The sequence below is a fragment of the Pempheris klunzingeri genome, chromosome 15 (assembly GCF_042242105.1).
Source record: "Pempheris klunzingeri isolate RE-2024b chromosome 15, fPemKlu1.hap1, whole genome shotgun sequence".
In the NCBI taxonomy this organism is placed as follows: Eukaryota; Metazoa; Chordata; class Actinopteri; order Acropomatiformes; family Pempheridae; genus Pempheris; species Pempheris klunzingeri.
The window spans coordinates 4,474,264-4,718,056 of record NC_092026.1 but is presented as its reverse complement, the minus strand read 5'-3'; the positions used below and the strand labels follow the sequence as shown (position 1 = coordinate 4,718,056).

At 42.8% G+C, this 243,793-nt stretch overlaps 23 protein-coding genes and 1 non-coding gene across 31 annotated transcripts in view; 13 read left to right on the top strand and 11 right to left on the bottom strand.

Annotated features, from left to right (window-relative positions):
- Positions 1–1,153: 1,153 nt before the first annotated feature.
- On the bottom strand, positions 1,154–8,616 carry lrrc8da (leucine rich repeat containing 8 VRAC subunit Da). 2 transcript variants are annotated; one of them, XM_070845279.1, is made up of 2 exons: positions 8,494–8,616; positions 1,154–4,800 (listed from the first exon to the last, which is right to left on the bottom strand). In XM_070845279.1, coding segments are annotated over exons 1-2 (2,562 nt in total). In that variant the 5' UTR covers positions 8,495–8,616; the 3' UTR covers positions 1,154–2,239. The 2 variants fall into 2 exon arrangements, with proteins under 2 accessions (XP_070701380.1, XP_070701381.1); XM_070845280.1 differs by having other exon boundaries at positions 8,497–8,616.
- Positions 8,617–13,040: 4,424 nt separating this feature from the next.
- On the top strand, positions 13,041–20,355 carry gtf2b (general transcription factor IIB). Its single transcript, XM_070844417.1, has 7 exons — positions 13,041–13,071; positions 14,521–14,633; positions 16,380–16,513; positions 16,702–16,848; positions 17,383–17,512; positions 18,175–18,456; positions 19,817–20,355. The coding sequence occupies exons 1-7, from the start codon at positions 13,055–13,057 to the stop codon at positions 19,948–19,950; spliced, it is 957 nt and encodes a 318-aa protein (XP_070700518.1). The 5' UTR covers positions 13,041–13,054; the 3' UTR covers positions 19,951–20,355.
- Positions 20,356–20,539: 184 nt separating this feature from the next.
- pkn2a (protein kinase N2a) lies at positions 20,540–42,768 on the bottom strand. The gene is made up of 23 exons (XM_070844419.1): positions 42,589–42,768; positions 36,076–36,240; positions 35,529–35,664; positions 31,641–31,795; positions 28,579–28,708; positions 28,340–28,485; positions 27,824–28,037; positions 26,903–27,088; positions 26,600–26,709; positions 26,312–26,455; positions 26,018–26,093; positions 25,626–25,782; positions 25,370–25,496; positions 24,840–24,976; positions 24,530–24,599; positions 24,176–24,267; positions 23,910–24,086; positions 23,634–23,696; positions 23,468–23,544; positions 23,168–23,310; positions 22,963–23,070; positions 22,750–22,830; positions 20,540–22,593 (listed from the first exon to the last, which is right to left on the bottom strand). The coding sequence occupies exons 1-23, from the start codon at positions 42,607–42,609 to the stop codon at positions 22,390–22,392; spliced, it is 2,919 nt and encodes a 972-aa protein (XP_070700520.1). The 5' UTR covers positions 42,610–42,768; the 3' UTR covers positions 20,540–22,389.
- A 4,213-nt stretch (positions 42,769–46,981) lies between these two features.
- Positions 46,982–68,542, bottom strand: hs2st1a (heparan sulfate 2-O-sulfotransferase 1a). 2 transcript variants are annotated; one of them, XM_070845181.1, is made up of 8 exons: positions 68,405–68,542; positions 68,103–68,277; positions 51,714–51,967; positions 51,488–51,573; positions 51,122–51,260; positions 50,866–50,963; positions 49,580–49,737; positions 46,982–48,085 (listed from the first exon to the last, which is right to left on the bottom strand). In XM_070845181.1, exons 2-8 carry the CDS (start codon positions 68,224–68,226, stop codon positions 47,862–47,864), a joined length of 1,083 nt encoding a protein of 360 aa, XP_070701282.1. In that variant the 5' UTR covers positions 68,227–68,277; positions 68,405–68,542; the 3' UTR covers positions 46,982–47,861. The 2 variants fall into 2 exon arrangements, with proteins under 2 accessions (XP_070701282.1, XP_070701281.1); XM_070845180.1 differs by having other exon boundaries at positions 68,103–68,542.
- A 444-nt stretch (positions 68,543–68,986) lies between these two features.
- On the top strand, positions 68,987–74,714 carry selenof (selenoprotein F). Its single transcript, XM_070845235.1, has 5 exons — positions 68,987–69,084; positions 70,054–70,221; positions 72,934–72,997; positions 73,514–73,563; positions 73,789–74,714. The coding sequence occupies exons 1-5, from the start codon at positions 69,037–69,039 to the stop codon at positions 73,918–73,920; spliced, it is 462 nt and encodes a 153-aa protein (XP_070701336.1). The 5' UTR covers positions 68,987–69,036; the 3' UTR covers positions 73,921–74,714.
- A 1,054-nt stretch (positions 74,715–75,768) lies between these two features.
- cldn18 (claudin 18) lies at positions 75,769–78,202 on the bottom strand. Its single transcript, XM_070845692.1, has 5 exons — positions 77,810–78,202; positions 76,634–76,798; positions 76,240–76,402; positions 76,036–76,149; positions 75,769–75,865 (listed from the first exon to the last, which is right to left on the bottom strand). The coding sequence occupies exons 1-5, from the start codon at positions 78,027–78,029 to the stop codon at positions 75,769–75,771; spliced, it is 759 nt and encodes a 252-aa protein (XP_070701793.1). The 5' UTR covers positions 78,030–78,202.
- A 1,904-nt stretch (positions 78,203–80,106) lies between these two features.
- LOC139214472 (transcription factor Sox-14) lies at positions 80,107–80,853 on the bottom strand. Its single transcript, XM_070845337.1, has one exon. The coding sequence runs from the start codon at positions 80,830–80,832 to the stop codon at positions 80,107–80,109; it is 726 nt and encodes a 241-aa protein (XP_070701438.1). The 5' UTR covers positions 80,833–80,853.
- Positions 80,854–87,139: 6,286 nt separating this feature from the next.
- trnap-ugg (transfer RNA proline (anticodon UGG)) lies at positions 87,140–87,211 on the bottom strand. The gene has a single exon. It is a non-coding gene; the product is annotated as a tRNA-Pro (tRNA).
- Positions 87,212–89,067: 1,856 nt separating this feature from the next.
- septin2 (septin 2) lies at positions 89,068–98,265 on the top strand. 2 transcript variants are annotated; one of them, XM_070845743.1, is made up of 13 exons: positions 89,068–89,170; positions 90,095–90,134; positions 90,970–91,084; positions 92,935–93,021; positions 93,152–93,275; positions 93,528–93,662; positions 93,845–93,962; positions 94,172–94,273; positions 94,491–94,636; positions 95,101–95,184; positions 96,305–96,365; positions 96,902–96,986; positions 97,089–98,265. In XM_070845743.1, exons 2-12 carry the CDS (start codon positions 90,111–90,113, stop codon positions 96,974–96,976), a joined length of 1,071 nt encoding a protein of 356 aa, XP_070701844.1. In that variant the 5' UTR covers positions 89,068–89,170; positions 90,095–90,110; the 3' UTR covers positions 96,977–96,986; positions 97,089–98,265. The 2 variants fall into 2 exon arrangements, with proteins under 2 accessions (XP_070701844.1, XP_070701843.1); XM_070845742.1 differs by lacking the exon at positions 89,068–89,170 and having other exon boundaries at positions 90,007–90,134.
- A 445-nt stretch (positions 98,266–98,710) lies between these two features.
- stk25b (serine/threonine kinase 25b) lies at positions 98,711–104,425 on the bottom strand. Its single transcript, XM_070845741.1, has 11 exons — positions 104,110–104,425; positions 103,195–103,425; positions 103,019–103,075; positions 102,760–102,868; positions 101,749–101,906; positions 101,306–101,491; positions 100,893–101,038; positions 100,451–100,556; positions 100,298–100,369; positions 99,142–99,278; positions 98,711–99,060 (listed from the first exon to the last, which is right to left on the bottom strand). The coding sequence occupies exons 1-11, from the start codon at positions 104,137–104,139 to the stop codon at positions 99,021–99,023; spliced, it is 1,272 nt and encodes a 423-aa protein (XP_070701842.1). The 5' UTR covers positions 104,140–104,425; the 3' UTR covers positions 98,711–99,020.
- Positions 104,426–106,151: 1,726 nt separating this feature from the next.
- Positions 106,152–111,550, top strand: LOC139214229 (mitochondrial fission factor homolog A-like). Its single transcript, XM_070845027.1, has 7 exons — positions 106,152–106,259; positions 106,984–107,205; positions 107,310–107,488; positions 108,565–108,656; positions 108,803–108,973; positions 109,453–109,528; positions 109,943–111,550. Exons 2-7 carry the CDS (start codon positions 106,989–106,991, stop codon positions 110,072–110,074), a joined length of 867 nt encoding a protein of 288 aa, XP_070701128.1. The 5' UTR covers positions 106,152–106,259; positions 106,984–106,988; the 3' UTR covers positions 110,075–111,550.
- Positions 111,551–111,735: 185 nt separating this feature from the next.
- Positions 111,736–117,121, top strand: LOC139214528 (probable flap endonuclease 1 homolog). 2 transcript variants are annotated; one of them, XR_011585460.1, is made up of 11 exons: positions 111,736–111,922; positions 112,930–112,996; positions 113,086–113,188; positions 113,439–113,499; positions 113,604–113,656; positions 113,775–113,911; positions 114,807–114,867; positions 114,995–115,126; positions 115,677–115,790; positions 115,919–116,063; positions 116,321–117,121. XR_011585460.1 is itself a non-coding variant. In XM_070845404.1 (11 exons), exons 1-11 carry the CDS (start codon positions 111,841–111,843, stop codon positions 116,375–116,377), a joined length of 1,044 nt encoding a protein of 347 aa, XP_070701505.1. In that variant the 5' UTR covers positions 111,741–111,840; the 3' UTR covers positions 116,378–117,121. The 2 variants fall into 2 exon arrangements, 1 of the variants encoding a protein (XP_070701505.1); XM_070845404.1 differs by having other exon boundaries at positions 111,741–111,922; positions 115,677–115,822.
- Positions 117,122–117,326: 205 nt separating this feature from the next.
- On the top strand, positions 117,327–126,094 carry agfg1b (ArfGAP with FG repeats 1b). 3 transcript variants are annotated; one of them, XM_070845042.1, is made up of 12 exons: positions 117,327–117,601; positions 120,117–120,210; positions 120,504–120,619; positions 121,189–121,327; positions 121,440–121,596; positions 121,767–121,874; positions 122,474–122,618; positions 123,036–123,115; positions 123,235–123,324; positions 123,564–123,722; positions 124,274–124,368; positions 124,675–126,094. In XM_070845042.1, exons 1-12 carry the CDS (start codon positions 117,435–117,437, stop codon positions 124,729–124,731), a joined length of 1,407 nt encoding a protein of 468 aa, XP_070701143.1. In that variant the 5' UTR covers positions 117,327–117,434; the 3' UTR covers positions 124,732–126,094. The 3 variants fall into 3 exon arrangements, with proteins under 3 accessions (XP_070701143.1, XP_070701142.1, XP_070701144.1); XM_070845041.1 differs by having other exon boundaries at positions 123,232–123,324; XM_070845043.1 differs by lacking the exon at positions 121,767–121,874 and having other exon boundaries at positions 123,232–123,324.
- Positions 126,095–126,514: 420 nt separating this feature from the next.
- On the top strand, positions 126,515–129,102 carry fbxo36b (F-box protein 36b). The gene is made up of 4 exons (XM_070845752.1): positions 126,515–126,610; positions 126,957–127,065; positions 128,116–128,288; positions 128,508–129,102. The coding sequence occupies exons 1-4, from the start codon at positions 126,515–126,517 to the stop codon at positions 129,027–129,029; spliced, it is 900 nt and encodes a 299-aa protein (XP_070701853.1). The 3' UTR covers positions 129,030–129,102.
- Positions 129,103–134,803: 5,701 nt separating this feature from the next.
- On the top strand, positions 134,804–140,645 carry grk7a (G protein-coupled receptor kinase 7a). The gene is made up of 4 exons (XM_070845040.1): positions 134,804–135,400; positions 136,614–137,069; positions 139,718–139,998; positions 140,306–140,645. The coding sequence occupies exons 1-4, from the start codon at positions 134,804–134,806 to the stop codon at positions 140,643–140,645; spliced, it is 1,674 nt and encodes a 557-aa protein (XP_070701141.1).
- Positions 140,646–145,792: 5,147 nt separating this feature from the next.
- atp1b3a (ATPase Na+/K+ transporting subunit beta 3a) lies at positions 145,793–149,589 on the bottom strand. Its single transcript, XM_070845257.1, has 7 exons — positions 149,448–149,589; positions 148,059–148,187; positions 147,647–147,745; positions 147,357–147,544; positions 147,065–147,115; positions 146,421–146,507; positions 145,793–146,327 (listed from the first exon to the last, which is right to left on the bottom strand). The coding sequence occupies exons 1-7, from the start codon at positions 149,557–149,559 to the stop codon at positions 146,160–146,162; spliced, it is 834 nt and encodes a 277-aa protein (XP_070701358.1). The 5' UTR covers positions 149,560–149,589; the 3' UTR covers positions 145,793–146,159.
- Positions 149,590–151,760: 2,171 nt separating this feature from the next.
- Positions 151,761–160,948, bottom strand: gk5 (glycerol kinase 5). The gene is made up of 17 exons (XM_070845691.1): positions 160,903–160,948; positions 160,265–160,592; positions 160,051–160,144; positions 159,532–159,607; positions 159,305–159,398; positions 159,046–159,177; positions 158,340–158,415; positions 158,019–158,080; positions 157,847–157,920; positions 157,351–157,411; positions 156,774–156,900; positions 156,581–156,685; positions 156,319–156,413; positions 155,341–155,444; positions 155,177–155,236; positions 154,717–154,850; positions 151,761–154,074 (listed from the first exon to the last, which is right to left on the bottom strand). The coding sequence occupies exons 2-17, from the start codon at positions 160,388–160,390 to the stop codon at positions 153,905–153,907; spliced, it is 1,590 nt and encodes a 529-aa protein (XP_070701792.1). The 5' UTR covers positions 160,391–160,592; positions 160,903–160,948; the 3' UTR covers positions 151,761–153,904.
- Positions 160,949–161,032: 84 nt separating this feature from the next.
- LOC139214420 (nucleolin-like) lies at positions 161,033–167,637 on the top strand. The gene is made up of 16 exons (XM_070845268.1): positions 161,033–161,143; positions 161,547–161,625; positions 162,325–162,420; positions 162,494–162,631; positions 163,072–163,197; positions 163,278–163,367; positions 164,009–164,080; positions 164,162–164,285; positions 164,405–164,553; positions 164,792–164,921; positions 165,051–165,196; positions 165,327–165,468; positions 165,549–165,682; positions 165,801–165,927; positions 166,019–166,233; positions 167,337–167,637. The coding sequence occupies exons 1-16, from the start codon at positions 161,129–161,131 to the stop codon at positions 167,396–167,398; spliced, it is 1,845 nt and encodes a 614-aa protein (XP_070701369.1). The 5' UTR covers positions 161,033–161,128; the 3' UTR covers positions 167,399–167,637.
- A 2,124-nt stretch (positions 167,638–169,761) lies between these two features.
- On the top strand, positions 169,762–185,699 carry LOC139214390 (polyamine-transporting ATPase 13A3-like). Its single transcript, XM_070845233.1, has 32 exons — positions 169,762–169,905; positions 171,218–171,391; positions 171,657–171,836; positions 171,947–172,017; positions 172,441–172,524; positions 172,605–172,674; positions 172,782–172,916; positions 173,026–173,098; positions 173,348–173,479; positions 174,093–174,260; positions 174,386–174,543; positions 174,705–174,893; positions 176,388–176,449; positions 177,184–177,334; positions 177,613–177,735; positions 177,819–177,836; positions 178,299–178,449; positions 178,614–178,734; positions 179,442–179,566; positions 179,655–179,818; positions 180,316–180,447; positions 180,620–180,699; positions 180,844–180,886; positions 181,081–181,190; positions 181,349–181,445; positions 181,984–182,056; positions 182,167–182,344; positions 182,917–183,098; positions 183,504–183,592; positions 183,828–183,908; positions 184,157–184,252; positions 184,949–185,699. Exons 1-32 carry the CDS (start codon positions 169,855–169,857, stop codon positions 185,129–185,131), a joined length of 3,744 nt encoding a protein of 1,247 aa, XP_070701334.1. The 5' UTR covers positions 169,762–169,854; the 3' UTR covers positions 185,132–185,699.
- An 8,004-nt stretch (positions 185,700–193,703) lies between these two features.
- On the top strand, positions 193,704–195,274 carry LOC139214388 (transcription factor HES-1-B-like). Its single transcript, XM_070845232.1, has 4 exons — positions 193,704–193,943; positions 194,046–194,141; positions 194,233–194,320; positions 194,549–195,274. Exons 1-4 carry the CDS (start codon positions 193,836–193,838, stop codon positions 194,998–195,000), a joined length of 744 nt encoding a protein of 247 aa, XP_070701333.1. The 5' UTR covers positions 193,704–193,835; the 3' UTR covers positions 195,001–195,274.
- A 6,571-nt stretch (positions 195,275–201,845) lies between these two features.
- On the bottom strand, positions 201,846–203,420 carry LOC139214774 (carboxypeptidase N subunit 2). The gene has a single exon (XM_070845696.1). The coding sequence runs from the start codon at positions 203,418–203,420 to the stop codon at positions 201,846–201,848; it is 1,575 nt and encodes a 524-aa protein (XP_070701797.1).
- A 1,340-nt stretch (positions 203,421–204,760) lies between these two features.
- cldn1 (claudin 1) lies at positions 204,761–207,498 on the top strand. Its single transcript, XM_070845313.1, has 4 exons — positions 204,761–204,997; positions 205,779–205,943; positions 206,183–206,267; positions 206,885–207,498. Exons 1-4 carry the CDS (start codon positions 204,775–204,777, stop codon positions 207,045–207,047), a joined length of 636 nt encoding a protein of 211 aa, XP_070701414.1. The 5' UTR covers positions 204,761–204,774; the 3' UTR covers positions 207,048–207,498.
- A 27,978-nt stretch (positions 207,499–235,476) lies between these two features.
- bcl6ab (BCL6A transcription repressor b) lies at positions 235,477–240,745 on the top strand. Of its 2 annotated transcripts, none has more exons than XM_070845479.1 (9): positions 235,477–235,514; positions 237,297–237,468; positions 237,710–237,931; positions 238,039–238,911; positions 239,000–239,127; positions 239,233–239,400; positions 239,484–239,614; positions 239,702–239,839; positions 240,068–240,745. In XM_070845479.1, the coding sequence occupies exons 1-9, from the start codon at positions 235,484–235,486 to the stop codon at positions 240,209–240,211; spliced, it is 2,007 nt and encodes a 668-aa protein (XP_070701580.1). In that variant the 5' UTR covers positions 235,477–235,483; the 3' UTR covers positions 240,212–240,745. The 2 variants fall into 2 exon arrangements, with proteins under 2 accessions (XP_070701580.1, XP_070701581.1); XM_070845480.1 differs by lacking the exon at positions 235,477–235,514 and adding an exon at positions 236,878–237,056.
- A 1,508-nt stretch (positions 240,746–242,253) lies between these two features.
- The window catches only part of cmpk (cytidylate kinase), a 5,111-nt gene continuing 3,571 nt past the window's right edge, over positions 242,254–243,793 (bottom strand). The window contains exon 6 of the mRNA XM_070844853.1: positions 242,254–243,081. Within this exon, the coding sequence (XP_070700954.1) occupies positions 243,040–243,081 (42 nt within the window). The 3' untranslated portion in view covers positions 242,254–243,039. The remainder of the gene's footprint in view (positions 243,082–243,793) is intronic.

Here is a 243,793-nt window from a genome sequence, read left to right as displayed (position 1 = left end):
AATAATTAATAACTACTTTTTTGATACAGGGTCCAGCTACAAGACTGTTACTGTTCATTTATCTATGTGAAAATACATGCAATACATACCTGCATAGCCTAAAATGAATGTATAGTTAACTAAATTACATAAACGTTAACAAATTCTGGCCTCCTGCAATGAAAGTATCATATATGCTGAGTTATACTAAAGCACAATGTTTATAGTGACTTCACAGCGAAGAAGAAAAACACGCCCTTCTGTTTAAATTAGTAGAAAACATAAATAAAAAACAATATCTAAAATAGTTATTGCTTAATAAAGGCACACACCTGAGAGATATAAATAAATACAGGAAATGATCTGCAGAGGAGAGCAGCAGGTTCAGCAAACAAGAGAATTTGATGAGAGGTGAGTTAGTCTAAACAAAGCAAGCAGGCGTTCACACGCTGTATCAGGACAGAAGGAGCAGCAGTACGTGCTGACGCCTTTGGAACCAGGATAGGACATCTCAAGGACGGGCACATCAGAATGTAAATTCTCAGACAAGTTGAGTTAGCTCGACTATCACTGCAAGGCCGTCAATTAGAGAGCTGAACAAGAGCGCACATACATGCATAACACGCGTGACCTCCATGACACAGCCAGGAGACAGTGAGGCTACTGTTCAGTCCTCAACAAGACTCATTCTCCAACACTACGTTCATGGTTTGCAGAGGATCATTGGGTTCCCTGTACAGTACATGCCAACCCATGTATCGGACGACTGACTGGGCTGATGGGAATTATAACTCTAACAGACGTAGCCTGTGAGGGATCATATGGATGGATGAACACAAGACGTGCATCTTTATCATATTAACACTTGACATCTGGTGCAAAAGATTATGGATTACGTGGGTTAAGCCTCATAAACCAGAAGACCTTTCAAGACAAAGACTACAGCTTGTGCGCCGCCATTTTGACTTACCAAGCATAGGTGTAACCAATAAGAGAATTAATTGTTAAACTGTAATAATTTGGTGTCTCAGGTGTCATTATTGTGGATTTAATTACGCCTCAGGAAGTTTTAACAGCTCCAAAAAGATGCATTTGTCTTTTTTATTTTTAATTGTCGCATTCTGCAGTAAAGTTCACCAGGGTGCACCTGAAGTGGATGAATAATGATAAGACGTTCATCTAAAATCTTGTTTTATTGTGCCATAAAGTTGTGACCTTTGAGCACAGGATCACCAAGGTGGTACAGCAGCTCTGAAGAACACACACACACACACACACACCCACACACACACACATACATATGTATAGATCTACACAGAAATACATTGTGAAGAATGAAGGCAGACATATTTGTCGTCATTACATGATTCGGACATGTAAAATAATCGGTCCTACCTGTGTCCTGTTTTATTACGCACTTCAAATTGTAAAGCGTGATTAAAAAAAGATAGTCAACAGATTTCCCTTTTATCAGCTCACACCAGTCTGAGGACATGTTATCACAAAGGACATTCACCGATCTTGAAATCATTAAGTTTTGTGCATGTGCAAATGAATTACTATAGGCCTTAGTATACAATCTCTACAACAGTAAGGTAAAGTTCATTTCTGGCGCTTTGAGTCTCCACCTGAGTTTTACAACTCTAAACTCATTCTGTCGGCTACAAGACATATTAGTAGTAAATAAAAGGTTAAAATATTTTCAACAAAAGTTTAAAAACTACCAAGAAAGAAGTGTTGCATCGTGTCCTCCTCCATAACATATAGAAATTGCTCTGTGATAATGTGTCTGTATTAAAAACTGACAAGAAAACATGACATATTCATTTTTGGCCTTTTGTTTGTGAAAGCCCTCACTGTAAAAAAATAGCAGCAGTTAAGGCAAAAAGATTGTTCCCCATGGTTACAATTATACCTGAGTACCTAAAACAATGATACATCTACATACTGTGTCATTGGAGGAAACAGTTTTGGTCTATAGAGTATAACATAGAGAAGCTAAATTTCTAATGTTTTGTTACTCAAAGCTATGAAAAAGCTAGATCCCCAAAAGTTGCCGAATTAGATACATACTCAGCAACAAGAGGAGCAATCTACAATTTTTAACATATTATAGGCAACTAAGACAACCCATTAAAATAATCAAGAAAACGCATTCATTTCTATGGATATTACAACAATAAAGGGTCTATTCTTATTACACAGGCTTGTCATGAACCACTAAAAAAGGTGCCAGCCTGTCTGACCAGTGGTTTTTGTGCTATAAGCCACTCGAAAAGGACGCGTTGGACTCTTGGCTGATACTCTCCTTGACTTCCACTGGCAGTGCATCGAAGAGATGGTCTTCCACAACCAGGCCATTTTTGCGCAGCAGCCGGCAGTTTCCTAGCTGGGCGGGCAGTCTGTCCAGACAGTTTCCCCTCAGCTCCAGCTGTGAGAGCTGGACCAGTTGACCCACGGCCTCTGGCAGCACGGTGAGCGCATTGTTCCCCAGGCAGAGCACCTTGAGCTTGGTGCATCTGAACAGAGGCTTGGGCAGCACCTCCAGCTTGTTTGAGTTGATGGCTAGGTGCTGGAGGTTGTGGAGGAGACCCACGTCCGGAGGGAGCACTGTGATGGAGTTGTGGCCCACGTCCAAGTGCCGCAGTTTAGGCAGAGTGAACAAGGCTGGAGGCAGGCACTCCAGTTTATTGTGGGAGAGGTGGAGCGACTCCAGAGACTTGACCTGGCCGATGGAGGATGGGATGGTGATAATTTTGTTGTGCCACAGTTTAAGGCACGTCAGCCTCTTCAGATGCTGGAAGCTGATTATCTCCTCTATGGTTCGGATGTTGTTCGATTTCAGGTCAAGTTCCTGTAAGTTGGTCAAGCTGAAAATAGCGTGGGGAATCCTTTCCAATTCGCAGGTGTGCAGCTCCAGTTCAATTAGACTTGTCATTTTTTTCAGACTATTCAGTACCACCAGTTTCGTACCATCATTGTGCACCACCAGCTTAATCAGATGTGGTGAGAGCTCTGTGATGTTTGTGGGCATTTTTGTGAGGTTACTCTTCAAGCATAACGTCTTTAAATGCCTCAAATCCCGCATCGACTCCAGACCGATCATTTTGTTATTTTCTGAGCTCAAGTTGCCGATGAGGTTGAGCTCCCTCAAACTCCTCAGCAAATACACCCACGCTGGGATCTCGGCAACATCGGTGAACTTGACGTGAAGGCAGCGCAGGTGGTCACGGAGGAAAGCAAAACCTGTCTGCTCCACTTTGGCCGGACAGTGGCAGAGGTGCAGCTCCTGCAGGCTGGTCATCTGGGAGACCTTCGCCGAGAACCTCACCTCGGGAATCAGCTCCAGTTTCAGCACTTCCAAGTCCGTGAGGTCAAAAACCGCATTTGGGAGACCGGAGAGCATGAAAAGGTGCAGCTCCTGCTGGTCCTGTGCGTTCCGAGTCACGAGTTGCCTTAGTTTTTCAAAAGTCCACTCGTGATTGAGGCTGATCTCCCTCAGCTTGTTTTCACTGACCTCAGACAAGAAGACGCCGAAGCGTTTGGAGTAGAGTTGGTCATACTGGTCAACCATGTGTAAGAGGAATGCAAAGTCATTCTTGACATCAGGAATGTCACTGAAGCTGCTCTCTTCTCGCACCTTCTCGAACGAGTACTCTTTCAGGGGCCGTCGAAACACCCAGAAGAGAGAGTACAAGCACGCCATCCCGTAGATCAAAATCAAAGCCATGTAGCTAATAAGCAGCTTGTTTAGCATGAACGCCATGTTATGCGTGCAGAAGAACTTTCTGTATCCTGTCAGCTGTTTAATATCAGGTTCGCAGTCATGCTTAAAATTAATTTTAGCCAAAAAGGTAGAAGTGTATGACAGTATCAAAATAAACTTGACAGTTTTGACAATGGTCTGCGCTACATAAAGCTTGTAGATGAAATCACTGTCCTCCACATGAGCTCTAAACTTTCTTACTTTCTCAAATAGAGCTTTGGCCTGCTCCCCGTCTTTTTTGTCCAGGATTGTCATACTACTTGGGACCTCTGCGATGGGCTTATCTGCAGAGAACTTCACCCCGAGCATGGGTGTGGAGGAGTTCACATTTGTACCGTCATCCTTCCCCTCTTGAGACACCTGATTTGGTGCTGAGGAGGTGCCGGTCATCCTCTGTTTGTTCTCCTCAGAGTCCTCACAAGCTGTTTCGGACAAAGCCTTTGTAGTCCAGGGAGACTCAAAACATCTACCCAGAATTGAAACAAAATGCTCGATCTTTGAGCTCGTCTTGGGGTATTTGAACCAGAAGTTGCTACTGACCATGAGAACAAGGGTGTGGATGAGGGTGAGGTATGGAAAGTACTTGGAATACCAGGGCAAGGCAACGTGGTAACATATTTGGTTGATGAAGATATATTGTTGATAGTCCAGGTTGGTCCTCACCCCTGTTGGTTGAGGCTGATTGGAATATTTGTCTGACACAGAAGTGTGTTGGTGTGTGACATGGATCTCATGGACAGCTTCATCTGGTAAGTCCTTAGTGACTAGGGGGATGGTGGTTACCACGGGGCCCCCGGGGGCTGCTGACGAGGTCGCTTCCTGTGTGTTCTGCTGTGGGAATGAGTTGGGTTTGGCTCCCGCCGCGTCCTCTGACTCCTCCAGACATGGAAGGCAAGCCACCTGGTCCTTGGTGATCTGCATGGTCATGGCGAATATGGCCAGCATGAGCATGACCAGCCCCAGGTAGTCCATGAACACATCCCACCATGGCTTTAGGATGCGGTAGGTCGGCTGGATGTCGTTCAAAGACGCAACCTCAGTGAGAGTGAACATCACTGCAACAGATAGAGCAGAGTGAGTTAATCTGCTCAAGTTGTGTCAGAATGAACTGTCAGCGTGTATTAAAGAGAGCAAATTAGAGACGACAAGTTGATTCCCAGAAAACTGAGTATTTTGAGGGTTTTTAGGGCGGACAATATGACAAAAATAATTTCTCTTGAAATCTACTGGTTAAACTGAAGCCTCTAAAATGAGGACTGGGCACCTGTGTGCATGTGAAGACACATGTCAGGACTGTGCTGGAGTGCTATTGGGTTATAATTGCCATCCAGCGTGAGGTCGGTGTTATCAGAGTAGCGTAGCTCCTTTAAGGGATAGGTCTTTGCATAGGGTGTGCATAGTTAATGTGTGGTGGAGCGAGAGAGGGAGGGAGCGACAGAGAAGTGACCGTGAATACAAGTGGAGTGGAGGGACAGTTTAGCAGTAAATGTCCAGTGCAGGTTACAGTTTAAGAATAAAGGCTGCAGCTTCCCCAGAACAGCATAAAGCTCACGCATGCTCGTAGCAGGAATCGACTTTGGCTGTGGAGGAAAACAAACATCTCCCTTGATGTTTGTTTGAGAGCAGGAAACACTGGCTGCAGCTGATGGAAGACGCACTGTAGCGCCACACTAATCATCTCTCTGAAGAGGCAGACATTTTAATCGTTCACAATCTAATAACGTGATATGAGATGTACAAATATTCCCAACATTACCCTGTCCCATTTTCACCAGTGTGAAGAGCTGCTGCATTTCTCCATTTTATATAATTGTACAACAAACACCTTTGAGTTTTGGAGTATTGGTGAGATGAAACATGACATTTGAAGACATCTTAAAAACTGGGATGAGCATTTTTTGAGTTTTCTGACATTTTGCAAAACAAACAATTCAGCGAGAAAATAGCTCAATAATAATAAAAAAGAATTGCTAATGGCTGCCCTACTTTATGCTGTTCTGAAATTCCTCTGTCTAGTCTGATCACGATCAGTCCTTTATGACTCCTCTTAATTTTTCAGGAAACAAAAAAAAAAAAGTTTTCTTGAGTTTTCTGGGTCAAATCCATAGCAGACTGCCAAAAGTGGAGAAAGTGCTGGAGTAACACATCAAATCTGCAGCTGTACAAAGTGTGAATGTGTGACTGTGAGGATGCTGCTGAGTCTTGTTATGCTCTATCACTTTAACCGGGTGTGCTAAATTCAACTCTCACTTCCTCTCAGTCTAGTTTCAAGCAGCCGTGTTTTAACGATGTTTAAGCACGGAGCCGGGGCTGTGCTAAATCCAGACTTATTACAACATGTTGTTATTGGAGCAGTGCAGGGTCCTTTGATGTAAGTCTACCGACTGTTCTGACTCACTAAGACGTTTGGCACACATGTGTTTCGCTGAGTGAAGCGCTGCGTTTTTTATTTACTGGACGTGGCTCTTTGTGTATCGTCTGAATCATCCTTCATCCATTTCCTGCTTCTAATCCAAACAAACGCAATTTCCCAAAGATGTTTCTATGCATAAATAAACAAAAGGGTTTATCAGTTCATGTTGATAATGTGTTGCTTCTTTAAAGCCCTGGGAACGGCGCTGGAAAGCAATAGTTATGTGACACATTTTGAATATTTCATGCAGCACTGCGCACAAAGGCAGATGACATCCTGTCCCTCCCACTGAAGTGCTCTCCAAAAAGGAAGACTTTCTTGCAAGTAAGGGAGGTAGAACTGGTGCATTTCTAAAAAGAAAAATATAATCTTTAATGTAGAAGATAATCAGTGCATTTTTATTTTATTCAAATTTTCTATATACCTCAATTGCTTTCTACATTATGGGTCATTTTAGAGCAGAAATTCTATTTATACATAATCGTTTTGATCCAGTTTGTCACAATATGATCTGCAGAAATTGGCCTCTAGTTTGATCCTGATGGGAAGAGCTAACAGCTGTTGACACACAGTGTTTAGAGTTACCGTCAAAAGGCAGCAGTAACAGGCTGAAAAGGCATGAATAATAGGTTATCTGTGGATCAGCCATAATATTTTGATATCTTGACCCGTTCTTACGTCTAAAAAGAAGTTTATTTCAGAACAGGAAAGCTTCAGTTCACCGCATCAGCCTCAAGACGAGCAAATAATATGCATGAACACACAGCTCCTGCACAACAATCAGGAACGAGTCGAGCATGAACGACTGTGTCAAAAGTCTTGCAATGCAATTTTTATCCTGTGAATGAAGAAGTAATTGTTTTTAACATTTTGGACTCAGTACAACGGCACCTTCAGAAATCAATGAGGCAAAAACAGCTTTGCTATAAGCTGACGGGGGAAATGTGTTGCCGAGTTACGCAGGTGGTGGAGTAGTAGTGTGGTTGCAAATGTTTTCAGTCTCAGTGGATTTTGACCGACAAATCAGTGGACAGGTATATTATCAGCTGATGTAGGTTTATTACAGATACTCTGTATATCAGACATGTCTGAAGTAGAAACTGTCTCCATTGTGTTATTTGTCCACCAGAGAGCACTGAGAACCTCACTGTGCAGCTGTTAAGTGTCTACTTGCGATCATGTTTCAGTCACAGTTCTTTAATGACAACATTTGGTGGATCCTTATAAAGAATAAATAAATCTACCCACTCTTCAACCAACTGACTGGTCGATTTGATTTGTCCAATCACTCCAGAGCCAGTCCTCCATTAGTGGTAAATTACAAAACTAAATCATCTCAAATAAGATATCTTAGAGGTTACATGAGAATAATGAAGTAAGAAGCGAATTGAACAACTGACCAGAAGACATCAGCCCTACAAAACTGCCATATTTTTTTAAAAACTCAAATATCAGCATGAGCCCCAAACAGTTCCTGTTAGGCCATTTTGTAATGTGATATTTTTCTCTCTTCATCCGTGCTTTTCCTGCCTGTCTGAAACCAGCAAACCTGCTAAACGTGATGCCGTCCTCCTGCTGGAGCTCCACTTGTTCTACTTTAAGAGTTAGATTTTGCTTTGGAACCACCCAGTCGTGATTACTGCCCACGCTGATGAAGACCATCAAATCAAACCGAAAAGCTAAAGCAGTGATCATGGATTGCAGCTTTGTCGAGACATCTTGGTATGATGAGCGTGATTATTATCATCATCCCTCCCTCAGTCTCTTCACACATGATGGAAGACACACACCCAAACGGAAGAGGCCCCCAGGAGAGGGTGGAGCTCTGGGCCACAGGGCAGCAGCCTCTGACCCTGGGGCAAACCCCTGCACACACAGACCACTTAAAACTGACCTCACCCTGAAAAGTCAAAGTTAATTCAGATGGATAATAAGTTTTAATACCTCACAACTGTGTGCAAACTAAGTTATATCCGGCTGGAGATGCGTTTTTAAATTCAAGGCAGACTTTCCCCCCACAAGAGGAAACGAGACCTCAGTCTGATCGCACGATGAGCGAGGACTCTTCTCTCTCCTCCTCACGTGAGGGGCACTTGCGCAGTAAGTTATCTGTGGGTGCACCGGGGTCAGCTGACTTGTTGAAACATGTGAAATTGAGAATCGGCACGTGTTAAAACAGTCACACCAGGTAACCACTTTCTTACCTGGAAACCATGATCTCATCGGCCACGCGGGAATAAAGAATATCAGCCAAGTTGTTGCTCGGTGCACTTGGATAATTATTTTTTTCTTTAAAGTGCACATTTAAAACACAGTTACAGGAGATTATACTTACTACCTGTGCGGTGTTATCTCAATCCAATTATTTCTTCCTCAGCCTGCATGCCACTTTTCGCTCCGGTCCTCAGGTGCGCCTCTAACCTAATTTCTGAGTGCTGTTAAAGGCTGTGGGAATGACGCCGGTGAGTGAAACAAAGCTGCAGGGAGCGTTTGTCCGTGACAGCGCGGTTTGTCGGCTGCATCCCTCATGCCTGAGCCCGGGGAGCAGAGCCGGCTGCCTGGCCGAGCCTTAGACAATATGCGCAGACGGAGCTCCACAGCAGCGTATTTCTAAGAAAAGGCAGATCCAATATGGAGCCGCACAGACCGCTGTTGTGGGTGTTAAGGGCGCTTCTGATTGGAGGATGACATTACGGCAACTTCCCGAAGACACCGCCTGCTAGCTTATCTCACGCTGCGTTCACGGCCTGTGGGACAAGGCGGTCACTCAGAGCTCAGAAGTTTACATTTTCCTTTACGTTGGCGTCGTTTTGCCCTGCCCATCCACACAACCACACTTATAACAAGGGAAACACGTTGTTAATTATCTGTATTATTGCGTAAGTGCAAGTAGGAAAGATATAAATGATCATCAGGGTTACGTTGTGCCGCCGAAGAAGAAGAAGAAGAAGAAGAAGAAGAAGAAGAAGAAGAAGAAGAGGCTTCTGTAAATGTTAGCTAGATTTGGTTGGTTTCGACATTAGCCGATATTTTATCATTCCCAACAGGAGGCAGGCGTGTGTGAGAGCAATAAAACAGTTTATTTACAGTAATTAATTAGCAAACGAAACATATTAACACGTGAAACACACGAAAGAGTGAATACTATTTATACTGAGCTTCTTGGGCCCACCGTGTGTTATCTGAGTCTACATATCTACAATTTTCCCCGCAGACCGTGAAGCGGCACCAGCTTCCCCTCTTTGTTTGAGCTCCAGACACCACAAAGTGCTTCATGGTGTTGGCAGAAATAACTCAGCTGACTAATTAAGACTTCTCACATGTACCTTTTGTGCACATGACACGTGTTTTACATGCTTGATTGTGTTGTTACAGTCAAACTAAACTTATACACTCTGATATCTATCTATCTATCTATCTATCTATCTATCTATCTATCTATCTATCTATCTATCTATCTATCTATCTATCTATCTATCTATCTCTTTGTCTGCCTGTCTATCCGTACTATTGGTATTGACAAACTCAACAGTCAATAGGACCCTGAGTGCTGAAGTCATGCATCGTTACCAGCTTTTTCTGGATCTGGTTGATGATGCACCGGGTGGAGGAAGTGTCTCCTCAGTTGCAACCCATACAGGTTTCAACCGGTCCTGGGCTGCTGGCTGCTGGCACTCTTGCTCTCGTTCACGCTACCCTTGTACTTTGAAAGGAAGGGGGGAGAGAGGAAAAAAAAAAAGAAAAGAAAAGAAAGAAAGAAAAGCAGTCACCGGGGTGTGTAGTGTGATAGTCTGCTGGCTCAAAAGATCAGATGAGGAGGTGTGCGGGGCCATGATAAACACATGCACACTGATAATTTGGTTTATCTGTGTTATTGACATGCTCTACGGAAACCATGTGAAAATGCATACAGTGTATTAGATTAGCTGCTATTGCAATAGGGCCAAATGTTTGCTCGGAGTTGAGCGAGGCAGTCTAGTGATAGCTGAGTTAATAGTGGCCCCCTGAAGAATCCCAAACAAAGACAGAGTGGACAAAGCGAGTGAAAAGAGTAGTGGATTAGTGCATGTACACTCGTGTAACTTTCTGACCTGGGTCGCATGAATCCTTTTTCAGACAGTTCTCAGTTATTCCCTCAGTTATAAATGCTGATATTAATTCGAGGATGGCTGTAGCCTGAGCTATAGTGCTCATGATAATACAAACCTGCAGATGTTTGTCTGACTGTGGTGAGAAGAAGGAAAAGCTATAAAGATGTTGTAATGGTTTGGTTTGTGTGGCAGAAAGAGCAGTGGTTGGACTTTATGCGGCTTCCTGTCTGCGGGGACCTGTGGCAACCAGTTCAGTGTGTCGAGAATTGAAGTATAAATCATTCAGTATGGACCTCCCTCTTTGATTTGTAAAGCATGCCCTGGGTGGTATTGCACTCACAGTCATTTGCTAATGGATTAACTGCAAGTCGGATATACTCACGTGACAACTCTGTGTGGAAGAACCAAAAAATAAACAGTCATTTAAAGCCACAAGCCAACAACAAACTCAAACAAACCTGTTTCTATGGTAATTAATTTCCTTTCAGCACAGTAAGCACTCTCAACCACACACACACACACACACACACACACTCAGTGGGGTAGGAAATTCAGTGTTGGACATGTGGAGACAAGGGTCGGGGGTTTAGGAGTGAATGAAGTCAGTACAAGCAGACTTGAGTGCAGCTAGTCAAGAAAGTGTGTGTGTGTGTGTGTGTGTGTGTGTGTGTGTATCAGATTACATTCAGTGTTTTAGGTGCCTGCAGACCTGCTGTTCACCCGCATGTTGATGCTTTGTTATTACTCGACATACAGCAAGAGTAATGAAGTGAGTGATGATGTGATATGAAGTGGCAGGTAGGAAGTAGTGAATAAACGGCTCCAGACGCACTGAGCCAGTTGGTGTCATGTGTGTATCTGCGGGCGTGTCCGAGAATATTTTAGGACAAGAGTCAGCTGTAGTAATGAAAAAATGTGAGTGGCTCATGTTGCACATAGCTCAGTTTATCTACACTGATTCCCAATTGTGGTGGAAATTCCACATTTACTGCTTTTATTATTTGCATTTGTACTTTTTATATTGTAAATAAAACTATACAAAGTTGAAATGTGACTCGTATGCAGGTCAGTTTGAATTCGGGGGCCTTGAATCCTGTGGGCAGCTCGTATCTTTCCTCTCTGTCTCACAGATAAATCAGAAAGATAAGACAGCCAGGCGTAATTTGTTATGAGTGCACGTATTGTTAAAAACAGAAAACAAAAAAGGATCTTTGTCAAGACAACTTTCACTTTTTTCTGTCACTGTCCTGTTTTTCAGTCTTTTGTCTTGTGAAGGTAATGTATTACACACATTTCCACAACACCAACCAGCAGCAGTAACAGATGTTAGATCAGGTGTTGCTTATCATTCGCAGTGCCGATGAGATCCCCACACCAGGACTGTTCATTACTGTATGTTTGACCACTGAGTGAGAAATCAGTACTGAATGACCTGCTCTTGAAAACTAATCACTGTAATCATTAATGAAACATTGACTATTCCTGCCGGGCCAGAGCGACCTGGCACTCTTTTTATTTAGCTCCACCTGCTGTTTATTTTGCCACACATACTATGAGTGGTCATCTATGGATATTTCCTTCATTTGTAGACAGATGTACATTTGTTACTGTGACCAAGTCAATGAGTCTTTGTGGCACTGTGTGGTTTCCTTCACAGGCCTGAGAAGTGTGATGCAGAGGAGCAGAGCAGTCACAGATTGGCACAGAGGATGAGACACAGGCTGGCACAGTCAGACAGGCCTTTTTCCTCAGTAGACTTCTTAGAATAAACTGCTACTGTTCAGAGATTTGCTGTTGCAATCGTGAAGTTTTAATATAACATTGTCATAAAAACCGATGATAAGTCAATAATGGGTTTGTGTTTCCATGTTTTTTGTTTGGTGATTAAAGCTTTGTTTTACAAGTCTGTCATTTCCAAGTAATTTCCAAGGAAGTCTTTTCGAAATAATACAATTTGGCATTAATTATAGAGAAAATAGATACAGTGCTCAGTTGATTCATCTATCAATTCAAATTAATTGTTGGCGCAAACCAGAGAGCTTCAGTTTTACTTACTTTACTTACTGCTACAACCTGTTAACAGCTCTGTATACCTATTAATTACATCTGTTTATACCTGCACCACATACATAATATACTTATTTGACTACCTGTTGACGAGCTGCTTGTCTACTTTTGCACTATTTTACACATGTTTACATAAAGTAAGGTCTGACTGCTTTACCATTGTGCATCTGACAAATAAAGAACTGAAGCAGTATACAGCAGATCTGCTAAACTTGTAAAAAAAATTGAAATATGTCTACAGCTCTTTATTGGAAAGGTCTAATTGTCTTTGTAATTAACATGAATGAACGATTACAGAGTTATTTCCTGTAACCTTCCAAGGAAATTACTTAGAAACAGACCTATTCAATAAATAATTATCGCCTGATATTTCTGCTCCTGTCATTACATTGGTATTGTATGTCATCTCACTGGTATAGATTGTTTATGCAATCCTTCTTGAGTGTAGCCTGATCTCCAGGAAGTGTAAAAAAAAAAATCTCCAACACGAATTCATGTAAATATATCACAATCACATCTATCAGTATATCACAGTATTCAGATATAGTTTGTAATAACTGATTTAACACGCTGTTTTATTAAAACACACACACCTGTTACAGAAGCGGGTGCATTTATTTGGGTCAGTTTGTCCCTCACGGCCCGCCGTACTCGCAGGGACACGTGATCAGAAAAAGTTATAAATAGAGGTGCCGCTCTCAATTGTTTCTTTGACAAACGGGCGGAGTGAGGAGTGACATGGCGTCGACAAGCCGGTACGTAGCAACTTTGATCAAATATTATACTTCTTCTTTCCTCGTGAGCGGCTCTCAGGGTGTATTTACGTAAAAGCCACCGAGCTAAACACGGGTAGAGACGACAGGGCTGGTTTATAAACGTGACGCCCTTTTTCCTACCGTTAGGTGTCCGCTGTATTGTGCTCGGTTACTGCTCGTTAGCTAGCTAGTTGGTCAAAACTAGATGCTGCCAGAAGCCGAGCTCTGTATCGCGTTTAGAGACTCACACCGTTATGCTGCCGTTCAAAACCCTCAGTTGATTATTATTCGCATCTCAGACTCGTTTTTTTTCCCTCACCACCACTTCTTCTTCTTCTTCTTTCTATCAGACACGACAGAGCTAGTGTGGTGCGAAGCTGAAACTTGTGCTACTCGTGCAGCGGTTTGTTAGCAGCACTGGATTAACAAAAGAAAAAGAAAAGCCTCCTGTCATTTGTAAACACGTGCAGATGTTTTCTGTGCAGCTTGTGCAACGTTTAGCCTTTACGCAACATCACGCCAAGTGAAGCGGAAGTTCGTCCACTAGTTTAATGTCTAGGTCTGTTGTGTTTGTGTGCTCTCGTCAGTATGTGGATGTAAAGGAAGGAGAGGAAAGTGTTCATGCAGGATATTGTTGGCATGGTCCCAATTTAATGAGATCATCTGTTTTGCTACATCACCACACCGTCGTGACGTTTTGCTTATTGTTGGATTCAGTGCTTAGTGATATTATGTCAAGGTTTTACCTGCAAAGATCAGTCGAGGAATCATTTTTGAGGCAAACTCTTCCCAAAAATTCTGAATCCAGCATTCATTTGATGATTTTGCTCTTTTATAATTGTAGATTTATAAGTTCAGTTCAGTTAAGTTGGCTTTGGTGGCATGAAAGTTTCGGAAACCATTGCTAAAGCATCAAAAAATAAACAGAAATAACATGAAATAAAATCAATAAAACAACATAATAAATGCATTATACATACAAATTATCTTGTGGTCTTCTGTGAACAAAACATCATCATAACCTCTGTGATCTTTTTCTACCATTTTTAGACTAATAATCTAGTGATGATGAATCTCAGCGATGCCTATTTACTACCTGAGCTTTGCCTTCAGGCAGTTTGAAGACTGCTTGGCACCCCAGTTAACATGAAGCAGTCACTTTAAGGGATAATTCACTTAAAGGAAAGGAAAGTGAAAATGTGAAACTCATCTTGACTCTGTATCATTATGTCCCCAGAGACGGGAAATGTAAATTACCTTATCTGTTATGGGTTTTTTATCTTATGGGTGATTCTTTACAAGTCGTACTCTGCTGACTGTTTGACTCTTTTATTTTTTGTATCCTGACTCCGGCTTAAACCTCACGTTTGTCTATATTTTCCTCTATTTGCCATCTTTTTCTGACATTTTGAGCTGTTTGATCACTGTGCTATTGTTCTGCTTCTGTAGCGGAGATGCTCTGACCCTTCCCAGAGTTCAGTGTCCCAACCACCCTGAAGCCATACTGGTGGAGGACTACCGAGCAGGGGACATGATTTGCCCCGAATGCGGCCTTGTAGTAGGTCAGTAAACACACCACGAACACGTTCACTCTTGCCTTCGAATTGTTGCTCTTTTGGTGTCAGATCACATCCTACATTTTGGTGTCCTGTGTTTGTTTCTCTCTCCGTCAGTCGTAGTCTGATAATCAAACCGGCCTTCCTGAACCTGTTTGTTTGGTTTGAAGATTTATCAGTATTCTGCGTGTGAGCATCAGCTGATTTGATGGACTATACGAGGCCAAAGTTTCTAAACATGAAGCTAAAATCTGGAAGAACTTGCCACAATAAATGAATGACGCCGCTCCCCTCTGGACATCAATCTGCAGGATCTAGCAACACTTCCATTCTTCCTCCGTTTGTTTTATTCAGCCAGATTGTGAAAAACACATTTTTCACTTTGTGATGCAGACCCTATTCTTAGTCAGGTTTGGTGACACCTCTGCTGCTGAGACCTTTTTCACCGCCCCAATGTAAAAGAACTACAAATGTAAATGTTGTGGTGTTTAAAGCTCATAAAAACGACATCTAGAAAACTCAGCATTGTTTTGTTCTAGAGATTATGTCCATGTTATTCAGGATAATCCAAAGACCTCACTGTGGACATTTTTTTTTTTCATTTCCTAAATATATAATATGTTCTAGGTAATTTCAGTGGTCTGATTTATTTACTCACGTCGGAGACAATGATTTTCAAAATTGAGCAGAGAGGGATGTGCAGTGGAAGCAATTAAAGCGGACGGAAGAAAAAAGGTAGGAAAAAAAAACATTTGAGAAGCTTTTGAACAAACTAACCATCACACAGGTGGTGTGCAATTTCAGCCTAGTCTAGCGTTTCAATCAGACTGTTGCTCATTGAAAAGGCCCAGATATAAAGTGTATGAAGCCAAAGTCCTGTTAACATGTGATTGAAAAACAAAGCTGAAGGGAACACAGAGTTCTCCCGTAACGAGCCCCCTGAGCGCTGACGGCTCAGATGGGAGCCGAGAGATGCCAGCCGCTCTCTGATGCAAGCTCAAGTGCCCTCTGTTCCTGCTCCCAAAGCCTGGGCCGGCCTCTAAGGAGATGAATGTCACTTTGCCTGGTTTATAAAGAAAGCCTAACAGGATTAAAATATCAGAAATCTAATCCGTGACCCCCCCCTACACTGTTCCAAGAACAGGCAGTCATGATAACTGGAGGAAAATAGGCAGGCAATGTGCCCTCCTCTGTCACACCTTTTATCCTTGATGCATCTCAGATTTGATTCAATGAATGAACATTTGTCTGTCATATTTTCTTATGTTTATCTGCCTTACAACACACACCTCATAAGAAAACTGAGCTAGAATCAGTAGAGTAGTGAAATTAACTGTTGCTGTGGATGAGCTGAAGAAGGACGGAGAAAATATCGGCAGTATTTGAAACTTGGATGCCTGAATACATGTTAGCATGAGGGAATTGTGCTGAATGTGGCCTCATCTTGCGTTAATTAACCCGGGGGGGGGGCTAACACAGCCAGACAGAAGGACACAGTGAATCCATTTTTTTGTATGTACTTGGTTTGTCTGCAGGTGATTCATTTGCATTTCACTCCGTTTTTATCAATCCAGGATGAAAGAGAAGCAACATGCATCACTGCAACAGAGCAGAAAAAAACAGAAACCAATAAGAGAATTAAAGTGTTAACATTCACAATTTTGATCTTGTGCAGCCTCTCTGCTTCTTCCAGGTTTAATGTCTTAATAAATATCTTATTTATCTTAAATCGTCCAAACCATGTCTCCTCAGGTGACCGTGTAATTGATGTAGGCTCTGAGTGGAGGACGTTTTCCAACGAGAAAGCCCTCAAAGATCCATCCAGAGTGGGAGACGCCCAGAACCCTCTGCTCAATGGGGGCGACCTCACCACCATGATCAGCAAGGTGAGATACGGCGTCAAAATACATATTGAGTTTGGCTCCAACAGCGATGCTGAAACACCACTTTCACTTTCTAGTAATGTCTGCTGCACCAGAGTACCCACAGTCACAGTAAACCACATCCTCAGAGTTATTACGGCATCTCTTGAAGATCATCTCTTACAGATTAACACCCACTGGTTCCTCCACAGGGAACGGGCGCAGCTAGCTTCGATGAATTCGGTAACTCCAAGTACCAGAACCGGCGGACCATGAGCAGCTCTGACCGGGCCATGCTCAACGCCTTTAAAGAAATCAGCACCATGGCAGATCGCATCAACCTGCCAAGGAACATCATAGTAGGTTTTTTTTTTTTTTTTAAAGGCACAAAACACCGGTTTGGTTCAGACACATGTAGAGACCAGGCGTCTCTGTTGGGGTTGAATCTGGAAACAAAACCCTGAACTCTTAAAAGGGAAATGAAAGTGATGCACATGTGGAAAAAATATAGTGATGAAAGGAACAAGAGAACTGAAACAACTTACTGAGGTAGTTCTTTAGTTCTGCGGTTCATCAACCACAGATTTACCTGAGACAGCCGTCTCCCAGCAGTGGACCCTGTGTGGGGTGAAGACACGTTTGTCTCCTGCGTAAAAGTGTTGTTTAAGATCTGCGGTTTGGTTCCATCAACTACACAGATGTTAGCCGTCCTCCCTCAAACTGCAAAAACCTATTTTTCTTACATTTTTTGAATAATTTGCCTCCTCAAAAACATTTAGTTTTGCTTTGTGAGGCTAAACGCTATTTAATCTCTATTAAAAACAAACTTTAAAGATGTGATTTACTAGGAGAACACAAATAACTTGTGTGGTGTGAATGTTTTTGCTCTGCAGGACAGAACAAACAACTTATTCAAGCAGGTTTATGAACAGAAGAGCCTGAAGGGGCGAGCCAACGACGCCATCGCTTCGGCCTGTCTCTACATCGCCTGCAGACAAGAAGGCGTACCCAGAACATTCAAAGGTCAGAATCTACAGTCATATTTTCTTCTGCTGTCTTTAATAATTGTTAGTTACTGCTTCCGAGCAGTGATCCATGGCGCAAAAACGGAAACAGGCTTGTTGTTTTTTAAAAAGTGATTTTGTTTGATAATGAATGGTTCGTCTTTGTATTTATGTATTGTGGATAAAAAAGTAAAAGTTAAATTAGTTATTTCTCGAGTTTAAAAGAAGTTGTTCACAATAAATTATTTCCCCTTAGTGGTAAAATTAGAGGGATATGTGCTGAGAATAAACTTTAAGTGATACAAACCTCTAGTATCATGTAAATTGACCTGCTGGTAGAAACCTTTTGTCCTCATTTTCAGACAGTACAGAAAGAAAGTGTGGATATATGATGATGGTGGTTTGTTAATATAAATAGCTTTCACCTTTTCCTGGTACACACACAAAATCCCTCCAGTGTTTAGAGATGGGATTTAATCTGTGGTGTGTAACTTGCCACCATTAATCACAGGCAATTAGATTCCCTGTCCCTACGCTCTCAGAGAAGACAACATCCAATTTATAGACGCAACGGTTGGCGCATTTTCTCTTCTCCAATTTTTCTGTGGAAGTTAGAGATTGATCAGAGGGAAAAGAAATTCTGTCATTCCGAGTTTCGTCCCCTCTCCTTCCCCCCCACAGAGATCTGCGCAGTCTCCAGGATCTCCAAGAAGGAGATCGGCAGGTGTTTCAAGTTGATCCTGAAGGCGCTGGAGACCAGCGTGGACCTCATCACGACCGGAGACTTCATGTCCCGCTTCTGCTCAAACCTGGGCTTGCCCAAACAGGTGCAGATGGCGGCCACCTTCATCGCCAGGAAGGCAGTGGAGCTCGACCTGGTGCCCGGCAGGAGCCCCATCTCGGTGGCTGCAGCAGCCATCTACATGGCCTCCCAGGCCTCCGCAGAGAAGAAGACCCAGAAAGGTGAGTGACGGTGCTGTGATGATGCTGTAGATATCCAGGTGCTGTGATGATGCTGTAGATATCCAGGTGCTGTGATGATGCTGTAGATATCCAGGTGCTGTGATGATGCTGTAGATATCCAGGTGCTGTGATGATGCTGTAGATATCCAGGTGCTGTGTGGAGTTTGGACCAGAGGTGGAAAAACAAGTTAAGTTAAAGGACCCAGGTTTCTTTGGCCACATGAGTGAGTTATATTCACACATACTGATCGTAGAGCTCCTTATAGGCCAAAGAACTCTTTAGCTTTAATGTTTCCGTTTTATTGTCGATGATTTGAATACCCAGAAACCATTGCTCGTGTTACAATGCATCATATGTTGTGAGACTGAGAAGTGTGAAATGCATTATGGGTGTCCTAATCTGATTGGTCTTGTTGACTGATCGTCAAATACATGTTTTCTTCTGCTCAGTTATCCATAAATAACGAATGCTTTGTTTGTGAGGTCTTTCTTTACCTCTGACTGTCTAGATGAGCACGTTTTCTGTGTCCCAGGAACCCCCGACTTTCAAATTAAGCATTTTTCCCACATTAAAAAAAAAAAAAATGTCCTAAACACTGCTAGCTATCGGGTAGCTAAAGAGCTTTAAATTAAAGCTAAGATGCTGCTCCGATTGTCCAGCAAATTTGGATGGTGAGACATTATCATTATTTATTGGGGAAAAACAAGCAATTGTAAGTAAGACCAGACATTCAGCTCGCCCCTGTTGCCCGAATGGAGTGATGCTTAGTTTCATAACAGCATCTTTATATCATTGGCACTGCGACAGTTCAGCTGTGAGATTGGCGGCTAAATCAGACTCCTTAGATCCAATAGTCGACTCTCCTGACTCACCCTCAGTATGCATTACCTTCATCTGCAAGCAAATAATCAAAGCCACCAGATAAATGTAGCAGAGCCACTGAGAATTTGCGAAGTGAAACCGAGAACTTGTTTCACTCTATTAAGAAGGAAATAAGTAAACCTGAGAGGCGGCATCATGTCTGTAAAAACTCCTCCTCCTCAAAGTGTCCTTGAATGGATCAGAAAAGTAGAATTTTTTTTATTTTTGCAACAGCTTTCAGATCCTGTACAATTAGAGTTACACCGTGTCTCTTGTGGGCGGCTGAGGCTCAGGCTCAGGTCAACCGTTAATCCCAGGTCTGGCAGTCCGATCCTCGGCTTAACACTAAGGACACATAGTGCAACTCCCAATGAGCAATGGCAGCTCCGCCGCTATCAGTGTGTGTGAATGTGGAGCGGAAGCGCTTCGTCTGATGAGGTAGGAAAGCGCCATAGAAATTAAAAATCCGTTTACCATTTCTCTGTGATGCTTCCACAGAAATCGGAGACATCGCCGGTGTTGCAGACGTCACCATCAGGCAGTCGTACCGACTCATCTACCCGCGCGCCGCAGAACTCTTCCCTCCAGACTTTAAATTTGACACACCTGTCGACAAGCTACCCCAACTGTGAAGAAGCTGCTCCCTACACAGTGACGACGTTTTTCTGCTGTACTCACAGGATTGTATTCTTTCTTTTCTTTTTTAAAAAAAAATCATGTTTGTGTTGGATTTGGAAGATTTCTCTCGTCCCTCCTAAGACTTCAAGCCTTTGTCAAGGCGCTCTCACAGGAATAAAACGGACACATTCCAGGGCTTTAACCAACAGCTTGCACTTACAGTATTTCATTTGAGTGTATATACTGTTCCATGTATATATGTCCAAGTGGGAAAGTGTAATTGACGCTTGCGATTTTAGGCTGGTTTCATACTGTATACATAAAACTTTGTTTTTGTAGAAAAATGATCAGGTTCTATTTTGTTAGTTTGTTTGAATTGTTTCAAGTAATTTAAAAATAAAAGATTTTCATTAAAGTAATCAACTCAAGGTTTGAAGCAACACTTATTTATATAAAAACTGTTGTACTACTTACAACCTGCGCAGCCTCTCTGGGAGCACTTCAACACGTCCAAGCTTCAGATAGTTGATTCCTTAAAATTACCAGTTAACAAAAAGCAGGTAAATTTCAGGTTCGCTGTCGGGGTACAAATAAAAGTAAAGCCACTATTACAAATGTTTAATTTGTGCATTCATGATGGGCAAACAACTGCAGAAATGCCTTTTTCTTTCTTTTTTTTTACACCGGGATGAACAGCAACAGTTGTGAGACTTGAGTATTGATGTACCATCCATAAAGATTTCATCTGTTCTGGCGACAACATGCACAAGCAAATAAAAAAAAACAAAAAAAAAAACTTTGTACAATCTATTTTCATCATTAAGAAACGTAGATAATTAAACTATTGATAAAATTAGTGCTTTCAGCTTAATTGTGTACATACAGTATGTATATATAATATACCCTGCCCTCCCCTGTAGTGATTCGTATCAACAGGTCTCCAACATTTGAGTCAGTTTATATAAAACATGCAAGTTGACAGAAAGTCGTCAGCTGGTTCCAATGAAAGATTTAACTGATCACAGACTGAGGGAAGCATTTAAATGACGTCTGAACAGAATAACAGTTTAGCATGTTTCCCCCGTGCAAGAATAAAACAAGACGACTCCTCATTTGTCTTTGCACAAGGCGTCTTGGCCTCATCTGTGATGGGGTTCACTGTCAGTCCATCCATCAGATTTATTTTAACCATGAAGATTTGTTTGTCTGCTGCTTCGAGAGGGACAGGATGAGTTTGGTTTTGGTAGCTGTAACCGTGCTTTGTCTGAGGTAACAAGAAAAATGCTGCCAGGTCCACCAAGATCAGCTGTTTATCAACTGAACTCAGCTCTGAAAAAAACAACCAAAAAAAATTCATATAATGTTAAAGTTTGATTTTACTGCTGCACGAAGATCCTCAGAGCTGAGTTCAGCTGAATATCAACCTCAAGCTACAGAGCCTCTAGAGGGCATCAGACCCAAAGAATATTAAGCATTCTGCCATATTTCTTCTGGCCAAAAGGCATTTTTAATGAGTCCACTCATTTCTAATATTAAATTCCAAATAGAGCTAAGTGATGGTGATTAATTTAACAGCTTAATTAGCGTGTAACCCAAGACGGACTGCTGTTTTATACTAAAGAGTGTGGTTATCATCATTATTGGGCTGTTGTATGCGGACATGGAAGCTTCAGGTGAGGTTGAAAAACAGGTTGTGGCCAAAGGCTGAGCGCCTCGGCCAGAGCAAATGTAGTGTGAAGACTCTTCCTTGGATTTCAAGTCAAGACGCAGTAGTAGTAGTAGTCAAGATGTTTGTTGTAGCCGACCGTTCGGTGAGAGCGCTTTGAGCACTTCAGATTCACCGAGCGCCAGTTTCAGACACGATCGTGGCAGAAATGTTTAACTTTACATCGAGATAAAATGTCCTTAAACTACGGCGAGGGCTTTGCAAAGAAAGAGGGAAAAACACGACAATAAAATACATGACTGAATATAATCTGTACAGATCAAAAAAAAAAAAACTGAAGACAGTGACACTGAATAACGTGACTGATGTTGCCGTCTTCTCAGAGTTCATATGAAAAACATTCTCAGTGGTCAGACAATGGACACGATGACGACAACATATGCAGGAGAACGAAGCGTCACTCCTCCTTCGCTCTTCAACAACAGAGTTCATTTGTTTTCTTTTTCTTAAAAAAAAAAAAAAGTTCTTCATGTGGATTAAAAAAACAAGTGGGGGTCCTCTGGAGGCGTCTGGACTTTCTTCGCAATGGCACAGAGTTTAGCCCCAAGGCTCGGGAGCCACGTTCAGCGCTCCTCCTCAACGTTTTGGGCAAGGAAGTGGAAAGTTTTAAAATGATGCGAGCTACAGTCGCTGCTGTGCTGGTTGCTTCACAGTGTGTGTGTGTGTGTGTGTGTGTGAGTCTGTGTGTGTGTGTGTGTTGTGTGTGTAGACGGGGGATCAGGTGAAGCTAACACCAGTCAGCGATGTAATCAAAGTCAGAGAACGTCTTCTGCTCATCGGTGCTCAGCATTCGGGGTTCCCTGGGCGGGGTTAAGATCGGAGCCTCTGAGGTAAATTCATCATCGAAGTTGCTGACGTCGTTGGCGCCCTGAATTATCGGCACGAATGGCGGCTTCACCTTCTTGGCCAACAGTCCGTTCCAATCCATGTTCTGCCAGGAAATGGACAGAAGAGGGCGCATTAGTGTTCACTCTTAAAAAAAAGGAAAGACTGGGAAAGGTGGAGAGACTAACACGGCTCTGTCAGTCAAATAAAAAATAAAAAAGTCAAACAAAAGAAGCCGTGCAAATTCTTTTGAGTTCCTCACCCTGAAGAATAGATGTTTCTTAACCTCCTCTGCGTCCCTTTCTCCTGCTCCCAGTCGTCGCTCTGGACTCCGCCTCAAAAGCTGAGCAGGATGAGAAGCATAAAACACAGTAAACGTGAATGTGGGACGTAAAACTGGACATTTTACTGGGTTTTCACTGAATCCTCTCATTCTACACAGTGAGGATGTGCCAGGGTTTGTCCGTCTACACACCCTCCTCATGATGGAGATGGCCTCGGTGGAGAGGAACCGTGGGTAGCGGACTTCGTCGTTGACAATGCTGTCAAATACCTCCTCCTCATCGTCGCCGGGGAAGGGTGACTGAAAAAGAAAAGCGCCAAGATGAAAAACAAGAAGAAAGCTGCAGAATGTGATCAATTCCACTCAGCATCAGTGTCTGGAGGAAACGTGCACTCACCTCCCCAACCAGCATCTCAAAGATGAGGACTCCCAGCCCCCACCAGTCCACAGCGCGAGTGTACGACGTTTCGGTCAAAACCTCAGGAGCTAAAAACTCTGGTGTGCCACAAAATGTGCTGGTGCGGTCCCTGAAACCCATTCCTGAGAGCAACACAGAGGCCGTTTAATTCAAGACCAAACGCCCTAAAACTACCAACGTGTTCTGGCCTTTGTTCACATCAATAACTGGCATGTGGGTCAGTGTGGTTTCAATGGGATCTCTAAAGCCAAAATCATGTAGCGTCGTTCTCCACTTTACCTTCTTTGCAAAGTCCAAAGTCGGCGATCTTTACATATCCCTCTGTATCCAGGAGCAGATTATCCAGCTTCAAATCTCTGCAAATTAAAAAAACCTTAAAGAAACCTGAAGCCTTAAAGCTCCCAACAGACATCAAACTGAATTGAATGGATCACTGACTGCTTACCTGTACACTATTTTATGGTCATGTAAGAACTGTAGTCCCAACACAACGCAGGCTGCATAAAATCTGCAAAGGTGCAAAACACCCACACAGGTCAGGTCACATGAGTTTTACAGAAAGATGTAAACACAGAAAGGGAATCCACACGATTACACACAGGCTGAGGGAAAGTTCAGATCTTTCCGTATTCCTGCCGACGTGCCCGTGCACATAACCTTTGTGCTGCCAAACGCACGAGAAAACAGGTTTTGACACTGGATTAAATCTCGGGTCACTCACATGGCCCTGGGCTCAGAGAAAACATCGGCGTGGATGTGCATCATCAGGTCGCCCCCCGCTGCGTACTCCATGACAAAACAAACGTGCTCCGGCGTCTGGAAACATGCAAACAGGTTGACCAGGAACGGGTGGCGGACGCTGTTGACCGTCTCAAAAATCCTCTTCTCGCACATCAGACTGGGAAAGGAACACGTAGAGAAAACAAAGTCTAACGGCTCCACTAACACAAAGTAATTAGACGTAAACTAGCCTGAGCAGACGTTTACCTGTCCACCTCATCACGAGCCACAATGTCTCCTTTCTTCAGAGCCTTGATAGCAAACATCTCTCCTGTGCTTTTATATTCAGCTAACAACACCTGAGGAGGAGAGAGACATCCGTCAACTGAAAGAGAATTTATCAGTGACTATTTTCATAAAAGATAAATTCAGTAAAATATCTGGACTGTTCAGGTAAAAACAAGTGATTTGGAGGCCCCACCTTCATTAGTATAATTCAATACTTTCTAACATTTTATTTTAGACAAAATGATTAACTGAGGAAAACCTAATGGTTTGCAGCTAACAATTATTTTCATTATCAGTTCATGTGTCTGTGCTGGATGATTAACTGGAATGCACCTTTCCAAAGTGACCTCGTCCGAGGACCGCCACACATTTGAAGTCCTGGAGACTGAAGCGCTCTTCTTCCCTGGACAAGAATGAGTGTTTGCATTAGTATCCATTATGAATTAAATGTGGAGAGACCCGCATGAAGCTTGTGCTTTGAGGACAGAAGCAGCCTGCAGCAACAAGACAGCGTGACAGTTCAACTTGACAGGATGAGGAGTGAAAGCCAGGGGGCAGTGTTAACACCCACGTTACAGCTCCCGCTCCCCCGCCGGCACGTCGGAGCTGAACACAAACCCAGACGAGCGCACGGCTCAGCTACCTTATCTCTGCGTCTTTCTGGATGGCGGTGAGCTCCAGGTCTGGGTGCTGAATCTCCTGCTCCACCGCTCTGTCCAGGTCTGGCTTCACCGCTATGCTGTTCCTCTTGTTCAAGAAGTCAAAGGAGGCGAGTGCATCCTGCAGAGAGGGAGCACAGCACAGGACAAAGTGAATAAACGTGAAAACAGCTCTTTGTTAATCAGACCTGTGTGAGCGCTTTAATCAGTATCAACTATACACGAAACAGTCAGCACTGCCTTTATTTGGGGAGCTGCTGTAGAACCATCAAAGTAAACGCTGTGGTGCTCACTTTTTGAACCTTTTATCTTTTCCTCTTGTCAAATTCTCTACACAGGCTTTTCTCGTCTGGCTGGCTGCCGTCTGATGTCCAGAACTCTTAAGACCTTTACAGGAATGGTTTCTTGTTTCTGACTCAACACGCTGAGCGGCGGCTCTGCTGTCTTCCGTCTGTGATTATGTCGGCTCATTCCTGCCTTATCAACAATACCTGTAATTCCTACAGCGCCGTACCTGTACTTCCTCCTTGTCGGGCATCTTATCCTGCACCAGTGGTTCTCGGATGTCGTCGGGTGCCGGGTAGTGTTTGGGTCCTGGGGTGGGCTCTTTGTCAAAGTCCAGCTTGGTCACCAGCGGGTCGCTGTGTAGGGGCAGAAGTACACAACTGTTTTAACTGTTTAATGTCCTTTTCATGGTTTTAGTCTGAAGTAATATTTGAATATTCTTAGCCCATGTTTGTATGAGTGTGTGTGTGTGTGTGTTTGAGTACCTGCTGGGTGTAGGTGAACCCGGCAGGCTGCTGGGACCGGTCTCAGCCGCCTGCGGGCTGAAGGAGTTGGTGCTGACGGTCGGTATGGCCCTTCTCACCAGGCGGCCCCAGGTGGCGATGTTGATATTCATCTGAGGAGCTCGCAGGAAGGTTTTACCTGGTGACGAAGAGGCAAGAGAGACAAGAAGAGGAGAGGGAGAAGAGAACAAGACACAATAGGGGGAGATAAACAGGTAAATATTGCAAAATAATCCCTTTTCTTTGGCCACCTAGCAACTAAATTGGGGATATTCAGGATACATGTTTTAACAAATGCGCATTTCTTTGATGCCTGAGAGACGTTCACAGTGGTACAGTGAGAAAGTGTGAGATACTGTTGCACGCTGACTCACCTTGCTGCTTTGAGAAAATCTTCTTCTGTCTTTGCAGCTTTGGTCGTCTCTCAATGACAGGATTGAAAAAAGTAACCTGCACGAGGGAGAAGAAAATTTAGACGACACAGAAATCAGTTAACAGAGATGTTAAAAGTCGATGTGTGTGTCCCCATTTCAATGGTTTTCAAACTGTCCATCATGGCTACCAGCAGCTTTTCCAATGTGACCTGTCAAGTGTGTGTGTGTGTGTGTGTGTGTGTGTGTGTGTGTGTGTGTGTGTGTGTGTGTGTGTGTGTGTGTGTGTGTGTGTACCTCAGCAAACAGCATCCCCTGCGGCTCCAGGTACAGACACATCCCATGACGCTGGTTGTCCAGGAAGTCCTCCAGCCGCAGGAACTTGACAGCACAGAGTGAACGCCAGTCACGCCAGTACACCGAGATCTCCAGCTCACGAGACTGTGGGACAGAGACACACATACACACACACAGATGTGAAATTGACTGTGTGACAGCACAATAATTAGCCAACAGCACACATGTAGGTCAAGGGCACGTGTGTGTGTGTGTGTGTGTGTGTGTGTGTGTGTGTGTGTGTGTTACCCGGTCCAGCTCCAATGTAAACTTCTGGTCCCAGGCCTGGTTGCTGACTGGCCTCCAGCTTGTTTGGCCGACTACCGTGTTGTCCAGCTTCAGCACTGCACTGATCTCATCTGAAGAGACAGTACTGACATTAATAACTCCCTGATTGTGCTCTGATTCAGTTGGTGTCATAGACATGTTGCTGGGAAATCTTAAGGGCCAAACTGGGATTTACTGATGACTCGCAGAATTAGTTTTCAATCTTTGCATCAGTGTTTACTTATTCCCGTATGATGAGGGCGTACGAGGGGCAGATCTACTTACTGGAGAGCTCCTCGCTCTTTGTCAGGTTGCGTGAGCTCACGCCGCGGTTTCGGTTCGCTCTGCTAATGAAAGATGAGCGTGTCTCGCTGGGGCTCCAGCCGGGCAGCGGGACAGACGCAGCTTTGGAACGACCTGGGACATTTTCCAGAAGGTCCTGACAACCCATGAGCCTGACGTCTAACGTGCCTGGAGGTGAGGAGGGACAGCACCCACAGTCACACACTCTGAATGTCCAGGTTATGTGCATGTATATGAACATGCCTGTACTGAGTTACAGTCTCTTACAGTACCGCACAATTCAGGGTTGGAAGTCATACAAATATTAAGACAAACTCATTTTAGAGTTAAAGCTTTTGCCTCCCTACCTGTAGATTAAGTCAGACCTTGGAGCTGTGTTTCCATGGTAACAATGAAAGACACGCTGACTATTTAACTGTACCTATACTATAACCCTATAATGTTGTCGAAGGGAAGAGGAAAACAGTTTTTAAAGAGCAAGTTAAACTACTGAAAATAAGAATATCCTTGTAACTTCTTACATTCCCAAAAGATAATCTGATGTAAGGATACTTAAAAAGGATCCTATGCATGTAACACAGCAGACGTTTATATATTCTACAAAATGGAGGGAATTTGGTCTGAAGAATTAAAGAACAGCATCACACCTCCAATAAAAAACACTGAACTTCATACGTAACATGCTGATCAATCTTCTGGTCAAGTGAAAAGATACAATCATTTTGGGAAAATTGATATTTAACCTAAGGAGGAATTCTAGGTTATAGAAATGACAGCAAGTAGGCGAAGTATGAATAAGAAGCATCCTGTATCTCTGCTCACCAACAGCTGCTATGAAACATTCAACAGGATGCTGCTGCGATGTGCAGTCAGTAAACATCACTGCAGCTTTGGTCCAGTTACCTGTGAGTGCCGCGGGTTTCGTCACGGTGCTGTACTGGTTCTGTGTGGAGATGATGCTGGATCTGGGACTGAGGGCCGGTGAGGACAGCAGGGACAGCTCTTCCACGATGCTGCTGCTGCGCGGGTGGTTTTTAGGCAACTCGTTTAGGCGTTGCTCCAAGGAGTATCGCAGGAGGTCGAGTTTTTGACTGGACTCATTAAAACGAGCCTGGGCCTGGAGAGAGGGGGAGGCAGGGGGGGAAGGAAGTGCAGAGGAGGCCAAGGAGGGTGGGAGGAAAGGGAATAGTAGAGGTGGAAATGATTGTAGGAGGATGGAAAGAGAGAGAAACATCGATTACATGGTCCATTTTACCTCAGGGGCACAGAGCAGCAGGGCGAGGATCAGTTTCATTTAAAGCCCAAGAAACTGCATGAGGTCTGAGGTGATGAGAATCTTGTTCCTGCTTATTTTAAATCAAAGTTTTGTGCACAGCCAGTAGAAGACAAAGTCACACACTCTCAAACACACACATGTACCTCTGAATGTGCTCTTTTTTCTGTGACTTTTCCCGAGCCCAGGAGTTTCATGACATTCTTGGCTCCCTCGGCCACAGCGGACTCTATCTGGGCGTGGTGACACAGCTCCTCCACCCGGAGGTCTAACGGACTGATGATGGGCTTGTCTGGAGGACACGGAGGGACGGGGTTCTTAAATGTGTCCTCAAAAGTCACGCTGACTAATTCTAATCAATCACTAGATGCAAGTGAAGGCTCACCCATCACGTCATTGTTCTCGAAGCTCAGCTCGCTGGCCTGGCTGGCTTTGAGGATCTGCATCCTGATGAACTCGATCTTTGTCTTACTGTCCTGAAGCATCTGCTGGGCAGTCGCTAGCAGCTTACGATCCTGTGAACAACATAAGATATTAAAACAACAGTGGGGAAATATCGTAATATCAACACACTTTGACAAACATTAATGTTTGAATCAAAAGGTTTTAATGATAAAATAACTGGACATCAGAACCTTACAGATGACCCTGACCGCATCCATCGTCAATTATTGTGTTTTGTTGTGGTGAGCAACACAAACAGCCTCGACGCCAGTTCATGCCCTTAATAGGGGCTAAAGAATGAGTGACCGCATGGAAAATCTTATTCATCAAAAAAGAAGGTGGAATCTCATTGTGTGTTGTAATTGCTGACGCTCTCACACATGGAAACACACACACACACACACACACACAGTGGGGTAAGCAAACTCCACCCAGAATTCCTCTGAAGTTTAAATCCTGGTTGTTGATGGCGCCGTGTGCAGGAAAGACCTCTGTCCAGCCGGCATTTCCTCTCTGACATCAGGACAGGACTATTTCCAACTGGAAGGTGCCTCTGTCTGTCTGTCTGTCTGTCTGTCTGTCTGTCTGTCTGTCTGTCTGACCCGGGAGGTCACAGTGTTTTATAAGCAACATCCCCTGGTCAGACAGACGGTGGGGGTCATGAGGCAGTTTTCAGTCCCGTTTACTGTACTACAGTTACACAGTAAAGGCCTCTTGTGTTTCAGTTTAAATGAAATCTTTTTTCTTGGCCATGCTCAGTGATTTTCTGAACCATTTCTTGGACCAGACAAAGAAATAGTCCAGCACATAACACCCCTAAACCACAACTTGTTGTTTTTACACTTTAAATGTACTGGTAGGTGGATTGTGTTCCCTTTGGACTGAGGTAGGCTAACTGTTTCTCCTCTGGTGCCAATCTTTATGTTAAGCTAGGTCAACCAAAATGTCAAATTATCCTTTTAAAAAAGGGGATTTCAAGGCATGAGACATTTAATCAATCCATGCTACCTTAAATTACAGTCGACATCCACTGAAAAAGTGACACTACTGACACCTCACACTGTATTAACCGGTCTTCAACAAAGTGGCTTCAATTACTGCTGACAGACACGAGAGCCAAGACGAGCACGAGTGGCTCTCAGTTCTCCCCAGCTGTTATTAGTCCTGGTGACTTACACACACCGACCAACTAAATTATAGTTTTCCTCTCTCAGCATCAATAGAGGAGCCACAGGGGCCGTAAGAGCTCTGTGCACAAACAGCGGCACATATGACACACAGTATACCTCAGCACCTTCTCGTGTTTCCTCCCCCCCCCCCCCCCCCCCCCCCCCCAACAGTGAAGCTGTAAAAGCCGACACGTGCTATTGTGCCATTTGCAGACTGAGAACTGGTGTTTAGACAGGGAGCCCACTTATATTTGAAAATAATCATGACCACGTTACTTAAATTTTAAAAATACATAATCAGCAGTGGTGATTATGAGACTGCAAAGCTGTGGTGCATGATGCAACTCTGTCCTGCAGCCTTTGGATTTGTCCTCAGTGGTGTTTTGCAAAAGGACAACACGTGTACGAAGCCTTAAGAGAGACACAAGTGGAGATTTGCGTGATGAAGAGAAAAAGATTTCTAATAGTAGTGGGAAATGAAGTGAATTCAGCCGGTGAGACGGCTGCGGGGAAGCTAACCTGAAGTACACGTACGGCAGACTCTCCTCTGGGCTGTTAAGATGCATCTCAATCATGTGTCATGTGTTTCCAGTTTAACTCAGTCAGAATGTCAAAGCTGAGTAAAATCTGATGATGGAGACTAAAATCAATTAGTGTTATCGTGGCTTCTGTTGCTTTTCTTGAACTGCCCATTTAAAATATTACATCATATCAGTTATGATGATATCATCACCAAAGTAAGCAGAGATCTGGGAGCACAATAATATCTCTACATTTGGGTCCAAAGACACAAGAAACACAAGGCGTTGGACGTTTGTTGACTGTTTGTTGATCACTTGTAGAATTTAATTGAAAACGGTGGACCCCCACAAGGGATCGGCAGGATTAAGAGAGACTTCTTTAGACTGTCCATTAAACTTTTTTTTTTTCTCCTCTTATTTAAGCACCAAAAACTATTCAAATCAAGGGTAAAAAAAAAAGATTTGATTGAATTGGTCCCAGTCATTATGTTACAAGACCATCCTCTCTCCTTTTTCTCCTGTTCGATCTTTCAGTGAATGTGTGTAAAAACTCCCCATTCAGATCTGGCCCCTCTTGTGACATCACACACAGGGATCTCTTGAACATGTGACAATGCCACCCACTGGAAACCTGTATCCACGTCGGTGTCTGCCTGTCTTTGTCATCTCGCCAACGCTTCCCCTAAGACGTGGAAGGTACGAGTAAAGCACACAAGCTGTTCTGCTGTTGGCTGCTAAAACCGACACAACAGTCTCTGAGTCCTCCCACCACCTGAGGAAGCAAAGACCCAGCGGCTTTACTTTATTTCAGGAGGATTTGGGACGGAAATGTTCCCACAGTGAGTCTGTCTGTGTGTGCTTATGTGTCTAACATTATTTTACTCCAGGTGTTTTCTTCATGAGTGCCGTTAACGGTAAAGGTGCTCAAGGATGGATTGCTACCGGCTGTCTGTGACCCCACTTCAGACTTGGAAGCGGTAAGTTTTACCGTGTTTATGCTGTTTTGCTGTTCATTTGGCAGTTTAGTCTGCTGACTCTTAGCATTAGCATGTTGCTCGGCTAATGTAAAAAGTGTGTGTAAACATTGGAACAATAAAATCCCATTTAAATGTTTCTGTTGATGCCACAATGCAGATGCACCAGGTGAATACAATTATGTTATTGAAGAAATAATTGATGCCCAAAACTACAGAAGTAAGGCCCATCTTATGAAACTGGAGGTTTAATACAGCACATCTGGTGTGTCTGACTTCACACACGTGGCAGCCTGACATGAACCAGCTCATATCTGAATAGCTCCTGCTGAATCCTACCTTGGAGGGCCCGTTGGAGTACATCAGAATCATGTTCTCGGCACCCTGTTTGACCTTAAGCTCAATGTCGTTCTGTCTTTTCAGGGCGGCCAGGCGGCTGCTGCTGGTGCACATCCTCGCCTCGCTGTTGGGGGTGTCTGGGGTCAAAGGGCATTCTGGGTAAAGACAAAAAAGAAAAGTTACTACCTTACCTGCCATTTGGAAACAACCACAGATGGACGACTTTGAATGTGCTACTGGAGATCGTCACAAATATACACCGACTGTAAATAGTAACTCTGCATGAATGTGCTATTTTTGGCTGCCAGCCATTTTGAAGTTAGCTAAACAGTCCTGCAGCGCAGTAAAATGACCTATAACTCTGCTTACAAAAACACGTCAGATGGCAACTTCAGCACTCACATAATGTATCCAGAAAGGTCTGCTGTTTATAATGTGATGAGGTTTGTTAGCACCAGACTCTAATTGACAAATTCACAAAAATAACTACACACGCCAACATTTAGATTTGACATGAAGCAGAATTTCAGATCAATACATGGTGTCAGAGAGAGACTCTCTATTGATTGGAGGTCTTTCACACACACAACATTTGTGCTTCACTATGCAGACACAGACAATAGAAACATTTGATTACCACACATCAACACATATCCAGTTTGATTTGTATGATGCTTCTGAGACTATAATACGAAGGCAAACCACTGCTCTCACTCTCACTGATCTCATTGGCTCTCTGCTGAAGTCTTTTCTAACTTGGGAAACCCTGCAGCCACCTTTATTCTGAGCAACTGAAAAAAACAAAACCACAAATAAAAAACATGTGTGAACTTGCTGACAATTACTACAAGCTACACTACAACTCGTACTGTGACATGACTTTATAGCTGAACTGGTGTAAACTTTACAACAACATAACCTTTTTTTTCTCCAATCATGCTTTCTGTCCAGAGCCTAATGGGGGCTGAGACAACACAGTGCTGCTGGGCTCATACATATTTAGGCATTTGTGATTCTCATGCATTCACACAAGCACACACACACACACACACACACACACACAAAGTGAAAATGAAAACACGTGTCTTCTATCCCTCGAGCTGGACCACAGTTCTGGGCGATGAGCTCACTGTTTTGTTGTGTTTTTTTGTCATGTCTGGACACGAAAAGTGCAGCGAAAACCCCTCCCCAGACTGATCACTGCTGCACAGAGCAAAACATTCACTCACACAGGTGAGGTGGGCAAAAAAACCTGCCTGACTTCTCCTGACTTGACTTGCAAGTTCAGTTTCAGTCTATGGTGTCATAAAGGAGCTTACAAAGAGGTGCCACATCTGAAACTCAAAGTAGTAGCCAAATATGTACAGTGTATACCTGAACGCCCTTTAGACCATGACAAAAACAAATCACATGATTTAACTAATACTCCAAGATGTACAAAAATAAACCGGATTTCCCTGAAGGTGCCTTGAGATCATCTAAGTGGGCCCGACTGGCATTACCTACAATAACAGAGGTGAGGAAAATCAGTTATTCTTGAAGACGCTGCCAAACACCGATAACAATAACCAGCAGGCGGTTCTGTGATTCATTCACTCTGAATGCTTCACCAAAACAGTGTCTTAATGATTCCTTTGAACACCTGCGGGATATGGCAAAAAGGAAGCATGTGATTCTTTGAACTGAGTCTCAATGATTCATCTAATGACCCTAAATAAGGCGCGAGAGAATCACTGCTGAGGTTTCTGGGAACGGGTAAGAGGGGAGGATGTTAGCCTTCCTGGGCAACCCTCTCTGTCTCTCTCTCTCTCTTTCTCTTTCTCTCTCTCACACACACACACACACACACACACACACACACACAGTGAGAGAGGCAGGGCTACACAGGGATTAACAGAGTGGGCACCTGTGGGTTTTCATCCAAACCACATATCTGTAGAAAACCCTGTGGAGCAAGGTGAGAATTTAACATGGGCTTGGGGCAAAACTGACTTCAGCATTCATAAAATCCGGATTGCGTAATTTGAGTCTGTAGTGTCACAGTGATTACATCAAGATCACGTTAAGTCATGTCATGAGAAAGTTGTTTGTGAAAATGACAAAGGCACACATGCAAAAATGCTGTGTATATTATCCAGTCTACGGGGCTTTCCTCTCCGCGTGGGAGGGGGGAATTCAAGGACCCCCCCACCCTTCAGCGTGGGCCAGAGGACCAGATACTGAGCTACTGAATAGCTGCACGGCTGATGTCACTGCTGGACAGCTGACAAGGGGAACCCTCCCTCAGATTAACCCCATCTGTATCTGATGAGAAGGCAACCAGAAATCTCTCTAAACAATTACATCATGATTCGCAGAACTGGACCAAAATCTGGCGTGGGTGGCTGAGACGTGATGGGATGACTGCAAGGAAAGCTGACTGGATTTGTATTCAGGGAGCAAACTGCTGATCTTGGGGCCAGTCTCTTTATGAATGAGATCACATGTGACAGGGGGACCTGCCTGGTGACCTTGCATCAGAGCCGCTGCTGCTGCTGCTGCTGCTGCTCCCAGACGGTGCTTGAGAGCGAGCCGGTCCATTTCTGGCCTCAGCTGAGTGGCAGACAATAACCAGAGCCCCCTCAACTCTCTCCTGGAACAAAAACACATTCTGGCTGCTCGCAGAGGCAGAGCAACTCCTTCCTACTAATTCAGGAAACAAGCGCTGTCTCTTGTGGATTCAAGCGCTAAACGTATTTCAACGAGTTGTCTCATGACCGTGCGGCCGAGCTGCCGTCAGCCCCTCTCCATCATTTTTCGATAGCCAGCGACATTCCGCTGGCGTGGCGTCACTTAAAAAGAAAGCCCTTCTTCATCAGATTGAGAGTCACCGAGTCGGGCTAAATTTGTTCCCACTTAAGATAACCATTCACCAAGACAACCTCCCTTCCCTCCCCCGGCACACACACACACACACACACACACACACACACACACACACACACATCCCTCCTCGTCTACTTCCTAATGTCAACTGAACCGGGGGTGTGGGGGGGGTGATAGTAACAAATACAAATACCATTCCATCTCTTCCTGAATTCACCAGCACACTCGCCACCAACAAAACACTGCATAAGGCAACTACTGTAACAAAACTATATTGAATGCACGTCGCTGTTGTGGTTAGCTCTCTCCAAATTCCATTGTTGTGAACAAACGCACAGGAGCAGGCTTTCAACAGCCTCGGAGGGGAACAATCGACAGCTCATTGTAACTGTCGGAGGAATGTGGAATGCAACAATGTCAGCCTCTGGAGGGTGAGTCACCTCCAAACACTGAGTGAGCTCTGTGTCGATATATAGGTGCTGCTCAGACATCGTCAAAATCATTTACTCAGCGATACTTTGCATTTGCAATAAAGCCGTGCGTTTGGAGGGACTGCTATTGGCAGATATTGGCAATATTCAGAAGAGGACTTGACTGCTGGTTTGTGACGTTATACCTGGACAGAGTCCCAGATCAATTTATGGCTAATAGCAAGAAAGCCAAAACACGGAAACGGCGACAGGAAACCCTCCAGCACAGACAACTGGACTACAATTGTAAACAAAATAAACTATATGGACCTTTTCATACATGATATGAATATGAAAAATACATGAAATGACCCTGTTCCTGTACCAGAGCTGTGTCTCTCATTTTACCTTAAAATAAAGAAAAATAATATTGCACTATGTAACTAAACCTATAATTCAGTGCTCAGCTACACAGAGTATGAAGCTTAGAAGGACATGACTCTGATCATCGAGTGATATATTTACACGGAAGTGGAGTAAAACACAGCATTAGCTCATGTCAACTGTCTTCACTACTTGGTTAATGTTTAGTAAATCCTGTGTCTGTTGTTACCTAGCAGTTCTTCAGGGTCTTTGACCACAATGTGAGCGTTGAGCTCTTGCAGCTCCTGGTGAAGCTCCTCAACCTTCTTGTTAGACTTTTTCAGCATGTTGTCAACAAAAGCCAGGCTCTTCTTGTCCGTGGTGACCTGCAGAGAGAAGGGCGAAGGAGAACTTATCTAATAACAAAAGTTTAAAGGGAAGTTTAACTGCACCAATTGTAATCATCAGTTTACAGGTCATGGGGATAACTACACAGTTGTATAATGAGGTTGTGAAGGAGATTTGTCAGGCGTTTGTCAGCTTGGCCTTGAGGGCTACAAACTGGTGGCATGGAGTTTGAAAGATGACATTTACCAGTCAGACAGGGTCTAAGAAAATATGCTATTGGGTGCCTTATGGGAAAAGAAGGATTCAGTGTTTTTTAGGGCTGAAAGTCAAGGAGATTTCATCATTTTAAAATAAATCTCTCTCCTGCGAGTAACAAAACTTTTTAGAGGTGAATTCTAAATCAAAGTCTCCCTTTGACAGAAAGATTCGCCACTTGCAAACAAAATTACCTTCCGCAGGTTCTCTGCACCTTCTTTGATCTTCAGCTCCTTGCGGATCTCGCGGCGGATCTGCTCCTTGATCTCGTCCAGCTTCTGTTGGACCATGGTGTCGGACAGGTCCAGGTTGTGACCCAGGCCCAGTCGTTCTGCCACCAGCTGGCCCCTGGCATCCCCCTGAAGGAGATCGGAGATGAGATGAGAGGAAGAATGCAATTTAGAGGTCAGCGAGGGAGGAGGAGGAGGAGGAGGAAGAGGAAAATGGGACAGAAGAGAAAGAGGAGGAGAGGACATGCAGAGGTCAGTGGCTCAGTCAACAAATAGACTGTGCATACAGGCAGCTGAGCATCGTTAAACCAACACGACTTATCAATATAAACTGTCAGGACAAAAAGCACTGCACCAACTTTCAGTGTCTCAAAACAAATTCAGGCTATTCACTCATAAAATGCATCCATTCCCATTTTGTCGTGATGAGTGCCAACTCTGTAAACAGCAGCAAGGAAGTGATAAAAGCAAAGACAGTTTCATTCAAGCAATCACGGACTTCCTCAACAAACAACCTCCTATTGACAAGTTCTACAATGAACATATTTAAAATGGAGACATCTGGAATCATAATGACGTAAATGCGCTAAAAATATCTTCCTGCCAAACACGAGGTTCAAGGATTCAACAGTGGCCACACGGCCTGAGTATCCTGAGGTCAATCCAGCAGCATAGTGGTGTGTTTTGATCTTGAGCTCGCCTCTGTGCGTGGTGTTTTCACTGCTGCTGTCAGTCACCATTTACCTGCATCCCTAAAGCCGTCACCTTAACTAAAGAGGGATTAGAGGTCACTTCCTGAATGGCTTCGGCTTTAAAGTTCATCATGAATACAATGGCGCACTGGTGACGATCCACTAGTTGATCACACCGACACGTCTGTGACTGTCTGAGTGTGACTGTGAATAATCTATTTATTCCATTTCATTACACAGTTCATCAGTTGAAAAAGATCTTTGGTTTGAAACTATTTTCCAATTATAAATTTGTAGTTGGACAACACAACACTTTAATTGTATTACGACTATGAAAAGACAACATTTAATTCATGAGTTGTCATAGCTGGAACAGGCCACATTAAAAAACTCTAAAATACACAGCCTGGCCTAGTAATGATATTAATAATTGCTCAATTCGTTATGCACACACATGGTTATTCTCCGTCTATGACCTTTGATTCTTTGGGAAAAAAATCTTCAGAGTAAAGTGCGGTTACTCAAATTATCAAGCTCTGTACGGGACTCCAGATAACAGAACCAACTCAACACATACAATGTAAAAAGGTCAACCAGAACTCGCTGCCCTCTGAAAGCCTCTGAATGTGTGCCAGAGTTTAGGAGTTTGGAAATGAGCTTATTTCATTCATAAAACGAGAGCTTAATGAGATGTGAAAGACAGCACATCACCATTGTGTGACTACCTATGTCACTATTTTATTTATTTTCATTCACTGTATTATTGAACAGAGACAGTGCATAGTTGAAAACATTGTTGTAAGTGCACCAGAGTTAGCCAAGAGGTTATTTTAGGCTTCTGTTAAAATTACAACTGCGTAAAGAAAGGATGGTAAAAAGAGGTTTTAAGTCAACAAGACAAAATCTCTAGGCTTCTCTAATGTTTCTGCCTTACCGTAGCTTCTTCAACTTCATCCAACTCCATCTCTAGATCAGTTGAATAATCAACTCCACGCATGTTCTGCAGACCAGCTAAACTATCATTTCATGAACTCCACTGCAGTTCTGTTGTCTCGTAGAAGCAGCGATATGCTCCACTGCAAAGGTTAGGCTACACCATAGCTGGCAGGTGCACCGCCCAAAGCCACGCTCATTCACTCCGCCTTTATCCGATGTTCCACAGTCCTCTCGTTTTGCGCTCCTTTTCTCACACAGACTATTGACATCAACAGGAAAGATAAACCGTCTGAGCAGCGACAGCCAAATCCCTCTTAGCTTCTAACTCTGTGAGGTCAGAGCAGCCCAGAATGGGACCTAATCTCACCACAGGCAGAGCACTGTGCCTAAAATTAACCCAAGTTAAAAACACAACACTGGCTGTCCATTGTGTCTTCCCCACCCTGGATAGCGACTTGTGTGGTGGAGGAGAAGCTCAGAAACGACACCCCAACAACTGTAAGAGGGTTCAAAACACAGTAAAAAAGTGGTGAGTCGAGTCTCAGAGTAGATGAAGATCAGATGTGGCGATGGTGCGTTGTATTTACTAGTGAAATCAAAGCTTTAAAAACACAAGAGCTCATCAGGAGCTAACTCTGTAAGCTGTAACTCGAAGATACAAGCCAGTAAAGCACTAAACAGGCTGTATTGTCCTTTATCCTTTCAGCAGTTTCACAGAGAAAAACTTTCCCACAATGTTTGATTTCAGAGGTTGACCACCTCACCTCAAACAAAGATCACATACATCTCCTGTCCAAGAGCGGAGGGCACTTTTCACACAGCCAAAGCCTTCATATGTAGCGGCTAAACATTTAGGCCGTCATCAACTACCTCAACTCATCATGAGACAAGATGCATCACAGGATCTGAGGGCTAAACGGTTTCCTGGTAGAAACCCTGAAATCATCTACTCCACTGCTGGACTGATAGATTTATGTCAGGAAAATACATCATGTTGGGTAAGAAAAGGCTTTCCAGCCCTCGTAAAACCCCCACACTCTCCTCTATAGGTGCTCACTTCAGAGGAAACTATAGTTTGCACATATCCTGGTCCAGAGCCTCCTTGATGACTCATAGGTAAAATGGAGGTCACGACTCCTGGAAGTGGAAGAATTGTGTGTGTGTGTGTGTGTGTGTGTGTGTGTGTGTGTGTGTGTGTGTAGGGGGGGGATCAGCTCTCCTCTTCAGCTCACTGCCTTGGAAAACTTGTTTGCACTGTAGCTGTGTTTGCCCGCCATAGTATAAGGACAGCATGAGGACACCCAAAAGGGCCCATTTTACTGCACAACAATGCAAGGAAATCCACGAGAGAGGGATCAGATAAGGTGGAAATAAATCAGCTGGTCTGCGTTTTAATTTGAGATCAAACAGAAAGCATATCCAAAGAAAGCGAGCAGGCACTCTTTAGCAGGATTGGTTTCACCTTTCGTTTCTCCGTTGGTGCAATACTTCCTCGAGTTGCTCTTTTACCTGTGAGGCCCTTATCACTTCTTGCTGCCTGAACGTATTGCCCTGTCAGGGGAATGACGCCACACCGAGACTCAAGACTTATTAGGTTCAAAGACGAGTGAAGCAGGAATTGTAAGCAAATGTTTCCACTCACAGCACAATGCGTGCAGTTTTTGATGGATGGAGGGAACTTGTTCTCGTCAGTGTGGCTCTGCTAGCTGCCCTGTGAAATGTACAAGACTCACAACTAATTAAAAAGGACCATCTAAAACCTTTTAGCTACATGTTTTGTTCAATCTTACAAAAAAAATATCTGCTTTACTTGTGACCTGTGTCCATCCCTACGAAATAAAAAACATTTACCGTTATATCTGACTGACCTGCAGACTTTGAGTTTAATAAAACCACTGGTAATAATCAAAGCAACTCTTACCTACACATGTTGAACTTGTTCAAGAGCTCTAGACATGAAAGGAAACTGTGAAGTAAAAGCAAACATTAGGTCTGGGCCTTAAGTGTAAGCAGGTTAACTTGCTCTTTAAGCCTGAAAGCTCCAAGTCCAATAACAAGAGCTCCATTCAGACAATAGGACAATGGAAAAGTTGAGGGCACTATCCAGGCTCACGCTTAAAAAAGCCAAGCCCTTGCCATTTCTGTGAGAGGCCTATCTCAGCCTACAACCCGACACCCATCTTACTCCGCAGCCCGGTGCTCTGCTGCACCCAGGAATAGCAACACAGGCTAATAAACACAGATCCTCCAAATGCAGCCTTCACACAGGCCTTAGACATATCCCATGCCATGTCAAACTGTGGGTAATGTCTCGCACTTCAGGGCAACATTAATGGTCATTTCTGAGCTTGACGGACAGAAGATTTAATGTGTCCGCAGAACTGATGCTGCAATGTCACAAAGGAGACTGAGAGATAAACTGCACCGATGCACCTGTTGCTCTGTTGAGTTGATCTGGTTCCACTCGATATAAACCCCCACGGTGGGACACTTATATATAGATTAGCTATAAATAAACCCATATTTTAGTCGTGAAAGCGTAACTTAATAAAAATGGGCTAAATGCACTCAAGTCTCAGTAACTTATCAAATGTCACTGACGACAAAGATAATCCAACACAGTCCAAACTCAGACAAGATTTTCCTACATACATTCAGAAGTATTGAGTTTACCAGCTGGAACAAACAGGTTAATTTAACTTTTCACGTCCATCTAGTCCAAATGGATGTGTGGTAACAACACATTCACTTTATTTTTAACTTGAGACAAAAGCAATGGGGGCATGAATTGCAGATTAGTTCATAGTATCGATGATAAATGTAATATTAGTGTATACAGTGAATGTCCTTTGCATGTGAATATGTCCTTATTAAAAAGTAAGTAAGTAATAAACGATCCCTTTCTGCACCTGAAGAGATATTGTGACCGAAAGTTTGCTGCTGTTGGAAAGGCTTCTGGTTATTCCTGGTTTCGTTCACTGTGTATTGCACCACCCTGATTAAGACAAGATAGCCGAAGATGTTTGGTAAATAACTTAGGATGGACTGCAGAAGAGTTGTGCAATGTGTTTTAGTTTCGATAGTTCACTGTACTGAGTAGCAGTTTGGATTTTGACATTGTAACTGATGGAGCTGTCAACCATCATCAGCTGACCCTCATGGTAAGATTGTTTACATCACCTAGCTTGGCTTAATGATCGGCTAATCGATTATTAAAGAACAGTTATATTAATTAATGTCCTCATACAAAAGAGGAAACAGGTGGTTCTGCCTACACCTGTTTTGCCATCAGACTGTTTTAAATCGACTACTGTGGATTTACTTTCATAAACACACAGTGGAAAAAAAATTGGTCATTCATACATGTCTCTGAAAAAGCACTTGAGCTGAACACCTGCACTGAGTGACTAAAATGAATGCTGCCATTGAGTGTAATACACCATTTTATGATTACACTGGTTAAATATGAGCATCGCCAACATATCAACACCCACCTGTTGCCTCACTGATCAGTTTCAGTCAAAATAACAAGGAACATTTTAACTAACACTTCCAGCAGGTGTTAGTAGTAATCCATGTAAATGAGACAAATAGTGTGAGCTTGGTCTTAGCTCCAACATAAACAGAGTGTTTTTGGAGGATGCTGCTAAAACAGCTTTCAATCCACGACTGGATGAAGTTTTAGATGAGTTTCAGTCATAGATTCAGTTACAATTTAGTTATCGTTTATAGTTTTAGGTATTGTTTGGTTACAGTTATTGTTTAATTGTAGTTTTAGTTACAGTTTAGTTATTGTCATGTCATAGTTTAATCATAGTGTTAGTTATAGTTTAGTCATAGTTTTAGTTGTAGGTTTAGTCATAGTTTTAGTTTTATTTAGTGATAATTTTAGTTATAGTTTAGTTATCGGTTTAGTTATAGGTTTAGTTTTAGTTATTGTCTAGTTATAGGTTTAGTTATAGTTATTGTTTAGTTATAGTCTAGTTATAGGTTTAGTTATAGTTATTGTTTAGTTATAGGTTTAGTTATTGTTTAGTTATAGTTATTGTTTAGTTATAGTCTAGTTATAGGTGTAGTCATTGTTTAGTTTTAGTTTTAGTGAAAGTTGTGTCTTTATTTCAGGTCTGACGTCACTCCAGTGAAACCACACTGAGTCCTGACGGCTCATGGACACTAATGACACCTTCACTGTCCCCTTTTTTTAAATGTAAAAACGTGCTTTTGCACGTTAGAGCAGACTTTACCTGACTCGTGTTAGGCTGTGGGTGGCATGTTTAGGTTCATCCGGTCTGTAACGTGTGTGTGTGGAAAAAAACAAAAAAAAAAACTTTACGACAAGTAAACCAGCGGACACTTGTTCATTATAAAAGATGGAAAGTTGTTCACATTGCGGTTAAACGCATGAAGAGTGAAAAACACAGAGCCCTGCTGGTGTGTGAACTCACCGTTTATGTTCCCAAAGTAACGCAGGTTAACTAAACGTTAGGCTACAGACCTGATAGTTACCGTCCAGCAGACATTACTAACTTTAACTACAACAACGTTGGCGTTCAAACTTTTCACAACAACAGCCGGTAGATTAGTTAACACAGCAGCTTCCGCACTAAAACGACTGGTTTAAAACTTGGATATTTCAGGATAAGTTACTGAGGATAATTGTTTCCCAGGCCTCAATCCATGGATAATTCCCAGACAACCCTCTGGGATCTGGCAGAGGCCTTTCACTCAAATACAGCAGCGAGGGCTCACAGCGACTCGACTTTAATGAAATAAAAGTGTTTGCTAACTTATTTGTGAACCTCTGGAGTAAGTTTGCGCACTTTTCGCAACAGTTGTCAACTTTTCCTACCTGCACGGAATCGGCGGCCATCTTGGTTTTCGCCTTTGAATCAAATCCTACGGGGAGAGAGGAGGGGAGGTGGGACTCCAAAAACAAGCCTTGTTTTAAGTTTCCCTCTCTGGCGACAAAAGAGACGTGGTTATTTGGACCAAATCATCGGTCATCTCGGGCACACGGAGCTTCCCATGCCGTCTTCACGCTTCATTTACGCGGCCGCGCCGTCCTAGTGGGGTCCCGGAGGGCGGACTGGTGCTCCTCAATAAGAAAGCTGGAGCATAAATCTGTCCCAGTGCAGTTGGAGAGAGAGAGGCGGTGGTTTCACTGGGAGAGTCCGCCCAGAGGAGCTGAGCTAGTGCTGCTGCTGCTGCTGCTGGGGCTGCCCTCCGCTAACACACACACACACACACGTGATCCTAAAATTCATATAGGCTGCCCTTTACCTCACATTAACCTGAAATCATCCTGGACTCAACACAGACACGGAGCAACTATCATCTCAGGTCATAGTGCTTTAAAGTGGGGATCTCATATGTTACAGTGTGTGTGTGTGTGTGTGCAGACACAGGAAATCATATACTAGTCCATCAGTGGAACATCTTTATTAAAAGTACTCCATTAAAGGAAAAAGGTCCTGTTGCAGCAAAATGTCATAAGAGCAGCAGAAATAAAAGCTGAATGGCTCCTGCAGTGATGGTGGAAGTGGCAATATATTATTTAAGTAAAAATAAGCAATTACAAGCTACAAAACTAGGCGTTCAACATTTTAAGTGCACATTGTCGGCAAAATATACTTCAGTTGGATCACTCAAACATAAAAAGTGCACAGCGTGACCCTTTCCATAATGCAATGTATTCATATTTATGAAATATTGCATTATTTGATTGTTATTATTTAATGCATTGACATCCAGACAGCATAATCATAGTTGGTGGAGATGGATACAACTATAACTTCATACTTTTAGAGAGTTTTTTTTGATGACTTTGTAAAAACAATTACTGCTAATTGCCAGATAATGTAATGGGATAAAGAATGCAGTGTTTTCCCCTGAAATGTAATGAAAGAGGAGCATAAAGTAGCATAAAATAGGATATAATTCAAATCAAAAGGTTAATACAGATGCTGTAGAAACCTGCGAGCAATAAGAGTACTGCATAAGAGTGTGAGTTTACTTTTGAGCTGCCACGCAGATGGATCAGGAGGAGCTGCTCTGAAGAAACCCCAGGACAAACACTGAGCTCCTCTCCGCTGGGACCAGCGCATGACATGTCACACCTCAGTGAGAAGGCGTACTGCTGCATTACATAACCCACAGGGATGCAGTCACCACAAGCCATATGTCTCAGAGACTGGCCACTCTCTGGGCTTATGGCGTGGTGTCACAGATATTTACTGGTGAGAACAACAACGCTGGCCCCTCCTTCATACGCTGAGCATTGTCCACATAATAAAACCGACAGAAGCCTTGTTGGACAGACTTAATGAATTATGTGTTCCTGTTACGATCCCAGCAAAGGTCCCGTCTTTGTTCCTGTCTCCACAGTGACGCTCTCCAGAGGCTCATAGAGGACAGGTGCTTCAGACAGGATCAATATGAACTGTCAGCAACTTCATTTTGCCACCTAAGGGTGCCTTGTTTGGTGTGGGAGCAAACAATGTTGACGATATAGTGTATTGCTGTTTCTGTATCCGTGGGTTAAACTAATATCTGTAGTTATCTTAGTTTATCAGAAAAATACGTGAATGTGTTGTTTCTCCATCTCTGGTTTTACAGTTCAATGAACAGTATACTGATCTGTGGGTGTATTGTTACCCATAATAAACATGATGATGGGGTGATTACTATGTTTTATTGGGCAGGCAGGTAATATGAACTGCCCTGCAAGATTGTAATGTGTGATGTAAATGTGTGATTTAGGGGCGTCCCGGAGGCCAAGAGGTCTGGGACCCTATATATATATATTTAGTATATAGTTAAGTTCAGTGTTACACTAAATTCTGTGACCTGATTAGAAGTAGTTAGTAATTAGAAACACAACATTTTGATAGCTGTGATCTCAATGTGCCTCAATGAGTCTGATCCATGAATATGATGCCTTTGATGTATCACCCCACTCTTTCCAGATAATTAACACTAAAATCCTCCAGACATATTCTAAGACATTTAGAAACACCGTTTTGAATATTAATTTGTGTCTGATGTGTTTTTTTCCCCACAAAATGTTCAATTACCTCGTTAAAAGCTCTTAAAATTGCATCGATTACTTCTGCCTCATTAAATTAGTCAGGACCTATGACTGTGTTAATATTTGCCACTTCAGCAGTTAGTTGCACTTTGGAGCACGACTTGCTCCATATTAGCAGTGATACCACAAAATGATGCTCTTAGGTTCACTCATTACATTTTCCCCCTTCAGCAGATGAATGTGAAAACAGCCTTTGTCAAAGTGTCGGAGCTCAAACATCCAAGTGAAGTAATAAAAAGCAAAACAACTTTCTGTGTGGTGGATTACACTAAAATGTGTGTTAGTTCAAATGGACTCGCTCTAAATCCTGACATCCACACAAATTGAAAGTGTTTTTTTTTTTTGCACTGTAAAAGAACCAAAGAGCAAGTTGAAAAATCATCTCAAAGGATTTTAGATATGGAGAAGGTGGATGTCAGCAGCTCCATCACAGGCATCAAATGTGAGACTTGACCACTAATAACACAGTGGAAGCCGCATAAACAGTCTAGCTAACAAATAGCTCCTGCAACAAAGTGTTCTTAGATGTGCATTTGAGGCATTTAGATTAGTTTTCATTGGAAGCCACATTTGAGATAGATAGAAGTCCTCAAAGAGTTAACGCTGAGTCCTAAAGCTACTGTTATGAGCTCGAACTATTAACAACAGCCAGTAAGTGAGGCTCCAAAGTATGGGAGGGGGGACCCTCCGTGTTTATCTGGGTCAGAGGGCCAAAACCAGGAAGCTGTGACTGAAAAACAGTCTGAGATTAATGCAGATAGCTGATAGCTGTCCAGGGATTATCTAAGAGCAGGGATGAGTAACACTGAGTGGCAGCTCTGGCTTTTAAAACTTTTTCTGGCCTCTGATGACTCCTCTCCCTTCACACATCCATGCTCCTATTTTAGTTTTCTCTCTTAAGCAGCAAGAAAGCTGCAGCACAACACATGCAACAACCATCTGTGCTTTGATAATTACATTGTATGGCAGAGACATGTTTAACTCACTGCAAACACTGTATCAAATACTGGAAAATACTCTGGATATGGAGAGGTTGTGAATTGCATAAACACACACACACACACACACACACACACACAGTTGGAGGGAGCAGCAGATCTGGCAGCTCTTTATCTCCCTCTGCAGGATACCAGCTCTGAAATAATCCAGCTTTAATTTTCACAGTAGCAGCTTTATCTGTCTTTACCACTCCCCGCTGATGTACCTGTTGTTGTTGTTGTTGATGGTGGTGATGATGATGGTGATGATGATGATGACGCACAGACATTTGTACTACTTTAAGGAACACACACGCACCTCTGGTAGTTTTGTTAAAATGTTCTGTATATTTTTTGGCAATCAAAAGATGAAAACAGCCATGTTCCTTTTATGTTCCATGTGACAAAGCTGCAACACAGAGAGAGCTGGAGAGAGAAGGCACACTAACACTGAGTGCTAAACTACAGTGTCCTTAAACACATCAGTGACAGAGCAACACTGTAGAACAACTGTGCGGCTCTTCCAGACGAAGGAAGGTTGTTTTTTTTTGCCTGCACACTTTTACACCTTCTTGATGGGATGGTAAAAGTTAGTTAGCAATTTATGAACGGTAGAGAAGAACTTTAAATTGGCCAATAAAAGGCCAATAAAACCCAGTCATCAAGAAAACAAGAGATGAAATCTACACAAGCAAATTAGCAAAGTTATTCCAAACCCCGCCACCATCTTTCTATGCGGACAACTGCAAAGAAAGCACAGAATATTTCGAGAGATAGATAAGAAAGTGAACGTTTGTTACAAATAAAAAGCTGCAGCAGGCTAGCTTAGCGTAAAAACTGGAAACACGGAGGGAAACAGCTAGCATGGCTCTGTTCAAAAGGCAACAAAGTTCACTGACAGCACCTTTAAAGCTGACTAATTAAATACAACATGTCTTGTTAGTTGAATCTGTACAAAAAATGAAGAGAAAAAAGAAGTATGCAGTGTTAAAGGGGGACTACGTCATAGTGACAGGCTAGCTTTTTCCCTCTGTTAAGCTAAGCTAAGCTAAGCTAAGCTAAGCTAAGCTAAGCTAGCTGCTGGCTGTATGGGACTGACATTACAGTGGCATCAATCTTCTCATGTAACTCTGGGTGAGAAAGCAAATAAACATGTGACCCAAAAAGTAATGAAAGGGAAATGAAAGAAATATACAGACTAATAAAATGCAGGGACTGTGACTTTAAAAGGGCCATTAAACAGTATAAATGACTTTATACTGTAACAAATCTGTCTTGTGAATGAAACGGACGGAAAAACTAGTAAATATTTACAGCAGCAGCATCGTCATTACCTTTGTGTTCTTAAATACTTCATCAATATCACGTGTAAATGCATCCTTCATCCAACAAAACACATCAAGTACAGTATAAAACATAAGCCCCAGTAAATAGTCCATGGTCACAGATTTTTTATTTCATAAAAACCTCAAAAGTTCTCATTCAAGTCCAGTAATACAGCACAGTAGTCAGTTTCTTACACTTAAAATCTCTCTAAGTTAGTAGTAGTGGTGAGGCATGGGGATGTCGTTTCACCATGAAAAATGTCACCGTCTTTACATACAAAAGACAACCATAATAAAGAGTTAAAATACAACCAAACACAACCAAACAGTACGGAGCCGATGAAAATGTTTCGTCTGGGTCGGAGAGCAGCGAAGCCAATCAGGAATCGACGTCTGACCAGCTGTTGGACCGGCTGTCTCCGGCCATGTGCCGCCAGAGGCCCTCCGCACGCACGACCTCTAAAATGGAAGTGGAAGGGAGTGGAGGCCCAGGGGGCTGCTGGGAACGCAACCTGCTGACGAACCGCGAGCCCCTCGTCCAATCGGCTGGTGACGGCTCTGTCATTCTGTGTCCGCTGCGTCAGAGGCAGATTGTTCTGCAGCTCCACATTATGTTCTCACACGTACAAAGCAGTCACAGGCAGTCTCTTAGTCTCACTTTCCTTCGCTTCTTCGTGTCCGACTGCACATCTGAGCGTGTGCCCCCCCCCCCCGTCTACGCACATATGTTTCTTTAGTTTTTGGGGTAGATTTTCTCATAGAAGAAGTTCTGTGCCAGCAGGTAGAGTTCCCCGTCCTTTTCTCTGACAGCGTGTGCCCTGACAAACTGGAACTGCTCCAGTGCAAACTCATAGAACTCGTTCTCCATCTTCCAGATGGCCGACTGCTGCAGCTTGGCGATGGACTCCTTCGTGGGCGGCTTCTTCTCGCTGGTCTTCCTCAGGTGGGATTTCTTGCCTGTGATGAATGGAGAGGAGGATTACAGGGGTCCCTTTATATGAATGATTCAGCATTTCTATACACATGATCTATTACTTTTAAGGTTAATGTAGCTTTACTTCACCCTTTTATTCTGTGCAAGTATTTTGTTGTTTTAGTTTCTGCATTTTAAAAATCAATTGGCATCATTTACTGGCAACTTAAACTCCTCTCCACATGTCACAGATAAACTTGGACTCCTCTCTATATGAAGCCTAAACAGTAAATCATTCCAATTATCTACTTACACCTGACATTATATTGGAGATAGGTAGTGTGTTAGGCTTGAAGACGTATCCATGTACAGAATCTGTGATAAAATAAGGTTCAATAAATTCACAAACTAGTTTTCTCCTTCATGCAGTAGTTTGGGATTTTTGGAGAATTTTCTCTTCCGCTCTCATGCTGAGAGTTTGATGAGAAGAGCGATACCACTTTCATATCTAAATATAAGGATACAGCCAAGAGCTGATTAGCTTAACTCATCACCAAGATTGGAAACATTTGAAACATTTATTTAATCTGTGCAAAATCCCAAGTGTGAAAACATGAAGTTGTGGTTTAACACAGAGTTATTTGCTACAATATTTCTTGGCCAGGCGGAATACCTTCCCTACAGTCTTGCCGATGAGGCAACCAGTAGAGACAGCACGGTGTTACCGAGCCCAGCCAAGAAATAGTCCCACACATAATCCCATCCAAACGAAATAAATAAACAAGATGTAGCGCCGTAATTAGTGAGCTTTAGAGGTGCTGGTAGGTGGACTCTACACAGAGCCAGGCTCGCTGTTTCCCTCCGTTTCCAGCCTTTGTGCTCCGATAACCAGCTGCTGGATGTAGCTTCATATTTAGTGTTCGGACAAGATGTGGTATCGATCTTCTCATCTAACTCTCAGCAGGGAAGCGAGTAAGTGCATATTGTTAAATCTCTGAAATATGGCACAGCTTCCAATCCTTTCTGATGTGTTCTCTTATCTTTAATTTTGCAAAATGAAAGGCAGAGGCATCTCTTCGAGCTCCCAGTGAGATTGCCAGTCAGCAAAAATGCAGGAACCGAGGCTGCGTGACTTCAGAAACAGACACGCCGTCTTCAAATTCATTAAACACACACACATCTGATTAATCTGAATACTTAGGTTTATCTGCTGATAAAAAATGATGAACATCATACTTGAGTCATTGTCAGATTTAATTCTTCTGCGCTCTCCATTATTTATTCTGGCTGCGCTCATTGTAACTAAATCAGTGAGAGGCATGAGTGCATATTGATCACAATTCAATTCTCAGAGGAGCGATTCAAACTGCTAATATGCAAACACAGCACAAACACAGCACAAACACACACACACACACACACACACACACACTTCAGCTCTGCAATGGGAGTGAGCCATTAAGTTGCTTTTCAGTATATTATAATGTTGGTGAGGGAAACAAAGGCAAATGTTTTTATCTACTCTGCAGACGCGGCACCTGTTTTGTACAGCTCGGTGGCTCCTTTGAAGAAGCGTGGCAGCGCGGCCTCCAGCATCATCACAAAGTCCTCCAGCTCCTCTGTTACTCCGACCAGCATGTATTCATTCACCAGGTTGTACTTGGCCTGCTCCAGAGCCCACTGGCTGCCCACGTTCCTGGTCATTGTATGGGATGAGATTCTCATTAGTGTTCTGCTAAAACAGTGACAGTTCTGCCGGATGTAAAACAATCACTTGCAAAGAGCAGAAATGGAGGAGAGCAGAGAGTGCCAGAGGAGCAGCAGAGCAGAAAGGTACAGAGACAGGAGGACCAGACGAAGGAGGAGGGAGGCATGAAGGAATGGAAAAAGAATTAAATCAGTAGCAAGTGTTGTCACAGTCAGGAAATCAGATAAAAAGGGGGAAGTAGATTGTTTAAACCTATAAAGTAACTTTTTGGCAAAGGCTCGTTGAACACAGCATTAGAGGACTGGCAGCACCTTCACCCTTTTGTCTTCAGTATTTATTTAATGTTTCCAAGGTGCTTTCCACTACTTTAATATACTGCTGGTGCACTGCTGCGAGCTACATGCTAAACCCTCCGTAACCTCCTTCAAGGGGGTAGATGTTTAAAAGATGGAGGGCAGAGTCAAGGAGTGATTAAGGAGGGTAAGAGGGATAAGTGAGGGCAGAGAGATAGAGAGAGGGAGCGATTGATACAGATCATCACATAGAGAGAGCAGATCACGGCTGAGAGAGCTATCAGAGACGATGAGTGTAGCAGAGGTGACAGAAAAGGACTATGAGGAGCATTAGGAAATAAAACTGATACAGCATCCGTCCTGAACTCTCTGAAGTGCCCGAGATAAGGAAAGTATACAGTTGGTGACATTCTGTGTTTTTGTTAGTTCCAACAAATCTCACTGAAAAGAGAAACAACTTTTCCTTAAAACATGTCACTTTTAAAAAAGACTCTTTTCCTTTAACAGTGGGGCACAGTAGTTTTTACTAAAACAGAGGTAAATAGTGGAATTTGTTGAGGACTACTTTCAGCTGTGGATTGATACACATTTGGTGCACTAGTCAGGATTTGGATACTTGGCTGAAAGATCAATATATTGTTGATTATGGGATGTTGATTGTTGATTTCATGGGATAACAATAAGGAAAAAAATATAGATTACTATTAGCCATAGTGAAGTAAAGATGAGCTATATCAAGCTTTCTTCCTGCCCTTTCTAATATAAAGAGAACCTAAAGTTTATATTTCCAGCTCAGTGTGACTCAGGATGTTTGAATACTCACCAGCACTCAGAGTAGTGACCACAGAAAAAGGGAATCTGGAGCCAGAGCTTCTCAGGGGCACAGTCTGAGCCGCCAGCTGATACACATTCATCAAATGTCTGAAACACAAACAAAGAGCATGAGCATTTCTGAAGACTACACTTATTTGTCAAATCAGTTAAAGGTTGATCCTTTGGTGATTTTGATTTAAGACACACTTGAAAAATGGTCAACCTATCCTTTAAAGTTTAACAAAAAGGATGAGATGGATTCTAACCTTCTTGTCTCCTTGTTTCCTGCGTCTCAAGCCGGGCCGGTAGTCGTCCCCGAAACGCAGAAAGTAATAGTAGGACACCAGCCGTTCAATGGGGTCCCGGATCACGTTTATGTAGATGGGCTTCCTCTTCAACCCGAACCTGAGAGAAGCGACAGTGCTTGAGTTGAAGTAATCAGTAGAGCTCGATAGTGTGTTATTTCTTTGTTAAAGAATACTGAGGTTAGAGGATCAGCAACGCTCATCACACCACACTGTGGAAGTGAAGCGCTGGAAATGACCACAAGGTGGAGTCACCTGCACAAAGCCACAGCAGGGTCAATGACCGGTGTTTGCCATTTTAAGACAACTGCATGACAATATACTTACTTGGTGAAGTCCAGGAAGGAGACGTGTCCGTGGTAGAACGCTGGCTTCATTTCTCTCCACTCTGTCACATTCTTTACAAACCGCACCTGAACCGAATTCTCCTTTTAGTACATGTGTTTTACCAAATAGTGACAATAATGTAGGAACGTCATGCATATATAATAAGAAAGGCCTCTCCATTACACATGAAATGAGGCGTTCATGTTTAACGTGGTGTTAGTCAGACCTGGTCCTGTATGGACATGACTGGGTTGTTCTTGGTGGTGTTGATGTGCAGGACGTGGAAGTGGTTCTTCCCGCACAGGTCGTAGGCGATGTTGGTGAAAGAAGTGCTGGCCGTCTTGGGCACGCGGTTGTAGATGATGACGATGTCGTCCTCGTGATCGGACAGCGACAAGGCCGACGAGTCCCGTTCCCGCAGGCCGTCCTGCGTGTGCCGCTGCTCGATCTCTCGTACCTCGTGTCTGGCGATGGCTCGCTCTGGAGGGACGACAGCGGGTTAGACACAAGTGAGTTCAGGACATATCAATCTTTATTTATATAGCGCCTATTCATAACAAGTGCCACCTCAAGACGCTTTCCATAAAGAGCAGGTCTTGACCAAACTGTTTAAGTAAGAGAGAGTTAGAGAGAATTAAGGATTCAAGAAGGGTAAGGATTTTGTGTTACTGCAGGAAGGGAACTGTGAGCAAAAATGCCCGAGTTACTCATTATACAAACTCCGACCAGCTCGAGTGCTGCTCTGGAGCTGAACCTGACCTCCGACCTCTTTGTGGAGGCGAACAGGTGAATAGAAAATTCTCTATAAAAAAGTGCCACGAAGTACTAGATACATACTGTGTCCTGTCGGAAGGCAGCAAGAGAGAAAGAGTTCAACTCTTCCAAGCGAAAACACCACAATCTCCAACTGTCAAATCCCTAGATGTTTGTTTGTAGACTATTCGGTGTTTAACATGTCTCATATCTTTGCTCAAATACCACTCAGCATGCATATTTGATATCTCTGCTACAAATTTAGACTTAAATTTAATTTACCCTATCCGGTTAACATGAGCCCTTAAAAGTATTGTTCCATCCTTGTCAGACGTAACACCGCTGTGTGAGAGACTAAACTGTGACTTCATTAAAAATGGATTTCCATTTCATTTGAACACAGTCTCTTTTGGAGAGCGGAGAGCTGAAACTCCTTTCCTGCCTCGCACAAAGGATCAAGAATAATGTCAAACAGGAATATTAGTTAATCATTTTGCGAGCGGCCTATTTCACGCTGCGGTACCACCTCTCCTCTTCACTAATCAGATTCAACTTTAATATTAGTCTCCTGCCTTCCCTTTCACTCTCCTTATTAAAACCACAGAGTGAAGTGTCTGCGTGCTCCTGTTTTAGATCAAATAAATGTTCTGTGTCTGAAGCACACGGGGATGTACTTGGCCATATGACAGACCCTCGATGGTGTGAAATGATTTATCCATCCTAGCTTCCTCCTCTTCTGAGAGAAACATCGTGTCACGAGGGTGAAAAGGTGAAGAGCAGGAGGTGACAGGCTAAGGGTCAGAGGTCCGCAGTTAAATGGTACGGCTACAGTTACATGATAGCTAACTGGACATCAATATACTACAAAAGAGGAGGGCAGAGGTTTAGTGGCTGGGGGGGGTCTCAGTGCAAACACTGCATGAAGCTGCGGAAAAGCCAGACAGTGCCTCAGTGTGAATAGATATGACACAAAGAAGCCCAGGTCTTTGTTGCCCTCGGGCTTTTCTTCGTTTGAATTTGCCTCAGATTGACTGGTGTTGACAATGCCTCAGAGTGCTCTGCAGGAAGGATGGAGTGGGGAGAAGAAGGGTGTGTGTGTATGTGTGTGTGTGTGTGTGTGTGTGTGTGTGTGTGTGTGAGAGAGGAGGGGTGGCAGCACAACACTGGAGCACCTAATACCCGTGGGAGCACTCAGTGGAGCCAGAGGAGTCCTAAAGTCCTGCCTAAAGCCCTGCCTGGCTGCTGAGACACTGTTGCAGCCTGGACTGGCCTGGTTGGGTTTACAGGCTGGCATCTGGCACCGGAGGCCAATTAAGATGTCATCTGTGATTCTGCCGCCCTCTCCTTCATCTGTGCAGATACACACAACACACACACGCAGATATATACTCTCACTGCCCCCTCTCTTACACCCTTTTGAGCAGCTGTTAATGTTCCACTCATTAAAGCCAGATCTGGTTACGGACGGAGCCGAGCCGCTTCCGCACGCTGGCAACTGGTGCTCCGGGCCGATGGTGTGGAGACGTGCCAGGTGGTTGTAACGGCTGAAGGCTGTCAGCATGCGGGACAACTGTAATGGACACATTCATTCACGCGTCCATCCCAAGTATGCATTAGCCAACAACAACAGCAATAACAGTTGCTATGTTGGAACTTTATCGCTTGGGCTCAAATGTCCTTTCAGGATTATTTTTGTGATGGTGTACAGGGAGGGGAGACAGAGCCGGAGTGCAACCCGTGACAATGCAAGTCATAAATATCAGGTGCTTTTAGTCTGACACGTAGCACCAGGTGTCTGAGGAATTCAATGTCTTCTTCACAGCCTGAGAGGCCCTGAAAACACATTTCCTCAATCAGCTTCTTACTGTGAGTGACTGCATTTTTATTCTTTCTTTAAAAAGAATTTCATTCTTTCTTGTGTTTTTTTTCCACATGTGTGGTTTCTGTATTCGTGTTTTTATCTGTGCTGGTGATGTCTTCATGATTATACCTCTGTGCACCAATCGGGATTCAGCGATATCTGAATCCAAGACCGATGACGGTCGTCAGGTTGCCTAAATTGCCAATTCACCGTCAATCAAACCTGATCAAACCACCTGATGAAGCAGATGAATTCAGTTTAGGAGTGTTTGTCACCTGACTCTGCAGCTCCTCAGGCCTTTTTATTGTCTTTCAGCTCACTGCTTTGATTTTTCAACTTTTATGTTTTGGTTCGCTCTTATGGTCGTTATCAGTGTTGTTTTCCAGCAGCAGCACACACACCTGTTGTTTTTTAGCAAAATGCTGAGGTAAACCCACAGTTCTCCACCCACCAAGCACTGAACACTTGCCAGACAAGTGTTGTGACTAGCTGGTGAACACAGGAAAGCATTTTGCAGCTGAAGAGCCAGATATTTTTCTCAGGAGTTGGTGGAGACCAAAACAGAGTGTGAATATTGAGATCTACAGAAACACAGCTTCAAAATGAGTGTTAAAGTTGCTCTGTGCTGGTTGGACGTGTGAGACAGGCAACAGTTTGCTAACACCTTTGCCATCAACTGAGAACTTGGATTGCTGTCATGAATATTTAATGTTTCGTAAGTTTACAGGGGTCTACAGTTTTCGGGGGCTTTAAGGTTACGTGATTTCGGTCTCTGAGATTTGAGGTGAATAGAATTTTGTTCATTTCTTTTAATGTACTGCTCTCAGCTGGGAAAAATGACAAACAACAGCAATATGCTTTCTCAGGAACAGTGCCACTGTTTCTCTGGATAATCCACAGACCTCACCGTCAACAGTTTTCACTGGAACTACTTTCCATTGAAGAAATACTCAAGAGTGAAAACTGTTGACAGTGGGGTCTGTGGATTATCCATAGTATGGGGGGGGGGGCATTGTTTCTGAAAGAGGTCTTGCTGTTGAGTATTTCAAATGTATTGTTTTAATACTTTGAGCACCACAAAGTAAATTCAATACACTTCCATTGAGCTGGGAGAAGAGATCTCATAGACAAGATGGACAAATAAGACAAAAGCTACCTACATGACTAGATACCAGCAGAGGTACGTGAGAAAAAAAGGTTTTAATTGAGTGACTCGACACTGGAACCTCTGCTTTTACAGACTACAGATACGTTCTTGTCCATATTTTGAACTGCTGACATCTTCAGGGCCAATTAGGAGAACATGCATCATCATGTAAGCTTTCTTTTTACTCTGCTATGGCATAAACACACAAAATTAAGCTTTTGTGTTGCTGAAGGTTACGAGGAAGGCTGCCAGTTGCTCAGTTTTTTTTTTCTGAGGAGGTGAGGGAGAGTGAGAACAGACCGGGGGCTACTGTGTCCCTAACTACAACGTCCCAAACTATGCGAAGGGGCCCAGAAAGTACTTGTTAAAGACGTGGTGTTTTATGGTGAATTTCCAACAACCAAAAAGGAGGCGAAGCGGGCAGGGAGAGGGCTTCTTAGGCTTTGTAGTAGACGCCCTATTCATTGCCAGACTGAATACACTTGGCACAAACCTGCATATCAGAGGGCGCCACACACACACATGCTTAAGCTTAGCGCTCCCTTCTGAGGTCATTTAATTAGAGAACAAAAGCCTGAATCACTATGACCACACAGCAGGCCTCTTTTCATTCCACATTTCCGCCAGTTTCCTCCCCTCAAGCCGTCTCTGTGCATTAAAAGCTAATTATGAACCGTGAAGCCAACACGGGTCTTAAACATTGTGACAACTACAAGCCTATTACTCTGAGTTTCATTCAAAGTGAGAGACAGGAGGAAGACAGAGCGCTGGTAGTTGAACATATTTACTGAAGCAATTTCGTGGCTGATTAGACGCAAGCATTTGAAATCATCATTCATATTCGCCGCCAGATCTGAAAAATGTGGCAGGCCGTCATGTATTATTGCTATCACGTCAGATCTGATGGGATAATAAAAGTGGGGGAGAGAAGATGATCCTTTCTCCAAGCAGGTCATAAATCCATCATCGCTCCGATCCACCAGTCGGAGCTCTCTCTCCCTCCGTCTGCTTCCCCTGAGAGGGTTAGCCCCTCGAACCGAAGCCTTGGGCTAGGTGGGTAATAGAGATTGGCTATCAGCAGCAGACTGAGGTGTACGGCTTGTATGGTTCTGCTTGGACGCCGCTGGATTGCAAAATCAATGAAGGATGACAGGGAGGAGATCTAGGCTGCTGCTGTATAAAAATCGAGTTAGTCTGCTGGTGCTGTTTCTCCCTCTTCTCTCTGTATGGACTTGGGTGCACGCTGCTGTTTTGCAGTGCTAGGTTTAGGGGGGACAGTTATGTCACCACTGCAGCACTCATGAACATTTGGCTAAATTGTGCACTTCCAAATTCCCAATTATTCTAATTCAGTCTTTGGGTCGGTTCAGCAGAGGGTGGATTATCAGAGGAAACGGGAACAAAGTGAGGCAGACGGGAGGATCCGGGCCGAGTTACCATGTTACTTAAGTTTGATAGGGAATACGAAACATGGTGTGAGGAGTCTGTTGTGCAGCTTTTCAACCCTGCTGGAAGCTGCAGCGAGCTGAAAAAGAAGATGGATAAACGAGGGCGCTTTCATTAAGCGATTGTGAGGTTTTCTGTACGTTCAAAATGCCTTCAGAGCTTTCAGACAAGCTCGGTGTGACAGCAGGGAGAGAGGCACAGACGACCACACACACAGAGACAGAAAAGTGCCTTTACACTTTAAATTAGACACCAGCACTTTTATGCTTTCAACGGTTTTTTTCGCATCAATACTTGTTTCTGAAAGAGATAAGACGGAAACACATTCGAGTGCAATCGTCTAGGTGGGCTACTTGCGAACGCTGAGACATTTTTCCCACTGGCTTTGACACACAAGTGTGACATTGACGCTAAATGAAGGGTCTCATTCACTGGTCTGTCCTCCACAGTACAGCTGGGGGAGGGAGGGGACGCTTGGAGGAGGGGGGCGTTTTGAGGCAAGGGAGACAAGGACAAGGGCCGGGTTTGATGGAGAGTGCCAAAAATGTGGTCAGACAATCTGAGGATTAACCTTTTCGAGGGTCTGGGGTAAAGGTTTGCTGTCGGGCTCCTGTTGACCCCCTCACCTCTAGTCCTCTGTGCATTGTGTATGTGCTCTCCAAGCTTTAAAGACCACTTGTTCAGTTGTCCCAAGTGGCCAAATAAACAACAAATACTGCTTTAAACAAGAATATTTCAAGTTAAATAATACATTTCTTTGAGCAGAGCTAATTCCACTTAATCAATCAATCATACTGATTTTCATGCAGTGAACCTGGAGTCCCAGCGGCCGGAGGTACTGGGGCAGTTTGCCTGCTTTGACTGAGAGCCACTAAATGAAAGACACTGAATGATAATGAATGAGAATGATGTAAATCTTGTCTACAGGAAGATCTGGCGAGGCTCTATTTGTTCTGTGCTCTAGATTTATCATAAAAGGAGAAAAATCTGAACAATGCATCAAAGTCAGCTTGCAGTATGAGCAACAGAAAGGCTCCACTATTAAAATTCAAATCAACAGATGCACCCAGTGAGGTGAAGTAGTGAAAATAAAATGTCTGGCTACATTGCAGATTCTCGTAAATAAGATGTTTCACAGTGACGTGATGTTTCCTGTCCTGGACTTGGCACTGCGGCTTTGCGAGGCTCCATAAATACAAGCTGAAGAGTTTTTCATTGTTATGACTTTCACGGTAGTTGTGCTTTTACTAGCTGGCACGGAGGGGAGCAGGAAAGGTGAGGAAAATACAGGGAGGGGGAGGAGGGGGTGTGTGGGGGAGCTGCTGTTAAGGTCATGAGCCGGATTTCCACCCACAACGCCAGGTGCACGAGCGGGGCACTCAGTCCTCCTGAGAGAAGCTGCTGCCGAGCACAAACAATCCACGTAAATGTCATGTATCCTGAAATGCCTGGAAATGACTTTTTATCCTCTCTGACATAGCTGCGTGCCGAATACAAGCACGTTGTTGTCAGAGAATGCCGACAAAGCATTCCTCAGATACGGCGACGAGACAAAACTCGTCCTTGTCAGCGCTGACAGACAACAGTGTGCAGACAGTTTAAAGTGGTTAAGTGGTTTGGGCTATGGGTCTTGAGACCATAATTACTCAATTGAGTGTCATTGAGTAGGAAGATGTCAACACTAGAAACTTCATATATGAGCGTTTTTGGAGAATAGATTCAGGAAGTGTAAGCTTCAGCTGAGGATGGGGTGCTTTTCGCTCACTGGAGTTCATGAACTATAGATGGAAAACAAGCTGTTCGACTAAACTCAAGGGTACACTAAATAAGCTCCAGCCACATGTGGCCCATTTATAATTCCTGGTGTGAAGGCGAGCCTAGTCTCTACACTAATGATAACAATCCGGGATAGATGAAGATGATTATCGTCATGTTTCAAGCTGCCACTTTCTCCCCTAATATGTCTTTTGTGCGATCGAAGTCCGCGGTGCCGTCTGACAGGTGAGCCAATAATGTCTGGGAAAACAGAAAGAGTAAAGGGGGCCATGTGCCGTCTGCTTTATCAGAAACAGCCAGTCAGATGAGATTATGGAGCAATTTACACAGATGGCAGATCCCATCATTGCCCTGTCTTGTTAAGTAAAGGCGGGTCTGACAGGTTGTGGAGGGGAGGAGGGGGGATGGGAAGTGTGGGGGGGAGTGATTGGAACAGATCTCATCTTGGCACAGATTGTCAATGACTAAGCACTGGGAATTAGCCAACATTTTCAGACGCATTTGCTCTTCAAAGGAAGGAGAAAATATCTGGGTAACTCTTGTCAAGAGAAAAGCTATTAAATGTGTTTGCTTGAAGAAGAGAAACCACAGCAGGAATGTCTGTGTCACTGCTTAATGTTGCAGCCGCAGCCTCACAAACACTGCAGTCAAATCTCGGCGAGAATAATGTGGGAGAAACTTGAAACGCACAAATTATGGTGGCTGAACGCGTATGGATTCCCACTGAAATACAACTCTCAGTTTTGCTCTGAGCCCTCACATCCTAATATAACAACAAACACTGTTTGCATAACAGCACAGATCTGGTTGCAAGCTACAACCCAGATATCTGATGTTCCTTTTCCCTCTGTCTCTCGGCCGTGGAACAGATAATTAATAATGCATATATAGGAGTCCAGGGAAAACTCCACACTCTATTAGACAGAGCCGACGACTGCTATTCATAGTTTTAATGATGAGTGGGAGGGACAGGTGAACACCGCAGAGAGTCTGTCCCACACAGAAACCTGCTACAGAGAGAGAGAGAGCGACGTTACACAGAACATCTCTGCAACGAGACCAGTTCAACCAGCTATCACTTCATCTCTGCGGGCTTATCTGTTCGTCTTTCATCTCTCACTTCTCCGATTCTCTCCTTTCATCTCATTATCTTTAGCATCTGCAGGCCATCCATCCAGCGAGGACGTTGTACTGGGTTCTCCATCAGAGAATCAGGGCGGCAGGATGGAGAGCCCCCCACTTTTACTGTAAACTTCACTATGTGGAATTGATTTGGATGTTTCCTCTGAGTGCGAGGTCACAAGAGGGCTGTAAATACACTTCTAGAGGTGGTGCTAAAAGGATCCCCATCGCTTTTCACGAACATATTTCTGTCTTTTACAGTTTCAGTTTGATTTACTCACTCAAATCTGTCCGTCCACTATAATCCAGATGAGAGGAGCTGTAAAATAATATGTATATGTTTGATACGATCGTCTATGTCACGCTTACAGCAATATTGAAGGGCAATTTCACACATCCAAGTCTGTTTACATATGTTGGAATCTGCAATACATATGTGAAAAAAGTTGTGTCAACGTCTGAGGCTCTGAGGGCTACAGGTTTGAAACAGTCCGATCTGTATCCTGCTCCTCATCTGTGCCTGAAGTTTACAGCTCAAGACACACTGGCTGCTATTAGCAACACGTATCCGAAACTCCAATCAACCTGTCGGCGGTCCAGTTGCATTGCTAAGGATAGAGATGGTTTATGAAAGGGCTAAGTGTTTTTAGCTTACTGGGTTGCACAACAAGAGACACAAAAAATGGTTAATTTGTGATTAGAAGAACCAAAGAAATGAAATGAAACATTCCTTAACATAGTGAATTGCATAGCTGTGTATTCTATTGCATTGAACCAGCATTGACTCACATTTTGTTGAATAAAATCGTATCAAATCTCACTGTGATTCATATCCAGGCCACATTCCAGCACCAGTTCCATCACGTGTTACTTGCTAAGCTCATACAAATGTACGTAAAGGTGTAGCACTCAATCACTGCAAACTGAATAAACAGGCAATAAGAAGACATTATGGGCTCCTGAAGATTGTAGGAGGCATTTTCTGACATATAATGGGCTAAAAGATTGATGGATTCATCTGCAAATTGGCGGCCTAATCAATGATGAGAGTAATTGATTCTTGAGCAAATTGTAGTTATGTTTTTCTAGAAGGTTTATAAAACTGTATTTACAGTGACAGAGACGTTATGGTTAGTCAGTTACATCCCAATCTGTTTAATAAGGTCAGAACTAGCAGCAGTACCAGTATTCACTAGTATTGGAGTTTAAATTAGTCAGAGGCAGGGAAGGGTAGCTGCAGACATTATAGTCAAATAAAAAATAAGGCTTAATCAATCAGCTTTATTTGAGTAGCATTACACACTGAGCCGAAGTCGGTGCAAGAAAAAGCACGAACACCATAAACAAAGAGAAAGAAATGCAGGCGCACATAAATCCACTGATCCTCACTCAGCAGGGGACGGTCTGGTCTGAGTGTGGGAGCTGAATATTCAGCAACCCAGATACTTCATTAACAAGGTGTACACACACACACACACACACACACACACACACACACACACACACACACACAGCTGTTTGTCGTGTACTATTTGTATTCTGTCTAATAAACTTCAGGTTGCATTTCAGGCAATTTGGCAGTACCTCTCACACCATTCGGCCCACTGAGGGGAGGGAAGGAGTCCCATGTAAAGAGACAACAGACAGGAGGAAAGAAAGAGAGCAAAGAAGGCACAGACGGGGAGAAAAGGGTGAAGTCTTACAAGTAAAGGAAGCTGTCTAGTAGCACCACCCGAACAGTTGGTCCCTGAAGACAAGATAAAGGCAGCTTTAAGCCACCTCTACAACTAATAGGAGCAAAGTTGAACCAGAGGCTGAGGAAGAAGAAGGGCACCGCTGCTCGACCACCTTCCTTCCTCCTTTATCCCTCTGTGCTCTGATGAAATTGGTTGTAAAAAAATGCTGCAGGCATGCTTTCTTTGTTCCTCTTTTGTAGGAGCTTATGGTTTTCACAAGCTGGGGCTTTAAATATTTCTGTGTCGCAATGAAAATTAAATCATCTCTTTCATTTCATCCCCCTCCTCCCTCCACACTTCCTCCTCCTTTGATAGCACCTTATTTCCGAAGCCAGCAGCAGATATTCTCCTTTCAGGCTGTCATCCAATGGGGTTAGTACATTAAAACACAAGAGGGATTTGAATATCACAAAGGAGACTCGGCACGCAAATAAAGAAGTTGTTTACAGCTATTGATCCAGGAGGAGCTGGATGAGAGTACTGTCATTATAAGTTATAATCTTGACAGAGGTTTATTAGCCGCTCACTGTTTCCCCTGTCAGAGGAGGAGCCGAATGGTGTCAGAGAGGAAAGGAAACGGAGAGGAAAAGACGAGCAGGGAAAACTGACACCCGCTGTCACATGTTTACAACCGCAGGCTCCATCATGTGTCAAATTCCTGCAGGATCTAACTAGGTAAGGCAAGGTGTGAGTCTCTGAAAGTCTAAATTTGATCATGAAGCTTTTTTCAGTGTGGAGAATGAAAAACTGATTATTTCTGAGACCACGTCTAAAGAAAAAGTCAGCACAGCACCGCGCTCGGGATCAGTGTTCCACTGAGCATCTCTGCAGGACGGTTTGCTGACCCACGCGTGATTTATCACTTCAACTATATAATATCCTATCAGGCATCAGTCAGGGCTCCACTTGCCCCCGCAGGTTCGGACAATAGAGTCTGGCCCGCAGGATATATGAAGCCCATTTCTTTGAGTTGACTGCACTGACACCTCTTCCCAACAGTGACACAAGGAGAGATGAAGACGGAGGGGAGACGCCGAGGAGGAGAAAGTGCCTGTGTGAAGAGGTGGGGAGGGGATGTTGGGGAGAGGCCAGCTAAGGGGAGTGATGGGTGGTATTGGAGCGAGGTGTTCTCCTAGAACGGCCTCCAATTACATCCAGGGTGTGAAACCGTCCATAACACCCCGATTAGCCTGTCTGTCATCCTGCTACAGCAGCAAACGCTGCACCGGCTCCGGTTGCTGCCGTGCACGCCACGATGCAGGAACACATTCCCTGTCAGACAAAGTGTGCGCCAGGGGCCATAAATCCACGGCCCTAATCAAAGCCTGCAACTAACAAAAGCAGCAAAAGCCCAGTATGGCCATTAGCACTGTTCCTCCCCACCTCCCACTACAAATCCATCCCTGACACCTACGCCCGTCTCCACTGTGAGCTGCCCTCCACTAGCCACTCAGATGCCATGTTTCAGAGAGTGACTGAGCAGGCAGGTCCAGGCAACAGACGCTACCGGCTGCTTACCGTAGCAGATGCCAACATGTAGAGTGAAAGCAAATGACTCATGCATCCTTTATACCCCTCTGAGATGCTAAAAACAGAGATGTGGGGTATCAGGGAGAGTTCAAAAGGAATCGGAGTACCACACAAAGGATAAGGAAACAACGAGAGGAAGAAACACTGGGAGGTTACACATTTCAAGGTCGAGGTTTGCACCTGGAGCTGTAGAAAAAACACAGGGCTGAGTTTAGTTCAGCGTTACCGATGTGTCACCAATTAGCTTCAAACGGAAGCCACCGTTCGGTGCTCCAGCCCTTTGAGTGAGTCACAGAACCCAGTTGACACACACTTGACAAATGTGTAGGAGTCAAAGGAAGCAGGTGAATGCGTGGATGATGAATCAGTAAAATAAATTTCAAACACAACTGCAGCTCAAGGTCTTATCAGCAACAGGGTGAATGATGTGCAGCAGGGGGCTGAGCAGCAGCACCTCGAAGGTAAAAAACAAAACAAAAAAACTCCCGATCAAGCTTCATGTCGTGTGTGCATGGGGACAAGACTAGTGATGTCTGACCAGTGTCCTTTCAAGAGCAAATTTCTGACCCAGATCAGATCCCAAGGTCCCTCTGCGGCAGAGCGCGAGGGTGGGCCCGAGGCTGCCAGTGCCTGGCATGACAATCAAAGTCAAATTCAAACCCAAGCCCGGGAGCGACAGGCTGCAGCGACAAATGAACGCTTGAAAGTCTTGCGTCAGCTCTGCAAACACTTTGACAATGAGTGCATGCATCCCCTTCTGTCTTGTGCATTCAAGAGCGTCTCTCGTCTCTCTCAGAGCTCATCACAGAGCCGCTTGTATCCGGAACTGAAGATCACAATGCAACAGATGGAAATTGAATTCTTTTAATCATGTGGAATTACAGCCAGCAGAAGAAAAAAAAGCAGCGATGATGCAGAGAGGAAAAAACATCTCTGAATATCTGTCCTGCTAGGTGATCCACGGCCCTCACGTGGCCTGCAGGGCACAGAGGTGAAGAGGGCATTCGCTCCAGTTACAAGGGCCATGAGGTGACAGTTTTATAATCAACGTTTCTATTTACGCAGCTCCCAATATACCATCTTCAAATTAACCTCCCACCTATGGCTCCAAGTTCTGTTCAACATCAAATAAGGGTAGAAAGGCTGCTTTAAAGCTGGGATCCCAAGAATGAAATATAAGGTTTTCTTCGTCTTTATGAATAATCTCCCTGAGGAAATAAGTTCAGCATGGCTTGAATCTATACAAGCATGTATTCAAGACAGCTGTTACACAAATAATGATGCACTCAGCTGTGTAATGAACATGCTTTCAGCCAGAAAACCCCCAGTGACCGGCACCAGTGTCAGTTTATCAAAAACATTTCCCACAATACACCATAACGGTGTTTCGACTTATCGTCTTTACTGGGCTTATTTTGGACGGATGTGATGTCTCATCCAACAATCTTCAGTCTGTCTTCATCACAAGTGTCAGCTTTGCGCAAAACAATCCGAGCCAAGAAAAGATTAAAAGATGAAATCATTATTTGAATAAATTTCACAAGAAAAGGCATGCAGATATCCACATTATCCCCTGCATTAAGTTATTCATCTTTTTGGCAAGTGCAAATTATTCACCGGGGCCCTAATTCTGAGACAATTTACATACTTGTACTTTGACATGACAAATCTTTGCAGTTCTTTTCAAGAAGAAGAAAATCTTTCTGGTTACAGCCTTTTAAGTGCTGTTCAAAAAGTGCAGACTTGGGGAAATTCATCTGGGTTGGCTTTACTTTTAACCAACTGATCAAATGTTCTCAACTGGCTGAGTCGTTCTAATGACTATTCAATGTAATTCAGGCGTTTATCTCCTGTTTGACGTCAGTGAAACATTCTGCAGAGATGTCATAATAACAGCAGGAGATTCCTCAAGGAGAGCGTCTGAAACTGTCTGAACTGAGAGGGAGTTCATGTTTGCCCCGAGAGGGAATGTGGCCTTGAATCCCTGTTCGTGGCTGTTTATTAAAGAAACTTTACTTCCACTCTTCTATCCATCCATCCATCCATCCATCCATCCCTCCTGCACAGTCAGCCTGCGTTTCTGTTGACCCAGCCGGCGGCGGTGCCGGTGAGCAGCCGGAGAGAAATTCTGTCAGAATAATGGATTAGGCCCACAGCAGGACACACAGCTGCATCGCGGCATGATTGTAATGCAGGAGACTCCTCAGTGAAACCTTGGGCGACGATTAGCTTGGAAGCAAATCACAGCTTGTCTGCCCTGCAGGAGGCGTGTAATAGGGGAAATGATTCAAATGCGTGTCAGGCAATAGGACCCCACGCTGCGAGGAGGAGAGGGCGCCGGTCAGTCCAACCTGCATGAATTTAATTGTGAACATGTGAAAACAGGCTACAGGAAGGTGACATGTAGAGCCTCTTCTTTTTTGTCTGTATTTATCACGTAGGAGTCATTGGTGGAGATGTGATTTGGGTTTGGACGCCACCACCTGTCCTTGTTATGCTGTTTTTTTTTTTTTTTTTAATTGTTGCACAGATGGACCTGCAGCAGGCACACCTGGTAATGTGACCGGCCCTGTGGCTGTCTGTCAGCATCGTGCCTGTGAACCTTAGTCACAACTATTTGGCTATGCAGCACATAATTCAGGGCTCCAGTATACAGACGTCTGCCCAGTCCGGTCATCCATCAGAGCGCTTTTTGCTAAGTCAACAGATTCTCATGGTGGTGGGCAGTCAGGGAAAAGGCCTCTCAGGTTCTGTTTCAGCATAGGGAGAGTGTGTGTGTTTGTGTGTGTGTGTGTGTAGCCCAGGAGAGTTTGGATTTTCACTGGGTGTAAAGTATATCCCTTTACAGCAGCAGTAAACCATGTCACAGGCCAATATAGCCATCTATAGTCCCAGGACTCCTGATTGTTCCAACATATGAAAACTCAGCTTGGAAAAATGATATAATTAACGTGACTGTTAGCAACAATCTGGCCTGGAAACTTCCCAACACAGCCTCATCTGATAAAGTCCGTCTATTACTCACTTCCTAAAACTTGTATTGATTACTTTCATACATAATTAAATTGCTGCTGGTCTACACACAATGTCAGAAAACACTGAAATCTCAATTTCCCAAATTAAAAACGAATTGCTTGTTTGGTCCAAACCCCAAATATATTCACTTCACTACCAATGACAACAAAGAAAAGCAGCAACTATTCACATTTCAGAAGCCTGACCAAGTGAATTGTTGTAATTCTTGCTTGGAAAATGACCAAAACAATTATTCCATTGTCAAAATAGTTGGAGAGTAATTTTCTGCCAGTCGATTAATCGACCACTCGTTTCATCTGTAGTCCCAGTGATGAAAGTGGCATGACATCATCGATCCGAGGGCCTGATTAGAGCTTTTAGTTGATTAACCTGTAAACTGATTATTCATTTAAAACCGTCTAGGGCTGAAAGGATCAATCAATTAGTTGGCTGGCAGAACAAAAAAACATTTTGACCATCTATATTCTCATTTATCTATCATTAATCACTTATGATTAATCGATCAATTATTTGGTCTACAAAACATCAGGAAAGAGCAAAAATGTGGCACCACAGTTTCCTAGAAGCTAAAGTCACACACACACACACACACACACACACACACACAGCTGTTTTCACTTATCTTGGCTAATTAGACCTCTTCTCCTAATAGTGTGGGTCCATACACACTGTGTTTGATTGACAGCTCACTGACCTCCATCATTCTTACAGACACTGCACATAGAGGTGGGTGAGCTCATCCATTCATCCACAATGACACCTGTGTCTGTGTGTGTGTGTGTGTGTGTGTGTGTGTGTGTGTGTGTGTGTGTGTGTGTGTGTGTGTGTGTGTGCAGGGCCTTTAACACACACAGCAGACACCATGTGAGAGCAAAACACCAGCACCCTGAGCTGCCTCATCTGGACTCTGCTGCAGCCATTGTTAACGTTTTTTATCATGCTCATGGTTTCCTGCTATAGGATGTCAAAATGTCTGCCGTAGATAAGACCTGTCTTCAGCGCCACATCATCAAATTATAAAGGGGGTGGTGTGTGTGTGTGTGTGTGTGAACCCCAGAGGTATGCTGGCTGCACCCTCAGGTTGTCCGCCCCGCTCTGCTATTCCTTGAAAAATCCCCACAGTGGAGGCACCAGAGAGATAATCCTGCAATGTCCCAGATCTTTATTGGGACGGAGCCCCTGATGGGAACTATGGCAATGAGATTTGAACGGCCACGCTTCAATCTGAGGAAAGAGTTTTGTGAAGGGGCACGAGAGGATTTGCAGCAGGGTGTCGTCCCCGTGCATGCACAATATCACTGAAACTTACTCTGAGCAAGAAGGAGTTTCCTGTTACTACTGAGAGCACAAAACATTATTCTGTCCACTCATCACCAGCGGCCGTCCACCACCACCAGTCTGCTGCTCAGACATCGCCTCTGCAAATTAGCAGCTGTCTCTCATCTCAGCTGCAAGTGAAAACCTCAGTCTATTCATCAGTTAGTCGATGGACAGAAAATAAATCTGCAACTATTCCAACGATCAGTTGATCGATTAGGCCGTTTTTCAAGCAGAAATGCCAAACATTCCCCAGTTCCTGCTTCTCAAATATGAGATATGTCCCTTTTTTAAAATCACAGTGAACTGAGCTGCTTTGATGCTTGGTCGTACAAATCAAACAAAGACGTCACCTGAAGCTTTGGGAAACTGTAGTGCGCAGTTTCCAGTTCTATCTGGCATACAGCAAATGATCAATCACTGATAACTGAATCAACAAGGAAGCCCTTGAGTATACAAACAGTGTGTCTGTCAGTGGGGAACACACTGAGGACAGCAGCACCTCTTCAGCCTCACACTGCACAGCACAGATTAGGACAATGGTAATTATCCTGTAATTCTCTATAAATACTCAGAGTGGTTCATCATGTCGGTGTCACGGCCATGCAGAGTTCAGTGGGACAGCACCCACATCAGATCACTAAGCATTTCAGGACTGTGTGCCATTGTCTGAACCATCTGTGGAGAAGCATGTGTGGTTGGTGGATGAAGTGCTGCTTTCTCAGCGCGTCGCCTCATATTGACCCAAATGCACAACAATGCTGATGCACAGATCTGTATTGACCCTGGAGGGAGACCTCACGCACAGTGCTCCTGGACTGCTGTGATCACGGGTGGTGGGTGGGTGGGTGTGAGTGGGGGTGGGATCGGGCTGCGTCCCCTTAAACTTACCGAGCTTTCCCCGGGACTCCTCCAGCTTCTGGATCTGGTTCTCCAGGAAGAACATGGCCACTGCGAACGCCAGCAGCGCCAGCAGCTGCAACTTGGGCGGCATCATGACTCTGAGCAGCCCCATCAAATCATCCAGAGAGGGTTTTTGGTCAGTCCATGCTCAGAGGAGGAGACACTGGAAACACACGCAGCGACGACGGTGGTTACAAAGCGGCTGAGAGTCTGTGCATGGCCCTCTCTCTCCCTCTGTGTGTGTATGTGTGTGCGGGGATATCTCCCAGTGTTTCAAATCCTCTGGTTACCTCAAACGCGACGTGTTCATACTCGGCTCGCTTATTTCAGCAAGTCAGGTCCCAATAGCGGAGCGTGGTGAAGCCCTACAGATGTCTCCAGAGTGCGTATTTATCCCCCCGGGGTGTAGGAGCGGTGCTACCAGCCGCTGTCGCCCTCGTCCCCCATGTAGTGCCGTCCCGTCCCATCCAGTGTGTTCACCGCGGACACACTGTTACTACCACCCCGGCCATTGGACGCACCGACAGTCCACCACACAGCCGAGGCTTTCCATTCGTCGACAGTCGCCGCCTGCTCGGCTCGGATTGGACAGGTTTCACAACCCGACCTGCGCTCAGACAGCAGATGTCGCTGATCTTCTTCAAACACGGAAACAGCGCAGGCGAAGAAGATGATACGAGTCGACCTTGGAGAATGCCAAAACTCAAGACACGTAAAAATACATTAAATTCGTCTTCATATCACACATAAATGCGGGGACATTAATAAAACATACATGAATGGTGTCATGTCAGCGAACGATGAATATGTTTTAAAAGAGAAATTATTAGTTGTGACGGTTTACAGTCAGGCGGGAAGGGGCAGCCCCTCTGGAAATAAAGGGGTCCTGGGAGTAGTTTTCGCTAACAAAGCAGACTCTAAAATGTCGGGAGAGGTCTATCTCCTGTGGCTTCTCTCGCTTTTGCAAACGGTGAGTTTATTAACACTGATCTTGAGTAACTGTCGCTTTGCCTAGATGTTGTTTTATGAGGAGCAAAGACTGTCGGCGCGGCTGTCAGTCGTCTTAACGGTGCGTTCAGGTTTGTGAGCCTCATCCTGCTGCAGCCGGAGCTTCAAAATGACGTGGCTTATCCCCAAACCCACGAGCCCCAGAGGGAAAACCTGCTCATATCTGAGCTAGCTGGGTTTTAATGATCTTTTAATCGATTGGTGTGTCAAAATCATGTTATGTGAGAACATATAAGGCAACGATTAACCACAACTTCCGGTGTTTTCTGTGCACTTATCCCCGTTAAAACCCTGTTTCCTGCTCAGTAAAATGAGTCATAAACTCGTGTAGCCAGTCAAAACATTACATGTCGAACTAAAGTCACAGAGGAGCTGTACTGACTAAAAGAAGCTGAATAAAGCAGGGCGCTTTCCACGCAGACAGATAAGGGACTTTTTATTGGGCTTATCAAATATGAGACATCTCAGATTTCCTGGTTCCTGAAAGTGAAAACAGATTCTGTTACCTGGGAGGAAGAGAAGAACACAAAGTCCTCTGCTAGAGGATGAACTCATCTCAGACTGAAACATGCTGTTAATTAGTAACGTTTATTTGTGCTTAAATCTGTTTATTAGTAATGAGAGAGAGTCTTATTCTTATACTTAATAGTCACAAAATAATTGTAGTTATCAAGTGAGAATACTAACCAGTTGCCAGTTATAGCTTTAGAATTGGTTTTATAATACACTAAACTGAATAAAGTTATTCACAGCATGATATTCAAGTTACATCACTTTTTTGTCATCAGTATTTATTTTAGCACTTTTAAAACACAATTGAACACGATCACTAATTGATTTATCCTCACATTTCTGCACATGAGAAAGAAGCACTTTACTAAAACCTGGCCTTTTATGTGCTTCCCTCTTATCTCCTCCATCCTCTCTGCAGCTGTCTTCGTACAGCGCCGAGCTGACGTCTGAGGCATGCAGGGAGCTCGGCTTCTCCAGCAACCTGCTGTGCAGCTCCTGTGACCTGCTCGGGGAGTTCACCCTCACCAAGCTCCAGCCCGACTGCCGGCACTGCTGCCAGCAGGAGGCCCAGATGGAAGCGCGGAAGGTAAAGCGAACAACAGAGCGCACGGAGCTAGCAAACAAGAAGTAATTGCCTGTCTAGATTCAGTCACAGCGAGGGGGCCGTTAGAAGAGGAGCTTCAGTGAGAATAGAGGAAATGTAATCTATAACATGGTTTAAAAAAACTCCATGCAGTAAAATGATAAAATGAAAGGCTCTTACTTGTATTTTGTGGTGTGTGACTCAGACTTGACAAGCTCAATGATGTGTAACACAGGATTTATTAATTGTTGGGTCTTGAGCTGATCTGTGTGCTGTCTCTCATTCGCTGAGAAGCACAGAAGACAGCACTAGCACCCAGAGGAGCCCTGTGTCAGTATAAGTAACATTTATCGACAGCATGTCTTCCCCGGCGTTTGAACAGCTACTAATAACATCATAGTTAGAGCCGTCCTGTCATTGGCTCTGTTTGCCGTTGTGCACCAGATCTGAGCTGCCACACAGAAACTCTGTCACTAGCTGTCTGCCTCAATCCGGCTCTCGGATTTTCAGAGTCGAGACGTCTTAACCCCAGCCTGTCACTCCCCGTAGGGTCTTGGTGTCGAGTTTTGCCTCTCTGTAACCAATGAGGAGGCGTCACCGTGTGCCCATTGCTCCGGTGATTACAGCACGCTCTGAAGGAGTCCCTGTTGGGCTCTGGCGGATAAACACTGAGTCAAGTGATGGTGGAAAAACAAAGTAATTTTTCTTCGATTAAGCAAAGCCCCCAGAGTGTGTGGTATCCTAGCAACAGCACCTTGGAAAAGAGTAGTGCACACCTCATTACACCTCTTGATGATAACTCTGTTGCAGACAGACACTTAGAGGAAAGATTACTCCTCTTCCTCCTCACGATTTAAGTGAAAATGTCACTTAGAAGAGCTATTGGCTGTCTCCAGCTGCACTGTGAGGGTACCAGTAGAAACGACACTGTCGCTAAGCACATTTTCTCCTCGGACAGCAACAATTATCTGCCTTAAGAATTCTTTCAGTCTTCCAATTCACATCAGCGCCGTGTCATTAAACCCTCTGAGAAATGGCTTATTGCGCAGCCTAGTCGATTAGCAAGACTCACTGAGCATTGAGGGCATTTCGGTTACTCATTATCAAATGTGTGCTTTCCTGCACCGCACCCCTCGCATAGCAGCACCTCAGGCCTGCAGGGTGCTGCTGTACTATGTGTCTCTGAGGTGCAGGAGAGTCTCTCAGGCCAGTTCCCTGTACAGTTGATGAGAAACGGGCTTCAGGGATTTTAAGCCTGCAAGGATACGAGTTTGGCAACATTCTATGTTTTTCTTATTGTCAATAAATCCAATGAAAAGGCCCAAACTAACACCGAACTGATCCTATTTACAAGTATTTGCCTGTGTAGCCAAAACATGTATGTCGTATTCCTCAGTGCTACAGAGCTCCCGCTTGGCCAAAACTATTAAAAAGGCATTAGTGAGTGTGTTGCACTGGATGACGTGCTCCATCATGATGATGAACATGGGCGCTGTTTATTTTCCTTAAACTCAACAAACACCATTCTGCTGCCATAAGTACCAATTAGCATAACAGCTCTGCGCTCTATCTAACAACAGATGCTCTCTTTCTTCCTGTTCAAGTAATGTTTGCTAAAGCTGCCCAAAGATGTTTGTGGGCTTGGGGCCGAGGGCCACACACAGGGTTGGTATGTCAGTCAGTCAGTCAGTCAGTTAGATAGTTAGCTTAGGTGTTGTCATGTGGAAAATAAACACATTTGCTGTATCTTGAATCTTGACTCTTGCCAAAAGTGTAGTTTACAAATCCAGAGGGTTACAGAATAACTATGTGGTCTTTTTAAGGAGCCAGCGTTGAATGATCCAGAGTAATCCCACTTTAAGGGAAAGAAAATCCCTTTTGCTTCAATCAAGGCATTAATTGAGGTCCTAAATATATTTTATTTAAATCTTAAAGGACAAAACCTGTTGATTATATTTGATCAGGACCCTTTTTCTTGTTAACCTCTATCACTGTGTTTTTTTATTGACAGTACTACTTCATTCGTTAATATATCCCCATGTTTGAATGTTTAAGGCTATAGTGAATATAGCTGCTCTCTGCCTGCAAAGCTGTTTGAGTACTTAAAAGTTAGGTAAAGAGAATGTAGGTTACCGATGGAGTCATTAACAGAGTTAAACTTTTCATGCCTGCTGGTTTTGAAATCACCGATAGGCAGCGTGACTCGTGGTCTATCATTTGCTTCCTGTTCTACAAAGAGTCGTGACTTGCCTCTGATCTGTGTGGTAAAATGAAAAGCACAAATATTTAATTTCAGCAGTGGCGGATTGTTTAAGGAAACACTGGGGAAGAGAGGAAGAGGAGAGGATCTTAGCTTTGCATGCGTAATTTAATTTGCTGTGTGAACCACCCAACCGGGCCATTTACCATTCTCCTCCGTGAGGCGGCGAGCAGAGCGTGGTCGTGAAATACCGCTGTGACACTCCAATTTCCTCTAACTTATTGTGTATTGGCGCTGGAGGTTTGATTACAAGCGAGCCCTCCACAAACCGCCATCCATCAGCCCTGCTCCATATGCACAGGCTCACAGTTTAATGACCCCCAAGGAGTCGCCTGGACACGTTTATGAATCAGTCTGCCTCAATCAAATTACTCCTCCAGTCCAGGCGTCCAAACATCAGCAGGGCCACTGAAACTGTGCACAGACCAGCTAACATTGTGTTTCTGTGCACGCAGCTCTACGCCGGGGCCATCCTCGAGGTGTGTGGATGAAAACTGGGGAGGTTCCCTCAAGTCCAAGGTGAGTTCTCCACTCAGATGTTTATCGTCTGGTTTAGAAATACAGAAGCAGCTGTTTCCTGAAACTGAGCGCCTCCTTTGTGTGATTCTGTGTCTTGATCAATGAGGATGTGTGTGAAATGTATCCGTTTGGAATCACTTTTTGCAGTAGGTGGCCTGAAACGCCAGAGGGCTGATTTTCAAACGAGCGTTTGAAGTCCTGGGAGCAGACCTCCCATGTCTGCTCAGTGCAGCATTTGGTTAATTCAGTGTCGGGTTACGTTGATGTAGTTACCGCAGCTCGCCCCGGTATCGGGGGGGGGGGGTAGACGTCTGGAGCCCTGTCTGTGCCATATGTCTGCCGTTTGTTTACCTCAGCTGTAGCCATCCTGTGTTCTCAACTGTCTCCTCCGCTGTCAACGCTGCATTCTCAGGAGGTTTGGCAGTTGTCACTAATTAGTCCGCGGCACTAAAATGGAGAGGCTAATTGACTGATTCATTGGCTGACATTTGTCTCGCTCTTGTTTTATCTCCTCAGCTTTTGTCAGGAGCGACAAGCCGAAGATGTTCAAGGGTCTTCAGATCAAGGTAGGGGTGATGGCTTGTGTTGGTGATACACCAGCGCTATGGCTGCTCATGACCACGCGTTAAACTTCATCTGGGTTTCAAAAAGAAATCCGATTTTCTGTTCATCAGATGACTCTCAAACATTTCACTGAATATTATTCATCTGTATTGAAGGCAAACCTGCCTTGCCTAACACCCCTCCTCTTTCTCTCTCTTTCCCACTCACCCCCTCCTCCCACACCGCAGTACGTGAGAGGCTCCGATCCTGTGCTAAAGCTTTTGGACGACAACGGGAACATCGCCGAGGAACTCAGCATCCTCAAGTGGAACACAGACAGCGTGGAGGAGTTCCTGAGTGAGAAATTAGACCGGATATAGACACAAGAATCCTACTTTTCTTTTTTGTTTTTAGTCAAAGGCTCGGTTCACACAAATTACAATCCCTTTAGTGGTGTCCAGCCACGCAGGTGTTTTTGTTTCATTAGTGTTTTGTGCCATGGTTGGAAAAGATCGGTCTGAAATTTAAATCCTTTTAATCTTAAACTATCTACATGGCTAGAGACTCCTAATATTTGGTAAGTGAGAACATTTTTTTTTTGGGTGAACTGAACCTTTTAGTTATTCACCAATTTGTACACAGCTTGGCCTTGATAGATGGCTGTTCTATATGACTGTTTTTGTATCTGGAAACGATGAATTTGTTGTCTGAATTGTACCAAATAACTTATGTGACAGCGTGAAAAGACATAATCAAAGAGCCCAGACGGGCAGCACACCCCACAGGTTAATCATGGCTCATAGTGGGTCCATTAGGTTTAAAAATCAGTCCAACACAACACAATCTGTTTTGTCGCCTGCCCCCCCCCTCCGTTTGTCCGTCTGATATTCGCGTGTAATTGTTTTTTTTTTTTTATAACGCTCACCATTTTGACTGATGGGATTTGTTGTAAGAATGAGTCCTAGTTTCTCTCCAGATGCAGACGTCATGACTGAAGCACACTTTAGTGACGACCTCACAGTAAACCAGTGTTGGGATGTGAGGTCTGATGTGTGTTTGTGTTTTTTCGGTATCGTCTGCCCTGAAGAGAAACTGGATTTATTTTGGATGCTTGTTTCTGGGCGACTGAGGTGACTGTTTAAATATGCAACAATAAACAAAGTCTCTGATGGTCTCTCTGTCTATACCTATCTCGTTTTGTCTAATGAGAACCTTTAAGTGCGAGATAACGCGGCCATCTTTGTTACTCGCTTTCAGATGATTTAAAACCAAAGAGGTGCGTTCGCTGACATCTAGTGCTTTAAAACAGTATTGCAGCTCTGTGCTGCGACAGGTGGACACTCAACAGTTAGAAAAGGTTTTCAAATAGGTAACAGAGCCCTAAATTACCAAATGTACTGCCTTTAGAATAGACCTCTAGAAGTTCTATATTTGTACTCGCCCCTTTTTAAGACTTCCTCACCCTATTACTTACCTAAGTGTGTGTATGTATGCTCTTATCAGGTCTTCTCTGAAAGGGAAGATGAACCAAACACCATCAGACTGCTTTATTTTTAATACACGTCCTGGATAGATTATAGAAAAACTGAGTATAGCCTTAAGAGACACAGTGACCTGGATTTACCATCTCTAGCCTCTTTTGATACTTTTTGCAAAACTACCAATCTGCAGATGCACTGCGAGCAGCAAAACCGCTGATTTTACTTTGCCCACTGAAGCTTCTGTTCTTGGAAAAGTGCTGTTGGCAGCTTAAATATAGCAGATGATTACTGCAAAGTTACACAGTAGCTACACCTAAACCACGTGCCCTGATCTATGAATACATCCTGCTTGAAATGCATTCAGGTATAAAGAAGTCCTGTAGTAATGAAACGTAAACCTGGTTTCACATGTCAGTCAGATACAAGAGTAATTTGACGAACCACTTGGCACACACACTTCACAAATCAATGTTTTATTAGCAGAAAAATAACACGATTCAACAAAACGTACGTAAAAAAAAAAAGCTTCAATTACACACAACATTTGAGAATTCATAAATATCTCGTAACCTCTGCGATGTGCATATGAAAACTAAACATTTTGCCACAACTCCTTCCTTATTACACCGATATGGAGTGCCTTCATCAGGCAACTAAAAAATAAAAAGTAAAGCATGCTGCATGAGAAAAGCTAAAAGCTCATAACAAAGCAAACACATTCAGTCGGTGCTTAAGCTGCGGTTGAAGTTAAACATAATTGTGCTCTTTCTTGCCGCCCTCTGAGTGGTGGTCACCGGGGTCGGTTTTGGAGCGGGACTGAGGTTTGTAGGCGACGCCGGGGTAACTGAAAAGGAATTGGCAACACATAGGAGTTAAGATGATTCTATTGTGATGGTTTATCTTCTGTTAAAGCGCAGGGAAAAGTCAAAGACAAGCAAAGAGAGCACAATCAGTAAGCAAAGATCAGTTCTCTCTCATCATATTCCATCACTATAAGTCTGTGAGGGGACTCACCGTGGTTTTTCATCTTTCACCATTTCCCTGAAAGCCAGTGACTTCAGGATGCCACCGATAAGCAGGACGCCTCCTCCGATCCAGGCTACAAACAGCGCAGGGCCGAAAGTGTACCTGTAAAGACACAGAGGTAATCGAGGTGCTGCACGCGCATAATATGGAGAAAATGTAAATGCAAGCAGAGTAATAAACATCATATCCTACGTGGGCATTCCTCCCATTCCTCCCATTCCTCCCATCCCTCCTCCCATCCCTCCCTGCATCATGTTTCCTCCGTATCCTCCTCCGTAGTTGGGGTAGGTCGACATCCTGAAACTGGCCACAATCTGATTGGCATAGATAGACGCTCCTGCAATGCTACACACACCTGAGGGGAAACACAGAGAGAGAGAGAGAGAGAGAGAGAGAGAGAGACATAGAGAGGTAATTTAGTTCACAGAGAAAGTAAAGAGATGATGGGTTAAAGATCCACGCTGGTGTTAACTCTTCTTCTTCTTTTCTTCTTTCTCTTCCACCAGCTAACGTGAACTTCCTGTTTGATGCCCTCGTGTGTGTGTGTGTGTGTGTGTGTGTGTGTGTGTGTGATCTCTGGCCGTACCAGCAGTGATGAACATGATGCCGGCGGTGAGGCTCATCTTGGCCTTGGTGGTGTCTGCCATGCTGTTCATAGTGAGGCAGGTCAGAGAGAAAACTGAGATGAACGCCGCCAGGACGCTCAGCACCACTCCCACTATCATCAGGGCTCGCACAGCCTGGAAGGCCCCTAGGGGACAGAAAACAAAGGCAGTATTACAGCAAGCCTGAAGTTTCTAAAATGACTGATGAGGTCATCGTGTCTTAGTCGACTCTTACATAATAACCTGCATCACAAATGACATAAATCAAGCATCTGTTAGTAAGACTTACATTTTGTATTTAGGCTTCATATTTCAGGACATTTAATCCTCCTAATCTGACGTTAACAGACATATTTAATCTTATTATGTGGCCAGAAGGTGTGCAGCACAGTAGGAACCTGCCCTTTGCTTGTTGGTTGTTCTGTTTCTGATAACTGTGTTGACTAAGTCCATTATAGTGACCAGAATGAACCGGTGCTAATGCAAATACTGATAGGAGCGGGCTCGACACCGGAACGGCAGTTTATATGAGGACGACAGACATGGAGAGTACGAACGACGATGTTTAAAGAATAATTATCATTTAGACTAAATACTTATACCAACATTTTGCTTTTGGCTTATTGCCGTATTTTAAGTACTTTTACAAACCCTTTTTATTCTCAATCTAACTTTACAATTTCCCCTTAAATTGGCTTTGAATTAATTAATATGTCTTTTATATGTATTCTTATACAACATGACAATATATTCTAGAGCTTCATTGGAGCTAAAAGATGTTTTGAGCATTCTTTGGAACACATCATATAGGAAGTATTGCTGTGCCCCATTTTTAGACCTAAAATGACTCTGGCAGGCTTCAAGAGGTGGAACCAACACGCACCGGCGGCTCATCTCTGTTTTTATGTGATATCTTACAAATATGTGAGGGATGCATCTCTGTTGCTCACACATCATGGAGCTCGTGCAGCCTGTCTGGTCGTTTTAGAAGAACCTTAAAGCTTTCTTGGACCTTGACAAGTGGTGAGAGAACGTCCTCTTAACTCTGTTACTGGACAATTATGCTTTAAGAGAGTTCAGACACAACGTCCCTCCTCCAGTTTGGCTGTGATGAATTATTAGGACAGAAATTAAAACATCAGAGAGTGTCGTCCTACCTGAGAAGCCCAGGATGCCGTAGAGCGGGCGGCACTCTGTGAACCCCGAGGAAGCCGTCTCACAGTCCCGCCACAGACCCTTGTAGGTGTAAACAGACGTCACCACGTCCCCCTGCCTGTCCTTGACACTCCATTTGTTCATGGCAGTAGCTGCAATGAGGGCTGCCGCACCGATCAAGCCCAAGACGAATCCACCGTTCTGCAGAACTGAAGGCGCCATTGTTGTTTCCTCCTTCAGAAGTTAGGAGACGTACCCTGGAGCCACAGCGTGTGTGTGTGTGTGTGTGTGTGTGTGTGCGCAGGATGGTTTGTGCCCAGTTTTAACAGATAAAGAGCTTGAAGTTTAGCTGCATGTGTAAATGAGTTTAAGTAGAGGCGCCAGAGGTGAGCAGGTGTGTGCTGTGCTGGCCGAGAATGAAAATGAGCAAAGTGGCACTTTGGCATGATGGTGGCGTTGGGTGGAGACGGTTGGGTTTCACCCAGTGGGCGATACGGCCGCATGGGTTGGGCTATCTCGTGTTGAGAGGTGTGGACGCAGTAGTGATAGGAGCACCTGGCACCTAAACGAAGACTAACAGTTTGAATGTAAATACGAGAACGTGAATCACTGACTCCACGGGGTTTTGGGTGAACCGCCGACAGTTGGTCAGTGAGTAAATTGCGCAGTAATGTGCCGTACCACCACCATCACCAACTCAAGAACCATGCAGAGATTAATCATTCACTTGTGCATCATTATGTTACTCAATCAGGTCTGGACAAGTGAACTACCAGACAGCAAGTGAGACAAACACAGAGGAAGATAACTCTTAACAAGTGGAGATTCTCAATTATGGTGTGACCCTAAGTTCATTTCAGGCCTCAAGGAGCTGCTTTCAAATGAGGAAGAACAAACCAAATCAGTGATGGAAAACCTTTTCACATCCACACAGAGCTGGATGCCTGGACCTTTGGACCGATAAACGTTTGGTGTTTTGCTCCTCTACAGTTTGGGGAATTTAAACCACTAGACTGCGGCGATCTGGTGGCCGAGGCTTTAAGATGCTGACCGTGTAATTACCACGTCGTCCATTCAAGTCCAGCCAAGGACATTTGTTGTTTTTATACTGTGTGCTGCCTAATAAAGGCAGAAACAAGCCCAATCTGTCCTCTGGCTGTGGCCCAAAGATACTGGTGGTGTCATACACTGAGACTAAAGCTCAGTGGTTTCACTGAGAGGACTCATTCCCTCTTAGCAGCTTTGAAACAAACAATACCTCATACGATTTCCATGATTCAACTTTTCACCTTATCGCTTTGTCAACAACAGGCGAGGAGAGAAGTTTCTTTTCTTCTCTTATCATGAGCCTGGCTCGCTTTCGCTCTCACTCACCAACACACACACACGGACACATAACCAAACTCGTGCAGCAGTCAACAAGCATGATGGGAGTAGAAAATTTAATTCTGTTATATTTCTCATTTCAAAAGACTTCTGTTTTTTGCACTGTATTATTTTCTGTTCTGCTTTGGTGTAAGTCTTTGTTGTGTCTCTTATCGGGAGGTTAAAAGTCAGGAACATGAAAACCTACTGTTTTGACAGCAAACTTCCTCCTGTTACTATTTCAACTGACATAAAATGACATCTTACAAAAATCATCTGGGAAAAAACAACAACACATTAATGAGTAAACACTCATTTGTACCCAAAATACAAACTATAATCTCAAAGAAAGAAAAAAACTTTGTAAAATCATAAGTCAGTGCTCTGTGGAAACATTTAATATTTCCACTTTAAATGAAGAAATGTCTTCGTACTGAGGCAGACATGCTGAAGTTAAGATAAAAAATGTTTTGTTGGGGGGACTGGGTGAATAAAAATGTCCTAAACAACACATGGGCTCTCTTATATTCATGATGACTCTGATCCATTACATAGAGCAGGTATGTGTGGGCCTCTTGAATTTTGCTTTAAACTATTATGGATTCATGTTTTTGTGGAAAAAGTAACAAAATAGCATATTTACATTATGCCCCAAATCTGTACTCTCTTTGCTTTTACATGGAACAGAGTGGCACAGGGCTTGTAGTGAGTTGTCTTTGCTCAGTAGCAGGGTGAATAAACAGAAATGGACCATATTTTTAAATGTATATAACAGCTGTAGAAACACAAGCCTATAATAACCAGTATTGCTGTGATATCTGGAGGATGAAAACATGTAGTAGCCCGGTTCTTTTCTTTTCTTTTGTCATTTTACACGAGGAGGTCCTGTGCGCAAAACTTTCCCCGTTAGGTCTTCAGGTGTGTCTCCAGTCTGTCACACACTGGAGCTGGGCGAAGTGTACGAGTCCACGCCGCTCTTGGTCATCCCTCCTGGGAAGAGAATATAGGCCACCTGAGGCTGTAAACTGGCAGCAGACCAGGCGCTACAGTTACACGGCACCACGTATCCCGGGCCGGAGGGTGACGGGTGGGTGTGGGTGTGCTGTCCGGGGCAAGCCAGACCCCCGATCCCTCCGGTCTGGTATCCAAACGTGTGCGCGCTGAAGGGCAGTGCGCCGGCGGCCAGAGTGTGCGGTATCTCGGCCATCCGCTGGACAGCTCCGGTGCTGAACTGCGCCACCGGCTCCAGCAGCGAGAAGGAGGAGGAGGAGGAGGCGGGAGCGAGGAGGGCTCTGGCTTTATCCCCGGGCACGAGAAACGAGTCCATGGAAAATCCCTTCAGGTGCTCCGCCGCGTCCCCGAGTAAAGACGGCAGCGGGAAAACGAAGCGGTCCCTCTTCAGGAGACTCTTGGGTTTGCGCCGGGGTCTGTACTTGTAGTCCGGGTGCTCCTTCATGTGCTGAGCCCGCAGCCTCTTGGCCTCGTCGATGTACGGACGTTTCTCGCAGTCGGAGAGCAGCTTCCACTCCGCGCCGAGTCTCTTGCTGATTTCAGAGTTGTGCATCTTTGGGTTTTCCTGGGCCATTTTCCTCCTCTGGCCTCTGGACCACACCATGAAGGCATTCATGGGTCTTTTGATGTGATCTAAAGGTTTTGCCATGTCAGAAAGTGACACATTAATTATCAAAACACACACCGGTCCTACTTTAAAATAACCTCCCCGAGAAGCTCATGCTCCTCTCGTGCGTAAAAGGAGGAAAAGTGGTGGGTAAGTCTCAAAGATAGATTCAGTTAAAAAAAAAAAAAGACTTTCTCGGTCTGTTCTCTAAGAAAACATTTGAAAGCGTGACTCCAAATTGACTGAAGCATTTGCACAAAGTGGAGCGCAGAACTACATAAAGCGCAAAGCCTGGGCGCATGAATGGGAGTCACACAGGACCAAGTTGGAAGCTTGTTATGGATGATGCTGGGCATGTCAACCACTCATCACCACACCACTGTCACGGCGGGCAAAGCCAATGGGAATGAGAGAGAGCACTGTAATCCCTTCACAAAAAGTGACTGTACAACATTTCTGAGGGACTCCCTCCTTCCCCCTCTCCAACAGTTTAGTCTGCAGAGACAAGCGCAGGAAACCAGAGAGGAGAGTCACCTGCTGCACAACACCAGCACAAAACTAGAAACGAGAAGGTTGATCTAAAAAGAGCTGGATTTTTGCACTGCAGCTCCTCATTTCCTATCTCAGAGGGAGGTCCTGTAAGCTTTAGTGAGTCATCCCATTAAACCAGTCAAGAGTCAGTGGCTCCCAAACACCCCAGAAGAAAGAAGAAGAAAGTCTCTCACTTTTGTTATTACTTGTTTTTTTGTTTTTTTTGTTCTTTTTGTGGTCAGGGGAAATGTGATGAAAAACAAGACTAAACTTTCTCACAATCAGTCGCAAGGCACACGGCTCTTTCTAATCATTTTCCAGACAATCATTAGGAAATTGCACACCAGCAAAACAAGGCGTCACTGGTTTATCAAAGCCGTCTCTGAGCCAGAGGGAATAAAATTCTCTGGGACAAATACTGAATCCTGTGGAAACACTCCAAACCAAACAGGCCATAGGTCTGTGGATGGAAACTCTTCTCCAAACTTTCCTCCATTTTCTGTCTCCATGTCATGTCCTCCATTTTGCGTCTTACTTGTTTTAAAACTTGTCCTCACACACGGTCACTCATTTAAATTCTCTCCCATGATGCCATGCAGGTTTCTTATATATCAATATGTGTACAAGTGTCTCACCTCTCCCTCCTTCATACTACAAAATCAATATTAATCACAGCTATAATTCACCGGCCCCAGGTGACTCCATTGGTTGTTACTGTTTTCATAATTACTATACCTTATCTGATCAAATATATGCTTCAGCCATCTCGTCTGTTATTGAACTGACATTGATGGAGAAATGTGTGAGAAATAACTTGACCATGAATTATGTCCAGTGTGGTGTATGTGTGCACTGTCGGTGCTTATAGGTAACAACAGGAGATTACTGTATGGACTATATATACTCAGGAAGCTCATTTTACAAGGAGGAATTCAATACCGTCTTTCTGGGTGTCTAAGTGGAAGCTTCCAGGCCGCCTCAAAGGCATCCAAAATGGCTTCTGCAAAAAGGATTATTACCATGACAGAAGCATGATGTGTTCCTCCATCGGCAGACCTGTGGCGGTTAGTTGGAGCTCTGGGTTTAGGTTTTTGGTGGCGGTGATAAAGTCAGATATCAGCGCACCAGCGAGGAGGGGGGCCTTTATTTCATTTACCTCCTGCAATCAAAGGCACTGCAGGCCTCTTCAAAGGTAAAATAAATGGACATAAAAGATCCAGCGGTGCACACCGCGTCAGTGGTGGAGATGATAAGACGTTTTCGGGGAGTGTTTTTCTCTGGGTTTCCTCGGAGCAGACGGACTGGAGGGATAAAGTGATTGGCAGCGGGGGTCAGACAGTTGATCTGTCTCCTCTCGGCTGTGCTGTTATCTGCTGTGCTGTAGGTTCAGGCCTCACACACAGGAGGCAACCACCGCCACACAGAGACAATGATTACTTCCACAGAAGGACCGTGTTTTAGACCATTTTTTTTTTTTTGACAGTGAGAAGAAAAACTTCCTGAGAACAACAACATGAGAGGACCTGGAGGGCAGTGTGGAGAAACCAGTTTCTTGCAATCTGTTACTATCATTTGTCAAGATTTATTTTCATTCTGCTCCAAGCTTTCAGCTGTTACAGTTTAGGGGGAAACAGAGGGAGTGTGTGTTTGTGTGTACCAGTCAGTGTTTGGTGTGACTTCTAAGAAAGGGCAGCATTTCAACTCCGGAGAGATGAAGGGGGGAAAATGGGTAATAAGAAAAACTGCCAGCAGCACAGAATGGCTGTCGTAATCCGGTTATCCCCTGGGCTCTAAAGATACTGGTCCTCTCCTTAGGAGTCTATCTTTTCTTCTTATGTCAAAACTGTCCTCCATGCACTCAGGTGGATTAAGGAGTCACACTGTAGAAAGAAATTGACAGGTACAGAAAGACCTGGGGGTGAAAAGGAAATGAAAAACGACACAGACAGGCAGGCCGGGCACTCGGGCCGGGGGAGCGTGCCAATGTCTGACAAGAGAAGAATCTATCAAGTCGACTGCATGCTGGAGAAAAAAAGCTGATGTTTCCTACTAATTTACTGTATTGATGAACCAAACTATTATTGGCAGGATCTCGTGTAACAGCTTTTCTTTCTCTGAATGACCGAAGTGTTTGACAGCTTGTATTGTTCTCTGATGCTGCTGCATCACCTGACTCGGGTGTGTTTGGTTTCCAATATTAAAAGTCACTAAGGGCAGATTACTTTCTGGATAGATTGCATTTGCATATCATCTTCCACTGTTGAGAGAGACCTGAACAAAAGGCTCTTACGTCACATTGGCTGTCAGCTGCTGCAGGACAGGAGGCCTCCTCTCTTGGCATGATTAGCTTTTCTTTGTTTTATGTGATAGTGGACTTCATATCTTCAGGAACTGCATTGCTGTTCAAACAAAACAAGCAGCATTAAGATGTCACCTTGGGCTCTAGGAAGCTGGGATGAGCATTTTTCTCCATTTCGTAACATTTTATAGGTTAATTGACATTAAAAATAATTTTAACATTCTTACGTGCCTTTCTTAGAAAGAGGGAGAAATTGAGTAAAACAAAATGTCTATTCATCAGATGAATGAGTGCTCATCACTCGCACTATAATATAATCATATATAAACAGACAAACACAGAGCAGGGTTAGGAAGTAGGAAGTTTTAATTAATTATTGACACACAAATTCAAGTTTCAGACGTGATGAGATGGTCAAGGCCCTTATCTGGACATGTGGCCCCCCTGAACCTCAGCATGATTTTAGAATATTCTCAGTATGAACACACTTTTATTCCTACACCGACTATCTACTATTGTATACTAGTGAACTGGTGAAGGGGTTTCCATCTGATTGTGTGGAAAGTTCACTTGAAATTTTGTCACTTCAGCTCCAAATAAATACACTGAAATCCAAAAAACTACATTCAAGTCTAACAAGAGTTTCTGACACTTCTGAGCAGTCCATTAGGAAACATTTCAGGGGGAAAATCCCTGAGATTTCCAGTGCTCTGGGTGGGATTTCACTAAATCTTGTGCTTATTCTCATGATACTTAGGAAAAGTAAAGCGGTTTTAATAGCTTTCCCCCTGACACATTGATGGTGGAATATGCTGTGGCTCTGTGGCAGATAGCGTCAATCCAATCAAAGATGTGCTCGTCTGTGCCTGCCAGTACGCGTCCATAAGGCCCCATCTGAGCTAAATTAATACACTTCCTCCAACATCTGAGGATAAACCTGAGGGCCACATTACTGTGGCAGCCGCTATCAGCCAGCTTGTAATACAACCGAGTCAGCAGTCAATGAGATACATTTGCAACCAGGCATTTGTCAGCGACTCAGTGCCACAGAGGCAGGAGATTTAAAATGTCCTGCAGTAAATTAAGTGCTGCTTGAAAAGTGAAAGGTGCCGGCTAAGCAGGCGGCTGCTTACTTTAAATGACAGCCTGGTTAAGGGGGTGATGATGGGGTGGTGATGGGGGGAGGGGGAAACTGAACCGGGGGCGAGAAGTTTGTTTTCCTGAGTATGACTCCAATGCATTTTACGCACTGAAAGCCACATTTTATCGGTGAATTCATGACTCTGATATTTGGATTGGACGTGATCTATAGAGCACAAGTCTAGCTCTCAGAAGAGAAACGGCCCTTTTTTAAGCAGATAGTTGGATTGATTATTGATTAAAAGAGGCTACTTGAGGTTCATAATCCTGCCAACAGTTAGGAAGCAGAGAAACTCAGCTCTTGGTGCGATCACTGGGGAAGAAGTGATTTGCTGTGATACAGTGAGAAGCTGAAAAACATCTGAAAGCACCTCCAGGTATAAAGAGAGTGACTTAAGATCGGAGTAATGAAAGTGAGGAATCCATTTGTTTGGTGTATATTCTCTGCGTGACTAAGTTATTGAATTAATAGCCAATCGTGCCTGGCCCACAGTTCTCCCAAATACTTTGAAGGTAAATTTTATTTAGACTAAAAACGTGAAAAATGCCAAAATACATCTTATAAAAAGAAGAGTGTTGACGTCTGTAATATTAACTCATTTTAACCAAGTTACACTAAAAACAATAACATGACAATCCTCCTTTTCTCTCCTTTACCTCATTTATTTTTCTTCTCACACCTACAGGACCACAAGAGTGTTTGTGCATGTTTAGGATTTACTGACATTTATGTATCCTCTGTAATATTTACATTTTAGAATATGTTTCTTACATCTCAACAGCCACTGGTTTCCTTTTATTTCTGTAGAGAGTAGCACTAAAAATGTGCTTAACAGGTATCCCAATCCATCTCCCCCCCTCTTTTATGTCTTGATTAAGTTATGTTTTGGTTACAAAACAAAGGGAGGAGCGAGGACGGGCTCTACCTGTACCTTTAGAGTATATATATATATATATATATATATATATATATATATATATATATTAGTACTTTAAGGTACAACAAGCCAGTAGCAAGTACATTTCATTCACATAAAGGAAAATTAAAACATTAAACCTTTAGCAACACATACAGACGTTTCAGTTTAATTAGCATGTGTCATGTTATTGTGTGTATGTTACTGTGGGGACTTCTTAATCAACTGTATTATATATAATGATAATGTACATCTGACTAAAAAAATAAAACAAAAGCTGGATATGGTGTCTATATCACATTATCAGTTTCATTATCATTATTATAATGATCAGTTTATGAAATTAAAAGAAATGTGTGGCAGCCAAGAAAGTGGAAATAACACGTGAAAAGAAACGCTGGCATGGTCCTTTACCTTTGCCTCTATTGGTCTCTCTGTGGAATGGGATTACAGCATCCATTTAAACACCGGGAACTATCGGCAACTTCCATTCTCCTTCATAGCTAGAACAGAAACCGTCTGCCGTATTAACAGGACGGGTACAGGAAAGAGGCACTTAAAAGATACAAAAACTCACACTCTCCATAGTATAAAGCCACTCTACAAATGACAGAGCATGGCGCCACTAAGAGGCTTATGGAAATAATGGAAATGGTGTAGCTCCTGTGGCGATGATATGCTTGCTGTAACAGAAAGGGAAAGAGACTGGTATTTACCGAGATATCTCCTGGACCCGTGTTAAGCAGAGCGGTGGCTGTCCTGAGCCAGACTGGAGGGAGGGGGGGTGGAGGTGCTGTCACAACACCAAGCTCAGATAAGCCCCGACTGGGTGAAGACAGAAAGGCATTAAGTGAGCATATTTTAAAGTCGTCTGATGCTCGTCCTGGGGCAGTGAAGTGACAATGTGCACAGAATAAACATTGGCAGGTGATTTAGACTCAGAACATATGCCAGTGTTCATTTGTAGGCATGTTTTTCAGCTCCTGAAATCAGATGATAAGCTTCCCTTTACACAGGTGATCTGCAGTCAAGAGAAAGAAGAGGTGAGAGAAGCCTCAGACCCACATAACCCCTGTGCATGCACGACTTTTTACTTTTATCCATCCTGTACCTGAACTGGTAGCATCTTGCATTGGGGTGTAAAATATATTTAACTGACACAATATCGTGGGCAGCCATACTGCAGCTCAATTTTGAATTTATGGGACAAAATCATTTGCTTGATGTAGTGGCAGACAAACAAAACTATAGCCAATACATAAATATATAACTACACTGGTAGTACTGCCAAAGTCCACAAGGGATCAGTATAACAATGCTTTGTGGGTCTTTATTCTCACGGGCGTTCAATCCTGCAAGTCTCTGGTTTTTGCAACAGAATAAAGATGAACACACTAAAAGGGTGCAAGAAGCAGCATTTTACTTTAGCAGAAACAATTTCAGAAGGGGTATTAAAAAGGTTGGGCTCGTCCGGGATTTGAACCCGGGACCTCTCGCACCCAAAGCGAGAATCATACCCCTAGACCAACGAGCCACACTGCAGTGAAATAACACTCAGATTTATGTAGTTGTGCAAATGTCAATAGTTCTCTTCAGGTATTTGGTTCATATTTTTTTGATATATTGTCTTTGAAACTGTATTTTGAAGCGTTATTCATGAGGAACAAGGCTAACTCTAGTTACACCTAGCTAGCAGGTCATTAGCCGGTTAGCTAGCTCTTCCTGTGAGAGCTAACTTAGCGTTAGCTAACATGAACTCTGCACAGACAAGTTTCCGACAGTTTAGCTTTCATTTAATTAATTAAATTAAATTATTAGCTTCATGAAACGTGAGATATTTCAGCTGAAGTGCACAGGTTTAGCTATGTTTAGGTCTTTATCCATGTGCAGCTGCTATTAACATTAACGTTAGCCTATTTATTCACCTCATATAACTATATAAATGCTTAGCTAACAGTCAAAACACCAAGAACTTATACTTACACTCTTTACACTAGTCACCAATGCATTTTTTTTAAAAATCTCTGTGCAGTCCCATAATGTTAATTTAACAATTAATTTTTTTTAAAGTGAGCAGTATTACTACTCCTGCCAGTTCACACTACTCTCCTCAGTCCAGAGGAAGCCATGGTCCCTCATGTGTTTACTGCAGAGAGGATTTATTTATTAAGACCCAGTTTCCACAATACCAGGAGCCTGAAACAGGAGCAGCTAAATGACATTAAATTAACCATCCATAATTGTATAATTTACACCTGTGATGCTTCTCCTGTGACAAGTCAAAGGGTCTTTATTGTGGTCCTCCCAGTCTTGTGCTGACATGTACTCAAACTGCTAATAGTGGTTGTTGGTATTTTCAATTAGGTTTTACAACTAACTTTGTTGTAGATAATTGAGGGACAACAGTAGTTTGTCTGAGCACGATCTGAATCTGGAATGCTGCAGACTAATGCTGTGTGAGTCATTTAAAATAAGACATTTGTGAATGGTATTCCACTGTAATTCAGATAGTTCTGCAAAAATATCCAACAAATAAACCTTTTTCCCCAGTCTGGGAGGCTAATGAATGAGTATTTGGTTTGGCTGACATCGGTAAAAGCGTCCAGTGACTATAACCAGTTGCAAGTTGATTACATGTTGTTTGCTTTCCCTCAAAGTGATGCACATACTGGGTGTGGAGGGAGAATTTGAGACAAAGATATGGCAATGAAATTCTATTAAATATGATATAATCATTATTGAGTTTAACCTTTCTGAACTCTTGTATTATTTATGTATTGGTTATATTTCCTATATTCTAATGGTGCTTGTAGTGGGGTGAAAAGTGGTGATATCACTATAAAATGAAGCGATTATACTTAAACATAAATATTCATTTCACCACAAGGTCTATTTTGGAGCTGCTATTGGAGCTTTTGATTGTATCACACAATCTTCCTTTTTTTTTGTTGTGAAAAGTCACATCATTGAGTTGTAAATGTTCAAATTTCAATTCCACTGAGCACTACACGGATTAGTTAAGTTAAGTTAAAGTTAAAGTTAAAGTTAAGTTAAGTTAAGTTAAGTTAAGTTAGTTAAGTTAGTTAAGTTAAAAGGGATTTATTGTTATATGCATGTATTGCTTCCAGTGTAGTAGTTTATATTTGTAATATTTTACCTGTGGTAGCAGTGGGGTGGAGGAGGCCCACACATGCTCCAGTTGAGCTGCCTCACAGACCAGGATATAATTCAGACAACCCAAACTAATCTTCCTTAAAAGCTGATATATTAATAAAGAGTGAGGGCAGGCAGACTTTGCAGCAGCAGAGGGGTCCACATGTGCAGCGTTGGCCCTGCTGCTGCTGCTGCTGCTCTCGCCCGGTGCATTGTGGTCTGTGTGCTAAAGGAAGCTGCTGCACCGGAATCTGAAGAATTTGAGGTGTCCGCCAAGTCCACTGTTCACCGTCGGCTAGCCTCTCCATCTGCACCACAATCTCCGCGGACACTCTGCAAGGTAACCCAGCTCGGGTCTCATCAATTATTCATCCCTAAAATGTGTCCGCGCTGAGTTAATGGCGGTTAAATCGACGACGCTAACACGAGCTATTTAAGTCAACATCCTGCCGAGGAAGCTAACTACTAAACTCGGCTAGTTAGTAACGTCAGTTGACGCTATGCTAAGCTAGAGCGGCTAGCTGTAAGTTAGCCTAATAGCTTCGGTTTGGTCTCCTTGAGAGTTTCTTAAGCGCAAGAATTACCATTAAAATGAGGGTATTTGTGGCACATTTTCACTGTTACTATAACCGTCATGACAGTAGCCGTTGCTAATTAACCAGCTAATTCCATTTACCCCCCAAACGTTAGCTTATGTGCAAGAAAATTAGCTCGTAATGTTTCTTTTTGTTAGCGGTGCGTGTTTTTAAGGTTAATGCAGACGGGTGGCGTTGTGGCTTCTTACATTATCTCAAACTAGCCTCTAAATTAGCCAGGACACCGTTTAGCCTGGTCATATGAGGAGAGACAGAGAAACTCACAGATTGTGGGTGTGTTTCAGACAGCTTCACTTCATTTGGAAGAGTGTTGGTATAAAATACAAAAACAACCAGGTGGTAAACATTTGTTGGGATTAATAGCACAGCTAAATCTCCTATCTCCGTATCATAGCATTATAGTGGGGTGCAGCTGTAATGCAGCTATTATCTTAGCAGGAAAAGGATTTTTTTTTTTTTTTTGTGGTGAGACAGCTCTCACAAACCCTTCAGAGCACAAACCAGACTTCCTGTCTCTCACACAGTCAGGCCTGTTTAGTATGTGCTCATATGAACAGCCTACATTTCAGAAAAGCTCCATAGATGCCAGACGTGGAGGAACTTTTGTTCTAACAACAGCTGTCTTTATAAGTTCCTCAGTATGTGATTCAGTCTGTTATTTCTTTCAGCTTCACCAGGGGAAAAATGTCTCAGGCTGACAAAATGAAGGTGAGTGTTGGAAACCAGATTCCTACTTCTGCTTCAGTGACTGTCTCTCGGGAGTAATGGCTTAGTCTAAAATAAAAAAAAAAAAACCTTTTAATCACCTTTTAATTCAGTGAAATACTTTTATTTACTGAGACAGTCATTTCAGTGGGACCTTTTCTCTTCGTTACATTACTTTCTGCATTGTGTTGATGTTCAAAACGGCATTCATCAAGTATTATTTGATGAATGCTGTGCTCAGTATGCTGCTCGCCATCCTCATGACTCACCGCTGTGTCTTTTCATGCTGGTTGAAAGGCCCTAAGGCAGAGCAGGAACACACTGCTTATCAGGCTTATCAGTCATGACCTTTGCTGAAAGTATGGGGAAGGGAGGGTGTACAACACTTACAATACTATGAAAAAATAGCAAACTTAGCAGTCTAAATAAAGAACATGTGCTTCATGTTTTTGGCTTTGCCACTGTCTCACATTGCTTCAGGCGTGGTTAAATCCTGTCCTATTGGCCTGCTTCTCATCGGTCTGACCAGCCGTGTGTAGCAAAGGGCCATAAACACTGGAATGATGGGTGGAAGGTCTTTTGCAAATAGTCACTGTGGCCCTCCTAAATATGGTGGCTGTTCGTGAACAGATGTGTCCTCACTGATCTCTTCTCTCGCACTAATAGCTGGCTGTCATGCTATCGCTATGATTACCTGATTTAGATCTGTGACAAAAATAGTTGTAGCTGAAGTAATAATTATGTGCAGAGCTTTGATCTTTCATCATACATTTTAACGTCACCAAACATGTTTTTTTTTTCTTTAAAATGATGACTCTACTTTTATTTTTTCCCACAGCAGGGGCAGTTCACCAACCCTGAGACCCCAGGGTACGTTGGATTTGCCAACCTGCCAAATCAGGTTCATCGCAAGTCAGTAAAGAAGGGATTTGAGTTTACGTTGATGGTGGTAGGTGAGTGTATCTTCACTGGTCTTTTCTCATTTCGTCTGTCATTATGTGACTTAGATTTTATTTAGTTTGGGAAATCATAGTGTTTCTTAGTGATAACAACGTTCATGCTAGACAGCTACAGTAAACATGGACATTTGAGGAATGTGTGGCTTTTTGGCATATGTGATTTTTTTATGATAGATTTATGGTGGAATCTTGGCTGTTAGCCTGCACACTGTAAAGTTGTAGCTGCAGTCATTTGCTTATTTTCATAATGGCCTGTTTACATAATAGTTTTCCAACTCATTCACCTCCATGGATCCCTCTGTTTGTAAGAGAGTCTTTTGCCTTCAGTAATGTATAGGCGTGTTTCAGTGTGCATGAAGGCTTTTGGCAGTAGGAAATGGCAGATGTCACATTGGTGTAGTCGCTCAGCTGGCGTCAGCAGCAGCGTAAACTCTTGATGTGAGCACTGTGACTGTGTGAACCTCCCTGCTTGTTGGTAAGGGGGGAGGGTAGAAGCTCCCCTGAACACTGCTCATCCTTTTGCTTTAAAATAAACCAGAGAGGAATGTAGTCTGTGGGCCTCGAGGGATTGATTCACACAGTGGACAAGGCCTGCTATTCCCTCTACTGCAAGAATACTCATTGAGTGCTTATTTAACCCTCTGGGTGACCTGGGTTCTTAAATACATCAGTGTTTTCCTGCACATATAGATAGCTGCAGTTCTCCCCGACAGATCTCACCATGAACATTAATGAGTTCTCCTCAGTATATATCAGCTTTTAAGCTTACCCTAACACAGATTATTTTCGCTTTAAAGCCCCTTTTCCACATGCACCTGAAACTATAGCGTATAATATACAGTATATGTCGATTTAGATTTTCCACACAAGATGTTCTGGAAAACTGCCAGTTTAGGACGTAGTAAAGACTTCTGTAAATCTTTTGCAGTGGCTCTGGTGGGAACCACAGTAGTAGCATTCCTGGGTAAAGCATGCAAGCTTTAATGTCTCACTTTCTGTAACTCTGTAGCTTTGAGACTTAAAGAGTGCAGTTTCTTACATTTTCTTACTTTTAGTTCCTTAAACTGTGTTTGCTGAGGTTGTTACCGCTGAACTACTGCTCTGGTTTAATGGATTTTCCAGACAAATCAGATGCTGCTAGACTGAAACAATGCTCAGTGGATCTGCAAAAAATCACTTAGAAGGGTATTTTTAGTCTGCTGCAAAGCTCAACTCAGGCTATTAGCTTCTATTTGAAACTTAATCACTCCACATGTAGATGCTTGTTTTCTTTGTCTTACATGTGTTTGCAGCAGCCTGACACCTGCTGTTAATACATGGAAAATGGTTTAAATTTAGCACTTTTACCTTGTCATCAAAATAAAATCAGTGTCAGAGTCTCCAGTATACAATTTCTTTAATTCATTCTCATGTAAAGATGGAGTCAAGCTAGAGGAGGGTGTCCTTGTTCTTAGTTCTTGCTGCTGATTTTTGTGAGGCTGAAACTATCCAGGGGTCGTCTTCTTGACTGATTATGAACACTTGCCCTCCTTCCTCCGGTACTAAGGTTGTTTAATCACCCACTCCACATATTTCTGGGAAAGATTAATGCTGAAGTCAGATTTAGTATCATGTATTTCCGTGCGGTGCGTGGCCTGGTGTGCGTCACAGATGGATGTCTTGTTTCCCGCAGCGCAGTGAGGACCTCTTTTGTTCCACTCAGTGAAACTGAACTCTTCGCACCAACCAGAAAGTGACAGTGGTTCACTTTTTTTTTTTTTTAGCAATTGTGTAATATCTTTTCCCTCTTGCACTGTATGGTTTTAGTTTCATTTACAGTTTTGATTTTCCTCTGTTGTCAAAAGGTGAATCTGGACTTGGAAAATCCACTCTGATCAACAGCCTGTTCCTCACTGACCTTTACCCTGAGAGAGTCATCCCAGGAGCAGCAGGTCAGACGCACATGCACTTAGTCATCCTCTTTTAAGAACACATAATCAACACATTCACCGTAGAAGAGCCATTAGATGAAATACGTGGGCCGACTGTGTCCTTACATGTTATGAATTCTTCCTCCAACAGAAAAGATAGAAAGGACGGTTCAGATCGAGGCGTCGACAGTAGAAATTGAGGAACGAGGAGTGAAGCTCCGTCTCACTGTGGTAGACACACCAGGATACGGAGACGCCATCAACAGCCAAGACTGGTATGAATCACTTTAGAGCGTATGCTGATGAGGAGATGAGGTAAAATATAAATGACCCAGCAACACTCCTGTGATCTTGAACAGTAAAGAGCCGCTAACCTTGGACAGTTAAGTGTTTGTTCAAATGTTTTAAATCGTAAGAAGAGAATTTATTTTTCATCTGGGCTTTTGATTTTAGTGTTTAGTCGTGCGCTATCAGCATGCGTACTGTGATGCATACTGTAAATTTAATGTGTGTTTTTCCTCATCTAGTTTCAGCACCATTATCAGCTACATTGATGACCAGTTTGAGCGTTACCTCCATGATGAGAGCGGTCTAAATCGTAGACACATTGTTGACAATAGAGTCCACTGCTGCTTCTATTTTATCTCTCCGCTTGGCCATGGGTGAGATCTGCAGCACACACTTGCACACATACAGTACATTTTTTAGTTGGAAAGGAACGTCAGTGCAACTTTTACTGACCATATTCCGCACACCCAGTCTTCACCCTTCCTTTTTCATAAATACTTGCTTGAGTTCTTTGTCTCTCTTTGACCCCGTGCCTGTCTGTTTCCTGTCCCACCAGCCTGAAACCACTGGATGTTCAGTTTATGAAGGCCATTCACAATAAGGTGAACGTGGTCCCTGTCATCGCCAAGGCAGACACGCTCACCCTCAGAGAGAGGGAGAGGCTGAAGCGCAGGGTGAGAACAACAGTCAGCCATTGTACAGGATCTATTTCAGTCTCTGCTGTAGCCATTCAGCGTAGGAATATGCTGTTTGTACCAAAAGTACTATATTGAAACAGGGTTTTAGATGAAATATGTAAAACCAAAAGGTGGATAAACCACAGTGAGACAGGAAGTGGACAAGTCCTAACATCCTTTTGTTTTTTCAATGTCTTCTTTATAAGATCTTGGATGAGATCGATGAACATGGTATCAAGATTTACCACCTTCCTGATGCTGAGTCAGACGAGGATGAGGACTTCAAAGAGCAGACCAGGATCCTCAAGGTAAACTTTCCATTCCTGAATTCCTAAATTCCTTTCTGTTAATGTGTTTATTTTTACCTGAGGAATGGGAATTTATCAAGGCTAAAACCAGTCAGTTTCCTATGCTCTAATAAAACACCTTTTAAAGGCATCCCAGTACTTTTCAAAAAGTGCCATGATTCTTTATGCGGGTGGTTGAACCCCGACCACAGACACGTGAACCGCTCTTCTTTTCCAGGCTAGCATCCCATTTGCAGTGGTGGGATCCAACCAGCAGATTGAGGCCAAAGGGAAGAAGGTGAGGGGCCGCCTGTATCCCTGGGGGGTGGTGGAGGTGGAGAATCCAGAGCACAACGACTTCCTCAAGCTGCGGATCATGCTGATGTGAGTGGCGGAGGAGCTGCTTTCCTTATTTTTTAAAATTTTAAGTGACAAGACTAAGGTGACATTGAGAGTCACTGACCTGCCAAACTGTGTATATAGTGTCTGTTTACCTACAGAGATGCTGTGGAAAGAAATCGTAGCTAGCTCTGAGAAATTGTTAGCTTGCCAGGATGCCTTCAAACACAATGGGAGCAAGTCTTTAGCCCTGCCAGTGGGTTTTTGTTAGGGTGTAGCTAATTAGAAAAGGGATGTTGCCAAGGCAGGAAAGGAGAAAAACATGAGCTGTGTCCCAAACTGATGCAAGCAACACTGGCAGTCTAATGGAGCTCAGAGAAGTCTGGCTAAAATAAAGACTTTTGATAGTTGAAACATTTGTCACGTTCCTCTGACAGCCACAGCCTGTAGCTCCCAACATGTATGATAATGAGTATTTATCGGTTGATGATTTTTCCACAACCCCACAGAACCCACATGCAGGACCTACAGGAAGTTACCCAAGACCTTCACTATGAGAACTTCCGCTCGGACCGCCTCAAACGGGGTGGCAGGTTGTCCTCCCATGGTTACATTCTGCCTCTGTCTCCTGCGTACGTACCTGTCTGTCAGCTTGCTTTTCTGCACCTCCCCCACGTCAAACAGCAAACCTTGATTAGAAGTTAATCATGTATAATAAGTACAGTAGAGTTTAAAAACAAAACGCACAACACAGAGATGCCGACACGTGTCAGAGATGAGTAATAAAAGACCAGAGCTGTGTATACGGAAGGTATTATGGATCATGTACCTCCAGTTGTTCTCCTGCTGTTCATTCATATAGTTTAATGTTGAAGTAGTATCATTCTGTAGTACAGTAGCTCTAACTCGTCATTTTGCATGTTAACCACATCAGTCAGGCTGTTGTAAAGAGGCAGAGTTTAATTTGATGCTGTGGGCTGCAGTGGATTGTGGTTTCACATGGTTAGTTGGTTGCTAAATGGCCTATTTAGTTTAAGTGTCCGTAGAGGATGTAAACAGGATAAGTGTGTGTCTTTTAACGGAGTGTGGACAAATCATCATTTAACCCTCAATGTAGAAAGAAAGAATCTTTTAGACTTTCTCCTAAAGCCATCCCAGGATAAGGGAGTGGCTTTACTGTCTTCACATTGCCTCGCCATCTGTCCAATGATGGCCTTTCTGGACTTGATTTGTCTAAACCCATGAGTGGACTGTTGGAGGTACCGTTTATTTTTTTTCCATTTGGGGGAGGTAACGCTGTTCCCCTGCCACTCGCTGCTTCTCTCTTGAACCTTCCTGCTGTAGTTTCTGTGTAGCTGTTTGTAGTAGATGCCCACTTTTCTCTTGTGAGCTGCTCTATCTTTCTGCAGAGAAAAGCCCCACTAACCCACTGACCCCTTCTTCACTTTCTCAGTGTGGCTTTTGTCGTGTTTGCTGAATGCTTCTTAAAATGGTACAACACGCCCTGTCAGGCATTGCAGACAGGCACAAACTCCCTCACTGACTCTGTAAAATGCTTTATAGATCATCACATGCGGTGATTTCACACGTGTAACCTCTCTGACTGCATTTAACTCAATGATTGTTTTATTGATTGGCATACAGAAATATCAGAGTTGATTTTGTAGCATCACAGTAACATCAAAAGTGACTCCGGTTGTATCGTTGGTGTAGAAAGGGACCGGAGCCGGAGGAAATGGACAAGGACATGATCCTGCAGGAGAAGGAGGCTGAGGTGGGATATTCCAGACACTGCACTGTTTATCTGTTATGCTGTAAACACTGTGTATATTCAATATAAACAGTCAAACCATCCCTTTTTAAATATCAAGCTCATTTTAAACTTCATACTTGTGTTGTAGGCCCTCTAGAAAAGGTTACGTCATTTAATGTTCAAAAATGCGGTAGTTTTCTCATATCAGACACGGCGGCTGCAGCTTGTTTCAGCCTTTGTCTGAACGCTCCGTTTTAGAGGAACAGGACAGTTTGTCGCTCTTCCCTTTGGCATGTTTGTGTTACCTGGAGCTGGCATAAATGAGGAAATGGAGCACAGCAGGGTGGATGCAGGAAGTTTTCAGTTAAACGGATTCCTTTGTGACATAAAGGGAGTCTGTATGCACCCCAGGGACACACATTTATGTTGAAAAGTTATTAAAAAGTGCATTTTGCACAATATGGCACCTTTTGGGATGAAAAAATAATATTTTATAATGTGCCTGGTTCTTGTTTTAATGTTAACGTTGTGTGATGTTGATGTTCTGTGTCGTACAGTTGAGGCGAATGCAGGAGATGATCGCCAAGATGCAGGCCCAGATGCAGAAGCAGGGAGATGGCGAGGATGTCTGAGAAGTCCACGGTAGGAGCAAGAGCCACTGATGCACCCCACACCCTCTCTAATGCAGACACTACAGCATCTTTTAGCTGCAAATAACGTGTAACTTCTTCTTTTTCACTGCAGGTATCTGAGCCACTGCTCGAGTTTGACTAGAAAGAGACGGATGATAGCAGAGAAGGTGTAAAGGCCATCTGGTTATTGACTCGTACAGCTTGCCACTATTTTTATTCCAACCCTAAATGGGATCTGGAGTCATTCTTTTTTATACATACAGGAAAGTATATTCAAGCAGTGTTATGTTTATATATTTACACACGGTTCTATTTCCTCATTTTTAACATTTTTTTTTCTTCATTGTATTAAACTTTTGCCAGTTATTCAAATGAAGTCACGTGACCCACCTCTTAAACTGGTGGACTATACCTTCAAAACAAACCCATTGGGATGTTCTGTTCTTTTCAGTTTCCTTGCTGTTTTTTTTTTTTTTGCTATTACTGCACGTGTTCAGTGCTTTTGGGTCTAAATCATGTCTAAAAACATGCAATAGCCTTGAGTGGGAGAGCTAACAGTGGTGAAAACTAGTAGCAGAAACAGCCTTTATGCCATTTTCTCAATATTCTTTTTGTTGAGAAATCATGATTTCATATTCATATTGTCAAAAAGTGACCACTCAAGCTTCCCCTTAAATAGGATCCACCCTGCTCACTATTAATCATCTCCCCCGTCTGCATGCAACTCTTGGCCCCGTCTGGTAAAGATTTCAGGTACATTTTCCCTCGTGCAGTGTTGGGATCAGCTTCGCCCTCGTCTGTCCACATCTTATCTGTTAGTGCGGTTCTCAGATCGTCAAATACAATGGCAAGTGTTGTTCAGCTCCCTTTGAGTTTGATATGAATTAAATAAACTGTGACCCTCAGCTTCTCACAGTCTTCCTGTAGACTTCTCAAATGAAGGACTGGCCTCCGCTTGGTGCTCTCCATCGACTAGACGTAACCACTCCATGTCTCCTCTGCGCTGTAAAGTGAAGTCATGTGCCGAGGAGCATTAACTGTTTTGTTTTCATTGGTGCAGTGAGATTTAAGAGGTATAAACCTTTACCTGTCCCAACTGCTTATTACTTTGTGGTTTCCATGACCTCAGAGATTTAAGGTGACCCGATGAGGTCAGTGTAGCCAACGTTTCCCTCACCAGCCAAGATGAGAGTTCTTGACATTCCTCTTTGTGCTGTTTTTAGCCAATATTAAAGTACCAAATATTGTTTTTGATGCATATATTGTAATAAAAGTTTTATTAAACTTAATCTCCCGGTCTTTTGCTTGTCTACCTTCATGATGTTCAGGGTTCATCGTTATTCTTTTAATACGTTTGTCTATTGACGCCCTGCTCTTGATCAAATGGCATCAGAGGAGCCTGAAGCCTCCACATACATGATGCTGATGCTTCCTGCTCCCTTTGTGTTTCATGTCAGTGAGATTAGACGTCCTGACCGAGCATATGGAGGTCAGTTGCCTAAACCCTGAGCTCACACTCTTATTTTTTATTATGAGGACAAATAATGAAAAAGTACTGATAGTATATAATAAACAGGCACATCATAAATCTAAACATGAACTATCTCTACAGTTTGAATGCTGAGTGATGTACAGCCCCAGGCTGAGGGGCATCTGACTGTAGTAAGTGTTTGTTTCCTCCATTTAACTATTTGTGCCACCAATGCTGAGCAACACCGACTAGTAGACACTGTAGACATTTTCCATAGACTTTATTATAGTTTTTTCTTCTCAGTCTAACAGGTATACACAACGCTCTAAATGTCATGGCTTTTTTGTCTTAAATACTCTCCGCTCTTAAAGAAAAACTGTAAAAATATTTAATTATAACTAATTAAAAGATCTCTTAGGGGACAGGACTGGGGAGGGTGCAAAGAAACGAGGGGTGAGGGGGTGAGCGGGCGGGTGGGTGGGGAGGGGGGTCTTCTGTGGTCCTTATCTGAGGCGTTGGGTGGGTCTGGGAGGCAGAAAAGGGGTCCGGGTTAAGTTACATCCAGCTGGGGTTTCACCGCGAGGACGGGGTGGTGTTACCATTCAAAGAAAACCTGACAGAACGACATTAACATCCATTAATTCAAATGAAGTCGTGTTTTTTATCGCTGCATAATAGACGGTCGGTGAATCACCTGCACACTCTTTCCATGATGTGTGTGACGAGGCGGTCGGAGATGCCCGGACACGACTCCTCGGCCAGGTTGAAGGCGTTTTCCAGCTCCTCAATGGCTCCTACACCCCCGCCACTTGCCCGCCGCTTCTCCTTCAACTGGTGACAGAGAAAAGACTTTTCCATGTTGTAACCGAACAAAATGACGCCTAATTTCAACTGTTTACATGTTATGACAGCAGAACAAGCAGAGATTAGTCAGCTGTTGATTCTTGTATTTACAAGCTTCGTGGTTTCCTTTATCTTTTCAGTTTTATTAATTATATATCTACTATTTTAAAACAACTTCAGACTACACAATACTCACATAACATCTCTATCAATCAATTTCCTCACACCAATCACACACTTGCATCATCCCAGTGCAGCACTTCAGTAATTGCACACTTCTGTTCTGCTGTTTGTCCGCCTTTTTACCGTTTACATTCAGCACCAAGTGGAGGATGTCTCCAGTGAGTTTCATCAGGTTGCCTCAAATATATCTTAAATTATAGCCTATTTCCTGCCAAGCCCTGCCCTTATTATATCATGATCTTTATATTATTTTGATCAATGGAGACTTTTTGACCAATCTTGCTCATCTCACTCTCACAATGCTGCGTACCAAATTTAGTCTTGACACAGTAAAAATCTAAAAAAGTAGATGTTATATTACTATTTTTCACATTATGCACATTAGCATGTGCGTCAAATTTCAAGTTCAGCGAGGGGCGTGGCCTTTCCAAAAATCATCTTCTTGGGCCTTAATGACAGCGCCACCATGTGGCCGACTGGGCTTGTGTTTCTTGGTAACTGAATGTGCCGTCATGTCCCGTTTCTAGCTCATTCCTGCTCGCGGGAGTGACAGCAGAAGACAACAAAGAATAATAAAAACTTTCTTTTTTAGAGGGGATTGAATATTACATTATTTTTTTTTAACTGTCTTCAGGAAATCGTCCCTTACAATAGAAAACTTTTGTTAAACAGGCGTTTTTGTCCTTGTCAGTACTTGAGCAGCGTGTTTCACTGTACTTTTTTTTTTTTGCGTATATTTTCTGTTCTTTATTGTTTAAAATTACTTGGAGTAGAATGAATTGTAGTATTCAAAGTTATATAATCCTCACTCCCAGCACGCCTACCTCTCTGAAGATGGGTGTTACCAAAGCAGACAAGCATTGTGACTTGGGTTGCCTTTTCACCGAATCTCCTGACTGGGAAGAGGAAAAAGGACGTTAGGCCAAAATAAACAAAAGATTTGACTCGTTCGCGTCTGTGTGCTGAATGTGTCTTACCTCTGAATCTGTGTGTGTGTAGCCCTTCTGTAACTTGTTCATGGAGTTGGGTCTGACCGTGGGGAAGGTCCACATGGGACATGTATCCACATCGCCATCGGCATCCCTGAAGGAACACAGAGACGGGAAGGAGGAGAGGAAGACATATTTCAAAATGTGAGGGGCACCAACATGACCCAGCTTTCATATAATGAATCAATGACCTAATTTTAGTACATTCAGAGAAAAGGTTTCTATTGAGGACAAGTGCATGTGTATTTGTCACAAGCTTGTACATGTTGTTCATCACTGATATTACTTGGAGGACAACCACTTCTCCCAGTAACTCATCTATAAATCACGCTGACATTCTCTAATAGGCCAGTTTGGTATCACCAGTTTAAGACAGGTCCTTTGGAAAGTGTACAACTGGACTGCATCAATGTTTGTGCTTGAGACTCACATATCAGAGTCGTCCGAGCTGGATTCCTCCCCGTGCCCCTCTGACTTCCAGCGGCGGTAGCGGTCGATCAGCTCCGTCAGATAGGCCGTCTTCTTGGTGTAACGTGTGATGAACTTGTGCTTCAGGAGCTCTTTGGCTGTTGGCCTCTGTGCAGACATGTTAGGAAGGCAGACTGTCTAGTTATAAACCGCTAAAGGAAGCTTCGGTGAAGAGTCCACCGTCACAAATAATAATTCCTAATGAAGACAAGACATGCTAATCCAAAATATCTGGTAAAATAAACGAGTCTTACACTCAGGACAGACGTGCCAATCTGGAATTATTTGCCAGATTTCTGATCTGAACTCAAACAAACGTGAATCCAGTTTAGTTCTGCTACATTGGTTGCAGACGGATGGAGGTGTATTACTCACAAAACGAGGGTCTTTATTTAGACAAGCCTCCACAAACTCTTTGAAGGGCTTGCTGTAAGGTCCCTCGAGTGTGGGTGGAGTGTTTTTCGGGATGAGGAAAAGGACCCTCATGGGGTGTAGGTCAGAGTTGGGAGGTTCCCCTTTGGCCAGCTCAATGGCAGTGATTCCCAGGGACCAAATATCAGCCTGAGGAGATAAAGTTAGGTGTGTTAAACTCACATACACACACAGAGAGTAAGCAATTAAAAAAAAAGCTCCTTAATGAAAGAAAAGTGCATCAAACACTTCTTCCCATGCATGTTTCATGTATTATCTCTTCATGGGCTCAGTGTTCTACCAAAGTCTCTTCGCCCCAAAGTGAAAAACAAACAAGCAAACCACTTAAAGACAGCGTTCAGTCAAAAGCAGTAACACAGGGTGTCTATTATCCACTGAGGCCGCACCTTGAAGTCATAAGCTGACTGTTTAATAACTTCTGGAGCCATCCAGAAAGGAGTGCCAACAAATGTGTTCCTCTTAATCTGGGTATCTGTCAGCTGTCCCGCCACCCCGAAATCTGCCAGCTTCACGTCGCCCTGCTCCGACAAGAGCACATTGGCAGCTAGGAGAGAAAGCGAGGGAGAGGAAAGGAAAGAGCAAATAATATAAGTAGTGCGAACAATCCAGCATGGAGGATGACGAGTTTCAATCTGATGCACTAATGTGCAACCGAGCGTTGTAGCACCTTATTTTGGCCGATCAAGTGTCATTTCTGTCTTATTATGCATTACAGATTATTGAAAAAGGCACAAAAAACCGTTTGGTGTCCATTCCCCAGTTTCACTGTGGCGAAACAACAAACAGCTTCACACATTGGAGATGAGTAAGAACGCCTTCAGGTGGAATTGAAACACACTACACAGGCAGTGTCTATGCAAAGTCTTCTAATTATTTTCCACCTTTGACTTTTCATCTTGGTGTCATTATTTCTATGATTCTCTTATAATTCCAAACAGGTAAATCCTATTTGTTACGAAGGGAAGAGCTTAACATCTGCTACAGAGAGCAGGGGAGAAAAAAAAAATAGCTCCACACACATATATACATTTAACACCTGCAGTGTGTTGCAAGCTCACAGATGGTGTTAATAAATGGACGCAGCTTGGTAGCATATTTCAGCGTGTGGACTTATTCTGTCAAGCATCTGGTTAATACTGGATATACATACTCAGCAGCTCCCCATCGCTTCTCACCGCTCAGAGTCTTGCTCAGTGCAGCTGATGGGGAGCTCGAATCAAAGTGTTTTAAAGTTCATAGATGGTCACTCCACACAATACATCACACTGCTGCTAATTAGCTCTGAATTATAAGCATGATATGTGGCTTTGTACCAGGAAAACATTGATCTATATGATGCTAAATGAAAAAGAGGGTTTTTTTCTCTTCCTCACTGCATGAAGAGGAGTGCTTGTTACCTTTGATATCTCTGTGGATCTTCCTTTCAGAGTGCAGATACTCAAGCCCCTTCAGGATTTCCCTCAGTATAGTAGCAATGTAAGTCTCTTCAAGAGGCCCGGGACGGAGCTAGCGAGGGGGACAAATACATCAGGAGAATGTGGAAGTTGGGAGCGAGAGCCACAAAGACGTAGAAGTTTTACTTCTTGTGTATAGAAAGTTTTGTGTAGATTAAAGTTTGTAAGCTTTGTGGAAAAAAAATAAAGTAAATCTTCTTACCAGATCCAGAGCAGATCCTCCACCTAAATACTCCATGATAATCCACAGCTTGGTCCCCTGAGAGGAAATAAAAACTTGACGTTTAAGGTTTGAGATTTAAAAATACCGCTTGATGTTGATAACTGGAGATAATCTGTGTGTCTGTGTGGCTTCGGTACTTTTTGTTATTGTCTCACCTTCAGGTATGATCCATAATACTTTGTAACAAAAGGGCTATCACACTGGCTCAGCACTGTGATCTCCTGCTGGATGTCTTCGATCTCATCTTCTGCCTCCTCCAGATCTATAATTTTAATCGCCACCACCTCCTTCGTGCGGTTGTTGATGCCTTTGTAGACCTCTCCGAAGGAACCCTTCCCAATCCGCTCCTGCTTGGTGAAATACTCCTCGGGGTCCAACCGGGTGTTCTGGTCCAGTGACAGCAAAGACAGCATTGAATTATTGAGCGCATTTCCTGATGACGGCGACACCTGAACAGCACTGAACTTGTGTGCTGAGGGCAAACTTGTTTCACATACGAATGCTATTTCATAAAGGTTAATTAGACGTGATAGCTGGAGTTACATCCATCTGTCGGCCTATTTAATAATGTCCTCTCACGCTGCTCAAATATAAAAAAAAAAGATGATGATGGATGATTAACCTTTCTTATCTGTGTCAGTAGCCATCTCTCTGGCCAAAGCCCATATAATTTATAATTACCTGCACACTAGATTGAACTTTGTGCCAGGATGTAACTCTAGAGGCATGACACTTGAAAGTTCAGTGGTTTTCTTTCTACATCACAGCAGGAAATGATTTGACTGAGTAGGAAGCACATAGAAAAAAAACTTATTCTAGCATTTACTGTGTGTGACAGCTGCCCTTCTAAAACAACGGAGAGCTTTAAAATATTGCAGGATATGTTGACTGAATTTAGAGTTGATGAATCTGAGACATAAATGAATTCATGAATAGTGAGTTTGATCACTTGCACTGATGGCTTAGACCCCCACCCACCTATTCGTGGAGAGCCTGACAGTCATGGGGGTTCGCCTTGTCTTGGACAAGAAGAAGGGAGGTGACAGTTGGTGAAAAGAGGGTTTCTCTACCTGGTTTTGCATGTCTCGAAGGTGTGCCATCCCCTCTGCAGGTTGGACGGGACAGGGACAGCCACAGCTCTCTCTTTCCGAAGTTATCAGATGGTCCTTTCGGGTTTTTCCTCCCCTCTTAGCTGTCTAGGAAGCTAGCTAGGTCGCTAGCCAACTGGATAAACACCCAATCTGCTGGCTTTAACGGGGCTGTCACTCCGCGCACTGTTTTCGGCCTCCAAGCCCAACGGAGCACTGAAGAGCCCGGCGAGACAACAAGCTAGTGACCGAGAGACTCCATTTATGTCGGCGGTGATGAACTAGAAGAGAAAAAAGCTCCTTCCGTGTATTAATATTTAATTCATTTCAAGGAACGTTTAGCCTGTTGTTCATTTGAAGCTTGAGGAGGACAAAATAATGGCCCAGGCGGTGGACGCATGCGCACTGGGTTTGAGGAAGGCGGGATTGTGGGAGTTGTATTTCTGAGCTCTGTTAACGCTTTTCTGGTACCTGAACGCCTCTGCCATGCTGTCACACACATTCATGACCAAAATATGCACTCTAAATGCACACATCTGAACTAATTTATGCCTGAGCATGTTAGGTATGTAATTAAATATACCAAAATAAAATTCAGAATAAAGATAAAGATAGAAACTATACAAAGAGTGACATAGTGGTGTTAATATAGTATAGTATAGTATAGTGTATACCAGAATAATATATACAGTAATATAATTAGGTATTATACTAATACTATCTACTTAATACTATCATAAAAACATATAATAGCATATCATGTAATAAAGCAGTCTAACATATTCGCATAATACAGTACAATGTAATATAAACCTGAGGCCATGTTGTATTTCAGCAGACAGCTATTGGCTTGATTTTGTGCTCCACAGTAACATATGATCTTTATTTGAGTCTCGTCCCATAATAGACTGCAAACAAACTTGTAAACAAGCTATACATTGTATATATATATATATTACATTATGTATTAGAGCTGTTTTGCTGATCTGTTGTGGATGTGTGCATGTTTTTATGGAAGAGAACTGCACTAGCCCGGCTACCTCTGAATCTCCCTTTGTTTTACATTCTGCTTCTAAATGGACACACCAGGCTACAGGCCGCACGCTGTCATAATACTGTACATCTTGGTGTTTAAATAAAGCCCAATGAAAAAAAAGTAGTGGCCAGAAAACATGCTGCAGAATTTATTGCAGGTTTGCTGTCACTGGCAGACATACCTTAAGCGACTGTTATCACCAAAATGGAAAAGATTGGGGTCAGATGCAGATATTCTCTTTGCTATGACACTCTGAACATTTACAGGTAGTTAACTATGCACATGCACGTTGTTTGAAGTGTGAAAAATTTACTAAACATCTCCATATAATCCATGAAAAGTGACAGAGAATATATTACTGTACATGTAAGTTAAACTGTATTTTTGATTAGTTTTTGCATCTTTGTCTCACCATCATAATGAAGCATTCAAACGCTGATTACTTTAACTTTAACTTTGCATTACTTTAACCTAAATGGTGCAAATGAAACAGGCGCAGGTTTGTTACTATTTCCTTAGTGACCCTTTCTCTTAGTGAAACCAATCTTTTTTATTTGCAGAAATAGAATCAACTCCTATTTGTAATTAAAGACGCTAAAAATTTAACCTCAGGCAGTAATTTTCCAATAATCCTCAGCAATTGTTTTCTTATGAAATTATTTCTATGTCTTCCAGGAAATAAATACCTATCTTAAATTACATATTAGTTCAATTGAGCTGGAATTGACCAACCAAACTCTGTGTTAATGGCGTAAACACATCTAAACTATAGCTTTGCTTTATCTTGTGTTAATTAAACTAATTACATAAACATTGTACGTAACCAGCTAATTTGAGTGTGATAATAGTGTGCGCTTGTTTTCTCTCCTGGGTGCCGCCTGCTGGTGCGGCTCGGTTGGACTGACGTCGCAGCTCACACGCTCCGCCCCCACGGGCGCACGGGGTGACTAACTGACAGCTACAAACGCACACACTGGCTAGAGGCGGTGTGTGCTTGGTTGCACTTGTCGTCCTTCCCGGTTGATGCTGCTAGCTTCTCAAAAAGGACAATATTTTGACACATGACATTTTAAACTCCGGCGATAAAACCATAACGGTGAGTAGTCACAGAAGCTAAAGCTGAGTGGATATGTCCGGCTAGCCTGTTAGCGTCTGGTTACTACAAACAGCCAGCGGTTATCAGCGGACAGCTAAGCTAACATGTTGTGTTAAAGATAACTAAAAGCTAATGTATACTAGTAACATTAGCCACATATTAGCTAACGTACATGCTAGCCATGGCGTCTCCTGTGGGGTTTCATTCAGTGACATTGAAGCCGTGTGTAAATGACAGCTACTCCTCATGTCAGGGTTATGTAATTTCACGCAACCCAACATGAAATGTTATTTCTGATGCATTATTTATTAGCTTAGCCCCCATGTCCCCCACCTGGTGGTGGTTGGGCTTGTTTGGTTCCTCTACGGGACATGCCCTTCTATAAACGGGCCAAGGAGCGTGTTTGGGCTGCACTTTAAGCCACTGAGCCAATTAGCAAGAGCTACATTCACACTATTTGTCCCTTTTAATGAGGCACAGTGATGCTGCTTTAAAGTAGACTATAAAAAAAATCAGGATGGCATTGCTGGCAGGCCACATGAGGGAGATGTAAACATCCAGGAGTCTTAGATATTAGAAATGTGTTAATATTTGACACTCCTGCCTCTGTGATAGTGCTGTCACTGAAGTGTATCTTAAATTTCCACATGCCAGTCTTGCTTTAATCTGTTGAGTGTTTAGCTTATAGTGTTTTTCTCTTTCCTTCCCTCTGATGTGTTTATAGGCTGGATGAGTGGGCCAACCTTCACCTCCCCCTCTGCAGAGGCGGCTGAGATGAACCGCATCCATTATGAGCTGGAGTACACGGAGGGCATCAGCCAGCGCATGCGAATCCCCGAGACGCTGAAGGTGGCCCCAGAGAAGCAAACGGGGCCCCTGCCACTTCAACAACCCCTGCCCCCTCACACAGCTCTGATGCAGGTGCCAGAGAGGATCGTTGTAGCAGGTGAGGACAGCAGACAGGACCCCAGTTAAAGTTAAAGGCAGAAAATACCCTGCACATACACAAAACTCTATGGCTGAAATTGATCCTCCTGACTTACTCCACAGGCGATGATGGGGACCCTCTATTTTCTCGTCCACGAGACTTGGACCTGATTCAATCCGTCCCTCCCGTGGACCTCCTTAGCATGAAAGCTCCGCCGCGTGTCCTCACCCTTACAGAACAGCCACTGGACTCCCTTGAAACTGATCAAGCTGCTTCTTCACAGGGCAATCCCAGCCAGGGGGTAAGGGTCAAATCCAGGTTTTTCATGCTGTGTCCTTTTTATTTCTCATAACAATTAATTTGATTTTCTTGATTTACTGAACTTGACACTGATCACAATAGCGGCATGCTGATAGAAAATGATAGACAGAAAGGTGTAGTCAGAGTAGAAATCTGAACATTTGAAGGTTATTGGGTGGAAAAACAAAAACCAATATGGAAATTTTGATCAAAACAGTCTCTGCTCTACAGATGTGTGCGTAAACAAGATGGTTAATTCTTCGACAATGATACTGTGATAGTGTGTGCCTCCTCTCCCCACTTGATGCCAAATAAGTGTGGTTACTTTTCAGTTCTCGACCTCTTGTCTTCGTGGTTCTGGGATTGTAGTTACAAGCAGAGATAGTGTTACACCCATGCTCATTCTCACCTACAATAAGACCTGGACTCAGACTCACGTTGGATATTGAAGCTGCTGAAGCTTGAAACAAGGAAGAAATACTATAGGGAGATTAGAGGATACATTACAGTGGTGCTAAGAGAAGAAACCAGAACCATTATTTATCTGCAGTAGAATGAAAACAAGAACAAATTTCAAAACTTAAGGATCTCCTGGGAAAAAAATTCAGATATGGAAAGTTACAGATGGCGTAATGTTTTTGCTGTGGCCAAAATCAATGTTTACTTTTTCAAATCAATTCTACTGGACTAAATGTGCCTGTGATCACATTAATAATGAATCAATCAATCTTTATTTATATAACGCCAATTAATCACAAGTGGTATCTCAAGACGTTTTCCATAAAGAGCAGGTCTAGACCGAACTCTTTAATTAAGAAAGTTAAAGTAAGGATTAGAGAATCCCCACATGAGCAGCATCAGATATTATATTAGAAAAACTCCCCATTAACAGGAAGAAACCTCGAACAGAACCAGGCTCAGGGGTGGGCGGCTTTCTGTCGTTCTCCGTGTTGATCAATAATCACGTCGTCACTGTAAACTACTTTGAAAGGAAGCGACAAAGAACAGGTGTGGTTTTGACCTGTAGCTTTTTAGTTTGAGCGTGAACACAATTTAAAAGCTGTGTATCATCCACAGGCCCACTTTCACGCTCGGTCTCGAAGGGAACGCAGTGCGAGTGAGAACATATCTGGCCGCCACAGCAGTCAGATCGTCAGAGGTGATACGAGGTAAGCAAACATTCACAGTCGAGATACAGCATTGCTTCACTGCTGCTGCCTTTCCATTCTGAATGTGTTATTCTTATTTTGCTCTTGGTTTGTTTAAAAAAATATCTTTTTTCTTTACTGTTTCTCCCTATTTACCTCTCTGCCAGTGTAACCCCTACCCCTTCTGCCCCCCCAGTCCGCTTGTGTCCCCCCCTCTGTTCCCCTGAGGATGTAAACATCAACCTGTTCACAGCTGCGGGGTTCCTGTCGTATATTCAGTCATCAACGCGCCGGGCATACCAGCAGGTCCTTGAAGTGCTGGATGACAGCCATCGCAGGTCACGTCTCTTTTTTGTTTGTCCTCAAGTTCATCAGAAGTCACGGAACTGTGTCACAAAGTTTCTTTGAGCAAACATCTGGTCCTCGTGGTCACTTTCTCACAGCATTGGGACTTTAGGAGAGCTAATTTATTTTTTTTGGGGGGGGGGGGTATTTCTCACTAAGAGGAGTAACATAAGGTCTTTAATATTGTTTCACAGCCTCAGCTTACATTAATCCCACTGTGCTCCGCTTGAGGCAAGAACACTGTTATAGCGCAGCTACCTAAACTTAAAAACTTAACGTCATTAATGACGCACGTTATCAGCATTCTGCGCCAACCTTATTCTGTGTTGGCAAATTTAAACTCACCAATGCAGGAGAGGATTTATACAATATAATCATCGCCGTCCCCATAATGTCTTCAGGATAGTTTCCATAGCTATGCAGGCTAATTGTGTTATCATTATTCTGAACTGAGATATGCTGGTGTCCACAGACCACACATGGACCTGGCCCTGGACATAAACCCTGATGAGTCTGGCTTAGTGGACGCCTCCTCACTACGACGACAGGTAATATGCCCCCAGTATTTCCCCCACTTTTGGGTTTACAATTTACAACTGTTGGGGTACAGCAAAGGCATACAGACAAGCTTATATATCAGGCTGCTTATCAGCTGAGTTACAACTGGCATTTTTAGATACTCAGCTGTAAACAAACAGACTCACCAAACAATATTAATACAAGTACTGGTCACATCATGGGCCAATAAGAAAGTACAAAAAATATTTCCACAATATTTCCACAATATTGTTCAACTGTTGCTGTACTTTAATGGTTTTATGCAAGTTTGTTTGACGTTTTAAAAACAGATAATCCCAGGATTGAGGTTCTTCATGCCTGTTTGATCTTGATATGGTCACTGTGGTTCTGCTTGTGACATCATCTTACTGCATACAACACTTTGTGTCCACGTGGTCATTCAGATTGTGAAGCTGAACCGGCGTCTGCACCTGCTGGAGGAAGAAAACAAAGAACGCTCCAAGCGAGAGGTGATCCTGTATTCTGCGACTGTGGCGTTCTGGCTGATTAACACCTGGGTCTGGTTCCGTCGCTGAGATGGGGCACGACCGAGTCTCCCAAAACACCGGAAGCCAAAGCAATTCCTTGTTAAAGGTGCAACCATTAAAATACAGCGTGAGTCTTTACCACATCTAAAGGCAGCCACGGGGAACTGCAACAACGTTTGCAAATATCTTTCACCACATTCCTCCATGGTCCTATCACAAAGTCTATATTGGGATTTCTCGCTCAAAGAGCCGAGGCAGGAAAACATTGCCAGTGTTTGCTAAAACCAGTGATACACCAGTGTTGGGTATATTTACTCCATGTTGCTAAATTTCAGCATTGGCACTGATACTGCATTGGAACGATACATAAAATACTACACATTCAAAGTTTCAGTTTCATTCCAGTATAAAAGGGCAAACGACAAGCGAGACGAAGCACAATGACCCCAACAGCTGGATGTTTGCAAAATGTTAGCAACTGCTTTGATGTGATGAGCTGAGGTTTGCTATGTTTAAGTCTGTAATGATGTTCACTTGAGTTTAGGAGAGACTAAATATGGTCCAACATAGAATATGGGGACTAATGTCAAGAGGAAAAGGGGTGCCTGTCTTTTATTATCAACAACTGCAAACCTTAACTGATATATTATGATTATTTTGTGCAAACAGCTAGGAAAATATCACTGATTGCACTTTTGAGCTTGATTTATCTTTTGCACAGCAGCAACAGATGTTTACCGCCATTCTCTCTCCTCGAAAGAGACGGAGAGGGAGAACAAAATTTGTGAATGAGACTTTTTAGCTTCAGGAGGACGATTTGATTGGAGGGGAAACAAGGATTTACTTAAGCAACAGATGTTTTGGGAACCTGCCTGTGGAGCCATAGTTACAAGATCATGTATCACACCTGAGCGGTCTTATCTGTTTGAGAAAGAGATTCATCCGTTTCGTCTAAAACTACCATTCTTAAAGTGTCAAAGTAAGTCAACTTAATCTAGAGATGCCATAACGTTTTCCCTCAATGTCCTTTCAGTTGTGTGTGTTGCCCAAAGGATTTCCGTACAGTACTTGAATAGCCTACAGCTGAGAAGGTGTAGTTAGTTGTTTCTTTTATTACCTCTTTGGCAGTGTGGTGCTAAGGGTATTATCTGTGAAGTGATCATGTTTTCCTCATGCTGTTTCTACAGTCTCTCCAGAGAATTTGACCACTCCTGTCTTTCCACTATGTTACCTACAAGACTAAAAGCATGGACTCTGTGTTTTTCATCCATCTCACAGTGTGATACACATCTTAGAGCTAATGTCTGTATGATTGTGTGTAATAGATGGATATGTATATGAAATATCGATGTCATTATTTTTCAATAATGAAATGCATTACTGGAGGTTTATTTATTGACCGTTTTATCTCTGTTGAGCACTACACATATGGCTTAAAGCTGGAGTTTTAAGCTGTATATTTTACTTTCTTCGTAATATATGAATACATTCATTGATTGTTAATATTTTTGCTGTAATAAATGATGGATGTTGATTTCCTCCAGAGCCCTGTCTCTGTCCAATGCCGACCCCTACTGCTCCATCAGCCAGCCTGCAGCAGCAGCAGGGAGATTTAGACTAGACATCATGTCGAGGCAGCTTTACTCTGCATCTATCCATCCATTATCTCTATCGATTATCCATAGAGGGTCGTAGTGTAGCAGAGATCCTCTACAAAGGCAATTAATTTGGAACAAACCTGAGCTGAAGTGATCAGTTTTGTTTTCTACCGGAAGTATTCAGCAAACAGAAAGCCAGAGGTGCTGGTCATAACAATGGGGATCAATAAACTGGCAGATTTGATCCGCGCAGATGCTCCTGGTGCTATTTCTCATAAGGATATCAGTGACTACGCAGGTAATGTCCCTCCACTTGCATCGGGCTCTTTGTTTTGTTAACACAGCTGATCTTTGTCACGTGAAACGGCGGCTGCTAATAGCTAATGTTAGCATACATTCACCTGGCTGCTAGCTTAGGTAGCTAACTGATGTTACCACTGACACCAAGCAACAAAAACTCCTTAAAAAAGTCACTTCACTGAGACATTCAGCTGAAAAGAAAGTGTAGAGATATTATCAGTAAGTAGGCACTAAAGTACAGTGATGGAAACTAACTTAACGACATTTACTTGAGTACTTGAGTATTTCCGTTTCTAGCTGTTAACTTTATGTTACACTCACAGAGAAACACTGTTTATGAAGGTTTTACACACAAAACATGATTATCTTTGGATGAGGGAGACCACTCTTGTTTTAAACTTGGTAAAACTGATCTATTACAACATTAAAATGCTGTTTGTAAGTTCATGCATCGATAATAACACTCAAATATTATTTATAGGATGAAAGAAAGCTCCTCAGCATGATGGGAAACAAACAACATTTTGACTACAAGTCTTTAGCTTATAATGAAGTAGTTTTACACTTGTATTACTACTTTTAGTTGAGTAATAGATGTGAATTATTAACATAAAAAGTATTAAATTATGTTAACTGGTTCAACTAAATCTGTTCATTTCTTCCTTTACAGGAGTCAAATGAAAGTACACAGCCTCAGTGACTGAGGATTAAGATAAAACTCATAATGATTTCATGTGATTTGAATACAGGTCTGCATTACTGACAGTGTATTAATAATATCAGGTAGAGACCTGAAGATACAAGGTATTTAGAAATCTATTTGCAGCCAGGTGCATTAAGTATTATATTATTTATGTAGTGGACATGGATATTTTGAATACTGTACTTGAATCAATGGAATCGGATCGATTTTACCTAAGAGTGGATATGATAGACAGCCAGCTATGACTACATGGAAATGGTCTTATTTGGTGCTCATGATACTGATGATGTTACACTCCACAGAAAAAGTAATCGCACTGGACACCTCTATTGTCGTGAACCAGTTCCGTGCGGCGACGCCTTCACTAAGGTGAGCTCCTTATCAGTCTCAATGTGCAGGGATTTCTATTCTCTGGCCAGTGTATTTGTGTGGAAACATCCTTTATTTGTTCTCTGTAGCCCCCTGACGGGTCTCTTCTTCCGCACGCTCACCTTCCTGGAACACGACATAAAGCCGGTCTTTGTGATTGATGGAAAGCCTCCAGGGGAGAAGACGGCTGTTGTAAGTGACGCCTTCGAGACGGTTTCTCTTGACTCAACATGATATTAAACATGCTCACAAGTCAGAGAGAGACTAATCTCAACTCCTCCCTCATTCTCATACGTGTGCACTTACGTGTGTCGATTGAAGGAAATATCAAAAACAGCAACGTTAAAGTGGATTTGATAGGCGGGTGCAAAACGGCAGAGACAACACTCACCTGTAGTGTGTCTGCCACCCATGCTGATCAAAGCTCTCGCTTATCCTGCAGCTTCAGAAGCGAGCAGAGGCAATCGGTTGGAGCAACCGCACAGGCACAGGTACAGGTACAGGTACGTCTACACACACTGATAACCACAAGCAATCTTGAGAGGTACACACTGGAAGTATTATTTGAGTTTCAAGTCTTCTTATGTGACTCTTGTGCTCCGTGCAGCTTCGTCCCAGACCAAAGACCTTCTGAAGCTTCTGGGTGTACCTGTGATCCAGGTACTAAACATAGAGAATATACTTGTTCACATTTCTTTCACTGTCTCTTTCCTTTCTGCCCACAATACACTCATTTCCATTTGTATTTCCTTCTCTATCTCTCTGTGTTATGCTTCAGGCTCCAGGGGATGCCGAGGCGACGTGCGCCTGGCTGGTGAGAGAGGGGACCGTGGACGCCGTGGCATCAGAGGACATGGACACGCTGCCGTTTGGAGGCAATATTCTCATTCGCCAGCTGAACGCCAAGAGGGACAGGTAAGAACTGTGCTCCTCATGTGTTGCTCAGAAGACTGAACTGTTTTTTTTGTGTTGTAAGTCACATTCATGCCATAGATGTTTACGTTGTTTAATGCATTAGCCCTACGAGCAGCCGTGGTTCACCCTCATGTCAGTGTACTGAGGCATGCTTGAGACTGGTTATCAGCATAGTGAACAGCATGCTGGGATGTATTTTTGCAATGGGGCTGATGCATTTAAGTGCTCTTCAGAACCTCTGACATTTAACACTGTAGGAGACGGCGTTGGATTTCTGACCCAAGTCACTGAAAAAATTAAAACCCCACGAGCTTGTGTCCTCTACGTGTGTAAATGATGTCAAAGTATTTGAGCTTTTGATAGCAGGTGGTCTTAAATATATTACATTATATGTCATCTATGCATACATATAATAGTATATACTATATTACATATGCATTGTCATCACCTGACATCATCCTGTCAGCAGCAGCTAGCTGGCCTGAGCTGTCAGATGTATTTTAAGCCACAGTACCTTTCAAAAAAAGACTAAGTAGGTGCTTCTTATTTTATCCCGCAAGTCACAGCAGCGACCTGTTGGACAAAAATGACCTGAATACAGTCCATTATTGTATATGTTATGAGGGAACTCACTTTGAATGGCAGTGGGACTCTCAAATGGGCACCGCTGATTACCTTGGAACGAGGTCAAACACTGGAAATACACCAAGGATGTTTTCCTCGGTTGTGGGTAGTTAAATCTTTTTTCATACTACCCTGCAGCGAATTATTATCCAATATTCCTGACAGGTCTCCGACTGTAGCCTCAACTAATGTTTCCCGTATCACTGCTAGTGAATTTCTAAACTGATCTAACGTTGATCTGTGCTGTTCTTCTTCTTCTTCTTCTTCACAGTGAAGTAATTGAATATTGCTTACCCAAGCTGTTAGAGAAACTTCAGATTAGTCATGAGGAGGTAAGACTGAAACTTTTTTAAAGATGCCTTTGAAAGCACAGAAAATCATAATTCATAATACCATTTATAAAAAGTACTTAATGCACTTAACTCCTCAAACTCTCCTTTTGCAATTTTCTTCCACCAGTTTGTCGACCTGTGTATTTTGCTGGGCTGTGACTACTGTGACAAGATAGGCGGTTTGGGACCTAAGAGAGCTCTGACACTGATCCAGAAGCACCGTACTATTGAGAACGTGGTTTTGCACATCAAGAGAGAGGTATTGTTTGAATTTTATTTGACTGGGACGATGCAGTTTATCACAGTTCCAGTACAGAGTTTATAGCCATTGCTAATTGTCTACTCTTGCCCCCAGCTGGGCTTTTGCATGTAAAGTGTAATTAAAATGTGCACGTGTCAGTATCATAAAACCACAGTGCACTACAGATATAGTAGTAATACAGTAAATCACACACACCACAATACACACACACACACCGAGCACCAATGGTAATTTAGAGTAGAATTTGCAAAGAAAATGGGTGCAGCTCTTGTGAGCTTTTAGCCTGCACTTAAGGTTCATTGTAAAAGACTTTATATCAGAAATCAATTTGAGTTGACAGCCCTTTATGGAGAAAGTGGATTGTCCAAACTTAAATATACGAAGTGGTATTTTATAGTTTCCATTTGCCATGCTCCATTACTCCTTCACTGTCTTGGCTTTGAATATATCTGGAAATAGTCATTTGAAAACTAATTAACCAAGTCCAAGCCTTTCTATATGCTGCTATATAAAAAAGTGTAATATGTTGCTTCCTGCTGCCCTTCAGACTCATCCTGTGCCACATTTCTGGAAGTACAAAGAAGCACGGAAGATATTCCTGGAAGCACCACAAACCGTAGCTCCTGAACTCATCTGGACTGAGCCAGACGAAGAGGCCTTGGTTGGTTTCCTCCGTCGTGCCGCATACGTCAAGTACGTACTCATGGCTGTATTTTCATTCAGATTCACGTGCTTCTCTGTGTGTTTCACAGGCAGCCGTGGTTATATTCATGTTGGTATGTTTTTTAGGGAGGACAGGATCCGTCGCAGAATGGAGAAGTTCCGTCAGATGCGGGCAAGTAAGCGAGAGGAGAGGCAAACGGAGAGGGAAGCAGGACGCAGCAGGCAGACTCGCATGGAGGATTTCTTTAGAGTTACCAGAAAGAGGAGTGAGGTAGTGTTACATAACAAAATAATTAAGCTCATTAAATTGATTCAGAACTTGATTATTTGGACAAAAAGCTGTAATGGTTGAATTAACTTTCAAACAATTTAAAACTAGCTTTGAAATGTTTGGGATCAATCATGATTTCTCCCCCTGTCTGGCACTCAGTTATGACCTCAAAAAATCACATTAGGTAGTCTTCCTCAGCAGTTTTAAATGTGGTGTGCTGATTTGTCTGAACAGTTGTCCTCCCTTTCCTCCTCTAGCTCACTGAGGCTGCAGACTCTTCAAGCAGCAACAGAAAGAGACCAAAGTTAAAATGAGGCTGCCATCATCTGCTGCCGGCTGCCTCCAACATCAAACTTGAAAAGAAGTTGTTTCCAACCTTGTCTGCCTGTGCAGAAATCTAAAAAACACTTTCATGGACAATTCTGACAGCAACTGATGCTTCAATCCTGTACTCAGGAGCAAGAGTATCATCTTTAACATCCATGTCAGCGACTTAACGGTGTTCCATTTATTTTGATTTTATCTTTTGGATCATGGGTTTTCGCAGAGGACTGAGCTCGTCTACGTGCCTTCTAGTCACTCTGACGACCTGATCTCGTCTTAACAGAATTTCCGCAACAATGCAATTCACTGAGCCGTTCTTCGGTGTATCCAGCAGTTTCCTGCAAAGCCACCAGGAAAAGCAGAGCAGGCGGTGGACGGCTATGAAAGAGAACAGTGTGATCACTGTCAGGGAGACCTTTTTCCAAGCCAAAACTGGAGACAGGGGACGTCTCATCACTAGATATTCAATGAGCACCTGTTGTGTCAAGGGTGCCAAGGCAGGGACCAAAGACTAGAATTTTAAAACATGCACTAAAGTGGGATAAAAGAGATAGTGAGATGTTAAAATCCATATCAAGATAATGTTATATTAGTTTTGTAAATACAGTAAACAAACACTACTGTATGTTTTATGTTTTGTTATTTCTCAATCATGTTGGCCTTGTTTACATTAAAATAACATGTAAATGTATTTGTGTGGTCTTCTTATATATTAAGTGTGACTGGCTGTGCAAACTGTGCAACTTTAGCTCAATTCTTCAGCTTTTTTTAGTCCAACCAAGAGAGCTGCTGTCCATTAAAACACGAGGCGTCATTCCAAACCAGCAGGGGGCGCCTGTGCCCGCCGGCCCGGCCTGGCTCTCACCGGCTCCCGTGTAGAAGAAGTAGTTTGTCAGTCGCCCAGTCTCCCTGCTAGACCTCCCAGCAAGGTGTCCGCCCGGCCGCCGCCGCGACGCCGTCACACGCGACCAGCCTGCCCCGAAGACACCCTCCCCGCCCCGGGTCCGCTCTCCCAGCCTCTCCCAGCCCCGCTGCTTTTTTTCGGCCATGGCGACGAGCGCGAAGCGAAAGCAGGAGGAGACTCATCTGAAGATGCTCCGGGAAATGACTAGCCTGCCCGCGAATAGGAAATGCTTCGACTGCGACCAGCGCGGCCCGACCTATGTCAACATGACAGTGGGCTCCTTCGTCTGCACCACCTGCTCCGGGATCCTGTGAGTTTCCCTCTTGGGCCAAAGTCTCACCTCGCTGGTTTACCGGTTAGGACGAGCCGCCGCTGTCGGTGCTCCACTGACTTGGTGGTACCGTTAGCCGGCTAGCTAGCGTTAAAGCCCGGACAGGTAACGCTGATGCTACCCTCGGCTCTGCCCGAGGCCGCTGGGCCGGGCCGGCTGGAGTTTGGGTTGTTTACAGCAGAGAACCCGCTGAGTGTGAGAACATGTGGGGGTAATAGATGGATGTAGGCTGAGGGTGAGGGTGAGGGTGAGGGTGGTGTCGGTCACCTATTGCCTGGGTGGTTCAGGTTAGAGCCCAGAACCTCTGGATCTCATAACTAACTCTAAACCCAAAGGCAAATATTTGAGCCCCCTGTTTAAAACCAAAACACCACCTTGGGAAAAACACACACACACACACACACACACACACACACACACACACACACACACACACACACACCTGGGTCCTCATCAGACCAACAGTTGTTCCTTATTTTGTTGTTTGTTGTTATGAAATCCTCACCAGGATCCAGGCAGTGAACCTTATTTGTGCAACATCTTAGCTGTCCACGCCCAATTAGTTACTCATCTAGAGGCAAACACTTCTGCTAGTCTCACTGTCAGTATGTTGTTTTTCTTGTCAGCTAAGGTGCCAGTGTGTAGCAGCTGTATGGAAAGTATTTATTATTTAACCTTGTGTGTGTGTGTGTGTGTGTGTGTGTGTGTGTGTGTGTGTGTGTCTACAGGCTGTATTCTGTGTTAGATCATATACAGCATGTTATTCCTCACAGCTGTATGAGTCTGTCCATATTCAAAAGTGAAATTGCTGACTGACTAACTCACAGCAGAATAATTCGTCAGTATAACGAATGATTTGATTACACAGTACATTCACCCTGTTGACGTCAGTATTAATAGAGACGGTCTGAAGCCTTGAGTCTATGACGATAGGTCGGAATCAGCATTACACATCTGGACGAAGCGGTTTGTCCTCATTCTTCTTTGCGCCAACTTCAAAACTCTGTGAACTCCTGCCATATAAGTCAGGTTTGGATGGAGGTCTGGACTCCCACTTGGCCACACCAGCACATTAACATTGTTGGTTCTCAGCCATCACTGTTGCAGACTGGATCAGGTTTTCCTCCAGGATGTGTGTTGACTATCTGACGTGGCCTGTAGCAGTATGATGCTGCCTGCAGAAGCCTTCATGGTGCTGATGGTGTGTTTTGGTCTCATTGGGCTATAAAACCTTCTTCCACTTTGTTTATGTCAAACTCTAGCTCTGATGCGACTTTATTTTTTCTTTTTTCAACAGCGGTTTTGTCTTTGTCAATCTGCCATAAAACCACAACCGGTGAAGCAACAGTTGTTGACTGCACTGTGGCTCCCATCTTTGTACTGAAAGCTCCTCCAGAGTTGCCTTTGGGCCTCTCGGTGCCCTTCCTCACTGGTGTACCTCTTGCATGGACCCCCAGATTTTGAGAACTGCCGGATCAAGGCAGACTTACAGACGTTTTAATCTTTTTCATGGTGAACCTTACTGTACTCTGAGGTGTTTGTGGATTCTTTCCTTATCAGTGACGCTGGCTCAAGGATATAAGCGTCCTTGGCTCCAACATGTGATTTGTGCTATATAAACAAGCAATAATTCAGTAACCTTATCACACATTGTTTGTAAAGCTTTTGTGTCTTCATGACCTTTTCCAGAAAGCTGAGCTACGAGCTGTTGAGTGTGTTACCACACGTCTCTAGTTCACTTGTTCACCAGTTCACCAACCATGAAACGCTTTTTGACTATCACAAACTGCAACTTCTTCTGCTGTTAAGTGTTTTGTGTTTCACATTGATACTTGCCCCTGGTCAGGCAGGAGAGATTCCAGATTTAACACTGTGATATGTATTTTTTTCTCAGTGGATCCATGTCAAAAACATATCATTTAATGTTTCAAAGCAATGAAACAGAAGTAAGTGTATTTGTTTTTACTGACACTATAGAGTATATAGCTGTGGTGGCATCTGCTCTAAGTTCCTATTGACGGTGAGCACAGTCTCGGCTATTTCCACATTTTTAAAATCAGACAGAGACAGTTAAAGCAGACAGGAAACAGGAACGACAGGGCGATGACACGCAGTAAAGGTCGCCAGCCGAAAATCAAACCAGCGATGATTGTCGTTGGCAATTGATTGCCAAGTGTTAATGCGACATGTGCTCTAACCAATCGGCTATTAAGGCCGTACCAGAGGATCATTTCTAAACAAATACACAGTCACAAACATTTCTGAATTAACTCGGGGTTCATCTTGTGACGTTAGGGAATGGAGTGAATTCTCATGTACATTCGTTGAGATTTAAACAAAACCCCACAAAGTAGCAGTAAAGTAGGATTTTAGAAATGTCTGCTCATGCTTGCATCGGTGGTTGGAGTTTTTGTTTGCTTGCTTCATGAACAAGCATTGGGTTTCATCCTGCTTCTCTTGTTCTTAAGTTAACTTATACCTCCTCCACCCACAGGCGAGGGCTGAATCCCCCACACAGAGTGAAGTCCATCTCTATGACCACATTCACACATCAGGAAATAGAGTTCCTACAGAAACACAGCAATGAGGTATCACGCACACTTCACACTTGAGACCTCAGCATTGTATTTCACATTGTTATTTTGAAGTCATTGCTACCTGGTTTGGATTCAGGAACGGCATCCTGCCATTTTTCTGAACCCTGCTTACTCAACTTTATTGGCATTCCTCTCTCCCTACTTTTCTCTCCCATTTCTCGTCATCCCCTCCCCCTTTCCTTTACTCTCTCACCTCTCTCCCGGCATTTGCCGCCACCACCCCCACCCCCACCCCAATCCCCTCCTTACCTCCCACTCTCCTCATTCCTCTGCCCCCCCTGTAGGTCTGTAAACACATCTGGTTGGGCCTCTATGACGACAGGACATCAGTCGTTCCAGATTTCCGAGAACCACAGAAAGTAAAAGAGTTCCTTCAGGAAAAATATGAAAAGAAAAGATGGTAACATAACACTTTTGGTTTTGTTTGTTTGTTTGATGAGTTTTGGATTAGTAAAACTAAAACCTACAATTCTTATATCAGTTCTTCACCCTGGGGACGCATGTTGAATAAATGGCTGAATTAAGCAATATTTTATACTTGGGTGCATACTGCTTTAAAATATGTAGCTAGAAGTGCTAAAAAGTAATTGTCAAAAGTTCTGTAGACTTGTTACTGTCAGTGTGCAGAGAGGTGCTACCTCTGCCAAAAAAACATTTCACAGTTACAGATTTGGTTAACCATATGTTTTAGTTTGACAGCATGCGCTTCATTGTGTAGGGCTCCCTACGTCTACGTGTCACTTTCTTCTTTTACTGCAGTGTTGGCGGACAGAGAGCACACAGTGCTTTAAGAATGAAGGTCCTGTTTGTTGAGATTGAGATGCTCCATCCCAATTGAATCACTCAAAGCACTAATCATAATCTTTGGTTGTATGCTCACATAGTGCCCACGTGGGACTGAATTTTAAAATGTAATTTAAAAAATGTTCTGTTTTCCCTTTTTTTGTGCCTTATTTCCTGAATGTTTAGGTATGTTCCTCCAGACCAGGCAAGGGCAGTAGTAAGTGTCCAGGCCTCTGTGTCCGGCTCCTCGGCCAGCAGCACCGGTAGCACCCCAGAGGTCCAGCCCCTCAAGACCCTGCAGCTCAATAAGACCCCGCTGCGCCAGGTAACAGAAATGTGCTCTGAGCCTCCATTTGCCCATCAGATCTCCACCTATCATGTCTTTTGGAAGTTGATTTGAGAAGTTCTAACCCTCTATTTCTCTGGCGTCTGCCCAGTCTCCAGGACTAGGTCGTTCCCAGGCTTACAGCGCTGCTCAGGAGAAGAAGTTTGACTTGCTGTCGGACCTGGGAGGAGACATCTTTGCCGCTCCACCCACTCAAACTTCCAGCTCTACCAATTTTGCCAACTTTGCACATTTTCCAAGCCAGTCGGGTAAGACAGCTTTCTCTTGAAGGTCCAAACATTTCAGTCAGACTAATAAAGACTAATGCAGATATTCAGCAGTGTGTAGCCTTTGGTTTGTTGTCATCCCATGCATTGCTCTGCCATTGTTTTTAGTTCCACATTCATTGACTGTAATTTTTCCTTGTGTATGGCCGCAGCACCTCAGGGTAATTCAAATACCAACTTTGCCAACTTTGAGGCATTTGGAAACACTGCAATTCCATCCCATCTGAGCACGTCACCCCCCTCAAAGTCCTTTTCATCAGGTACCCCCCTCCCCACCATGGTCTTTCCTCCACCCTGTCCACACCTTCACTCCCACCTCAGTATTTTTAGAAAATTATTTCTCACCCACTGTGTCCACTGGGAAAGCCCTTTCTGTATCCAGCAATTTCCTGTAGATGCTTAGGAGCATGTGGTGGCGATCAGTGCTGCTCCTGCTAAGCAACTGTTGGATAAGATTTTAAAGCTTTTTAAGCCAATGCTCAGCACAGTGAGCACTGAAGACATGCTAAGTTGTTAGCAATGTTGGAAACACTCCACTACATCCTTTCAACTTGGATTAATTTGAGCAAGACATCTGAGAAACATTGTAAAGGGAGACACCCAGTGGACATTTAGCCACATCATTTACTGATTTCTTTGTCTTTTTATTATTTGTGTGTGTGTGTGTGTGTGTGTGTGTGTGTGTGTGTGTGTGTGTGTGTGTGTGTGTGTGTGTGTGTGTGTGTGTGTGTGTGTGTGTGTGTGTGTGTGTGTGTGTGTGTGTGTCTGCGTGTCTGCGTGTCTGCGTGTCTGCGTGTCTGCGTGTGCATTTGGCATTCGATCTTTGGGTATCTTATTTTTCCCGAAAATGTTTCAAAAGGTGGAGGTGTGCCAATCCCGTCAATGTCCAGTGCCGTCCCCGCCCAGTCCCAGAGAGGGAGGCACACACAGGATCGGTACGCTGCTCTGGCTGAGCTGGACAACGAGCTCAGCTCCACTGTGTCCACGGGCAGCAATGTGCAAGGGTGAGAGACACACACACACACACACACACACACACATCCACACCCAGTGACATTGCAAAAACACTGCTAGTAAATGTTCACCAAAAACAGTTCATTTTCTACATCAGGGTTTCTCTGCATACCTGGGAAGCCTGAAAAAATACTGTATGGATACTGCATGAATTTAATTAATACAGTCTGCAGTGTGTGTTGTTGACTTATGTTGCTCATGTAGTGAAATGGTGTATTTCATCATATTACTGAGACACTATGCCTGTAGCTAAACTGCTTGTTTCAAAGAAAGACATCAGGATTTTAACCTTATCAGTCAGTCCGCTGTAAAGGTTAGTTAATGCCCGTCATGTGTACTCGTGTGTTACACACATGTAAAAACATTTAATCTGTTTTTGTATTTTTTTGGAATTTTTTTTTATATAGGAACATATTTGGACCAGTACTTGGTTCATCGCCAGCCCAGAATCCACCTGTGTTACCCAGCATGCAGCCTGGCTTTGGAGGTGGTACCAGTGATTGTTACTAATGCACACAGAAAGACGATACATTTCCACAGTGGCACATTTTCACATGTAGCTCGAGGTCTCATTTTGCAACTTTCCCCCTGCACTTCATCTAGCAGTCCCATCCACAAATCCCTTCGTTGCTGCAGCCGTTGCCCCGGAGATGGCTACCAACCCTTTCCAGACCAATGGCAGAGCTCCAGCTGCAGGTGTGTGTGTGTGTGTGCGCGCATTTCAAGTTTAGTGTATTTAATAGCATACATTCTTTAGTTAGACATTTGTGTTACTTTGATGTAACCCAGTTACATTGCCAAGTAGCTTTGTGATTTGCCAAAGTATCTAGAATTGACTCCTCCCTCTGTTTGTGTGTGTGTGTGTGTATGTATGTGTGTGTGTGTGTGTGTGTGTCTGTGCATCCGTGCACGCACGTGCTGCGTGTGTCTCGTAGCCTCGTTTGGTACTGGTTCTATGAGCATGCCTGCCGGCTTTGGGAATGCGTCTTCCTTCTGCCTCCCGACCAGTTTCAGCGGAAACTTCCAGCAGCAATTCCCCGGCCAGGCCCCCATCCCTTACTCTCAACCTGGGGCTTACCACCCTCAGTCTAATGGTTAGTGGCCTCCCACGTCCGCCTGTCCTCTGACCCTGTTCCACCTCCGCAGTACCTGTCAGTGATTTAGGTCACATGAAGCATTTTAATTGGTATGAATTATTAATCTTTACCTTCACGATGGCCCACTGCATTAAGAATTTCGCTTGCTACAACAAATTGAAAGTGTGACTTGTCAGTGGCAGCTACTGCGCAGTGATACAAGGTTGCATTCAGGGTACAAAGCTTTAGGGGTGTTCTCTGCACAAAGCTCTGGACCGGAAACACAATGAACAATTCTGTTGTCCCTCATAAGGCTCTGTTCACACCTGAATGCAACCTGACACGCTTGGCTCTCCTTTTGATTTTTTTCTCTCCCCTTTATAGTCTTACTCCCTTCTTATTTTTTTTTTTTTCGAATTAACTCTGTTTATCTTTGACTCTTAATAGCCTGCTCCAAATGGTCTGTTGATTCCACAGTTGCAGTGAAATATTATTATTATGACGCACTGCTTAAATGCTGGAGAGCAGACTGAATCTGTTGTGAATCCGTTTCCCTGTATCACCCCTAGGCCCTGCATTCCCAGTCTACGGTCAGAACAAGCCTTCCATGACGCCCTTTGGGCCGCCCATGGCTGGCCCTGGCATGTCCAATAACCCATTCATGGTGAGCATGCATTGTCTTTGTTTTCCCAACGTTTTAAAGACTTAAGTCAAGTCAGTGTTATTCATATAGCAGAAAATCTAAATCATAATCTGTGCCGTACTCCCTCTAACCTCTGACCTTTGATTCAGATAAGCCCCCCCCCCCTCAAAAACAAAAAACCTTTAATGGAGCAAAGAGGGACAAAAAGGAAGCACTGTGGAGGACTACTATTCATCACATTTGAAAAGGATAATTGAGTCACAGCAGTAATGTTTTCTGTCGATGTCTTCAATCTGAATCCTCACTCTGTCCCTTCTTTTTTTCCAGGCGGGAACCCCTGCAGGGTCGTTCCCCTCAGGGGGTTCCACCAACCCTTTCCTGTAGCACAGCTCCTCACCACCAGAGGACAGCATGCAGCACATATTCAACACACCCTTTCCATCATGCAATTAGAGGCAGTACATTTTTTAAAGACTTACATTTTTTTTTTTCATAAAGAAGTTTACAACACTATGAAGGAGTACAAAGGACTATATTGAAGACTTTGGGACTTTGTTATGGGGGAAATGTACTGTTTGGACTATATACAATACATTATATGCTTTTTATTTTTTTTGGTTATGACTGTAAGCTCTGTGCATATCATCATTTGTAATCACATGTTATGTATAACAAGGACTGAGTTAACAAGGGTGAATATACACACACCTTGTGGAAAAACCCCCCACTATAAACTATTTAAGTAGATAAAGGTATACACTTTTAAGACTATTAACAGGGTTCCATCCAAATCCATGATCTGTGGTTCGTAGCAACCACGATGATGCAGGTATTTCATTTTTAAAAGGGACTTCTTTATGTTGTTTTAGCATAATCGCTACTATTGTGGCACTGAGGTGCAAAATGACCTTTTAATAACTTACAGATCCAGATCCAAGTTGCCTATAACCAAAAACAAGTTAAGTTACAGTGACATCCCAAGCAGGTGGGTGGGACAGACCGTCCATCCTGGGCAGGTTGTCATCCTTTTGAATATTGCCAATATCTGTGAAATTGTGGAAAAAAGAGTTGAGGTAAATTTTTGGTTGAACCTAAAGGCAGCTCCTTGAATATGAGGCCAGCAGAGACTTCAGATGCACAATGGAGGAAAAACAAGAAGTGCAGGCGTTGTAGGATGTGTATTGTTACCCTACCTATTGTATAAAACATTGGTAAACGTACTCAGTAACCTCTCTCCTGCTGGTTGAACAAGTCAGAGGAGCAATTCTCAGATATTCACTATATTTTCTGAATATGGGAAAGACGGAAGGAAAGACTGTTAAAGCTTCGGGGTTGTGGGCGTCACCCAAATTGGGTTACCTCAGAACAGGTGGAGTAGTTATTCACATGGTTGCAGAAGACTAGTCCTCTTGATGGGGAATGACAGGTTTACCAGACCCTGCCTAGGCAAAAACAACACATGACATCAAGATATTTAAGAAATGTTAGCTGTGTTGTATTTCACCACACTCCCTGGACACCTGTCTTCTTCTTTGCCTTCCGATTTAAAAAGCTTTTGGAGTGAAGCTGCTTTAAAATAACACATCGGGGGAAGAGCAGAGTAATTTTAGGGATTATATTGTCACTGGAGGGGGGTCTCAACTGTGCCACCAATGACTAACAATGAATTTGTGTTTCTTGTCTTTACAAGAATAGGTAAGTAGCCTAAATGTGTACATATATAAATATATGTATAAATAAATTAAAAGATTTTTAACTACACTTTTTTTTTTTTTTTTTTTTGAGTTTGTGTTACTATCTGTTTTAATAGACTTGCCGGTTTGTCATGGACACCCAGCTCAAAGGAATGGAGACTAATGCAGCAGCTGTGTAATTGATCCTGACTTTGAGAGGGTTATAAAACAAGATGGCAGGTGTTTACTAATATATTGACCATTTAATCTCCATCAATGAAACCCAAACACACGCAGAATATGCCTCAACTCAACGAAACAAACTTCAGCCAAGTGTAGCAATAAACAACTTGAGTGGATGAGTCTGTTTTTAGAAGTTTATTGTGGTTAGTAAGAAGCTAAATGCTAACTTTTGTTTTTAAACTTTAACTTGAAACTCAACGTCTTCCTCTACTGAGAGGGCGCCGTTGCCATGACAACCCCGACACGTTGACATGGCGTCCCTGTTGACGGACCCGCTGTTTGAAACCTCTGGACGGGCTCCTCCGCCCAACAAGAGCTTCTACCATTTTTCAGTCACCAGGTCGGATGTAAGTATGAACATTTCTCGCTCACCCAGGCACACTGCTGCCTAATAAGCACGGTGCGGCTAATTAAGGGTAACTCTCTCAACGGTGCTAGCTTACACGGCCGAACATTAACGTTAACGGAAGTTAGCTAAACTCACCACAACCCCGGAGCTCTAACTAAATCTGTGCTGTGTTGAATATTTAGCTTTTAAATGATCCACATTAACTTAAGAAGTGCATCTCATTTGTTCACTGTGGGCTGTGTGAAAATAAACTGAACTGTAGTGTTGAGGGTTAAACAAAAAGAAGAAAGCTAAGCTAACTGTGTGTGTTACTAAAATGTTTGTAACACCGTGGTCATTTCCAGGTGATATGGAGATGGTGGAAGATTTCTCTGAGAACTGTAGACAGGTACTCCAAGCCTGGGGAGCTCAGAGAGTCTCACCAGGACTTCTTGGATGACACCTTGCTGCAGAGTAAGGACTCCAACATTTAGTGTTAAGAGTGTGTTCAACTCATCACACAAATGTTTGCATGTTAACCTCTCAGCCATTTGATTTGGCTTCTGCCTGTAGCTCAGGTGAGAGAGCAGGGGGCAATGAAACGTTTCAGATGCAGCTTTTGACAGGTCATTGCAGCAAATGCACAGGTGTAAATAATATAATGAACGATGGATCAGTTCCATTTAGTTGCCTGAGGGTGTTGGCACTGTGCATGCTGGCTCACTGCCATGGATGACATGGAACCAGTCGTTATTAGTAACACCTTAGCACAATCAAGTCAAAATGTCTGCTGTGAAAAAGGCATATCAGTGAATTTGTGGTGCCTGGTGAAAACAATAGACTTTTTTCATGGCAAATATTTTAACTTGTCATAGCAGGAAAAGCTCAGATGAAACAAAGTGAGCCATCGTTAACCGTTTGCCTTCTTCACAGTAGACATTGTGACGTGTCAACGTAAGAGACATGCAGGTGTCACAAATAAAATTAACAATGGCTCTTCCCCAGGAAGCAGTGACAGTGAGGCAGCATGCTCAATGCCAGCACCCTGAAACTAAAGCAGCTAAATGGAATTCAGCCATCATTCAATTAATTATTTACACCTGCGCTTTTCCTACTGTGACATGTCAAAATCTCTTCCTTGAAAAAAGAGTAGATGAATCAGTTCTGTTAAGTGTCCCTGGTAGCCATGCCAGTGAGCCAGCATGCACAGTACCAGGACCCTGGACCTAGCTCACCTAAATGGAATGCAGTTGTTTTTAATGTCATCAGTTATACCTCAGCTTTTCTTGCCATGATGTGCCAAATGTCTGCAGTAGAAAAGGTTTGTCACAGGTTTGTGTCTATTTTGCAATGTTAAAAAGAGGACATGCACCCTGTCAATCTTGCTTAAATAATTAATATTTTTAAATTAGGGCTGCGCCTGTAAGTTCTAAGTTTCTTTGTTGTGTCTAATGAATATTTCATGTGAAAATAAACTGACCACTTGAATGTGAGTGACGGCTAAAGCAATGGGCTTCTTCCTAGGTGAGGTCAGTATGGTTTTCGGCCGTCACATCTTGCAGTACACCAAGGCTTTGTGTGAAGGCCAGTATGATTATCTGGAGCATCTGTCTGACTCCTTACTTCTGCGAATAATAAATTATCTCGAACTAGAGGACGTGGGTCAGCTTGGACGAACATCACGCAGGTTCAGGCAGGTGAGTTTCAGAGACACAAACTGAACAAAATAAACTGTATCCTGCGACCAGAAACATCAAGCCTATTATGTCACATTGTCTTGTGTGAATACATTATTACAAATTGTCTGTTAATAAATCAAGTGATTTTTTTATTCTTAGATTGTTTTAATAAATTGGAAAATATCAGCTCATATTTTTACTGTAATGTTCCTCATACTTTTCTCTTCTGCTCCTCAGCTATGTGGGTCAGAGGAGTTTTGGGAGCGTGCAGTGCGGCGACACTGCAACACAGTTTCAGATGAGGTGGTGTCTCTGGCGCTTGAGGTGGGTTGGCGCGGTATCTTCTTCACCAGCAAGCTTCAGCTGCAGAAGTTAATCAGCCGCAGGAGGCTGAAGACCGAGGAGCGACAGGAAAGACAGGTCTCTGACCCAGATACAAAGGCAGAGGAATCTCCTGATGACAGCTCAGAAACGGACCAGACATCCGGTTCTGAGAAAGAATCTCACCCTGGCATTATCCCCGATCTAAGCCTTGGCACTGTCACTGGCACTGGCTTTGACACCAGCTCTTGCTGTGATGTTGACCCTGGAGCAGAGGCTGGCTCTGGTTCCAGCGTGCCTGTGCCTGGCCAATTGTTGGAGGACATTAAGCACTATGTGGTGGAAACGGTGGTTCAGAACAGTGCACTGAGCAATAGTAGAGGAGACTGCAGAGCAGAGCCTGACTCGGAGTCGATCCTTTTGTCAAATGTTGCGTAGGTCCTGTGTCAGGATCACTGTAATACTGATATGATGCCATTTAAATACATTCCTCATCCTGAAATGAGCTGTGCATTGGTTATCTGAAGAATGCTATCTTCTATTTGTCAAGATATTTGGGTAGATTATTAGTATTTTCCATTGTGCCATGACTTATTTGACTTATTGTACATTAATATCACCAACTAAAACATTGTATTATACAGTAATCTACAAGTTGTTTGTAAATTGTCAATTTAATCTAGATTTAATATACAATATGCAATTCTATTGTCTGTGGCCTGTCATTGTTGAACTACTTCTCATTAAAACCTCAGTAACTTAAGGATGAGACTCAGTTTAAGCCTGGTAAGTAATGGAAAGGTGTCTAGATGATATTGCATGCTTATTAACAAATCAGTGTGACACTTCACTTTAATTGGGTGGCTATGCTTATCCAATATGTATGAACTGTAATAAGTTATTGTTTTTGTGCCATTTGGCAGTTCGTTAAGAAAGTGAGTCAGTATGCAGATTCACAAATATAACACTGGGTCATTAGTAATATTATCTTTATTCAGAGTGATTCAGGAACTGCTATGTACTGCTTAGCAGTTATTCCTCACTTGTTTCTTATTCACTCCTGCGTGTATGTGCCTTGTTGTAAAGTTCGACCCTTTTACTCGTGCATCTTTCCATTTTAATGTCTGTTAAACAGGTCTATGTTGTACTCTTAACAAGAAGGAGCTGCTCTTACTCCCGATGTGGTATCAGCCTGGCCAGGAGATGTAATCTCCAGCTCTCCAGTCCCAAGGGAGGTTCCCTGCTTCTTTACCAGGTACCTAAGCTTCTTCATGTAGCTGCTTTTCTGGATGTCTGAAACACTCAAGGCACATAGGAATAAAGACACAAAACACTGATGCTGGAGTCAAAGATCATTATTAATTGTACAATTAGGAGACACAGGAGTCCTCGTCACAAGGAAGCCCTGAAGATGTCTCAAAGACAAAAGAGGATGTCTGTGTCACTGATTCACTCTGTGTTCACTGGCTCATTTCTCTGCACAGCTGTATTGGTGCATAAAACATGATGTGTAATTGGTGAGGAAAATAACAGTCAGTACAAAAATAAATCTAATTATTTGAGAAGTTTGTATCCCAGTAGTTAAACTCACTTGTCCTGACCAATTAAAAACTCTTCAACATGGTCCACATCGTTCTAAAAGACGGCATATTATTGATCATAAAGATTCACATAAACATTTAGTGAGCTACTGCCCAAATACAAATAAGCTTGTGTAAGTGGATTTACCTGCCACATTCATGCTACTATAGATGTACAGTATGGTATGAATGTAAGTTTACACAGTAAATGTAAGGGTGAGCGAAAATGTTTTGAAATGATCAATAATACTAAATCATAATATTACATTAATTATAATGATCAATCAAATATTATGTCAAAATATACACAATTTTCAGAACTAGTACAAAGCAGCATCCAAGATGGAAAATCTGCTTTAAGAAAATAAAATGATAGAACTGTCATTGCTATTATTTGCAGGCGTGGGTCAGTTACATTTATATCATGATCTGGATTCCTTTAAGACACAGATAAGGTCTGTGAGTTTTGATGAGATTAGGAGTGAAGTGCACACAGAGGAAAGAGTCCCCTAGGGGGCACAAGCTGCCAGTGCTAATGGTCCATCCTGTGCTCAGCTCATAACGGCATCATCGGTGTCTCTCTGTCTGCCCTCCCTTTGTCAGAGCGTCTCCAAATACGTTGCCTGGATGTTAGTTTTCTCTGTACTTGATAAGGTTTGCAACCAAATTTAAAGTCTCACAGTGATGTGTATTTTCTGAAATGCACAAAAGGGTTGATTAAAGACGTAAACAAAAGTGGACTCAGACAGTTTTCACAGCCCAGAATTAGCTGGGAAGCTGCTCTTGCAGCTGAAACCTAGATGGTTTTTGGCCGAAGACCATGAGCTTGAGACAGGTCGAGCAGGGATTAACCAGAAGTGAGTAGCAGCCACCTGTGTTACCGGCCTGCACTGAATCTACTTAAAGGGGCACTGCACCACTAATTCTGACTGTATAGTCTGTACTGAATTCCCTCTGCTCTGGGAGCTGATGAAGTCATCTGGTTGAACCATCATCAGCACCTGACCTGCTTTGCTCTAAAGGTCATATGTGAAAACAAGAGTCAGTCATCTGCCAAGCAGGTGACGACAAGGAAGAGATCCCACAATGCAGTTTTCGGCCTGTGTCTGGATCTCTTTATTGTATTCTCACCTCGTTCTATTTAATTCCCACTACATTATTGGCAATACATTATATCCATGTCCTTTTTTCGTGGAAAGCTTGAGAGAGGTCATAAGAGGATAGAGCCAGACCACGTACAGACCACGTAGCTGACCATGTGGGAGGTAGGATGAGAATGCTCTGCTCATCTTAACCTTTACTCCCTCCTCAGGCCAGGCTAATCCTCCCAAGGTTAAATGACCAGGCTGTTCAAAGATCAAACTTCAAAATCAGAAAAAGTTCCAACATCTAAAACAGAGCAGAGAAGAAAAATTGTGGAAATCTTTCTTATATATGTACAATATGTTCTCTGCGCAATTTATCAATGACTGTCTTAATCTCTCCACTGCATCACTAAATCCCATATTTCTTTTCATAGCCGCTTGTTTGAGGCTGGTGGCATACGCAGTTTTTGAATGAATGCATTTGAATCGTTTGTGTTGGTCTGTCAGTGACAGTTACACGGCTCAGCGGGGATCTTCTGTAGAGTAAAAGGGAAACCTAGAGTGACTCGTGAGCTCTCGGCTTACAGCTCCTGCAGCCTTCCTTGACCTGGTAAAAGATGCAACCCGCGGCCTCTTTTCATCCACTCAGGAGGCTTAAGTGCTTTACTGACACTATGATCCATTTACGACATGATTGACATTTGACATATTTGATATTTATGGCATGTGTTTTTCACTGGAATTATGCTTCTTTGTTTGTAGAATTTAAAATTAAAGTGTGATGAAATATCAGTAAATAAGAGCTAAGTTGAATTAGCGTTTTTGATCAGTGTTACATCACTGTGCCGATATTTTTTTTTTCCTCTTGGGACAAATCCAGCCTAAATCAACATTTTGCTGAGGAGATTGTGATTGTGATTTCAGTGACTGCTGTGATCTTTTTTTCTAAAACCTTTTTACCCTCTTCCACACTGGTTGCTCTGTGTAGGTGTCTTCATGGCCTTTTGTAAGTCAAAAGGTCTGAGTCTGCAGCTCTCTGAGGGCAAGCAAAGCCTTTGATCTTGTAGGGAACCGACAGCTTGAGACCATTTGAGAAAGGATTAGCTAATATTATCCAAGGTTTATCTTACTGAAGTAGCCCACATCACCATACCTGTAGCCAAGGTTTACTGCCAGAATCAACAAAAGGCAGAAAAATGCCAATTTATTTCATGTGTAAAACTGAAGACCACCTGTCTAGTTTGAGTAAAGAGCTGCGACAGTTATGCAAATGTTGACTTAATACATAAAGTATGTCCATGCAGTATTCTATAATATATCTTTATGTAGTCTAATACCAGAATTGTGAAAATATGAGACTGGCACACAAAGCTTATGTATGTTTTAGCTCAGTCAGGAAAAATTAGTTTCCCTACATTTTTTTTTTCTGGCTTTGTTCTGTGTCTGTAGTATCACTGTGGATATCACAGATCCTCAGTTTAACCTCAGTCACATGATTAAGGTCGAACTCTTCTGGCTTTTAATAAACCAGCTTGTAGAAAAAAGCTCTGGTGCCACAGTAATCTGACCCTCTGTTGCCCCTGTAACACCAAAGCAGGTCGAGAGCCAGTTTAGAGCGGCAGCCAAATCTAGGAACCAGTTCCTTGTGTTTCAACAGCAAAAATGCCGTCAAACAGAAACTTTGTGGCTGCGAATAAAAAGAAAAAAAACAGTGTCAGCATGGATGTAAAATTCAAACAGCAGAAGTCAGACTTCCTCCTCGCACTGTAGGCTTGCAAACCAGGAACAACACTTGTAAAGACATGATGGAGTCTACCATTGTTGTGCTGTTTTTGAAATTAGCACTGGTGTTGCTGGGAAAACGTAGTCATATACAGTGACGTAAGGACGTGGTTCTCCAGCTGGATCTTAGACAGTTTGCAGACTGACAGTAGCACCAGCACAGAACCAGAACAAGGTGCATTGCTGGTGGAAAAGGGTTACGAGTCTCTGTGCTGACTCTTGATTTTAACAACCAGTGCAACACTGTTACCTGTCGTTTGAAAGATATGTACAGCAGAAATAGGGAAAGTTGTCAACTTGCTTTTTTTTTTTTTTTACAATGTTGTACAGTTGCTCAGTGGCTGAAAGAAGCAGAATAGATATGCTTGATGTTGAGGACTAAAGTTGCACTAAAATTGTAAATGCAACCAGGAAAGCTCATTCAGCACAAACATATTACACTGATTGATCCAACAGTTTGACAGATTAGCTGTAGACAGATAGATACAAGCAGGCACACATGACCATATGATCATTGGTCTGCCAGTGCTTTTGATGATGCATAACAAATACACAAAAATTGACGGAATACAATAAAGCTCATAAAGCTCACATTTAATCTTCCATTTTCTTCAATTGAATATTAGTTGACCAACATTTAAAAGGATTCCCTGGATATGTCCAGTTTAACTCCACATGCTAAAATGCGCAACTGGATTAAAGTGGAAGTAGCCAGTTTTGCAAAGACAATGAGATTACTTTGAAATACAGCCAGTTACCAAATACAAATGACATTTTTGTCATTAGTAACGTAATCCTTTGGATTATGAAAAATGGAATCCTATCTGAATACTTCTGGCAAGCACTGAAAATATTTCTCCTCATACTAAAATAATGGGTGCAGCCATAAAAAATGAGATTCTTTCTGGTTTCACATCTCACCTCAACATTAACAATGCAAATAACTGCATTTTGCATATTCAGTATTTACTGATAAATCAAATTACCCTTACAAAAACAGTACTGGCACAAACCACAAGGATGAGGGTAAATTATGGGAATGAAAGAGCATGAGGGCAGAAAAAGAAGCAGACAGATTAGGAGTAAGCTCTCTGTAGTACCTGCTCTGTTTAGACTGGAAGGAGGGAAGAAGATGAGGATGCAGGGGGATATTCTGCTATAGCTCAGAGCCATGGTTTACTATATTGACTGCATTAGTGAAAATATTTCAGTATCTCTGCAACAATAGTCTGCTCAAGGCTCCAAAGGTCTTATTTTTTTAATCCATGTGCTACAATATCTTATGTCAATGACCATTACTGCACCTCTCACAACGTTCATAAGAGAACCGTCCAAGAACAACACGACGGTTCTCTTATGAACGTTTTAGTGTCCGTTCTTGTGGTTCACCATTAAATGCATAGTCAACAGAATCCACTGGACCACTGTTGGTGGCTGTTACTGGTAGTTGTTACTGAACACCACAAGCAAATATAGAGAGTTACAAAGCCTCTTAGGACAGAGCCCGCTTACGATTCCCTTTCCGTGCACAGCCTCCTTGAATAGACCACACAAAGATCCTTAAGCCAAAATCCCTCCCTGGTATTTAATTCTAAATGAGTAATTACTGGGTGTGTCAGTGTGTCTTAGGTTTGCAGGCAGGCTGGGTGAGGGAGCTCATTTGCACGCTGGCTTTGGAGCGAATTGCACTCTCGCTCAGACACACCTGGGGAGCCACTGAAGAACCCGGTCACTTAGGGGGGACAGACCACTAACAGCCGCCAAGATGTGTGACATGGGGGGACTGGATAACCTGGTGGCCAACACGGCCTACCTAAAAGCCCAGGGGGGTGATGACAAGGAGATGAGAAAGCGCCGTCGCAGCTTGTCTCTCCCCAAACCTGAGCAATGTGCTGAGGTACGAAATTCCATTGAAAAGGACTATACAATGCTTTGTGAAAGGCAGCCTATTGGCAAAAAGTTTTTCCGTGAGTTCCTTGCGAATAAGGCAGAGTATAAACTTGCTGCTGAATTCCTGGATGAGCTGTATGATTGGGATCTGGCTGTAGAAGCAACGAAAGACAAGGCGCGCCAAAACATCATAAAAAAGTACTGCAAGACTGATTCCAAGTCCTTCCTCTCCTTTCTTACCGGGGAGACGGCTGAGAAATGCAAGTCTGTGACAGATGCCAACTTTACGGAGGTGATGAAAACCAAAGTACAGGACGGTGTAAGAGAATATCTTAAAGACAAACCCTTCGCAGAATACCAGACCAGCCCGTTCTTTGATAAATTCCTGCAGTGGAAAGAGTATGAGAAACAGCCCATCAGTGACAAATACTTCTATGAGTTCAGAACTCTGGGAAAAGGAGGCTTCGGAGAGGTAAGCATGCACTTTACGTATAATGTTCTAGATATCTGTGAAAATATTCTCTCTAATAATCTTTTAACACTGCTTTTAGTTGCCCTCATATTTTCTATAATGTATGTGAGATGATATGCATTCAACATTGTGGCTGTCATGATGGTGTTACAGCATCATAGTCTTACAGTGCAGCGTCAGTGTTGTTCCATTCTTAGAAAAAACCCTAAGCTACAGGTGTATTTTCTTTGAAGCATAAGAAAGGATATTCTAGGACAAGAGATCACACCTTACACAATCAAGGATTTACCTTGTGACCTTGTTGACCATGAAGCCTTGTGGCATACAGGCAGACCTCTTAAAGTTTAGAAAATCATGACTTATGTTTCACTAAGCAACAAATATAAAGCCACAGTGCAGGAAGTAGTGATGCACATTTGATAGAGCAGGCAAAGTGCTGTCATCGTTCAAACTTAACGTTAACTTTTATTCTCATTGAGATCAAGATCTCTTTTACAGTGCAGAGCTGAGGATGAGAGTAAAGCATGGGGAGAAATAACAAGTCCACAACTACAATCATTCAACAGAGAATTGTTGTAAAGTTTTACTATATAAACATATACACAAGGAGTAATTGTGTAAATTGCAGGGACAGAAAACATTGGTATCATCTTGCTGTGTTGTTGTGGTTTGGGCTGATGGTGTCAGATGCACATACAGAAGACCCTCAATCGATCAGAAGATCCCCTTTGCTGCGTCAAGCTCTTAGCAACAAGCTTGAACCCAAAATAAGGAACTTATTGGGATAAATACAATGATAGAAGTGTAGAAAGCAGTTTAGACCTCTAGATTATCAAAGTAACTAAAATGACAGTGCAGGCTGCTACTATGAAGCAGCACATGGTTTAGAGTTAAACTTGGCACTGGACAGTCACTTTTAAACTTCATTAGCAGTGCAATGCAGTTGACAAACCTGATCCTCTGTCTGTAGAGAAGGAGTGATACCAGAAGTAAAGGTTTAGCAAAGGGAATTAAAGGGAACATTCAAACAGAGGACAAGTACTAGTCAGATTTTAGTCTGATCAGATCCTGATCAGTGGTTCACAGTCTGTCAGTCTGCTACCAGCAGACCATTCTTTGTTTCTGGGGCAAATGGGCTGTGATATATTGAAAGTGCATGAACACCGCTAATAAAGAATGGCTCCTTTTTAACAAATAATCTGTATTTCTGCAGGTGTGCGCTGTTCAGGTGAAGAACACAGGCCAGATGTACGCCTGCAAGAAACTGTGTAAAAAGCGACTGAAGAAGAAGGGTGGTGAGAAGATGGCCCTGCTGGAGAAGAAGATCTTGGAGAAGGTTAACAGCCTGTTCCTGGTCAACTTGGGCTATGCTTATGACACCAAGACCCACCTGTGCCTTGTCATGACCCTGATGAATGGAGGCGACCTCAAGTACCACATTTACAACATGGGTTATGATGGCAAGGGTAAGGACCAGGGCATTGAGATGAAGCGCATCGTCCACTACACGGCGCAGATCACCACCGGCATCCTGCATCTGCACGAAATGGACATCGTATACCGCGACATGAAGCCAGAGAACGTGTTGCTGGATAGCCAAGGCCAGTGCCGACTTTCAGATTTGGGTCTGGCCATAGAGCTCGCTGCAGGGAAGACTGTCACCCAGATGGTGAGTAGATGAACACACAACCGTGGTAATCTGATCTTCACGTTGGAAACACAATAAAGAAAGAGTCTAAGTGCACCACGTTGCACTCTACAAGCCATTAGGATGCTGGGCGACATGAGAGGACCCAGCATCCTAATGCTGTCAGCAATGATAATGGGAATCATTTTAATAATAAGATTCTACATCATGGTGAGATGTGTCTACTCTAAAGGGCCATTTCATCTATTATCCAAAGTCTTTGAAGGTGCACACACCAACAAGCGGGCACTTGATTCCGTGCAGCTGCTCGTTAAAACAACAAGATTTTAGTCAAGTCATCATCTACATGGTTGGACTAAGACCACACACATACAACCACAACAGAGACGAGACACAAAGAAACAGAGAGCACCGGCTGTTGTGTGATACCTCGTCTACATCTCCACCTTATCTGCTTTCACTCAACTGAAGGTGGGCTTGAAGTTATAAACCGGACTCAGGCTTTCGGACAGGCTGTCAGCCTTGGTCGGGTTTTTGTTTTAAATCCGGACAGGGATTACTGGATTGCTTAAAGATCTGTGCAATGAGAGTCTCTGAATCCATTATATAACTAATTTGATCCTTCAGTCAGATTATAGCTTGTCCTTTTACAGGCCACCATGTTGTGTGGGGTCTATGTCAGAGACCTGGGAGGTCGAGTGCTTGTTAAAGTAGCACTCAATAAGAAGTAAGACGGTTTCCCTCGGCAACTTGGTCGCAGAGATTTAGTTATTTCTGTAGAGGTGTTACCTTCAGAGAGTTGCCTCAGCTGTGCTACAGTTTCCCACAACACTTGCCTGTGGCCTGTGGAGAAAGAGTAGCACAGATATCATGTCATCAGTGGGTTCAGCTTGATGTTGGCTGCACAGGGGGGTTCTTGTATCTGACTGAGGATCACTCAACAATAGGAAAAAGCAAAAGCTGTCAGTGAAGGAACATCCTGAGGGCCTGTCACAGCAACAACCTTTAACCATTTGTCAGGTGCTGACAAAAATGTATTCTACAGATGGGGCATGACCACAATAAACCACTAATAAAATTACCAACAGAACAATCCAAGAATAATCCAGTGTACACTATTATTTTCAAATATTTTTCCAATTCTGTCTCATAATGCTTGGACTATGTATTACACCTCACCTGCTGTAACCTATGGATGACCAGAAAAACTGTTTTGCGAGGGTTTTCTTTTCAGGCTTTCTTCTGGACCTACTTGCGGTAGCAAAGAGTAAGCTGTCGATTCTATGAAAGTCCAGTAAGCTCATTATCCAGTACTCTGATGCTCCTCAGCCAGCCAAAATGACAGGGCTAACCTCCTACTGGCAAGGCTGGCTTTGGTCCTCTAATCCTCTTAGTGGGCATTACACAAGTCTGTCCCCTGATTAGATTGACAGATCGAGGTAAAAACCTATATTGAATATGTTTAGAGACGTTTGTTTGCAAACAAGGTGACTTTAACCAGGCTGAAAATGACTGTGAGTAGTAGCCCGTATGGCCAAACATGAAAGAGTGTGCAGGTTCTTTGTTTGTCAAGTTAAAGTGATTACAAACAGATGCACATATTGCAGATGAACAGAAGGTAGTTTGGTAGATATGCATGCAGGTTGATATGGGAGTGAGTATATTAGTATTTGGACAGAATCTCAGTCAGGAGGGTCTCTCAGTGGTCAAGTCACTTAACAAGCTGTGGCTTTAAGTTTTAAAATATTGGATACATATCAAAATATCATAAGTGCTCAGTGGTCACTCTACTCATTTTCATTATGGTAAAACATTAATTAGAATTCCTTTAGGTCTTGCTAAATGTCTTTTAGGTGTCACTATATTAATGTGTAGTGCATCCTACAGTCCTCATGATACCTATTCAACACCCAACCTGTGTTAACATGTGGATCCTTTGCAACAGTGTTTCTTCAGGAGTTTCTAGCAGTGGCGAAGGGTCAGCTGTCTGTCGGTTTGTGGTGTGCATACATTCATTCTTCATTAGAGGTATGGCTGCGTGTTGTCTGGGCGTTACGCATCTCTGCTGGTGGCCGTTGCATCCAGAAATGGCCGGCCTTTATGTAAGAGGTCGGACAACTCTGTCAATGTGTAGACACACATGACTCTTGACAGGTAGTAGGCTTAGCATTAGGATTAAGCTCCTGGTCAGAGGCTGCAGGTGAGGTCATAGAGGGAGGGGGGCAGAAGAGCAAGCAAGCGAGGGAAAGGTCAAAGTTACGCAGAGAAAGACGGAAAGAGAAGAAGATGGAGGACACTATAGCTTTTAGCAACCTCAGCAGCTGACCTATGTAGCACGTCAGTATCATGAAGGTTATATGTCCCAGTTTTAAAGATGTTTTTTACCACTCTGTCCTTCCACAAGACCCTCTTTCTGTTCTCTGAGCCTTTTTAAGGAATAAAGTTATGCTTTGTTGGCATTGTTCACGTCACTACACTGTCACATCTGAAAAGTCTACACATTTCCTTACACAGTACATCCATTAGTTCCATCTACAAAACTCAATTCTTTAAGTTTCTAAACATATAAAACACGTTGGTTTCCAACAATTAAAAAAATGACAAAACATTTACAGGTGGCTCATATTCACCCCCACCCTTCTCTCTCTGTCTCTCCCTCTCTCCCCCAGGCTGGCACTGGAGCGTACATGGCACCTGAGCTCCTGAACAAAACTCCGTACAGGACATCAGTGGACTGGTGGGCCCTGGGCTGCAGTATCTACGAGATGGTTGCTGGCTACACACCTTTCAAAGGCCCCGAGAGCAAGAAGGAGAAGGTGGAGAAGGAGGAGGTGCAGCGCCGCATCCTCAACGAGGAACCCAAGTGGGAGCACAGATGCTTTGACACTGTCACCAAGGACATCGTTCAGCAGTTCCTCAAGAAGCCGATCGAGGAGCGCCTGGGCATGAAGTAAGGCTTCTCTGTTCTTTTAACCTACGAGAAAGCTACATGCTGTTAAGTGGCTGCACACAGTGGCTTAGTGAGTCTGAATTTTTGCAAGGTATTACAGTATATTTACAGTAAAACTACATCTGAAATCTGCTCCACATATCATTCAGGTTAAAACATTTGTAGATATTCACTGGCATTTTGGAGTACCAAGCTTGTTAAGAACAAACTGGTTGAGTAAAGGCAACACCAAGCTGAGAAAACCTTTGAGTCTGACACTGATGTTTTGAAACACTGATGGAGAAGTAAATCTTTCTCTTCTCATTAGGAACAACATGGAGGATCCCAGGAAGCACGAGTGGTTCAAGTCCATCAACTTCCCACGTCTAGAGGCTGGGCTGGTGGACCCTCCTTGGGTTCCCAAACCCAACGTTGTCTACGCCAAGGACACCGACGACATCGCCGAGTTCTCCGAGATCAAAGGCATCGAGTTTGACACCAAGGACAACGCATTCTTCAAGGAGTTTAGCACAGGCGCTGTGGCCATTCAGTGGCAGCAGGAGATGCTTGAGACTGGACTGTTCGATGAGCTCAACGATCCCAACAGGAAAGAGGGCGGAGGAGATCCCGATGACGGAAAGAAGTCCGGCACGTGTATAGTGCTGTGAGAAGCCACATGTTTGATATCGTATACCAGTAATACTGCTCAACAATTCCTTTTCTCAGTCACATGCACATTAACATTGATGTAAAAGATGGATCATGTTTTACGAAAGTGGCGAGCACGAGCATCTGTATTGAGTGTGATGTACCATCCCTCTGTTGTCCAGATGCTCATGGTTTGACAGATCTACTGCTTTCAAGGCAAGATTCAGTAAAACATGGAGGATGTTGCGATGTCTTGAGCATCATCTCACCGGTTCACAGCTTCTCTTGCAAATATAAGTATCTAATGATGTAGACTTGCAACCAAGTCTTCTAGACGTCTTCTAGACCTTGAGTTCGGTTCTCAGTTGAGTAGAGTTGAATTTGAGTAGCTATTGTGTAAAAGTCGCAGCATCTCATAGCCCCCCCCCCTCCATCTTGTTCCCTTTATTGATGCCATCATAACGTCACATTGTTTCTACAATGAAGAGTGCTTTCATAAGCATGTGGCACACATAGTTCTAGTGTTTAACATTATATGCTGTGATCCTTAACCTCATAATTAAGGCTGATCACTGCATTTACATCCAGGCGGGTTTCCTTCCGCCTGGCATTTTAGTTTTATAAAAACTATAAAAAGCAATTGTATTTATTGTATATAAAGACAACGATCTATATCTATGCACAGAGAGAGAGGCAAAGTGTAAGTAATCTAAAATGTAGGATTTCTTTGAAAGAAAATGAAGAATACCAAACACCTCATCACTGAGTCGCTTTACTGTTGGTGCTATGAGCCTCAACCTAGTGAGAACTAGAGACTCTGCCACTCTGGGATGCTGGAAGAGAGATGAGTGCAGAAACAGCAGTTCATCGCTGCATATGAAGGAGGAAGAGTAGAGGAGTTGGGTGATAAATTCCTGTACCAGGAATATGCAGGTTGCCCAATCCACAGCCCTGAAGCTCTATTTCAGGGCTCAGTTCTTAGTCTGAGGTGAGTGTGAAAAACTCAAAGATCCTGAAAAAGACCTGAAAAAGCTGAGTGTAGAGACTTGGGTTAGCTCAAAAGAGAAATTCTTGTTGTTCTTGTTTACTTGTCTCAGGATAATTATTTGCTTAAATTTTTAAATTTCCAGATATTTGGCAGAGTCGAGTTTTTACAGTTAATGTTAATATGATAAATATATAAGATAAATGTACATGTAAATATAACATGAGAGGAATTCCTACTGTAGAAATGTCAGATGTAAAGCAGAAATTTCCTCTCGAATCATTTAATTAAATAAAAAAATATGTCTTTTAAAATGTGTGTCTTTTCTGGGGTTATGAATATTTAAATGTTCGTCTCAACACACATGCGTAGTTGTTGTCGCGAGGCTGTGCGAGCACATCCACCACCAGCGTCAGAGAAAGCCACAAATTGTGCCATGTTACGCATGTTCTCTGGGCTATATATAACCACGGAGAAAGTGCTGCTGAGGACGGTGGAGTAAAACCTAAAAATATCAGCTGCATTAATCCCTTTCAGGGTGCTGACTACAGGCCAGGCTGTGTTCCATGCACGCCGCCGCAAATTGGCAGGTTCAACTCTTAGCTGATAAGGCGATAACCGGTGTTATCCTTTTGCCTTCTTTGCTTAAATCAGCTTCAAATCCCCTGAGGTTCATTTCACCATCTCGGCGCTGTCACCGAGGGATGGCTCTGAGCAGAAAACAGCAGCTGCAGTGCTGAGCTGATAAACCTTGTTTCACCATTTTTTAAGAGTTCTGTTTTAATGAAATTGAAAGACAAACGTCTAAAAATCAGCCAATTGTCAGTGAGTCTACTGATAATATTAGTGTTGTAGCACAAGTACACTTAAAGACAAACACTTAAAATGCAGCTACACTCATTCATGAGAGATTTTCCCACCTCAGCTTAGTTACAACATCTACAACCTTTTCTACATCATTTTCTTTGGCCATAAGTTCAAGAAATAAACGGGTGAAAATATCGGTTGGTGTTTTCTTTTGTCACCAGCGCCATTTGTTTCCAGCAGTCTAACTCAAGGACAGAGAGGGGTTAAGAGACACTAAGGTGGAACTAAACCCAGACAGATTATCTCACATGCAGCAGGACTTGGATGCAGGCTGCTGGTGACAGTGAAGGACGAGGCAGCTGCTGCCTCGGGGCTCTCTGGGAGCTCGATGGAAGGAGGTGCCGTGAAATTAGAGCAGACGTGTGATCGGACGTCTTTTAACACTGACCTGATGTATTCTGACTTCTACAGCTAATGCCGTCTCCATGGCTGTAGTAGCAGGTACAGCCATTCACCAGACTGGTCACGAGCAAAAATGGATCTAAACCTATTTTGAAGGTGTAGCAACAAATGAAATGTATTAAAATAAACTACTAATCAGATGAACTGCAGATATTGTGCCATCCATTTCCAAATAATACAAAAGGCCACAATGTTGTTAATTTAAACTGGTTTGCTAACAATCAAACACACAACAGTAACAACAGTAAGTGGAAATGTACTGATCATTTGATGATTCCTCCTTTCTCGTGCCTCACAAAGGAGCACTCAGTCCAACAGACCACATCAGACATCAGGCATTAAGCTTTGATGTATCTATGGTGCCAGGCACCAATCTGTGAAAGCATGTTTTCACATATTGAGAGAAACAGCTGTGATACAGTTAGCCAAAGAATTAGTAATAAAATCTTTCACACTGAGATTTGAGGTACGTAATATACATGAATATTTACTGTACTAAAGAGCGACATGATGCTGGTGACAGTTGCTGCTGATGGATAACTGTTAGCTTTACTGGGAGGCCGCCGGAGTTCAAGCTAAAGCTCAGCCCAGCCTAGATTAAACTGTTGGCTGTTACCACGTTGGTTATTTACAGAAACTTGACCACCAGCTACCTGGTGGTCAACTGAACTCCAATCAACCTTCATTTGTCAGAGTACTGTGAATGCTCAGGCTCAGCCGAGATCTTCAAAATAATTATACACGTCTGTTAAAAAGGTTTGTTGAATACGTGTCAAAAATGTGCTCAAATTGTCTCAATCTGCAGTTTTTTATCCCCCAAGAAGAAAAGGAGGAAGAATCCATTTAGAAAAAATACTGCCTATACCCGGATTAGGCTATAGTCTATGGCTATCATAGTAAATATCAAAATATTCAGAAATATAACTAGATGTGGAGGTAAGTATACTGGGGCCCTCCCCCGACACAAAACCTCGCTTATATAGGAATAGGAAAAACAAATCCCAGCGGCCACCTGATACCGTTATTATGTGGATTTGTTGACATCGATTTATTTGGCTGTGAAAACCACAAAATGCAGAAGAGATGAATGTATAAAGCCTCCTTAACCTCGGCGCGGCCCTTCTGGCGGCACCGTGTCCGAGCCACACTTTGACCAACGCCTCACTCTGCCTGTCTTGTTTCTGGCTCCCTCCTCTGGACTCAGATTTGTGCTACGCTGATGGTGAGAGCGTGACAGTCTGGTGGGTGAGCAAGAGCCAAAACACCCTCTCAGCTGCCTCACTCAGTCTGAGTGTCTGCTCTCCCGTCCACTTGTGAAGCAAATGAACAATTACAAATTCAAATTCTTATAAAATGAATAAATCTGTATGTTTATTTACAGATTTACTGCTTTGTTCACTATTATTGATATCATTATTAAAAAAAAAAAAACATACATATACATACATACCAGTGCATTTTTGAATAATTGGGAGCCCCACGAGGAGATATTTCCTCTTGTTCCTCTCTGTTTGGGGCCCAAAGTATCCAATAATTCACAAAAAGGAAAATACGACAGAAAAGTTAACAAATAAAGACAAATTTTTATACATTTCATACACATGCTGCTGCCCAACCTCATGTTTTTTCTTCTTTTGTCTCCGGTAACAGGGGCAATAGTTTCAGCAGAGCCCGTGCTTTTTAAATGTATTTTGCTGACAATACTTCTAGGATTAGTAGGATTTTTAATTCAGGTATGTAAAGATAGAAAGAAGAAAAACACACAGGAGAAAATGTCTTTTTTTTTTTTCTTCAAAATCACTTTTATTCCACAATTTATTTAATCAGGTCTTAAGGCACCCTGAAGAGATGTTACAAGTTGTTCTTTCAAATGTGGGTTCCTTTTAAGACTGTGTAAACATAGCTTTGAATAAGATAATTTCCTGTAAATCTTCACTTAAATTATTTCTTTACAGTGCACAGACATTGTGTTTTGTGACAAAAATACAGTGTGAATTAAGTAAATATGGTAGCTAGTGTATATATATACATTGAAGAGTAATAGATTGGCAGACAATCAGATCAACAGGCTGAAGAAGAGAGAAAAACTAACAAACAATCTTTGAGACCCAGGTAGATATACAGATCACGTAAAGATATACAGTACATAGTTACAGTGAACTTTTTATTTTTGCAACGCTTTCCCAGCGCCTCTCCGCCTTAAAAGCAATTTTCACACTGTACTTTCTGTGTGCATGTGTGTGTGTGCGCGTGTGTGTTTGTGTGTGTGTCGCCTCAGCCACCATCAATACGCAGCACCCCGCGAGGTGGATCGAGACAACTTCTCTAAGTCCTGGAGGGCTCACCCACATGTCGGCTATTGCAGTGGAGAGGGTGAGTAAACAGGAAGACGGGCAGACAGACAGACGGACATGCAGACAGACGTACAGACAGACGGCACAAGACTGGGTTGTGGCTTCGCAGGCCGCAACACAAAGATCTATCTATAATTCCCTAAATATGGTAAGGATCACAATGTATTTATATGTAGAAAGGGACTTTGTAACTGGCATTTCATATACAGGGATACAGTGGCTATACTTGATTATCAAGGTACGTTCTATGAAGTCTTTGTGATGTGATTATGTGAATACTCTGGAGATGCGCTGGAAATGTTTTACTGTCTCAATTGAACTATACAGCAAGATAAAAATCCTCTCAACACCAGCGATAATACAGTCGTTCATACAGTTTGGAGAGATGAAAACAACACTCTCTTCCTGACAGCAGGAAGATCTAAAAAACATTTAGACATTAAAAAAAAAATAAAAATTGTATCAGCAATTACACAACAGCTCCAAATGGCTTCGTTGCAATGGCTATAAGTTACCTAATCACACTGATGCTAAAAAAAGAATAAAAATAAACTGAGTGAAGAATGAACAGTGCAACAGGTGAACGAAAGGATGGATGCATGGATGGATGGGGTCAGGAGCAGAGCCTGTGTTTTGTTCTGGGGGTCTTCGAGGAGGTCAGCAAGGAATCATGAAGGAAAGAAGGGTCAGAAATGTCATCAAAGCAACATTCAATATCTTTACCTCACTGGCTCTCCTGCTGGAGGCCAAACGAATCTGCATCAAACTGTTTGGCCACATCCCCCCCAAAAAATGCCGTCTTTGTGACTTATTTGATGCTTCCTTCCTTTTTTTATATATTTGTATATATATATCTCAAAACATAAATCCCTAGCAAACATTGGCAGCCTCTGCATTGGGTTTCCTCATACCGGCCGTCTTCCCTTTTACTCGACCACCTTGATCCTGAAGGTGACGCGACCCAGGAACTTGTCCCTTTCGTCGTTGTTGCGGAGGTCGGAGCCCTCTACCCTGCACTCCACCGGCAGCTCCTTGTTGTAGTCCTCCTTGGTGAGCAGCAGCTTCACGGCTACCAGGGGCTGCACGTAATTCTCCTGCATCAGGAGAGAGACAGCCAGCTGTCAATAACACATCCCTGCGGGGGGGTGGGGTTAGCTGACACGATCTGACTGCGGAGAAATACTTACATGGGCTTTCTTGCCGTAGTACGGGAAATACATCTTATCAATACGGCCCTCACTGGGGAAATACTGCATTTGGATCGGGTTGTCTCTCTGCAAAGAGGCACGTGTGTTAGTCAGTGTGAATGTGACATTAAATAAAATGCTTTCTAATAGCAAATTCCAGCATTTCAGAGACAGGACATGAAAAAAAGGAAAAATCAATGACCCTCTGTCATTAGCGAGGAGATTTAAATGAAGAAAACAACATGACGTGCTCTGCTTAAATCCGCTAAAGGACATTGGTGGCTGAAAATAACGCCGACTAGATTAAAATGACTTGAAAATGACACTAGGATGGGTTTAGAGGCACCTGCATAATGATCTGTTACATCATATAAAATGTGTTAACACCCCTACTGGCCTTATCCTAATAATTTACATATTATCTTACCCTAAGGCCGTCAGTGACAGCATGCAGAAAGAAATCAGACACAAAACAAACAAAAAGAAGGAAGAAATGAAAACAAGATCAACAGAAAGAAAATATTGAGACTGTTATGGTCATCAGAGGTTTTTTTTTTTTTTTTTTTATGAGATAAACGGAAAGGAAAAAAATACACATATACGAGCAGGTAGCACATGTACAGTATAGTTTAAAACATGTTTACTTTTACTGTGCAGTTGATGTAGGGATCCCCACGAGGCTTCAGGCCGATGATCTATGAGGGAAACAGAAGAGATTGAGACTGTGCAGGAAGGCCGCTGCATGTGCGGAACCAAAGCTGGAAATTGATCAAATTAATATTCATTTTGGGAGCTGTCAGCCAGTGGCTAAACGGATGGAGATTAGAGGCTGTCTGGGAAGGAGGAAAAAGTTCAAAGACAGAGCGATGAAAAGACAAATTTGCAAGTTTGTAAGGGAGCAAATTGATTTTAAAACCCAGAATCGGTGGGTGTTACCCTGTTCATTTTGAGCAGCACGCAGGGTTTTCCCTCAGAATATCCAAAGTTGGTGTCAGACAGGCCGGAGCAGAGACTCAGGAAGCCCCTCTTGAAGCGACAAGCTTTCTTTGACATGCCCTCGTCCTGCAAGTAATACTCTCCTTGGGGGCAGTCCTGGTTCTTCTCCTGCTCTGTATCATTATATCCTGAGAGACAGAGATGAAAAAGAGACGCATTCAGGTAAATGGAATGAATCATTGGGAAAAGAAGGTGAGTGTAATCTGTGTTTATTACAGGAGGAGGCTTACTTTGCAGGAAGGACTCCAGGTGCTGGACATAATGCGAGTACTTGAGTGGGTCAGATTTGTTGAAGGATATATCCAGTGAATTTGGACGAATCACCAACCCTACGACAAAGACGTGAAGCAAAGTAAACACAGAGTGAAGTAGTAAACCTACAGGAGGAACTAATGCACAGGCAGCATCGGGGTTCATCTCCAGTTACAGAAAACATCCAGCAAACAAGCTCCACTGCTGATATCAGACAGGAAGAGCCTTCAAAATAGATCGATGCAAAAAGCAGCTGTAATGTAGCACATTATTGTGACAGCAGCTCATTGGTGTGAGTATGAATAATGAATGCCCCAAAGAGAAATGCTACCAGTTACAGTGGCTGAAAGCCCCGTTCCTCCCCTGCACCATGTGTTGACAGGCACCAACCTGGATAAGGAACGCGGTCCCGGTACTTCGGCACGTAGTCGTCCAGAGTGAGCAGCATCACCCACATGGTCAGGGCGAACATGCCAGCCAAGAAACAGTAGAAAACCAGGTAGAAGAGCAGGATGAGCGCTGGAGGAGCACAGTTAGAGTAGAAAGGGAAAGGAGACATAATGAGGAAAGAGACAAAGAGGAGTCATGTATAATTAACTATGTGCTTTAAGCCCACAGGAGCTCGGACTTATGCCTTCTGATTTTTAACATCTTTCCTCATCTGTGGGTTGAGGAACATTGTCGTTGTAGTGTACAGCTCCTTTGAGAGAAACCATTTTGGATCATGGGGGGTAATGTTACTCAAATCTGACACCATTTTCACTGAATACGACCCCCCCCACCCTCGCTCCAGCAGTTTCAAATCACACAAGATTTAGGGGGGTGACGCTGCATTGCTCATTGCATCTGCAGCCTCGTCTCTCCAGAACAGAGGTGGGAAAAACAGAGCCACAGTTATGAAAACATCTGACTCAAAATGGTTCACCACCATCCAGCTTGCACAGCACGGATGCCCTCTAAGTTGACAGAAAAAAAAAAAAAAAAAGGGACGGACCCCTCAGCGTCCTGCTGTACATCCCCCCTTTCTCTCATTCCTCTCCAACAGTATCCCACAATGCACCTGCCTAGCGCGTGAAAGAGAGAGAAAGAGGAGAGAGGGAATCCCATTTGACCTTGACAGGCATGCTAATGTGGGCGGCCATGCAACTGCAATGGAGCATCCCACTGCACAGCAGCACAGGGGCCCAGGCAGCCTGACAGCCCGCGCTAGCCTATAGGAGCTGGCTGCTGGAGGGAGGGTGGTGTGTTACTACCTCACTCTGGAAAAAACTGGAGAATCATTACATAAAATGTATAGTGATCAGCCTTAGATTCAGCTCAGGAATGCTGTAAGCTCACACCTCAGATATGATTAGGTAATGGGGAAGGGGGGGGGGTATCAGCTGGGGTCTCACTGTGAAGACAAATTCCTGATAATCCTATTCATGCAGATGATAAATATAAATTAATTATGATTGATCATCCCCTGATTGGCTATTTCTGCCCCTGCAGCAGAGAGAGGCTGGAGCACACCTTTGATAGCATCATTCATCTTGGTGAGCCTCTTGGTACAGGCTTCTCCTTCCCACCTTCATGTAGGCCTATGATGGCTCCTCCACTAATCCAATATCTATATTATCCCATTAATCCATCCGTGCACATACAGCAGGGCACATATTCAAGAGACACGCGTCTATTACTGATTTGAAAATGGGAGGAGGAGGACATGAGATCAGGGAAAAGCCCCGTGAATGTCAAAGCACATCCTCTAATTGACTGCTGTGTGACGGGGGTCCTTACCCCAGCTGCTGGCCGTGCGACCCAGCACCTCCCCGGTCCTCGGGTTGTAGAAGGAGTCCTTCCAGCTGGACGTGTTCTCCTTGTTGGCCGGTTTATCCTCGGTGCTCGCCATGGTGATTTCTTTTTTTTTTTCTTTTATTTTTTTCTTATTTGGTCCAAAATGTGCGGTTTCTTCTCCTTAAAAAAATGCAGAAAAAGGGGCAGCGAGCGATGAGCTGAAGCGTAGAAGCCGGCGAGGCGGCGGTGAGTGGAGTGGGCGGTGTAGAGAGAGGGAGCGCAGAAGGAGAGAGAAGCTCTGGTGGAACAAAAAAACGCGAAGGGGAAGGTGAGGAAGGGAGAGGAGAAAAAAAATCTGTGACGTCCACACACAAGCCCAGTCGTGGCAGCTGATGCACTGCGACCAGATGGATGTGCATTGGCTAATGACGGAGAGACGCACGGAGACGCACCGTTACGCGCACAAATTATAAATAGAGCGCACACTTATCTATCATATCATCAGTTGTATTATAATGGCTACATGTGTGTGGGAACCGCCTGGGATCTCCATCTTATGCAGGGGCTACAGGCTGCGGGATCCCGCAGCAAACACGCAGAGAACGAAACACAAAAATACATAATTGCAATTCATTTTTCAGTGAACACGATAGTGAAGCTAGAGGTCTACAAAGGTATCTGGTGTCTTCTGTGGATTCACAATAATGTTACTATACATCTACCTGATTTATTGTGGATTCACCACAGCTCCTCTGCGCACAAATCGCACGCGTTGAGTCACCAAACCAGCAACCAATCCTGAAGGGAGAGTGTTTTGACACCAATGGACACTAATCATGGAAGAGAAAGCTCTGGTTTAGAGGAGCACACTAAACACACTAAACACACACACACACACACTTTATATAAAAGTACATAAATGTCAGTGATCAGCATATTTGAAGCCCATGAAGATGCCATTTGTGACTGACTGCTTGAGCATAGATATTTGGAGCATTTGCCAACCCTTGTTGCTATGGCAATTGAGCACTACTGAAACTGGAGTGAGTGTGAGTGTGTGTGTGTGTGTGTGTGTGAGTGAGTGAGTGAGTGAGGGAGAGAGGGAGAGACAGAGGGAGGATGAGAGTACATAGAGTGAATGGCTGTAAACAGATGTGTTAACAGAACACTAAAGGTAACAGACAATCTTATTCTATACTCACCTGCGGTTACAAAAACCTGCAGATTTATTAGTATATTCATTGGGCTTGTGTTCATGCTTTGCCAGCGTGCTGGCGTGTGTGTCAATGACTCAAATGAACTGAGCTGAGACAAATGGAGAAGTTAGGCGCTTAGGCAGCAGGGGGAGAGGCCGAGACACTGACAGGAAATAAAAAAAAAAGAATAAAAAAAAGACAAAAGCTTAACTTCCAACCCCGTGACACACCACCGAACAATCCCAGTGTGTCACACAGAGAGAGGGAGAGAGGGAGAGAGAGGGAGAGAGAGAGAGAGAGGGAGTTATATAATGACCCCTGATGCAGGGTTCAGCTCGTAAGGGGGAGGGGGACTGGAGTAGTGGTCGCATTGCATCCAGTTCCTGCTGTCAGATTGAATTTGTTGCAAGGCAGGGTCCACCACAACTCATACAATGCAGTACCAAGCACGCACACACACACACACACACACACACACACACACGTTTTACTGATTAGTGTGAGAGCCGGCAGCAGTGATTCATGGGCTAGTCCTGTCCGTCTCACTCACTCACTCACTCACTTTAGCACATTTCTCTCTGTGAAGGCATCCCACTGCAAGTCAAGCCCACTGGGAGAGAAGAAAAAAAAAACTGCCCATGTTTGAGTGAGAAAGCTGCGATTGACAGTTAGAGTAGAAGAAGCGTTTGGGTGGAAAGGAGGGGGGGCGAATACAGAAAAGATATACTGTATGGATCTGTGTGATGTACACAAAACTCACTTCTGCTCTTCCTCTGAGGGGACAAGCACACAATCCTCCCATTGTTTAGGAAAACCCCCTTTCTGTGCACTCAATTAGCGCCCCCTTCACCATACCAGCACCATGAGCAGGAATACACACCCCATTTGTTCTCAGTCACTCCATCTGCAAGCTACCATAGCAACCCTCACAGCGAGGTTGGTCACATCAATGGGAAGCAATCCCTACACTCATCTAACAGCTTGTGTTTCTGATAATTCCCCAGGCACGAGGCAGCGGCATTTCCCCCGGGTCCATGTGGAGGCAAAACTCTTTGGGCAGCATCTGTGTCAGTGACTCCTACTGTATGCACGAGACACTCAAAACACCACAAACAACTGCTGACAGTTTAGGTTTTTTTTTTAATACTAGCCCTTCACAGTGTGTTTCATATTTTCATTCAGTTTGGCGACAAAATTCATGAACCCACAAATGTAGTGCTCGTTTCCCAGCCGCTCGGCGTGACATTTGCCAGAGCTGCAATAGACCGATGCCCCGCTAAAAGGATTTTAATGGGTGTGACGTTTCAAGGCTCTTCCTCAGACGTCTGATAAATAACATTCGGCCACTCTCACATGGGAAGAAAATACAACATCAAAGGGGTAATCTAATGTTCTGCTGCTAATGCCATATACATGCTCAAGTGCCCATGTGGACTGGCATATGTCAGCGAGGCTGCAGGACCGCTGACAATCAAAAAAAAAAACAAGCAGTGTGGACACTTTCCTGAGGCTAAAAGCAACATTCCTCTCAGATATGTGGGGAACTGAGGCAATCAAACATCCACGCAGGGGACACACATAAATCCTGTGCTCCTCTGGACACACACAGGCCTTCAGACCAGTCTTATGAATGAATGCTCTGCATCTGCTGCTTTATGTGTTTGAATCCTTTGTGGAGTACAAACCACTGATGTACATGATTTATATACACTGTCATTTTCTTTCTGCGCCTTTTGAATATATTAAACGGTGTATATGCTAAATATGAAACATATTTTTACTACTGGTTGACTTGATGTGAATTTGGTGTGATATGTCGTGTGTGTGTGTGTGTGTGTGTGTGTGTGTGTGTAATATGGATCATGGGTACTTAAGATGGCGCTTCTGTATTCATCACAGGAGCCTTGTGCTTGAAAATTCACAGCATTTAAAATCCTTTTAGCGGGAGGCATGTGGTGTGCAGATCGATGTTTTTTGAACCAGCGCCCGTCCTATTAGACGCTGGCATGTAAGTGTCTTTTTTCTTTTTTTAATCATTTCTTAAGACGTTCACCAGTCAAGAACTACATTAAATGCTATGAATGAAATCGATGTTAAAATCGAAGTCACTTTGCATAACAAACCCTTTAGTACATGTAGAAAAACTTCATATTAGAATATCGACAAAGGCAAAAACATTTAACAATACCCAACGAGCAGAAGACAACTAGACTGAGATTTACATGTTCTAAGTCATTTGTGAGCATTTCATAATAACACAATTAGTAACTTTTGAGTTCATCAGGTCAAGTAAAACACTTATTATCATATGACGTCAACATGGCTGTTTCCTGCAGAACAATTCTCCAATAAACACACAATAATGACTGAAATAATGGCTACACAACATGGAATGGCGATGAAAAACACCGAGTACATATTTCTTAATAAGTGTCTTAATTCGGCTCAGTTGATATATAGTGTATATCAACAGTCAACTCAACTGAACAACAGAGTGTTCAGGTGCTAATCTGAGATTTAACCAAGATTTACAACTGTTTTATCGAAGCTGTTACAGCAAAGCCACCTGAAGTCTGAAGCAACACTGAAGAGCTATAAAAATTAGGTGCTGAAATACTAAAATCCAGTAAGACTCCCTTGTATGAACAAACACAATTAGTTTTTCCTTCCAGTCACATTTAAACAATATCATCATCATATTTAATAATTGTTTCTGGTAATTGTGCTTCTTGAAATGACAGAAAAAGAAAATAGTTAACTCAAGACAAGTTTGAACAAATAGGGAGCAGAATTTCAAGGTCCCTCCCTTTTTTTTCCTCCATGGCACAAGTTCAGGAGTGAGTATCATGTCAACTGTTTTAATCTGTGGCTGCTTATCAACAGGAGGCAGTCATTAGCGCCACCAAGTGGGGGAATGTACAAATATGCCGCCAGCTGGGCAAAATGCTGTGATGTGAAGAGGCACGAGTGGCTTGAGATCTGGAATGAGTGCAGGATTGATCTGTTAAGGCTGCTACAGTGTGAAGTGATCAAGTAAAGGTGTAGTAACTTCTGTAAGTGGACAATAAAAGAGGGCAGAGCACGGGGTGGAGGTAGCTGGTGGCGCCATGGCCTGAATAAGACCTGTGCTCATACTGGTCGTTGTTATATTGTCATACCTTTAAACAGCTATTCTGAAGCGTCTGCTTTCACATATGTTCAAAACTCATGTCTCCATCTTCCTGTCTGGTCACACCCTGGATGTCCCTGTGCGAGCATCCAGTGTCACGGCTTGTACCAATTCATGGAGCGGCGGAGAGCTCTCTCCCAGCTCTGGAGGACGGGGATGTATTCCCCGCTTGGACAGCAGGCGCCCTCCTTGGGTGGTCCTCGGGGCAAGAACACCTTCTCAGTGTTCTGCAGCCTCTTCAGCTCCTCCCTGGTCCTCCAGAAGCCTGCAGCGGTGATCGACGGCAGAGGGAGAACAACATTAACACAAATCCTTTAAAAATATAACTCTGACAGTCCTACACATGCAGAATTTGGCACTGTGAGTAGAGCACCCCCAAAGACTCTGCTAATCAATAGATGAAAGTGTTTTTTTTTACATATCACCCAATCATATCAGCTACTGATCCACTAAAAACTAGCGTTAGTCAAACAGATGATTCACATTAATATTCACACTCCAGCACCACCTGCTTTTGGCCCGTTTCAAAACAACAAGAACAAATCCATCGTCTGTGATTGATTTGATTAAGCACTGACTAACGTATAACAATCTAATTACATAATGTGAACAATTAAAAGGAAAAAACGGGTTACATAACACAGAGCAGCTCTTCAGTTCGCTTCTTCTGCCAGCGCCGGGAATAAAAATAGGACTTTTGATCACAAGTCTTCAAATGAAACTCAAAGTCATGAGTGTGTCATATTTTTAGAGAAAAACAAAAAAAAGACAGAGTGAAAGTTAAGAGTAACGTCGAAGTGTTTGTGTCTAACTGCTCGACAGAGCGGCTTCTCGTTTCGTCTCCACATTGTGAGGTTTGTGCTGAGCAGCGTCGTTAAGACTCGTGTGCTGGTGCGTGTCTGCATACCCACTCCAAGTCCAGCGACAAAAGCAGCCCCTAAACACGACATTTCATGGTGTTGCGGTCTGGCCACCTTTCTGCCAAACAGGTCTGCAGTCAGCTGCATGACAAAGTCATTGGAGGAAACACCACCGTCCACCCTGACACAGCACGAAGGAAAGACAGCGTGCTCAGTTACGCTGCAATTCACTTTACTGTAACAGTATCAGAGAAACATACACCCTTAATGCATTGGCAATAAAAAACTGAACTGCATTACTAGAAGCTAGATACACAAGAGTCCACTCCGTTACATGCAGGCTGCTGGCTAGGATCCAAAGCCTACAATTAGATACTGCACTGTAAGCTGGAATATCAAAGGGTTGTGAGACGACTATGAGATTTAAATGCCCACGTTGGGTCTTTGTCACCTGTACAGCAAACGTACATTACAGCAGTCACACACAGCGGATGGGAAAAACTGTACCTGATCTTTGTGATGGGGATGTGAGTTTCTCTTATCATCGTCTCGTATAGCTGCTTGTTCCTGCGAAGAATTAGAGGAGCACAAGGGAGCGATGTCAGTTTGACGTGAACGAGAATGAATGACGAAGAAGTTCAAACACAGACGACCTCTTCAAAACGACTCACCTGAAGGCGACGGACTCCAGAATGGCACGGACCAGGTGATGTTTAGTGGTCGAGGGTTTGAGGCCCATGAGGGAAGCACAGGCTTTGGGATCATTCAGAGGAGCCTTTGGATGCATTAAGTTCATACAAAAATGTGTCAAATGTCTACAAGTGAAAAACAGACCTGACTACAGTTATGAAATGTTCCTTGTGTCTTTTGCATTAAAACGAAACAGCTTCTGCTCATCACTGTGCTGTATATAGCTGTTGATTGTGCAGCCAATAGACTCAGTCAGTAATCATATCTTTGCATATAAAATGTTCTGAACACACACTTACAAAAGCCAGTTCACAATGGAGGGCAGAGAAAAAAAAAGAGACACATAACCAAGTTACAGAGAGACAAAACAAAAAGCAAAAAAAGTAAATCAATACCTAAAATCCAACTAGATGTGCTAGAGTGAACATGGTTGTGTACTAAAGCTGTGATGGTATGGATTTTTTCAAACCACAGTGAAAAAGCAGTTTGCTGTTTAACATCAATGTCCCCTTTCTAGGAAAAAAGGCAGCCGCATACGCTTTCTCTTTCTTGGGAACAACTGAATATGTATATGTATATGGGCCTTTGTGCTAATAAAGGCCTGTGAAACAACTTAAGATGAACTGTGAACAAGGCTCTTTATTGCTCTAAAAACTAAACAAAAGGTCAAAATGAACATGGAGAAGGAACAAAACGGTCTCAGATAAAGCAAATTATGAGCTTTAGGCAAAATTACAGGTACAATAATAATGAGACTTTAGTCTGATTTCACTTTTCAAAGTGCAACATAAAAAAGTAACACGTATATTAAATATATTCTAATTATAACTGCATGTATATTTATACATCACGTGGCTGCACCCATTAAAACAAATACTAACTGTATGTAAAAGGAGATCTTCAACACAGATAGATATACTGATATACTGATACACTGACATGCACTCATACACTTCTACCTGCAGGCCACTGAAGGAAGGCACGAAACACACTCCGTCTGAGTCACTGACACTGTAAGCCATGGCACTGGTCTCCTGGACGTCAGAAAAGAGCTCTGCCACAACACACACACACACACACACACAGACAGAGGTTTCACACATGACCTCTGAATGTGTAGGTCCCTGACGTATTTAGTGTTAGAAAGATTATCGTTCTAAAACCGTAAATCCATCAGCCACAATCCACCCCCGGGGCTGTTGTATACTACTCATCTCTCACCCAGCTCCTGTGCCCATTTGATGGCCGTGCCCGTGTCGGCTGAATTGCCCTCTGCCAGATACACCACCTCTGAGCCGATCTTCCACCCCACCACAGGGTACAGACCTACGGAGGGCAAACACCGCCTGGTAGTGTGTCTGTACGGACAAGTCTGGATCTACCAACCTCAGTGTGTGTGAGCATTTTCATTTACCTGCTAGGGACGTATGTGGTTTTCGGCCGGTATTGATGTTCATGAAGGTGCCCGTTCCCATGGTGATCTTGACATCACCAACGTCAAAGCAGCATTCTCCAAACATGGCTGCCTGCTGGTCCGCCATCTACGGCAGAAGGGTGGAGGACGTCATTCGTATGTTGTGAAAACAAAAGCCCGAGCAACAGTGGGAGTGTCTAAAACTCCAGTGGTGACTAATAAGGGACAATCCAAGTTTGACTAAGAGGATGTTATTCTCCTGTCTCTATCGACTGTCTCGCTTCAACCTCTATGTTAAATTAGCTAGGAGCAAAATTGTATTTGTGAGTATGTATTTCATCCTGTTAATCCTTCTGATATTCTGTTCTGCCTGATTCAGACACTTGAACACGAGCCACACGTTCCTTGCCGCTGATTAACTAAATAACTCGGCTTAATTTCCTTTTTACAACCTAATGACGGTCACGTTGACGTGGACTTGCTGGCATAAATGTAATCTGAAGGGTTGCAATCAATGTTTTTAACCATAATCACATAGATAACAGAGTGCGTGACGCCACAGACCTTGACAACTCACCACTGACATGATGGGAATGGGCATGCCGAAGATGGACGGGTCTGTGGAGCCGAAGTCCTGGCTGGTGCATCGTGGGGGAGAAACCAGAGACAAAACGCATCATCTCACACTTTCCTTCAATTCTCTAATGGTCAACTGCAGGCCATTAGAGATTAGGAATGACAACTATACTATATCTATTACACATATAATTCTACTAATAATGAGTGGAGGTGTGCTAAATTTTACATTATGTTAACTCTTATGTAGACAGAAGTTTGTTTTTATTAAGTTTTTTTTTCAATGACATCAATAAATCTGACATAAGCGTTTATTTGTGTAGCAGAATTAATTTATTTTTCTTATTTCCAACCCTAGTAATCATCTCACAACCCCGTAGATTAATCTCATAACCAGTTGTTTTATTACTTCTGACAAAACAATCTGGGCTCTTGTATCAAAACACTCAGATGGGTTTCAAATGTTAGTTTAAATTTGAGGGATATGGTCGACTCACCCCGTGTTTTCTACTCTGGGGAAAATAGAGACTGGCACAGAAACAAGAGAGCAGAGAAACTCACTCCAGCACATCTGTGAAAGAAGTCACATGACATGAGAGAAAAACAAAAATACTACAACAAACCCCACAAACTAAAAGAAGCAGTAAACAAACATGACATACACCAGACCTGATATGTGTCGAAAACTCCTGTTGCACTGGCATTAGAGTAGTCTGTGGCGTGGAGCTGTCCTAGAACGGGTTTATTGACACGTTAATATTCAGAAGATTCACTTTCAGAAAACATGTGCGACCTCTCCAGTTCCCACAGGTCCCAGCTAAAACATTTCTGAGGAATTTTAGTCAGGCTCTGATGCAATAGGATTGGAGGCACAAAGAACATTCAGGCTGAGGCTTAAATCCTGTTAGACGCTGTGAGAAATGTAATCCACTGGACAAATTATTCGTTTTGTGTACTGTTTTCAAAAGATATTGTGCTCAGCAAACCCACCTTTTGTGAGTTTGAACAGGAGCCAGGTGTCTATTGTTCCAAAGCAGCAGTTGCCTTCAGCTATTGCTTCACGAACCTGGAAGAAAATGAAAGTGCTGCTTTGCTTTTGTTTGGTTTTTTTTGTGCTTTTTAAAAAAAGAATTATCCCTTGAACACCCACAGCCTGGGAGGGATACGGTTACAGGAATACTCATATGAGAGGAAGTTTGTTTTGACAATGAATGTCCACTAATATCATACATCACAGAAAGTTATTGATAATTAATCATTTTTCAAGAGAAAAATCCTCAACATCTGATGCTTCCTCTTTGTTTTATGTTATTGTAGATTGGACGTTTGTGGGGTTCGGAAGAAGTCACCTTGAGCTTTAGGAAATTGTGATGACCATTTATTACATAAATAAAACAATTGTTGGAGAAAATATTTGGTAGGTCGATTGACAATGAAAATAATTAGTTCTAAGTAGTAAAATGTTAATTGTGAGGCATTTAAAGTAAACTGGACAGCTTCTTAGTTCTCACTATTCACTTCTATCTTCTCACTGTAAGAATGCTGTTGTGGCTTTAGTAATTACTACAACTCCATTTAAGCTGTGGTTCAGACCAGCAAACATACACCAATGGTCCGTGTACATCGCAGCTACTGTAGGTTTGAGTTCTTGACTTAAAGCCTACAGACACACACACACACACAGACACACACACACCTGTTTGTAGTGTGTAAGGGCCCAGACGAGGCGCATGGTGACATGTTGGGTGGAGAAGACAATAAGACTCGCTGCAAGTGACCGTTTCTGCCTGGTCAGGAAGTAGAGCACCTTCATCACGCCACGGATTGCCTAATGGTGTTGTGTAAAAAAAAAAAAATCTAAAGTCACCCTCAATGAAGGAACAAGATATCCAGCACTGGTTTGGCGACACAAGATCATAAAATTGATTTCTAAAAGTCAAAAGTAGCCAACTCACTTTCATTGTGCAGGACCTGTTCCAGGACTTCACCAGGTCTGCAGCCCTCTGGTCCTGCCAGGTGATGAAGTTATGGAAAGGAACTCCTGTTTTCCTGAAAGAGAAGAAGTGAAAAGAACCCGGACTGAAAATAACTCTAGAAATGCATCTTAAACTGGTGTGCTAAAAGTCATGTGGACCTTTCTAGATGTGAGGTAACGTTATTTGATTAATTGTATTCATTTTACCGGTCCCACGTTGTGAAGGTGCCTCGCTGAGTGGACATGCCAAGGGCCTGTATCTGACGCATTTGTACTCCCGCGTCTATATCATGAGTACGGCAGCACAAGCACCCACGTTAAAATGGTGATGGAGAGAAAAGGGAGAATTTTGAAATTAGGACTCACACATGAGGATTATTGTGCTTTTTAAAGTCAGACAGATGTAACATGTACATTTTTACAGTCACTTCAGTCTAGTCAGCTAGGTATGCAAGGAACATTTCTAAACCAGGATATCAAAATGTTTCTATTGTATAATAAACAGCCTTTCATATTTCAATATGTCATCCAATAAAACAACAGCACAGGAGACAGCCTCAAAAGTAAACAGGGATTTAAATCAGCACCTGTCTGATAGACTCTTAACTAAATATGTGCATGGGACACATATCAAAGGTGTTGTTGACTGTCCAGCAACAGGGAACACCACAATCCTGTCTAACCTCTCGACGTGGTTGTGGACAGATACAACATGTGCAGCTCTACCTTGCACGGCTCCCTTGACCACAGCGACGAATCCTTTCCACAGTGCATCTGGGTCCATCTCCACATGTCCCACCTCTGGATACAAGGGAACAATCTGGATAAAGAAGCACACAGATCAGCCTCAAAACAACCTCGCAAGTGTGTGTGTGTATGTTTCATGTGTCCTTTATGTATATAAAAGGCCCAAAAAGGAGAGCCAGGATGAAATGAATACCTCGGTAGTACATGATCCTCTGATTTGTGCCTCCTTGTCATAGACGTGACATCTGATTGATGTTGTACCGACGTCCACCGACAAAACGAAGCCTTCCTTGTTGAATCCGTTCCTCTGGCTACCCATTGTGGGAAAGTTTGTCCCAGTGTTGCTCAAAGCAGCCCCACGTCCGCCATGGTCAGCTCATATCGGTGCTGTTTACAGCCTGAATGGAGGGTCTGACCCGATAATACCTTATCTGCACCGGGTGATCTGTCGTGTTGTTGAGGCTGTAACTCGACCTTCGGACCGCGCTTTCCACCAAAGTGAAGTCCACTTCCAGTCCCACCTGTTCAGAGTCAACACACAGCTACAGCTTAGTCCTCAAGCCGAATGCAAACACACACACAGAGAAAAACATTCCGAGGTTCGGGTTTTCTGCTAATCTAACAAACATCCAGCTGTAATCAAAGTGAGTTTCTGCTCTCTGGAGTCTGGAGCACATAGCTGAAGTGGGAGTCGACCTGAGTAAAGCTAAACGGCTACATGGCTAACTGACACAAACTGATAATAGAGCGGTTTAGTAGCTTCCACAATCAGGCCCAGCTCCTTTATCGGCTTTTCTCTCTAAATATTGTTCCCTGATAGCAGATATTTACCCAGTATGTGCTCATAGCAGTGAAGTCAAACACCGATGTGTGTCAGGAGGAGTTTCCGAAAGCTTTCGATTTCTCAAAACTCAAAACCCTGCCAGCCACCGTAGTTCGGTACGCGCATGCGCAGTGACTACTTTAACCCAGCGGCATGTGGACGTTTCTATGTTTTTAGCGTAGCACACGTGTATCAACCGGCCACGACCGACTGTGTGCTGGTGTAACACAAAATATGGCAAAGATACTCGTAAGGACCTCAGACAACACTTTTCACTAAGTAGACTGTTTTAGGGTGACGGTAGTTTGGTCTTTATTGGCTGCAGACTGTCTGTAGTTTAAGTTAGCTTTGAGCTAACAGTTGGTTAGCTGGTGGAACCACTCACAAGCACTGTTTCAAGTTTTTACTGGACGTTAGTTTGCATTTAAAGTTGATACTTAGTCAAAGTAACGTTACTATATTTAATAATTAAATAGGGCCGAATGACTGGTCAACTAATCGATTAGTGGGTTGACAGAAGTTAACGTGAACTGACATTTATGAAGGCAGAATAGCAGTTTCACTATGTTCAGCCTTTAAAACGCTGAGATGTGAAGACTAACTTTTGGTTACTGGAAAACACAGTTTTAGAAATGTGTGCTTTTTTTTTCAGGCTACCAGACGTAGGACGCAACAAAGCAAAGTTGTCACCAGTGCAGTTGTAGAAGAAGAAGAAGACAACATTAACACTGGTAAGTCATCTCTGTTAAACACTGTTGGGACATGCAGTTGCACTCAAAACTATTCAACCCCCATTGCAAAATAGGTGTGCGATAGGTGTCCCCCCATAAGAGCACTCATTTGCAAATCAGGTGTTGTCTCAAGTACACCTGATGCAACTAACCCAGGGCCTCATTAGTTGCATCAGATGTGCTTGAGATTGAACACATCAAATACCTGAACTGGCTCGGGGGGGTTTGTTCACAGTGACGTTTGGTTGCATGTTTAGAAATATGGGTAAGTCAAGAGAGATGTCCAAAAAGTTAAGAGAAGATCATTGCCTTGTGCAAAGAAGGAAGAGGATACAGAAAGACAGGAAAGGCGCCCAATAATATTAGAGAGCTGGAGGCTATTGGCCACGAGGAATGGGCTAAGATTCCTCAGGAATGTTGTCAGAACTTGGTGCCTGGCTATGCATCACGTTTGCAGCAGCTCACAACACCCCCTATAGAAAGGGTTGAATAATTTTGAGCCTGCAGTAGCTATTAAAAGTGGCCTTTTGTGAAGAAACCACCTTTACTATTAGTTGTGTTGGACTATTTAAATTGTTCTTGTTTGAGTTGTTCAGTGAACACAGCTGAAAGTTTGTACATTTTGCCAATAGGCCTGATTTGTTAAAGGTTGTGAATAATTGAGTGCAACTGTAATGATGTCAATGTCATTAATGTCAGTTGCTTCAGAAGGGCAGCCTGAGACTGACTCTTTAAGCGAACAGTCTCCCATGGAGAGCACAGAGACGAAACAGGAGGAGGATCAAAATGACCAGGGTACCGCAAACACATCACATGTGGTGTTTAACAGAAATACTGAGCGGTGCCAGTAACAAAGCTGCATCTTTAGATTCCCAGATGGACACGGTCATTGAAGTGAAAGGAAGCAGCTCCACTGTCACTGTATCCTGGAGCAAGAACAACGAGGGAGGAGAAGCTGATGGTACGGAAGAGAGATCCAATGCAAGTGATCAGATGATGGACAAAGGTAAAGATGGTTACGAGTTACTACTGCATCACATTTATCTCCCACTAAAAACACAGTCATTAACATTACAGGAGTACTGTAAGTCTATGTTTTGAATCTTAAAGATGCTACTGGAAGTGTTACATGCAACAGGGTTATTGGATTGGGTGCAGGCCATATCATCACTTTATATAAATAATATAAATATAATAAACATGTCCACTACAAACAGAAGTGTTTAGGCTAAATTACAACTTTTATTGTTAATTTGCAGGTGTTATGTTAGTGTTTGTTTAAATATGGGTGTTGAATCCAGAAGTGTTCATCTATTAAGTTTGAAATTGATGGTGATACACCACTCAAAAACCTGAAATGTGAAACCCTAAAAAAAAGGGGTTTGTCATTACAGTTAGGGTTAGGGTTAGTTTGTTCTTAAATCAAATCCTGACTGTTTTTGCCAGAGGAACAGATCGTCTCTTCAGCTGATGCAGTCGCCCAAAATGAGAGCACAGAGAAGAAGAAGAAGAACAAGAAGAAGAAGAAGAGGAAGAAGAAGAAGCAGCAGCAAGAGATACAGGAATCTGGAGGTACTGAAGATACTACGTCACCACACAAATATGTCTGAGTGAAATCCTGAACGGTGCCACTAATGGAGCTTCCTCTTCAGAGTCTCAGGTGGACGCTGCCATGGAAGAAAGGGAGAAGAAGAAAGAGGAAGCCAATGGAGGTGAACAGGTGACAGTTACAGAGACAGAAGGTAAGGATGTTTATAATAACTTAATAATGCGTAGCCGCTGTTTCATATGTGCTTTCTTCCTTTGTTTTTTGGTTCTCTCTTTCTTTTCGCTGTCTGACTCAAAATGTTTCACAAGCTCTGGCAAACAATCAGCTGTATGTGCTCTGGCTTTCAGTGTTTTACCAAAATGTACTTACAAATGTGTTTTTTCATATACTGCAGCCTTTGGAGACTATTTAGTCCATCAGTCTGATTTTTATTTATTCATTTTTTTTTCTACCATAAATCTGTAAAGTTTATAGAAGTTTTCAACTCATATAATTTGTTGAAGCCTCATCTAAGCTGCTTACAGGCCACCTCTAAATCTACAGAAGTCATTTTGATCCATTCTGCTTAAAAACTGATCATAATTTGACACCCAAAATGTCCTACTTGTAATGCCACCGTAAATAGCGGAGGCAGGATTTGCCTGCTTTCTGAAATGAATTTCAGAGAAAGATCAGCGTGGGAGATTTAAAGACTTACATCTAGACATTGTTTTTCAAAAAAAAAAGTTCTTGTAAAATCTCAATGAGGAGAGAAATCCTACACACTCCATTTGTACTCACTTTATTTAGTTTATAACATCGTACCAAATAACCAACGTTTCCTGCTGTTTGCAGTAAGCGGGAAAAGGAAGGCCACCTCTCCCGCTGAGACCTCCCCAGCAAAGAAAGCGAAGCTCGTCAACGACGGTATGAACTCAGAATAAGACGGATGCTTTGTGCTGTAAGGTGCCTGATGCTCACACATTTCCTGGTCTTATTTTGTCGTAGGTTTTTGTGTTTTTGTGGGCAACCTGAACAGCTCGAAGACATTTGATGAAGTCAGAGATTCATTAGCAAGTTACTTCATGGCACAAAGTCTCCTGGTTCAAGACATCAAATTAGACCGGTCCAGGTGAGTGTGATGTTTCCTACCAGTGGGAAACCCTCTAGTGCGAGCGTTTAGGATGAATGTTGCTGCTAATTAAAATACTAAATGAACTCAAAAGTAACAGTGACTTGTTGCTGTTGTAGAAAACATGCACATGTAGAGATGGCCTCAGAGATGGACTTTACCAAAGCCTTGACGTTAAATGGAGAGACGGTACTGGAGAAGCCAATGAAGATCGCCAAAGCAAAGATCAAAGACAAGGACAAGGTGAAGGTCAAAGTAGACAAAAAAGGTAACTCAGACTAATTTAACTGTTTATTACACGTGATTTAAATGTTTGTGTTACTTTCCTTTTCATATCCAGGAGCAGCGTTGGTGTATCTGTGTTCAAATCACAAGAGGCCATTCGCTGAGTTTAGAAAATCAATCTGCATTTGAGCTTGTTTCTGTTCATTAACAACTTAAATAATGGATTCCTGATGTGAAGGTGTCGGACTGTAAAACTGACCTGAAGACTGTCCCGTTTTCAGCAGCCAAAAATGTCAGATGCCTGTTTCTGAAGAACGTCCCTTACGACGCGACAAAAACAGATATTCTGAAAGTCTTCCCCTCAGGCGTCGCCGTCAGGTTTCCTGGTGGAGCTGAAAGCCCAAACAAAGGGTGAGAGTTTTAAAAATTAAAGTTCACATCTTTCTAAGCGGTAAAAAATGGTGCAGACTTTGCATTATTTATTATGCTTGGTAATGATTTTTAATCCATGCTTAACGAAAGTACTTCATTTTTCAACAGTATCGCCTTTGTGGAGTTTAAAAATGAAACCATTGCTAAGAAAGTACGGCAGCAAAAACAACCATTCGAGATCCAAGGCCGGGTGTTGATTGTGGACACTGTAGGGGAATCAAAAGCACCTAAAGATGACAACACCAGCCCCAAAGGTAAGTCGCTGGACACATTATCATGATACTACAGTTATTAAATAGTTTTTTTTTTTTTTTTTTATCTGAACATCAATTAATCAAATCTGGACTTAACGACTCACACATATTATGCTCTTATTTCTCACAGCTGCCGCTCCTCCAAATAACATTTTATTTGTGAGCAATTTGCCTTTCAATATGAAAGAAATAAAACTGAAGAAAGTCTTTGAGAAAGCTGTTGGTATCACCATGCCTCAGAGCAAAAGCAAAGGCAAAGGCAAACCTAAAGGGTAAGTACACAGACATCCCACCCACCACCAATGAACAAAGCGTTTGAATGTTCTCAAGAAATGTTTGTGATTCTCCGCAGATATGCGTTTGTCGAGTTTGCAACTGTGGCAGATGCTGAGAACGCCTTGAAGACGACCCAAAACATTAAGATCTCCAAAAGGGAGGCCAGAGTTCAGTTCTTCGAGAAACGAGAGAAGTCGGAGAGACCAAAAGGTATTCATGTCATATTACACATGTAGGTGCTACCTGCTATCTAATATCTAGTGGCAACATGTCTAAAGTCATTAAGTGATTAAAAACGGTGACCCACATCTGTGTGTTCCCTCTTCAGGCCCGTCCAAAACTCTGATGGTGGTGCGCCTCGCTGAGAAGACGACTGCAGAGACTCTTAAAAGTGCTTTTGAAGGAGCTCTCGCTGCAAGAGTCGCTACAGATAAAGAGACCGGAGCGTCTAAAAGGTGGGGACCATAAAGTGTGCTGCTTTTTCCTCCATTGTTACTCTGCATGTCTCTGGCAGTCCGCTCTACACTGACCTGTTTTACCTCTTAGGTTTGGTTTTGTGGACTTTGAGAGTGAAGAAAACAGCAAAGCAGCAAAAGAAGCCATGGAGGACTGTGAGATAGACGGCAGCAAAGTGATTGTGGCTTATGCAAAACCCGCGGGAGAAAAAGGCGCCCCGGGAGCCAAGGGAGGCGTGGAAGTGCGTCCTGCTGGAAAGCCGGCAGGTCGGGGGGCTGGCAAAGGTGGAAGAGGCAGCAGAGGAGGTAACACTTCAGTTCAGTCGGCACAACAAAGTCTCACTCTAGTTGTTTCTCCGAAAAGAGAGGTTTAAATTAAGACTACTAACGCGGAAGGGGTCACTAGTATCGACAAAGACGGCTGTTTTGGTTTCATCTCAACATTTTTAACCTCAACTCGGCTCTCAAACTGAAGTTTGTGTTTGCCTGCAGCTGCTCTGATGAACCCACCTCACACTTCCAATCAAGGAAACTAAGAAGGAAGCATCCAAACATGATTATAGGCGTATTTTACAGGGCTCGTGCCGAGTCGACACTAATGTATGTTCATATACTACACAGTGATGTAATGACCCTTTTTTAAAGTAAGGAAACCAACAGCAGATAAATAAATGTGCACATTTGGGAAAAATCAGTCAGTGCTCTATTCTCTGAAGTATGTTCTTTTATTTGTTCAATGCTTTTCTTCATCAAAAGTCACACCACGTAGAGTCGCTGCGTTTTAGTGCGTCTCCCTCATCCTTCAACAGAACTGGCACCAAGCAGAGGTTTAGGACGTCATGACTCTTCCTCTTCCTCCTCCTCCTCCTTTAGTTTCCTTGAGCAGAACGAAACGGCGTACTGACACAGCTGGTGCCTCGCTAACGTAGTGGAGCATTAGCAGCTGAAGAGCCAGATATCTCCCTCAGGAGCTGGAGGAGACCAAAACAGAGCTATAAATAGAGTGAATCTTGTACTTAAATTTGTCAGGTGGACGCCGAGATGACTCCAAATGAATACTAATGTTGCTCCACGTCTGTTAGCTGTAACAGCTCTCTGAGGTGATGATAACCTGTTTATAATATTTACAGCTTGGTGCTCTGACCCCAGTTGGCGTAACGATCTAACGAATAAATGTGTTGTATTTTCCTCTTTGGCAGCTTGTTGGAGAAAATGTTTCTGATATTTAGCTGTTGACATTTTTGCCGAAATCCATCCAGCGTTTGATATGTGGAGAAATGTGCCATCGTTTAAATGGGTGTTTGTTAAATGTTTGTTTTCATATTTGGGTGGAAACGGCATAAGACCGTTACTCTGCACTGAGTGTATTTACTGGTTTCTGAGTAAAAATACTTTGGTTTTTCTTTCAGGTAGAGGACGTGGAGCTGTCAGGCCGCAGGCTGCTGTTAAAGAAGTGGAAAATAAAGGCTAGCTTGCCGAAGAACAGTTGTCATTATGTGTGTGTATATATATTTCTTAACCTGAGACATGTATGGGCTGAAGACTGTGGAGTTTGGTTGGATGTACGGACGGACGGTGTGAGGCTGCAGCTGTTAGTGCCACATGACTGTGGGACATTTTAACAGCTTGAAATTTAATTTTAGTCTAGAAAAATTGTTTTCACATGATGATTTCACCCACATGTCATTTTCAAATGTGAAGATAAAAGTATTTGAAAACCAAACCAGCTGTCTATTGAGTTTGTGTAGTGAAGATCCAGGAGGTTATCTCAGAACGGGTGACGGACTTTCCTCTTTGCCACTGACCTGAAGTAACACCAGTGTCACAGCTAAAAACAAGTCTGCAGATGAGGTCCCTGCATGGTCAGAGGCGGGGAAAAGGGACTATTTAACGCCGCCGCAGCTCTCCTTGCACGCCTCGCTGCAGCTCTCCGACTTGTTGCAACTTTTGAGTGTTTGAGCCCAAACCCGGCGTCCTGCCGTGACCTCACATCCTGTCCCCCCTCCCACCCACTTCCTCCTGGATGGACCGGTTTGGGACGGTCCGGTCTCCGCGCAGCGTGGGTCTGTGCCGTGGCGGCGCGTGTCTGCAGACGCATGTTGGATCCTCGCAGGGCGACAGATGAGGCCTTGAACGCAACGATCCTCTTAACCATTTACGCACCGGACTATGCGACGTGTGATGTTTTGACAGAGCAGGCGGGGAGCGTCGGTGAGTCGTTAAGACGCACGGATTTGTGCTTATTTCCACGGTGTTTGTGTTCAAGCTTGAGTTCAGCAACTTTAGAGACGATTGTATGAGTTCATAACAGATGAAAGTGCGACTGAGGTGGCTTCGCATTCACTGTGGGGTGTTTTAAGATCCATGGGTGCAATAGTGAGGACATGCATGTTGAGTGAAAAAGTTTAAAGTCGCCTGCAGAAAGGATCCACCTTCTCAGACTTGTTATGTTGGACTGCTTGGGGTTAGTTGACACCTGTCTCTCTAAAAGTCAAGCTTAAGTTTATTTATTTATTGTTCAATTTACAGACTATTACTGTAGAAGTGCTCAGTTCCAGCTGTGCATGTGGATAAGTTTGCACATCTGGAGTCTGTAGTTTCCTCTCACTTCTTCTCTGCCAAACTTATGTTAAGTTTTAATGGGGACCCTGCCAGAACAGTAAATCCTGGATTTAATTTAAATCCGGGCTCTTCTTTGGCTGCTCCTGGACCAGAACTGTGTAGCTTTGACTTTATGTTTGGTGTCTTTGTCCTGCAGGGAAATAAATCTTATCCTGGGCCCTGGTTGGCTTGCAGACTGCAGCAGTCTTTATTTATGCTGCATTTATTTTGACGTCTTACTATGTAAGGGTATTAGGGCCTGACATGAGACATATATTTATTTTATTCTGCAAAAGTATTTTGACTTTATTCTCAACATTTCAACTTTATTCTTGAAATGCAAAGTGAATCTCTTATTCTTGGCCCTAAAATTCATCCATACTCGCCTCATCAAGCCTGTCAGGTGCTCATGGTGATATGAGGTGTTATGTTGGTAACGTTTTATGCTGCTGTTAGTGTGATTGAAGCTCCTCACACTTTGAGATTTGTCATCATAGATGTGGTGAATCCTTATTTGTTAATGTTAACATTACTTTGTTTTCCCTTGAAAAGAAAGTCAAAGTAATATTTTTTCAGTGGATGAAAAATTAGAAATGAAGCTATGAGTTGAACATCACATAAAGGTGTTCACACATTACAGCCCATCCTGCAGCAGATCAGTGGTTAACACCACTAGAGCACATTGCGCAGTGTTGTGTCAATAAATTCGTCAATGGAGTCGTCACAGGTTAGTGTGTTGTGAGGCTCAAATGGTTAAAGTCCTGCAGGTCGGACATGTTGGAGCATCAAATACAGTCAATGCTGTCAAGTTAAAACTACACGTTACACTAAACTCAGCCAATGACCCAAGGAAACATGAGAAACGACGAGGGTAAACTTCAGTGAATTCTCTTCTGAATAATCCCAGATGCTGTTCAATAAGTTTATTACTACAGCAGGGATCTTTCTCTCCTTTACACAGCTCATTATCTACCAGCTAGCTGAAGATGATCCCTGCTGGATATTAATTATCCTAATCATGTTTCTCTGTTGAGCATAATACAAACACATTACACCTCTTGAGGAAGATTATTAACTCGTGTGAGAAACAAATGAATGACTGACTTCCTTTTTCCCGCTTTTCCCTCCTATTTTTGCTCCAGAAGTCATAAAACTGAATCCTTTCGAGTCCTTGACTGAGATTGAAGTCGCAACGTCTTTGCTGACGAGACAGAATTGACGACTTCTAAGATAAGAAAGCTTCAGGAAGTAAAGCACCTGTTGGAAATATGTTAAATAAAGAGATCTCTCTTTGTTTGTCTCTGTAGTTGTTGCACTTCTGACAGAATGAAGACGAAAGAGGCGACGATTATAAACCAGGACCTGGAGGACGAGATGGTAAATATCGCTCTGTGCTACTTTCCCCACGTCCTTGTTTTTTTTCTATTGAAAAGTGGAAACTGTTATTATGTAAGAGAACAGTTTGGTGTTTTTTCAGTCACAGATTTGTAGTGTCATAATAGTTTATTGTCTTTTAAGTATATAAGCCATATTGTCCAAATATGGAGCGTAAATTGATTCAGATTGTGGAGCCACAGAATGTCACAATGTTAATAGCAGTAGTTTTGGGAAATAAGTGTGTTCACTTTCATGCTGAGAGTTAGAAACCATTGATATCATGTCTGCCTGTTTAATGCCATTAACCGGTTAACTTAGCAGAAAGACCTTAAACAGTGGAAATAGCTAACCTGGCTCAGTCCAAAGGTGACAAACTCCGCCTGCCAGCTCCTCTTAAATTCACTAATTGTTGGTAGTTGCAGTTTTGTGACCTTTGGACAGAGTCTAGCCAAACAGGCTGCTGGCTGTTGCGTCATATTCATTGTATGGACATGAGAGTGTTGATCTTTTCATCTAACTCTAACTATTTCTTGAAACGGCCGAGTTTTCACTTTCATTTAACCCACTAAATGTGAATTAACTTATTTATGGCAGCAGAATGTGTTATCTTGAAAGAATGAGGCAGGTCATGTTGAGTGTTTTTCTTATCGTCAAGAAATCCCATGAAAAGAACAAAATCAACACTGAACTGATTCACCAAACAACACTTCAAACACTGAACTCTGGATAACATGAGCCTTCATTACAGTGAACATGGGCATTGTCCTGTTGCTCTAATATTCACTAAAGCACCAATGTGTGTATTAATCCACTGCTGAAAGTAGTCCCCAACAAATTAACTGTTTACTCCCATTTGTGTGACATCTGTAATAGCTTCAGTGCCACGGTGTCACATTCTGACGTGTCACAGAAGGACAATCCCAGGAGTGGATCATTTAAAGGAATGATGGCTGCATGTCATTTAGCTGCTTCAGTTTCAGGGTGCTCTTATTTGGCGTTCTGGCTCCCCGCCACGCTGCCACAGCTTACCGGGACACTTGAATGCAGCAGAGCTTTTCCTGCTGTGAAGAGTCACACCGGCTATGAAGACATGGACAAAAGGCATCATTGGTTTTCCATGAGTTTTCCACGACAGCCTGAAGAACTTTTGTTTCATTTTTTGGAAAAAGGGCTAATTGTCCCACTTCACACGACCTCCAAACAAAAGCCTTGTCACTGTTACATTACAAACCCCTTTTATATCCTGTATACTACCAGCTGACTTCACCAACAGCCACAGAGCGTGCATTCACATGAGTGTCGTCCCGTGCAGGAGGTGTGGGGGTACCAGCCCTGTCTGTGGAAGATGGTCCTGGTGGGTGTGGGTGCCGTGTGCTCGGGGGGTCTCCTGCTGCTGCTGCTCTACTGGCTGCCTGAGTGGGGCGTCAAGGGCACCTGCACACCCACCCCGCTGAGGGACGCTCACACACTGCTGCTCAGGACCACGGTAGGAAAAAGGAACACATTAAGAACTTCTTCAGCTTTGTTTTCAATCCAAATGTTCCCTGGTTTGTTGTTCTCATACAATCAGATTCATAGATAGTAGATCTTGCTGTGTAAATATTATATATGTGTGAGTCTATTTCTTATCTTACAGAAGTCGTAAGTTGTGCTGCTGCTGTTCACTTGTTTCATCCTCTGGCTCACATGCTGTATTGTACTGTGTCTTTTTTTATCAGGGACAGATTTAATTCTTAACATTGTTCTCACAGGATGAGTTCAGGCAGTGGTTTCGAGCCAAAGTGCACGTGATGTCGGCTCCGGGGAGGAAACCCTTCGACAGCTTGGACCTGCAGTCCACGGCTCAGCTGCCGAATGGAGACGGAGATCGTGGCATCAGCGCTGCGCACGAGGAGCATCATGGGAAGTTTGCTCACAAGCAGCATGCTAAGGTGGGAAAGTGTTTTCTGATTTTTTTCCACTGATTGTTGCTCATCTTCAAGTTTAAAGTCTTGATCAGTGATTAACTGATCACCTCCTCTGCCTCTGCTTCCCCTCTTAGATCCTCTGCTTCACCCACCACAGCACTAAATACTACTGGAATGATGTGATGGAGACATTTGAACTGTATAAGTAAGAATCCCACTGGAAAACAGTGTGCTGTTTGGACATGTTTTATTTATTTATTTATTTTTTATTTTATTTTTATTTTATTTCGATTTGTATAACTTGTGCAAAAGGGTAAACAGTTTGCCATATGTTGCAGTACAGTATACATTTCTAAATAACATAATACTAAGCACAAAAAAGGGAATAAAATAATAATAAAAAAATAAATAAATAATAAAATAAAATAAAATTATGTATACATACACGCACGCACACACATACATACTTTAACGCATGTATACACACACTTATACACGTGTGTTTGGACATATTTTAATATTTCTCTACTCAGTAAACTACACGTCTCTTGATGAGTGGTTGGCACATTATACATCACACACATCTGTTGTCCTGCACAGTAGAAATGAATGTGTGTGACTTTTCTAGAGGCTTGGAGGATGTGAAGGTGAGCTGTGTAAGCGTGCACTCTGACTACAGCTCCGGACTCTCTAAAACACTGCAGGACTACAGGTACACACAAGCAGACAGACTGTTCTCTTACATCATTAGGGAACAGAATCATTTAAAACTTTCACTCTTTTTTTTATCAGGTTGTTGTTTTTCGGGGAGAATGAGATTGCTGTAAGGGTGCCCTCTCTATTCAAGCTCCTTATAAAGGAGGTGAGTTTAGAGCTCTGTGCCAAACATCACGTCTGACTCATACCAGTAATAACATCATCAATGCTCCCTTTAACAAATCACATTGGTTCCTTCTCTTCCTCCGTCAGGTCTTGAATCCTTTCTACATCTTCCAGCTCTTCAGTGTTATTCTGTGGAGTGCTGAGGACTACTACTATTATGCCACAGCCATAGTTTTAATGTCTGTCATTTCAATAGCTACCTCTCTGTATACCATTAAAAAGGTGAGTCGTGTTGGACACGAGGAAAACTCAGCATCTTGTCCATCTGTGTGTTATTGCGCGTTCTCCTTTATTTTTCCGACTTTCTGACACAGCATTTCTCTAATTCCAGCAATATGTGATGCTGCATGACATGGTGTCAGCGCACAGCGTGGTCCGTGTTTCAGTGTGCAGAGGAAATAAAGGCATGTTATATTAGTTACCTGCATCATGACTCATCGTGTTTTTGGTGATATTGTACAGAGTTATAGTGAAAACATAACTATCATTAGTTTGACTGTATGTGTAGAATTAATGTGCATGACTCCTGTTACTAAACTGCTCCCCTTTATTACTGCATAGCACATGAATGACATTATTTACCTCTAACAGCGTCCTCATGATTGAGAGTCTCACTTTCAGTGTTTTCTTCCCTAATGCTGCTCCCGCAGAAGACGTCGATCAGGCCATGTCCACAGAGCTCGTGCCCGGCGATGTCATCATTATTCCAACCAACGGGATGATCATGCCGTGCGACGCCGTGCTCATCAGTGGAACCTGCATCGTAAACGAGAGCATGCTGACAGGTAGTTTCAAAATGTTTACACAATGTGCTCTTCTGAGCTTTGACACTGGAGTTTTACAGTCAAATGTTCTGGGAAAAGCTTGTAATAAGATTTTTTTTTTCTCAAAACTACTATTTCCAAGTAGAAAGACACCCACCATGACTTTCACCACTATTTTGTAAAGGTTGTGCTGTTACCTGACACCATCACAGTGATATCCAACTGATGTGTCTTAGTAATTCTACCACTACTGCTAATAACAATGAATATGTGTCACAAATAATAACCCAACACACTGAACTATGGTTGTTAAATATCTGTCTCTATGTGCTATCAAAATGGAAACCATCCATAAAAAACAAACTGAACAGAGCGTCGGTTGTTTCACACAGAATTAAACCAAAACTGTGAAATTCATAACAAGAGCATTTTGTTACATACTGGCTACCAAACAGGTGCAATGTTGTATAGAGGTTTGTTAGTTGAATTAATTGTCAACATTAATATCCAGCTTATCTGTTTGGTGTCATATTTTGCAATATATTAGTTTATTCAGTGTTTCACACCAGTGAACAACACTGCAGCTATTGTTCTGTGTGAGGTGTGGTTTTTTTATTAGTCTGTCCATCCTCAGGAGAGAGCGTGCCGGTTACCAAGACAAGTCTGCCCAGCTCCGGCGAGGAGGCAGCCAGGAGCTACAACATGGAGGAGCACAAGAGACACACCTTATTCTGTGGAACACATGTTATCCAGACCCGCTTCTACGCCGGTGAACTGGTGAAGGCTGTTGTGGTCAGAACAGGTGATGGAAAAGAGCTTTGTAGTGCGCAGACTGATCACCCTCAGGGATCAGGCATATTCAGCCTCACCAAGAGGAGGCAAAGAAAATAAAAATAATCAAATATCATCACCTATGTGTTCCTGCAGGCTTCAGTACAGAGAAAGGACAACTCGTGCGCTCCATCCTCTACCCCAAACCCACAGACTTCAAGCTGTACCGAGATGCATACCTGTTCCTGCTGTGTCTGGTGGGAGTGGCAGGGATCGGCTTCATCTACACCATCGTCCTCAGTATCATGAACAAGGTATCGCTGCTTTTTTTTTCCTTCTGGCACATGAAAGAAGAAGCTCAGATTTAAAGTCTCCTGCTGATGTACAGGACTGATTTTAGGAGTTTATTATGTTTCTTTAATTCATCTCTCTGCTGGATGTCAGTTGTCGATGGTTCATTCACTATCTCGTCCAGGTTCCAGCTAAAACCATCATCATTGAATCTCTAGACATCGTCACCATCACTGTGCCCCCGGCCTTACCGGCGGCCATGACAGCTGGTATCGTGTATGCGCAGCAGCGTCTCAAGCGGGTCGGCATCTTCTGCATCAGTCCTCAGAGGATCAACATATGCGGTCAACTTAACCTGGTTTGCTTTGACAAGGTAGTTTAAACCACAGCTGTCAATTCTTGCAGTGTGATTTTCTTTTCTTGGTAAGAATTCATGAAATGCAGTTTATATAGTTTGAGGGTCATTTCTAGGATTCACACTTGACTTAGACTGAATGAAATCCTCAGTCAGAATGCATGCAAATTTGTTGTGCAGCATCCAAACCCAATTCAGCTTGTACTTCATGGCTTTTTATCGCTGTCAAAACCACAAATTAAAATGAATCAGGGTGCCCTTGAGGAACACGTATGGAATTATGTAGTTAACAAAAAAGTGTTAAACAAACCAGAATATGTTTTATATTTTAGATTCTTTAAAGTCGCCACCTTCTGCTTCGCTGACAGCTTTGCACACTCTTGGCGTTCTCTCAGTCAGCTTCTGTACAACGAATATCTCTATTTGAACACTGCTTTGATTCATATTATGACAAGAACAACTCAGCTAAGTAAAGAGAAGCAACAGTCCATCACTATCACTAACCCTGACCCTAACCCTAAGTCAGTCAATCCAGTGAGTTTCTAAAATGTATCATCAAGTGCAGGCGTGAAAACCATCAAACGCTCTAATGAAACTGGTCCAAGAGTTCATTAGAGTTCCCAGCCTCAGAAACAGCACCTCAGATTAGAGCCACATAAATGCTTCACAGAGTTCAAGCAGCAGACACATCCCAGCATCAACAGTTCAGAGGAGACCAAGTGAGTCGGGCTTTCACGGTCGAATTGCTGCGAAGAAGTCACTACTGGGGAAGAACAAGAAGAAGAAGAGAACTGCTTGTGCCAAGAAACACAAGGAACGGACATTAGAGCAGTGGAAATCTGTCAAAGCTGCCGTCAAAGCAAGAGGATGTTTACTACATAATTCCATAATCCTTGATAGTGTTGATGTCTTCAATATTAATCTACAATGTAGAAAATAATGAATGATGGAGAAACAAACGCGTGTGTGTGTCCAAACGTTTGACTGGTTCTGTGTGTTAACGCTACAGTGGATGGTGTGTTTATACCGTTTTATTATTGATTGTTCTTACATGATAGTAAACCGGATATCTCATGGTTTTGGGCTGTTAACTGATACTGAAAACAACAATTAGTTGCAGCCATGAATCAAAGTTTGCTTCTTCCAAATCACCTTCATAGCTGAAACTGATTGTTGCCTGAAGCGTTTTTGAAGTGTTTCTTTCATAGTGTAGACGCAGTGATTCCTGTGAACAGATATTGAAGCTCATGGTTGTTTTAAGTTATATTCATATGCTTCTCAGAAAGTGTGTGTGCATGTTGCTGCATGAACGGATGATGACTGAGCTCTCTTGAACGCTGGTGTAGATTAAGAAAAGAGGTTAAGGAAGTTCATCAAGTGATTTATATGAGTGAGACCACATTTCTGGCCATCTGTGAATTTTCAGCTAACTTTCCTGCTCTGAGGCTTGATTCAATTTGTCCTAAAACTTTATGTGCATTGTTAACTATCTGTGTTTCTCCCCCCCGTCAGACTGGTACTCTGACTGAGGACGGTTTGGACCTGTGGGGTATTCAGAGAGCTGAGGATGGCAGGTAAGAGATCCTGAGAGGATTTGGGTTTGTTGGTCTTTTCACAAACGCATCTGTGCAAAACAGAATTGCAGAATTATATCACTCTTTAATTTATCATGATAAATACAGCTTCTTGTATTCTCAGGACATTTATGTAAGGGACAATGGGCAGTGACGTGAATCATCCTGCTCGCTCTACATTATCCCACTTATTGCACAGCCTCCTACTAACGTAATCAATAATTTCACATAAAACATAAGATTTTAAATGATTCGATTTATTACTTCCATTATTTTATTTGGCCACTCACCACGCAGAACTACTTTATGGTAGCGTTGGATTTCTGTATGATTTCTGTGATCATTCGTCAGTATTTAACTCGTTAGATTATCCCCAAAACAGATAATCAGGTCTTGCTATTTTATCTATGAAAATGTCCACACCTGAGAGACGAGAAAGAAAACCAAAGATGCCTATTTTCAGCCAGGCAAATCTTTCTAGAACTCAGCGGAAAGAAATGCTCAGCGGCCTAAAAGCAAAATCAAATGAGTTCGTTCGCTTAAATCAGTTAGCGAGCATCCTGTTTTTAACATTTCCCACTCGATGTTTCGATCCTTATCTCACTGGAAGTAGGATTGTACATATTATATGACCTTGTTTTTAATGCAGCATTAAACACAGTGTCATTATTGTATGTAATTTTCTCCTGTCATGGTCACAAACAGACAGCTGTTGTGCTTTCTTTCCGTTACAGCTTTTCTCCTCCAGAGTCTGATGCGGCTGAAGAGAGTCTGGTCAACACTGGGTTCGTGGTCGGCATGGCGACCTGCCACTCGCTGACCAAGATAGAGGGCGAGCTCTCCGGAGACCCTTTAGACCTCAAGATGTTCAGCGCTACGGGCTGGGTAAGCAATGATATTCAGTGTTTACACCCAGCGCGCTTAGTCACTGGCATCGCAACGGGCACGGTTACCAGGCCGCTCATGAATTATGCAGCACTGTGCTTGCCGCCTTGGCACAGCGAGTTCTTCTTTGCTAAAGTAAGTCTGGTACCATGGATACTCCAGCATGAACAGCAGAAAATGTCTCTTACTGTCAAGGGGAAGCCAGGACTAAAGTTGTTTTTTTTCACACCAGGCTTAGTGTAACGGAGTGTTTATTATATGATTTTATTCTCGTTTAGGTCCTCGAGGAGCCCACAGAGGAAGAGACTGCGCTCCACAATCCCATAATGCCCACAGTCGTGCGACCACCAAAGCACACCGTCCCTGAAGCCAATCAGAACAACCCACTGACTCAGAACATGGTACAGCGACTCTGTACATTTGTTTATGAGCACATTTGTAAGTTCCTGCCTGATCTCATCATTCAATCCATCTTTTTTTGTAGGAGCTGTCGGAATTAACAGTAAGTTGTCCTTCTTTTTTTTTAAGAACACTTCATAATTCACAATAGTTTGACCTTATTCACTTACTTGCTGAGATTTACAGGGGAAGATTGAAACCAGTAACAGCTAGCCTGGCTCTGTCTACAGGCAGCAAAATCTGCCCTCCAGCACCTCAAAGCTTACTAATTTAACATGATATATCTTGTTTGTTTAATCTGTGCAAAAATCTGTACAGGTGTGTAAATAAGACAAGTTGTTTTAGGAGAGTTATGTGCAGGAACAGTGACTTCCTGGTTCTGGTTGGTACATTTTATTATTGTTCATCAGAGCCATGATAGCTGTTCACAACCTCTGTGCTGAGCTAAACTAACCATCTCCTGCCTACATACTCCCAAAATGTCAAACACCCAGAAATCCAAACTGATTTGACGGTCTTTGCCCCACTGAACATGTTTACACCACGTTTGTCTTTTGCTCTTCAGTCCTGTGAGATTGGCATCGTGCGTCAGTTCCCCTTCTCCTCAGCCTTGCAGAGGATGAGTGTGGTGGTCCGGAGGTTGGGGGAAAAACACATGGACGCTTACTTGAAAGGAGCACCGGAGGTTGTAGCCAGCCTCTGCAAGCAGCACACAGGTCTGATACTTTGATATGTTCACGGTTTGGGTGGATATTTCCTTTATTAATAATAAGAATAATAATCAGTGTAGTTGACAATCAAGTTAAACAAAATCTTCCTGTCTTCAAGTACAGCATCGATATCTCTTCCCTGCCTATTAAACAAATACTCCTCTTTTCAGTCCCACAGAGTTTCACAGAGACTCTGGAAACATACACCAGGCAGGGCTTCAGGGTTATTGCCCTGGCACATCAACAGCTAGAGTCCAAACTCTCCTGGCACAAAGTCCAGAGCCTTAGCAGGTACCTCTCCCTCCACAGATAACACCGTCCACAGTACACACAGCAACTGATCAGGAAATTACAGAGATATCACAGCATAAAAAACAGGAACTCTGTTTCTCTAAATATTTACAGTGTAGCTACAGCAGAGCAGAAAATGTTCCAGTCAACTAGAACGGGAGTAAATATCAGGATTTGGCATCAGTGACCCCACAATCAGACTGTCAACCTGCAGGGACAAATCCATCATAGAAAAAGCATTAGAAACCTCGGTTTTTCCACCAGCAGTAGCCCCCATGATGCAACACAGTCACAAGATATGGTGCAATTTAGGTCAAAGGGTGCAGCTGTAACCAGGAAGTGGCCCCAGTATTAATGATCTGTTTATTATTTTCCTGGATTTACAGGCCCACATGAGCATTTGACTGAAAGCAACAAATTAGATGGTAGATGTTTACAACATTTTTGACAAGTGTAGGAAATCATTAACCAACATGTAAGTGGAGAAGGCAGTTTAGCAGGAAGGTGGGATGTCAAAAAACTAATTACAAGTCTGATGACTAAATCACAGATGTATGATGTCTAATAATAGCAAATCAAAAGGGAAGTCTGTGCTCTCTGATTCTCTGAGATCTGGTTCTGTAAAATGACTCGAATCATGAGTTTTGTCAGTATTAATGATAAACTGTGTTTGAATTGTGAAATGTGTGTTTTTTTGTTGCTTTCAGGGACCTGATTGAAACCAACATGGAGTTCCTTGGTTTGATCATCATGCAGAACAAAATAAAAGAGGAGACTGCAGGGGTTTTGCGTGAATTGCGCCAAGCTAATATTCGCTCTTTGATGGTCACAGGTGAACCAGTGTAACAACACTGCTGACTTACTTCTCTTGTGTTCGTGTTGTGTCTTTATTGCTCTGACGCCTGCGTATCCTCCGGTAGGGGACAACATGCTAACAGCGATATCAGTGGCTCGGGATTGTGGGATGATCCGTGCGCATGAGAAGGTCATCATAGCAGATGCTGTGCCTCCTAAGGATTCCCACCCTGCCAGCATCACGTGGCAGTACACCGAAACCCCCCCTCAGGCCAGCAAGGACAATGAGGTGAGACAGAGAATAAACAATATCCACCTGCACTCACAGGTACCCTGAGCACATCATATTGTAGGGGCAGAGACTGTCAGCCTGGGAAAGTCAAAACGGTTTTCACTTATCATGATGAATGGCTTTTTCTTTCCACGGCCGACCCTCTCTGGTGTTCTCATTCCTGCTCAACCACTCTACTATTAATTTATACACCTGCATGTTCAGGCATATCTTGGCAGCTTGTCTGTGCCTCATGCTCCTATAGAATTGTTCTCAGATATCTAAAGTAGAGCAATAAACACTGCACAGGTTGTTGAAGCCACAAACATGCTTTGTGTCAAGTCTCTTAAGGTGTTCATTATTGCAGAGCTTGTTTCTAGTTACTACATGTGTCAGAGCACAGGATGATAAAAACTACATTTGTCAGAGTAAATCTACCACAAGTGATGCAAGGTAATCCAGATCGGTAGTCCTCTGGTGTCCTAGTGTTGACCGACTCATCCTCTGTCCGTCAGACTGTGGAGATAAACCTGGAGGAGGGGGTGTATGACAAGCAGGTCGCTCAGCAGGAACAGAACTATCACTTCGCAGTGAGCGGCAGAGCCTTCGCCGTCATCACTGAGCACTTCCCTGAACTCGTCCAAAAGGTACAGACTCAACCTTGGACACATACACATCTCCATACTAAATATGGAGATAAATGATCATTTCCCTTCAGAGCTTGTGTGAAGACTGTTTTACTAATGAATAGGTGGATGTAAAGTTGGGAGTCATGTCATTTTGTGTCATTCTTTGTCTCTCCACACGGGGGCGGCGCAGCTCGCGCTCAGAGCCACAGTGTTTGCCCGCATGGCTCCGGACCAGAAGACCCAGCTGGTGGAAGTCCTGCAAAGCATCGAGTGAGTCTTTCATTTGATCGTGGCTTCAGTTTAATCTGACGAGCTCAACTTCCGTCTGCTGGAGATCATCGACAGCATCAACAATCATGTGGTTTTATAGATCCATCACTTCCGTCACTTTCACTGTCTGTGTTTGCCTTCCAGCTACACTGTTGGGATGTGTGGCGACGGCGCTAATGACTGTGGAGTAAGTGTGGATTATATTCACTTAAAAATAGATGAATGATACATGATGTGCTCCTTCAGAGTAACTAATATCTAAAATGTAAAATATTTCCTCTTGAAATACAGAGGAGAAAAAGTCTCTGACTACCTGACTCGAGCTGTTGCACATGAACCCTTTAACTAATCAAGCCCTCTGTCTGTCTCTGTCTGTCTCAGGCTCTGAAGAGAGCTCACAGTGGGATCTCTCTGTCTGAACTGGAGGCTTCTGTGGCTTCTCCCTTCACCTCCTCCACCGCAAACATCTCCTGCGTCCCCAATCTTATCAGGTAGAAACTCACTCCGAAAGGTCTTTCATGAGTTTCAGGAACATCATCCAGAATAGAGAATTTATATATATATATATATATATATATATATATATATATATATAAATATTGAGCTCTCTCATTCTGACTGTCTCTATTAACTGTCTCACCTTTTGAAGGGAGGGCCGAGCCGCCCTCATAACATCATTCTGCGTGTTCAAGTTCATGGCTCTCTACAGCATCATCCAGTACCTCAGTGTCACGCTGCTCTACTCGGTAAATCAGCTCTTCATCCTTATCAGGGATTCTACAATGCTGCACAATTTCTTTTAGCACCTGTCGAGAAATAACACTGTGTTATTTGATTTACCTTGACTTAAAGTGGGTAACATTTGAAAACGTGTGTTTCGGTGTGACAATTTATTTTTTCCTCTTTGAGAACTGAACATGTCGACATGTTATCGAAGGTCCAGCATTCGTCAGCTCGCAAGTTTGGTGTCATGGAGTTAGAAACACTAGTAAGGTGCCCACATGAGATACAGAGGGTGGAAAGCAGGACAGATGTGAGGAGCAAGCACAAGCAAAGTTTGGACTTCAAAAAGCCGCGGGGGTTTCCACCCATCGGCTGTGAAACAAAGGCAGCAACCACAAAGTGACAATGTTTTGTTCTGAAAGTGTGAGTGACGGCTCTGAGTAAAATGCATCAGCTGTGACATGGTGGGATCACATTCATGTACATTCGGGCTAAAGTCTTGTAAATGTAGGGATTGTTGGTCCGTCCCTCTACTGCTGAGTGACTCCTCTGATGTTGTAGATTCTCAGCAACTTGGGAGACTTCCAGTTCCTCTTTATCGACATCGCCATCATCCTCGTCATTGCCTTCACAAGTGAGTGGCATGAAGAAAAGCCCCCAAAATGTTTTAAACCAATGTCTGAGTTAATGGATTAGACAAAAGCAATCAAATGTATTGACTCTGTGGTTCGTTTCTGCCCTCAGTGAGTCTGAACCCGGCGTGGAAAGAGCTGGTGAGGCGCCGCCCGCCGTCCGGTCTGATCTCCGGCCCGCTGCTCTGCTCAGTTCTGACCCAGATCCTCACCTGCCTGGTCTTCCAGGTCCTGGCGTTCCTCTTAGTGCGACAGCAGAGCTGGTATGAGACATGGACGCCTCAGTCAGAGTGAGTAACATAGATATACGTGTACTAGTAAATATATGTAAATACTTCTACATATGCTCTTTTGTCTGGGCCTGTCCCGGCTGAATAAAACAATGGGTACACATTAATGCTCGCTGCACACGCCATCCTGGCTCCAAAGCTTTGGACTACGAACTGCGTCTCCGACGTTTACACATTTACAGTCCCCCCCCCACCACCAGTCTTTTTGTTGAGTTTTCAGAGTACAGTCAGTCCAGGACAAGCATTACAGAACAAAACAGATCTTTTTCTGAACATCTGCAAACATTCTTCCCTTCACCCCCCCTCCCTCGCCCGGCTCAGGTCATTAAAAACCCACTGAATGAGTGATTGAATGAGTGACTGAAATGATAAGATCAAGAGAAGATTAAGAGAAGAACAAAAACACCAACCAATTTATACAGTAACACATTTTATAAAAGATAAAAAGGAGAAAAACAACAGCACAGAGTGCAAAAAAAGCCTGAAAACATTTTAGAAATGTTTAAACTTTGGGCTTATTTTTTTCAGAGGTTCGTATTAACTGTCTGCCTCGCTGCTCTCTTCCCCTGTAGCGCCTGTAATGTTTCCAGCTCCGGTCTCTCGCACAGCCTGAACGCGACAACCCCTCACGACCACAAAAACATCAGGAACTACGAGAACACCACCCTCTTCTACGTCTCCTCCTTCCAGTATTTGGCTGTAGCCATCATTTTCTCCAAGGGAAAGCCCTTCAGACAGCCAAGCTACAAGAACTGTAAGGCCCATCTATTACTGATGCAGCTCTGATTGATCGTCAGAGGAGTGTGTGTGTGTGAAAAGAGATTATTGTCAGCACGGAACGAGTTTAAACTTATATACAGTGCTGAAATTCGAGTTTTCACGTTTGTATTTTTAAACACAGAAAATTAGATAACAAGTTGATGGGAAAGTAAATGTGATTCGTATAAACTTTAACTGTAATTTTAAATCAGACAATTTCTTTCTTTTCCTAAATGCATCCAATCCCTCTCTAAGTCCAGTTTTTTTCATCTGACACGTCATTTGACATACAAATATATATAATTACAATCTTCCCATATATATGTGTGTGATGTGCTTGCAAGTCAAAAATAACCATTTAATCTGGTGTCTGTGAATCTCTGTGTTTTTACCTCCGCAGGGCCGTTCATGCTGTCCTGCATTGCTCTGTACACGTTCCTCCTCCTCATCATGCTGTACCCTGTCCCCGCCATCGACAGCTTCCTGGAGGTAAAGTTAGTTTTCCCCTTTTTTCCGGATGCTGCTCAGAAAGATAGAATTAGATTATAATAGACTGATAGAAAACAGAAAAGATGCTGCATTTCAAAGACGAGTCAACAGGTTTAACAGTGGCAGGGAAGCTGCATGACACTGATGGAAACTGTGTGTGTTGGTGTGTGTGTGTGTGTGTGTGTGTGTTTGGCGTTGCATTCAGTACTTTTCCTGCTGCTCTGCCTCCACTCAGATCGTGTGTGTTCCCCATGACTGGCGCGTTACACTGGTCATCATTGTCGTAGTGAATGCGGCTGTGTCTTTCATGCTGGAGGTACGCTTTAGAGACATCGCACCCTACGGGCTCCCTGTGACTGATCTCCTCTTTAAATTAAAAAACCCTGTGATTTGCATGCATTGATTTTTTTTAGTCAGTGCTCAGTAGTGGATCACTACCTAATGAATGAAATCCCTGATTTTTTAAAAATTTCCATGTGAGTTGTTTTTCTGTGCGTTTCTGTGGCTCTAACCTAATCTTTATGATCAGCTGATTCTCAAGTTCCCACTGAAATCCCCCCGTAGATTTTGATCCTTGACATCATCTTGCGGAGGCTAGTTTTTGGATTCAAACGGGGGGCAAATCGCCCCACAGACCCCCCCTCTGCTGACACACCTCAGGTTGGGAAGTTTTTTGACTTTTTTTTCTCTTTGTCTCACGTTATAGAAGAAATTATGCATATTATTAACCCTCTAATTCTCTTGCTTTTATTTCTTTTTCTTTTTATTTATTTAACCTTTATTTAACGAGGTAGGTCAATTGAGAACCGGTTCTCATTTACAATGACGACCTGGCATGTTGCTTCATGTTGCCCTCTGATGACCTGTTACATGTTGTTGTTGCTGTGTAAATAATCTAATATAACTCAAAATGTGTATCATGCAATAGGTAATCTTTTATTCTACTACATTTTATTTGGATGTTTGTGTTTAGAATTGACCAAGTGGGGCTCATCTCATGAATCCATCAGCCGTCTTTTCAGGAATGTTTCACACAGTTGTAGGATTTCTTTCCAGGCAAGAGATCTTCACTAGTGCAGGAAAATTACCAAAAACATATATAAGAAAGCTCTTGATACAGTAAGTAGTGTAATAAAATTACTTTTCAAGAGCTCAAAACTGTCAAACTTTGTCAATATTTCCTGCAACTAAAGATTCTGTGCACGATCTTGCAATGTAATTTGGTCATAAAACTACAGAAAATCTGATCCTGAAGAGGCTAACTCATGCATTCAGCAGAGATCATGTGAAAGCATCCACAACACTAACTCACTAACTATTTCCTCTCTCTAACGTTCATACTTTACGTGTTCCCAGGTGGCCAATGACCGCTGGGCCTCGTCCTTCCTCTCCTGGCTGTTCTGTCGCAAAAACAAGCCGCCAAGGGTGCGCTACATGCACCTGGCCCTGGAGCTGCAGGACGACGCCGACTGGCCCCCCAAACCCTCCACTGTCACCTCCGCCAGCGACCCACCGCCCCACATCTCTGGCCACCTCTGACATCAACCAGCAAGCTACTGCACAGACTAAACCTAAAGAATCACCAACAGGTCTTTTTGTTGACGTAGCTTGAGGTGAGCTCAGAGATGTGACGGATGCTCCGATGATGTTTGTAGGATGTGGAGCCTCATGAAGACACTGACACTGTGAAAGTTCTCTTTCATTTCCATTCACCTCAGAGCATAAAAACATGGGCAAAACAGCTAGCCTGCCTCTGTCCACTTACTTAACCAAAAGTGTAAAAATGACACGTTGTGGTTTTAAGAGTAGTTAAGTCTCTGCTGGTTACCTGGCAACCACGATGATAACCAGACTCCAGGCTAGCTGTTTCCAGTCACTGTGCTAAGCTAACCGGCTGCAGGCTTCACACCGACCTTGCTGACGAGAGAGTGGTATCAGTTTTCTCAGCTAACTCTCTGCAAGAAAACAAGTCAGCGTGTTTCCCAAAATGTGAAACTACTCCTTTAAGATGACTGGATGGTTATTGGCATTCAAGATGTAGGTACAACACTGGAGCGTTGAGAATGCTGTTTGAGTTTCAGATCAGTCTTTTCATTCTATTATCTGACCCAGTCTTTAAAACATCTAAACCAAGTGAGGTGTGTTATTGTTTCAGTCTGACACTGAATAAAAGACCAGATGAATCACACATGTTCACATTTAAGAATGTTTAAATATCTGTGGGTGACTCTTTCCACCTCACTATGAACCAACACACTAACATCAGCTGCTGCTAAAATTGAAAATCTTATGGATTCAAAGAAACACGAGACACTTGTGCCTTTTTGCAGTTTTATAAACATAACTGGTACTGTTGTATTTCTAAGGTAAGAAAACGTCCCATTGCTGCATTTCTGTCATAAAGCTGCTTCGGTTGAAATTCTTCCCGTGGAAGAGAGAGGCAATAAAGAGAGGCAGAAGTTTGTCTCTTTTTAGTTCGTTAAACTGTCATTTGTGTGTGTGTGTGTGTGTGTGGTCATGTGAAAGAGAGCGCAAGAGTGTGTTAGTCAATAAGAGAATCAAAATGATCCCTTTCTGTGTCCCTTGATTGCATTATAGATTCTTTGTACCGTTTTCTCAAAAATGTTTGTAAGGAAAAGTAATTACACCATTTAACATCACTAAAGTACTGTACGTTAATTAATCAAAGCAATTTAATTAATCAAAATGAATCAATTAAACACTTGCTGCTGTGACAATTTTGTAACATTTGATTGTATTGTTTGATTTTTATATAATATTTTTATGTAACTGTTTACAGGTGTATACATATTTTTCTAGTCAAGGTTTAAAAATGGAATAAATGTGAAAAAGTATGAGAATTAGTCACCTAAGTTTCCCCTTTATTACTGTAAAGACAATGTAAGGGAAAATGTCTTTGAAAACTGTATTTGTACTTATTTTCTTATTTCTACAATGTGACAAAAAATGTTTGAGTGTCTGCCAGCAAATATCCCCGTGTTTGCTCTGCAGAACTCCCATTACATTTCCCAATAAATCTGTATATTAAGCCACTCTTGCGTGCTTCGTGGGGGGCTGACCTTGGTCACACTTTTTCAGCCAAGACTTACTGATCAATTATGGGCTTTCCCAGCCTCCTCGCTGCCTGGCATATGGGCGCTTAAAGGCGCGAGAGTGGAGGAGAAAGAGGGGTATCATTTCATGTGGAGATCAGGGCCTATAGGCAGTGAATGGGTGGATTTAGGGGGGACTGTGAATAAGGGAAGGGGGTCCTCGCTTGTACCAAGAAAGAAAATCTCCCACAGATCAGGGAAGAGCCTTTTTGGGAATATTCATGATGAGGATGAGGAGGCATCATGAATTCATGTGTGTCTCCCTGACTCGCACGGATCATCTTTTCAGTAAACACTGATGTGTGCAGAGCCGGGACGTTTTGCTTTCCACCGGTGTTTGCGTTGTAGTTTTGTGGATAGTGTTGCCTCTCCACAAAGCAATATGGGTTTTTGTGTACTCCGCTGTATTCCTTTTGTATCAGTAGAGCAACAGATGGAGAGTGGTGGAAAGACATAAAGAAGCTAAAACACACAGCCTTTCTTCCTCACAGCTAGCTACTCGCCCAAAAAGATTTTCTCAAGCTTGTGCTCAGACGTGTGCTATTTCAAACATTTTGGACTCCATCTCCTTTCTCTTTTACCCATACGTTTTTTTGTCCCAGTTGCGTACTTTCAAGATTCGGGCCTCTGCACACAGTCTTTGTTTACTGCTTCTTTACTGACAACAGTCCGCACAGAGAGATCAGACCAGCTTGGAATAAATTGTAGAGTAATGGCCAATGTAACGCAATTTTCTGCAGCAAAAGTTGCCATTTCTGGTGCTTTCTCAATGTGTCTCCTAACACCCAACACACACATGTCTGCTGCAGCTTCTCTGAAGGTTGCTGGACACTCATAAGGCCCTCGTCTTGATTAATAGTCAGGACACAAGGCCAACCTGATGCTCACTTACGGTTCGCCTCATTTTACAGATGACACAAAGGCACCCACGGCTGGTAAAAGGTCTGTGACCCACCAGACGGTCACAAAGCCCTTCTCCTCCCTCCTGTCCCCTAAGCATGGGCTCCTTCCCCGGGCCTTCATGGCGTCCCTGTCCCCCTTCCTTTATCAGTCCTGCCAGGTCTGAATGGGCTCTGTGGTTGGTCAATAAATTCAGTGATTCAGGGGGTGGACAGTTGCAGCCGTGTTAACGTTTGTTCACAGGCTTGTCGGAGGGACGGGCCCCGCCCTGCGGCTCTTTGTCTCCCGTGGTCCCTCAACAGGTTAGAAGTCAATGGAGGGCCTTGTGCGGAGGTGGCAGGGGCATGGATGGAGCCGCCTCTCACATGGCATTCACACAGGGGGAGGACGGGCCCGGATCACTGTGACACTTGTTAGTGTGGGGCCACACAACATTGCCGGGTTGCCTCTCTCGCCGTCCCCAGAGGGCCCTGCGCGATATTCAGCACTTTAACCAAACTAATGGTTGCAGGTTTGCATCGGGGTAAGATGATCTGCACTCAGAGGCCTGGAGTGACCGCGCTGAAAAGGGGTGCACAAGTGTATCTTACAATCTCAGTTTACAGATCAGACTCACAATAAAATGAGGTCAGGCCTTCATGTGGCCCACAGTCTGTGGTGATGGTGAACCCGGCCTTTAAATGTACACTAGAATAGCGTTAATGCACTCCTCTGGCCCCTGAAGGTACTGTTGCTGAGTTATAACCGGTCTCTCAGCCTCAGCTGGGCCAAAGCATGGGAACAGCCACAGTGGGAGAAAAGAGACACAGAGAGCCATAGATGGAGCAGCACACAAACAGAGGAGGGCTTTAGGAGACAGAAAGCAGCGGACAGAAAAAGACGCACAGAGGCTGAAGAGGGACTTAGAGCCATGACTGAAGCCTAACTGTCATGAGAAGATGAGAGTTGCCATGGCCACCCAGGAGCCACCCAGCAAGCATGTGAGCAGGGGAGGCTCGGGGGCCAGGGGCCTGGGCCCGGGCTGGTGGATCACATGCACTAACCAGGGATTATGTGCATAAGTGATGAGCACTAAGCCGGCAGGTGAAGAAGAGAGGCCCTGGGACAAGGAGCGCGCCATCCCTCAGGACAGCTCCCCCTGTAAAGAGCAGGGACTTTTTCCCAAGTGAGGCTGATCTGCCGTGTGAAGGGGACTCAGCCAGAAGTCCTCGAGTGCTGAAAGGGCATCCCCCAGGCTGCTTTCACAGCGTAAGTGGCCAAAACGCTGGTCTTGTGAGTCATCTTGAGTGGCAAGAATGGGCCATCTTCACATTCATAAATCCCAATACAAACACACTCATGGATATGGACTAAGCATGGATAAGGATAAGTACCACACCGCAGTGCATCAGCAGGGCTCTTGTTAAAGCTTTTTGACTTGGCGCTGATAAAAAAGAACCAGTTCTACTATCTTTTATCCATCCGAAAGGAAAAAAAGATCTAATCTAAGCACCGGTTAAGTTAACGTTACAGTATGTTTATGGGCAGGAGCCTCATTTTCCAACAAGGATCAACAGGTTCAGAGGTTGCTTTGCTGCGGGGGAATCAATGCTCATAATATCCATGGCCTTACAGGAATGTGTTTGAACCTTGATGGCACAAAGAAATCAGATTCCCATGGTGCACAGAGAGAAAATACACAGTTAACCAACCTCCCCCCCCAACACCTTTTCAAGACGATAGTATCCCTGAACATATTAACATGTAAATACACTTAGATACTTTGACAATGCACTGAAATGCATATAATCTACATGCTAACTAGTCCTTTAAAGAGTTTCCACTGCTGAATGTGGTTTGGGAACACTTTCATGTCTGGGTTTTAAAAATTAAATGTGAGGCCTCGCTTCGAATCTCTAAAAGCGTTTTTCAATTTGATGAGGGATAAGGCGATGACTGGGCTCCCTTTTCAAAAGAAGGAGACCCAGAGTTCAATAAGACTTCAGTCTCATTGCCTTTGCCTCCAAGTTGAAGATCTTAATGCTGGCTTTTTTTTTTTTAAGAGAGAACCCACCACACTAGGTGACAGATGGCAGGTTGTTATGCTGAAATACCAGTTGCTATGGTCCCCTTTTCCTCCGCAGCCTCACTTGCCACAGCTAAGCATCCTCTCTGCTGGTGTACTGACTTGGAATAAGCTGACTTGAAACTACTCAGGTTGTTGTTGACAAACATGAGCCTAGATGAGTCTGCTAATCTCCCGCTCCTTTATCCGCTCTTTATTGCCGTATAAACAGGCCTGAATACGCTAAAAAAACTAAACCTCTGTTTTCAGCCTTCTCTTATCTCACGCAGGGTTTAATCTAATGCCCTCTACCCTTTTTACATCTCTGCCTCCGCTAAACTCGACCATATTTTTGATTCAGCGCATCTCCATGACAACCAGTTATTTCCCATCCTTGAGCCCCCCCCATCTCCAGCTCCTCTTCTCCATTGATACCACTACCTCCCCCTACCCCTTCTTTTTTTGTCCAAATAAAACAAAGCGCAGAGTGAATGTGCTCTGAGGTAGGTAAATGTATTCAGTGACATCAGCCAGGACGAGTCTATTCTGCCGGATTCCTGTACCACTTGTTTCCAGCCTTGTCTGGGGGCCGGACACTCTGTTGGGCCCATTGTCCCACGTGTATTCCACACAGGCCCGCAATTAATGGAGGCCTTGTCTAAGGCTTCTGGAGCAGAAACTGCTGTTGGGGAGGGGGACAAAAGGCGGGCAGAGCCGGAGGCTGGGAGTTGCTATGGGAGGGCCCCCCTTCCCTCTTTAAGGGAGAATTCAAAGGGAGAAGGAGGGACGGAGAGCGAGCGGAGCGCTGGATGAGATGTTTTAGTGATCCCCTCTGTCTGTGCCCTCCCTTCCTGGCCTGAGATGTTTTCATTCCAGCAGTTGAAAGGGAACCTTCGCAGTATTTGATGATGAGGATGGTCATTTCACTGCCCACATGGTGGCGGTGGCTGGGTGGGGGGAGAGAGGAGCAGGGGGCCACCACTTCCAGACCAGGTGAAGATAGATAGTGTGGGCACTGGCAACTGGATATTTTGTCAATTTTAATGCACAATCCGCCAAATTAGATTCCACTTGCTGAAATCAGACAAAGATTTTAGTGATGAAATTCCCAGATATGAGGTCTCATCTTACCTGATGCTTAATAGGGATGGAAAACAATTATTAATTGATGAGTTAAATACTGCAGAGTGGTTTAACGTGAAGTGCTCCCAGCTACTTTTACAACTATTTTTAAGAAGGTGGGGATCAAAATTCATAGTCATGAAAGCCAAGCATATGTAGGAAACTCTAAATCTTGATAGATTAAAGCCCGGACTGGTAATCCACCCCCTTTAGTTATTAGAGAATAACGCCACACTTTCATCATTCTATTCCTGACAAAGTCTAGTATGTTTTAATTTGCAATTTGTCAGAAAACGGTCACCAAAACCAAACCAAACCCAGAAGCAAAAATAATGTGTGGTTTCCTGGCTCCCTCAGCTTGTGGTTATCAGTCACAAGCTGGACCTTGATAGCTCTCTAACCCTTCCCTCGCTCCCTGGAGCCTCCCATCCCAGAGTTCCCACACTGATACAGATCAGGGCTGTGCGATAAAACCACATGTCTCCATCAGCATCGGCACAATAAAGGGTTGTTTGCGGCCGAGCAGCAGGCTCACTGACAACAGAACAGATAGGATGTAGTTTATTGCTGCGTGGCCTCTTCTCCAGAAACCCTCTCATCTGCCGGGAGGGAGCATCTTGTTAAAACATCCAGTTAGCAGATTAAGTAAGCACGTTGTGTGAGCCCAGGAGACCTGAGCTGGCCAGAGTATGTGAAGTAAGTGTATTAGTGGGAAACAGAATTATGCCAAAGAATTTGAGCTGCATATCCTGTGAAGTTGTGTATAAAATACCCAACGTGAACATTTATTTGTGAGGAATATTTCTACTGGGCCGTAGACAAAACAGCCCCTCTTCCCCACTGCATGCTGCCTCCTCTTACATACTTGGGACAATAGAATAAACATTTAAATTAAAGAGAATATCTCCACTGATGGTGAACTATCTTTGACTTTTCCTAATGATATAATTAATCGTGTTAACAGGTCAAACCTGTTTTGTCTGGGGGTTTGACTTGATTGCATTTGACTTAGTTTAATATAGACTCGGGTCAAGAAGCCAGTGGTGCTTGAAGTTGACTTGCTCACACAGAGAGGAAGCCGTAGAGGCAAAACTGACCTGGCTTTTGGGGTCATTTCACCTCTGAGGATTTAGGAGCTTTACAGAGAGTGTTTGAAGTCCATCAGGGAGGATAAACCTGGAGCAGACACAGACGTCTGTCCATCCATCAGTGACACGACCCAACAAGCAGTACCAGTCCCAACGGTAGGAATGTGGATGGTTAATTTCATTGATACTGAACTTGATTATTAGCAGGATGTGTCTGATTTGTAATAAATGATGAAGATGCTCCAGTTTTTACATTTGACTGACACACTCCGACAGCTTATAATGATCAGAATCAATCAGAAATACTTTATAGAGCATTTTATGCTTTGCACAGCAAAACAATGAGCGTCAAAACAGAATAAAAAGTTATAAAATCAGGAAACAGGAAGAGAAAAGATTAAAACCAAGGAAAAGACATGTACCAAAAACTCTGATTTATATATAATAAGAGACTAAAACAACATTCTCATTGTTTGTTTTGAGCAAATAATGAAAAAAATGTCCTCATTTTAACAAATGTATTATTTGTTAATGTTATTGTAATGTATTATCCCTTTTCTACATTTTAGTGTTCAGAAAAAACAAATCCTTGTGTATAATAACCACAAAAGGCTTTTTTCCTTTACACACATTTATCTGCCATTAAAACAGGCTTTAGTTGTGAATGAAGTCCAGCAGAGTAGGCAAGATAAGAGGAATCTACACGGAAATGAAAAATTAAGTTTGCTCAATATCATGTACAAAATATTGGTCTCCTTATAATATCTGCATAGGATTTTGTGTACTTCATCTGTTCCATATGTTTCCATCCTGCTGACTCTCGTGCATCTGATCCTGCAAAAACACAAAATAAATGAAGGCACTTAATGAAAGTTTTGGTTGATGTGAGTGATGTTGCATTAAAAAGCAGCTCAGCAAAGTCTATTTACCAGAATAACTAGTGATGATAAAAGAGTCTTTGTCTCAGCAGCAATGTTATTGTTAATAAGATAAAGAAATCAGTGAATCAATTTAGTGATTTATGGATAAAAAATAAAACAAAACAGCTTTACCTGCTAACGACAGTTCAGGTTCTGATTTCAGATGTTCAGACAGTTGAGTGTGTCACAGATTTTCTTCTTCATTGGACATCAGGCCTGGAGTGTGTCAGAGGATGAGGTCTCCATCTCAAAGTCTGAAGCACTCAGTGACCCCCGAAAATGTGTGTGTGTGTGTGGGAGAGTGTGAGAGTGTGTGTGTGTGTATGCAAAGCACACACTCACACACACACACAGAGAGAGAGAGAGAGAGAGAGAGAAAGAATCTGTGAAACTGGATACCAAATTTCTTTTAAAGAGATCTTTTAAAATGTTCAAAAATGTTTTGATTCATACAAAACAATGGAGGGAAATCCCTTTTGTGGAGGCAGCAGAACTCCGAGGCTGTGAGAGCTCATTATGTGATTGTTTATCCTCCTCCTCATCCATCAGAGTACTTTAATACTTTTTGGGCAAAGTAACTCTCATCAACTCTGAGTGAAAGTCACAGAAAATACAGGTGAAACTAAAAACCTGTTTTGGTTTATTATTTCAGGGGAATAAAATCCTAATTAAAATATAATTACATTTCACAGTCCATCCTACATAGATGTGATGTCCAATGATCAGATCAGTAGGTAAATAATAATTTGGTCATTAAAATGAGCCCGCCGCCTCCCGGCACCCTGTCTCGCGCGCCCATTGGACGGACGGATGAAAATGTGGAAACTCGCACACGAGCCGCTCGCGTGCAGGCTGGGCCTCTATAAATACAAGCGGAGGCGCAGGAAACAGGAGCGCAGTGGATGCGAGCTTGGCGAGGAGACGCAAGTCACAGAAACTCCTCCGTGGTGTGCCAGAGGAAGGCGGGACGCAGCGCACCGGACTGACCCTCCACTGTTGTGCACCACTCTGGTTGTAATCATCTGCTTGGACTTGTTTTTACCTGCGGACCTGAAGATGCCAGCCGGTACTTTAGAGAGAACGTCTCCATCCTCTGTGGCTGCCACGCCGGCCAGCGGGGACTCCACACCGGAGAAGCCCCGCGCCCTGTCAGACAGCAGAAAGGTACCTGAGCTGCTTGTTTTGCCTGTTTTCATCTGTTTGCCATCTGCTATTCTAACTTGAAAACTCAACAGTGTATTTTTTTTCCCCTCAACTATTTTAAAGTCCTCCAAACCAATCATGGAGAAGCGGAGACGCGCGCGCATCAATGAGAGTCTGGGCCAGCTGAAGACCCTCATCATGGACGCACTGAAGAAAGACGTAAGGAGATGAATGCCAAGGTTTTACTCCAAGATATTTTAGATTTAGCAGCGAAATTGAACTAATTAAATGGTCGCATTTGTCTTCTTAGAGCTCCAGACACTCCAAACTGGAGAAGGCGGACATCCTGGAGATGACTGTGAAGCACCTCAGGAACCTGCAGAGGCTTCAGATGACCGGTATGTGATTGTTGATGTGTAGAAATTCTTGCATGTCTAACTTTAGCTGGTAAACATGTCCAAGATTTATTGCCCACCCACGGCTGGTGGCACTTGGCCTTAGGGACTGATTTCACAACTGCATGAATATCTATCTATCTATCTATCTATCTATCTATCTATCTATCTATCTATCTATCTATCTATCTATCTGGCTGATCATTTATGGGTTTGTGTTTTCCTCTCCAGCTGCTGTGAACACAGACCCATCCGTCCTGGGGAAATACAGAGCCGGGTTCAGTGAGTGTGTAGGGGAGGTCACCCGTTTCCTGTCCACGTGCGAAGGGGTGAACACCGAGGTGAGGACACGTCTCCTCAGCCACCTGGCGGCCTGCGTGACCCAAATCAACGCTGTGAATTTCTATACACCTCACCCAGGCGCACTGGGACTTGGACAGACCGGCACGCAGATCCCAGCTGCTTCAGCCCCACAGATGCCTTGCAAAGGCGGCTCTGCGATGCACATCTCCCCAGAAGCGATGAAGCCGTACGGTGGCTTCCAGGTTGTGCCGACACCGGATGGACAGTTTGCGTTTCTTGTTCCCAGCGCAGCTCTCGTGCCTCTGAGTGCACAAAACAGCCATCACATGTCACCTGTTGCACCTCCGGTCACCTCAGACTCTGTGTGGAGACCATGGTAGGAAATCAGCTCAAGGACTATCACACAATAAAGCATATTTTTGTACATTTTGTAAATGTTTTCCAATCCTATTTGAGAGGGATGTTTACACACATTTGTGTTTTTTATATGGACATTAGGAGATATTCTTGGCCTCGTTGCTTGCTGTGATTTTCTCTGTTTTGATACGGCACTATTCGTTCACCTCAGGAGGGCAAGAAAATCTTGGAAGAGCTCTTGAAACACACTGTATTTTTGGAGATGAATAAAATGTTTCTATGATGTTTACTACAAAATTTGTTGCAGTGCGTCTTTGTCATTTCTATCCGCCCCAAAACCCCCATCAGGTTGTCATTCTGATGTGTTACACTGACCCGAGGAAAGTCTTTTCAGTCAACATCCCTTGTGCAGCAACCATTTAAATATAGCCCCCCTCCTCTGTGTCTTGTCCACACCTGATCATCCCTATTTGCAGTGGCAGGGAAACCTGCTCTCTGGCTGGAAATAAATACCTCTGTAATGAGGTAAGGAACCTGAGAGGTCGTGTTGAGCCCAAGAGGCGTGCTGTCAGCGCAGGGAGGCGGCTGTGGACGCACATAGGCCCGTCTGTGCTCCGGCCAGATGGGAAATCATGCTGAAATAGATAGGGCATGATTATGAGAATTGTGACGGGGCTAAATGCAGACCAGACTGAACAAGATACTGGCATTACGCAAGGATTAAGTACATGTTACTTTCTGCTGCTGAGATAACAGATATTCATAAAATGACTTAACCTTTTGACACAACAGACTGTAAATGTGATCTTAAATGATTTGATTCTATATGTATGTGTTTGCATAAAAGCTTATCGGCAGCGGCCCTGCAGAGCCGCTCCAATCGTTGTCCATTTAGAGGACAGTTGAGGGGCTGACGGCCCCAGCGTGTGTCCTGAGCGTGGTGCTCACACAGTAGGACACAAGCAGAGCGTGACCAGAGGTCACAGGTGCCCCTCATTCACACTCCAAAGACAACGCAGCTCCAACAGCATGTTGCCCTGAATCTGGCAACCCGTCAACAGACCTGGCAGCCCATCACCAGCAGACAGGGCCTCCCTTTGACAGCATCAAACAGCGGCACCTCCAGTGGCAAACACACTCACACAATCCATGACCATTTGGTTGTAACTGATTTAATATTCATGGAATTTCAGGGATTTAGGTCATAACAGGAATAAATGCAGCAGCAACCACTTCTACTCTACGTTGTGAGCTGTGAGTGTTTCTCAGCTGAGAAGTTTATATTGTTTGGATGTAGCAACCTATTCAAGGTTTGTTTTAAAGATGCACACACACGCACACACACACACACACACACACACACACACACACACACACACACACACACACACACACATACACACATACATACATGCAAATATGTACTAAAATTACTTTTTACTTCTGCATTTCAACAAAGAAATCAGTGCAAATGTGAATCAAATCACCTCTATGTCACTCTAAAAGTTATAAAACTCCTGACTTTGCGTGAATGATACAGTCAATTAAGTTTACATCTCTGTTTTGGCAAAGCTGCAAGAAGACTGGCAGTGAGGAGGACTAACAGACAAAAATAGAGCTCCCCCTCCTATCAGAGCATCCTTTGAGAAGACAAAAACAAAGACGGGCCCCTCAGTGGCTCAATGGCTCCTCTCTTTGTGACCCTCTCCATCTTCATAAAGGGCCTTCCCCTTGTTTATCCAGGAAGAGGTTTAATGGCTGGGAGGGGGGAGAGGACCATGCTGTCACTTTCACCGGGCTAAAGAAGGCTTATTGTTGCCTGCTCCCAGAGGTCCTGGTCTTAAAGGCTTTTTGAGAACTCCTCAGGCCAGGCTGGTCTCTTCAGATAAGAGGAGCTGAGAAGTGCTGACAGGTCGCTCCTATCCACACCTCATGTCTATGTGATGGAGAACCTGCAGAGGTTTGGAGGGAGGAGCTGAACAGATCACATTTGTGTTGTTTTTACCGGTGTCGGCCCCCTCCCTCCATCTTTTGTCTAATTGTTTCTTATCCCCTCTCCCTGCCCCTCCCTGATCAAAACCCCAGTTTGATGCAGTATTTTCCCAAACCTTGCCATGTAGTAAACATGAAGCAGGGTAGGGCCTGCCCCTTTGCTGTGCTCCATGATTGATGGCCTCCCCTCACAAACGCAGTGACAACAGTGACGACTTCTCTGCTTGTCGAGTCCGTCTCCCCCTGACACTCACCGGAAACCTTCGCTGCCTCTGCCTCTGTCGGGGAATTGGTGCAGTATTGTTCTTTGGGTTGTTATGGTGCTTGATGGGGGTCGAAGTAGCCAGCAGTGGTTCACATCAAGGCTAATGAATAGATTATGCACTAGATATCAATGGTGAATGAACAATGCTCTTTGTGCCTTCACTCCAATTCATCCCTTTTTGATTTAGCATGTTGTTTTTGAAAAACTCAACAACATACTGGAGGAAGTGGAGCTTCCGAGGGTGAATTTAGCATCAGCATGACACGATAACACTGGAAGTGGAAAATTTATTACTTTGAAGCCACACAGAGTGATGATGGCGTGACCATTAAAACAGAGTAACTCTGGTTCTACATCACAAAGTCATCGCATCTTCAAAGGAGATGTTGTGCTGAATGTCGGGGAGTGGGGAGTGGGGGGGTCTTGATTATTGAGTTATTGGCCATATGCCCACGGAGGCTTATAAAGATGAGCATAAAGACACACTTTCACTGCAGGTGTCTGATATAATCTGGCTCGTTTGTAAGTGGTCAGATGATCAGTTTGTTTGTGCTGCTTTGTTATCAGTCAGCGATTACTTTGGTGAGTTTAATGTCAAGAGAACTAAAAAAAAAAAAAACACACACTTGCTCAGTCAGAAACACTTTCGTCAAGGAGTTGACCACAAAGTAGCTGCACAGTTGTGTTTAATGGAAAATGCATCACTGTTCCTCCACCAATGAGGGTTTTGCTAATTGAATTATTCTTTAGGAAGAAAGTTTAGTGCTCAGCATGAACTTCAGGGCTGGAAGTGGCGGCAACTGCAAGATGAATATAAATCTACTATAATGTTTGTGACTAGGCATTAGTAGGCAGCTGAGGGCTAAACAGCTGATTAATGAATCAGATTGTAAAGCACAAATGAAGCAGTTGATGCCAATCAGCTAATGCAGCAGCAGCTTTATTGCTCTGCCTGAATCACCACATTTCTCCATTTATAATAATGTTGTACCATCCTTTAACTTGTAAAAAGGGCATCACTGTCTGTTAATACACTCTACAGAGGTTTTATAAGACCTAACTGAAGTTTTTGTGAATATGTAAAAAACAATTTATCAATGCTTTATGGATCTATGCAATTAGCAGACAACTTCAGAACAACATTCAAGTTGTCAGATGAAGAAAATCAGATTGGCTAACGTTTGTTCTCCTCGTAAAAAAAACTTGCTTTGTCTTTAGCTGGATCTTTAACTCTTTAGGAAGCTCACACCTACACTTACCTTTGGAAAGCATGTGGGCCAAAGTGTATTTTCAACTTATTAACATTTGCTGCAGACGTGCTGCTTCGCTAAACCAGAATTTGTGCAGCACACTCAAGCAAAGTCTGTCCATTGTGAGACAATGTCCTCTTCAGAAACCACTTCTGCTGCTGGAAGTTGGAGTGTGGGAGGTATATTTCAATTGTTTTGCTGCAACAAACTGCTCGGTTTTGCAGTGACTCTTCAATATACAATGAAGGGTTGCATGAATGCATAATAAAAACCTCTCTATATGGGGAGCTGGAAACAAAACAAGGATAGCCGTATGAGAGCAGGGTCTGCAGGGCCATAGTTCCTGATTCATCCTTGATAATTGTAATGTGATGATAAGGAGCTTATAGCCTCTTGTTATCCTCCAATAGGGACGGACAAGACAAAGGGCAGTATACCAGTATGCTAAAAGATTACCATTCTGGTGACATCTCCGCGTCCACTTAACACCCAGATCAGGTCAGCTGTTCTTAATTTGGTCAGCAACACCAATTTAGCCTCCACCCGGGGGTCTGGGTGCACTGAGGGGTAAATATTGACCCTTGTTTGTAAGCAAGGCGCACATTTTGAGTGTGCAAAATGGCCTATTTGTGTTCTTGAGATGTTTAGGTCATTGTGTCATGGAGGATGTGTATCACCCTCTCATAGGCTGAGGGAGAGGATCTAATAGACACCTGCCCACATAATAGCAACTGGTGTTGGTTATCATTTCACGAGTGAATGGGCTCATTTAAATGAAGCTGAAAAAAGCATGTCAATTAAAAAAGAAATGTTAATTTCTATGATTTTTGTCCTCATATGCCCCTTCTTATAAACACGGTATGTTATTATTGATGATGACGTTGGTCACACACACACACACACGTGCACAGAAACCTGATCTGAAATCAGTTTATATTTTCAGATCAAAACCTCTCCTCTTGAAATCTTGCCCTCGGCACTGAGACTCAGATGACCTCTACTCTTTGTCCCAAGGACTCTGCCCTGCCCTCACCTCCTCCCTCCTCACCGGCCCGGTCTAAACTCTGTGGGAAACCCCCCAGTGCTTTGTGTTGCTTCGGACATTTTCTGTCTCACCAGATAATGTCTGCACCCCTCTGTTTCTGTCCTCTCCCATCCAAAGAGCTGCTGTGTGGAGCGTGGTGTCCAGCACTAACTGCCCACTAAGCAGGACAGAGATGGATCTGACCACGGGGGTGGAGAGCTGCTTTTCATCGAGCCGCGGGACAGCGCTCAGACCTGCTGCTGTTAGTTTGCCAGGCAGTAACTGGCTTTGGTGGATGCTGACAGGTGGTTTGGTATTTAAGATAACTCTATTAACCTCTGAATCTCTTGCCAACAGTCTATATATTGTGTATACACATATATTGTGCGACCAATCATTGGTCAAACCAGAAGGAGTTTTCAGAATTTTCCAAAGATATTCAAATATATTGAGCACAATCTTGGTTAAATTAGTACAAATGATCCGTAAAACTTTTTTATACGGCTGTGCAGCTTACTTGAGCTTCCTTTTAGCTCTTTTTTGTCTCCACCAACTCTATATCTGTGTCTTTAGTTTCTCAACGCTCCATTATGTTCACTAAATAGTAGCTAACTTAATTTGTCTGATGTTTGGTGCTGGACAGGTTGCACAGCCTGCACGCTTTGACTAAAAAACATCCTCCAGAATTGATTAAAAGGGGAGTGAACCAAAACAGTAAAGTTGTGGGCTGTAAACACTTAATGACAGCTAAGAGAAGCTAAAACACTCAGTATAGCTGATGGACTAGTGACTAGTATTTATTGTATTACAGTTCCTCTGGTCTTCAAAACTACTACTAAGTGATTTAAAGCTACAGTCCAAAAATCCCTTCACAATATAATGTGCACATAGCAATAGTCAGGCATAATCTATTTTACAGAAACAGGAAAGTTTCCTAAATTATTTCATCAGTTTTGTTTTGGAGATTGTGGTTTGTTTTGACTCATTTTGTAGTTTCTTCTTTACATGAACACCAGCATGATCACTGAATAAAGATATGCATTTAACTACGTCCTTATGTCTTGTTGCTCATTAGTTAACAACCCTGTGCTTTAAATGTCCTGTTCTTTCCCAAAGTTTTGGTCAAGTGAGGATTACCTTCAACTTAAGGCCATCCCTCCAAACTGTGGAAGTAAGACAGCCACCACTTTTTGTCATGTGAATTGTGATGTAATTCAGCTCAGGCCGAGGACCCAATCGACCCCCTGGCCTTTGACCCTTATTAACCCGGGGTTAGAGTGCTGTATTCAAGGTGTAGCCATCTGTGTGCCTTGTGGTGTTGAGGCTTCACCCCTCCCTCGCTCTTTATCATCCCTCCCAGTGTTCAGGAGCAGTGGACTGATCAGAAGAGAACAACTATTGAAACCCCTCGATGAGAGGATGCCTCTGCTACACTCCTCTATGAATTAAATAAGGAAATATATAAGTGTGTTAAGACAGTGGTGAGATGTAACAAAGTATATCTACTCAAAAACTGTGTAGTGCAATTTTGAGACACTGAGTATTTCCACTTCACACTCCCTTATGCTTCTACTACACTACATTTCAATGCATAATAATACAATGCAATAATAACACAACGACATAATATACATAATAATATAACAAGGACAAGAGCTATTCAGCTATTTGCTCACAGTACTTTTACTATTATTACATTTTTTCATAAAAAAAACAACTTTTTCTTGTAATAGAGAATTTATTAATTGTGCAATGGAAAGTCTTAATTAAGTCAAAATCTGAGTGCCCACTACTTCTTTCACCACTGCCTTAAGAACATGCTATGCTTCTTCTTGCCTTGTCACAGTGTTGTAAAGTCACTTGAAGAGGCAAATCATACTAGCCCACATTTTATTGACATTTTACATGGGCAGCTGTTCCAAAGCTGCAAAATACATCATCTGTAAAAGGACATATTCAGTTGATTGTTCAGGGGGACAAAATGTTCAACCTATGACTTCAATCTAGTGGTTAACAAGACGTCCGGAGTACAACAACAACAACCAAATGCATCCAGTGGAGATTGAACACATGTTAGCAGATGATTAGCGTGTTACTCATAGCTCCTGTTAGCAGAGGCAGGATCTTAAAAAGCAATGGGTTGAACTTTGAACTTTACAAGACAAGGGTTCATCCAACCCTACATATAAACTGGTTATCAGCTGCTGAGTCAGGCGTTTGTTTACAGTATTGACTGTGACAGTCAGAGCAAATAATGTGACTCTTTGTATGTAGAAAGACCAAATGCATGAGGACGTATTTGCGCAGAGAACAAAGTCTAATTAATAACAAGGAGAACTACTCAATGGGGCTCTCGGTCACTGTCTCGTTGCCACATTGGTGATATTCAGGCTCCTTTTTAAACACAAGCGCATCGATACTGCCGCCATCATCCTGAAGCTGCACCTTCACGGTCAGCGGAGAGCATTTATCCACTTTACACTTGACGATCACAGTGTCCAGGGAAGTTTCTATGCTACAACCGCTGAGATCAGGCGTCGCATCTTGAGGCACCCGACACACCAGCTGATGCTTGTCGATGGAGACCACTGGACGTCTCCTCAAAAAGCTCGGGCTCTCACATAGCATCCTGTCCAGCATCTCTATGTCTTGGCTGTTTCTCAGCACCCAGTCATGCAGATACCACATGTGGCAGTCACATCTCCAGGGGTTTCCGTGCAGTCTCATTGTGTGCTGGATGGCAAAAGGGTCTAAAAGGCCACGGGGGAGATTTTCCAGCTGGTTGTCAGACAGGTAGATCTGCTGAATGAGCACCTGGTCCTCAAACAGGTTGGCGTCCACTTTACTCAAGTTGTTCTTGTTTAGGTGGATTGACTTGATGCCATATAGATCCATAAAGATCAATTCAGGCAGTGAGGTGAGCTGGTTTTCAGACAGGTCCAGATTCTCCAGGGCTGTGAGGTTTCTAAAAACGTCTCCAGGAAGTTCAGAGAGCTGATTAGAGGACAAGATGAGGTCAGTAAGAGATGTCAACCGGCTCAGAGGGGACAGCTCAGTCAGTCTGTTACCTTTGAGGTTCAGCTCCTTCAAATTTGACGCCTTGAATCCAAACAATTTATCGCTGAAGGTTGTAAGAAGATTTCCTCGGAGGTTCAGCACCTTCAGTTCGGTTAACACAGAGAAGACATCATCGGGCAGCTCTGATATCTTATTCCCCTGCAAGTGAAGCTCGATCAGCTGAGACATATTGTGGAACGTGTCAGCAGTGAGATTGCCGATGAGGTTGCTGTTAATTTTCAGGGTCTCCAGTCTTGCCAGGCCCGAAAAAGTTTCCCTTTTCACTGCTTCAAGCTTATTTATGGACAAATCCAGGACGCGCAGATTGTGGAGATTAAGGAAAAGAAAGGCAGGCAGATCTGATATGATGTTGCCCTTCATCTTCAGAGTCTCTAACTGTTTGAGGGAATCAAACATGCCAGGAAGCACTGTCTTTAACCCGTTGAAATTAAGCTGCAGTTCAGTCAGGTTTTCCTGCTTTGAAAAAGTCCCCAGTAATAAAGTCTGCAGCAAAGCGTTCCCACTGATCTCCAGTTCCTGCAGCTCAGTCAGATGCTCAAAAGCCTGAGAGTGAATACTTTTCAGTGCATTATCCATGAAGATAAGCTTGGTGAGTTGGGGGCTCTCCTCTAAAGTGTGGCTGAACAGGTACACCACTGGTGAATTAATTATAATGAAGTGCTTGACCTGCTTGGACATGTTCCTGGGTAAAGACGTAATCCCTCCATCAGCACACAGTACTTGGACTGCATTGAAACACTGGCACCTGTATGGACAAGAGGTTTGTGACTCTGTGTTGCTTTTTTGGCAAAGAAGCAGCACCAGGAAGAGAAACAGGCCCCATTCTTTGTCCATTTTTCACTGTCAGAACATAAAGAACGCTTGTATGAATGAACAGGATATCAAAGCGGATATTATTTCAATTTAAGAACAAAAACACATGTATTATATTCATCAATCAACAGAGAGAAGAATAATTAACACTATAACTGTGTTTTTTCTATTTATTTAAGTAAAACTTCAACATACCTCCGTGTTACAGGGATCCCGTGGCATTGAAACAAATTTCCTTGTGGATCTATGAGCCAGTTGACACAAAGTGCAAATGACAACAAGTCTGAATTAGGCAAGACAAAACCTTTGGTCGGTAGCCAGCTCCTGACATGGTTTCATGTTCTGACAACAAAACAGTGTAATTCAGCAAAATCAGCCCCCAGAGCAGAATACAGCTGACAGTTTATTTGTTGCTATGATATACAGCATGTAGAAAACAGCAGAGGAGTTTTTAATGACTTTTTAAATGTTTATTTCAGCAAGTCTGTCAGAGTTGAGTCATTATTTGACAAAACAAAACAAATAGATCCGAGAGAAAATGTGCTTTCATCGGATGTCAGTCAGTCATTAATGTCAGTCAGAAATCAAATACTACTCCTACTGCTACTGCTAGTAGTACTAGTGCTAATTCTATTTATTTAGCCGGGAAGACACATCATCTCTTTCACAGGAGTGACGTGGCTAAAGCAGCATTGCAGAATAGTTGACACACAGTCCCATAAAACTATTTTTTAATCTACTACAACACTGGCACACAGTTTATCATACTAACACAGGACCAGAGAGGCACAAACAGGAGAGCTTGACCCTTTAAAAATTATTCAAAACAATATGTTTTGACGTGGCGTCTGAATAGCTGGTGTCAAGGCAGTGTTTCTAAATAAAGTGTGCCTAAATAAAATGTAGGCAAGGACACGTACCTCTTTTATTAAGTATGATATATACAGTATAGCTATTCTTTCTTGTTATTTATAGAATGATAGAGCAAATGTACTGATGTAGTGAAAATGTCACAACCTCAGCTGTAGAATAATGATGCAAAATGTGAAATTTGTGTTGTCTTTTGTCTTGTGTCTGAGTTTAACCTTTTTTTTAGGTTTATATTGTGAGTTTGGAGGTTTAGGAGGTAGTTGAGTCGTTACAGGAGACCAGTACCTCCACTAGGTGTCGTGCTGCTCCTCCTGTCCTCAGTCGGAGGTAATGGCATTCCTGGATCCTCCCTCTACTCCAGGGTGTTCCCTGAGGATGCACAGGTAGACAGCACCGACTGGGATCAGATCCACCACCCCAAACCAGAAAGGATCAAGGAACTTACTAGTCTTTACATATATTTTTTACTATTTTAACTTTAATTTCCTATTTTTTAGGTTAATCGATGGCCAATGCAGGCATACAACTTCTTGGCTTCACGCTGGCCTTCCTGGGCTTCATTGGCTCGATAGCATCCACAGTCATGGTGGAGTGGAAAGCTTCATCATATGCAGGAGATAACATCATCACAGCTCAGGCCATGTATGAAGGGCTGTGGAAGAGCTGCGTAAGCCAGAGCACCGGCCAAATTCAGTGTAAAGTGTATGATTCACTTCTCCAGCTACCAGGTAATGTTTCACGTGTCTTGTTTTCATTATTGCCTGTTATAAGATTTCCTACACAAAGACCAGCACCTGGTCTTTTTATACCATGTCAGACAGATCAGATGTACAAGTACAGTATACTGGGTCCTTAGGTTCTTCTTTTACAGAATATGGGTGTGTGAAGACTGTGAATAGTCACAGCACAAAAAATGGTACATTTCTCAAAGACTTTTTTTTAAGTAACTTTTTTTAATTATAAATTTGTGAAATTATCTACATTTCCTAGAAGATTGACAGGCCTTAATGCTGTAAAACAGGCCAAAACCTCTTTGGCCATTCAAACCTTCCTAGAAGTTGAAGAAAGTGCCCTTTTCTTTCCCTGTAAGACCTCCAGCGTGCAGAGACATGTCAGTGAAATACCAGCAGTTGGCGGATGAGAAAGAAGCTTTTTTTAAAATCCCTTTGAAACCTTTTCAAAAGCAGCAGAGGTTGTGGCTGGTGTTCACCTTGGAATGCTAATTTATCTGCGTTATCTTTCTACATCACAAACAGCTGATACCAGCTTCATTAGATTAAAAAAAAACCCTCACAGGAATGTTTTGGAGTACATCTCAGCTTGAGGTGACTCATGCACTCCGTCCCGCCTGTTTTGTGCCTGAACAATGAGATATTTAACAAACTACATAATAATGACTAATTTACTACAGCACATCATACAGATGAGTCAGATTCTTTAACATTAGCTTACATTTTATCATAGGAACATTAGAAATAGAGGGTATAATTGATATGTCTTTGTCTCCAGGGATTGTGCAGGGCACCCGGGGGCTGATGCTGTGCTCCATCTTGCTGTGCTTTATTTCTATCTTGGTGGCGGTGGTGGGCATGAGGTGCACCACCTGTATGTCAGGGGAGCCACAGCAGAAGGACAAAGTGGCTCTAGCTGGAGGGGTTATCTTCATCATCTCCGGTGAGAGTCAGATACACACATCGTCAACATCACCTGGCTTGTAGGGAGCCAGTGTGAACCACACTGCTGAATGTTTTGCTTTGACCACAATAATACAACAGCTTTGAACATGCTCTGTCTTGCACTGATTTTCTTTAAAAATTCATAAATATCATACCTGACACATTACACTCTCTTGCATGTTTTGACAAGCGTTCTGCGACAATATCAAATGTTTTTTCCTGCTCATGATTTGTCAGGTCTGCTTGCTATGGTGGGAACGTCTTGGTATGGCCACAGAATAGCACGGGACTTCTACAATCCATTCACCCCGACTAATGCCAGGTGAGGTCGTGCTTCTCCGCCATTTAGTCTGGAATACAGTGTAATTATCAGGTATCAGGTGTGTGGAATGACCCAGAGGACGGACACTTGACAAACTTTGTCATGCTGTTGTTCTCCTGCCACTTAAAGGAACAGTTAGATGTTTTGGAAAAATAAATGGAGAATAAAAAACTACTGCCAGCAGGTGCTTAGCTTAGCTTAGCATAAAGACAGGAAACAGGGGGAAACACCTAGCCTAGAGCCTTTTCCATTACATTTGCCATTTACATTTTACACACAGCTTTTGGACAGAGCCAGTTTAATAAGTTCTCTGTATCCAGTCCTTGTGCTGAGCTAAGCTAACTGGCTGTAGCCTCATATTTACCCTACAGACACGAGACTGGTATCAATCTTCTTGACTAACTCTCTGCAATAAGAGCAAACAATTGTGTCTCCAAAAATGTGAAACTATTCCTTTAATTTTGAAGCGTACTCTTTCGTGTGTGATTAACATAACAATAACAGCCTGAAACCAAATGCTGTGACTCAAATCCAATTTGATACAATATGAGGAGTTTGTGGTAAGAATTGAGGAGTTGCCCGCACAAGTTTCAGTGTGATGTGTGAACTATTCACAGGTATGAATTTGGAAGTGCCCTGTATGTCGGATGGGGAGCTGCCTGTCTCATCATCATAGGAGGGGGCTTCCTCTGCTGCCACTGCTCCAGCAAGGACTCAGGCAAATCTCCACGCTACCCAGCACCCAGCTCTGCAGGCCAGCCGGGCAGGGACTACGTCTGAGGCAGCCGTCTCTACGGGGATTTGTCCTCCACATGTCATCCAGATGTGTTTGATGATTCACAACATGTATATTTGCAGGTATTGTGTGTGGTGCGTGTCTATGTAAACGCCAGAAATAAACTCCATTCTCTGGTAGTCCACAGAGCCCACAGACAACAAGGAGTAGAAACGTTTGGCATCCCTTGAATAATTATTGAAGAGTACAAAAAGCCTGAATACATAACAATGAGCATTGATTTTAAAGATTACAGCGACAGTAAATCATGAAAATAAATGAATTAAACATGTGTAATAGGTTTAGGACGTCTCAGGGGATTCCTTTCAACTTCACAATCTTTGTATCCCAACTGAATCTGCTCAGGGTGTAACAGTTTGATTTTTGTTATTTGCTTTGTAATCCATGTTATTATTGTTTCATATCAAGTTAAATAAATTCCTCAGTACTTATTAACATCATTTGTTTTTTTTAGTATTCAGGGTTTCGCTGGAGGAAGAAGTATTCAGAACTTTTGTAAGACTGTTAGGACTGTTAGTTGACTCAGACTGATAATATCATATTTACTGTTTTTAGATTGAATGTGTTTATTGTGTTTTAGTGTTGCAGATGTTTAAGTCTGAGCTAATTGTAACTACTTTATACACTGTTGGGTAGTTTAACCTGCAGCAGTGCATCATGGTCTATAAGATCATCATATTTCTGCTGTGAGAACCACGTATCTCTGAAACGACAACCGTTCATGAGCTCAAAATTATTCATTTAGCTTAAGAAGTAAGTAAGATCTTTCAAATTTGTCAGGAAAATTCAAACTCACCGTATCTGGAGAGAGATGAATTTCACTGGAGAGGAACGCTGTGAAAAAGCTGCAAATGCAGTGCAGTAAGTGCAATATTTGTCTGTGTGTTAAGGTAAATACCCACATAATTAGTGTTAAGAATTCAGACTTAAGTAATAATGTATAGTACTACTAGAGAAAATGGTTACAAGTAAAAGGTTACATTACATTAGCACATGAGCAAATATCCCAGACAGGAGTAAATGTTAAAGAATCACTGAGAGTGGTTGGTTTTGGTCTCTTTCATTGAATTGAACACTAATAATGTAGAATATTGCTGCAATAGCTGGATGGTAATTACTACGGTCTACTCTGAATAGGGACATAAGAATAAGAGGAGTCATAGTTCATGAGAAACCTGGATTAAGAAAGTCTGAGCATGTGTGTTTGTGTGTGCGTCACCTCCTGGAGTGATGCATTACAGCACATCCTCTAATGCAAGAGCCAATAAACAGTGGGATCATCATCCTCCAAGGAAGGATAAAAATGCATCTGTTATGTTTCATTAGCGCCTACGTGAACAAAGAAACATTGAAACATAATATAATGGAATATATGGAACATAGAGAGAAAAATCTATCACCTTCAAGAGGAGCCAGATTTTTGAGAGGCATGAAAAGTTTAACTTAAGATAAGATAGTAACACATTTTAAAAAAAGGGAGTTTTCATGGTCGAACAAGTAGCTGTGAATGCTGCAGAAATGTGTTGCCTCAGGGAACATGAAAGTAATCCAAGCAGGGAGGCATACCTCAGACCACGAGCTCCTGTCCCGACATGCCCCTCCACAGAAGAAGTGCAGTCATCAGAGTTCATGGACACCAAGATCCACAGAGTTTCTACCCCCTTACGTTTAACACATGAAATCACACTGTGTGCTTCTCTGTATGAAAGAAGTATAGAGAACGGCAGCTCCTCATCCCATCAGCACACACACACACACACACACAAAACAGGATTTTATCTGCTGCTTTTTCTACTGTTTGAACGCACATTTGTCTCCACTGTGCAACTTCCATCAGTGAGTGGAGTGATTCTGCAGCAGAGAGCTCCACCATCTGGTGATTCTCCAGTCTGCTGCTCAAACACCCGGCAGCTGTGCGTCATCTGGACTCATAAGAGATGACAGAGAAGAAAAGCAATGTGTGAAATGCAGAATGTCTGATCATAAATGAAAAGATAAAAAATTCCCCACAAATAAACCGAAAATAAGCAAAACTTTTTCTGCCTTTTCCAACTGCTTTTCAGCGGGATTTTATGCGGCTGACCCCGATGATATTCAACACATGGATGAATGTTCACTCTCACTTCCTGACAAGTCACACAATCATACAGTAAGTATGAATCAACCTTCTTCTGCTGAAGCACAGACCATGTGGCAGCTAGCCGGTCATTCTAATGTCCTACTTCCTGAATTGGTAACCAAAATACGAGAAGAGAGAATACAGTCAGAGTTCAGATCCTGTTGTTGTAATGTGATCATGGGAAGTTTTTTTTTTTTGCCTCAACTTCCAGGAACAAATCTGGACTCATACTGGCAGTGACACTGCTTTCTCATTTTGATGTACAAGAATATGTCAACATCGTACTGATGCGGCAGATCAGTTGAAGTTATTCATAAAATGGAAACTTTGGATGAAAGGAAAAACATTTCAAGACAGAAAAAGATCAAAATATTTGAAATTGCTTAATATAATGCAAAGACATGATTCAAAGTGCAATTTAAACAATGTTATGTAGGTGAGGAAAATCCGCACAGGTGACCTAAGCCTGATAATTTTTTTTACATATTTAAGAAATGAAATGACAAGATGAGACAATAAAGTATCTTCTGCAAACTGGAAACTGTGAAAACATTCTGTAACAGAAGCGAATGAAAAGTGAGAGTGTGACCACTAGAGGACAACAGAGGACAAGCTTTATATCTAATGTTATTCCCAAAACCTGACATGAAAGTCTGTAACCAGAAATCAAAGCAAGAATACCAGTAAAATACCAGTTTAATAAAATGTCTACAGAGAGAGGCATGTGTATAAAAACTCCATCAAGAGTCTGAATCATCATAACTATTACTTACATCGTTAGTTACAACTGTAGGCAAGAGTCAGAGAAATGAAAATGTCTTGTCTTGTCTGCATAATACTAATTGGATAATAGTAATACTGCGTAAGAAAATATTGCAACATGAGATGAGACAAGATGAGACTTCCTGAAAACACGCACAAACAGACCAAAAGAAACAAAGAAGGACAAACAGAGGAAGCACCATGAATTCATAGGAGAAGAAGCATGATTACCACAGAAACTCTTCTCTGTAAACCTCTTTTGTTTTCCATTTGACACCTCAGCATGACTGACGGTCGGGCTACAACAATGACATCTTTTAAGTGGCTATTGCACTGTTCTGAAAACACATCTTGGTTTAAATTACTTGAGATTCTTGGAGTATTAGGCTCAAAAAGAGTGTAAGTGTACAAACAATAAACCTCAGTGACCTGCGACAGATTTGCCCTTTGCTCCTTATCCTCTTAAACGAAAATAAGCTAATTGGCCTATTCGAGCGTATGCACTTACTGTATGCACAGCTGCTCCATGCAGACTACACTGAAGACATGTTTGTACAGTACCCCTCAGCACCAATACTATTTTATATGTTATCTGTATTTCAGCAAATAACCCATAAAATATGAGGATATGCTGCAATAAAACCCACTCAGAATGGCATTTTTATGGTCTTTGTGAAACAACTCGACGTTTGAACTGATGAAGTGCATCGACAGAGGAGCACTTAACTCGAGGGCTTCCCCCCTCTTCAGTTCAGTATTGGATCTGGAGCTGGACCAGACTCTAACTCAAACTGCTGTAATCAGCAGAGTGCATCTGGCAGACATCACAGAAAAATCAATGAGCTGCTGCAAAATCAAAGTAAACAGCTGTTAAAATTGTTTCTCTCCTCCAATTTGTGGCCCCTTGAATCTTGCAAAACTATCCTGAAAGTACAGAACAAGGTGACGTAACCAGCTTGTCATCTCTGATTTATCAGACGTCCAGACCATCAGAGCGAGAATCTTACCACCACTGATAGAGAACATACAGTAGAAATAGCCTCATGCGTTACCAGAGCGTGTGCAGCAGTGAAGTGAGAGTCTGAGTCTTGTATCCACCTTGACATGATCACATGACAGTCTTACAAAAGGATGAAATGACTTCTTGAAGATTTGGCAGCATTAACTGGATTATATAGCCGTGCTGACGGTGGACGAAATGTTACTGAAATGTAGTTCCTGCCTCCTTTAACAGTCTCCTTGAATACTGTATGTTATAATGAATATATATATATATATATATATATACTGTTCCATGAAAAAACATCTACACATTTAACATTATAACATTAACATTCTTTTACTTAAAGTGCCATTTGATCTATGAGCCCTTTTTTTCTATGAAAAGGACTTTAGTACATTCACTGGAGCACTGTACTTAAGTACAAGTACAAATTACATTATGCTTCCATGTCACTACATTTCAGACAGAAATCTTGTACTTTTGTCTCAATTTCAAGCTTGACAGACTCAGATTTTAAGTCTAAAACATGATGAGAGCCTCTAAATATACGCTTCAATGTTACAAACATGAGGCAGCCGATGTCGTGTAATGCAGTCACAGTAAAATGCTACAGGTGCCCTTTCCCCTGATTTCATACTCCGATGCTGTGAGTATAACATCCTGAGCCTCTTGAGGAAGCTGCACAGCACCTCCCACATCAAAATGACCTAATCAATTAATCCGGGCTGCAGAGAAGAGCTGCCTGTGAGAAATGTAATGTGGTAGCACAGTTTATGGGGTTATGCGTTTGAGGAGTCCATATGTGATTTCGTGTCAGTTGCTTTATTATGACACATATTGTAAAAATCCAATACGGTGATATTGATTGAAACTGCTTTGCCCGTTCTTTTGAGACCTTCGACCTGCCTCAGACGTACTAAATATACTTTAAGAACTGCCTCTCGCCCACTGATCTAAGGTCCAGTAGATGGGCAGAAAAACAATGTGCCCGCTGACACACTTGTCAGGATTATTAGATATGAGTCCTCTGTTGGGGCTCATTATGAAAAGGACACGAGTGACTGACCTCCTGGTGACGGCTTCTCCTCCGCATTTATTGTCCTGATCAGCCTCCTGCTCTCATTGTGAAGATTTTTTAAACTGTGGTTCTTCATTAGAAGGAAATCACAGAGCGCAATTGATTGAGAAGATGCACTTAAGGGGCACACACACACACACACACACACACACACACACAGGGACGCAGATACACACATAGGCCCGATAATCCTTGAAGCTTAACTAATGAGATCAGCTCGACTTCAGGATTTTTCATTCAACTTGGCAGGAAGTCTAAATCTTTAGTGTGTGTGTGTGTGTGTGTGTGTGTGTGTGTGTGTGCAGGAGTGTGTGTCTGTGTCCAATACAGCTGACTCAATTAAACACTTAAACATTTGCATCTCATAGCCGCACACCTCGCAGTTCATTATCACTTATTTAGACTCCGATGACCTCCTCCAACACCTGGATCACCGTCTGCACAAAACAGATGAGCATCTCCATGGGAACCAGGGTCTCCGGCTCCATATTTGTTCGGGGTAAACACGGGCAGCTCTATCCGCTGTGCCACACAGGGAACAGGAGGGATGTCATGTAAAGCTGGATAAAGTTTGGTGATAACACACAATTATGGTTATAAGCAAACAGATGATAAAATGCAGTACAGGTAGATGATAGACCTCAAGCAAGGCAGTTTTTTTTGGACAAAATAGTTCAAACATTCAGTGAAAACAGCAACAAAGATATGAAAAACTGAAACCAGCAGCAGTGTGTCGCTCTGTGCTGCTCGCTGCCTGTAAGCTGTGAAGACGAGACACAATTTCCTTCAACTCATCAACAACAAACTCAAGGCCTTTCTAGGTGTCATTCCTCTATCGGAGTCCAGCATTTACACAAACCTTCATTTTTTTCCTGCACTAAAAAGCCACCTGCCCCACCGACCAACAGCTGACACTCACTCCACTTTTAATTGCAAGATAGAGTATTTTGCCAGGCTCCTTGTCTTTGTATTTTATGAGTATTCCCAAAAGCTCTCTGTCTCTGCCAGATGCAGATTATGGATCCCTGGCAGGGGTCTTCAGAATATCCAGAGCACCATAGCCAAGATGTGGATGTAAGAGATTTAAACACAGAGACACTGCCAGGCTTCGCTGCACTGGCTCCCTGCCTCCTCCCATCTAAAGCAGAGCCAATTGAATTCAAAGCTCTTCACCTCTGCTTTCCTTTCTTTCACCATGACGCCTTTAAATTTACCACTTTATGCCTGAAAAGAAAAGACATTGCTAAGATTTCTGAAAAAAAAAAGCACCTAGATGTTTTTTTTCTGTGTTACCATTGTGCTGTCTGGATCTCTTTCTCTTTTCTTTTTTAACAACAATGACAATGTGCCTCAAAATGATAATGTGATTTCATTTAAATAAACAATCCATGCCCTTAATTAATCAGAGTCGTTGTATTGATTGTCTCCTGGTCTTCTGTCTGTATCTATAAATTACTTGTTTGGCTTTGCCTCTAATACAAACCAAGTAATAAATATAACTAACAGCATCACAGACGCAGCCCTCTTTGGATCCAGGGACAGCATACGGGATTTCTTTACATGTCATATTGAGATGGATCTCATCTCATCTCTCTGCCATTTGTCCCCAGAAAGCCACTGAAATGTTCCCCAATGAGTCTTAAACAAACACAGCGAACTGTCCACGTGGCGGACACATGGTTCTGATCATGAGACCCGGATGGCCTGAAACAATTCTTTGTTCCGTCTGAATTTCTGAACCTCATTTGTCTGGTCTGAATATTGCTGCTGCAGGTGGTGCGCTGGAAAAACACGGCACAGACACAATAGATGGAAATGCCCACAGGTGGGAAGCCAGCATGGGATTATGTAATTGCCTCTGCACTACGCACATGCAACTCCCACTTGGTACCTTTCAGAGAGTTGTGTTGCTCTAACAGGTGCGATAAATGAAGCTATCATGCAGCGACACAATGTCATTAACGAACAGTATAATGAACCTAATGAAAGACAGCGTGAAGCCTAATGTGACAAAGTACATCACCAAACTCTGCAGCTCTATGGGGCTTCCTAACTCCTTTTTAGCTCCCTGTTTTGGTTTGACGACACATTTACTCGATGTTTCACTCTTGCTGCTTTCATCATCATCATCGTCACCATGTTATTTTCTAGTTATGGAACTCACTCCCCCCTGACCTCCGCAACACTGACTCCTTCCCCCTCTTTAAAACCAGACTCAAACCCCATCTTTTCAAACTCTCCTCCTCCCTCTGATCATTTTGCACTGTTTCTGTATTTTATTGTTTGTTTTTATACCCGTTTTTACTTGTTGTATTGCACTTTTATTTGTATTTTGTACGGCGACCTTGAGAGCCTTGAAAGGCGCCCTAAATAAAATGTATTATTATTATTATTATTATCAGCCACATTTCCATCAGCAACATCTGCAGTTTCTTTTTTAGCATATTGATGCCAGAGGCAGTCGGAGGAGACGAAAGCCACTGAAAACATACGAAACTGATTGATGACTGAATTGGGAAGACGTTCAGTGAGTAAAATAACTCTGGGCTCTTTGTGAAAAGTGCCCGGCAATTGTGTGAATGGGACGCAGAGTGGTTGTCTACACTGTCACAGAGATCAGTGGTGCTTTAAAATCGTCCATTTCAAACTAGAGACAAAAGGGGGAAAATATGAGAAATATCTCAAATATCAGTTGCAAATTCTCCAAAACAGGCCCATAATTAGATTTAATTCTTTTTTCCGTGTGGTCAACTGAAATTCAAGCCTGACATCAGTGAGGATGGAAATTAACTTTGTGTGTTTCTTAATTACTGAAGGCCTAATTTTCATTCTTCTCTGTTATAAAGATACTTCCTTCCTCTAGAGATTTTTTTTGTGTGCAACCACACATAAAATATTCATGATTGAACTCAAAAAGGTATGAATTTCAAACATTTGCTCATTGTGTGATACAGTAATTCTTCCATTTGAGACAGCTAGTAGCCTCTGATAACCTATAGTGACTTTAAGCCCTGGAATTACCTCATAAATGACTCATATGGTGACATTACATCAGGATGGTATTTTACACAGAATAAGGCAGTCAATCCTCCTCCATTCTGGTTTTGAAACCAAAACACATTATCTCCGCATTATCTTTAAAAGTCTTAAAAAGTAACATAAAGTATATAAAAAGAAATTTGCTTTCTCCCTCACTTTTCTCTCCCCTGTTTTGGAGCTGGATCTTGAAACTTGGAAGAAAAAAACATTCACTCGGAAAAAAAAACAAAACAACAACAACATGAAATTCCTAAATGATGACAGCTGAGGTTGTCTGAGGTTAAAAGGCTTTTGTATCACATGTGTTATGAACAGCGTGTATGATGAGTGTAATGGCTTGACCTGCTCTATACCATTGCCCTCTGCGTGTATAGTAAGTGTGTTACACAACCCCCCCCCCCCCCCCACATGTTGATGTGTTATATAATTATCCTGACATAAAGGATGGCTTTGTTTCAGTCTGAATCAAATGAATTCAGTCAAGCTGAATTTCAACCACTTGTTGATTTTAAACAGATACTTTGGTGTTCGAAGTGCTTTTGCTCTGCTTTTGGCGACTTCCATTGTCATTCTGATGAAATATGACGGGGCTAAGTGGTACCATTAGCTAAGTGTACCTTGACCTGCTAGATTTGGCACCACTGATGTCCAACAACCTGTGAAAGAAGACAATAAACCTCCACTGTATCAGCTGCAGAGCTGTTACTGGCTTTTCCTGAAAGCTCTTGTACATAAAGCTGGGGTAGTCGGTTTATTTCAGATTCGGGCTTTAGGAAATTTAGCATGAGACAGAAACACACTGGTCCTGTCAGTGGCAGAGCGTTCCTATTGGCTGTTCTACAAACACCCTTCAGATGAAGCTGCTAAATTCATTGTCCTTACGTTTCAATGTGTTGCAGTGGCTCATTAGGTTGTTTCATGGATGTAATGTTAGGTCTTGAAATGCATCCACTTGTTGTTTATGCACATTTACCATGAAAGCAGGCTATGTCGAACGTTGGTAATAGTTCAGCCAAGGCTTGTGGCTGCGGTTTGTTCAAATTCATGCTCATGTAACCTTATACACCGACATCAGAAACACAATAATGATTGGGATAGTTGAAGCTGCTAACTTTATTTTAGATGCTTTTATGGTAGATTTACCAGAAATTATATTTTGATTTCATTGAACTTAATACTTATACACCACCACACTAAACCTCTGAAGTAAATAATGGACTTTTTACTCCAAAGTCCATTTTACTTGTTTACTAAAAGCCTTCAGTATGCTGAGTATATAAACCATTTAAGCCACATGGTGAGCTCTTTTGATTTTATACTTCAAGCACATGTTGTTTACTGTACTTTCAGTACATTTTGGTAATTATAATGATAATAACAATAATAACCATTACTTAAGTAAAGGATCTAATATCTCTAGTGCCACTGTAGAAATAAAGGAAACTTCCAGATAGAAAAAAGACTCTCATATCACAATTTAAAAGCAAATTGCACTTTTTCCATTGTTCAAGCACTGTGAGCTTAACATTTATAGATCTTGTAGATTTAAAAAATGACACATAACAGAGGTGCTGCATAGATCAAGAGGTCATGTTTCCCTTAAAGGCTGCATGAAATAGATAACTTTATTCCACTTACATTTCATGGAAAAATAAATGACAGACTAAAGCTTACGTAAGCGCATGCAAGTGTCTCAGTAGGCGTGTAAATCGATTCCTCCCCTCGAGTCACGCAGGAAAATAGGACTGACGGTCATCTGTGAACTGGAGTCAAAACCATCAATTAGAATTAGTTCTAAAGTAGTCATGGGAAGCTCATATCATCTATATTCAAGCTGGGCACAGTGTGTACGCAATGTTCCCATCTGATTCAATTTGCAAGGAACATGTGAGTGTCACATGTGTCACAAGAGGACAAACAGAAAAGTACAGGATGATGACTACAGGAAGCTGAGAGCGCTCTGCTGCTGTTATTTCGGTCTGAAATTGGCCAAAATGTACTTTCTAACGTACACTTTGATCAGACGCCCTTCACTCCCAGTCTCACAAAGACTATGGCAATCCAGGAATGGGTGATTGATCATTAAAGGAGACATTGAAATGTTTTTGGAAACATGCTTATTTGCTTTCTTGCCGAGAGTTACATGAGATGATTGATAGCACCCACAGACCTGATAAACAACTTAGTGAATGTTGGAAGATTAATACAAGAGGTTTTGCAATCCCCCATCTACCTCTTGACTCTCCAGATATGATTTCCAAATTTACAGCATGCTTTTATTCCTGATAAAAATTAATTGAATTTGATAATACAAATATTGTTTGAAAAAGAAAAATCAAGGCACAATGTTTATCTTTAACAAGATAATTCTGCAAGCCTGAGAAACAGGGAGTGAGGACCATCCATTCAGATCTTGTTTAGGCGTCTCCAATGCTGCTTCCAGACTGTATTTGAATAAATCTTTAAATGTACACGTTACAAGTAAATCAGGACGTCACAAGGTATTTTAAATGGAAACCAGTAAAAATCCAAAATGCATGATTAGTGCTGATTGGGAATATTATGCTCCTTTATAATTTGATTTTGCAACCTGCTCAAAAAGTAATTATATTTAGGGCGTTAGGGATAGAAATGTAAGGTTTGGTTCCATATTACGCTCATTTCCAAGTTCATACTTGTATTTTGAGGTCCTTATAGAATAGTTTTACGTGGTTTAATGACAAACAGACGTGGCTGCTGCAGCTCCGTTTTAGGAGGGCAGAATTTTCTGCTGCTTCACGCTTCCCTTCGACATCCTCGTGTTCGCAGGAGATGGTGTTGGTGGTGAAGAAACAATGGCGAACAGCGAGGTGGATTCAGGAGGTCACGTGTTCAACAGATCCCCTTATGACATCATAAAAGGAGCCAAATCTAAACGACGTGTTTTCACACACGTTCACTGAAGGATGGAGCTGGAGAAAAAGAGAGAGGGTGATCTTTTCTGATAGTGGTAGGCACACTGGTGACACATATTTACTTTGAAAACACATTAAAAAGTGCATTTTGCACAATATTGGAATTCATTTAACATAAAAAGAAAACTTGTGTCAGTGTCTTGATTTTAAAGATGCAGTGACAAAGGGCACCCCTGTGTGGTCTCTGTGTATATGGCAAAATAATTAAAAATTATTTTAACGCAATCCTTTGGTGAAGCATATAGCGCCTTAATCTAAGTGTGAAAAACAGGACTAAAACTGATTTATTTTAAAGCTGTAAGTAGATAATTATGTTCTATTTGGTCATATGGTTTGTGACCATCAAGAGACAGTGAGCCAAGTCAAGTATGTGTTAGTGTGATTTTCGGAAATTACCAGAAAGCTGTTGCTCTGTTTGATCAGGATGTATTATAGAGTTCACAATCTTGTTAAGCTACGAAGTCCTTAATTAGATTTGGAGTCAGTTTAGCTCAGTGTGAAGACTGGAAACAAAGGGAAACAGCTAGCCTGGCTCTGTCCAAAGATAACCAAATCCACCCGCCAAAACCTCTAAAGCTCACTAATTTGCATTTTATATCTCATTTGTTTAACCTGTCTGAAAAAGAAAGGGGGGGGTTTAAGGGGGACTATGTTCTGAATTATTTCCTTGCCAGGTGCAGAAAAAGTCCTTTTTACACTTTCGCTTTTTACTGCGGGCCGTTTTCCCCTGTTTCCAGCTAAACTAAACTAAGCTGGCAGTATATGAGTGTGTGTATGTGCATTGTGCGTGTTTCTCATCTAACTGTCAGCAAAAAAGCAAATAAGCGTATTTCCTTACTTCCCAACATGTCAAATTATTCCTTTAATACACAGTTGACCTCTTGGTGAGCTCATCTGACTCTCCAAACTCGTGTTGGCCACAGGTTGTTTCTTCCCTGCTCTGACTTGGACAGGATGACCACGGGCGAGAGCTCAGGTCAACAGCAAGATGTTCAGCTCTCTCATCGATTGTGGACCCCAGAGATCTAATCCTGGCCTTTAAGCCATGGGTCACTAAGTGTTCATCCGAGAGTGATTCATCCTTCTATGGAAAAATCAAAGTGGCTGCTGCTGCGCTGGCAGTCTGTCGTGCTGGTTTTGCAGAGCTAGTGGAGATATCGCATGAGGAGACCACACACACACAGCATGACATACCGACTGGTCGGGGATGGAACTTGTGTAAAGCAATACCCGCAACCATTTGGGGATACAAAGCCAACGGCCCACTTGGAGATTAATGACAATCTGTGAGCCTGTTGAGATGTGATGGTGTCAGTGAGACTCGACTCCCACACTCTAAATACTAGCTGCCATCCATCCTCAGTTCCTCTAGCGCTCAAATGCTGACTGGATTTCTCTGTGGAAACACAAGGCTTCTTTGATGAATGCTCATGGCCGCTGGAGTCTATTTCAGTTCAATAACTTTTCATGAGGGAGTTTATTTTTCACCCTGTGGGAAACAGAGTTAAGGATAACACAGGAGATGTTATATTCACACATTCACAGTTTCAAATGAGGCAACATACACATCAACATATATTTCAAGCTCTGGACATACAGAAATACTCATGTGACCATGTTGTTAATATAAAACATTGTGCTGTTGCCAGTTATCTTAATCTTATACATTCATGAATAAATGGGTTGTCTATCAGCATCGCCCGAAACAACCCATGCTCAAAAACACATTTTATGAGCGTTTTCTTTTCTGTCTCCTCTATGGTTATTAGCAACGGATATATCTTTTAGCATGAATGGGATCATTTATAGTGGCATACAATTTTATGACTTTCTTAATGCTCTTGTCAGCGTTGTTCTTGGTTGCAAAAGAAAAAAAACTGTAAGAAACTCACCGCACACCACCTGCTAAGCACCAAACAGGACACAGACACAGTTAGCTGGTGAACATAGAGGAGCATTCAGAAGCTAAGGAGCCAGATGTTTCCCTCAGGAGCTGGTGGAGACAAAACTGTCCTGTTGTAACACAAATTTAGCACCGAAAAATTGTCTTTCTGTCAAATTCCCATACATTTACATATAGACATGTGACATATAGAGAATGCAATAGAGAGGGGTATGCTTGCTAAGATGATAAAGATAAAGCGGCCAACTTACCACCAAAACCAAGTCACCACACTGCAGTGGAGTCACTAAATGAGAAAGTGGGTGTGTGTGATATCGGAGGGCTTGAAAGTTTCCAAACAGACAAACTGAAAGGCTTTAGCAGCAACAAAACGGCCAATAAATATGCAACTTGTTACAATTTCAGGTAATGTCAACCATAAAGAAACAGTTGAATGAACTGTTGTTTCTCTCAGGACCAAAATATTAAATATAATCTATGCAAGGTAGGAAAAATTGAAACAGGGAAAAACACTTTCTGCATAATACAAAAGTCAGGTCGTGGGTGTTGTGTTGCAGTAATGACTTAAATGTCATCTCACACTACTGTGAACTGTATTTTCTCTGATAGTCGTGATGTTCAAGTGGGTTTAAAGGCTAACGTGTCTGGTTTTGGGAATGAAAAGTGAAAGAAATTTGAAAAGTAACAGATTTGTGGATGTTTTTTTTAGTCGTGGACTGAACAGACTGACTGACATGCTGCTGCTGAGGTCCCCTCATGTCGTCTGACAAGGATCTTGCACTTAGCGCCTTGTGTTCACATCCCAGCTTGCGTCAGTGGCGACCACAGAATATGTCATCAAAGCAGATAAACAGGTAGCTGTTGTTCCTGTAGTCCTGATCAACCTCTCTATCTACACTGCTCTGTAAATACCCTGAGCTGTGTCGCACAGAATAATATGCAGTCAGGGATTTTTTCCGAAAATCTCACACCCAAGTCGTGCTGGTAATTCAAGCAGGAAACTATCTCCGTTGTGCAAAAGAAAAAAGATATAGCAGATCTTTTCTTAGATAAAAATTGGATATGCATGTTCAGTACATTCTGACTCCAATCTCTGGGCTCCCTAAACACCTCATGTCTTTTTTCCTCCTTCTTGCCTCAGCTCTTCTCTCCACTTTGTGAGCATTGCAAGCAATACCGAAATCATCTTCTCGTGCTGACATAGCCCTGAGGTAGTTTCATATTATATATACAGGCAGCATAAATGCCAGCATAATGAAAGTGTGTTTTCAACCCACTCTTCAAACAAAGCAGGGTTATATGTGATGGTTTCCATCCTCTCCTGTGTCCTGACAGAGGAATGTGATCTCTCAATCCACCCGGATCTCCTGTGGCAGACTGTGTTTGAACTGTTTGACCTGGACGAGGCTCATCCGCTCTCACAGGTCTCACAGCATGTTGGTCAAGTCTCAAAATAAAGATCCTGATTCCCAGCAAAGTTAAGCTATGATCCAGAGGTGTTTGAGGTTTGAGGACCGGTGCGCACTTGAGTTGTGGCTCATTTTGAATATTATGTAACCGCTGTTTCCCACAAGTGTGGCAAGTTTACATTAGCTAACGCTAACTGACCACATGATCAAATGTTGGAGGCTGGATCAAATGTCTCTCCATCTTCGTCTCTGCATGTTCGGCCATCTGCATCTCCATCAGCCACTACATATCCCTACCATCCCATTGCTCTACCTGGATGTGTCCTCATGGTAAAATTCACATCACTGTATCGCTACCTGTGACTTTTAAATGTTCTATATACAAGATTCACAACCACTACTAGTGGTGGCAGCAGACAACATGTAATGAGGAGACTGCAACCTTCCTAAAATTAATACATATTTCCATCATGTTGTCTGCATCACCTGAAGTTCGACTGGCGCTTTGTGTCAACTTGTTGCTTCTACAATTGTGTAATGGCTGACTGACCCACCCACCTACTGCTTGTCTCGATGAGCCGTAACGAATAGAAAACATGAACAAATTGTATGTACATGTTCTGAAAATTTGGTTAAGATTAATGCTACCTGGCTGATAATACTTTTGAAATACATTTTTAATCGATACTTGTGGAAGTAATGGATTAACACTTGAAAACGTCTGCTTCTTGATTCATTTTGTAACCGACATACAGTAGTGAACAGTGTGGATTACAGTCAGTGGCCAGTGTTTCTATCAGACGTGTGATGTTATTATGTTTCCTCCCTCTTGTCTCTTGTCTCCTGTATGTGTTACTGCACCTCGGAGGAAGCTGATCCAGGCAGCGGACACTGACTAGTCCTGGAAATCTGTCACCTGCGGGTGTCAAATGCAGGGCAGAGGGAAACAGTCGGCCCTCCTGGTACCCAAATAACCCCAAAGATTTTGTCTCGTGTACAGCACTGGCCTCTTTCACACCTCCCCGTCACTCCTGTGTGGAGCAGTTGTTTACCTCTAGATCGGGTTACACTTGTGGTTTAGCCTTGGCGAGTCTTGTGAAACCAAAGAGATGACCTGGAATTCTATCCTTTGACCCCTGTGTGAAAAGTAGGCTTGTCACGAGGCTGCTCTCACAGGATTGCACATGGTTCTTTCTTTCTTTCTTTCTTTCTCAAACTATTAACAAAACAATAACAGTTTCAGACATCACTGAAACCATTGATGAGCACGAAAGACAATCAGCCTAAAAACTGAAAACACACTTATTACTTATCACCATAAATATCTCCGTGATTAAGAGAAAAATCCTCCATTCATCACTCCAGCAAAAAACAACCGCCGCACGTCCCACACTGTATCATCTTTCTGGTCGTACTCCTCAAACTGGATTTACCTTCTCAGTGCATAGCCTGACCTTGAATGGTGGGAATGTGAGCTATAGTTGACACAAGGCAAACAGAGTGCATGTCATTCAAAAGCATGGCGGCCTCTGAGCAAAGGGTTGTAAGAGTTACATAAAAAGCTTGTTTACAACACAATAAACGCTCAGCAACATAAAGAGGGTGCACAACAGCAGAGGATAACAGATTTAACATTTGTAAATTCTCATGACCACAACAGTAAAAGTGACAAGAATAGAGCATTCCAGTTACTTCACATGAGAATAAATACAGACTCGTTGCTTTGTTTATGTGTCAGTGTGTGCAGAGGCCAGTCTGGACGGAGTGAACGGAACAAAAAGTTTAAGGACACGAGGTCAGCCTACCTCTCTGGGCAGGCAGCATTGATGCAACAATAAATATTTGCTAATCTGACAGAAATTCAGTACATTTATCATTGATTTTAAATGACTTTAACAAGTAAATTTCATGTCAGGCTGAGCAATAACTTAATGGGCCATGCCTCCTCATCCACAACATTGGAACACAGCCTGCAGGCTGCACAAGTTGAATTTTTTTGGTCAAGTTTGGCTTCATTGAGGTTTTTGGTTGGTGGGATCCAGTTCCTCAAAGTGCTCTGTTGTTATCCATGGCTTCACTCTGTCCAGATTTCCATAGATCTTATAGACCTCACTTAGATTTTCTTCATGGTGAGATGATTGTTACTTTGGGTTTCAGAAACAGTGAACTCACCACATCAGTGCAAAATAACTTCATGCCTGGAGCTCTGATGATAGTTTGCTGAAAATTAATGTGATGATGATGATTAAACGGAATGCTTCAGTATACAAAGTGCTAAGAGTATTGACTGTCAACGCTCAAAATACAGCGTGTTTAAAGGAATAGCTTGACATTGATGAGAAGATATGAAAAGATTAATGACACTACCTATGAAGCTACAGCCAGCAGCCGGTTATCTTAGCGTAAAGACTGGAAACAACTAGCCTGCGTCTGTACAATATGGCCATCGGCATCTCTGAAGCTCTCTTCTGTTTAATCGCAAACAAAAACCAAAGCATAAAAATGACAATTTGCAGTTAGCCTTGTAGACAAACCCAGGCTAGCTGTTTCACCCAATAACCAGCCTGTATGCTAAGCTAAGCTAACAGGCCGTTAGCTCTGTAGCTTCCTATTTCCTACTGTAGCTACACAGACATGGCAAATAAATGCATTTCCTGAAAGGTCAAAATATTCCCATTATTGTGAAAAGAAAGAGAATATTGCACAAATGTAAACAGACATAGCCGAAGTACTTAGGACAAATTAAACAAATGTTTAAATTCAAATTAGAAGAAAGCAACTTTATTCAAATATTTTATTTGGAAAAAAAAAGCCGCCCTTGGTTTTACTACAAAATTTTAATTGATATTTATAAAGAAAAACACTGATAGGTTTATCTTTACAACCACAGTAGCCTAACATTTAATTGATGAATCAAATATATCTAAGCAGAGCAAACTGCACTCTGTCCTCTACACCCCTCTTCGTAATAACAAGTTGGGCATTGAAACCACAATAGTGAGGAAGAATCCAAGTAGTAAAACATCCAGAGCCTCAGTGCAGTATGGATGATTAAAAGCAGAACATCTGCTCTGAGTGACACTCCCTTTTTTTTCCGTGTTGCACCAGCATTCCTGAAACGAACAGCACATGTATTTTAACTGTCAGACAGAAAACGAGCCACGTGAATCTCCCACACAACCCTGCAGAGAGGGGCAGACACCCACTGCTGGGGGATAACATATATTCTGAGCAACAGTTAAACATTTTTAAATCTGTCTGACATCACTTCAGGTTACGCATTAACCTGGTTTTCAAATACCTCCGCTGCAGACCCGGCGCAGCTCTCTGTTTGTTCCCTCACCTGTTTTTCGAGGGCAGATGTTTCCCTTTTAGAATCTGTCATAAATCACAAGTTGTTGGAGCAACAGAAAAGGTTGAAAACCAAACAACACTCCTATTCCAAACGTGCTTTAGTGAGAGGATAACGCACCGTCTCCATTGTTGACTCCCCAGCTCTTCTCTCAGGTGCTGGCACTGCAGACTGAGAGGGAGAAACAAGGACTCTAGAAACTCACAGTCAGAATCTGCTTCGCACTAAAGCTGCAGCGAATAACAGGACTTATGTTTTACAAAAGAAATTACTTCAACCCATCACAATCGCGAGGGGTCACTTTTCACCAGCTAGCCTCAGTCAGTCACATCTGTATCAGGCGCTCAGGTTACATACCCCTGATAGATATCAACAGGGGTAACTAAGAGACAACGATAATGATGCACTATTAGCATGCTGCTGGGCTGATCTCCTGGAGACATCCAATGGCAGTCACTGGATGGCTTGCATATTAACAGCGTGCAGTGATGCTGTATGGTTCATGCGTCAAATATAAACCACTGCTTAAGTCTGAGGGCTAATCTGTGGCATGAACATGCATTGGATGCTTTCCTTCTGGTTACCAGCAGGCAGCTCAACCTGGCAGTGACTTTCACAGATAACAAGAACAAGGGAGATGTTGTCAGCGAGATAAAAGATTAAAGAGTGGAAATGGCAGCTATGATACAGAGGCAGCACTGGGGGACATATTACTATGGTTACAATGCGATTTAATTGTGTTTTCTCCTCTTCTCTGCATTTCAGACGAAAAGCAGATCATCACTTGGTGATTACGGTTATTGTAAAAAGGGAGAATATTAGTCTGTGTTACACATTTAATTTTTCAGAATGCAGGGAACAAAGTTTTTTGAAACTTGATGTTAGGGAGTGTTCAAAAATTATTAGGAGGGGAGGGTGCTTCAGAAAAAGGGGGAGGGTGACATATGTTTTTGTTTTTCCTGAACGGAGGGGGGAGGAGTCTATTCGGGGAGAAAGAGAAGGTGTCTGTTCAGAGGGCACGCTATCTGTCACTATCCTTCAGCAGCTCCCTCTTTTAAGTCTGCATCTTCATAAGAGGGAGAACTACTAAGTAAACAACGGGATTATTGTTTTGTTAAGTTTGCAATAATTTTGTCATCTGCTGATTCCACTTCTATTATGTCATTTGGTGGCTACATGAAAATGATTATGGTGTGTTTCCACCAAATGCAAAGCAAATTCTTCCTGTAGGCAAATTGCATAAAGAGTCAGTGAACGAATCCTCGAGGGGAATCTCAGCACTGGTAGACTGTCCTGACGTCCTGACGGTGAAGCAAACCTGGAGTAGCTGAGCTGGTGTCTGCGGGCAGCCAGAGCTGAATGATACCACATGCATACAGACAAAATGAGGGCTTGAAGAAAAGTCAGCGAGAAAATTTGACTGGTTGTACTCCGCTATGAAGTAATTTAGCACAAGCACTAGGCCCAGCTAGCACAAGCATCAGCCACGACTCTCCCGTCATTGCGTTTACTTGCTACTAAGGCAAATGACTCGAGCGACATACACAAGGCAAATATTTGCTTTGTATTTGGTGGAAACACTAAAATTGAATGAAGTCATCTGAAATTATTTGCACAGTTTTAGTTGTTATAGCAAAATTAACTTCACAAGTGTAATAAAGTTGTCTAACTCTGAGATATTGAGGAATGGGTGTTGCAGTTTTTCTCTTATTCACCCCTTTAGTCATCTTTGACTGACAATAAAAGCAAAATTAGCTGTTGAAAATCTGTTGTAAGGCCTTTGCAAATCTAGCAATAATGTTTGCCCGTCCTCAGACCTCCGTGTTCCCACTTCCCTCTCCTTTGGTATGCAGACTTTTGGCATCTTCTGCCCAGTCCTCCCGCTGCCAACTCCACTAAGACTGTCTGCTGTGAAAGACGCTAGTTTTTTTCACTGACTCGCTGGCATGAGACGAGATGAACGGCCGGCTTCGTAGAGGTCACCGAGTTATCTAATTCACACATCACATCCGCATTAGCTGCTAATCATTGTCTCGGTCATATGACAAGTCCCTCAGAGGCTGCAGCTGATGGCCAGACCACAACTAATAGTATTATCTCCCTGCTCCCCATAAGCCTTATCTCCTACAATCAGTGCATTAGTGCACTCACGTTTGATACATAATGTAAGAAATGTAAAAAAAACAATACAACATATTAATAGATAGTAATAAAAATGATGTCAGAATAGTGTCACGTCTGTGTCATGTCATGACATCAAGTGAATGGGTGTGAAATATTTACTGCACAACAATTACCTTATGTCTCAAAGGAGGGCACCTGACTGCAGTTACAAATAAAAAAGTGGGTGTTTGCATTTGCACTACAGTGAAGTGCTGAGAGAGCAGGCACAATAAAAACATCTAAACAAGGTCATACAAGGAAATACAATCCTTTCTTTCCTTTCCATATCCACTCTCAACTCTCGATTGGAGTTTTTGATGCCATTGTTGGGCTACTGCTTGTCCTGAGTTACATTAAATCATCAAAGGCATTCTTGCTTACGCACTAAAGCTCCCCGCTGGACATGTGAGGAGCCTTTTTTACCATCAATTATATGGTCTCACAGCACGTTTTCAGCTGTGATACACACCACAATCAATGCTCAGTCTAAATGACATGCTGTATATCACCTAATGAACCATATGACCTCAATTATACTTTCACCACATTCACAAGAATTTCAATGTTGGTTTTTTTTTTCTCTCTCTCTGCACTCCCACATTAGCGTCTCTCCTGCATTGTTTACAAAATGTCGACCAAGCATGCACACCAACCAGCAGGCTGCATTCCAACATCACCCAGAGCCACTGTTTATATTTCAGTGACATTCACTCAACTGCCCTCTTCGGTTTGTGTTGTGTCCTTAGAGCATCTCTGGGAAGAAGTGGACGAACCAAACAGGTTTTTTGACCACGTCAATGGGCAAAACAGCACATTGTTGAGGAAACAAAGGAATAAGACTGACACAGCTGACTGCAGTGAGGCGAAGCACACATTTATGATGAGATAGTCAGAAAGGGAAACTCTGCTCTGTAAACATCCTTCTCTTTACAGTAGCGTATCTGTTCGAATCGAGCAATATGGTATGTATTGAATGTGCACGTGATTGGCTGGTTGACTGCTGGCACCTCCTTGTTTCTGCATTATGTCCAAGATAAGGACAGTGTATAGGGGTGCCTATATGTATAACACAAATAAACACACATAGGCAGACGTTCTGTTTCTGTTACACCTTTATTATTGACTAGAATGAAGTTTAAATATTAGACCTATAAATAACAAATTACAACTCTTCTATTCATGCAAATCCTAAAACCTAAACTGCATGTTTATTTCAGAAAACACACTTTTCCAGCAACATGCCAGTGGCTGCAGTGCCGTCACGTCGGTGCTGGTGTGAAACACATCATTCCTCATTCTTTTTCCATATCCAAATTTTCCCACCTGCTCTATTGTGAAGGTAAATTTCCAAAGCTAAACAGCCGGGGAGGCACCCGGGATCACATTAATAACTTCCCTGATTCTCTCACATGCTTACACACACACACACACACACACACACACACACACACACACACACACACACCACACCTCTTGTTTCGGTGCAGCCCTGCCCCTCCCCCATCCTCCTCCCAGAGGCTTTGCTGTAAAACAACAGGGGAATCCGCCATGGTGACACGGCGTACCCTGGTACTTTTCCACAGATAACATGTATGAGTGTTGCAATATGTGTTTATGTTGACTTTGCACATTTATTTCACATTCCCGTATGTCAAGGTAGATTGTGCTCAATTGTTCCTTCAGTGAGAGCGAATTGGCAGCTGATGAACTTTCCCACTGTTGGTATCATGACTTTAATTTTAATTTACACAGAGCATGCTCAAACTAGGGTCAGAAAACAGACTCAGGAGAAGAGGAAGATACACAAACAAATTAAAAAGAAAGACAAAAAAAGCGAGCTGGACCCTGTTAGGCCAGTGTTGTCAGACGTGCCTCATGGTGACAAATCTGTCCGCTAATATATTTTCAAGTGTGTGCTGTCCAGACTGGCCCCAGACAGTTGGTTGCTGTTTGTGTTCTCTCTCTCTCTCTCTCTCTCTCTCTCTCTCTGTGGACCCCTACAGAAGCCACCAACATTGATCCTGGGTCTGTTCGAGGTTTCTTCACGTTAAAGGGGAGTTCTTCCTCCACTGTTGCTCAATATAATATCTGATGCTGCTCATGTGGGAATTCTTGAATCCTTAATTTTGAATTTCTGAATCGTTGGGTCTCCCTCTAATTAAAGAGTTTGGTCTAGACCTGCTCTTTATGTAAAGCGTCTTGAGATAACGCTGTTGTGAATTGGCGTTATATAAATAAAGATTGATTGATTGATTGATTGATTGACAGTGACACATCACTTTCCATATGTCTCAATTCATAGAGTGGTCCTCAGAGTTGACCTTTCCTGTGCATGTACAATCCATTTAGCCACTTACAACTGAGGATGCATTCTTTGCTTTGCTGCAACAAAGCCACCATTCATGTTTCCCCTCTAAGCATTTTATTTGAGGTTGGATCACGAGGACACGAGCTGCTGTCCTCATATGACCTGAAACCAATGCGATGATCCAAATATTGTGATTTATATTCTGGTCTGTGTCGAAGAACATTGCGAACTGGCCTGCTTTTGCTTTTGCTTCCTGAGTTCTCAGGAACTCACTGCACCTTGGAAATGCTGAATGAATGTGTTTGATGTTAATGAATTGTTACTTTTGGTTAAACTGCTTGTGACATAGTTCAGCAACTACTGCTCTAGTTAATTCATTGCTGTTATGATCGTGTGCTCAGCTGAACCTACAGCAATGCTCTGAATTCTTCCGATGCTAAAATTCTCTGTGCACCTGTAACAACAACAACAACAACAACAACAAAATTAAAAACTAAAGTAAGGTGGACCCTCGTAGCAATAAAAAAAACAAGACAAACACAGAATAGGAAAATAAAACAAGGGACTTATAAGATTTATAGCACAGGCACTGAGAGGAAACTCGGTGGGCTAATATGAAACTTAAAAGAAGCACATCCTTCCCCGGTGCCGAGCCGGGCTGTGGAAACCACAGATATGAAAGTAATGAAGAGCAGGGTTCCTGTTCGATACAGAAGGAGCAGACTGTACTTTTCTTTACTCTAATGTGAAACTTATCTTCAACCCTAATACATCACCTGAATAAATGTTTTGTAAAACACTGTCGGATTGAGTTGACCAAGTTTTAAGCTCAGTCTGACCTGATTCCCTTTCACCACAGGTGGTTTATATGCATATCAAAATGCGGCCAGCTGAAATTCATACTAAGCTGGTGGTCAGTGTTACCCTTCAGACCAAAATGTCATCAGGTTTATCAGTAACCAACTTGGGATAAGCACTGACAATGTTTAAGCCAACTTTACAGCGTCTCATGCCGGCCAACACAGCCTGGCCTGACAGATGTTGGGAACAAAAACGGCTGTCAGGCACGATTGATGGTTTAATTTCATAGTGGACAACAACCGATGACACATCTGGGAAGTTTTAGGACAGAAAGACTTCAACGACAAATATCACAACGTGTTCCACATGTCGACAAGTAGGAGCCACAGAGCGCTCGTCCACACACAGCTGCTAACATGCCAATTTTTTCTTTCTTTTTTGGGCTTTTCCAAACACAATGACGTTTTGGGGAGCATGAACTTAAGTTACCTACCACAGCACATCTTTTAATTACTTAGGTATTTTTATTTTTTTATTTCAGTACCCATACACTCATCCAGATGTTTAATGCTCAACCGATTTCTACAAAATTATCAATCCACCAGAGACGATGGTCTGAAGCATTCACTATCGCTACGTTTATCACACAGATCCAGGCTCTCTTCTTCCATCTCTCGTGCAATCTCACAGAATTAGAACTCAAAAGCAGCTGTCGGACATTACAACACATTTTTAAATTGAGAATTGATGCCATGAGCCAAACTCATTAACAGAAAGAAATAGAAAAAAATAATGTCTTGGAAAAGGGGCTCTTATGTAGCCAGAGGCCTAAAGGGTGGGTGCTTCAGCACTACAGGGGGTCTGTCTGTGCACGTGCCTGTGACAGTGAATATCATACACATTCATTTGGATGCAATTATTTGTTTATATTCTTACTCCCTGAAGTTGGTCCCTGGCACCGATATGTAGTCTGTCATGCCTCTTGGTCAAGTCACGGCAAGAATTTATAACTCTGATTGTGTAATCTGACAGAGTTTCTGTAGTCTGAACACAATTATTGTGTATTATTATTATTATCATTATTATTATCATAGCATAAATAACAACCTGCCAATTTCAGAAAGTCTCACTCAGATTAAGAACAAACTCAGTTTCTGGTCAGACACACTTAAGGTTTAATATCATCAGCAGCTGACCCCTCTTATCTATGCAGGACAACACATTATTGGCAGTTTGACACCACAGTACATTTGATGCATCAGGGTCATCTGAAGTGCAACGATTATTATGCAAAGGCTGCATACCACCTGCAGTTTAAATATATACTTCTCAGTAAGCCCTGTAGACGGTGTGAAAGCAGTTCAAAGTTCACTATGTTTAGCTCACATGCACTTTCCATATTCAGTGTCTCATGAGTTGTGTGCTGTGTACACCTCATACCGGCTGCTGAAAAATGACACTGAACTTTGTGCTATAAATAAAGGAGTCAGGTATTTTTATGCGTCCTGCTTTAACCTTCATACATTTTGATCATACACAAGCTTTCTATTATTGTTTCTTGCTGTGCTGTGGCAATTTTGTGCAGTGGAAGAAATACTCTTTTTTTCTTTTTAAAAGAGTGGTAATACCAAAAGTCCTGCATTTATAACTTTATTTGAGTAAAAGTACATAAGTATTACCATCAAAATGTACACAAAGTATCAAAAGTAATAGTACTTATTATGCAGGGAGACGAATTTCAGAATAATATATATCATAACATTGGAATATGATCATTGATTCATGCATTAATATGTGTTCATCACATATGGGGCTAGTTTTAATTAATTCATATACTGTTTGGTAGTTTAACCCTGACTGTATTGGTTGATTTATATTTCCTATTACTAATGTGAATCTGCAAAGTAATTAAAATGATCAAATAAATGTGTAAAAAGTAGAATATTTCCCTCTGATATGTGGTGGAGTGGAAGGTTAAAGTACTATAAAATGGAAATATTCAAGTACAAGTACCTCAGCATTATACTTAAGTGCAGTACTTGAGTAAATGTATTTGGTTACTTTCCACCACTGATTTCGTGGTGTGTGAAACAACAGTCTTGTATCTTTCAAACACAGATGGATGTTGGTACATTTTTCTTTCAAGCACGAAGCTCCCCAAATTCAAGTGCATGCCTCTGGTTCAACAGAAATGGACGCCTCCCCCTTTCCCCCCCCTCAGGCAATATGCCTGCGAAGACTGACCTAGTTTAACCATATTTTACTGACATGACCTTTGATCCCTGTCAGGCAACCATGTGCCTGGGTCATGTTTTGGGACAGGCACGTTGATATCCGTCTGCGTCTAAGCTCCCGGGGTCAGGGGAGTTCATGAGAGGGGGTGGGGAGACGGTGAGGGGAACAGCAACAAATTTGTTCCAGTGTTGGCTTCATGACATGCATTCTTCAGATGGGCCCTGCTGAAAAAGGAAAATGTCTGGTCGATGGGAGATAGATGGCAAACACACGAAACAAATAACATGTTTCTGTGTTCAACTTTCTGCAACTTTAGTGTTTTTTAAAAATCTTTTTAAAGGGGCACTCCACCGGTATCAGTTTACTCTTTATGGTTTTCAGTCAGTGAAATATCTTCTGAAGCTTTGGAGTTTTTGAAAATAATGATGTCATTAGGGTTATTTATAGCGGGCTATAGAAACTTGCAATATGGATTTTGAAAGAAGTGTGAATTTACACAGGGCACACACTATCAAGTGCATTATGGGAGCTGTAGGATCCAGTATTTTTGAAGTTTGGCCAGAACGAAGGCTAAATATCTCAGCCTCTGCTGCCTCGGTTGTTACCGCCTTTTAAAAATCTGTCCCTTGAAAGCACCACAACATTGTGGAAGTTCAATAATAATCACTGGAACGCCCATTTAATTGCGTTAAAATTAACACATTAACCAAGTTTACACAACTGGATTTATCTGTGTGCCCTGGAGCAATAACAGACATAGTTTATCGATTTCAGCAGACTGTGGCAGACTGGGTTTTTTTTTTTTGGTGCAACAAAATGAGGTCTTCCTTGCACGAAACAAAAAAAGCACTCATTAATTCTGCAAAACCAAGAAGAGGTGTCATGCATGTGTGATCATGTTGATTAAATGTACAGATATCTTCCACACACAGCAGTTTGTGTGTCCCACATTTGCTCTAACTTATCTGCTACTGCGCTGCAGCAAACCCCTAATGTGACGCTAAAGATGCTGCAGTGATATAAGCAAGGAAAAGGCTGACTGATCAAATCTATGCATCCTTTTGCCTGCGAATAAACAACTAAACCAGGAAATCAGATATTTATTTTCTGCCAAGGCTCTTCGACTGACTGAACAAGTTCTGCGTCTTCGCCTTCAGACCAGAAAATGTTGCTTCTTTTGAAGGATGTGAAGGTGAACAGCCCACGCAATCTTGGGCCACTAAACATAACCGCAGGGGAAAAACATCTAGAGTGAAAACATTAACTAGAAATAGACCTCTTTGTTGCCATAGTCCCCTGAACAGCTGTAATTTAGACCCAATGAGCTGCACTGCACATTTGTTTCATGGGGAAAGATTCAGTCTGAAAGTTGATCCTTTCTACAACACATTCAGCAAGAATAATGAAAGGAAACTGCTTTTAGTAATCTGATATTTGTAGAGACTTTAACAGTTGTTTCTTGTGTATAATATTGCTAGAAGTGACCTCCAACTTTAATGTGTTACTACCCACTTCTGACCCTGATGATGCTCCTCGCAAGATTCAGATTTTATTGAGATTTATTGAAAGATTATTCTGGTTTGTTAGGCCTACTGGCTGAAAAACAAAACTGTATGCAGAGTCGATCTGTGTGTAATAAAAGTGTTTTCCTTATTTCCCCAGTAAAGTCACAATCATCAGCTCTGGTTCTGAGTTACTGTCATTCTGATCTAACCTGCCTGAATGTTTTGTTTAACAAAGCCTCACTGCGGCTCACTGGTGAGCGTGAAAGATGATGCCAACAGATGGTAGTTCTTTATCTTCAAAAATAACCCGACAACACACAGTTGACACAACAAATTTGACTGAAATGTGGAGCAATGACAGTGTTGTATGTGCGTGCTTGTAATTTAACTTAAAACACGGTAGCAATGACTAGAGGCAAGCAGGACAGTATGATCACATGCTCATAGCTAAAGAAAGAGCCCAAAGATAGTGTTTAACATGCTGCACAGGGGAGCTGATGTTATAAACAGGTTACAGAAGAGATTAAGGTAACACTTTATATAAGGTAACTCAAATTCCTGCGTAGTTACCAAGAAACTAGGAGGGAACATGCTGTTTTTTTCTGGAAGGGATGCATAAATAGCAACAAATGTACAGCAAGGAGGACATAATCAGTCCTGGTTTTGTGATATGAGTCAATCAGGAGCAAGTCATTAGGAAAGTGCTGCATATTATTCATTGAATACAGTGGTTCTTGATTCAGGAACTTCTTGTTAGTTGTTCATTAAAGAGCAGTTAGTCCCTGATTTGTTGACTCATTCACTGGAAAGCACTCAGGATTTCGTGTTAGCCTGATTAATATACAGCTGCGATGGTGAGACAGGAAGTGGTGGGTACACAGACGAGTTCGAGTGAGCCTTCTGGGGAGTTTAGGACTTTACACACACTCACACACTTCCTATTGCCTGTGTGTGTGACATTAAGAACAGGGTTTCACAGCAGTTTCTGTATGGAAGACATAACACACACACACACACACACACATTCTCAGATGTGAGATCAATAAATTATACTGCTGAATTTCCCTCAAGGCCAATCAAACATTTTGCTGTAAACCTACATTAGATTTACTTAGAAATGATTTATTGATGTGGATATATTGCCAAGTGTATTGGCAGAAAAGTATTACTTTAAAGTGTTCTTTAGAAACAGTTTTAACAGATGAGAGGCCAAAGCACAAACTGTACAATTTAATTAGCATTGCAACTTTAATTGGCTGCCAAAATGCAGTTGTTGAGAGAGAGAGAGAGCAACTGTGTGAAATCCTACACACTACAGACGTGTAGCGGGGAAATGTTGAAGGGGGGGAGAATAAAAAGAAGCTAAAAGTGTTGGTATTATGCCTCAGCTTATTAGAGGATAAGATGACTGACTCCTCTCCACTCGTCGTGGCACCTCAGGCAGGTTTACAGCGACAACATGCTCATATTCCCCACAGTATTTATAACTCGGTCAGCTGACCTTGCACTTGGACCCATCCACTACGCGGGGAGATCAAGTCACCGTGAAACAAAGTGATTACCAACTAAAGCCTCAGATATATTCCACGCCACGCTTGTGAATGTGTTAACTTGAACTTCCTCGCTTGGTGGCCACCTGTTTTACGGAGCAACACAGACGGCAAAGAGCTGAAATGACGCCGGCGGCGGTGGGCAGCTCCCCCGCCCCGCACAGAGTGGTACGGTCCTGTGTTGAAATTCCGAGAATTGAGCTGCTGTGTTTCTTAGAACTGGATTCTCAGAAGTGGTGATGCTCAGAGTTTCGAGGAAACTTTTACAAGGTGACTTTTTTTCCTTCCTATTTTCTCAGCATTGGGTCAGAAGTGTGGCGAAGTGGCAGACGCTCATGCGGCTTCGCCCCGGCTGCTCCAGGGCTGGACTCTCCTCCTGGATGTTCTCTGTCTCTGTGTAGTTTTGAAGTGAACGAACAGATTTGAACTCTCGTGGGGTTGATTTTGACAGCTGCTCTGAGTTTGACTGTGTTTTAGACGGAAGTGCGACTTTTAGACAGTTGTGCTTATTTAATTTATTTTATTTATTTATTATTATTAATTAAAATTTTTTTATTTTTTACCTCTCTTGCTTTTAAAGTAGGCTCGAGCAGATGCTGTTAGACTGAAAACAACCTGCAGCTTTCGCGCCGTCAACGTGAAGCCGAGTGTGTGTGTGTGTGTGTGTGTGTGTGTGTAGTCACCGCTCTCGTGCAGCCTTTCTGCTCCGCTCTGCTCGTGTTTGATGCACCGTGAAGCTACTTTAGTTGCTCGCCACCTCTCAGACGCGCAGAAGTGGCGCAACAGGATCCGTCGGTCGGTCTGCTTCAGCCGCGTCTTATTTTCTCTCTGCGCGTCTCTCTAGTCGACAAACAAGCTTTTCACTTCACCAAATGTCTCCGCCGCAGCGCCGAGCACCTCTCCCTGCTAGTTTGAACACTTTAAAAGCACTATTAAGCTCAGGAGTGTGTCTTAAGCTTGATCGGACTTGTGCTGGCCTGCTCCTCACTGGCTCTCACAGGCGAAGTTACGCAGCAAACCACTCCTTGAAATCACATCCTACGAAAATATGCTGTTTATGTTTGAGATTTTGGAGAGAACTTCGAGAGATTTGGGTTTAGCGGGACGGGAGTAAATGTTCCGGGGTTAAATAAGACGAGTTCTACTTATATCGGGGGGGAAACAGGAAACCTCTCTGTGAACTGGCAACCTAATCTGAGCAGCCAGGACGGAATGTGCTCAACGTCAAACACGTTTACAACCTACAGGCTGCAGGCTGCCAGCTCCCAGTCTGCTCTGCTGCACGCTGCAGAGCTGCAGCAGACACAAGGGGGGGAATTATACCAAATGATGGCAGCTTTTTTAACCAGAGAGCCCAGCAATGCACGACTGTGTCTGCATGTGTTATTGTCTGTTGGCCAAGTTTGTGTTGAATGTGGTTTTGGGGTATGACTATGTTGAGCTGGTGAGAAAACGCACTGTTTTCTATTAAAACAACAACAAAAAAGATGTGAAAATATCGGTCATGTAATAACAGCTTCACTCAGGCCCACTAAGATGTGAGACACAAACCGAAATGTTTGGTGAACCCACCTTTTACTTTTCTCTCTGCAATGACGCCGCCTCTTGATAAAACCCAGTCAGGACACTTGTTTTCACTGCTGCCCCTGAGGGCAGGTGGCTTGTGTTAGCTCACAGTCTGAGGATGGGATATAAAGAGAGCTCCTCCATGCATCATTTATCATCTATACTCTATCACATTTCTTATTTAGTTCATTTTGAGTGTGATTTTGATTTTTAAGATGATTTTCTGTGCACCAGAATGTAGCAAAGGTAAAGTCCAACTTCAATATAAAACTTATAAAAGATTGTAAATGTGTCTGCATTGTGAATGTGTTACTACTGTTACTAGTTATTTATCAGTAGTTTAGTAAATAATGACGTGTGCCAGTATTCCCACAATATTGTTACTTTTCTTACCAAACCCACCGTATGTGTGCCTTTATTCAGCACTGAATCACTAAGGTCACCAATAATGAACGAACCATTTATTATTTCTGCTTTTTTCCTCAGATTTTGACAGCATGGCCATGACTGCAGATGGCTGCATTCAATTCACACGCCATGCAGGCGACGTCCTGCTCAACTTCAACCGCCTCCGCAGCAGGAACATCCTGACTGACGTCACCATACAGGTGGACGGACAGCATTTCCATGCTCATAAGGCCATCTTGGTGGCCTGCAGGTACGCGCCAACATGAGATCTGACACAGCACCTGTGGACTTTTTTATTTTACTTTATCCGCTGTGTCTAATGAACAACTGCTATTTCTGGGACCACATTTAATATGTTTTAGTTCAGTGAATCACTGCCCAGACACCACCACACCATCTAAATTCATTATCCATCCCAAATAAATGAATTTTCAGTAGTTAATGACTCATCTGTGCACATGTTCAACACCGTGTCCCCTTCTCTCTTACAGTGGCTTCTTTTATTCTGTGTTCATGGACCCTGAGAACGCAAACCTTAGTGCCATCAGCTTAGACCCCAAAGTGGACCCCAAGGGTTTCTCCATCCTGCTGGACTTTATGTACACATCCTGTCTGAACCTTAATGACAGTCTGGTCCTGGCCACCATGAACACAGCCATCTACCTCCAGATGGAACATGTGGCCGACACCTGCCACAGGTTCATCAAGTCAAGGTAAAGGAAAAATAGCAAAATGTGACAACACACATTCTGACGTGTTAGTAAAAGTGGAGAGGATCTGAATTGGAGTTAATAGTTTGTTGTTGGATATGCTTCTGCAGACATCAGTTCCTGAATATGCAGACTGAAGAGGTTCAGATCAGCTCGTTACGCCTGGCTGAAGAGATCCCTGCTTTGAGGCCTGCTTGTGAAAAAGAGTCAGACGTTACAAACAACCACACATCAACCTCATCCCTGCTCCAGGAGGTCAAGGGCTACATCCCCAGTGTTTTCAGGGGGATCAACACCTCTGGCTCCTACCACGTCTATGGTGACCTCCACGTCTCTGCTGGGAAGCTGGAAGGTTCCCATAAGGTTAACGACCTTCCCCGAGGAGGGGCTTTGTCCCAGAAACGATGCTCGCAGGTACCCAGCGCCAACATGGCTCACAATGAGTCCACTACCGTCGTCTCCCAAACTGTGCCATCACACCCCAGTTTCCCCACCACCATCATCCGATCGGCGGGAGCCCACAGGAGCCTTCAGAGGCCCGCCACTCCCATGGAGGAGGACAGCGTTCAGCATCCACAAACCGGCTGCCTGAGATTGTCACCCGGTTTAATCAAAGGTGTAATTTGTAGCCCTCAGAGCCCCCTCAGATCTGACTGCCAGCCCAACTCGCCCACTGAATCCAACAGCAGCAGAAATGCCACGATGAGCCTCAAACAGCCCTCGGAGTGCCCCAAAGACGCCAAGGCCCGCAACTGGAAGAAGTACAAGTTGATTTTCATGAACCAAACCCCCGATGAAAGCGAAAAGGAGGCTCAGGGAGTCAGCGCTGAAGCCACGCCCATGTCTCCTACATTGAGCTCCTGCAGCAGTGGTGCGACAGCTGGACACAACGAGGCAGAAGACGGAGGCGGCGAGCCTAGAGAAGACATCCTTATGTCTCAGGGTGTCGACAGCTGCAGCAGCAGCACCTGTAGCAGCATCAGGTAAGAACGAGAACCGAACATTAGGACTTGATTTGAATTTAAAGAGAAGAACTTTGAATAAACAAAGTGGTCGTCTTTCTGTGTGCAGCCAGCGCAGATGCTCCTCCTGTGGCTGCGACAGCCCTCGGTGCATGGAGATGGGTCACCTGTCTCCTGACTCGTACGGCAGAGATGACAGCACCAAACTACACTCAGAGTATTCCTCCACCAGCTGTGGTAAGTGGACTATATTGACATTATATTAGGATTTGGCTAGATTATTTTAAACCAAATCACAGAGGTGTTTTCAGTTTGCATTGATCGTATTGCTTCTGTCTACAGAAAACAACACCTACTTCTGCAATGGATGCGACTCCAAGTTCATAGAGGAAGACTCCCTGAAAGACCACATGGTCCAGGTCCACAGCGACAAGCCATACAAGTGCGACTGCTGCCAAGCTGCCTTCCGCTACAAGGGCAACCTGGCCAGCCACAAGACCGTTCACACCGGTAGGGTTAATCATTCCTGGTTGTACCATCAAGTCGACATCGTGGATGTGATTGTCTCATTCATTGCTGGTGTTAACTCTCAGGTGCGAAGCCCTACCACTGTAACATCTGTGGGGCTCAGTTCAACCGACCAGCCAACCTTAAGACCCACACCCGCATCCACTCTGGAGAAAAGCCATACAAGTGTGAGACGTGCGGCTCCAGATTTGTCCAGGTGAGTGTCAAAAACCGCCACATCTTTGTTGTCAGCCCGCTCATGTGAAGTGCACTCGCTCTGACACACGCCGCCATTTTCCTCCAGGTGGCCCATCTTCGCGCCCATGTGTTGATTCACACAGGAGAGAAGCCGTACCCTTGTGAGATCTGCGGGACACACTTCCGCCACCTTCAGACGCTCAAGAGCCACATGCGCATTCATACCGGAGAGAAGCCTTATCATGTAAGCTCCCTAGTCACCCCCCCCTCCCTCATCCTTATCCACGGCCGACTAAAAAGAGAGTAATCCCTTCTCCCCCATGATCCATGTGCCTATCAATAGTTGTAAGTCCTGAGCGATAATCCTGGAGAGCTATGAACCATAGCAGTGGGGGTTGGAGGATGAGCCTGTCTATTCATAAAGTGATTCTGATTTTGGTCTTTTTTTTTTTTTTTTTCTTTCTCTCCCCAGTGTGAAAAATGTGACCTCCACTTCAGACACAAGAGTCAGCTGAGGCTTCACCTCCGACAGAAGCACGGTGCAGTCACTAACACCAAGGCTCAGTATCACAGGACTCCCAGCAGCCTCGTCACAGGCCTGGTGAGCTCCTGCTGAGTCCTGCTGTGCATCGGCCGCCATTGTTGTCAAAAGATTTTTATTTTTTACAAAAAGATATATATATATAAATGTATGTATATATACATTGCTCGTTATGCATTTGTATATGATGCACATTACGCTATGTAAGCTCTTTGGTATTTCAAAGATTGTAGAAGTTTATGGTTTCGTTGTGAATGTCTAACAACAGAATGTACATGTTGAATGTGAATCTGAGCGGGTTTTTCTCTATTTTATCTAAATCACTTAACAGAATGTCAGCATTGAAGGACAGTCATCTCTCTCATTTGGATTGAGAATCACTGTTACACTTTTGCTTTAGGTACTGGTATGAATTTTCCCAGTAACGCGGTCACAGTTTATGCATTTATTTTTCATTAGCTTGTTTTTGTAAATAAGATAATATATATTTTCAGATGGCCATCTGCTGGCAGAGTATGAATATATTTACGTTACGTTTTGTTTTTCTTATGTGCAGTGAGCTTCACTGACTGTCAATAAAACAAGGGCTTGTTCTTTTGCCATTTCATAGTTTGTGGTACATATTGTAATATGTACAGTTTATCATTCATTTAAAAATTGCTTTGTACATATATATATTTTTCTTTTTTTCAACCATTTCTAGGCTCCTTGTGGTGTTTTGCACATACTCATCATGCTGTAATTCAGTTATTTTCATACTTTTCAGTCAAATATTTCTACTTAAAATGCTCTTGACATGTTGAAATGGGTTTTTTTAGACCTCGTGGCCAGCATTTGCTATATTCTTATTTATATTCAAACTTTTCTTTGCTGTATTACATTTTGGTGCTGCAATGATCCATTTTCCCCCAGCGGGGTCATCAAAGTTTAATCGTATTTCATCTAACCGTATGTATTATAGTGCACTCGTACGAACCAGTATATTCATAGTGCCTTACATTCACACTTTTCTATTGGCTACCTTCCCAGACTACTAATGTGTTGTACGTTTGACAATATGAAAGCCCTGGTAGTTATAAACTGCTTTTGTGATGCATTTCACATTTGGTACATTGCCCTGTTGTCATATGTGTGCATGTCAGGTACCGTTGTTTTGGAAGCTGACTGCCTGTTGTGTGTAGCTCTTAAAATGCAGATACACCAGGCCTCAAGCTGAAAAATGCTCAGGAATATTAGTAATATGTTAAGCAAATGTCTTTGTAGCTGCAGAGTAAATATATGTATATATATATATATATATACACATATATATATGTATATGAAAATAAAACGTACACCATGTAGCACTTGTGTTCATTATTTTGAGTTAAAAGTGAACTTTTAACTGTATTTCATAGAAGTTTGGTAGGTACATGTGAACAATACATGCAAAACCTTCTCTCTGGCTCTCCCTGGTGTTCACTTTTATAGTCCATTATTTATTCTCCCACACTTTAAACTAAATAATTGATATAGGATGAGCACAGATGATAAATAAATAAATAAATACATATATTAGCAGTGAAATATCTATAGAAATACATATTGGAATACATACAATTTTATGTGTATGTATTTAATGTGTATGCTGAAAAACAGAATTGTGTTTTACTTAAAATACAAATATTAATACTCAAATAAAAAATGCCCATGTAGAAATACAAAAATAAATGTAGATTTGTGGAAATGAGACATTTATTTTCCCATTTCCCATTAATTTCTATCTATTAAATTATTTCTGTATCTATTTTAACACTTAACATTTATGATTTAGTCTGTTTTTATTTTATTTATTTCAGCATTTATTTAGTAATTTATTGATAGTTAATCATTTTTCCTTCTCTGCATGATCCAACATAACCTGCTGAAGTTGTGCTGGTGTCCAGCGCCCCCTGCTGGCTGATCCGGGTTACAGCTACATATGGTATGAGATTTGGTGAATTTTTAGAAATGTTGTGTGGAAATGTATATTTTGATCAAAATCCTTCATAGCGATGGACTACAGAGACAGAGAACTACAAAAAGAAGCACAAATAGGAAATATTCTAGATTAACTGAGCAAAACAAAGGGAAAAAAAATCATTTTCAAATTTACTTTTCAGTTTTATACCCCCTCCTTCAGGCTGATACAGTACATGTTTAACAAAATGTTCATTTCTATCTTCATGTTTTGTCTACAACTGTCACAGCTGTGATCGAGGTGCTCTGGAGTTAAATACTCATCGAAGAATGGACCGTCTATCATAGACACATATACCCGATAGCTCTACATGGCACAAAAGCGACTGGTCACGCCCCTGTCGTGCTGTCCACCACACGTGAGACAGATGATGTATGCATTTTATTTGGAGGCCTTTGGCTGTTTTGTCAAGTCTTAAACCGATCGCAGTCTGTTGTCACCAACTGTTTGGTCTGAAGCATTAATGCTGCTTCCAATGACATGATGCTGAGGACAGGAGTGATATGAGTAACATTTTCATAGAGATTACCTGTACTAGAACTGTCTTTGATTGAGAGAAAAGTGCCTCTCTGAGCTAATGATCCATTTTGTTCCTTTGCAAAGGCCTCAAACTATGATGAAAGACAGTGCAGATGAGCTGTGAGCTCTTCTTAACATTAACTAGTTGATCACAAGTAACTGCTAGGCATGTCTACTCCTCACTCACATGAATACATATTGGTCACACACACACACTCACAAACAAACAGTGCAGCATTTACAAAAGAGATGGAAAACAGACAAAAAATTTTTTAACAAAAAGTAAAAAGTCATATGAATGGACATATAAACTTATTATAGTGTACTTGCAGTTGATAAAACTAAAACTAAAAGGTAACTGGATGCTGTTGGCAGCTGTGGAAGCTCAACCCTCTTTGTCGAGGACGGTTTTCACATCAGCATAGACCTGAAAGACAGAAAAGTGCACTTTGACTTGTCAGGACACAAAAACAAATACTGCATTTACTCATATTTACTCATCGGCTTCATCTAGGCGATGAGGCGATACTGCTGCGAGCAGCGTTACAACAGAATCCAACAGGGTGAAAACACCAGTAGATAAATCAGACAGGTTTTAATGGAGATCCAGTCTGAAGGATATTATCTGAAGTAGGATTTATTTTATTTCCACTATCAGTGACTTTTTTCACATTGTCCCAGAGCTCAGGTCATCTGTATATTGTTTTATTCGACTTACAGTCAAACACACAAATAGAGTGTCTTTTCAGTGATACAGCACAGGACCAGTGAACGTTACTTTTATCATTTGATTCATTCAATGTAACAAGAAGCCAAACACAATTATGAGTGGAGGGGAACTTCAAGACGATGTTATAAGTGAAAGGAGTGATGACAAAACTATTAAACTGTCCACCAGCTGTTGCTTGTGCCTGCTTGAGGCTGCGTCACATACTAGACTTAGAGTCTCTGACATCACCTTCATTTCTGAAGTGACGCTTATGATACTTTGATTACTGCCAAATCTTTCTGTCAGTTTGGTGAAGCAGAAATGACAAGGATAAGTTTTCCTTTTGGAGTCTGTTCAAAGCATCAAGTGGCCATCAGACGAACAACATTTCGAGGCTTTTTCCACTTCAACATCCAGCAGGGCAAGTTTC

Coding starts and splice junctions, on each gene's coding strand:
- gtf2b (XM_070844417.1), top strand. Junction 16,849..17,382: donor ACCTGCCAAGGAACATCATA/GTAGGTTTTTTT, acceptor TTTGCTCTGCAG/GACAGAACAAACAACTTATT. Junction 17,513..18,174: donor CGTACCCAGAACATTCAAAG/GTCAGAATCTAC, acceptor TCCCCCCCACAG/AGATCTGCGCAGTCTCCAGG.
- pkn2a (XM_070844419.1), bottom strand. CDS start 42,609: ATGGCCGCCGATTCCGTGCAG. Junction 31,796..35,528: donor AGACCCTGAAGAACTGCTAG/GTAACAACAGAC, acceptor GTCTTTACCCAG/AATGCCCTTTGACCCCAGAC. Junction 26,094..26,311: donor AGGGGATGCTGTTTGCTGAG/GTACACACACAC, acceptor TCCCTCGTGCAG/GTTACTTTTTTCAATCCTGT.
- hs2st1a (XM_070845180.1), bottom strand. CDS start 68,226: ATGGGGCTGCTCAGAGTCATGATGCCGCCCAAGTTGCAGCTGCTGGCG. Junction 51,574..51,713: donor TCATGTCCATACAGGACCAG/GTCTGACTAACA, acceptor AATTCGGTTCAG/GTGCGGTTTGTAAAGAATGT. Junction 51,261..51,487: donor TCCTTCCTGGACTTCACCAA/GTAAGTATATTG, acceptor CGCTTCTCTCAG/GTTCGGGTTGAAGAGGAAGC.
- cldn18 (XM_070845692.1), bottom strand. CDS start 78,029: ATGGCGCCTTCAGTTCTGCAGAACGGTGGATTCGTCTTGGGCTTGATC. Junction 76,150..76,239: donor GGAATGGGAGGAATGCCCAC/GTAGGATATGAT, acceptor GTGTCTTTACAG/GTACACTTTCGGCCCTGCGC. Junction 75,866..76,035: donor GTGAAAGATGAAAAACCACG/GTGAGTCCCCTC, acceptor ATTCCTTTTCAG/TTACCCCGGCGTCGCCTACA.
- LOC139214472 (XM_070845337.1), bottom strand. CDS start 80,832: ATGGCAAAACCTTTAGATCACATCAAAAGACCCATGAATGCCTTCATG.
- septin2 (XM_070845743.1), top strand. CDS start 90,111: ATGTCTCAGGCTGACAAAATGAAG. Junction 93,022..93,151: donor AGTCATCCCAGGAGCAGCAG/GTCAGACGCACA, acceptor TTCCTCCAACAG/AAAAGATAGAAAGGACGGTT. Junction 94,637..95,100: donor AAGCTGCGGATCATGCTGAT/GTGAGTGGCGGA, acceptor ACAACCCCACAG/AACCCACATGCAGGACCTAC.
- stk25b (XM_070845741.1), bottom strand. CDS start 104,139: ATGGCACACCTTCGAGACATGCAAAACCAG. Junction 101,039..101,305: donor TAAATAAAGACCCTCGTTTT/GTGAGTAATACA, acceptor ATGTCTGCACAG/AGGCCAACAGCCAAAGAGCT. Junction 99,279..100,297: donor TAACACCCATCTTCAGAGAG/GTAGGCGTGCTG, acceptor CTCTGTCACCAG/TTGAAGGAGAAGCGGCGGGC.
- LOC139214229 (XM_070845027.1), top strand. CDS start 106,989: ATGAGTGGGCCAACCTTCACCTCCCCCTCTGCAGAGGCGGCTGAGATG. Junction 107,206..107,309: donor AGAGAGGATCGTTGTAGCAG/GTGAGGACAGCA, acceptor CTTACTCCACAG/GCGATGATGGGGACCCTCTA. Junction 109,529..109,942: donor CCTCCTCACTACGACGACAG/GTAATATGCCCC, acceptor GTGGTCATTCAG/ATTGTGAAGCTGAACCGGCG.
- LOC139214528 (XM_070845404.1), top strand. CDS start 111,841: ATGGGGATCAATAAACTGGCAGATTTGATCCGCGCAGATGCTCCTGGT. Junction 113,189..113,438: donor CAGGGGAGAAGACGGCTGTT/GTAAGTGACGCC, acceptor CTTATCCTGCAG/CTTCAGAAGCGAGCAGAGGC. Junction 113,657..113,774: donor TGGGTGTACCTGTGATCCAG/GTACTAAACATA, acceptor GTTATGCTTCAG/GCTCCAGGGGATGCCGAGGC.
- agfg1b (XM_070845041.1), top strand. CDS start 117,435: ATGGCGACGAGCGCGAAGCGAAAGCAGGAGGAGACTCATCTGAAGATG. Junction 121,875..122,473: donor CTCAAAGTCCTTTTCATCAG/GTACCCCCCTCC, acceptor ATGTTTCAAAAG/GTGGAGGTGTGCCAATCCCG. Junction 123,723..124,273: donor TTACCACCCTCAGTCTAATG/GTTAGTGGCCTC, acceptor TATCACCCCTAG/GCCCTGCATTCCCAGTCTAC.
- fbxo36b (XM_070845752.1), top strand. CDS start 126,515: ATGGCGTCCCTGTTGACGGACCCGCTGTTTGAAACCTCTGGACGGGCT. Junction 127,066..128,115: donor GGATGACACCTTGCTGCAGA/GTAAGGACTCCA, acceptor GCTTCTTCCTAG/GTGAGGTCAGTATGGTTTTC. Junction 128,289..128,507: donor CATCACGCAGGTTCAGGCAG/GTGAGTTTCAGA, acceptor TCTGCTCCTCAG/CTATGTGGGTCAGAGGAGTT.
- grk7a (XM_070845040.1), top strand. CDS start 134,804: ATGTGTGACATGGGGGGACTGGATAACCTGGTGGCCAACACGGCCTAC. Junction 135,401..136,613: donor GAAAAGGAGGCTTCGGAGAG/GTAAGCATGCAC, acceptor GTATTTCTGCAG/GTGTGCGCTGTTCAGGTGAA. Junction 137,070..139,717: donor GGAAGACTGTCACCCAGATG/GTGAGTAGATGA, acceptor TCTCTCCCCCAG/GCTGGCACTGGAGCGTACAT.
- atp1b3a (XM_070845257.1), bottom strand. CDS start 149,559: ATGGCGAGCACCGAGGATAAACCGGCCAACAAGGAGAACACGTCCAGC. Junction 147,545..147,646: donor CCTGGAGTCCTTCCTGCAAA/GTAAGCCTCCTC, acceptor TCTGTCTCTCAG/GATATAATGATACAGAGCAG. Junction 146,328..146,420: donor ACTACGGCAAGAAAGCCCAT/GTAAGTATTTCT, acceptor CTCCTGATGCAG/GAGAATTACGTGCAGCCCCT.
- gk5 (XM_070845691.1), bottom strand. CDS start 160,390: ATGGGTAGCCAGAGGAACGGATTCAACAAGGAAGGCTTCGTTTTGTCG. Junction 155,445..156,318: donor CTTCCTTCAGTGGCCTGCAG/GTAGAAGTGTAT, acceptor ATGCATCCAAAG/GCTCCTCTGAATGATCCCAA. Junction 155,237..155,340: donor CTGGAGTCCGTCGCCTTCAG/GTGAGTCGTTTT, acceptor AATTCTTCGCAG/GAACAAGCAGCTATACGAGA.
- LOC139214420 (XM_070845268.1), top strand. Junction 162,632..163,071: donor TGATCAGATGATGGACAAAG/GTAAAGATGGTT, acceptor TGTTTTTGCCAG/AGGAACAGATCGTCTCTTCA. Junction 165,469..165,548: donor GGCAAAGGCAAACCTAAAGG/GTAAGTACACAG, acceptor GATTCTCCGCAG/ATATGCGTTTGTCGAGTTTG.
- LOC139214390 (XM_070845233.1), top strand. CDS start 169,855: ATGAAGACGAAAGAGGCGACGATTATAAACCAGGACCTGGAGGACGAG. Junction 172,525..172,604: donor AAAACACTGCAGGACTACAG/GTACACACAAGC, acceptor TTTTTTTATCAG/GTTGTTGTTTTTCGGGGAGA. Junction 180,887..181,080: donor ACGGCGCTAATGACTGTGGA/GTAAGTGTGGAT, acceptor TGTCTGTCTCAG/GCTCTGAAGAGAGCTCACAG.
- LOC139214388 (XM_070845232.1), top strand. CDS start 193,836: ATGCCAGCCGGTACTTTAGAGAGAACGTCTCCATCCTCTGTGGCTGCC. Junction 193,944..194,045: donor CCCTGTCAGACAGCAGAAAG/GTACCTGAGCTG, acceptor ACTATTTTAAAG/TCCTCCAAACCAATCATGGA. Junction 194,321..194,548: donor GCAGAGGCTTCAGATGACCG/GTATGTGATTGT, acceptor TTTCCTCTCCAG/CTGCTGTGAACACAGACCCA.
- LOC139214774 (XM_070845696.1), bottom strand. CDS start 203,420: ATGGACAAAGAATGGGGCCTGTTTCTCTTCCTGGTGCTGCTTCTTTGC.
- cldn1 (XM_070845313.1), top strand. CDS start 204,775: ATGGCCAATGCAGGCATACAACTTCTTGGCTTCACGCTGGCCTTCCTG. Junction 204,998..205,778: donor TTCACTTCTCCAGCTACCAG/GTAATGTTTCAC, acceptor CTTTGTCTCCAG/GGATTGTGCAGGGCACCCGG. Junction 205,944..206,182: donor GGTTATCTTCATCATCTCCG/GTGAGAGTCAGA, acceptor ATGATTTGTCAG/GTCTGCTTGCTATGGTGGGA.
- bcl6ab (XM_070845479.1), top strand. CDS start 235,484: ATGCTCAGAGTTTCGAGGAAACTTTTACAAG. Junction 237,469..237,709: donor GCCATCTTGGTGGCCTGCAG/GTACGCGCCAAC, acceptor TCTCTCTTACAG/TGGCTTCTTTTATTCTGTGT. Junction 239,840..240,067: donor CCGGAGAGAAGCCTTATCAT/GTAAGCTCCCTA, acceptor TTCTCTCCCCAG/TGTGAAAAATGTGACCTCCA.